Here is a 262638-nt window from a genome sequence, read left to right on the forward strand (position 1 = left end):
GTTGTGGCGTGGAAAGCTGACAAGTGCGTCACGGACAAACAGAAAACGATTTAAAATTTTTTGACCTTTCTTTAACATTGTTTTTACATGGACTGGGATTATTTCACAAGATGTTTTGTGTTACCTTACATGAGGATCTTCCAAATATCTGCAAACCATGTTAACAGGTTGAAAAACAAGGATTTCTCAAAGATTGTTAGATAGGAAAGCTTGGAGAAATCATTCCTGGAATGAAACATTTAATTGTAAAGTAGGGGTTCTTAACAGGGGGTATGTGGACAAGTTTAAAGGGTCCATGAAGGTTCAGTTAAAATCTTGGTTTATTATTTGAAAAAAGATACATTTTTTTAATAAAACAAATTTAATGAAAAAAAGCTTTGCCGCCTTCCTCAAATGTATTTAAGACTTCAACTTTACATTATATTATATTTCAATGCCTTCTCAATATATTAAAAATGAATAAAAAGATACTCAAAATGTTCACTACCTACTGCTGGGCTTTGATATTCTTACTACAACCTCTAACAATTATGCTCCAAAAATTTACATTTAGTTGACTGACAACAACACGTTTCTCAGGTTTCTTTACGGAGTTAAGACATTTGTTTATAAATTTTGTAAGCCATACCTGGCCCTACACACAAAACAAATATTTTCTTCAGGGACCACTTTTAAAAATTAAAAAAAGCCTGTCATAAAATAATCCAAACTGAGATGTACCAGAATAATAGATCGAAGCCACTGAGCTATGTTAAAGATCATGGTCCTTCCCACAAGTTTTTTGTTACCTTAGACTTAAAGCACTTGAACTTCTGGAAAGCATGGAAACTGGTGGAAAAGACGGAGATCTTCTTTGATGAACATCGTTAGGTCGGAGAACTTGGAGAGATCATCCCTGGAATTAAATGTTGACAAATCAGTGGTTCAGCAACCTTTTTTTAAAAAGGAGGGGTTCCTAAACTAGGCTCCGTGGACTAGTTTTATAGGGTTTATGAAAGTACAATTAAAATCTTGGTTATTATTTAAAAAAAGCTTTGCCCCCTTTCTTGTATTTAAGAAAATTTTAACATTATATTATATTTCAATGCCTTCAATTTTATAATTTTTTTTTTCAATTTTATACTTCAATGCCTTCTCAACATTAAAAATGAATAAAAATATACTCAAAATGTTCACTACCTACTGCTGGGCTTTGATATTCTTACTACAACCTCTAACAATTATGCTCCAAAAATTGAATACACTTCTCAGGGTTTCTCAGGTTCTTTTACAGAGTTAAACTCTTGTTTAGAAAATTTTTAGGCAGACAATGGGCGTACACACAAAACAAATACTTTCTTGAACTATGTTAATAAATTAAAAAAACCCTGTCATAAAAGCATCCAAACTAAGACATCCAATAATAACTGATCATAACAACTAACCGATGATAATTGGTAGTGTCGGATTCAGCCAAAATTTGCAGTCTGAAAAGCAATCTTCAAAAGTGGTAAAATTTTACACAAAACAATTGCTTCAGCTGTCTAGCGTATGCAATTTTATAGAAAAATATTGATCAAATTGAATTTGTTGCAACTAAATTATATATATATTGTCACGATTCAATCTAACAATTACTACCTGCAAAATTTGCAGAGATGCTACATTCTGAAGACTAAACAGTCTATTTTGCCAAATTCCCGAAGGTGGCCACACGCATTAGGTGTAAAACCACACAAGCTTTTTTTGTTAAAGTATTAGAAAAAAATTATTGCAGTAACAAAAAAGACTATTGTTAAAATGAAAATCGCAAATATAAATAAATATATAAACTGTTGCTACAAGGCATAGTAATATGGGAGAATAAATATAATAATAACATTTGACCAACCCGAACTGAACTCGCATCCTAACACTAAAATGTTGTTAGCAAATTGATAGAAATACCTGGCGAAAATATTGCACCACAAAATAAAACCCTTAAACCTTTTTGTTGACGGTCTTGTCCGAAATGTGTTTATTGTTAGACAAACTCAGTATGTTTTCAAACCTTTCAAACCTTGAATCCCATTTTACTCTCATTTTTAACTTTTTGAGTTGTCCTGGAAATTAACTGTGTGGTTTCATTTGTTGCAGTTAACAGTTAACAGGGTCAACTTCACACCTCACTAAAATACAACCTGCAGCCTAAGTAAAGAAAAATAATGTGAACTTATAAATTATGAGTCCTTACTTGCAACTATAGAAAGTATGGCAAGTGAACAAGCGTTTTTTCAACAGACTTCTTGTACTCCTAGAAAATGTAATGGCGGGTGCACTTTGACCTTAAATGCACCCGGTCACCCCAATTTTTTTCGGCCAGAAACCCAGGAGATCTTGTATGGTTATTTGGTGTCAGCTGGTCAATGCTTTCACACTTACGTGAATACGTCTGTGTTATTTGCAAATACTGAGTTGCTGCAGAATAAATTGTAAGCATTCTGCGTCTAAGCAAAGCTAGTGTTACATCTTAATTTGCATTCCATTTTGATTTCATTAAGTCATCGGGATTCGATTTAGAGTCAGTTTCATTTGGAACTAAAAAGAGTTACTTACGGGCTCACTACAGTATCTCAACTTGGCCAAAACAAGAACCTTGTTAGTTATCTTGTTTCGCCAATCTATAGTTCGAAACTGGTTGTTGTTTATGGACTAATACAATTCTCACCAAAACGTCTAGTGCTTGGATCGAGAGTGAGATACGCAACCTAAATTGGCGTCAAAACACATGCGTCAGATCGAACGTCCCTCTGTTGAATAAACTATTGTAAGTTCACCAAACTAACTCAGCCCACAATCTCCCCTAGATCATCCAAATACTTTCCAAACAGGAGTGGCAGTTTGTTTAGTATCGATTTAGTGAAACTGATTTAGCTATTCAAAACACACTTTTAGCAAAAAATACACCAAATTAGTTCAAATCGATATATAATCACTAGCGGGTGCAAGCGTAAAATAGTGATCCGGTCAAAGGCTATTTACCCGGATAACAAAGTAAATAGATTTAGGAATATTGCATGAAAATAATGCAAAACTCGAAAAATTAAATCTGTAGCACCATAAGTAATAATTAGTGGATAATTTGGAATTTATCGTACGTAACCGTTGCTAACCAAAACATTCCCAGCAAAACGCGCCGTTATGTGATGACAAACATTTTCCGCTGCCCTAAAAGGTTTTTCGTGCTATGACATGTAACCTGTTTTCCGTTATGCGAAGTGTAAATATATTTATGTGTTGGCGTTTCGATATACCAGTTGGTCGCTAGTTAATACACAGACAGGTTGTGTGGCTGGCCGGCTTCAATGCTGGTTTGTCCATACCAGCCAACAAAAACTGTGAGGATTTGTAATCAGACTACAACAATACCTTTAAGGGCGCTGGTCTAGAATCCTACCACAGTTCTAAAATCAACGCAAAAAATTTGAGTTAGGATGCGGGTTAGCGTTTGGGTGTGTCAAGTAATATTATATTCCTAATTTAATAATAATACTTGACCCACCTTAACCCAAACGCTAACCTGTACCCTAACCCAAATGGTGTTTCGTTGTGGTAGGATTCTAGACCAGCGCCCCTTATGGTGTTTCGTTGTGGTAGGATTCTAGACCAGCGCCCAAGGGGCCAAGCACCGTTTAATGAGACTTGTAATCAACACGCATGCTTCAAATCTAATACTATCGTACTACCCCAACCCTGACCCAATTTAATTAATAATCACGTATTGGTGCAAGCGCAGAAGAGCGATCCAGTTAAATAGGCACTTGTATTAAAAAATTGTTTACCCAGATCACTCATTCCAGTTTGAATTTTCGTTAAATCAAAACACATTGTAACCTGCCTACAACCTCACGTCCCACAACACTGACCTCTAAACTGAAACCGAGTATTATTATACAAAAATACAAACGAATTTAAAGCTGTATTTTAGCTGCGTTTTTGGTTTAAAATTTATGAAATAATTGTTGTTATACCTAACAATAATTGTGTGCTAATAATTTATTTTTGAGGTGTACAAATAAAACCGCAAACTTTGACATTTTTGATTTGCTCTACCGCTACCTAGCGGTGAATTTTCTGAATAATTGTGTCCGCTGGAGAACAAAACTATTATAATTAGGCACATAATGCTAATTAAGGGGCAGAATTATTTTTTTACATTTAAAACTAGATTTAAGTACATCTAGAATCAGGCGGTAAATGCATCAAAATATACAAAGTTAGCGAAATTTCTATGTTTATAGTTCCAGGGTATACACGGCGCCTTTGGGCTGAAATGATGCCTTAAAAACGCAAACTTATCAGATAAACTTTTCCATTAACGTAATTAAATAGCTAAAATAAATATGGGGAATGGCCCTTTGACAAGTTGTGTTAGAGAAAGCCTGATAATTTACATGGAAGGCAGATTGCGGGCCGTAGATTACCGACCCTGATCTGCAGAAATGCGGGTTGGTATTTTTACTACGGTTGCCCGGTAATATCGGATCGGAGCCGATTCCCGATACCAGGTGGCAGTATCGGTATTAGTCTGTTTATTACTAGAGCGGTGTCTGGCATTGGCTACGATATTAATATAGGGATTTTAGTCATGATTTGCGGTCAAGTGCAGCAATTCTACCTCGAAAGATAACAAAAAATCTGGTAACTGATAGTTTCTAAACATCCTAACGTTAATACAAACATTAGCTTAATTACCTGGAAACGACTATTTTGGACGCTTTAATAAAATCTATTTTGTTTGTTTAAGTGTAGTGATGACGTCAATGGTATCGGACCAATCGCGATACTTTCGTTTGTCCAAAATACCGAGTACCGATATCAAAATGACAATTATCGATCAAGCCTATGCATAGTTGTCTCCGGTATTCGCTTTAATGTATAAGTTAGGTATGTTTTAGATTTAAAACGATTCTTAAAATTCAACGAAGTTTTGCCTTATTAAGTACGATTAAAATGTTTATGATTAGTAAGTACGTTTGCAGTTTTTATTTCTTCTGACAACAACGTAGAAGGTATAAATGCACTCTTAGCGGAAGTAATGAACCTTGCTATTCCACCGGGCTAAACGACGCCAGAGAATCTTTACGGCGTTTGTTTAGTGACTTTCTCCTCACGCGCGGGGAATACCAGTCTAAGGTCCAGCACTTTGCCTTAGAAAGCTGAAGGCTGAATGATACAAGGCTAAGCAACCAACAGCCTGCTGTGCGGTCTACGGTTACACAGTCGTCTCGCTTCGGCGAGTTCCAATGTAATTTTACCGATGTTATAAAAGGCATTTCTTGTCGTACCTGAGTCTGGCGGCTTAAACCAGCCTGTGTGCATAACTGGGTTTGACTGTTGAGGCCTTCGGGCATGAAGGTAAGAGGTTTTAGTTAGACGCAGTGGTAACATCAAAGCTCAGATAGAAGTAGGTGGTATTTTGGTAGTTTCAAATATCTCTCTATTTACTTTAAACATCAAATGTTACTTATTTGAGTATACGGGATTTGATGTTTTTAATGGGTTTGCTGAAAACGCCCTAAAAGCGACGCTACGTTGTTTTACGCAGCTACGCCTTGTTCAACAGTGGAATAAAAACTGTAAGGTTCGTTTAGTGACTTATAGTCTGCAGTGCAATAAGAATATAAAAATTTAGAGTCTTGAAAGTGATCTAACAGGTTTAGTATCGTGGAAATCTACTGGTACCCGTTTATTTCGATTTGAGAAAAGCTTTTTGTGTTTACTGACAAAGCTACACGTGACCAAACGGAGGCTGCTGGAACCTAATATTTAATTCAGTCGCATATTTATATGAGCGAACTATCTTAGATTATAATATCGTGGTATTTAATTTCGAAGTTTAACGCAATGTTAGTTTATATTGTACATACTGCTATTTCAATTAGGCTGCTTTGTACACCATATGTAGTAAAAACAGCTTGTTCATATTTCTCAGTAATACGGATTATAATAAGAATGCAGACAGGCCGTATTATTTTCATTGTTTTGATACGTTTCTTACGATCTTATTTATTTCTGATTATTTCCTTTTTGTTAATCATGTACGTCAGTGATTTTCGCCGGAACATGTTTTCTGTTTTCTAAGTAAAATCACAGCATTTAATGTTTTTTTTGTGCCGTGGAACTCATTGGAACGAAACCACAGTATATATTTACGTCATTTTTCATTTTTTTGTAAACTGGAGACGTCTAATAATGTCGGCATCCGATGTCAAATTGATAGTTTCGATACTTATCCGGTACTAGCGAGTTACCGGTGCCGATCTGGTACCAAATTAATAAAATAATTCCAGCTATAGTTTGCGATCACATATTATCGGACATTCTTAGGGACGATCAATTACAAATTTGCAAAACATATTTCGAATGTTGTTTATGTTGATCTTTCACCTACTTGGAAATACTAACTCTAAATTTAACTAAGAAGACATAAAGGAAAATACGCTATTATCAAAATTTTAAGCCTTGCATGGATTCTAATAATAATTCATGCTAAATATTAGGAAATTTCGAACTAAATTCCATAAAGAAAAAGTATTTTGCACGAAGGATAAGCAAAGCTGATAAATATTTTCCCCCTAAAAAAATTGTCTCATTACTTCATTTATCTTTAACTTAGCGTAGAGCTCATAGCGTTCACGGAAAACACGAGCCGTCAGTTTTGTTTGCAAGTTGGCTGATTTGCCTTCTTAAAATCACTTAAATTGCATTTCGCTGAGATAGCACGCTTTTCAGTTAATAAGCCAACGACCAAATGGTCAATCAAACGGTGAAGTCACAGTTTAGGCGCAAAATTATTCGCCAAAAGTCACGAGGTTGATAGGTAGTGACGTCATAGTTAGGATAAGCTCCCTGGAATTCTATTTTTGGCGAAATACCGCTGGTCAATCAACCGTGAAGTGGCCGACAACTTTTAAGTTTCACAACCGATTCGTGATTTCTGTTGTTCGAAGCATGGCAACAACTACAATTAGAGTAAGTAGGAAGTTTTAGTTCTATGTAATTTCGCCATTACGAAGACTGTAGAACTGAAAAAAGATTACGTTCGTCAATAATTCTTCATTTTCATTTTTTTTACTTACAAATACACAAACATTTCTACATTTTGTTTGCGTACCGCGGCTTTTTCTGCCTCTGGCTGTCAAGATTTGCACCAGGCGAAACCATTTGCTTCCCTAAAATAACTAAGGACTCAACCAATTTGAAAAACTAGGAATAACAAATCAAAGTGGTTATTTGCCCGGCTCGGTCAGTTACGCATACACCCATTAGTCAACGTACATTGATTTCAACCAATTTTCTGTCCGAATAAGTCGCCTCTTCCTATGAAAAAACATGCTACAATGATTGCTCATAACTTCAGGCTTTCACCTAATTTCAAAGCTGAGTGTCTACAGTGCTCAGTGCTGTATTAATTTAAGCTTGACTTAAGTGCAATTAAGTCACTGTTTTCAAATGACTTGACTTTTTTAAGTCATTGAGTCAAATGACTTGGGTTGAAATAAGTGTTTTCATTTAACATTTTATTATAAAATTGAGCTATTTATGTCAAGTCTGGCACGTAAAACGATTAAATTGACACATATTGACTTGGACCAAATTTTTTTCACAAATGACTTAACTTGGACAGGGTCGGGTTAAAGGTTTTTTTTGTTCGATTTTGTGCACAAATAGGCAACTTAAACATTTCAACGTTTCGAATAACCTTCATTCATTTTCAACATAGTAATAAGGCACTACCAAATATACTTAAACGCATTCAAGGGGATGGCAGGATAGCCTGGTGAAAAAGAGACATTTTCTTGTAAAAATATAATTTTTACCGGTACGTCGTATCTGTAAAAAAAATGTTTTACTGTAACGCCGTTTCGGCACCACAAACAACCGTGTAAAACCCCTTAACTTTATTATTTGTTGCAGGGTTTAGGCGATAGAGTAGTAATATGTGACCCGATGGCTGATAATCCACAACCAGGTCCAAGTGAACCGCGGCCCGCCGGTGAATTCGTGCGCCACAAGCTCTATCACGTGAGGATTGTCAGGTAACAATGGCCACTGTGTTTGTCTTTGTTTGATACAAAGGGTCGCGATAACGCTCGAGTATCGATTCTCTTCGCTCGCTCAACTTTTTGTTTTGTTTTGTTTGTTTGGCCAAACTTACGCGTTATATTCTGCAAGTCGCCATTTCAAATAAAACTGCGGTTTTTAATCGTTTTAATGTAATTATTTTCTTAGAAAATTTAAATTGATTAAAACAGTGTTACAATGACTTAAGTTAAGAATTGACTTAAATATAAAAATAAATAAAAAAAAACACAATTTGAAAACCTTAATTATATTTTAACTGACCCACGTATGCGATAACTAAAAATTTATGCTGGAATGTTTTCAATAATAATGGAAACTTCCATTTTTGCCCCGTATGCACTGTGAGATATTTCGCACAAAAGGTCTATGTTAGATTTACAAAGATGCAAATTTAGTCTGATTTTTCTAACTTAAAATAAAATCTAATTTTATAGGTAAATGTGCGAAAAAAAATAAAGATTCATACCTGAACCACCCACAGTCCATACCCAACCCCCAGTATTTTAGCTGGCCTTCGTTAATTCGCAGTAAAACTCAAGAACCAGGCGATGCAGGTTCGCATGAACAGCCCAAGGGCTCTATTATAAACTATCACTTTATCGTTTAAATCGCGCCAAGTTGGGAAAGAAATCTATGCAGGAATATTTCCTGCTGCTGCTGTTTGTGTTACTCAAATGATTTTTAAAATACGATCCACTCTTATTCGAATAATAAATGCAGTGTAGTATTGTAATGACTCAATCCCATGACTTGAATCAAGCACACTTAAGACATTTGGATAAAAACAATGATTTGGACTTGAATCGTTAATGATCGAAAATCACTAGACTTTTGTCTTTTAGAAATGACTTGTTTACAACCTTGACAAACTGTATCATTTTACACTTTTGAAACACCGCAGATGTGGGTACAATTAGGTTTATAGCGCAAAAAAAACACAACCGTTTGTTGATATGTTAACAATTAGTAAAGAAACAAAATAACATATCGCAAATATACATTAAATGTAAAAAACAGCCGACAGCTTTAGGTTGAATAATGTGACGCTTTTTTTTCAAATTAAAAATAGGATTTATACGATAGATGCTAACTTCAGGCATAACCACAGAAATAATTAAATGGTAGAGACGTTAGTGATGGTGATACTATACGCTGTCACTCAAAAACGAGATATTTTAGATTATTTAAGTAATTTTTTAGTTAGTTCATTTTTTTATGTATTTAGTGTAAACTGGAAGTGAATCTGGATTAAAACTGAAAGGGAGTGGTTCCCGGCCCGGGAAGCCATTTCTAATGTTCCACTGTGTCAAAAAAAATTGGATTCTTGTTTTCCAATATGTTAATCATATTTTTGTTTACAAATAAATCTAATACATCAAAAAATTTTATTATACACTGTGTACACTTCATGTGTGTGTTGATTAAATTTCGTTCATTGCGAAATTACAGTATGTAACCACTTGGTGAAAATACTATAGTAAGGATGTCTTAATCTATTTACCTCTTCTAAAGGGTTTCGTGGAAACCCTAAAGTTTAAGAACCACTGATAAATGATAATACCAAATTTACAGAAATGCATGTAAACTAAAACACCCAATAGAAAATAAATTGACAAATTGCTTGAAACTCGTTTAAAAAGTTAATTAAGCAATTTTAAATGCGTTCTTTAATTAAATTTGTCGAGGAATCTAGTGAGAGTTTTGTGTTTGTTCTTTTATTTTTATGTGAAGCGATCTAGATTTACTTTTTTTCTACATTGATCTACCCTTTTTTAAATTGCTTGTTTAAACTTGCATCGGCGCCAAATGGCAAATGTCAACCTCTTTACTCTGCGGAGACGTCCAAGTATTCCTGGTATGCTAAAGTCAACAAGAACGAATACTGCCCGGGGTAGAAATGCTTTTGTAGCCTTAGGTATGTGGAACGCATTCCCATACAAGGAACTAATAGACTTAGATCTGTACTGTATTATGATTTTTAGTAGTTTGTAAAGAAGAAACTCGTCGATTAATGAAAAACATAGCTCATCTGGCAAATATATTTCGGCTCAAACTTTTGGGAAACCTATCAAAGTCGCATTTTTTACGGCGAATGACATTGAACGCTTAAACATGAAATATTTTAACAAAAACGCCAATTGCCTTATACTTTCCATACTGTCGTGGTTTAAACAAATGCAACTATACGACAATATTTAATATGCCCTAACCACTGTTTCTCAATCAACGTAACAAAATTTATTTCAGATGTGCTTATTATGGCATAATGCGTCGTGTGACTCATAACTTTCGATTTTCTGTTACGGCCATAAATGCAGTTATACTAAACAGAGTTTTTTCGTCCAACAGCACACGATTAGAGTGACTTTCAGTTGCATATTTGCGCACGAGATCTCCCTAGAACAACAGGACGTAACTTTGTGACGTCATTTTAACAAATTAACGCCCCCTAAACTAAAATCCCTTATGCTCCCCTGTTGTCGTAGTGCTTTTACGTATTGGGCCTTCAATATCCTTTAAAGAACATTAGGCCGGTGGCAAATAAAGTTAGTCGACCACCGCAATACATCAACAAAGGCATGCAGAAACAGACACCAAGAAATACAAATAAAAAAACAGCTCCTCTGATAATTTTAATTATTCATCAATGTTTCGGCAACCTATACAAGTCGCCTTCGTCAGGGTGAGTGACACTGAGCGGTGGTTGCCGAAACGTTGGTCAAGAATTAAAATTACCAGAAGAGCTGTTTTTTATTTGTATTACTATGCCTGGGAGCAACAGTTTACAAACACCAAGAAAGTTCTGTCGTATAAATAGATCCCAGCTTATTTAACTTCAAGTTTACTTTCCCCCAGACTTGGATTCATTCACCTGGTGATCGGGGTTCTGGCGATATGCATCGGGGTGTTTGACGTCACATTTAGCTCTGTGGCTTTGGATATTTTCACGCAATCCAAGATCGCAACTGGAGTGTGGGCAGGGACTGTGGTAAGCGGTGTTACTTGTAGATGTGGTAAACTGTTACTATTATCTCGTTTCACTAGTGACTAGAACTATAGTTGTTTGTTTATATTTAAAACGGACTCCAGCCATAAGATCGAAGAAAGAACAAAATTAACGTCGAAATAACACACACTTCGGAATAAGACCAAAATAGCACTAATACCTAATAGTCGTAATACCGTCTAAATCGGAATAAGTCATGCAACCGTCGAAATAATACCTATATGACCAGAATCAGGCATATACAACATTTTATGGCACTCCTTTCACCTCATCCATTACCCACAAAGAATCCCAAACAGGGCAGAAAATCAGGTGCCAAAACAGCAGGGCCATAACGACGCCCCAAACTAGGGCACCCAAAATTCTACACCAAAACGGCCGATGCCATACTAATGTCCCCCGATCGTCCCACACACTTTCCCTACAGTTTCAGGCGTTTTGGCCATTTAGGCCTTATTACGAAGAATTTGTGATTTATTCCGACGGGTTTATGTCGTATTCAGACGATAAATTCTTATTTTGTCGTGGGCATTACTGCGTATTTGGCTTTATTATGTCGTTGGTGTGAATTCTATGGTATGATTGATTTTTTTGCTTTAGGTATTGTTGCGTTTTAGGTCTTAATGTGTCTTCCCATTTACAACCAGGGCTCCGGAGTCGGTTTCAACTAACCCGACTCCAGCTAAATGTGCGATTTTGTCGAGTCCGTCCCTGACTGTTCAGCCTGCATTTTACCTATTTACGTCACTAAAATAACGTGGAAAGTTAGCAATCCACTTTTAGGGGTGTCAGGTAATTCGTCCACTCACAATACACGGTTGGAAAATATCCAAAATATGCATCTCACCTTTACAATATACAGTTGGCGGCCATATCAGTTTTCAAATTTGGCAATGCGTATGTACACGTCAGGCTCGGGACTCGGGTAGTTTTACCTGTATCTTATACTCAACTCCAACTCCGCAGCGCTTTTTACAACAAAGCAAAACGCACTCTAAACCTAAAAACACCTCCATTTGTTTTTTTGTGAAATAGTTAGTTTTGTTTGTTTCTTTCAGATCACCATAACAGGCAGCATTGGACTCGTGACATCACGGTCTGAACTAAGGAGACGGACAACGGTAAGGACAAGTAGAGTAGTTTTGTAGCCACTATTTTAAAATTGGTCAAGTTAGCCAGCGTAATAGGTGCCTAACTTTGGTCTCCCACTGTATAAGCACAGTTAAGGGGCGGATCTTGGGAGGGGCACAAAGTCATGCCCCCAAATCATATTTTTTGCCAATATTTACGATGTAAATACAAATTTGTTTTTGTCGATCTTCGCATCAATTCTGTCTGTATTTAGTATGTTTCCATTTTGTGGTAATCTTGTCGACCAAAAGGCGCCATGCAAACTAAAATGTGATATCACAAACAGTGCAATCAATATTTTTAGTGCCAATTAAAAAAAGCTCGCTCCCAGCGTTAACAAAATTACTTCGTTCTGTAGTTATTTGCTAGGCTTCTAAATACATTTTACGCTATATGCAACGCAGTGATGTTAAAAACATAGTGAACGGTAGTCATTGTATAACGCAGCGTTTCTTAACCAGTGCGCCATGAAAGGCTGCTAGGTGCGCCGCTAGTGAAACGAAAAAACATGTCGAAATAATTCCAAAATTAAACGGATTAACAGTTTAATGGACAAAATAAAGTTTTTAGTTTCAAAGGCTGGAAGTCCCCTTAAAAATATGCAACTATAAAAGCCATATAATAAAAAATGCAGGCAATTTAACACCTCAAAACTTTCGCGCTCGCTTCGCTTGTAAGGTGCGCCGCCACGTTTTCATACGTTTCTAGGTGCGCCCCCGAATAAAAAAGGTTAAGAAACACTGGTATAAGGTATAAGCCATTACCGAAAAAGTTTTGTGTATAACCTTAAACTAAAAGTTTCCAAAATCGTTTGACCAAAAACCTGCTGTTTCTCCAGATCTTATTATTCGGCGGGTTCTCTGCTCTGAGCATGCTGATGGCTGCTATAATGCTGGGAATCGGCATCTCAGAAATATCTACAGTCAGTTTCGTGCGGGGAGCTATGGATGGTAACTGCTTCACAAGCAGCAACACAACAGTTGAACCCACTACAGCAACAGCAGCTACCACAGTTCGATGTTTAGCTACAGCAACTATCAATCAGAAGCTGACAACAGCCAGCATTATCATAGTCCTGGGCTTCCTTGACTCTTTGGTCGGCTTGCTGTCCATTACAACAACCAGAGACATTTTCCTGCATAAATACGCGGCGGAAAACGGCGCCGAAAACTTTAACCTTGGTAGCATGTCGGTGTCGGAGTATTTCGACAGACGTTATCAGGAACAACCAAATACTGTGTTTGCAAATCAAGGCACTAATCCCAACCCGGAACTGCCGGACTCCGACCAGTTTCGATCACATTTAGAGGGAGTTGAGAATGATTACTCAAATGCAAATTAGTCTTTATTATAAAAATACACAAGTCAGTTAAACTTTAAAACATTTTTTTTATTTCACTGTGCCCATTTGGTATGGTACAGTCGACGAAACACAACATTACTTTTTTAGTTAAGTTCACTTCTAAAATCCCGTTCTTTTTTATATTGACGTCTAACCCTGTAAATAAAGTTCTTTGTGACAATTTAGAATTGTTGTAACTAGAGATATTAGCGTAGTACATAAGTTATCACATTCAGCTATTAATTTATATGGTCAATGTTTTAAATGCCATTAAACATATTAACTTTAAATTATGTTAATGACCTTATCTGCAAAACTATTTACTTAAAATGATAAATACCTTGTGTATTTTTAATCTATTGTTTTTTAGATATTGTACTACTTTTGTGATTATGTTTAATGTAATGACATTGAAAACACACTAACAATGTTAAACTTTTATTTCGATTTTCTAACATTTTTTTATAAATTTTCTTCGACACACTGCCTTTATATTTGGTGTCTATTGTGTAATGTAAAATATGTAAAAAGCAAATACGCTTTATCGAAATGTTTTTTTCAGGAAACTGTTTATACTTAAGAACAAGTTACTACTTGCTTTGGTGAAGATTGAATGCAGTTATTGCATTGCACTGTTACTTTGCACTTAATTGTAGATATGTATAGAGAACTGAAGTATATGCATTATAAAATGTAAACATTTGAAGTGTAATTGTGTTTATTATTTAGAAGAACATATAAATATTTATGAGCATTTGCATATTTGATTGTACCAGGGTTAAACAACAAAATTTCTTTAGAATTAAAATTGTAAAGGATACAGTTCTTGGTAATACAAATGGGCTGGAAGTATAAATAAGCCAGATATACAAAAAACGTGAAAAATATTTAATATCTAGATCATAAATACACAATTCTTGCCAATAAAGGTCAATAAATTTCTGTTTTTTCTGCACTACATAAATCAGCTTTGAAATTTTACATTTACTGGAGAAGTATAACACAAATTATGACAAAAGCACAGCATAAATTACTTTGCATTGCTGCATTTCACACAAAGGCACTTCATTAATGAGGTAAAAGGGCACCATATTTTGATCTATTCAATGAATAAAAACCAGAAATACTATTTGAAAGATGAATGCTAGTTTAGCGCTGGTCAAGAATCATGTCACATTTTTCTCAATCATAACAAAATGAGTTGTCAAAATCCAATGGCAAGAAAGAAATTAAATGGGAGAATAAATGTTAAAATAATTGACCAACTGAACCCAAATAATATTAGCAATAGAAACCCACAAAAGAAAATTTAGTAGAATTCTAAACCAACGATCATTATTAATCTATTCACTTAATAAACCCTATAGACACTCTTGTGAAGATGACAGCTAGTTATTTCCCTGCACAAATGAAATTCCCAATGAACAACTTTCCCGTAAGTTCTAATGACTCCCAATACGATGCTCCTTGTAAGCGTTTTAAAGCAAACTATCAACGCGTATTCAGGTAAACGAACAGCACCAATAAGCCAACAAGTGCCAGTAATGAAGGCAAAACGATTTTGTGGAACTGCTCAATTGCCTTCTTGTCGGCCATCTTTCTTGCGTTTTTCATTTTTGCTGTTTCTTTAGCGTTCCATTTCTTGTTTAAAGTCCTCATATTTATAAGTTGTTTGATTTTGAAAGAGATTTCCTTATTCAGAAAACTCCACGTAACGACCCAAGCGTGGAGTTTTGAACGGATGACTTGTTTTCGCTGTAACGAGTTCCCATTACACAACAACATGTGTTTTAAAAACAATAATAAACGAGAAATCAAACTTAATTTGTTTTTGCTTTTTTTTATTTAGTAACAAAACTGTTTAATTGCCTTCTGACCTAAACTGCTTGCCATTGGATGTTAACTTACATTTAAAGTGCAAATCTTTTAAGGTTTTCTTTGTTATTTTTACCCCAATGTTTCCTAAATTTCTGACCAAGTCTGTTGTAAGGCACTGCTTCCAATTTGATTTACTATTTACAGCTGCATAAAATTACGAAGTCATAGAGCTCACGTTTGATTTTGTTGCACTTGTAACTATTTCAAAATGTTGACACCTACTTTTGAAATCGAGCAAACTGATGATTATTTGTTGCTTTCTGTTCATGCTCCTTACACCAAAGTGTCAGAAGTGGACATTTTTGTGGAAAATGAGAACTTTACATTTTATGCAAAACCATATTTTTTGAGGTGACTTATATAATACTCCACTTAATAAACTTTGAAAGACGAATTTTTGTAGCCTATACAAAGTTATCTAATTAAGACTAATACTATAGGCATATTTAACTTAGAAACTCGTACAAAAAGATACTATGTCAAACACTAATTAATTACTAATAGGGGTTATTGTTTTTGAATTTGTTTTATGTTTAGGTTGAAGTTTGGGGGAAATCTTTGTGATGATGAATCAAGTTGTAGGTACATTTCAGACAAAGGCGACTATTTAATAAAACTCAAGAAGGTAGAATCTGGAGAGACGTTTAAAGACTTAGATCTTTTGACATCGCTTCTTCAGGTCAAAGAAAAGAAACATCCCACTATAGAAATCATAGACAAAGGTCAGTAATTGTTTTTCTTTTATTTGTACTTGAAAATTGTACTTAACATGTAACACATCTACAAATGTTTTATGGGCCATGATGAACTATTACCATATTATAAGCGTTTTGTTGTACTCTTGAATATGACGGAGTGTTGCTCTTCCAGCAGTATATATAATAGTTTCGACGTGCTATACAGAACGTCGTCGAAACGTCGATCTATTATATATACTGCTGGAAGAGCAACACTCCGTTATATATTATGCCTGGCAGCAATAGCTTGTACTCTTTAATGTTTCCTTAAGGTATATTTTCCATAACATGTTTGTTACACAGACATTATTATTTTGTCATTATATAGATTCTGAAAGTGCCGATGAAAAGTTTGAAGCATCTCTTATAGATTGGTGCAATTCTGCAACAAATGTTGATGACCAATGTTTATTGCCGTCTTATGGATACGGCTTTGCTAACCAGAAACACAATGTTATCGCAAAACTTCAGGTTGACTTTTTAAGTTCTAAATAAATTAGAATTTTTAACTAAAATTCAATACTTCAAACTTACAATTTTATAAGTATAACAGTTCTTGTATCAGTGATGTAGGACAAATAAGTTGCCTGCGGTGAGGTTCGAACTCATGACCTCCGGCAATAACGGGACCATTACTCCACCTATGGCAGGAGTTCAATGGTCCTGGTATGATTGGATATGTATGTTTCTTAAATTGTTGTATGAAGTGTAATATTGACAATGTTTTTATTGTTTAGGATGATTTGGATATAGTTTCCATAAAAGATCCTGATGAAACAAATTTTTGCAAACGGAAAATGTTGAGAGAAGAATCAGAAAATGATAAATTTGATTCGGATCATTATTTGTAAGTTGCAATTTTTCGAAAACCTTTACAATGAACAGTTTGCTCTTAATCAGCAGATTTTACTAAAATTAGAGAAGTGTTAAATTTTGTGACTAATGTTTTATTTATTTTAAGAGCCATACAGAACTACCATTATATTTACAATGCAAAACTACTGGCTTGTAGTGATATGTAAGCGAAAGTGTACATTCACTCATCGTATAAAAAATGCTATTTTAAAGTTTTCAATGTTTACAATTGTTTTGTGTTTATTTATTTCTATTTAGGTAAAACATTGTTTTAATATTTCATGTTTGCACTCTTAACATTACAAGCAGTTTCAAAGTCTTTTTAAATTTACATTTCTATTACATTTGACTTCATAGGGCAGATCTTTATGAAACCGATGAAATTGACTTATTACTTTCGTTTAAACCTTGGTGGAAAAAAACATCCAAAGATGAATTTGTGTTTACTGACGAAGAAAAAGTTTTACTTCAGAGTCTAGCAAATAAAGAGTATCTTCTAAATAAACATGACTGTAAACTGGCTTATTTAGGTAAATATGATTTTAGACATAAAGTGTTTGATTTTTGATTGTATGTCTTACTTTCTAATGGCTTTGGCCATTTTGTTAACCTCAATTTAATAATTACATAAAATTGTTTTAAATATTGCCTATTTTTTGTGAATACTTGTACTATATATCTCCATTTTGGAAATTTCCAACATGAACTATACTTCCATTTAGAGAAATCATGGATATTTTGTGGTATAACCGTATGGTAAAATTCCACTTATATATTTCTTTGAAGCAAATTGTTGCTAAAATTCCCGTTTTTAGCATTTTTGTATGATATTGCCTAACTGGGTAAATTTACATTCTCCAGGTTTGCTAGATATTTTATTCGCTTACGCTTATCATGCTCGGACTACTGAAGAAGACATGGATAATGTTGAAGCTGCTTGGACGATTAGAACTGTGAGCCCCACTTTATCATGGTGTGATACTCAGACATCTGTTCCCAATTGCCTCATTGCTTGTGCAAGGAGATCACTGTCCTACCCACAATACAGGTAAACTAGCCCACGTATAGAAACCTAAAAATGGGCTGAAAATTTATTTTGGGGCTCATCATATTAGTATTTGAGTATAGAAGAACTTAATTAACAATCTGTTTTGTAATTCAGTCTGAAACTGTCAACCTAATTTGATGAAGGTAACATTCTCTTAGTAGATCCAAAAAATGGTATCTTTAAAATAGCCAACATTTTATTTGGTCGGTTAAAGTTAATGTTTTACTTTTATGACGATGTTTATATACTTTAACCATTGTAAAGAATAACCATGACTGGTATGCTACCATATGGAAATAGTATTTTATTTAAAAAAGGAAAAAATGTATTTTCAGTCCAACCTAGCCAAGACCCAACTTACTGCAGCCTCATATATATGCCATTCAGTAGGTTTTTTAACGCCAACAAATATTTTCCTTTTTATGTTTAGAAACTGGGCGTTAATCAAGACTATAATATCGGATGTCACTTGCATTCTGCGCAATGGAAGAAGATCGATCATTCGCTGTCTGCTCTCTACTTTATCAGTCTTCAAATCGTGCACAGATGCACCTTGCTACATTCTCAATGATCTCTACATCATCGATTACATCGTGTGGCTGCAGAATTCAAAATCAAGCGAAGAAGCGCTAAAATCCCTTGTGGATGCGATTGTAAAGACGGACATAACAAAGGAAGATGTAAATTTGGACCTTAAGTGTCTTGAAAGAGCAGCAGAATTGGTTTTACAAGAACAAGAGGAATCAACAGAAGATGATTCGGAGAGCGAAACATCATCAGAAAGCGAGTCAGACTCCGATTCTGTCCGAAGTGATGAAGATTTGACAAAAGCGCTGGAGTCGGTTTCGATTTCGGACCAAGCCGAGGCGAAAAACTCGAAAATCGAATCTGACATTTCAATTTTACCGGACAGCTCCACCAAACGACCACTTATTGAAGTAATTAACGAGGAAACATTTAGCGAATAAAAAAACGCTGTTTTGCAATCTTGGTGTTGACCTAATCAGTGTTAGAAACATTTTTACGTTTTTTTAGTGTGCTGCAAGCCAAAAGAGTTTTGACTCTTGCAGTTTTGTGCTAAACTACTATTACATCAAATGCCAACCAAAGTTTGGTCGCGACCGATGAGCGGAAAAAACTGTTGTAGGTGAACCTCCATTTCTAATTAGATAACTCTGTGGACCCCAGTAAAATCAATATTCTCGCACACAAAAAACTTGTACTTGCTTATTCAAACAACGTGCACATGAGCAACTATGGTCCCCAGAGGCGTAGCTAAGGGAAGGCGGTGGGGTACATATGTCCCCGGGCGCCAAAATCAGGCTTTCAAATGCCAAAATGTGGCCGCTTCTTCGAATACAACATTCTATTAAAAATTGAATTATTTTTCCGTATAAAGTAATGTACCGGTATGTTATTTTATTTAATAGGAAATGTGAGGGCGCCAATTTTATAGTTTGCCCCCGGGTGCAAAATACCCTGGATACGCCACTGACGATCCCCCGCAGTTAGGAAACGGGTTCAGCAGAAATCACAAATCTTCAACAAATGATCTCGCCACCTTACTGGTTAATTATGATTTATCTCGAATCCACACGCGATTTGGTCAAAACTAGAGAGAAACGTTTCTCTCTATGGCTAAAACAGCTTCCAAAGATTAAAAAACATTGCTATTAAGCAAGTCACTGGCAAAAAAAAAATTTGGAGTGCTGATCGCCTTCTTCAGGGTGAATGACATGGAACGCTCGTAATTACCAAAGAAGCTTTTTTTAATTGATATTTTAACTTCGGGCTATTCCACTATTTTTAGCAAGGGTCCAGTTACAAAAGTTTGAAATTTGCTTAGGTCCGCTATAACTCTCGTGAAATAATTTACAGTTATAAAAATGTCATGGTTTACCTATATACAAAAACCAGTAAAGCGGTATTAGCAAAATCAATAAGCGAAATGTATTTGTTTTTTTAGTCACCACTAGAGCGAAAATTACCATTTTTTTCTTGCTAGTTTTTTAAATCTTGGTTCTAAAGTGGTAAGAGCGAGTCGCAGGTATGGTTTTGATTTTGTTTAAAAACTTAGTAAATATCGAGACAGACAAGGCCCGGATTCGAACCGCAGTCCGCCAGTAAAGTAGTCCTGTTCTGATAACACAGTTTATACATTGTTTAATAATATGTGTGGGAAGGTTACTTTTTAGACGCCCGGATATGCCGTAACTTTATGACGTCAACTCTAAAACTTTTTGATGATTTTTTAGGACATTATTCTAGTTTCACGCCTAAGCTTTTTAAATATTGGCACAGAAGCTTGACGAGTCAAGCACACTAATAAAACTAAAGAGCCTATTTTTCCAGTGAGATATTTTATTGGCGCACTTTTTACGCTTTCTTTTTCTCAGCCTTCTCTCGGATTCTCTTCTGTTGGAGAAGGATGCTGGCTCTCTTCACTGCTCCGGCTGCTGGATTCAGCTTCAACATCACTCGGATGTTCTTCAGAGGATTCTTCTTTGCAGAGCGGCGAGGTTGACCTCGTCTAAAACAAAAAGTTTACAATTTTTTTTTTTGTCATATCCACATCCTTTTATTGTTTTATCGCAGCAATGATAGCCGGGTAAAGGATAAAGGGTTCCATGGGACTCCAGCCATACGGCCAAGATAAGAACAACACCAACGTCAGAATAAAACACAATTCGGAATAAGACCAAAATAGGGTTAATACCTATGGTATAAGTACCGTCTAAATCGTAATAAGTCCTAAATCCGTCGGAATAAGACCTAAAAGGTCAAAATCAGGCCTAAACAACACTTTAACTAACCCCAAACCCCACCCCTAAGTACACCACTAACTCCCCTAAAAGTTTCAACACTAACCCATTTTCTAACCCCACCCATTACCCACCAATAACCCCAAACAGGACAAAAAATCCGGTGCCGAAACAGCGGCGCCCTGACGGCGCCGGTCAGACTAGGGCGTCCAAACGTAGTCAACAAAACGGCCGATGCCAGACCGATGGCCCCCGATCGTCCCATACCCTCTACCTACAGGTTCGGGCTTTATTCTGGCCATTTAGGCCTTCTTCCGATGAATTTAGGCCTTATTCCGATGAACTTAGGTCTTATTCCGATGAAATTAGAACTTATTCCGATGAATTTAGGCCTTTTTCCGTTGAATTTAGGACTTATTCCGATGAATTTAGAACTAATTCTGATGAATTTAGGCCTTATTCCGATGAATTTAGAACTTATTCCAAAGAATTTAGGCCTTATTCCGTTGAATTTAGGCCTTATATCGATGAATTTAGAACTAATTCTGATGAATTTAGGCCTTATTCCGATGAATTTAGAACTTATTCCAAAGAATTTAGGCCTTATTCCGTTGAATTTAGGCCTTATATCGATGAATTTAGAACTAATTCTGATGAATTTAGGCCTTATTCCGACAGATTTAGGTCTTAGTCAGACGATTTTGATCGTATGCTGTACTGGATATTACTGCGTATTTGGCTTTATTATGTCGTTTGTCTTAATACTATGGTTTTATAGTTTTTTGGGCTTTATGCATTGTTGCTTTTTAGGTCTTATTGTGTGTTCCCGTTCCATGGCTCAAAAAGTGTTAAAAAAAACAAACATTTCTAGTGCAGTTCAGTTATCGTTGTTTTATTTACCTTTCTTGCTTTTTTCACTAAAGAGCGTAATTTTCGTAGATGAACTCACAAGAGACATAACTAGGGCATTCGTGTGGCCGCAAACCGTCAATTTAGAAGGTGAAATATTATAGTTAAATATTTTAAAATCCTGTATTGTGGGTAAATAAATTATATGACACCCATATAAAGAATTTGATAAAAATCCTTCCCATTTTAGTTTCATAGATGGGAAGGAGTCGGAGCTACTCGGGACTCCACTGTGACCGGAGTAAGGTTACATTTGTATACAACACATTGGGTACAAACGTCTTTCTAATTACACGATAGGTAACTATTTTATTATTTTTACGGAAGATGGCATCGCATAACAATTACAAATAAAACCGGGTTAAACATGAATTTAAAATACTCCTAACTAAAAGTGTGATTTTGTTTCTATATGAAAGCTGTACATAACATTGTATTACCAATCTGGGAATAGTAAAAATATTTGAGGTTGCCACAAAAGTAATTTATTTCCTACAGAAAATGTGCTGCCAGCTATGTTAACAAACAAAGTGGTTAACATAGCAAAAACAACTATGACCACTATGACCAGCTTACTTTGGTGCACGAAGAGAAGACTTGACTTCGGAAGATTGGAGGATCTTTCCGAGATCAGTACAAGTCATCTTTGGCATCGGCAGGTTGTACTTGGACTTCTCAGCAGAAGGTTTTCTCCATGTGCCATACAAACCATCCAATCTCCTGTTGATGGAAGGTTTCAATTTAAAAAACCTGGTAACAAATCGACCCTTGAAAGATAAATGCCAACCTTATTTCTGACCAGTGTCCAGCAAAGCTAGATTCAAAAACTGTTTTTAAGACGTAATAATAAGATCAAAGCCCATACAGAAGTAGTCATCATTTTGAACGTTTTGAATAACTCTTTATTCATTTTAACATAGTTTTTCAGCTGTTTGTAATTGCGACATTTCTTGACCTGGGTTTTTTTTTTTTTAAATTTTACATCAGTGTTACAAGAATTTTATGATTTTTGTCAAATATATATAATATATCACTTTAGATCTTATCATAGCGTCCAACCTGAATTGCTAGCTTTGCTAGACCATTCTGCTCGAACATGGGAACTGTAAATGGGGTTTCACAGTTCAACTAGGGATGAACACTAATATCAGATGGGGGCAAATATCCAGAGTAAGTATCAGTACCTGCCCAATACTATGGAGGGTGGTCGCGATATTAAATTGATGTAGCACTCTCAGCCATGATTTGCGATTTAAAGAAGTTATTTCTACCTTTGAAGGAAAATTAATCAAAAAACAATTTTTTTTTAACGCTAAGCAAATTCTAGCCTAATAACTGGAAAAGAATGACTTTGATCGTTTTATGTTATCTATTTTGTTTGTTACGATGTCATTTGGATCAGATCACGATTATTTTTGGCCAAATAGTGGGTATCAGTATCAGATAAAAAAGATAAAATTATTGTGCATACGTCGTTGAAAGACCAGTAGTACTGGCAAACTTAAAATAAAATCGACCAGTCTGCCACTCTATTAGTTGTACCTGATCCATATTTTTTAATTTAGTAAATGTGGCCGAAACCTAACAAACGCATTAAGCAAGTTGCGGCATTACTTCGCAGCACTAAATTATATTTTGTAATATTTGTGACTTTTGAACATTCTGTTATGCAAAATTCATACTAAACAATGGTTTTGAAAAAAGCAACAAATTTTTACGGTAGGAATAATTAAAAAAACATAATGTAAGGATTTTATATCAGCAAATAGGTTACACTCTGAAGTGGATAATAATTGTGAGTAAACTTACTTAAGAGCACTCTCTGTCCAGATGATGAAACGTCCCACGTGACCACCAGGGGCGATCTTGAGCAGATTGAGCCGGTCGACGCTGATAAGGGTTGTTCCTGGGTGAAACAGGGTTAAGCATTATTTCAATAATTAGGGTAATTTAAGCACCATCCTTTAAGAGTGATAAAAATGATTGATTTCGCTCCAGTTAGTTTTAAATTACCAAGTGTAACTGGCCCCTTTAAGCATAAAATTAGGATTCTATGCATGACAAAAGGTATCCAGTTGTTATCTTCCCTGCATATGAAAACTGATGTTTATAGAAAGCAACAACAGAGCAGACTGCAGGGGAGTATGATACTGAATAACTGAATAAAAAACAATTATACATTAATAAATAAAAACAGTGGACAATACTTGGGATCTGTGATGCGTAGCTTGATAATAAGTTGCTGAAAATGTCGATACAACTTTGTATCGAAACCTCTTAATGAAGATAATGTTAATCGACTCAAAGTTTAAGATAAAATCAAATAGCGCCTAATCACAATATCTTTCTCATTCTCAATATTCTCAATAAACGAAATTTATTCCAAAATGAACTTCCATGACATACCTGGGATGTTTCTGAAAGCTCTTGAAATTCCCTCGTCCTTGTCGTAAATGATGCAGGGACCACGTTTCTGCGTGTGACGACGATTGCGCAACTTTCCCTTGCCAGCTCTGATGCGACGAGATTTCATCACCTGAAAAGTTTAAGGTCATAAATCTGAGTTAAGGTCATAAAAAGGATTCGATGTTAGCGGCTCTTAACTTTTTCAGCTTACGGACCGGTAAAATTTCAAAACAAAATTTGCGGACCGGTGGTCCTTCAAAAATCAAAATCAACCCAAAATGTAATTACGACAAAAGTATGCAACTTAAAAGCAAAGAATGGAAACTTTATTTTAAAGAGCAATTTGTTGCTGTCTTTTTTATAACATACATGTTTCTATTGAAGTCATTTTCACATACAACTGGTCCTAAAGTTGACTAAAACCAGCCATTAACTCATTTTTTCTGGTTAATTGTATTTATTTTATAGTGAAGGCCCCATGTGATACCGAACGTCTCCAATACCTGATTAAATACAATGGAAAAAATGAAAGAAAAAAACGTGATTAAAGTAATGCACCTTTTCTAACCAATTAAAAAAACCTAAGAACATTAACAAACCTTCTTGATGTCTTCCCATGCCTTAACCTTCTTGAGCAAAGACACAGCCTCCTTAGTTTTCTTGAATTGCTGAACCTTGTCCTCAACAACCAGTGGAACCTCTGGTACACCATCAATCTGGTGACCTACAAAGAATAACCATTTTAGATCATTTTCTGCATTTCTTTAATGATTAAGAGAACGACAAACTGTTATTTGGTGAAAATGAATTTTGCTTCATAATCAGAACTCCAATCGTTGTCATTATTTGATCAAAAACACGGACCTGAAGTATAACTCATCACTTTATGAAGCAAAATTTTTGGCTCAAAACATAATTTACAATACATGGAAAAAATACTTGAAATGCACCTTCAGACTTTCACTTTTAATTTCCTAAAGAAATCATTTGATATAAAGATACAAGTAAAAAACATCGATGTGAATTATGCAATGGGCATAAAAAATTAACAAAATTGCATTTGTTATCAATATTACGACAATAAACCCATATTAAATACAAAAAAATAGACTTATACTAAGGTACACTTGTGCACTTATGTAGCTTGAAAATGAATACCAATGCCAAAAGTTTAGTAAAAGCATAATCTTAAAGACAGTTGGATACACATATATATATATATTTATGACCAAAAAACCCCACCTTTAGCCATGACGAGTGCAGGCAGAGCAGAAGCAGCAAGTGCCGAGCAGAGAGCGTATCTGCGCTGGTTGATGTTGCATCGTCTGTGCCAACGCCTCCATGTCTTGGTTGGAGCGTACATACGGCCACCTCGGCACATGTTACCGAACGCTGCCTGACCAGAACGATGGGTACCACCACCTCTGTGGAAATATCACTGTCAAGTTAAGTGAAACAAAATTTTGATTTTTCAATATTTTTAAGAAATGGTTTTCACTGTTGTTTACTTTATGTATTTAAACTCCTATTTGAAAATTAATATTGGGCATTTCTCAACAAATGTAAATTTCCTGCATTCCCTAATTCTATCATCATCATTGATAAAATTTTCCTTTTCACTATAGCTTAAAAATTGTTTTTGTAACCAAGGCATATTTAGCACAAAAGTGTTTCATGCTGAAAATAATGACTTGGTATAAATGTTCCCTGCATATGAAAACTGTTGTTTACAAAAGCAACAACAGAGCAGACTGCAGGGAATCTAAAAACACTTGACTATTTTAAAACAGCTTTACGATTTAGTTTTTAGAAGTAATCAGCATAAAATATTAACCAGAGAAGATTTTCATACTTCATTAAGACTGTATGTTTTAAAAATATATTTTGGATAATAAATTTGGGTATAAATCATAAAAATAAAAGGTTCCTAAAGTTAAGTAAAAAAATACTTTTCATGATATTAACCTAGCACAAATGTTTGTAGGTTACTTTACTGAGTCCAACCAAATATTTACGTAGCATTTAACAATTCTATAATAAAGGACGAAAAGCGTTACCTAACACGAGGGATACGGGCCACAGCACGACCAGTTCCCCATGACTCAGCACTCGTTTGTTCTCCAGAGAATCGGTTCACAGCATACGGCTGGCGATGGTTCTTGCTGATGTTCGAGTGAACAAAGTTGACCACATCGGGTCGGATCGGGGCTTTGAACACCGCTGGAAGGGTCACGGTGGTTTCCGAAGGAATACCTTTCTCAGTGTACACAGACACTAGGGGTCGAGCGCACGCCTGGAAATTTAAATACATACATTTTTGAATTATCTTAAATGATATTTGTGTTATTATTCTTTCAAGTCTGGTATGCTACACAATTTTCAATTTTAAGACATGGTGCTGGTCTAGAATCCTACCACATTTTTGTCCGGGGCTTTATATTGTAAATCTTGCTGAAACAATTATAACATGCGAGGATAACAACATAGGTTAAGTAAATTTCAGTGTTTATAATTTTACCTAATTTTAATATAAAGACTCTTTCCCACTCAGCCTCAAAAAAAAGTTTAGAGCAGTTTGCGTAAAATGTGATCATCAGCAAAAAGTAGCCTTAACGTGCAAAATTTTTGTTGTGCTAATTTTTTAGTATAGTACCTGATTTTCAGCTGTGAAAGTTTTAGTTTAGTTATAACAGCTGTGCAATTTAAAGCTGCAAAACCAATCTTGGAGAAAGGATAGGCAATTATTTTGACAGCAGGAGAAATGGAAAATGTTTTGTGGACAGTGTCAAAAAGGGTAATGTGAAAGACACATATTACAATGTATAATTCCTTTTAAAAGTACATTTTTGCTTACAAGCTGGTATGAGTTTGACTAGGTTCCCTTCCAACGGTAATTCCTTCATACTAAGGCTCATTTATGTTTAAAAACGTTAAATTGAAAATGAGCAGCAGACAGGATTAAATCGCTTGGCCGGCTGCAGGCTAGGCCTGACTTCGAGTTTACGCACTTACTACAGGCTACAAAACAGAAAACTTTTATTCGGGTTACCTAGTGAGAATGCGTAAAATTCGGGACGCGTTACCAACAGCCATACTAACTACGAAGTATGACATTCAGAATAATGTTGCTTAATAATAAATTTCAAAGCCAAAAAGGTCGAGCATATCGACAGCATCTTGATTAAGACATTTCGATACGAACTTTATCATCTTCAGTTAGTGTGGCTGAAAAGCAAATCAAAGCTTCACTTATAAAAGGCAGGACGCAATTGTACTAACTGAAGATGATACAAGTTCGTATCGAAGCGTCTTAATCAAGATGCTGTCAATCTAATCGACCTTTTTGGCTTTGAAATTTATTATTAAGCTACATTACAGATGCGTGCATAGTGTACCCAGAATACTGTTGGTTTTACTATAAAACATGTCTTCGCACAAAAATCCTGCATATTTATTAAAAAATAACGACGTATGATAAGTTAAGATTAAAATGTGCGACTGTGGTAGCGCAAATAACGGACTAAACTAACTAAAATTAAACAACATACAATAGTAAACATAAATTACCTACCTTGTGCGATTTATAATCAATAAAACATGTCAATTTTAGCTAAAAACTCACCATTTTTATAAATTACGAACTTGCACGCTTTTCCCTGACGTGCTCTTACCAAAAAGAACGACACTGACCACACGTGGCGTACTCGGTGCTTTAATGGCCGCGTTTTATTATTATAGGGGAGCAGTTCGAAAACAAGTTTTACGAATAAGTACAGTTAAATTCGATAAACTGATCTCAATCGGAAATAATATTATATTATGTATGTTTTAGAAGTTTTTGTTAAAAATATTTTGCTTTAATATATCAGTTAGCATTTAGACAAATTTTAGACAACATAAAAAAGGACAACCATGATATATTCTCTTTTAGAAAGGCTGTCACTTTTGTTGCATAAGCATATGTTTTTCTTTAAATGAAAATATCTTTGCATTTTCTTTGCTAGTAAAATTATCCTTTTTTAGCGCGACCACTACAAATATCGTAGGCTCACTAAAAACAACTATTTTTTAAATGTCGTTAAACCGTCTTAGCACGGCAAAATATAAATAGTTTTTGCAACACGACGTCTTTTGACGATTTTAACTTTTTATTTAACAAAGTTGTGTTCACTTTGTTCGTTGATTTGCTACAATCGTCTTTATAATTCTAGTCGCTTTCGAGGCAGTTAGATTCCCTGTACATTTTTCTATCATAAACACGCATTCTCATTTGTAATAACAAACGATTTAAAGCCAGTTTCTATTATTAGTTGGATATTGCTGTTGTTTACGCCAAATCAACCCATTCCAAGTTAAATTTTCTCAACAAAACTGCATCCTAGTATCTGGAAGGTAAATATGTTAATTCCAAGCATCTGGTAGGTTTTTTCTAACTCCAAGTATTTGGAGGGTCATTTATTTAATTCCAAGCAACTTAAAGGTCAGTTTTAAAGCATAGCATTTCAAAGGCTCTTTATTTAATTCAAAGCAACAGGAAGGTAATTTTATAATTTGATAAATACAATTACCTTTTCATATTGTTTCTTATTTCTTATTATTATACTTACACCAACATATCACAATATCACATGTATGCAAAAAAAACTATTTTTACAAATCTTTTGTTATTTATTTGAATTGTATTTCCCATTTAAGTTTTTCCAGTCTTAAACCCCCTCAATTAAAAGCATCATTTACCATTGACTCGGAATTCTATTTTTTTTAATTTTTAAAATAGGAAAGCTGTAGCCTACGTAATACTGCGGATTGCCTAAATTTTCTGCGTTTTAAGCCACAAGTATTTTATTTGTTATTTGCAAATCTCTTGAAAGTTTGACGTCAAATATGGTAAATAGGATTTGCTGAATATAAATCGCCAATAATAACAGTCAATTAAAGAAAAAAATTGTTCTTAACTTTTCAGCCTTGATACAGTGTTGTGTTATCGATCAAACTAACTATTCTAATAAGGTTTGAACATAAATTACATATAACTGTAAAGATATGAATCACTACTTGCTATCAGTTTTTCGTCTAATGCAAAAGTTTGGAAAATCATGAGTAGCCTATGCCGTAATCGTTAGTCAGCAGGGCTGTATATAAGTATCATTGCCGCCTGTGTTTATCCACTCCTTAGTTCAAAAAAACCTTGCACTTTTTATTTCAAACAACCCTTGTACCCAAAGTCTTGCAAAAAATTAGGTAGGAAGGGTTTAGTGAACAAACAATGCTGGAATCGTTCATACCTTGCTATCAATGATTCAACTAGGAAGGGATCCAAAAGAGTAGGAATGCCCCCACAGTATATTTTTAGCTAACTTCTATTATCTAAAAGAAAACGTTTTGAGTTTGAATTTTGCTGGCTCAATTCGTCGCGCCTTCTTTCATAATAAAAGTATTGCAATTTTTAGCTGAGAATCGCTGTTTTCGTGCTTAGCGCGATTAGATGGAAATCAGTGTCTTGCTAAGCGCAGGTATTTTAAAGATCAATTGTTTTACGCCGCGTTGAAAAAAAATCCTGTTTTTCACCAGTCTTATTTTACCCTAGCGAGTCCGACTCCTGCCTAAAAAACTAAACCGAATTCCCGACTTCGACCAAGGTGCCGATTTCGTTCAGTCCTGGTCCTGGCCCCGACTCTACAGCCGGTATTTCACCCATACACGTAACTAATATGAGGTGGATGTTCAACAATCCATAGGTGTGTCAAACAGCTCTTCCGCCTGAAATACGTTGCTCGTAAATATGTCATCTTTACAATTTACATTTCTACCCTATTAGTTTCGAATATAGTACTGCGCATGCCGGACTAGGGACTAGGGACTTGGGTAGCCTTTATTAGTCATGTCTCAAATCCCGGGTTCGACTACAGCAAAATAAACCGACTCAAACTGCGCAGCCCTGGTGCTAACAACTGCTTGTGACTAACTGAGCTGGCACAAATATCACAACGAAGCGATTTGTTTTCATTTAAAGGTGCGCGGTAAGAAGAAGCGAAGTGAAAGTTGTCGGAAGTCTTGTTGGCTCGTCACAATAAATATCCTATGTACACAAACTGCACAAATAAAACAACAACATGAACAGTTGAAATAGAAAGTGTCTGGCTGCGGTCAGACTGTGTGACAAATCCTAGAGGTGTGCCATCAAGTTCATATTTACAAACGACAACAAATATGTTTTAATTAAAAGGGAAATGCTGAAATGTTAAAAATGCATATTCTACAACCGTGGATGTCTTGGGATATCCGGCAAATTAGAAGATTCAATTTCACTTTTGAACTTTTAAAGTTTGTTGGTATTTCAGTGGAGTGCAGAAGGGCAAAACGCAATCCCTCTAACAAAACATTAAAACAGCAAATCTAACCATTCAGTGGATTGGACACAAAAATTCAAAACCGCTGAACAACTGTTGCCAGTTTAGCTTGTAAGCTGCGCATAGAATATAGAAACTGAACATCAAAATAGCTATGCAGGCCCTTGGCATGAAAAAGCATGTAGGACAATTTGACAAGCCGGGGTTGTATTTTGCGTTGATAGAAAAACGCAAGATTATTTTTGTAAGTTCACTTGCAAGTAAAAAGGAAATAAAACCAGAAAAAAATCACCATGTAGCGAGTAAGCCAGGCTGAAAATAAAAGATTTAATTGTTGACACAGCGTTTGGTTTCCATTCGGCGACAAAAACGTCAAGTAAGTGCGATTTGAGATGGATTTTTTTAATATTTTACGAATGTTTCTGGACCAAAAGTTAACGCAACTAAGTTATTTTAAAGCTAATTATTTATCGGTTAAATGCAATAGATACGAAGAATTGGTGCATCAATAGTGTGAGCCAACAAACGGACACTATTGTTCGTAGTAAGACCCAAAACAGCATAAAGTCATTGGTAATTATGGGTTTAATAAACAGTCAACTACCTAAAACCATATTTCGGGTCCGGGCCTTGAGACAAGTATTTCAGTCGTTTTTCACAACCTATGCTGTTGTTCAGCTGTAGTGTTTACAATATACAAAAAGCCGTAAGCGAAAAAAGCTCGATTTGCCTAGAACTCAAATAAATAACAACACAGGCAAGTAGTTCCAATAGCCACGTGGTGGGGTTGCGGAGTTGCGACGCATCTAAAAAACGTTTTTTTTACCAATTCACTTTATCTGTTTTAAATATATTCATGCAATAATGTTGAAATGGATTGTGTCTGTTTTAACAGTGTACCGTCGTCTGGTATTTATCTCACAAAGTACCAAATATAACTTCGACCTAACAATTTCACGTGAAACTTGGTGTTTTTTGTGCAGGTGTGCGCTAATTCGATGAACAAACAGTGTTTGCGCTTCACCCAGCAATCCAGCAAGAACAGGTTGTGTTCAAAATGTGGCATTTCGTCCACATTAAGGTTAGTTTTCCAATATTCTCGCCGCATTTGGATTTTAAGAGTCCGCTCTCGAAACGGGGGAAGCACCCGGTCGGTCTCGTCGACACGGGAGGCAGCAGAGAGCGGCGCACGTTCGTGTTTCCGCTTGCTACGTCATCAGCAGTGACGTAATTAGCGCGGAAGCGGCTTGGTGAGGTATGCTTTGCCCTGTTCGGGACTGGTGTAAATTGGAGCCTTTTTGTAGTGGGCTAACAGCGCCTCTAGTGACTCGAACTTGCGTTGCCCGATTCCGAATTCGCCGTTTGGGAGAGCGCTTACTTTGAAGTGACGGATGCGACCCGGCATCTTCATCGATATTGAGTAGCCGCTCTAGGGGGGTAAAGAGGGTTAGTTGGGGGTGCAAGGGTTAGTTTGATATGGTTGGTCGCGAATAACGGTAGAACTTTGTAATCCACAAAAAAATAAAAAAATAAAAATCATAAAGAAACTTCAATAGAGTAGCCACTCTAGGGGAATAAAAAGAAGATTATATAGGGGTTGTTTGTATCTAATCGATTGTAAGTGGACTTTTTAAAAAAACTTTTAGAAAACTTGGCATTTCCACAATTTTTACAGAGTAAAAACTAAAGTCTTCACCAATAAATTTACAGATACTTCTCGTAAAAAAATGTATATAGCTCAATTACTCGCCGACGACGAATTTACCGTTTCGTTATTCATTGGCTTACTGTAATGCAAAGTGCACCTCGCGAAATACACTGCTTTTGTCAATAATAGAGGAGCCGCATAAATATATACGATGTTCAAATCTCCCTGGACAGTTTTGTGCGCAACTTTCGAATCCGCAAAATTCCGTGGGGATTAAATTGCGTCTATTGTTTGTCATACTTCGCATGTTTTCACTCAGACTTTAGAATTCGACTATTAGGGTTTCAAGGAAATATGATTCTCGAATTTCCGAATGGGCCTGTGATAAAAACAAAAGCTCAACGGTTGGACAAAAACGCTACTAAATTGAAAAATATTTTGTTTCAGTGGAATTTGATTCAGGAGCGCAAGTAGCGTATATTGGAGACAGCAAATAGTCATGGATACTTTCCTGTGGGCAATAGTTTTGTGTTGCAAAGTTTAAATACCGGAGCATTTTACAGCGACCAACTGACAACAAAGTGTGGCACGCCCGGAATAATTCGCTCATCAATGGCACTAATCTGATTTTATTAAGACGTAACAAGGCAGCAACAATAAGTGGACGCGTACCGGCCGCTAGGGGAATGACGTCACAATAGGGGGCTTTATTGTGGTCACAATTATAAGAAGTTTTGTGAAAGGCTCGCGCGGAAACTTTGGACAGAAGAGCCCGCTCATATTGAGCTCGTGTTTTAAAATTCAGTCTATAATATTTATCTTAAATCCTTAAAATGAGGAAGTTCATTAAATTTGTCGACAACAAAATAATATTGATTGACGTTTTGTTGATATTTTAGGGAAATGTACGAAAATGTTTTAAAACACTGATTGGCGACAAAAAGGCATTGTTCAAAAGACTAAAGTCAATGTTGTGAAATGACTGGACATAAGATATTTGGAAAAAATTAATTTACTAATTATTTTAATTTCATCCAGATTGCCACCTATTTTACAAAGTGGGAACGAGGTCGTTCCTAATATTTTTTGGCTATTTCAACTACGTAAAAGTAATTTTTTCATCTTGTTCCGCCATCGAGTGTAAATCAAAAAAACACAGTTTTATCCACGATTAACAGTCGTTGCGGTTGTTATAATAAGATACGTAAGTTCACACAGTTAAAATTTAACGGCCCGCAGAGACCTTCTGAATTTGGTTTTGGTCGCGACTAAAATAATTTTAGACCAATGACTTGAATTGTACATTGAGGCAAATAACTTGGCGTGGACTTGAGTTATATTGCAAATGAATTGTTTGCAACACGCATATTGTGGCCGTTATCCTATGGCACCTTATTTAAAAAGCATTGAGGAAAATAATCAAAAATACATGACCTATGTTGTAATATTACTGCGTTAGATGATAATTGTGAACTTACCGCAGTTTCACTATCCCGCACAAGGTACTCTCCGTTTTGTCCCTTTGCCTCCAAACACCTTTCTGCCTCAACCCTGGATATTCTTCCGTAGAACCACTCGTTCATGTCGCCTGCTGGTGCGTCCGACTGTGAGTATTTAACAAGGGTTAGAATAGTTATTTCGCAGTTCTGTGATTTGATACCAAATGACGTCATTACTTCGGTCACTTAAGCAAAATGATTAAATATAAAAGGTATTTGTTTTTAGACCGAAATTTGCTTTTGTGTTGAGTTAGCTAAATTAAATTCCCCCTCAGTTCTACTATTTTTAGGAACTATATTTAAGTTAAAATTATGCGTCGGAACGCAAATCACGGTAATTTGCCAGTAAAAGTTTGTTACACGAACCAATGCAACCGCTTGGTATCGGGTTCAGGGCCGAACCACTATTATCGGTCATCCTTGATTGAAAGGTTAAAAAACAAATCCAAGCGTTTAAATTTGATTTTTTTACTCCTTGCAAAAAAGAAAACCCGTTATGACTTACGTTGTTAACGCTTCCGTTGTTCGGCGTTGGGTTTACTTGGTCATAGTTAGGATGTCCTACAGGTTGCGCGTCCGGGACAACTTCGACGTAGTTCTTCGGCACGAGTCCAATCGTCCCATCAGCGTTCCTGCCCATCCACCACTCCGGGTCATCAGGAGGTTGGTCGATGATGTCCAGCATTTCTTCCTGTTCAAACGCCAACTCTTCAGAGTTGCCAGAGTTGAACGCGTACAGCGTGCGAACCACCGAAAGTACGTCACTCGATGACGTCACATCGCTCGCTGACGTCACGTCCGCCTTGGTGACGTAATTCGAGGGGAACCACCCCTGTCGCGAAGGGTTGTCGGCGTTTTGTCCTAACCACCAACCGTCGCCGTCCATCTGGATGACCTTGACCTTGTGACCTTTCTGCAAGGTCAACTCGTCGTCCTTTGATGCGTCATAGTTGAACTTGACGACGTACTCCTCCCCGCCGCCCCCGCTCCCCGGGGTATTCCCCTGCTGGCCCCTGGGTCCACCCCCGAAGAACTGGTTTTGTTGAGGGGCTTGGTCGCTGCTTGGGAAGGGACTGGGGCCTCCCCCTAAACCCCCACTGGGGGGCTGTTTACCCTTGTTTCGGTTGCCGGGGGTGATCTTGTTGGCTGTGAGAAAATAAGGGGAGTTAGAATAGCGAAAAAATAGCGAAAACTTGAGAGAAAATGCGGTTTCTTATGTAAGTACAAAATGTCTAAACCTGTGTTTCTCAACCTTTTTCGCGGCGTACCAATACCAAGCGCAAGAATAACAGCGAAGATTTGACGACCCAAATTATATTCATGGAAAGCTTTGTAAGCGAACAAAATAAAAAACAAATGGAAATAATAATTTTGAATTGAATTAATTTGATCTTTGTCTTCCTATTGCTTCCGCAATATTCTAAAATTTTATTCTTCGAACCAATCTTAATATATCTAGTCATAGCTGCTGCAGTCGGGGACCCAACCAAACCACACGGCCACACAATTTGAGTCGCGACCCAATGGGCTGAGAGACACTGGTTTCACAACAGTACAAGTTTCATTTGTATGGCTTTTTTTATTAATAATCTCCGTTGCAGTTTGACAAACGGAAAATGTACTTAAAAAAGTTAAAAATTTGATCAAATCTTGCAGTTGCAGTTGCATATAGCACATATCTACTAATATATACAGTTGCATAAACAGTGATAGAAACCACTGGTAAGGTGTAGAAGGAAAGTTACAAAGGTAGTATTTATTAGAAGTTATTACCATCTATAATATCAATAACTTATAACACCAACAGTGAAAAGGTTAAAGACCAGATATAGAAATAACAGGCGGCTTTGTGACTCAGACTTAACTATTGTGAGTCACAATGATGTTGATTCAGCATATTTCGAACTCATTATACTTAATCACAATGTAATAACTACATCGGGATAACGTATACATTCGTGTATTACACCCCCGCAAAAAACATGTACAATTTATTTAATCTTTCTAACTGGCCGTATTTGTCTAATTCTAAATAGTATAATCAAGGTGCACTACATCTTTGACCTGATGAAGCACGGTTGTGCGAATTCTTGTTAAGATTTATTACAATTTGTCTTTATATAGTGCCACCTTATCACCTTTATTATTTAATCTAAAATATATTGATACAAAAGAAATATTTTGTTCCGTATTATTGCTAGCATATAGAAAACAGTTGTTTTACTTAAACAAAGTACATTTATTACAAAAAATAATTTTTTTAACAATTTACCTCCTCTATTAGTTGATGGGTTGTACCAAGACATGTTTAAACTTCTTTAAATTTACAATATTTACAAACGTTTATATATTTCAGCTTTTCACGTAAATAAGTTGCCTGTCAATCATTTTCCATGCAACATTTTCTGAATAGCTAATAAGAAATTAATTCTTAGTATTATGCAAAGTTCACTAGTGCCACAAACAATCAGCTAAAAATAATACTGATAGCTTTCTCGAATAATGGACGACCAATATCTTGGATTGAAACAAATAGTCGATAATTATGTGGGTACCGGTAAAAATAGCAAATCCATATTATTTGATAAAATGTACATTTCGCTGTTTACAAATGAGTGAATAGAAGAGGACAAAACACACTAAAGCAGTGGTTCTCAACCTTTTTATCTTACGGACCGGTAAAATTTAAAAACAAATTTTGCGGACCGGTGGACCTTCAAAAATCAAAATCAACCCAAAATGCAAATATGACAAGTATGCAACTTAAAAGCAAAGAATGGAAACTTAAAATCAATGAGCAATTTGCTGCTGTCTCTTTGATATCATACGTGTTATACGAGGTTCTATTAAAGTTTTTCACATACAACTGGTCCTAAAATTTAACTTAAACTATCTGTAGCCTACTTTTAAACAGTTGGCCACATGGGACGTAGGACAAACTCCAAAGTAGACCATTAACTCTATGTTACGTCACAATGTTGCAAATTACGAAGCTGGCGAAGTTCCAAATTTGATGGACAAGCCTTCAACATGTTGCATTTTGTAGTTGAGATTTAAGATTGTAATATATATGGCGGACCGGCAGGAAAGTTAACGCGGACCAGCGGTTGAGAACCACTGCACTAAAGGTTAAGAACCACTGCTTAAACCGTTTCGATATGCAACCTCTTTGTTTTACAAATATTGGTAATTTTTTACTGCGTGAATATGTTACAAAATAGTTGACTATTTTATTCACAATACCTCTACATACTATTTAATGGCGTTTAGAAAGAAATAGTACCAGGGTTGAAAATATACTTCCTTTACAAAAGGCACTGCAAACCGACTTTATATTAACGGAATACAACAAAATCTATCTCTCAGTCCTTAAAAATATAAAAGCCGTATGTGAAAATACACAAAGCACCAAACGATTGAGCTGATAACAGGAAATAAGAGCAAACACCATCACAGTAAACAAAATTGAAATGACCTGTCGAGTCACGACCTAACATACAGAGCGAAAGTGGTAAAACTGCAACATTTTTATGTAAAACTTCCTTCCTTTTGAAGCACAATGTTCGGAGATTTGAATGAGAATATGGCGTATGATTAATATCGAAGACCATAAAAAAGTACGTAGCATATTTTGAATGTTTCAAAACTCTTTTATTCATATTGACGAGAATTACCCGATATGTTCAAAACTCTACCTAGTTCTGGACCGGCTTTGATATTCATTCTACGTTTAACTGGAACCTCCAACCATTATCTTAACATTTTTTCGAAACGTTTACAAAATGCCACCTACTTCTGTATGGTCTTTCATATTTATTCTACGTCAGTTGCAACCTCACGTTCACGAAACGTTATCTACTTTTGTATGGTCTTTGATATTCTTACTACATTTACTCTACCCTTGGTTGTAATGTACAGACCTGGTTGTATAAAAGCCGGGTTTGGTGAACACAACAAGGAAATATGCAGGGCGGAAACTGGTTGGTGTGAAGGAGGAGTGATTAAGATCATGTCATCATGAGCCGAGTAACTCAACAGTGAAAGTGACACCAAGACAATGTTTCGATAATGTTTTTTTTTTAATAAGGACTGATCAAAATCAATATGGGAAAAAACTTGTTTCTTAACTTTCGCATGGTAAAATATGTTTAGCAAAAACTTGTTTATTTTTAAATAGATTGATTGAAGGTATTTTTAGAAGAAAAGTTACCTTTTTAGTTCACACCTGAACATTTAAAGGCCCCAATAAAGCTGAGAAATATTATGGGGCCTTATTGCAATTATAGACAGACGGCAACACATTTTACATCCGGCAAAGGGATACCGCGACTAATTTGTCTAATTAATCGGGGTTTAAAAGCTTAGGGATGCAAGAAATACACAGTTTTGTTTCTTTGAGGTCGACGATTCTGACACAAATACAATTGTAACTATGGTAGTTTATTGGACTCTTCAGGTAAAACAACTTGTAACGGGCCACGATGTCACTGCAATGAAAACACGCCGACGACAAACCTACAGGCCAGTGGTTCGCAATTTTTTTAAGTCAAGGAGCGCTTTTAAATTATCAAGCTTACGAAACCATTTATTTAAAACAATATCTTAAGTAATATATAAAAAAATTATATGCAATTATATGCTTTTTTGATAAACACCGGTCAACATTTTTACATGCGCCGACTAGCAACCTACCAACACCGCCCACAACAGAATAGCAGACGCCGACTGCTGACAAAAATAGCGCTGTGGAAACAACTAGCGGAACTAAAGCTGCCTTGCTATCCTGGATGCAAATATTCCACGCAACTGTTGCACTTTTATCAACTGCAGGTTGTTTGATATAGCCTCGCATAGTTACAGACGCAATACCAGTGCGTATCACAGAACTGTTAATAATTAGTTTAAAACCGCAAAGTTTTAACCCTTTGCGTAAGTTTTTCAACTTCCTGACTCAAATACCGCATGAGCGTTTAAAGCATTGTTGTAAAACCCAAACTAGTGAATTGAATTGCCGACAAAAATGTCTCCTAAATATTTGTAAGGAAAACACACTCACTTAATTACCTAACTATTGAGAAGTAAAAATGCTAAAAAAATACTTAAGAAAACGACAAACAGTGCAAAAGGCAGGCATTCCGCACTTGGCAAAATGTTAAGTAGAACTTCAAAGACGACAAATCGTAGCGACTTTTATCTTGAAATAACTCCGCTAGCGATTTTCAAAGCACGATTTTGTTTCGAGTCGTAAAACACAATAAACTCTTAACTTTCAGTCGCACAGTAATTAATATTTGCCGAGAGTCAGGTCTCGTAAACAAGGGGCGTTCTACAGAACGAAATGACAATTCACAAATGATGGAAAATGAATTGCGGATATTTCTCAAAAATAAATAGTTTTCCTCTTGGAACAAAAATGCAGCGATTTTCTCAGTGATTTTTAATAAAAATACATTAAGATTATATTTTTAATAAACTCCTGATTTATCGAGTATTGATATTTTTACTAAGTATGTCAAAGTTTAAACTCTTAGTAATAAAAATACGCCCAAACACTAAGTTCTTAAGTGTTTTGTTTCAGGGTCCACATAAACGAACTTAAGGCATTTACGTCTTAGGTAACATTTATAAGAACCAAGCCTACAGTTTAAGCAAGTTTAGCAGTTTCGGTAGAAAGAATAGAATGCTCTGGCGAGAAACAATAAAAACGGTTTCGTTTCCAGAAACAACTTTCTCTAATAAAATGGTTTCGATATGGATCTATATTAAAAAACATAATGAAAGTTGTAATTAGAGGTGGAAAATATCAGTCAATAGAAGTACGTTACATTGTGATAACAGCTTACTGCTATAGTTATTATCCACCAAGTGAAATATCAAGATTTATTAGTAGTAACCACACAAAGTTACCTATTTCTAAATAAATTAAGACACTTCTAAAATCCTATTTTTTTTACGGCACACTCGTCAACCTTTTAACCATCTCTGTCTGCTAAAAACAAAGCTCGCACAAGATCGTTTTGACATGGAAGGGGCGAGGAAGCAAACATGTTGTCTTAAAAGATCGTACTTCGATCCAAACAGAAAGTGTTTCATGGATAAACATGAACCTTCAGACACACGAAAGCTATTCAAACAAATGACAAGATTTTCTCATTAAGTATGACATTTTTAGGACTATATTTGCAGCACTGTAATCCCGGCAAAAAGAAAAAGATAAAGTAATTTGACAAAGCATTTAAAGTCTATTTAATGGGGCGTAATGTGACTAATTACCACAGGCGAAACACACAAATTCATCTGCATCAAAATTCAACTAATAAAATGCACACCATTGTTTATTGCCATCTTGCATTGCTATAAAGCAGAGTAGAGGCTGCTTTTATATTTGCAATCCAAACTGGTCTAAACACTGATGTTTTTCTCGAAGTTTACCAATGACTACGCCAAACTAACTACCCTCATTTTAAGTGGCGTTTTTACTCTCTTTTTAAGTAGCGCGAGGCATCGACGTCGCGAACTTGCCTAAACACCAACACAGCAGGCAGTTGGTGCTTTAGATTTCCACATATAGCCTTGCAAAACAACAGGGGCTTTTCCAGGACCTTTCAAGGGGTCAGCGACGCATTTTCCAACAGTTTAAGTTGCGCTTTTGCTCTTAGCAGTAGTAGGAGTGCAACTTGCTTCAGAAGCGCACAATATGCAACAACAGCAAACCGTAGTCACAACACTGGCACAAGAGACTGCAGCAGCACTGCGCATACCGGCACCCACACATTCCACCAACACCAACACTGTGCAGCTCTCGACAACAGACGGAAGTAATTGCGTCACCTCATCAATGACACGCTTGTGTCGTCACAGGTGCAGCTCATGCGGCGTTTTTCTACTGTGTTTTGAGAAATGCTGAGCTCGCTGTTTTCGATTTTCGATTTCAACTTTTCAATAAGATGCGAAAGTAATTTGTGGAAATTTTCTTGGTACTCGAGATGGCTTGTTAAGAACAATGTGCCAAGTACTGCAGCTGGGAACTTAACAGATACTAAGTGGCTAGGGATGCCCGATAATATCAGATAGGAGCCGATGCCCGACACCTAGTGGTAGTATCGGTACTCGTCTGGGAACACTAAATAATCTATAAAACCGTAGCATTAAGACCAACGACATAAGAAAGCCAAATACGCAGTAATATCCACGACAGAATAAGATCGAAATCGCCTGAATAAGACATAAATCTGTCGGAACAAGTCCTAAATTAAACGGAATAACGGTAGATTGACATCATAACGCCTAAAACTGTAGGGAGAAGGCATGGGTGTATCATCGGCCTTTTGGGAATTTGTCAACGTTAGGCGCCACTGTTTTTGCACTGGACTGTTTGACCATATTTGGGGTTAGTGGTTGGTAATGGGTGGGGGTAAAAATGGGTAAGGATTGAAATTATGAGGGGAGTAAATGAATTTAGGGGAGGTCAATAAGTACAAGTTAAAGTATATTCTTTAGACTTTCCTGTCTTAACCAAAGTTAATTACAAGCTAGATATTTCGCCACAAAATCGTCAGTATCTAGAAATGAACAGTTTGCATTATCACACCGGCGCCCATTAAAGAAACACCTAAAACAAGCTTTTTGCCATCTATAAACTGAATTCAAACGTGCGCTAAAACAACAAGCCAACGCATTTTATAAATCTGTTAAAGAATGCTTGGCCATCTGTTAAGTTTATAAAAGGCTTTTGCAAAATCTGCAACATTAAATCAACAAGGTAAAGCAATAAACACTACCAACGTGTTATATTACACGATGTTGTTTTGTTAGTCTTACCCACATAAAGCGCCACTTAAAACTGCGCAAAATGCGTGGATTGCACACACTGGAAGTCGGTCAGAATAAAATGTTCAGTGTTTTTGTTCGTTATATCCTAAAGCAGAGGTTTATAGATTTCAACATCTATATTTTTTTAAATAATAAAATTATAACCTACAGATCTACAATGTACAAGGGCCTTGGACAGATTACATGGATAAGTCGGTCAATAATGTAAGCACGGTAGGCTAGAAAAACCACTTGGCTGCGGTGAGGTTCGAATTCCTATCTATTAATGATAAATCAAGAACAACGGTATAGTTTGCATTTAAAAGTACATGAAACTTTTAAACAATTAAAACTTATAATATCTAAGTTGATCTCATATACTTTCCAAATCACCATCTAAAACGTTTTTGTGGCAATTATTACGGTTTATAAACAATTCGAAACAAGAAACCGAGATATGAAATACTTTTTCGCTTACATATTCGGTTTAGCGTACATCGGTGTTGTTACTTGAGTGAACTTAAGTGGCTGTTTTTAAATGACTTGACCTCAGAGGTCTTTAAGGCAAACGACATTACTTATACTACTTCAGGTTTTAATTATTTTTTAATATAATTTAGTTAGCTCCGTCCCAATTTCTGCTTGTAAACAACCCTGTTGCAATATGTACCATTTTTGTTATTTTCTAAATAGAATACCGCTTATGACCAGTTTAAATAATTAACATTATATTTTAAAGTAAATGACTTGACTTTTTCTTCGAAATAATTCGACTTAAACATTTTTTTACAAAAACTTGGGACTTAAGCCAACTAAAACCACTAAGCTTAATAATAATCTATCCACAGCCTTGGCTTGTCATTTACAATCATTCCACAACTGTCTGGTGTCACACGAAATACAAGCATTTATATTTTGGGAAACTCAAACCTTGAGCCAAAAGCAATCAGCGAGTTTCGAACAAACGAGTGCATGACGTCACAGCAAATGTGCATATAAGCGTGACGAATTCCCAGTTCCTCGGATTAAAATAAACAAAACATTAGCGAGATATTGCGCTGGGAGCCAAGATGGCACGAAATTGTATTGGTTGAGGTTTCAAACGTGTTTAAAGGAAGAAATATCAAAGACGATATTACTTTCATTCCTCTTATAGTTAAAATTATATCAATTTATTTTAAATTTTTCTCAATTTAGCTCTTTGAAACAGGTTTTCTATTTTTTTTAAATCGTTAATATTACAGCAGGAACAGGCATATCACAAGGCATATTTCTTGTTAAATTACAACCAGTTTAAAACACAATAACTGTTAAACCTGGAGGTTGTGTTTATTTTATCTCCTTTATTTTACAATATCCGAGAAAAGAAAAAGGAAAGGGATTTTTGGAATGTTTGTTCAAACAACAATTAAAAACGGTTAGAGAGGTCATAAAAGTTGTGGCGCCACAACTTTCTGTTTAACGCCCCTTTGTATCTGTACAACAACACATAAAAACTTTGGAACACTATATACGGATCTGTTCATAAGTTTAATGGTGAAAATAACGACCCATATAGACGTTAAAAGCGACATGCTTTATTTTCAAACGTTTCGGCAATTTCTAATGCCATCATCAGTGATATGAAGGCCACATCGGTTGCACCCGTTTATACACATTTTGGTCGCACCAAGAAATGATAAGAATGATAAAAAGTGCGGAACAAGCGTCGCAAAAAGATAGATAGCTTTGCTGCGCACATTTTTATCTATCTTTTTGCGAAAACTCTTGTTTCGACATTGAAAGTCAAAAATTAGACTACCTTTTAAGGCTAGTGGATGTTTTAAATAACAATAAGGCAAGTGTTCCTAATTTTTGATGCACTTTGCAGCAGTAATTTAGATATCAACAGGATCAGTAAACCTGCTGTTAATCAAAGATGATGGCATCCCACTTTATTGCATAACACGCGATGCGATTGACACAAGAGAGTTTCCATAGAATCGTAAACCCAGCGACCGCTTTACTGCATAATAAACGACGTAACTATTGCATCACAAAGGACGATTGTCTTACAGCTGCACGCCGCGATAAAAAATAAAAATACCTGGTGAGAGAGAGCGCCACCTAACGTGGAAATTTAATTACCACATTTATACGTTATTAGCTGTTGCTCTATAAATGATTTGTTTATGCTAAACGACTAAATTGTCATTTTAGAAAAAGGAAAATCTCGAGGGGAAACTTGCCAAACAAGCCACAACCAATTGTTGTTCAAACATTTTTTAAACCACATGTTTTTTAGATCGTTTTTTTCAAAAATTGACCAAATAACCTTACAACCCAATTTTGCTTTTTGTCTCTCTGTATCTAGCTTTGGGCAGACTGTATCCAGAAGAACATTAACCAACAAACAAACAAACAACCTAAAATAGCCTGTTCACATAACGCTGCTGTGTAGCTTACACAACTGCCGGAACAACAGCTAATAGATTAACAACAAACCACCAAATATAAACGTAAAATGTTGCTTAGGCAGTGTTACTGTTCATTTGCATGAGCCTGCACTGTGTAGCGTAATCAACCATCTACGGTTAAGCTAATAGGTCAAATCGACAGCGGAGTAACTTCTATATATAGCGGTGTGTTGTTCGTTGTGCTATAATCGCTACCGGTCATACAACAGAGGTTCCGGTCGGCGAAGTATGATTAACCTCGATGCCACAAAGAGAGAGTAGACTGCAGTTGTGAGCGAGGTTCTTTTTTTAGGAATTCGTTGCAATTATCGAAACTATAATTAATCAGAATGATCACAAAATAACGTGTCGCGAAATTTTTTTCACATTTATTTAATTTTTAAATAAATTTAAACAAACATTGAAATATAAAACATAATAACTTCTAAATGTTGCTTAATTAACTTTTTTCGTAGTTAAACTAAGTTAACTATTTTAAATCCAATTTAACCTAAGTTCTACTTTTGCATTCGTAATAGATTTACAAAGCCAGTCAACAACCGAAATCAAACAGAATTTTCAAGAACTTTAATTTTAAAAGCTAAGCAACTGTTTTAGGGTCTGGTTTCACCCTGTTCTGCAACTTCAAGATTGAAAAATAATCCATTTAACCTTTTTTAGTTCGAACTCGTAACCGGACAACCCCAACCCCACAGTTAACAACCAAAAAAATTCATAAATAAATTCCCTAGTAAACGTCCAGTCCATCCTAACTTACCTTTACTTTGCATTTTCTGCAGCCTGAACTTGTGGTAGCTCCTCGCGTGGCAAAGTTTCTCGCGACGTTCCTGCGGGATTTTGCGGCGCGACTTCGACGCCTGGGTCACAGATTCTGCGCGCTTTTGGGGCTTATTTTCCCGCCGAATTGCGCCAAAGCCCCCTAAGATATTTCTCGGCGACAAACTTGTCGGTGACTCGACGCTCATGTTTCTCGTGACGTCAGTAGACGATGACGTGGACGATGTTGATGACGCACGCACAGAACCGGTTGTGTTGACGCTTAGACGCGACAGAGCGTTGCAGATTTTGATAAGATAAACGGCGTCTGGCATTTCAACGCTTATAACTGGAAGAGCGTTGGCGGACAAAGACATGATGTTTGTTGAAGAATTCGACTTTACAGAAAGATTTTCTATTTTGCAATTATTCCAAAATTCATCGTCAGTGAGCAAGTAATTTTCCTGGAGTCATGTAAACGAAAGGTTTAAAAAACAATAATTTTCTATATCTTTAAACCTAAACAACTGCAAATTACCACTTTTTGGGAAACTACGCCTTAAATTCCTCAAAAACTGCATCTGTTAGTGTTAACCTGGTAAAAAGAGAATCCTTTCTTTAACTGCATTTCTCATTTTGATTTTTTTGATGTTTTTATTTCCGAATGTTGCGTTCTTTGTATAGTAATTCTACGGTTGCGAAAAAAATCGTTCTTAATTTTTTTATCATTTTAAAAAGAGCGCTTTATTTTACGAAACTGAAACAGTGGGCTGTCACCTTGTAGAATCACTACTATGCTCATACACACTTCAATATTCCTCAACAGCAACAGATGCAGACCTCGACCTACCGAAACATATTTTACGAGGGTAGCTTGGCTTTAGTTAACTGCCACGCTTCTCAAAATGTCGTCAAAGATCGCCTAACACCCCACAGCTCCTGGTATTGGGTCGTTACGGTTTGCTGGGGCCGCGAGGCACATCATAAGGTGACAAATTAGTGACAAGCAACACTCGCCACGAGATGCACACGCGACTAAAGGTCGCAATTTCCGAAGCATATTGTCTCGTCGCCATAATTTACAAGTTGCCGAACAATTGAAACGCGATTCATGTTGCTAGTTCTCGGGTTTCTTTTTGTGCAATCGGTAACTGATGTAATTAATTTATTGCTGAAGCTTTCTTTCTGACTTTTTGATATTTAATCTCCTGTAAGAGAAGATATTTTAGCATTCTGTTTATAGGTAACCTTGATTTTGAGATAGATAGCAGAGGGGCTCCCACAATAAAATAATCAAACCCCGGTCTATTTAGTTCATCATAGAAACTTTATGTAATCATAATAATTAATGTCTTGAAACATTTTTAGCAAAATTCAATAAAATAACGATTTAAGGTCGCAATTTCCGAAGCATTTTGCTCGTTGCAAATTTGCAAGTTGCTCGACAATTTAAACCGGGATGATTTGATGTTAAATATCAATTGGCTCAAAATAATAATTTAATTCGTCTCACGGACTATACGTTATCATAATATTAAGTGGCTTGAAACATTAAAAAAATAATTTACCATGGAAATTGTATTAATATTATAACATTTTACGTTAACCGACGTTAGTGCGGGTGGTAAATCAACATTACGCGTGGCGATAACACCTGATTTAAATTTGACGAAAACTGCATTTTAACAAACTAAAATAAACAAATAAATACAATACTGGCTTCGCGATCTATCAAGTAGGAAAAGTGACCAAACTACTCTGCCCCGAATGTCGAATCCACGTTTTCGTGGTCTCAATGTTTATTTTATCTGACGCCGCTCGTTCTACACGTTATACAAGTCGTCCATTCGCAACTGTTGCTTTATATCATAATCGACGCAGTTTGGCGATTAAAATCGATGACTCTTCTAATTACAAACTCTACTAATTGTTTTTTCGATTCGTAAAATAAATATCGATTAAAAGCAAAAATATTGAACTATTTTAGACTAGTGCGTACAATATTGTAACAATGTCCGAAATACGTCATAATTCAGTGAGCTATAGATTTATTTTAAACCTGCATTTTAGTGTTTTTTATTGCACGTAATCAGAGTATGTGCAACATGTGTAATTGAAATCCGGTCATTTAGACACTTTATTTTAAGGTCGGCCATAAACTTCGTAACCTCTTTTTTAATCACAGCCCGAGAACGTAAATCGTGATAAAATAACTAGTTAGACTCTTTGGAGGGCTGCTCCGGGAAATAAAATTCAAATTATCGCCAGTAATTAAAAGTTAAAAAAAGTCCTAACTAACTGTCAACTTTAGCTTACAATCAAACCAAAATATCGTTTTACATGTATTTATTTTTAAACAGAAATAGATTTGACATACCATTTTCAACTGCTCTACGTTTTCTCAACAGCTCAACTAATTTGGGCATTTTCCACAGAAAAACTTCGTGGTTGAACAAGTTGCGAGAGCTCGACTCATTTTAGAAGCGGTCTTTCAGGCAACCACACCAACAACTAACAAGAAACCACTATTGTGAAAAAAAAAACAAGTGTAGAACTATTTACACGCGGCACTAAACAGTTGGTTAAAGTGGCACAAATCTGTCCCTTCACAGTTTAGACAGCCGAACCACAAACCAACAGCAGCAATTATTTCTCTTCTGCGACCAATCGCTCACTTTTCCACTTACATCAACAAAACGCGACAAGACAAACACAAAACACGACCAAAAACAACAACCTGCGACACCACGGCTCGCCGCTTCGCGCGGGTCGCTATGACGTCACAACCATATCGTGTGAAAAGTGAAGGGCCTGACGTGGCGCCTGGTTGAACCGGGGAATCCCCGGGCGCCGAGGCCTGTTTATACCCGGGATTGCGAAATGTTATCGTTGCGGGGTCGAATGTGATTGTTTTATAATCGCCGATCAATTCTTTTGTTTTTTTCGCTGTCCCCGAAGCGACGTAAGCACAGGGTAAAGTGATAGGCGGGAAATACGATTGGTCGGTGGTGGTTTTTAAACTGTGATTCTTGCGACTGATTTAGTTTCAAATTTCGGGAGCTTATAGGTTTAAGCCACATTCGCCAAATATTTCTAGCGATTGAACCGGTTTCTACGCTTATATTTGTTCAAAAAAGATATGTAGATAAACAAATTAACCACAAGCGCCTGAAATTTGCACGGTAGAAAAATAATGGATAACAGTTATATAGCAATTATTGTGGCAAGTAATTGAAAATATAGTTAAAACACTTGCAGCTTGGTTTATTGGAAATAAATTATCAAAATGAATTTCAGACAGATTGTACAGCAAAAAATGTTTCGGTGTGAAATTGCCCAACAAAAGACCTAACCAACAAAAATACAAAATTTGTGATGGATCGCAAACTAGGTTTGAAATTTCTACAATAGTTTTGTATAAAATCTAATACCAGACATGAGTACAAATACCACAACCAACATATCAAGATTGCATCAAACGTAAAATACATTTTATGTGTATCAATGTTGGGTAAAAATAAAACGGAATAAAGACAGAAAATAAATGTCTTTATTTTCAAAACATACTTCCAGGTAAAACTTGCTGCGTTAGACTAACAACGTCTGAACCATCTCCAGTGATTTAGTATCGGACGAGTACCGATACACCACTTGGTATCGGGTATCGGCTCCGGTCTGGTTTTACCGTACAATGGTATTCGCACGGCGCCGTTTGGTGGTTAAACTGAGAACGGAAGAAATACAGCGACGATCTGTTACGAAACAATGGCGACAGATTCGATGATCTATTGTACAACAATCAATTGTCAAATAACAATGGGCGAACAAAGGGCGGATTGTTGCGTCGACACAGACAAGCTACAAATTATTCATTAAACGCCGAGCAGAAATGCAATGATGATGAAGTGCATGATGCTTAACCTTTTTTCTTGATGCAACCCTTTTAAATCACCAACCAATTCTCGCATTGCCTTCTAGAATTGCTTAAATAACAAACCATTGTAATTTCATCTTCATACAAGTAACTGATAACACAGTAACACAATACCAAAATATAAGTTAATTTTACATTTTAAATAGAACATTTTCTGAGTGTAAATTCAGCATCCCCGCACCCTTGGAACAGTTCTCGCACCCCTGGCTAAGAAAACCTGATGTAATGGTTTCATTCTAGCGGTTGTGGTCCGATTTGAAAGCAGGTGCCAACATGTCCGTTGGCAAACCTATGTTCGTTTGTTGGAAGTCATCCACAGCTGTCAAATAACGATTGCATTGGTCAATAAATGCCACTTTAAACTCCAAATGTGTCAGTATTGTTGCCAGTTTTTCAAAAGAAGTGGTTCAGCAATTAACAGTATAATTCTGCTGGAGAAACAAATTTTCAATGTTTGCTTTCGCTAGGAACATTCACGTTTTTTTCATCTGTAACCATTAGGATGACAAATTGTTCGAGTAATTAACATAATAATAATTGTCTGTTATGGAGACGTTTATTAACTTACTTTTATGTGTTTTTCTGTTGGTAGAATTACAGAATAGTTACTTATTAAATGATCTGCGACAATAAAGTGGTTTTGTCAAAATGGTTAAGCAGCAAATTTCACTGAAGAATTGGGCAACACCCTTTCCATACAACAAACCACACTTATTTAAAAGTTCATTCTAACAGTGCGATCCACAAAATTGCATTAAAGAAACAAATTAAACGATTCGTAATATTCACAACACAGACAAGCGTAAATATAACTCACGTGTTTTAGGGTCAACAAGGTATGCATTAAATTGTGTTTATTTGCTTGTCTGGTGAGCGTTACGGACCAATCACAGCTCGTAAATCACGGGTCAAGGTCGTGAGGGAGCAGTCAAGGTCATGAGCGGCACTCAAGGTCATAGTTGGCAGTCAAGGTCGTAAGTATAGGAAACTGTTGCAGTTTAAAAGCTCCAATTACCAGAAACGATCTTAGAATTGCCCGCAACTTTAATAAGGCATAATTGTGCGGCCAACACCAGCGCTGCCTACAGTATGCAAGTTGTGCAAAAGTAACGAAGACTATGCAAGTTGTGCAAAAGTTTCAACACGAAATTCACATTTTGCAAACCTATAAATGGATTTATAAAATAACGACAGGAGAGAAAAATGACTGATAAATCATAACAGCAACTCATTTTGAATTAGAATGAATACCATAAACTTAATAAAGACAATAAGAAAACACTGAAATCCAATTCAAAACCAAGTCGATATTCCAAACAACATAATAAGGTGGGGTAATGCCTTGTACGTACAAAGGTCGTTTGTATTTCGTTGGAATTATCCAGCAAACGATAAAAGCACACACGCCATGTAAATGTTAATCCTAATTTCCAGAGATATTCAATTCTCGCCACCACAGTATGCAAACAATTCCTTTATCCCATTAAAAGTAAGTCTACATACGATTGTAAAATATCAAAAATTCCCTAATTTTGTAAAAGAACGAAGCTGCTTGGTGTTCCGTGCGATTTAACAAAGGTTCAAAGGTTTATACCCGCAAAACGTATTTGACCAGAAATGATTCTGTAATTTTGCTTTGAGCTTTGGAAATGTAAATTTACATAAAAGCGTTTTTTTTTAAAGACAGCGTTCTAAGAAAAGTGAAATGAAACTGTTGAAAATGAATAGATTTATTCGAAACGTTCCTAATGCCACCTACTTCTGTATGGGCTTTGATATTCATTGCACGCGTTTCTTGGTAAAACAAGGGAGTTAACCAGAGTTCCTTAAAATCGTTACCATTCCTCCTTTTTGACTTTACCTTTATAGAGTTTTTATTGCATTTTCGGAACAGGCGTTTTACAGCATACCAAAGTGCAAAGGCAAACTGACATATTGCTCAAACTCTTACCACAGAGACTTTCGCCTCAGTTCCAAGCTATTTATACCACAACCTTTACCTCACCCTGATGAAATAATGGTATTCCTGAATAAACAACCTGAGAAAACAGGAAACTGTTTAATTTTACAGTTTCAATATCGAACGAGGTAAGGTCCAAAAAGGTCGCGGAAGCTATTGAGAAAAGGAATTTTAGGAAGTATTTGACAGATTACGAAAAAAATCGTGGAAAAGAAAGAGGAATTAAAGGTTACAGATCGGAACTAGTGTGATGAGACCTTTGTACTTTTAAAAACCAAGCGGATATATTTAAGGCCGGCTTGCAAATCAACCAAGAGCTTCCAAGAAGTGATAAAGTTTAGGAGTGGAGTAACCTCTGCAGTTGGTGCCACAACAGTGCGCAAGGAAACTTAACAAATGGGTCATTTTTACTGTGCCTCAATATATCTCCGATTGCAGCGGAAACATGGATGACATTTGGCTTGCAACATGCCTGTAATCTGTAATGCATTGTTTATTTTGTTCCATTGCTATACCAAATGTGTGATATTACACATTTTATAGCTATACAAATATCTAGTGTTTTCGAAAATGACTGGAACGCCGACGCCCATATCAACTTGGCATCGAATCGGCGCCAGAATCAGCCAAGTATCGGCAAGTAGCCATTCTACAACCAAGTATTAAATATCGGCTCCGATCCGATATTATCGCACAACTGTAGTACTTGGATATAAATTTAAACAGACCGAGGTGTTTAAAGTAAATACATGGGCCAAGTTAAAAGTATAAACAAGAAACTTTTTTTCTACAAACTTTAATGTAAGAATATAAAAATTATAGGAATATAATTTTGAAAGGCGTTGAAAGTTAATGGACTAGAAACTTTTCCCAGTGTTCGTTCCTAGCATCACGTAAGCAGTCTGGCATTCAGCAGTGAAATCACGGGGATTCCCCTTCTATTCCAGGCGTGTTGCACGTACAAAGGGAAAACCCGGTGTTGGCGGCGAAACCTGGGGTTTGAACCCCTGGTACTTTGCGTGTTGGGGAAACGTTGGCAAGCAAGGCACGCGCAAAACTGAAAATCATTGGGAAAGTTCGTGAAAGGTTGGTTCTCCTTTCGGCACGAGCAACTGAAATGGGGAATATGTAAGTGACGGCTGTCAAACTTTTCAACCGGCGGTTCTAAGTATTTCAAGGAATTAAATTCTCATACAGTTACTCAAGTAACATTAAAAATAACAGACTTATGTAAGCAAGCAATGAAGATACATATACGTGTACTGTACTGCACAACAACTGTGATCTAGCCATTCTGAAGTGGTTGTTTGACCAACGATAACAGCTGACATACTATAGCGCACGGCAAGCTGTCAACAGACCGAATCAGTCGACCAATTAAGACAAGTTAATATAACCAATTAAAAAAATGTTCATCAACCAAAAAAACACGCATAAAATGTTAGCATTGCTGTTTTTTAATAAAATAGTGCGATAGGTCTGTTTTGAGAGTTATCTGCAGTCACATTGGAAGCTTCTTAATTTTATTTTAAAAAGGTGAAAAATTTCCCAGGACAAATGTTAGTCCTGATACAAGAGCAGTTAAGCGTCATGTTATGAACCAAGTTTAACAAAAATACAAACACCTCCAACTCGTTTCAGTCCTTTGCATTTCACATTGTAGTGCACGTTCAATACACAACTTTGAAATATTTCCATGCACAGCTTTGCCTTTTTGAGCCACCATTATCGGTGTTGCAACATCAATTCCTAAACTACTTCGTGACGTGGCACAGCGTAAAATGTTAATTAATCCAGAAATGAGACATTTCATTCTGCAGCGACTAAAAGCAGAACGCACCAGCATTGCGTGAGAAAGATATTTGCGCTATCTTTGGTCATATTTTTAAAGGGCAAACCAACATGGCACATTTTTTTCGCCACCCAAAGGTTCAATAAGTCCACTGAGAATCAATTTGTCACGGGTTCAAAATGCAAAATATGTTTAACATGCGGCTGTGAATACTTCGAATAAATAACACAACTCTTTGGGAACAAAAACATTGTAAATATGAGTTCATTCAGCGGGAGATTTCAATAACAAGGACTATTATATAATTTTTGTATATAATAGTCATTCTAATTATATACAAAATTATAGACACCAAGGCTGACTAGATTTGTTTTTAATGGAAGTGAACTGCTGAAAGCAATAGCTGAAAAACTAAAGAAAAGAAAATCCACAGCACACATTCCTCTATTTATTTAACGGTAGACAATTACTTTAACAGGTTCAGAGTAAAGTTACATCTTACGCTGAAACCCATCTTTAAAAATGAATGTTGTATTGACTTAGCTCACAATACACACTACTGGGTCTACTGGACAGCGAAGTCGACTGAATATTGGTGTCAGACAAAAAGTAAACATAAAATAGAACGGGGAATACGGAATTCCTTGAAGCAAATACATATAAAGAAAATGTCATAGGTGAGCGAAATGCAAGACTACTAAATTTAGAATTATTAATGGTTGAAGTTCGTACATGCGAAGTCCTGGAGCTTCTCAATGACATGTTAATCAAAATAGAACGATTTAGATTGAGCTTGAAGATCGACAATGCTTCACTATCACTTAATTATTATTTAAGTGAAAAAAAAAAATAAAACGTAACTTCACAAAATGCAAGATCAACTTACCCAAAGACCTCATGGATTTTCTTAGTTGTCGCTCCATATCCGCAGTGCTTCTCACAACAGCAGCAGAAGCAGCAATAGTAGATATATATCCCAAAAAATCAGACAGGAACTACTCCCTGCACGGCTTACCAAACCTAACGCTGTGCGATACAAAGCCAGAAACCTACCCTACACCCAGTCACAAGCGGTAAGCGTGAAATACTGAGCCTGTGCAAAGCTCTATGGACGCTGGAAAGAAACAAAAATCGAAGTCAATCAGTTCAGCATGAATAATAAATAAGATTGGGAGCGCTGGACGAAGGATGGGATTCGATTTTAGCGTGTGTCTGTATCGATTCGTTAAGATATGCCAACGCATTGAACGCATACACCCGATGGACTGTACACTTAAGAAAAATAAACAAATATGTCCAGGAAGCCGATCTGGTAGACTTATGTGACAACATACTCCCTTTTTGTACTAATTTTTTAAATAAGTCTAACTTTAGAATTTCAATAATGCGTATGTCCACAAAAAGTCCATTTATCAACTCATCTTAGGAGATCAAATCGAAAATTGCATAAAAACAACAATTTGAAAGCCTTTTACAACTGTAGTTGTAATATTCTGCATGTAAAGCAAGAATTTGTGCAAAACTAAACATTATACGTCAAATGAGGTAAGTTTAGGCTTGCGTGTCTGATCTCTTCTTACACAATATATATGTCGTTTGAAGGCCCACAGCGCAATAGTAAATTCAGGCTAAAATAGGTGACCCAACTGACCGGCTTTCACAAACATTGCTACTCCGCTAGCTTCCGTCGTATTTAGATAACCAGCTGGCAACACTGAAACCCAAACTACAGGCAGCTCTGGAGGCCAGTTAGCAAGGTAATTGACATGTTTACTCTATAGTTACTAACCAGAACTAACCTCGACTGAAAACACATCATTTCGACTAAAGGAGTTTTTTTATTTCTTCCGTGTTACCTTCAGTCGACCAATTACCAATAGTACCTTTCACTTAACGACCGTATAAACGTATTTAGTAATCTTTCTGCCACTTCATGGTTGTTTTTTCCTAATGTTCTCAAGTTGCACAAAAATCAATTGAATCTTGGTCAAGAAGCAAAAAAATCTCAAAATCTCGGCTAAAAATGGGGTTTTGAGCTTTCATAAAATACACGTGGAAAGATTCGAGCGTGCTTCTGTTATAGCAGCGACTTCCTTTGTACGAATTAAACATCGAGCAGGAAGCCCTGTTCAAATAAAGAGCCATCTCCCTCGTACCTCCTTCTTGGCCGAACGCGTCACATGATTACGTCACAACCATGGGTGAGTGACGTCATACCAACAATAAAATAAAAAAATGTAGTCTAGCTCTATTCTTCAGTCGTGCTTTTAAGTCATTTATAACCGTTTTTAAAGTGTGCCGAACACCTTACCAACCTTATTTTGTAAAATGCTTTTTTAACTACTGTTCTATCCGTGGCCAATTGCTGCTTAATGCCTGTTGGGTGTTATGTTCTATCCAATGCGCATATTCAATCAATTCTCAGCAGTCTGGGTAGAAAGTTAAAACAACGCAGCTAACAGCCACGTGTTAAAATTCCTCCGCTAAACTTTAGCTACCAAGCATAAAACTAATCAAAAACAGTTTTTTTTTATTAATTCCTCCGCTAACACTAACTACTTCCTGTTCTAGTCACCACAGCAAACTAAGCGGAAACTCCCAAGGCCCAGTTTTGCAAGGCAAGGCCCAACCATTGAACTAGCTGGACAAAAGGCTAAATAACCTTACACAAGTCAATTACAGCAGATACAATGCACACAATGTGACGATTCGAAAGCGGAAGTTAGCATTGTTTGTCACCACCCTAGAATTAGTCAAAAACTTTCGCGTTGTTTTGTGTTTGGCCGCTATGACGTCACATATAGTTCGTGACGTCATATTTTTGCATGACGTCAGCAAATTAAGGGGAAAGCGAAAAGCAACATACAGTTTGGTTTACAGCACTCAACCTTTCTGTGCTAGCACCACCCAGTAGCTTTTTACTAACGTGGCTTACACCGTGGTTCAAAAAAAAGCAGTTTGCTAAAGTCAACTTCTACTAACTAATAACCTCGTTTGCAGCGTTAGCAGTGAACTGCAGATTAAAATGAGGTTTCATGTGACGAAGAAAGAGTATGACTTAATGCAGCCGCAATAATATTAACTGGCGTTCATTTTCATACTCCGCACTATATCTGAAATGAAAGACATAATGCCTAATTGAAATATTTGTGTATATTTTGAAAACGTAAAAATATATGCGTTAGCGTTATGAAAAGATTAGAAACCTCTGCACAAATACTAAGTGTACCAAAGTTTGAAAACCACTTGGTCAAAGTAATGCCTTTAACATTCTAGGTAGAAAAAAATGCGTAAAATTAAGCAGAATATAAAAAAACGTTTTTTAGTGAGTCTTTCACATATTAACATGGGTAATCTTCAATCGTTAAAAAAAGTTCGAATTGCCATGACGTTTTGCACAGTTTTATAAAAGAAACGGCAATGCATCAAAAAGCAATTAGAGCGTTATTTAGCCGGTGAAATGAACATTGCAAGACACGGTATACGATTTCCTAAATGTAGTGTTTGATTGACAGTTATTCAACCTGAAGGGAAATACGTCGACATCACGTGATGTGGTCACGTGACGCAACAGACAAGTGTGCCATTGAGTAAGTTTTTGGTTAATTATCAACAAATGCAGACTCTTGACTGAACCCTAGCCCACGCATATCACATTGTGAAGCACTGTGTCTCAAAATTTAAAGTAATATTGTTAGACGGTATGAACTACTACTGCTAATTACTTACGATTAATGCGTCAACCTTTCCGATTTCACACAAAAAAATAACTTTGTAGCAATTATCTTTAAAACGCTTTCTTAATGAATATTTTCTTAAGTTATTGAAATAAGAGTAGTTCACAACACACATTTATCGAAAACAGTTTTGCCAAACGCAATCTGGAATTTGTCAACATTCAAATCACGGCAACTACTGAAGTTAAGCCAAAAGTAGCTGTCGGGTGACTACCGTGATATTCCATACGAACATATTTGAATTAATTTGAATTAATCTGAATGTTAGCTATTGCAACGAGTTTCAACTTTTCAACTTTTAGCTAAACAGACGCTAGAAATTCTCTCTTAACATAGTTAAACGTTGTTGTTTACTTCATTCTACGTCCAATATGTCGCCAGTACAACAAACTTGTGTATAACCTTTGGGGGGCCTGTGAGCTAACAGCGATTTCTCAGTGTGAAGCCGCTTGTATGTTATTCATAAACCAACGGTGGCTGCGTACACAAACTACTGATTCACTCCAGCACAACTTGTCAGCTGAAGGCGCTACTTTCGCCCAGGCTTGCGTCGTGGATCAACTGTCCAAAGCTTCCGCCTTGTGAATATCTTCGTGTCATTGAGACGTGTGGAGATTCTGTTGGGTCGGTTGGTCAGTTTTGACTCATATCAGGATTTCTAGCATGTTTATTGTGAGCAGAAGATTTAAGTTTATCCTACACCGCAAGTTTATAAAGCCACTTATTTTGAACAATTGCATGCAGGTTTGAATATAAGTAGTATAATCGACTATTTTTTTATATTGACAAGTTTTTTTTAATTTTTGACCAATAAATTTTATAATTTAAACTTAACAGCTGTATTTTTTACTCACAGATCATTTCAAAACACAAAATGAAGATGTTTAATACAAGTGTGTTAGGCTCAACCTTAATGAAAAGGTAGATATTAGAAATTTCTTGCCAAAAAAACCCACAAATCTCAAAGTTGATGAGATACAGAAGGCATTGTCCTTCAAACTCAGGTACACATTGACACAAAGCATATGAAACATAGTAGTTGCAAGTTAATTATTCATCATCATTTATCGGCCAAGATGCAGTGTGGTTGAAAAACATAATGAATCATTGGATGATGGTTTGGGTTAATCAAGGGACATTTTTTGACCTAATTTCAAGGAAGTCACAGCAGACTGGGAAGAGGAATTTACAAACATCTAAATGTTTTCATGTAAAAAAATTAAGTAAAACTCACTGATTATTTTTTTTTTACGGTGATTATTTTTTATCTGCAAATTTAGAAATCTTCTGGTTTATTTGTAAAATGAAATATGTGTTGTTTTGTTTAAAAACTGCATAATTACCAAAATCAAAGTAATTTTTAGCAAAGTTTGTAAACAAAGTATTTTTTTACTTCACTTTGACGATGAAAGGTTCTTGAAAAACCACAAAAAATTGATAGACAAGAATCATTATATTTTAGAAGTTTAGCACAAGCCCAGTGTTTAGCATTGTTATGTTAGCTATACAAAGATAGAACCAAAAATATAGAAAAAAACTTGCACATATAAGTTATGTTAAAAACAATGTATACTATAACACATAATATTGGTAAAACTCAACATGGAATAACATTTTTTCAAGATAGCATTGCTAGCTTTTAGTATGGAGACTCTTCCTTTTATATCCAACAGTTAATTGTATATTTATAGATTTATTCAAATCAAAGGAGTGAAGATGTAGGTGAAACATATTTTTTTTAACATCTTAAAAAATAACTGACTTTGCTTACTACAGAAAAGTATAAAAAATAATCTACTGTAAAATACTTTATGGTCTAATTAGTTTAAAATATTGATTTACTACTGTTTGTGTTTTCCCTTAATACCTTATAAACACTTCAATGTGCTAAAAACAGGTATTTTATTTTTCAGAAATTTTTCTTTTTCTTTTCAATTAGATTGGTACTGTTACAACTTAGAAATATCGTAACTTTTTGAGGTTTTATGAGTATGGTTTAAAAACAGTTTGCAAGATGTTAAATGCAAATACAAAAACTCACCCAATCTGTTGACAAACGATTCCCCTTTTCCTTTTTCTCTGCGAAGGTAATTCGACGGAACCAACCCAACTTTACCCGCATTGTTTCTCACCTAAACAAAACAAACAACATGAGAATAAGAGCACTTTGTACCAAATAAATTAGACAATTATTAATATATAAAGGGCCATTCCGTATCTTTTAAGTCGAGAAATTTAACCTCTCTGATTTTCCTTAAATTGTACACACTTTTTTTTCTATATGATGAACACCTGCAAAATTTGGGCGAAATTTATTAAGAAACAGAAGAGTTATGAAGCTTTTAGTTTGGGGGGGTCTGCCGGGGGGCGCAATTTTTCTATTTTCGACCATGTTTGACGCCCTATTACTGTTAAACTAAAAAAAATAGCAATCCATTTATTACAGGTGATAGTAGTTCTACCAAATATTTAAAAAAAAACATTGTTACATTCTAAAAGGTCAAAGGTCATATACATCCAAAGTTAGCCCTTTCCAAAACTATGTGACAATGAACTACTTAGGATTACAAGTTATGCACCAATCTGTAATGAATCTTGAAAATAAATTTCAAACCCAAAAAGTTTGAGTAAATTGACATGATCTTAATGAAGACGTTGTGATGTTGAATATTAACTGATAGTGATACAAGAACTTATTGAAACGTCTTTATCAAGGTGATGTCGAATTATTCTACCTCTTTGGCTTTGGGATTCATTTATCAATATTAATAAACTACTTTTTAAACATTTATATATATTAGACAATTGATAATAGCTAAAAAACAATTAAAGTATAGAAACAGGCATTACAAATGGATTTTAATAGAATCTAAGTTAGAGGAAGTGGAGCACAATCATAACGGAAGATTGAAATACCTATTGTTATAACTTTATTTTGAGCATGAAATTAACATATATTCGCTTATATAGCACTATTGATAGCAATAGTTTTTAAGGATTGAATTGAACACAAAAATTGGATTTGCATTAAAGCGTGTTCATTAAATATAAAATAACAAACTTATTATAATTTATTTATTTGATAAATAAATGTTATTTAACCAGTTAATCAACTAGTTTCCTATTCGAATGGCATTCTATAATCATTTTTCATGGCTTGTTATGTAACTGTCATAATATTAACACACCCCACAAATTGTAGCTAAATATACCAGGCAGCAAAACATTAATAAAACACATTACAAAGTTGTTGCAATAATCATATTACAGACCAGCCGACGAGTCTCGTTTTTGTCACAAATTACATTTCAGGAATAAAACTGGAAGAGAATATAAAAGTAGGGACTGCACAAAAATAATATCTCTGACAGGAATTTAGGAATTGATCTAAATTAACTTATAAAAGAGAAAAAGTTGTTTAAACACAATTGGAAAAATTATGTCTTGATAACTTATTTTATTCTTGCAAGCAACCTGGCAATAGTTACTCAAATAAAAAATGAACATTTTCTAGTGGCTTGAGGTTAAATCGTTCAATTGCAGCCTTAGTGTACTGCCATACTACAAAAATGTTACTACGAAACTAAATGACAATATATTTAATAAAATATTATAATAATTGGAAAATCTGTGTGTTAGTATTTAGGTAATTAGCTCACATTGCACTGCTCTAAAAATTATGGAATTTTCTCAAAACATCAATGTTTTTTAAAATGAAGAAAAAAACTGTCTCTGAACATGAAGCCCAAATAAATCGTTTCGGGACTATGGTCATTACTACTTAATTAGATGAAATAGTTAGGGTCAACTAAAAATTCTTAGTTATCATTAAAGAAAAATCTGTAAAAAGAACCTGCACTAGATGCACATTGATGGAAAATATTGCTAACCTGTATCAGCAAATGAAGGTAATATATCAGACCGGTGTGCTATGTATGTTGGAAGAGTGGATATTAATCCAAACTTTATATTATTTTAAAGCTAAACTAACCTTCCACCAAGAAAACTTTGCGTCCAACAGAACGAGTTGTTCATTCTTTCTAATCGAAAGTTCTTCGGGTTCATTTGCCGTGTAGTCGTACAACGCAGTCGCACTTTCCTCGCCAGGCACGGCCATTTTAGTCAAACATCAGCAAAATTTATTTTACAGTTCTAAATTCACAGCTTTGTAAAAAAAAAAACAGTTTCATAAACAAACTTAAGGAGAAAAACTTTTTGGAATAACATTTATACTTAAGCAAGCCTGGAAAATATTGCAGATCTTAATCGTATCATGTTGGTGCACAATCGAAAACATTTTGGTAACCGGTTGCACCAATGGTCAAAAGTGCACTCACTGGTTTACCATAAGGAAGTGTTTTTTCCACATTTTCTCACAGCATTTTCAAATAAACGTAGGTATACCAGTGAAAGCTTGGCGACCTACTTCTCTTCGCTGAACGTTTTGTAATCTTGTGAACAAAACACATATCAGACAGCAACAATAAAGCAGGTTAACATTATTAATGTAATCCATCCATATATTTGCATGTTACCACTGCAGTCAGAGTGCCAATGAAGGCCCAATTTTAAACCTCAACCCATGGGCCACTAAAGAAAGCGTAGCAAGTGTACTAGAGATTTTTTTCATCAGACTAAATCTGCACCCTCAAAAAATGAATATTTACCCCAATTTCCCATGTTTTCACACCAACTTTTGACCTTAGTTGTACCAGGTCAGCCCAATTTTTTCGGCCTTGCACTCAACCTACAAGATCTTTTCAAGATCTGCAATACTTTCCAGGCTGAAAAAAGGTTGGAGAAACAATAGGCCAGATATATAGGGGGATATTAAATATTTTGAGGTTTAAATTTGGGGTGCCATACTTTGTACAGTAGTATCTAGGATACCAGGTAATAAATATTTGAGCTAAAAAGTTCTGATGGTTCAATATTGACAACATGAATATGACAAATAGAACAGCACTACACAGTTTTCTATTCTCATTGGAAGTTTATTTTCCCTTTAATTCCTCCTTGTTGTTTTTCCACAGCTTTCAGCTTTTATCTTTGATAGACGACAAATAAATGTTGTTTGATGGCTAGGGTATAATTCAATACAACAAACCACAGGGTAATAAAAACAATTTATTCAGAATCATATGAATTATTTATGAATCTCAAAAAATGCTATGTGGGTCAGTCAATATTTAGAATGTTATTAATATATGTGGGTATATGTTAGGTACACTATGCACGGATCTGTAATATAGCTTAATAATGAATTGCAAAGCCAAAAAGGTCGAGTAGATCGACATCATCTTGATAAAGACGTTTCGATACGAGCTTGTGTCATCTTCAGGTGATGTGTTGACTAGTATTAAAACTTCTTAATCAAGATGCTGTCGATCTACTCAACCTTTTTGGCTTTGCAATTTATTATCAAGCCATATGGATATATATATAAAACAAAAATGTCTTGCATTACTCATTTATGGTTCAGTCTGGAAAGTATCACAGACTCTGATGAGATGTCACAAGTGCACAACCAAAAAACAGGGATGAGTGGGTGCAGCAAAGTTCAAAAGTGAGCCCCACTTATTTACCACATAAGACAATCGGGGTGCAAATATAATTTTTTTTGTAGTTTAATGTGTTGAAAAACCAGCGGTAAACTTCATACATACATTTATAAACAAGAACAAATAATTTGGGATCAAATTAATAAATTATGATTTCTAAACAATGCCTGTAGGCAAGGCTGTGGAGTTGAAGTCAGTTTGTTTTGCTGAAGTCCAACTCGAGTAAGGCTACATAAAACAAACTACCAGAGTCCCGAGTCCGATGTACGCAGTACAAATTTTGAAACTGAAAAGGCTGCAAATAGTAAAAGTGTAATAACGTATAGTGAAATACTATATGACCCCTATGAGTGGATTGCTGAATATCTATCTTATTTTAGTTACGTAAATGGGTAAAATACAGACTGTAGAGTAGGAAAGCAGGACTCAGGACTCAACGAAATTATACATTTAGTGGGAGTTAGAGTCGGGACTTTGTTTTAACCGACTCCACGGCCCTGCCTACTGTAGGTCGCTTACCTTTTGGTATCTTATATTTCTTATTGCAAACCAAAACTAGAAAAAAATATTTTGCTTGAGCTAGAATAACACATGCACTATCCAAACTTTTTCGTGTATATTTTATAGAAATGGGCAAAAAAACAATTCACTTTAATACAGAAACAAAGCAGATAAATTCAATCTTTTCTGCACTGTTTATGTTCGTTACTTCATCCATTTGTAAAATATATGACGCTGTGTGACTAACACTTAAGGCTTGTAGTTTTACTAAAAAAATAGTTTTTTAGCTTTATTACTACGGTTCTGCTGTGGTAAAGCATTGTAAAAATAACTATTTGGAAGGCACAAGCATAACTATAATTTTACAACACATTTTACAGCAAGCAATAGTCTCTAAAACCACACAACAACGGCTGTATAATGAACAAAGCTGTCCAACCATTGTCCGACATGGAATACGAAACCAATTGACATCGCTCACTTGGAAAATGTTGTATGACGTATCGCATTACGTCACTTTCACATTTCCACGCAAGTTTTACGACTTTTTCTCTTCGAGGCGTTACTTTGCTCCGTGCTGCCACCCAACGGCAGTCTGGTTGTATATATTGAACCGATCAAAATTAACTTTAAACTATTTGGAAAATGCTTAGAGATATATTTTGGTTCCGTTAAAGACAATTAATCACCATTGATTACTTCAGAACAATTGTCACCCTGATGTTTGCGCATATTTTCCAGAAAACACAAACTCGCAAAGTTAGTTCTTTTGTATTTGCTAAAAGATAACTGTCTTTTTGGTTTTAGAATCACGCATCCAATGTTGACGTCATTTTGAAATTTTAGGTGAAACCTTAAAAAATACTTTGTAAACTTTGCAAATGCACCAATCCAAGTGCAGCTAAACCAGATTACTTTTATAAAAACAAAGCCCCCCAAGTTGTGACACAGCAGTTTTAAAAATTCCACATTTTCAGGAAAACTTAACACAGATCTGTTCATAATCTTTAGAAGAAAAAGAGTGGCCCAAATAAATGATAAAAAGCTAATTAAAGAATGGATCTTTTATCGTTTATTTCGGCCCCTTTTTTTCTACTTGTTGTCTAAATTTTCAGTTTCTATAAAAAAAAAAAAATACATAATTATTATAAATGTCTGTACATCAAACAAATATAAGAATTTATACTTCAATGGTAACGACTAAAGTTCTTTAAGCCACGTCAAAGTCTTATGTTTTATTTGACTTTTGCAAAAACGAAACACAAAGAAGCACTGCGATACATAATAATGAGAAAGGTAACATAATGACAATTACAACATGTTTGTGAAGAAATTGACAAATAATTTTCGCAAAAACAAGGGAACAAATAACGATATAAACAAAAGAATGCTTTGGGAACTGTAAAGGATTATTGCAGTTTATGAAATGTAAAAGCATGTTGAAGATATTTCTGCAAATATCGCTGTTAACGGCGAATAATATTTGTCCGCTAGATGACGCTATTGATCACGTAGCCTGTGACACAATTCAAGGCCATTTAAATTTTTGTTTGAAACAACTGAAGAAATTAAAACATTTAAACGATTTTTAAAGTTTTTTAGCATAGACTGTAAAAGACTCGGTTGTCGCAATTAAGGAGTTTTCTTAAACAAATAATTGGGATTTTTCTTCCATCCAGGTAAGTATCTGCTTTGAAAAACAAAATAAAGCCTTTTACAGCAAAAAAAGAAAAGACAAGATAACTTTTCGCGGCCAAGTGGAAAAAACACAAATTTTAGGATCTTAAAAAAATAGAATTACATTTTGCTACCTTATAGATGCGACTATTAGAGTGTATCTTGGAACACAGAAAATATTTCGTTAAATTTGACGCAGAACGCGCAAATGGAAAGGTAATCGTGGATAGCCTTTTGACTTGAACTAACCCATAAATGGACGATTAACATTTACAAGAAGTTCAAATGAAGCGTGACGCGTTATGTTAGTGCTGGGTTAAAGGTCAAAGTTCATATGACGTTAACGCGTATATGTCACGTTGACTGAAATGTTGGGATGAGGTTCGTGGATTAAGCTCTATCGGTTAGAGCAGAAGTTGTCAAGGTTTTTTCTTGCGACGTCTTTTGGAAAAGTTTACTGAATTTGCGGAGCACTCATGGATTAGGATGGTTTTCTTTTTTGTTTGTTTTTTTGTAACAGAATATTAAAATTATTCTTTGTAATATTTCGTAATACTGATCTGGGATGCACTTGTCAAAGGATAATAATAATATTTGAATGCATTTTACAGCCATTGATATAACAAAAAAAATCATTGTGTGGCGTCCTTAGATTTAAATGGCTTTTATTCCGATAACGATATTTTGGGCCAAAATTAACGCGGTGCGGTTTGATACTAATGACGTAATAACTAATCTTGAACAAGTTATTTAGATGAAATTGAAACTTTCTGAGGCATTTTTACCTGTTTTTTGGTCATAATTGGCTATAGCGTTAAAAGTTCAGTTCGCTACGTTGGTCAGTTCGCTACACTGGACGCAAAGGGCTGAAATGCTGAAATTAATTTGTTATCGGACGAGTAGCGATCCGCCACTTAGCATCGGGCCCGGCCCGATATTACCGGACATCCCTGTTTCCTGGTGTAAGTCGCGTTTAATTTCCCTGCACCAGGTTTTGCACGTGCAGCTTCCTAACGTGCTTCTTAAGGTCAAAGTTGCGGCAGAATCCTTTCCCACAAGTTGAACATGTGAAGGGCTTGGTGTCCTTGTGCGTGTGCATGTGGAAACTCAAGTTGTACACCTGACAAAAAAACGGTTATGTTTTAGAAAATATAACCCGAATAGAAGTAGACATTATGTCAATAGTTTAATTTTTTCTATAGATTAATTAATTTTCTACTGAAAAAATACCGCCTATATAATTTCTAAGCCCATAATTTGGTTACAGACCTTTAATAATTCCAGCGCCATTAAAGTTTGTCACAATTGGCTTTAGGTAAACTGTTGTAACGTGTTTTCGGTGGTTTCGAACATAGTGTAGATATTATTGTGTGTTCCCAACACAACTTACCTGGTGGAATGCTTTATCGCATACGCTGCACTTGTATTGTTTCTCTGTGTTATGGGTGAGTCGATGGTTCTTGTAGTTCCCCTTCTGGTGAAAGCCCTTCCCGCAAACCTCGCATGTGTAGGGGCGGGTCCCGGTGTGGATTCTCATGTGGGTGTTCAACGTAGAACTGCGGTTAAATGCTTTGTGGCAGATCCCACATTTGTGGGGGCGCTCCTGGAAAATGAGATTGAGTCATAAAGTATCCTGAGACCGTTTGTTTTAGTGTATGGTGAGGGTATAAACTAAAACTTGTCAAGAAAAAAATAAAGAATGAGCTGCTACGGGGTGCTTAAAAATGTTAAACAAACTGTACTTGTTGGCAATTTTTACATATGTTTTTTAAGATGCTTGTTCAGTAATACAGACACTAAGAATATGAAAGTTTATATTAAAGTATGAAACATTTTGATCGTTTCGAACAACACGTTTTTTTTGCAATGCTGTATATTTTTTATATAACAGTTTACAATAAATAAATTCCAAAAATTATTTTTAATTTGGAATTTAAAATGTGTTTTCGGTGTATACTTGGATTAAATCTACAGAATCGCATATGTAGGTTGTACATTTGATAAAAAAATTAGCGATTTTCCCTATTTTAAAGTACAATTGGCGTAATTGTTTTACCTGAGTGTGAATGATTTTGTGGCGGCATAAAGTGCTCGCTTGTCTGAATCCCTTCCCGCAAACCCTGCACACGAAAGGTCTGGCTCCAGTGTGAACTGGCATATGTCGGGTCAGGTTGTACTGAGCTTTAAACGTCTTGCCACAAACCTACACACAAGTATGCAGTTTTGCGTTAAAAATCAGCATATTTAAAATGTTTACGTAAAAAACGGTGCTCTTATAGTGCTGGCATAAAAATCTCCCTAAAGTTTGGAAGTTAACAATATATTTGATTCGGCCAGAATGCGCCATATTGTAATTTGGTGAAAAACTGCATTGGTTTGGGTAGAGGAAGTTAACTAAATCTATTTTGCGTTATTTAACTAATGTCTTAACTATTTAGAAATAAAATATTTGTACAACGAAGTCCGGCCATAATAGCAGGTAATCGCCGATATAATGTAGCGTATTACTAAGCAATTAAATATCTTAAATATTTGGAAATTAGACCTAAAAAAATTTTACCAAATTTACGAGTAAAATTATTGTAAGTCCAAATTAAAATACAACTTATTTTGCATATTATGGGTAGGTGCCATGGAAACAATAGTATTAGGTTAACTTTTTTTAATAAATTGTTTGAATTAAATTTCCAAAATATACCCAACTGTAAATCTAAGTGTAAGTTATATCTACAACCAATCAAACACAGCTCTATTTATGTGCATAAAAACAAATGCCTCTCGCAGTGAGTTGCAGCAACTTTACCTTGCACTGATGACCGGGCGTCTTAACAGCATCATCCGACACACAGAGATCTTTATCAGGCGAGTCTGTCTGCACTGTAGGACTTGGACTTGTGGATTGAGAATGCAGCGAGTGGCAATCTACAACCGGGGGACGCAAAACAATATGGCCGCCATCTGCAGAAGCAGCGCTCTGCGGGAAAGAAACAGTCGATGGGGGTTGCGAGATGTTAACTTGGTTTTCTGAGTGCTGGATTTTAGTTCGCTTGGCTTGTTGAACTGGTCGCAAACGTTCGTAGCTAACCGTTTTATTTTGTTTAATTGTGTTGTTTGCTTTTAAAAGCGGACAGTTCGGGTCCGCGCACTCTGGCGCCCCGGATCTAAGATTTCGCGACCACGTGGCGGGTTTAGAGGTCACTGGTTGACCTTGAAGGGCCTTGCACATCAAACAGCCACCGTGGGGAACCCCCCTTGGTGCGAATGGGGGACAGGGGTTGATATTTCTCTTGATAATGGCGCCGCGGTAGGCCAGGCAGCGTTCCAACATGGCCTGGTGCAGTGACGGGCCGAAATATCCAGGTCTGTACAGTGGGTTGTCGGCCAGCCAAGCTGGAAAAGCACTAAAAATAGCGAGCTGCTGGGAACGAATTGCTTCTTGGTGGTTTCTCATGTGAAGGTGGGAATAGTTCGGGATGCCAATCATCTTATTCTTGGGTCGCCAGTTTGGAACAAATCCAAGTTGTTTTCTCCCCGCTCCCAGGTGGATTTGTAGCAAGCGATCAGTTGCTGAAGGCTGATGGTGGTGGTGGTTTGTAATTGGCAGCTGCGAACGAGCAATGTTTCAACCAATTAGCGATTAAGGAAAATGCAAACACCTTATCAGCCACATCTAATCACTACTGGGCATATTGGTCAAGTGATCGAGAAATATTCGTATATTTGTAATTCAAGTCAACAAAATGAACAGCCATACATCAAAAAGAATATCTAATATTTTGCGTTATCACCGACGTGCAAATCAACATGGCTGATATTGAACAAAGTATTAGAAAAGTGTTTATATGTGTGTCTGCTCTTTCACAGCGACATAAAACTAATAACGGTTTCTTTACATTTTTTTTTAATTAAAAAAATTCCAGGGCTACATTCTTGTCGTAATGTTTAGTAAATAGCACCTGTTAATAACAATTTCACCCAACATAGACATATACTTTAAAATAAATTATACGTTTTGTTGTATGCGTAATTAAATAACGACGAATTATTAAGCTTCCTCCAATTCCAAGGTTTCTGTTTAATTTTTTTACTTCGTGTAAATTAATCTAGATACCATTACACATACATTTCAGAAAGATAAGGGGTGTATAAACAAATTTAATAGTACTCCGCAATTAATATGAATAAAACAATTTAAACGAACAGAAATTGTTTCAATATTTTTACACTTAGAAACTTCATTAAAAAAGCGGGTAAACCAAAAACTGCTTTGCAGGTTTTACGGAGGTTAATTACGCGTTTTTTCATTTTTGAGAAAAATAAATTACATAGAAGTGTAGTTTTCCTTAAAATACACAATTATTAACCGCTAACTAATTGTCAAACTTTACTGTTTTTAACAGCTAAAAGAATAAGCTTTAAATACATACAACTGTAATAATAATTATATGTATGCTACCTTAAATAAATTCTTGTGCGTCCACATTTCTTGGTGTCTCATATCGAAGCCAACCATCGGCGGTTTGGACAAAATACTGTCGATATGAAATGGAGGTTTATTGTGCATTTCCTTGTCAATTTAAACACATATGTCCTAACTTGAGCTGTAAAGACAAATGGTCAATTAGTAATTGAATCGGCGAAATCAAAATGGTGGAATCATAATGCAAATGGGTGCGGACTGAGGGCGTTTTTTCCTTGCATTGATGACCAAGGGACTTAACAGCTAGTGTTACATACTAACATTGTTATCCACATTTTACACTTATACAAATTGCGCTTATCGCCACAATAGACCATGCGGGCCAGTTTTGTGGACCAAAAGATTATAAACGTTGGTTATGCGTCATCGTGTAAAATAGTTGTACTTCAAAACATCGATTTTATCGGCTACAATTTTACATGACTAAATTCGTAATTTTATGAGTAATACCAGCGGATCTGATAGAAAAGATGGAATCTTGCGAAAAGTTTCGACTAAAATGGCAAAAATTCGACGAAATCTGAACTGTCATTACAAAAAGTGTGATTTTTGTCAAATTTGCGTAATAACATTAAGCTAGCAAACGACTGGTAAGTTTATTCTAAGCAAACAATCGAAATAAAAAACACTTTATTTTGCAAGCACAAATTAAACCTGAAGCTTAAGATTAGAAAAATTATTAAACAGTCAAAAGGACAATGAATTTTTTTAATTTGATTTTTTAATCCCAGAAAACGTTAAAAGAAAGTCAAGAAACTTGCAAAATTGTCACTAATAAATTTACTAAAATTTGATTTTTTTACGACGGTTTGTATATGTCCAAATTTATGTACGAAACTACATAAAAATTGCGTTAGAACCAATAACTATTATAATTTGCGGCCAGAAATATAATCTATATTAACAGCTATACATCTTGATCCGCTAAATACCTTATTCTCTATATGCCGAAACAAAATTCCCACACTGGGAACTCTTGAAGTTAAGCTTTTATAATATTCTTAAGCAGCCCTAACACGCCTGGCGTGAAACACCGTCCAGAGTGTTGTTTCCAAAACTTTAAAATAATTCGCGCGGCGGAACCCGCTGCAATTTTTTATTGTTTTACAGTACAATATTATGAAAATAAATATCAACCTGAATGCAAAATATCACAAGAAAAAATAACTCGATGTTTCAATGGGCTGAGTATTTCGCTTCAATCATTTTATCAAGTTTAAATCACGCTTCAAAGCTAAAGTAGCTTTCCTTCTGAAAAAAAAAACCTCCCAGACCACACTTTAATACTATACCCTAGAATTGTGCAACTTTACACGCGAAATCACCTTAACTTCAACTCCTGTAAGTGAATTGGTCAGTCTGGTGTTTTTGTCAGATCCCTTCTTATGTAAACTCCCTCAAAATCCTGGCGAGAAAAAGTGGAAAATCGCATTGCGATCCCTATTCTGACGTCACACTCGCTTCCGGGCCAGCGGAAACGACTATGACGTCACAAATCGGTTCTCGCGTCTCGGTCCCGCCGAAATGAGACAGCGTTTTGGGAAACAACAAAAATTTCAGGGACAGCAAAAAAAACATAAAATAATTTTTTGCATGTTAGGGACGTGGTATTAATTTTTTTTAAACATAAAATCAACCTCTTTAAGGCAAACGACAAATGCATGTATTGGTTGTCTGTTGGTTAATTATTTAGAGTTAACTTTTCTCAGGAGATTTTGAACTCACCCGCTCGCCGATGCGAGTACAACTCACCCCGGAGTGCTGGTTGACACATGAATTTCTTACCATCAGAACTTATCGACTCAATTCGTTGGTTTGCGACAAATTAGGACAAAGACTGAAGGCCAATTTTTTTCCTAAATCGTTTATGATACATATGCCATTGCACATGGTAAAAATTTTCTACACAGTTGTGGTACAAAAGAGGCTCAGTCTAAATTTTTGTGCTACTTAAAACATGCAAAAGAACTTCCAAACAATCAGGATTTTTAATATGTGCTGTTCAGAAAAACAAAGTGTGCGATTAAAAGCCAGACAATTTAACCCATTGTAATAAATAAAACTTTCGCTAAACATTTCTCTAAAAAACTCGTCTGTTAGTATTGCGGATCTTGCAATGTGTTACATCGCCTACTTGCGCTTGGAGCAAAGAACTATTCCTTATTCTTAAAACCATTTGCGCTTATCATATGGCAACAATAGTTTAAGGTCACAATAAGGGGCAAATTAACTGCCTTAAAAGATTAACTTCTACTCCAATTGCAAATTGATGTTAAGACTACAAAACCAGGTATAAAACATAAAATAATTTCTTAAAATATTACAGAAATCTGTATTTCACTTTTGTTTTGTACAGAAAAAAAAAAAAGAATCTTTCTTTTACATTTTTTTTTTCTGTGAGAGATTCCCTACTTCAAAACTGTTTCAGCTAATTGCAAAAGTAAGTCTTCGATCGGGCAAAAAACTCGCGGCGAGAAGTTTCGAAAAGCTTTACACTTTGCCATCTTACCACAATTCTGTCTCTAATTCTAGTTTCAACAAAAACTAACCTCTATTGTATTCCTCCATCACCTTTCGCTTAAACAATTAAAACTTACTTCTAAGCGAAAAAAAAGCAATAATTTTGACTGAAGCGTTCATTGTTCTGCCAACAGTGTTGTACGTCAGCAAAAGTTGACCGGTTTGACAACTTGAAATAAACATCTCATCACAGAGCCACTTCGAATGCGCAGCCCTTCGCACAATGCAAGTTGCGAACTGAGCGGATCCATGGCATGTGGGTTAAACCTAAGGCAGCTCTGCTCAGTGCTCGTGTCTGATTCTGTTTCTGCGTTCAGGCGCAATTTTGACCGCTCTGTGTTACTTCATACTGTCGCTTGGCAAAAAGTTGGTGCCGTTTTTTCTAACCTGCCTTTGAGAAAATAGCTGCAAAATTGGGAAGAAAATTACATGAAAAAATACGCTTTCTTAAGCAGCCATGTAAAAACGGGACAGAAAAAGGCAAAAAACACGTTTTAAAGAGTTACAATTTTCACCCTTTTTTCGCAACGCAGTTAGCCATTCGACACAAATCCATTTCTAATTAATTGACACAATGGTGAAATACATTTAACCACCTTACGAAATGACTGGCTGTCCTTATGCTCTGTTGAATCTAAACTTTTTCAAATAGGAATTACTGCTGCTATTTTTTTGAGGTAAAATCTCACGCACATTTAGTGATGCCGCCAGCATATATTTTTCGAAACTCTACAAAAGTAGGGAAAAAAAGTGTGGCGGCTGTTTTTCTATAACTGACCGTTTCGTTGCAGAGCTGCTAAAGCAAGGTCAGCCATTTTGTGCCGCGTTCTGACAGTTTAACTTTACTTGCCTTATTTACAACTTGTATTTTCAGGGGGGTAACTTTTAAAGGAAAAGGCTGTGACCCCTTTAGACGTTAAATTCGGGGTATTTTTAGATATCAAATTATTTTCCGTAAAAAAGGGAAAAAAGTCCCGATTATTTTTCGAATTTTACAAAGATTACCAATAATTAGGCCGTATCGACAATTAACAACCGTAAGGTGGTCGGGATACTTATTATTTATTTCAATGAGAGAAAAAACGTGTTTTCGATGATTTTTATTTGTAAAAAAGAGTCACGGCATTTTAATGAACTTTAATAAATCCTGTTATACGCCGTTACAGAATTACCAAAATCTAGTTAACAAACGTACTCCAAAAACTTAAGAAAATTGCCACCGTTGATTTACGCTCATTTCCCGCTACAACTTATTCGCAAATCCCTCAAAATTTCCCATCTCGCTTCTAGCGCGCCGAGATTTGTTGAGCTACCGATAGCGCAAATGTCGACTCCGTTCTTCGATAAGATCATCCCGGCCTGGACCACACAGCTCGTGATTGACAGGCGCCGCAAAACGCAAGGCAGAAATTTTGAGGGAAGGGCTTAGCTACAAATCCTATTAACCCCCGGCGACACGCTAAATCCGGTGGTTGGAGTTGCGGTGTATTGGAAAGCAGTTGGGGCTGGATGGGTGAAGTCTGGGGCAGGGTAATCACCGCTTTTTTTTTTTTTATATTTGACAGGCAAGGTTTATTTTTGGCTTGTTTTACCTAAAAATTGTTTATAGCTTGAACACTGACATAAAATGTTTAAGTTGAATTGATGCTGTTTCAGTTATCCTAAACGGTTTTAATTCAGTAGTAACTAAGAAAACATACTTTTTAAGTTCTCAATTATCCACTAAATATGGCAATCCGTTAAAATAACAAAAAGCAGAAAAATTACTTAAAACTACAGCAATAAAATTGACGATTCCCAAATCACGATTCTAAAACCTTATATACTTGGGGCTTTTGGGTAAAACAGGGTAAACGTGTGGGTTAAAACGGCGCTATAAACACTGGGTGTTTGTCCCTGGGGCCTTAACCCAAACTTTACGAGGATCTGTCTCCCTCAAATAAACACCCACGTCGCAAGGTCACATTAATTCGAGGTAAACTTGTCGAAATGCTGCAGTTTAAACAATGCAAAGAACTCTAAAGCATCCATAATCACCAACTATAAAAATGCGTTTTTATGTAAAATAAACGTGAAATGAATAAACGTAATCCTAGTTCAGATTCTTAATTTGATTTTCAAGTTTTCTATTTTTTTATTAGTTCTAGTGGTTCAAGTATGTTCTAATTACCATAGTCAGTTTTGTACATAAGAAAAAATATTATTATTTCGCCACTTTTCGACGCCCCAAATTACGTCACATACGGTAAAAATCACAAAAATACGCAGAGACACTGTTTCTGCGGGTTCCAAATGCAAAGCACTTATATTAAACAGCGATCGGTATACGAATAAAAGGTCTTTTTGGGTTAATTACTTTGGTTTCGTCACACAAATCCAAATTCTGACAATCACGAATTTATCACGTGATCGTGCAAACGCGCGATGCATATTGCGCAACAATGCTCCAAACTGCAACCTCAACCTTCGACCGCACTCGAGGAAAATTACGAGAAAGTATAATCGCTAATTACGCGGCTCTATAAAGCTGTCCTCACAGTAAACATGAAAACACTGGCGTGGCAAAATATTGTTGTAATGCTTGCGCTCTGATATAAGACCGGCCACCGCCCTAGCACGAGGTAAGCTTACACAAGACGTTAGCCATTTTGACGGGCCAGCAAATCCCAGCTAGCAATAGGTGCCTTACCTTGGTACGTTGTGTGTGGTCCACGAAGGATTTAGCATTCGATTGGCGTCTGCGTCACACCACTAGTCACTTACACGACAAGGGAAGTTTATATCGAAAGCGCAGTTTTTCAAATATTCATTATTTATTCAATCAGTTTTAATGGCAACTTTAAATAACCTTGGGCACATTTTTGAAACATTTTTTTTATTCTAGTCCTATGCATATTAGCTGCCAGACTAACTTCTAACCAATCGATTTGCTCCCTGGGTCATTTTTAAACTAACCATTTTTCAACAAGAATTTGCTATTTTTTTATACTTCAAGTTAAATTACCGGTTCCTTTTTAACTACGCCTTTGGATCTGAAGTCTTTTGAATCTGCTATCAGCTATTGGTTAGTTAAAATGCGAAATAGCAGGGCATGAGTGGAGAAAAAGTTAAACCGCAGTTTTAAAATGACAAAAAGAAATCAAAAAGGATAATCTTCCACCTGGCCATTCATTACCAAATAGTACAAGTGTCTTAAGAGGTTTAATTTTAACGTAAATTAAAAAACAAGTATGTACAACTAATCCTTATACGACATGACGCAAAGTAGAAAAACGCGGTTTTTAGATTAACGCTTAAATACTGAAGTACGAAACTTAAAAATTTTTTTTAAATTTTCTTTTTCTACCCCGGGAATATATTGAGCCGCCTATAGAGAACGACTTTGTCGAGGTCATGTTCGGGTGTACTCGTGCGACTGTTTATAAGTAGAACACATGAAGATTTAACATTGGATTGACAACATTACACAATTGCGGTAAACAGATCGATCTGCGATAAACAAGCTTATTGCGAGTTAAGCCTGATTTAGCTTTTCAGCCGTACTTGTCAAAAATATGGAGTTTTAAACAAAGCCAAGTATACGGAACCTGTGTTGATAAAGATGTCTACACTCGGGTAAATATTAACTAACAAATTATGACTGTTTGGGGTCTTTTTGACAAATGAAAAAACAAGCATTGATTTCTTCATGTTCTAAGTTAGAAACAACGTTGCGGGTTGCGCAGTTTTAAAGGTTTATAAATTAATATAAGAGAAATATGCAAGTGGTGAATGGAGTAGTTATTTCTTTGTCAAGCTTCATGATTTCAAAACCACGTGACGTATTTCCGTTATCTTTTTCAGTTTCTTCTAATTTGCAGCACAACTGCTTCCAGTTATATATGTGTCATAAAACTGATCATATTTTGCTCTGTAGTTTAAATTTGTTGGCCTAATAATGCCAACAACGTACATACGTCATATAACCTCCTTAAAAGCTTGTAAACACTTCCCTTACAGTTTTCGACTTGGGCCATATATATCGGAAGGTGCGTCTTTTAAAATTTGAATCTGCGCGTTTGCTTGTGTGCCAACAAGGGTTTTTGTGACGTAACAGAGAGGAGGCCTAAAGAGCAGGTGCGGAGCGGAAGTGATTTTATTAGAGCTTTCTTTGTAATATCGCTTGTAAGAAACTAGCGGCCTTTTCAATAAGTGTTGCAAATGCTTTAAAAATTCACGAGACATAGAATTAGCGGTCGCTGGAAATTGACAAAAGCAGTTTCTGGTGTTGGCGGTTCACTATCAACACTTTAATCACACTTGGGCGTGAAATCTTACAAAATAATGGCCTAATCCAAGTTGCAATCTGCTTAATGATGCATGCGCGCATCAAGCCTTAACCGACGCGAAAATTTAACCAGGATATTTATTGAGTTTATTCGAGAGAGAGCGCAATAAACTACTTAGCGTTGTCCTGGTTTTTGAAACTTTAGGGGTCCGAAATTACGCCCGCTAATAAACTACAACCCTGAAAAAAAGTTTTCGTTGGGGAAATTTCTTGTAAAACATTTGAATAAAATAGAGGGTCATTCTATTATTATGTGTAAATTTTGCTATATCTTGATCACAATTATTCTAAGAGCCGCTTAATTGTACTTTAAAACAATAACAATCTCTCAAAAATTTAACTTAATTATCAACATGGCAAAAATCATTTATAGCAATCAAAATTATGCTTCAACGTTCAATGTTTTAGTACATTTATAATTATTTAGCCGATAATGTTAAAGGAACCCCGAATGTTGTGTTAAGATCTCTTGTTTCACCGTACATAGAGACAATATACAAAAACCTGGCAATATTTTGTCATTTGCTATTTTATGCAACAAAAAATAAACAAAATTCATAAAACTTTGAGTATGATTTCTAATGTTAAAAGACATGGCCCCACCTAAATAGAGGATAGATGAAAATGATTAGCGTTAAAAGTGGCCGCACAGATATTGCTTCAGCTTGACAGGCGTATGTGGATTAAGAACGTCTCCTAAACCAACCTTAGACGAATCAAGGTTAAGGTCGGGGTTATGAAAAACACCAAGTGAACAATTCAGCGTTTCGCAGAAGCGCTTTGCGTCAGGCGGCTTTTGACAACAAAGATTGTGATCTTGATCTAAAGACCCCCAACGTAGAAAAACTTGATCGCGATCGGGATTTGGACCAACGGTGGATCGTTGTATCTCGAAAAGGTGTCATAAGTGTTTTGTAGACGCCCATTGAATGAGTAAATACTCGATCCAATAATGGTTATTGCTACAACACAATCGTTTAATGCGACTTTCAAACCAAACACAGCTTTTTATGGATTCAAGCGATTTAAAGCTATATTAATGTCGCCAAATATCGATAGAATTGACTCTTAAAATAGAACTTTATCAAAGTCTTGGACATTACAACTTAATCTTTTATTGGTCTGACAATTTAAATATACCTATATATTTCTAAACTGGTAAAAAAAGGCGTTGGCATGGATTTAGAAATCAATTTTTTTAACTCTATTTTGGTAGTTCTAAGGATAATAAACGTCCATTTAAACACAGCTTATGCGTATGCACAGGATAAATATTACAGATTCGACCAGAAATGGATAACTATAGATAATTCCAATTGTTTAAATTGAGAAATCAGACCAAAATACAGATAATTCTAATGCAAATCTAAGTTGTAAATTTCTTGTTCGTTGTAATTTAGTTCAAATCTTTTTTACGTTTTTACCAAAAATTCTACTTTGTTCAAATGATGTTTTTCACCTTCTCGCTCGTAAATTGTTTAAAGGCAAATCTAGCAAGTTTATTTCAATTTCTAGTTTTCGAGATTTTATTTTTTCTAATTTCAATCTAATTTCGGAAAACAGAAAAGCCCTAATCTTAATTCTAATCTAATTTGACAAAAGCTAAACAAAATCTAGTTGTCCAAGTCTGGACGCCGGTCAAAAATGTGAAGTGTTCACCCCCAAGTCAACTAGTCTGCCGAGGTAAGGAGTTAAGGCAGGCAAAACGGCATGCGGATAAATCTCTTCCGCTGGCTTAAACCTTGTTTAGCTCAGTCGGAAATCTTCGAGCAAAATGAAACTTTATCGCCGCCCCCCAAGTTGCTTGACGGGGTCTGTGGGTGAGCTATTGCCCCCTTATCTGGCTCTGACCCCTATTTACCCCGATATTGGCGCGCGCGGCTAAAACAATATTATGACATTGTTGGCGTTTTTTTCCGGTTCGGCCACGCTCCACTGCACACGAGACACGTGACACGCGAGCAACAACGCCAAAGCCGTCGCTTCACCCAAACAACCCATGGGGCTGCCGGGGCGATTAAATGATGGCCCCAGAATCGTTGTAGGGGCTTAGAAGTACTTGCACTAAGATGGATCAGCCCCTAGCGTCCGACACCGGCTTAGGGGCGGAAAGGGGCGATAGGGGTGCAAGGCGTGACGTTCCTCTGGCGTCGGGGTGACCATAAAAGCCCCCCAAAGTGACATGGGGTGTTCCATCATTACAGACCCCGGGCTTTATCTGGAAATGCCCCCCTCTTGAAAAAATAACGATAACGTTTATCTCACTTGAACGGGATTGTGCGAAGTAGTGTTGGCTTTTTGTGGAAGCCAAGAGAGCAATGAATGAGGATTTCCACGAAATAAAAATGCAATTCCCTGACGGGATCTGACAGTTTACACAGAGAGGGTCGCCCGGATTTATCAAACGTCTGGAAAGAAAACTTTAAAGCGGTGGTTCTAAAACTTTTGAGCTTGCGGCAAACCAAGAAAATAAATTCTAGTCACTTTTACAAACTATATTACTAAAGTAAAAATATTAAACCCCAGTAGAAGTGAGTAACGCTTTTTGTACGTTTCAAATAAATCTTTATTCCTTTTTAACATTAAATCAACGCGAATGAAGAAATATTCGAAATGTTTAAAAAATACTACCTACTTCTATATGGGCTTTGATATCACAAGCTACGTCTAACTACTTTGATATTCCTTTCAAGTTTAACTACAACCTCAAGCAATTATGTTCCAATATTACCATAACTTGACAAGTACCCTAAGTAAACACCACACTATTAAGAGTTTTATCATGGATAGTGGAAGCCAGCTTGCTTAAATGCGTATTTTTTTGGTTTCCGGGGGCGGGTCTTATAATACGAATAAATGATTTTTAAAAATTACAAAAAGATTGAGAATCTCTCGGGGCACAAAGAAATGTTTTGAAAACAATGTGAATCACTTAAATAATAAAACTACATTGGTTTGCCTAACATTAATAAGTATAATCAAGTAAATCGGTGTCTACTGTACGAACTTAATATTTCAATCCAAATCCTCAGAAACAAAAGTATGCCGCACATTTGAAAACACAAAGTTCGTACAAAGCTCAGCCATTTAATTGGCAGATTTTGGTAAAGCAACACAAAATACCTTTTGAAGACCGTAAACCTTTATTTATTGTTTTGACACAGTAGGACCACCTGTGCAAATATGATAAGCAAGTGCTATGCATTTATTTAGCATGATTAGGCGTAACTCTGCTACAAAAGATATTAATCTGTGATCAAGATTTCAACAACACAGTCGTCAACAACATAGTTGGGTGAGTCTAGGATTTTGGTTTGGGGGAGGGCATTAAAATTAAGGGATCATAACGTAACGTCATTATACAGCCAAAAAATACGTTTATATGGCAAATAAAAACAAATTATGGCAATAAATATAGCTTAGGTGGTGGCTATGGTCTTTGAAAGACCATGATTTCTTTATACACAATTTGATCGCATGATTTTGTTCACCCAGATAAACAAAAGTGAACTTATATTTAAAAGAAAGCAAAACTGGAAGTAACTCACAAAAAGGTAATTGACCCTCTTGGCGTTTAAAAAAACATATGTACTTTAACACTTTGTAAATGTTATACAAGTTTTTTTAAATGTTTTTACAAGTTTATTTAAATGTTTTGACAAGTTTATTTATAGCCATTATATTTACACAATGGATTTTACGAACGTACTCTGTTGTTATTTATTTCGTTTTATATTTTCCAATAATTTTTTAGGTGAATTTTGTTTGTAAATGGGTCGACTGTAACAAATCAATCAATGTTTTAAAAGCATTATTAAAAAAATGACACAGGTCTAGGATCCTACCACAGCGTTCAAATAATTAATAAATCAAACACATTATTTGGGTTAGGGTGCGGGCTTGTGTTTGGTTGAGGGTACGGCAAGTATTATTATATTTATTCTCCCAGTTTTCAATTACACTTTTAACTTATGGTTTCGCTACTGTCACTAAAAATAAACGTGGTTCTAGACCAGCGCCATAAAACCTTCCGTAATGTCTCAAACTAGCTACAAAGCAAAATATAAACATGTCAAACTGACCTGTATTGAGAAACAGCTTGCGGGTCGAATTGATTCGCCGATGTAAATATAGTCAACAGAACGTTTACAAGCAAGCTAGAAAACTATTTCGAGACAAAAACAACATCTGACATTCAAAAACTGCTACATTCGACCAGTTAGTTATATATTTCACAAGGCGACCTATTCATGTTTCGCAGCTGTCTGTTACGTCATAGAGAAGAGTGCCAAGGTTTTGAAAAGGCAAGGTTTTTCAAGTTATAAGAGTTTTTTGTGGTTCCAAATTTCACAGGAAGTTTCTCTGGGTTCCTGTGATATGCGATGATGCGCCGTCGTGTAAGTTGGCGTGTAATTGAACACATTAGCTTCCTGTTTGCCCAAGTTTTTGGCAGCCCTTGTGTTTCAACTAGCAGTTCACAGGTCGTACAGCTTGCTGTGACCTGCTTTCGCACATTTACTGCTGACACAAAAGAAACGAACTCACCAAATATAGATTGCTCTTTTTGGACTTCCCGGATTCCAAAACCACAAAAGTTTGAAGTCGTAAATTAAAATGGCGACTGTGGAGAAAATATCCCACGATGATAAAGTTCTTTAAGCTTCTTGTAGCAGCTATAAAATATACTTTGTACATAAGAAACTATTTTTAAATGTCTTGCTGTAGCTTAAACATATCCAAAATAAAGAAAATGTTTTCTTCAAAGTCAGTAGGCCTACGGTAAAAAAATTTAATTTTTTCTGAGTTACGTTAGTTGTTTGAAATTGGCCATTTTGTACAAATTTGTTAAATTATTTGGGCTTATTCCAGTATTTTAATCTTTTGCCAGGTTTTTCACGAAAAACACAGCTGCATTTCTTCTTTTAATGGATAAAGTATTTATATATGGCAGACACTATATGTTTATAAACTATAAAGCATTGCGAGAATGTTTTGAAGTATTGTCCAGCACATACATTTAGAAATCAACCTTCGACAAAATTTAAAATGAATTTCAAAATTGAAAACAACAAATTTGACCCAAGAGTTATTTATTTAACATCAGTTTGAAGAAAAGGCGCGAACTAATCAGCTGATCGAGGCGGGAAAGTTTCGGCGGGAAAACTCGTGACCTCTGCGAGAATTCATTTTTTTTGTTCTTTTGCAAAGTTTTCCTCTGAAAGTAAGACGTATACACTGTGTTTGAAGAGTTTTTTTCGGTTCTAGCTAGTTTTTAAACCTTATTTCGCAATATGGCGTCGAAGCCTCATCCTGACGATGTTGAGAAGATAACGCGACTTTTTGCTGGGTGGTCGGGATTTCAAAATGTTCCTCTTGAAGAAATTGAAACGAAATGCAAACGACGTGTTGAGGTTGAAAAACTTTTTACTCCAGAACAATATGGAAAACTGTCCGACTTTGAAAAGAAACGACTCAAGAATATCAACCGGACTATGTCAATTAAGTATTATCTTGGTGAGTTTGGGAAAAAACTTAAAATGTAAAAAACGTTACTACGCTTTAAATTAGTCTTTTAAAATACGTTGTGATGTTTGTTAGTTAAATTAAAACATTATTTTAACTTAATATGAATTAAAAAAGGTGACAGCGCTGGTCTATAATCCTACCGTATCGCACATTATTCGGGTTAGGGTGGGTCAAGTATTATTATTTAATAATTATTATAATAATACTTGGCCCACCCACACCCAAACGCTAACTCGCACCCTAACCTAAATATTGTGCGTTGATTTATTAACTGAGGTAGGATTCTAGACCAGCGCCAAAAATGACATTTATCTGATATTTTTTGCACAATAATTAAAACAGCAAGTACAAATAACATAACAAAAAAAGTTCGAAATGTAAACATAATTGTGGAATAGCAGAACAGCGCCTATTGATTTTTAGTGTTTTTAAAAAAACATTATACAAACGATTTAACCCACCATCGATTGAAGTAAGGTAACAGAAATAGAATATTTTTGTTCATTAATTTTAGAAAAATTGTTTTATTTAGTAAGAGCTAGAATTTAGTGAAGAGAAATGTTTATTAAAAAACATGATTTTATTTTAAATTATCACTTTTTATTCATTTGGGAAAAATCAATCAGCTCTTGCTTTTTACAAATTGAATAAATTTTAGTTTTAAAGCTTAAATGTAAAATATTATTTTTTTAGAATTGCCACTTCCCTCTGAAAGAGATCTCCGAGCAAAAGTTGGTTTGCCCCCAATTTTCACGAATTCCGACACAAGTTCGGAGGAAAGCGACGAAGAATGGACTCCGAGAAAACCAACCGCGAAAAAAAATCCCGGCTTCACCAGTAAAATGTTGTTGTTTTTTTTTATGTTTTGAACTTTGGTTTTCAAAAACTTCTATTTTTGAAATTTCATTTGAAAAGTAATTTTTAGTTCAAGTAAAAAAATTACAATAAAACTTATTTTAAAAAACTTAATGCAATTTTTTTATTGGAAAACTTATTGTTCTGCTATTTTTGTATAAATGTAATGATTTTTGATGAAAAGCTTATTTTCGAAGCTTCGCAAAATGAAAAGACATATAGGCTTTTATTTTTATCATTGCTTTGAATTAAAATGCAGAAATTTAGTTTAAAATTTGTATTTTTGTTTAAAGGTGTCACAGATATTATGAAGAGAACCAGATTTATCACCAAGGTGATTATTTTGTCTTTGCAGTTGCCTATTGTGGGATTTGAACTTATATTACTCATCTTTATATAAACTTTTAACCCTTTTGCAAATATTAGCCATTTATAAGTCTTTCTTTAAAAGTCTTTGATTCTTTAAATTTATTGTTATTGTAAGTCTTTAAAAAAACATGTTTTTCTTTTAAAGTCTTTGCAACCCTTCATTGTTCCAATAAAGTAGGAGCCAGTAAAGTGCAAAATGTTTTTTTGGTTTATGTATGTGTGAGCAAATGTTAGCTATTTTACCAAAAATCATGTAGGCAAAATCCCTTAAAGCTAACTGTTAGACAAATCAATTTGTTACAGAACTGCACGGTGAAAAATGAAAAGTATGAAGAAAAACCTGATTCTGACGAATTAAAAGTTGTTAAAGACAGCATAAGTAAGAATGATTTGTTTTTTCGTTTTTTTTTAAACTAGTGTCAGTCTCGAACAAAAAAAAAAGCTCTTTGAAACAATTTAATTTCTACATTTGTGTTAATTGCAAGATATCTAAAACTTGATTGTTTTTTGCAAAGTACCGATGAGAACCAAAAGTGGAAAGTTAGTGACATCAAGTGGTGGAACAATTTCTGAAAAGGTTATAATATGTTTTTTTGTTTGGTTGTCTTAACAGAATTAACAATATTAAGATTTGTAGTTTTATAATTTCAGTTGCTTTCAAATTTTAATTTAATTTAATAAGTTTAGGACTTATTTCACCTAATATGCATTTTCAACTTTCAACTAGTTACTTTTGTTGTTTTTCATCAGAAAGTTTCAAAAGAAGTGAAAAAAGTTGAACCTCCAAAACCAGTTGTTAAAGAGAAATATCCACTGCGAGATATTCCAAAGAAATGTTATGAGGAATATAAAGTTCCAACAGAAGATGACTTTTTATGTAAGTGGCTTTAACCGTTTGTGAACAGCGATTTAACATATAATTAGCACTGTATCTATTTATTTGCTGTAAATCATAATCAGCAGTGTTCATTTTTGTCCACTAAAAATGTAATATATATATTTATAAACAAATTAACATATAGTTAGGAATGTTAACAATTTATATCTTGTGAATCATGACTTTAAGTTTTCACGTTAAAAAAGGTAGGTATTAAAAAGTAAAGTTAGAATAATATATATGTTTTAAATTATTCTTTCAAAAAAACATGTAATTTGTTTTTAAAGTTTGCGATGATTGTGAAAAACTACATCTTGGAGACTGCCCTGTTCATGGGCCGTTTCAGATGGTTTGCGATACTCCAGTAAAGATGGTTAGTTTAATTAAATTTTTTTGGTTTTTGCACAAAAAATCAATTCTACATTTTTATATAAATATAGCTCAAAAAACATTTAAACATCCATGAGAACCACAAATGTTAAAAAAAGATCCAAAACAACTTTATTAAAACACAGAATGCTGCAGTTACGCCTAAAATCAGTTCTGATTTTAGGCCGTTTTCAGCGTAATTTCAGTATTTTGTCTTTAAAGATAGTTTTAGATGTTTTTCAACCTTTGAAATTCTTTTTGAATATTACGATATGAAAAGAACAACTGGCAGTGTTGGAATAAGCATACCTAATATAAACAAAAAAATAATAATAATAATATTTTTTGCACTCAGTTATTTTTGATTTATCCAGGGTATTGAAGACAGGGCAAAAAAGACATGTCCAGCAGGAATCAGTATTGGGGTTTCAAAGATACGGGGAGGTGGTCTAGGAGCTTGGTGTGATACAGAATTCCCCAAGAATTGTGTTTTTGGTCCATACGAAGGTGTACAAGTGGAAAGAAATGATGTTCAGAAACTTCAAAAACTTTTCCAAGGTGGATATTCTTGGGAGGTGGGTGTTTAGTTTTGTAAATGTAATTTTTGTAAAATGCATTTGTGTTAATGTTAATGGTTTAGTGATATTGTACTTCACTTTTTAGATTTACAAAAAACAGCAATTGTCACATTATATTGATGGAAATGATAAGAATCAAAGCAACTGGTTAAGATACATTAATTGTGCAAGGTATTTTTCGGTTATTTGTTCAAGTATTTAAAAATGTTAAAATAAAAATCGCACTTCTGTGTTTTAAACTGTTTAATTTAAATTAATAATTTAAAAAGTCCTTTAATTAATTTGTTAAACATGCTTTTAAATCTGCAGTTTTCTGCAATAAGTCTGACATCTGCATAGCATCACCATCGGAATGAGACACTGTCCATAAAAACACAAACCCGCCAGAATAAGATCTAACCCCACCCCTAATCCCAAACAGGGGTAAACAGTCTAGTGCCAAAACTGCGGCGCCCAATCGTCCCATAGGCAATTTACCCTGCTTTGAATATTGTAGCTTTTTAGGTCTTATTGTGTGTTTTTTAGTTATTGTCAACCTTTAAAAGTAATCTTGTATTTAAAGGGAAGAGCCTGAGCAAAATGTGATAGCTTACCAGTACCAAGGAAATATCTACTATCGAACATACAAGCCAGTTAAAAAGGGAATGGAGTTACTTGTGTGGTACGGCAACCAGTACGCTAAATCACTCGGTATTCCGCTGGAATATAGAATAAAGGAAGTTGCAGCGGCCACAAAAGCTCAAATATGTTTCGGTAAATGTTTTATATTACTGTATTCAAATAGAGCTTATTTATTAACTTGATTAAAGGTTAGCAAAACCTGGTGTTCCATTTTTATGAGGGCTACTGTACAAGGTCCTTAAATTATTAGCAAATTAAAAATTCTTTAAAAATTTTTTTTTCGCTTTTCTGTGAATTTGTTTTTAATAAAATATATTTGATGTTAAAACTGCAAAACATAGTTACACAACTGTTTTTACGCTTTTTCTATTTAGTCAAATTCTTAAAATTCATTTCAAATTATTAATTTAATATATTTTATTGAAAAAACATTTAAACGTTGATATTTATATATTCAATTAACAGTTATTCCCTTGTTTGTTTGGTATTTGTGACGTAACAGTCAAACTTGTCTTTAACAGATGACTACTCGAGATGCAGTAAATGTGAGAAGGTTTTTGCCGACGATGAAACATTAGCGAGGCACATGAAGATAAAGCACCCTGATCGGTCGGTGGTGAAGCGACACAAATGCCCCTGGTGCCAATATTCTAGCGATAGGTTATCAGATGTTGAAAAACACAAATTAACCCATACGAAAGAAAAGCCTCATAAGTGTGATATTTGTGATAAAGCGTTTACGCGGAAAGGTCATTTAAAAAGCCACAAGTTAACTCACACCGGTGTCAAACCATACAAATGCGAGATTTGTGGTAAGGACTTTACTAAAGTAAGCAACTTGCGAAAACATAAAAACACTGTTCACGAAAAATCGAAATCTTTTGTATGTGAAGTGTGTTCAAAGGCTTTTGGTCATGCAGGCCAACTGAAACTTCACATGCGAACTCACACCGGTGAGAAACCATACAAATGTAAACATTGCGGCAAACGGTTTAACCAGCGCAACCATTTACGCGCTCATGAACGAACTCACACCGGTGAGAAACCATACAAGTGTGAACATTGCTCGCAAGCTTTTACACAATTATCAAGTTTACGCTATCACGTCATCACAATTCACACGAAACGATTCCCTCACGTCTGTCATGTTTGCGACAAGGGTTTTATCTTGCCTAAGAAACTAAAATCGCACATTGAGAAACATCATCCAACTTCGGAATAAAAAAAATAAACAAACTTGTGTTTTAAAACGTCGAGTTGTTTTCCATTGTTGTTTGTTTGTTTTGTAACATTTACGTTTGTGACGTTTACGTTGTTGTTTTCTATGTTGATTAAATAAATTATTTACTAATATCAAAAGTTTCTTTCTTTAAAGCTCAGAAGGTTTTGGATTTAACGTTTAAATTGGTTGGAAGGTAATTTTACGAACTTGTTAAAGAGGAACGTTAGCTTTAATTTTTTTTGAATACGAAGCAGTTTTCCAAGTTTTTTTGAAAGATGGCGGACACATGTCGAGTTTGGTTTAAAACTCTGATTTTGGGGAAAGTGCGCACAAAAGTAATTGTTCATTTTACCAAAACAAGATATTTTAGCTATAAAGAAAGGTGTAAAGCTTGGAAAACAGTTTTTTTTAGAGAAATACTTTTTAGGTGGCGAATGTTTTTCTCAATCCAAGCATATCGAAGTTAGTAAAGCGTGTAAATTTATAAAGTTTGTTAAAATCAGGAAACCAACTTTAAGTTACAAACATTAGTTGCTAAATTAATATTTAATGGCGAATAATAAACCAAAGACAAATGGAAATCCAATGATGTCAACTCTATCATCGAGCAAAATACTTCAGGTATTAAATATAACTGCAATGCTTTACTAACAGTAACACCGTTCTTAAACTTACTTTAATGTTGCTTTCATTAAAGTGTTTTTGAGCGCATGCTCACATTTAAAAAAATATATATTGTCAAATAAATGCTAATGTTTATTAAAAGGTTGTTGCCTAAAAACTTTGAAAACAATATTGCATTACAAATGGAGATTGGTCTGCATTTCATGGTACTATTTGCTCAATTTCCAGTGTGCAGCGCGAAAAAAAATGTAACTGTTATGTGCCTGAAGTACCCCCCCAAAAAAAAAAACTTTCTGGAAATTTAGGAAAACAATTTACTAATCCAGGTTGGCACACATTAAAAATCTCTCCTCTGCTATACAAAATGCAGATGGAGATTAGATGTTTGGCTAAAAACAGACATTCGCTCTGGCCAAAAATTTTACTTTTTTTAGCATATTATGCATTGTGGTAGGATTTTAGACCAGAGCCTAAAAGGTTTATAATCTTTTTTCGGTATATTATTGTAAAAAAGTAACAATCAAATATGTTGTCAGATTAATCAAGGTAATCAGCAAGCCATTGTGTGTGCTGTTCTAGAATCCTACTACATTTTCAACTTGGGGTTTATATTGCATACTTTATTTTGATTAGGGTGTTAGCTAACGTTTGGGTGGGTCAAGTATTATTGTTATATTTATTCCCCCATAGTTATTTATTTCTTGCAATTTCAATTTTGACAACTCGTTTTGTTAATGTAAAAAAGTGGCCCAATTGTATGCTACTTTTTAATCCACTAGTTAATTATTACGCTACTAATATTAAGTGAATAAATTTTTACTTGATATTGATATACGTCTTTAAGGAGTAATGATAGGATGATTGAAAACCTGTGATGCAGTTTTTAAATTGCTAATTAAAAATCTTTTTCTGCAACAGGTTTTGCTTCTGCTGAGTGCAATTTCATTTGTTGTATTGTTCTACTCGTTTGCTACGACTAAAGAGGATTTCTTCACGAAAACAAAAGCAATATACGATGAAGAAAATCGCAAGTCTGACAAGCAATCCAACAAAGGTAACATAATAATATGTGTTGATTTTTGTTCCAACTTTTTGTTTTTACCAGGAAGATTTTGTTATTTCAGAAAATGTGAAAGTTAACAGAAACTATAAAGGGGAAGAAACAATGCAAGAAAAACAACAAAAAGTTGCCAAAGTAAGTTAGTTCTATTACTAGCCATTAAAGTCCAACTCAGTTTGAAAAAAAACATTTTAATGTATATTAGAATTTTATTAAACTAAAACAACATATTTTTTTATAAACTCCTTATCGATTTTTGACTATTTTTTATGTTTTAATTTTAATAGAAACAAGCAGAAAAGCATGCGTCAGAGTACGCTAATGACTTTCATGTTCTATTCTTATTCACAAAATCCAAGGACAATCCCAAACTAAAGTAAGATTATTTTAAAAAAAAGTTTGCAAAAGATAAATGTTGTTCACATTTTATATATATATATCCAATGCAATAACCATATATCAACATTGTACAGTAATATATCTTAAACTAATGGCAATTTTTATAACTGGGCATTTTACTAATAGTAAGCACAATTTTTTTTCTTGAATTACGAAGTCTTATACAGGCTTATGTGTATGTATTTTTCGGCTGTTCTTTCATGAATCAATAAACGATTTTGTTTTGTTTTTAGGAATAAGTTCAGTACTGCCTTGGGTTCACTTTTTGAACACGCCAAGTTTGAGTCGCACGAAACATTTCATGTCCATTTTATCTGTGATGAAGAGGGCAGGGAATATGCTGAAGATTATCTCAAAAATCATGTTTCTCACCCTGATTTCTCTCTAAAGGTGAACTAAAAAGTATCAATAAAACATGTTTAATTCATGGTGTTGTGTTACGTAAGGCTTTGGTTCCTAACATTTCACGGTTCTTAGTCTCTTACAGAGGCCTTTTACACAAGTCCCCTGCTTATTTATAAAAATGAGAATTGTTTTAACCTATGCCTAATTGTTTTATTGTTTTAAAAAAAGCAAATCAAATAGAAATATATAATCTCTTGGATTTATCTGACCATAGAAGTCCAGGCCTTTCTGCCACCACTATTTATTTGCATTTAAAGAACTGACATTTTATGCAAAAAATTTTTACCCCAACACTTACATTTTGCTAGATTCACTTTCACGATGCAAGTACAGTTACAAAGGAAGTTTATCCAATGGTTCAAGCCTTACAGCATATGTTGGGCCAAAAACACCCGTACTATGAAGACACCATTTTCTTTATTTCACTTGTGCTTCACAAAATCCTACCAGACACTGTGAGAACATTTATAAACATTGTTTCTCAAACTTTTTTAACCACGTATAACCTTATGGCTTTTAATTGTCACTATGTACCACATGGTTTAAAGAGAAACCATTTTCTTAAATTTACTAATGTTGGAACGGAATGAACAATATTAATAACTAGGGCGATTATTTTTTGACTTGTCAAAAAAAGTCAAAATTTAAACGTTATGTCAAAATACACATAAATCGCTTAAAAAATAGAAAAAAAAAACTAAAGTCAGCTTTTTGAAATTGGTCGTTTAGTTATTTTGTAATTTATCGTTCATTTGATATATGTTAAAGTCATTTTAACCGTATTATATCTTTATTAGAGCAATATACGGTATAAAACGTGTGATTAACGTCGCCTAGGTTATTTAAATCAATGTATTTCTAACAGGTCACAATAAATTATTTTTTCATCGCCCTATCAATAATCTTATCACCATCGCGCCACAGGTGTTAGATTATAGTTAGATCTGATGTGGAAAAGAGTATAAGGTCTGGCAACTGTTATGATATTAAACTTGAAGTAATTTTCCCAACACCGGTTGAGAACCATTTATTTAAAACATTCAATATTTTGTTGTGGTTATAAAAAATGTGATTCGGTTTCAGGATAGCTGTTTATTTCAAGTTACAAATATTAACTTTATGTTAATATGTTTAGAAACTTTAACGAAAAGCTTATTCTAGGTTCACCGTTTGGTGCAGTTGGATTTGGATCTAAAGTTCACAGTAAACATTCGTGATATTTGGAAGGAATTTGATTATTTCAAGCATGGAAACATAATCGGGCTAGCACACGAAAATCAACCGGTTTACAGGTAAACCATCAGACTTTTTTAACAAGTTTACATTGTAATGGTTGTATGCAAATCGTAGAACCTCTTTTTTGAAATGACCAAAGTCCCAGTTATGTCATAATTATAGCAATTCAATTCAAGTCCTTGTCAAAAGAGTTTAACGTTAAGCTATTAAAATTGGTCAACTCGTACGATAATGGGCAGTCTAAAAAATAACACTAAATGAAACATTGCAAGCAAATTGTTTTATGCACAAAACTTGACCGAGTAACTCAATTTCTTGGTGCACATTGCTTAATGAAAACACTTAAATTCAGCACTATTTATAAGTTAAATCATTGACACCAGTCATTACAACACTGCTACTTTCTGTTGAAATCACATTCTTATATTTCTTGTTTTAGGCATATGCTTTACAAGTACAGAGAGGAACACCCAGAAAGTGGGGTGGGGAATCCGGCATCAAGCGGCAACCCCGGGTTCAACTCTGGGGTTATTCTGCTGCATTTTGACCACATGAGGGACTCCTACTTGTATAGGTCTTACCTCGATGTCAACAAACTACAAATATTGGTGCAGAAGTAAGAAGAGTTTTTATAATTTGATTATATTTGTTGGTATGAAATCATCATAACCTAGTACTAGGGGCTTTTAAAACTGTTTTTATGGCAGACACCCTAAAATATTTTTTTGGTTTGTGTTGACAGGGTCTGTGTACTTCATGGACCCCCTAAAACTAGATAAATGACCCCAGTTTAAGAACCCCTCTCCTCCCTTAACTTAGTGATGATTTTTTATTAACTGCAAATATTCAACATGTTACTCGTTCCCATATTTTGCCGCCATAAACTTGGTATGATAAAAATGCTAGAACTACTGGTGTTGTCATGGGTATGTAAGTAATTGTTATTTGAATAACGAAGACATCTCTAAGAATACAAGTCAAGAATCAAGAAAACGTGTTGGAAACTAAATATGAATTGTTCTTATGTTCTTAGATATTCATTTAAGGGTCATCTTGGCGACCAGGATTTCTATTCTCTGTTGAGTTTTGAACACCCGGAGTTATTTTATGCTCTCGACTGCGTTTGGAATCGACAGCTTTGCGAATGGTGGAGGTCAAAAGGTTATTCGGATATCTTTGACCAATACTTTCACTGCGATGGAAACATAAAGATATGGCATGGAAATTGCGACACCACTATTCCTGTCTAATCTTAATTCTGAGATATCACATGTTTAGAAAATACCCAAAGAATGGTGCAATTATTTCAATGCTTTACCTTTCTTTCTGCAGAAGCATTATTAGTGCTGGATCGAGCACAAAATAGGTTAAACATTCATATTATTACAATCGTATCATTTTCATCCCTTATAAGTGTTTTTCTGCCACTGTCACCATCTGCAATTGTTGCATTTTATAAATCAATATGTGCCTAATTTCAATAATTAGTTTTTTTGTACTGTTTGTATGTTTAGTTAGATAAAACGATCATTTTGTCAGTATTAATGCCTTTCTTTCTGTATTATCTGTTTTAACCAATCAATGGTGCAACTTAAACCACACAAGTGCCTAACTGCCTATTAATGCCAATTTACATGTTCAAAATCATGAATGATATTACACAGTAAACATTTTGTCTGAAGATCTCTTGTATTTATAAACCGATTTACCGCAAGCATACCATTAGCACTTTTTTATACAAACAGAAGTTAAATTGTGCTAAGCTAGAATTGGCAGTTTGGTTAAAGGATACTCTTTTGCTAGTCTTACAAAATGTACTATAATCTCTTAGAAAACAATATAGAGCTACAATATGTGGAAACCAAAAAATTATTGCCTGAAATGCTGCATGCAGTTAAGCAGCCAGTATTAATAGTGGGAAATGACTTAATCATATAATGGGTGAACTACTTTCCGTTGCTGTTAAATTTTTCAACAATGAAGTTGGTTCAGAAGTGTACAACACCACCTTGTATTACCAGAAGTATGCAGTTCCATTATTTTCCAGTTCGGTCTACCAAAAGCTTTACTTTTTCCCCTCAACCATAATTATATGGTAACCGAATTTAGTTTTTACAGGGGGGTCAGTGTAGTTTGGGGAGGCAGTTGTACTGACTGGAAGAGCAAAGGCTGCATCTTGGAAAGGTCCGACCATAGATCCACGAATCATCCAGCCTAAGTCGCCCTAGTGAAAAGCAATTAATTTAGATTTTTCCCAAACTAAACCCAGTGTCTTTTAGAAAAGTAATAAGTATGCCATTTGGATCTGTGCCAGATCACAGATGTACATAAGGTTTAGTTACACACAAATTCCTTGTGTTTAATATACCCCTGATCTTGCTTTATCTTCACTATACTGCGAAGCAACTTCGTTGAATTTCATTCCTGCTTTTAGTTTTTCCATTGCCTCCATCGATTTGGAGTGTTTCTCACAAAGAATATGGCGCACCTAAACATAACATTATATTTTAGCTATTTGTTATTAAGAGCCTGATTGGTTACACACAATAGTATTCATTACATAAAAGACTAGCTAATTTCCTATTAAACTGCTGACTATTTATTGCGCGAAAAGTTTGCTCAACCCTGGATTAGTTTATCACTAAACTATCAATGCACAATCAGGTCAGCAATTCTTTAAAATAGAGTTTAAAAAGTGACCAAAAATGTGCACTGTTCTGTTTTAATATGTGATCGAGCAATACACAATCAGGTCAGCAATTCTTTAAAATAGAATTTAAAAAGTGAGACATGTTATTACATTGTGAGCTGCACATGGACCACATTGAAACGTTCTGTAGGCCACATGCAACCTGTGGGGGAGTATGCAGCCTGCTGAATTGTATTCATTTTACTCTGTCGGCCTTTAGAAAAAGCCAGTCTACATAGGTGTGAAAACATGCTTTTGCACACCGTAGTCTTTAAAACAGTTCCTTTAACACTTGCCACAGAATGCAGACTGGTTCAGGAAACTAAAATCAGTCCATTAAGGCTTTTTGTAAGATCGGACAAGAAAAAAAAGTGCCTGCAATGGTGTCGAACTAGATCACAGTTGTTGTTTGTGTATTTGTATATATGCTGCAGTAGTGTTGAATGGTAGTAAAATAAAAACACCCACAACCTGAATAAATAGTTCAACTTAAATATCAGGAAAGCATTTGAACTGAATCGCCCACTAAGTAATTGTCTAAGTTTACTTATAATATCTCAGCAAATAAAATGTACGAACTTTAACAGATGAAGTTCCGCCTTTCTTTTCTTTGCCACCAGATGAATCCCCGGCATCTGAACCTGAAATGTAACATGTTGTCACACAAGTTTAGTAATAATGAGACCAGGTCATCAGTTTATGTAGTACACTAACAAATGTTTTATAACTTAGCATTGAGATTATGAGTATTAGGACTATTGTTTACAAAGACAATAAATTATGGAAATATTGCAAAACACAATTAATTAAATTTAACAATACCACCACCCAAACCCTAAACTAAATCAATGCCTAACCCCAAATAGATCCGAGCGATTCGGCAAGAAGTCACTTCAACAAAAAATATGCAATTTTGTTGAAGTAAAGCTACTGTTCATTGTAATAACAAGTTTACATTAAGACTTTGTTTGCTGACCTTTTTTTCCGCCTCCACCTTTTGCTTTCCCACCACCTTTAGGTTTCGGCATTTCTTTAGTTATTTAATATTTAAGAATTTGGAAAATTTATTTTTACTACATAAGCAAATGTGTCGATTGGGTAATACCCGGTTTAGAAACAAACTTAGCGCAATATTTCTCAATTTATCAGGCTTCAGACTCTCTGAATTAACAAATAAATATTTTCCGAACCTGTTTAACGATTTTATAGACATATCTTTTGATGGGGACACTTTAAATAACCTAACATTTCAGGTATTTATTTTAAAATTCCCCTTCATATTAGTTTTAAACTGTGACATCACAAATAAATTCTATTGCGTCACAATACAACAATATAATAATTTTGCATTTGGTGTGTTTTTCTGTAAAAAAAATGTAGATTTTTGTAAAGTGTTGACTTGAATTGCAGTAAACTGGCAAATTCAAGTCAACATGGAGGAAAAGATTAAAATGAGCTACCGGCTGATGGTGCCCGAGTTAGCGAGGACTTGCTTATCAGCGCAAAGTGCTCTATCAGGCAAACCAAATATTGAAGCGGTGCCTCTGGGTGCTAAACTACCACTAATACCAGGCAGCAGAATCGTACTTTCAACTGAAAAACTGGGAGCAAAGGTACGTGTAAAAAATTCGGTAGTATGTTTTTGCCTATTTCAAGTGGATTGTTTTAGCCTCAATGCGATTAAGTTTTCCTTTCAAGATAATTTGATTGGTTGGTTTACTTTCCTGGTTAAGTTTTTTATATACATAAATGCAGTGCAGGTTACATGGCCCAATCAACTATTGTTTACCAGGGCTGCGGAATCGGTAAAAACAAAACGAGGCCAACTTCGGCCAAATTTGCCGATTCTGTCGAGTACCGTGTCCGGCTCTGACTGTACAGCCTGTATTCCACCAATTCATGTAACTAAAACAGGGTGGATATTCAGCAATCCACTTTTTAATTTATCCACCAGCAACAATGCATGGTTGGAAAATATTCCACCATAAGCTATTCAATCTTTACGATTTGCAGCGTATGATTACGATTTTTTATTCCTTTTTTAAGTAGACTTACTCGAGCCTAGAGTTGTAATCCACAGCCCTGGTTTACACCAGCGAGGTTTAGTGAAGCAATGGACTCGCATAGGGTCTTAGTTTTCCCATGTCTTGTCTATATCATATTTTCACCTCAGCTACACCAACCGTCATGTGATTTCGATCGAACTTACCCAAGTGACGTGTACATCAGCAACGAGTACAGATGCCTACACGACCCACACCTCAGACACTACTTTGTACACCCAACAACGCAAAAGCGACTGAGGAAAACCGGATTTATAACGGACGACAAAAAGGTAGAAGATTTTTTTTTATAGTAGGTTATGTTTTTATTTGGGTCCTTTACCTTTTACTTTTTTTGCTGCTTTTCTTACCTCCGTTATGCCTTTTCTGTACAACACACTATGTGTTATTAAAGACAATTTCCGTTTTGATATCCCTGTTCGCAATTTGGAAAAAATACGTCGCAGAATGCGAGGAAGGTTTCTAGAGGCAAAATGATTTTCTAGTTTAACCAGCTATTAATTAAAATATTATATGCCTTCCCGAAAGATTACTCTGCGTCCCCAGAGGCCAAAGTCACGATTGATAAAAAGTGTTGAAAACAAGTCATTTTATAATGAATTAAGTCCAAGTCAAGTTCTTTTAAAAATTTGGCGTTAAACTGCTAAAATTGGAAAGCTAGCCCGACTACGAGCAATAGCTCAACTAAAAAATAACAAAACGCACCATAGCAAGCAGATTGTTTTATGTAGAAACATTCGGATTTTTTTTTTATTCAAAAAAAAAAATAGTAAAAACGCTTTATTTTAACCCAAGTCATGTGTCCGAAAGACTTAGAGTCAAGTCATTACAACACTGTTGATAAACGCTGGTATAAACAACTATGTTTTCTCCACAGGTTGTGTGTTCCTTGAAAGAGTACAATCTCTACCGGCAATATTTGAAGCACCTCAGCATCGAATACTTCAACAAGATACAACGGGAGGATTATGAGAAGGAATTGGAATCGCAAAGGGAAAAGATTAAATCGGCGATTCGTAAAAAGCAACAGGTTGGTGTTGTATGAACTTAAATTTAATTTTTCTGATACGGATTATATGTCTAAAGTGACTACAGGACTGTTTGGCTTTCCTGTATCAAACAAATTTAAATTTTTACGTTCCAACTAGTTGTGATGACATTTATTCTGTGCGCTTCTGACTAAATTGCGCTTGTTTTTGTTTATTTACATTAATTTATTAAACACGGTTAGGGGAAGCTTGTCGTAATTAAAATGCAAGTTCCAAACCAGCAGCACCAACTGATTTACTGACAGATTTATCATAATACTTAGCGTACTTAACAAAATCATTTTGAATGGTTTGTATAGATAATTTGTAGCTTTATTTTGAACTTTTAATGCTCCACAGGACCCAGACAACCCGATCACTCGACGCATTAACCGAGCAAGAAAGGCAAGGAATATAATGGAAAAAGCTCTTTTCTTGAAGGTAAACATTTACATAAAGCCACATTCTTTAAGATTATCCAAATTACGAAACTGGGCGTTTTGGAGAAGTAGTTATTCAAACATATTTTTGAAACTGACAAAAAATATTATCAAAGTACCAACATTTGGAACACATATTAGGGCATTTCGAAACGTTGGTGCTTTAATAAAATATTGTCAAAAGAACAATTTTACAATTGAAACAATGCCTGACAGCAGTACATTGAAAAAAATGCTATGCATAATAATCGTAGTGTCTAACTTTTCTGATAGTTAAAGTATGCTGCCCACCGAACAGCACATTATGTAAACTGACCAAGATATTAGGCTACTAACTGAAACGTTGCGCTTTTCGCCTAGCTACAATGTCTTGCTAATCAGATTAGCACCAACAGTGATTTTTTAAAGTGTTTTGCGGGACCAAAACGGTCCCCCAAATTTCTCCAGCGATTTCCCAAATTTGGACTTGCAACTTTTTGGTATTTAAATAAAACACTTGCGGTCTCTTAAAACTACTTAGCGGTCACCCAAACCAAACCTTAAAAAAAAACAGAGCACCAATACCACCCTGTTATCGGACAAATACCGATTCTTGACGTGGTATCCCCCACGTTAAAACAATATCGGAAATCTTAAATTAGATGAAACACATTTGTGCTTAACAACTGTGATCTGGCCTTCTGGAGCTGCTTGTTGACCGATTATGGCTTACGTATCATTAGTACACCACAGGGCAGGCTAGAAAAACAACTTACCTGCAGTGAGGTCATACCGGGACCGTCGCTCTACCAACTAAATACACAGGCTCAGAGGGGAGCAAGTCGAGAAATTCTTTACTTTTTTTTCTAGCCTGCCTTACAGGACTGCGATGTCTTTCGGTGTATCTTAAATTAAATTATCATTTTTTTTTCGCTTCAAGGGAAAGAAGATGGACAAGATTAGCGAAGAGGAACATCTTGAGAGGAGTAGGAGAAAGGAGCAGGAGATGCGCAGGAGAATCAAGGAGGAAATAGTGAGAGAAAGAAAGAGGGAGAGACTCAAGAAGATAAAGATTATGCACATGGAAGAGGTTCGCGTCTGAATGTGATTCTGAGAAATAAATAGGTGGCACGATATAAAGATAAAACCGTTGGTAGAAAAAGTTAAGTAGAAATGCTATTTCGGTTGTGCAAAGGCTTGTCAAGAATTCAATCCAATTTGTCTTTATATAGTGCACCTAATACCCCTATAGAATCAGACAAATACGTCCGTTTACTCAAGATTGACAGATAAACAATTCATTAAGCAGCATGGGTTTGCTAATCAAGAATGGCCAATCGTGAAGTGGGTAGGAAATTTACTAGTTTTTACGCTGTGCTTCAACAAATGTATGACGTAACTGCGTGATGGCAAAACTTCAGCTTGGTGTGTTTCAGGCAACATATAGGGTGGTTAGCTCCTATGACGTAGTCGATGACGTAATAAATTTCGGCGCGATTGCGAAGTTTGTTAAATAGGTTAAGGTAGACTGGACCAAAAAACTTTCAACAATTAGGTTTTGAGCATTTAAAAAAAATACAACACAGTTATAAACTCAAAATGAAAGGAACCAGACTTAACATTATAAACAAATTGCGACGATTCTCAAAGCAACAACGAACAGCTCACCTTGTCATGCGACGTCATCACTTAAACGAATGGGACTTCCCCGAACCTGCATTTTACTCGAAACATTTCTTGCCTGATTAAACATTACAGAAGCGCAATTTATTAGTTTTCGATCGAATACCTAAGCTATTTGTTTCCATCCACCAGGAGCGCTTGATGCGGGAGGAACTTCTCTTCTACAAACATCAGGAGGAGGTTTACCGGAGCAAGGAGCTGGAAGAAAGAAAAAAGTCGGTTCTTATCGAGAAGCAGAGGTAGAACAGTCAATATAGATTAAACGTGAAGGTTTTTTTTTTCTAACCACCGAGAAGAAGAGGCGATTTAGGAAAAAATCTATATATAGAGAGTTTATATCGGGAGCTTGCTTCTGTTTATTAGATAAAAGTACATCACCAGATATTTTTGCCTCCGTATAAATGAGTTTTAATATGGCCAATTTTCTAAAAAGGTCGCATGAGTTTATTATAAACAATAAACTGCTTTAATCAGTACAATGTTTACCCTGCAATAAAACAAGATTTTGTAACAAAACATCAGAAAGCAGTTGGCAAAACGCCACTAAGCTTAAATTCTGACTCACCTACAGTTGTTTCAGCTAAAAGCACAGCAAAAACAAACAAATTAAAACAATCGCCGAAATTCTTCAACACAACACTCTCACAACTAGACATTTTCCCAAATACATGGCGATGCACTATAGTTAGATATCTTAACATGGATTTTCTAATGAAGAATGTGTATTAAAGTTTTTTTCTACAAAGACCAAAAGTTTTATAGCACACAGTTTGAGAATTTTTGTTTCAAAACGTCGTTTTACAGGAAGTTGACTGAGAAGTACGAACGTAAGAAGCGATTCCATTTGCTTAAAGTCGCAGAATTCCACCAACTTATCGCTGAAAAAGCTGAAACCAGACAAAAGAACGTCGAGTTTTGGAAAAGGCATTTCGAGGAGAAGCTTAAACGACAGCATCGTAAGGACGTTTGTGTAAATAAGCCGTTAAAACAGGTCATGGTTGGTTGAGTGTCTTGTGTAAAAGTGTGCTTTTTGTGGCTCGAAGTAGAAAAAATCTCATAAATTTGCTGCTTAATTTTATAAAGTTAGTTTTGTGGCAATATCGAAAACCATCAGAGGAAGTTGCAGTGTGCGCACTTCTCGAACAAAACTTTCTTTTAAAAAAGGTTATTTTTAGTAAATTTACTGCAACATGATGTTTAATGTTACGATATTCAAAATACATATATTTGCAGGGTTTTTTGTGAAAACAAAATGCCAAATGCTAATTGAAAGACGATACACTTGTAAAACAAAATGCGCTTCTCAGGCGATTTTCAATCCATTATGACGCAACACCAGCAAGCGCGAGACGAGCGGAACCGAAAGATCGAAGAAAGTTTGAAGGCTCGTGGTTGGACTGGGTTCGATCGCATCTATCCTAAACGGAAGGAACCGCAGTTGAAGAAGAAAAAGTAAGATTACAAGAGGATGAAATAAATTTACATCAGGGCTGCGATAAATATATATATTTATTTGTTATGACATTTAAAAAAATATGTTTGCATTATTTATGTCATTTACGAGTGTCTTACCAATAACCGGTAAATATTCTATTTAACCGGGGCAACGCCAGGTATTTCGTCTAGTATATTTATAAACTGGAGTCCGACAGCCAACTCCCCTTAAGGTTTTACAGTAAACAAAAACCGAAAATTTCCCGTTGCTTGCTTTAGAATATTGGCCGAAGCCCGAATTAATGTTCAGCTCAGGGTCATTGTGTTTGGATTAAATTGTTGCGTTACAAAGTCTAAATGTGTAACGTTTATAACACTTTAAAATTAAACCAAGTCTACTTGTAGGGTCGCGACTTTATATGTTTGGCAACATTTCGAGTTCAATTTTGTTTGTTTCTACACATTTGTTAAATATTTGTACAAATTAGTCGTTTCTATTCAATTTTATTTAAATCTTTGTAATGTTGTGTTATTATTTGTGTATCATGTACGCCTCCTTGCAAACCGTCAACCTTGTTTGCCCTTTTCTTGTTTTGCCAACCTAACATTATTTCAGTTTTATATGTAATTAATTAATTAGAAATTACTAATAGTTTTTACAACCGTACAGGTCAAAGAAGAAGAAGAAGAAAAAAGGCATCTGGGGACAAAGTGACCTAAGTTCTCTTGGATTCCATAGTGCTGTTGTTCCTGACGATTTACTGGAGTTAATCTGGGACGGGGAAAGTTGCGAATCAAGCGAATCTTCGAGTAAGCTATCGTGATCGAAAGCTTGAGTTAAAATAGTTTACATTTTTTTTGTGACAACCAAAAGAAACAATTTTAAGTTTTCTGTGAAAAACGGAGTTGTCAATTGCGCTACTGCGAACGCTAGGTTTAAAAGAGTTTATAATGGAAAACATACTTTTCTTAGCTTGGATGCATTTCAATTACTTGGTTATTTCCTGCCATAAATCAATTCGCCTTAAGGCAATCGTAAACTTAATAACTTTTCACTTTTTGTTGAAGACTTTTGAGTCTGATCGTTTTACCTCGAGTTCAAGACCACACTTTTGAGTTAAAATGTAGGTGCGAACAAATAAGTTTGTCAGAAAGTCCCGTTCTTTTACATTTTTCGCTTTTTGGAAAAAACAAAACAATTTGCTCATCCTTAAAGCACTTTGTTTGACCCTAATCATTGTTGCGCCGTAAAACGACCACTTGGTTTTACTCTTTTTTGTCCCTTCGACTTCAAATTCCATTCATTACGTCAACAGGTGATGACGACACAAACAGTGACGAGCACATGTCCGGGGGTGACGCCCACCCCTGTTCCCCGCCGCCCCCCAAGCTCTCCCTCTCCGAGCAAGCACGTCACATTTGTGATGACGTCATAACCAGCGAGCGGGCACGCCACCTAGTGGAGCAGGTGATAGTGAGGACGCAAGAGCTGGAGGTTGCGTCACAGGAGGTGGTGGACCAAGCTGTGAGGATCAGCAGGGATGTTCTGATACCGATGTTGAGGAGGTATGAAGAAAGAACCGGGGAAAAGATCCCCGATGGAAAGGTGAGGAACAAATGGATATAAAGTTATGGTTGGTGCGGCATTATTGCGCGGTTATGCTTGCCGACGTCGTTAATTGATTTTATGAAAAGCTATTTGATTTTTCAACATATGTGCTATAATTTTCAGACTTTTTATTGCGCATTTACGCATACTTATGGTTATTGAAAAGCTGATTATTTTTTATACTGTGTTCTGCAAATTTCAAATTTTTCGACAAAAATAGTTGGATTATGAATTGAAATATAATAATCTTGTACCAGTAAATCCAGTAATGGTTTCGCATTTGAATTTTAAATGTTTTTTCTCTTTCATTCGATATTAATTATTTATTTAAAACCCTCAAAAAATTGTTTAACGCTTTTTAAAATAAAAGGCGTTTTTCAAAATCAGTAAAAGAAACTTAGCCTAGTTGGGCCAATTAACCATTAAATCGACGTGTATATGTGACGTGACACTTGTATGTTTATGACGTCAGATCATCGAGACGCTGCGTGAGATCTGCAGTGTTGTGTTGGACGAGGAAGAAGACCAAGTTGCTCCACTCCTGGACCTTTCAACGGATGAGGGGAAGACGACGGTGAAAGCAGGGAAGAAGGATTCAAACGTCAGGTGAGTGGAGTGGATCACGTAGAACAGGGGTTCCTAAACTTTTTTACCGCGGACCCCTAAAATTTTTTGGCTTTGCGTGGACCACAGTAGGCAAGAAATTTTTAAAATTAATGTCAGAAATTGACGTCACAATACAAATAAACTTCAAAAGCTTTTTTAATTAAAGTTATTTAAACATCGGTATTTTGTGTAGTGGCGTATTTCTTTCAAGTTATTTTGTTGCGTGGTAAATAAATTGTAAGCGGATCGGCGTGGTTATTTGACAGGCCGTCATGCATTAGCCGACATGCGCGGAGTTTTCCTAAAAAACAAAGTCTTTTGGGGGAAAAAATCGTTAATTATTTTAATGTTTAACATTTTAGCATTGCAATGCCGCATTGACTATTAAATGAACATTTTCCGCCACCCTAACGTTCGTTCGTTGTAACAAGGTTCATCTTATCCAACACGGAAATCCCCTTACCCCACCACAAAAGCAACCGACCGCCCACCCCCAAACAACGAATGGTCAAGTTTATGGACGAAAGTTGCGATTCCTTTGATATGAATGTAAGAGAAAATGGGTTGTTAACCTCAACAGAATCGGCTTGAATCATTTTGGTGACTAATTTCAGTTGACGGTTAATGAAAACACTTTACTTTAAAACAAATTGGTTAGTAATTTGTAACAGTAACGTAGTTTTCCTCGTCGAAATGGATTGTTGCTACGCGCAGCTCTTAAATTTGTTATTCGACACTATAAACATGGAGACAATAGTATTTCACATTACTCGCTATAGCGAAGTAAAGTATTGGATGCAGTTGGCAAACAGCCATTGCTTACAAATCGCAAATCATATGATTTGAAACATGACATAAAATCATTTGTTAGCTGAAAAACCCACTTTAATTAATTGTCGCCCTATTTGACTAGCGATACCGGTATCGGCTACGATGCGATATTATTATCGGACACCGAGCATGATTATAACCCCTCTATTCCACCCTCCAGCTACTGACCGAGTCCGACTCCCAACTTCTCCTCATGGACACAATTAAGAGTCTTGCGAAGAAAGTGGTTGACCAAGTGTTCGAATCCACCTCATCAGAACTTCACGTTTCAAGGTGGGTTCATATTTTCTCATTGGATAGGTGGTACTTTACAGAAGGACTTTACGAAACTTGGTCGCATAAAAAGTTTCAATTTCACACAAAGCGTTACATCATAATAGCTTGAGAATCACACTCTTCAAACAACAATCAAGACCTTGCAGACTGGTTGTTGTTCGAAGCGGTTTCGCTTCTCAAGCTATTATGAAATTTTAGAAATTTCTGTTGGAGGATATGATTCTGTTGTGGAAACACGCACTAACTTAAGCTTTAAAAAATGTGTTACATCTATATTCAGTGTTACATCTATCTGTAATATTAGTACTTTCTGCTTCTGGATATGCAAATTTCAAATATATATATTGCGAACAACATCCTTTAGATATTTTGGAGCATAATGGTTGGAGGTTGTAGTAAGACGTAATAAGAATATCAAAGCCCATACAGAAATAGGTATCTGCTATCGGCGACCTACCTTCTAATCGCCGCACACCAGGTTTAGATAGTGCATCTCTCCACGTTTCCTTTCTGACGTCTGCCTCAGCGTTATATATACATTTACAATCAGTACCTTCTCTCTATGTTGAAAATAAATAAAGAGTTATTCGAAACGTTCAAGATAATAGCTACTTCTGTATGGGATTTGATATTCTTATTACATCCTTAAGATAGATACACATTTTCTTAATAAATGCGTAGAAGCTGACAAAATAATTAATCAATGGGTTTCTCAACCGAGGCCTCCTTGCGGGACACGAGCAAGCAATATCTTTGGGTTGTTTTCCGTAAGCGGGCGAGTTTACCAATTTTAATAGTTCAACGTTTGGTTTTATAAAAAGGCCTTGACCGGCACTTGACTTGTTATTTATTCAAAATGACTTGACTGGGACTTTTTAAAATGACTTGTTTCCAACAATTCCATTTACAAGATCTCAAATCTTAGGTTTTTTAGTTGACAAACGGTGGTTTTACGTGATCACAGACACCAATTGTTCGGTCACAAATGGGACCCAGGGATATACATTTTTAAATCATGTTTTGTTGCGTCATAATGATACTCCCATTGTTTCGTCACAACCAGGGAGGAGATGGAATATCGGATTGCGAACCTCGCGTCATCGGTTGTCGAGGAGATTGTTACCGTGGAAACAGTGGAGGAAGTTCACGCTTCACTGAGCCCGATGCGAGCAGACTCGTCATGCTCGAGTAACGACTCTCACGAATCACTGGAGCGTAAAATCAGCTCATTGGCGCGAGCGATGGCCGCAGATATAGGTGAGTGTCAAGGTTAGGGATCCCCAATGCACCAACCAGGTACTGGTCCGACACCCTAGGCCAGGTTGGGCCAACACGGTTATATGCGGCGTTTACGTTCATGCTGCACTTATCATTTTTTTAGAATTTCGTTGATTAAAGGTACCGTATCGATTTCTTTTGGTTACTTATAAGTTATTGAGTATTGCCGGTTTTGACTCAGACTGTTTGCCTCAGGCTATTTTTTTAGTAACACTTTTAAAACAAGATAAACGTCAAAAATATGCCCAAATAACATTAATATATTACATTATATCAAGAAACGTGTATTCTTTCATTCAATGCGTCGCTTCTCCTTCCAAATTAAAATTTTGTCTTTTTAACGAAATAAATTCACTCTTTTCGCGCTTTCTGCGATCGCTTTGTGGGAGTGAGCAAGAAATGTGCTATTCTTGTTATTTTATGTACGCAAAGTGTGGCTCTTTGAAACTAGGCCAAGGGTCACCTACGGCCCGCTGAGTTAATTAACCCGACACGCAGCATATTTCTTTAATCAAGATGAAGTGCTAATGAAATGTTGTTGGATGCAATTCAAAACTAAACTTTAGCGAAATATTAAACTGTACGAGAATTCATTAAAGCTCGCTACTGTTTTTTATTGCTTAGTTATTTACATTTTCTTCGTTTAACGATATTGAAGTTAATAAAGTTCGACAAAAAGTTGATATCCGTCGCGCGATGGTCAGGCATTACAGTACCAACCCTCTGTGTAAAGTTTTGTGACCCTCACCTAGGAGCCTCAACCAAGTGTTGTTATCGGTACTTGCTCGATACCAGGGTGATATCGGTGCTGATCCGATATTCAATTAATATAAGAGTTTCAGATTCGCGAGCAAATGCAGCGAATCCACTTTGGTTTAGTTTTAAGATGAAAACTCAACAAACATAAATGATCAAAAACGCAGCATCTTACCTTAAAAAGTGAGGTAGTTAGAAATTTGAACTCACGCCCTTTAATACCTACCCTAAATGTGTACATTTTAGAACTTAATTAACTATTAAATAGCCGTTCTTAAGTCTCTGAATAAACTTGTTTTTTAAACTTAGTATTTATTTTCAATGTTTCAGTATTAACAAAGGTTTTAAACAACTTTTAACAAAAAATGCGATTTGGATTTTAGCGAAATAGTTAAAAACTTGACATATTTTTTTGGGGGGCGTGAAAGCCAATAGTCGGAAGAATATCCCCGAAAGACGGCATACAAACTGCTGTCGTATTATAGAGAATAACATGTAAAAACAAACTTAACAAGTTTCGTTTTTTTTTCGCAGACACTTCAGACGGAATCTCATCTTCCGACATGAGCTCTTTGGCGCACCACGTGGTGCTATCCACGCTTGTGTCACACCCAGAAAACGCCCCCATCGTGGGCACTTCGAGCGATCCGATGGTGAACGAAATATCGAGCAGGCTCATGAAAGAGGCAAGTTATACTACATTGATCAGAATTATTATTTCAAATTAAAAATTGGCCATTTTTCGACAAGGTATATATTACGTTATTCTGTATCATTACATTTCGTTAGAAATAAAAAAAGTACAAATTATCTTCGAAAATAAAAACAATGCTGCTGGTTAAAAAGTTACGGAAGACATTGATAAAGATTTCCCAATAGTCTTAGCAGTGGCCACTTATTATTCTGATCTATTTAAATACTCAACTCTTTACCTTATATGACGTCATGAATTTTTATGACGTCATGAATTTCGTGCGTATCCTCTATTTTTTTACGGATAAAAATCGTCCAATCTTCAAAAAAGTCACTATCCCTGCCGGTGTCCAATGTTTGTGAAATAATCGTTCAGCTACTTCATAAATATTTAAACTGTGGCTTGCTTTGGTCGGACATAGCTTTAATGTTATAAATTTGTAAGAACTCGACGTAAATTTTTTCAGGCAACATTTTTGTGTTTTAATGTATCCGCTAGTTGGCGCTGGAAAGGGATTCGACAACTTGCACTTTCGGCAGTGACGTAACAATCGAATTGGAACAGAAAATTTCGAAACTGGCGCTAAACGTCGTTCATTCAGTTCTAAAAGGTCAGTGACTTTTTAGGCATTTTTAAATATATCACCATTTTTGAATTAAATGGTCCAAATTTAGAAGTTTGTTAAAAAAATAACGGTAAAGAAAATACGTGTCGCTAATTTTATGCGTAGAAAACTAAACAAGGACCTTTTTTAGTTATGTTTACAGAAAGTGAAGCACAGACAAGTTTTAAAAGCTAATTGTAATATTAAATGCATTATATATCACCGCCAATAAAATGCAATTAGCAATTCCTTAAACAAGCTGATAAAAGTGAATTTTTTTAACACATTGCCCTTATCTTTTATATAAAACATATCTGATTGTATTTGAAACCTAATGTATAAAAACAGATATGCATAATTAGGAACATATTCATGGTAAAGGAAACTAGAAGTAGGTTTTATAAACTTTCCCGTGAGATATTTTAAGCGTCGGACATTTGAAAGGGAAATGTCAGTCACATCGGATACCCGCGACATTTCTATTTAGAGCGGGATATTATTAAACAACAGTCTTTGCTGTTTGTAAGGGTGCATATAAACACACACATTTATATATAGATATAGACTTGTGGCATGTTGGACGCCATTAACCTTACTTCACCAATCAATTCTACTTTTTCGTTCATTAAGACCATTCGCCTCGAATTAGAAATAGATTACGGGACTGTTTAGGCTTATAGAATCGAATTTTGATCTTTAACTGATTTTTACTTTCTTTATGATTTCCTTATCCATGTTCGTCCAAATCGAATTCTTTAAATCATGTTGCACATTTCAACGGCAAATTCCATTCCAATGTTGACACTCAGGTTAACCCAGGTTAAGTAGCGATTTTTATTGAAATAACTGATTATGTAAATATACCTTTTTAAGCTGTTGTTTTAACGGGGCTATAGCGGCTTAATAAGACAGGTTAAACTAACACCCAACCACCTAAACGTTTATCACGGGGCGAGTAAACAAAACAGTAAAACATTATATTGAAATTGTGTCCCATTAACCCGTTAGAGGCGAATGCTCTACCCAAAAAATGTACAATTTGCGCGTCTTTTTAACGAACATTTCGCATTTTGAAAAATAGCTTTGTTATTTTGCCTATGCTCTGGCATATATTACAAAAAGGGGTAGAAACAAAACAACCGAATTGATTGGCCATTTTATTACAAATATTACACAGCTGTTAGCAACAGCAAAAAAAAAACCGGTTGCAGACTGGGTAAAAAACAACCGACTGTTTTTAATTTAGCAACCATAAGGTAAATTTCAACAATAATACACCAGGAAGATTTAGGCCTTAGATTTTAAGGAGTATTTTCTCGCTGTACATTGGATTCGATCGGACTTTGATCTCACAGGAACTGACTTTAGGATCAACCAGTGTTGAAATTCTCATCCATGGCTTGTGTTGTGTTATCATAGGCGGGTTAAAATAGTAAAATCCCACGCACTTTAAGCATTTTTGACAGATTGAACCGTATAGCCTTAACCGTATACGTCGCTTTTGTCGATCAAAAAGGCCTTAATTAATCTCCTTCTAAATAAAATTGCTATGGTAAAAAAACGTTTTTAATTTGTCGGCCTACATAATATTTAGAGCGTGTTCGTCGGTATTGTACACTGTAGGGTTAATGCGTCGTAACAGCCAGACAACCCTGTGTGTAAAACCGAAACATTTCCTTTTCCGGGCCATAACGAGCAGTGATTACAGCGGTGTAGGCGTTATAGCAGCTCCTCGGATTTTTGTATGGTCGGGGGATACCAAGCCCGGGTATTTTACAGCTAAGAAATACGTCCTATGGTTTATTTTACTTCGTTTTTGAACCTTTAATTTAACGTTTGATTGACAGGAAAACTATTACATAAACAGCAGGCTTATTTTATGGTTGCAAATATGAATTTATAATATTAAAAGTTTAACGTCTCAAATTATTGTTTGCATTCGTTATACAAAAATGACAAGCACAGGCAAACCAATATGATTCAACAAAAAAACAATAAAAAACATGTTTTACCGCTGGACAACGAACAGTTTTCGGAAAACTTTCCCGAAAGCTCCCAGTTTAACCACACGGCAGATACACGAGCGTAGACATGCGTATGTGTTTTTTGACACCCACGTACATGTACCGTATGTAAGTAATCAAAAGGAAAGCGAGTATCCTTGTAAACCGGCTGACCCGCTCGTTTTGTCAACAAAACATATATTGTTTATAGAGTAAACGCTAGTAAATTAAGACCGGCAGAAACCAATTCAATGGACTTCTTGTAAGAGAACCAAACAATGAACATTAGCATCATTAAGTTTGAATTTAGGTATTATCAGCCATGTTCGTATAGCTTTGTAATGTTGTCAAATTTTGGGAAATTCTTCCTAAAAAACAATCGTAGTAAATCTAATCATGTGGATTATGCAGTCGGTGACCCAACCAAAGCAAACAACGACCCAATTTTGGGTCGCGACCCACAGGTTGAGAATCACTGGTTTAAACGAAGACCAAGTGAACCTGTTACCGGCGTTTTTCACCAAATGATACCAAACCCGTCCCTTCTACTGTGAGTAGTGGGCGGGAGGAAAAGTGGAAACGCGTTTGATTTAGATTGCTGGCTCTACTCGCTGCGAGCGGACGTCTAAAAATAACTGGACGTCTTGCCTGACAGAGCTGCTACAGGCCCAGAAGGGAGACAGGCTGCTAGTTGCGATGCTTGGATAGAGAAAAGTAATGGCGGTAAAACGACAGCAGCTTGTCACTTCTGTCGGTGAGTTGTGTCGTTCAGAAAAGTTGTTGTTAGTTGGAGTTATATTTGGAGCCGGGACACTTTTAGCACTTGTCACACAAAGCTGGCTTGACCGCGGCTGAAGCGGTATCAATGCTGTTTTACGGATTTCTTGGCACATTTTGTTAGAAATGTCCGATCCTTTTTTGTAATTCCGTGTCCAGTTAAGATTAGGACTTATTTAGAAACAGAGATGCTGACCGAGTGACCATAGCTGCTACTTTGCCCGTTTGACTATTGACCGTTTGAAATGCTGACAACAGCTTACTGGATGTATTGTTGACCAGAGTTTTGCATATTAGCTATAAAATGACAGACTTTTTTATCAGCTTATTCATAGGCACCATGTTTATCTCTGGTTAAATTCTTTGGTGATAAATGATTGAATGAAGCACTTATGTCTGATGGCGTGTAACGTCAAGACTGTGATGCAATATATTAAGTCAATGAAACTTAGATATAGCCTACAAACGTGTGCAACAACGTTGATATTAAAATCACCGGTGTAAAATAGATTAAGGATATATTTATGTTGTTTACTAGAATCTTATGCGAGAATTTTTTTGTCAATATTAACTGACACTAGTGCTTTGCTTGAAAGTGAATCTATGCAGGTCTTTCGAATTCACTTTATGCAAGCGATGTTTATGGTTCACACGCACCGTTGAGCAGCATATGTTATGTACACTTTAGTGGCAAAATGGCAATATTTGATGTAACTTGCAAACTAAATGTTCATAAAACAAGATATCTCGTCGTCCTCGCAAATAAATGACGACAATGATTTCAAATAAAAGTAAATAAACTTCTGACTTTTCTGCCGCAATCAAAGTTAGAAAGTACAAGAAATACTTATTCGCTGTCACATGCTGCTACATTATCCCGTTTGTAATGAGAACAATGCTTGGTTCTTTTTATTGTGACCCTTCTTTGACTAAAACAGTTAAACTACCCCGATATCATACAACATCAGTGTTACTTTAGTGGAAAACTTGTAAGTTGTGGGAAAAGTTGTAGGTTTAATCGTCAATGTAAATTGCCACAAAATATCAGTGTTGTAGTGTCTTAATTCAATGACTTGACTTGACTTCACCTAAATCGCTGTTTTCAAATGACTTGACTTTAATTTATGTTATTGCGGCAGCGATTGATGAGTGTTTTTAAATTATTTTTAGTAAAATGTGATATATTTTTACCTTAATTTCTGCTTGTTAAAACGTTTGCTTGCTATAAGTTACATTTGGTTGTTTGCTGATAAAAATGTCGCCCATGTTGGGACTAGATCACCAATTTTAATAATTAACATTTCTTTTTCTTTGCAAATCACTTGACTTAGACTGATGTGCACAATATGACAAGGTACTTTGCCTGTCTTAACTGCGGCTTAAGTCATTTTCGAATAACACTTCCAAATACGGGCCCGGTTGGTTTTTGTTATGGTTGTCTTGGTGTCACTGCTTTCCCAGCCCCATGTTTATAAGGTTGCTGTAATTTACAGCTGACTGTAGCCAGGGAAGTGGCGTGTTTTGGAAATCAATTGTTTCCGCAAATGATTGGGGAGAATTGAAACAGGGGCGCACACTTTTCGTGCTGATAATCTGTTGCAGCTACAGTAGGTGTCACTGTCGGTTTCGAAAAAATATTTTATTACCTTGTTGATTTACGCAAAATGCCCTGCAATGTTTATATATTTGTTGCGACAAACGGCTGTTGGTTTGACCCTTAACACTGGATTGATAATGCGTTTATTTAATTCGTTAAAAATACCATTTTGCGATTAAGACGGTTTTATAAACGAGTATGATATACTGTTTACGCTATAACAAGATATTCCTAATCACGTATTAAGTGACGTCAGGGATTCCATGATTGCTGGACGTCTTTCCCAGCAGCGCTTGTAATCGCAAAATGCTCAAACATTTTTGTCTATTTTTAGTTTAAACCTTTGTTCAATGTTTTTGCTTTTAATTAAACTTTCTCTGAAAGCCAATTCTTTGATCATAATCGACTTTCCTTTCGTTTTTAAACAGCCTTAGAAACATTTAGGGCGCTTTAGGGTCGCGTCACCATGGCAACGAACCTCACGACCGCCGTAACAAGGGTGACGTCACAATCTGGGGGATTCCCCAACCTGAGTGACGTCACAGATCTTCCCCCGGGACTTCAGATGGAGCCTCTGGGCAACGCACTGGCCATTGTACTCACAGTGTTGTCGGGATACTTGGTTGTTGTGCTTGCTTTTTACGAATGGAGGAAGAAATGGAGCGAGAAGAGCCGCGTCAATAAACTTCACTTGGTGTCCTCAATCGCAGCTTTCCTCAGCTGTTTATCGGAACAGTTGGAGCTGAGGCTTGGAAAGTCGTCGGATATGTGGTGCTCTTTGTACACGCTCCTGGTGGCGCTCTTCTACACGGTCGGATCGCTCAGCACATACACTCTCCTGTGGTGGAGACAGCGGACTTTCTACACTGACCCTCTGCTCCGGAGATGCAACAGCCGCACCATGAGATGTGTGAGCGGATTCACCATCTTCGGGGTCTACTCTGCGCTCATAGCCACAGTGTTTATCCTCACGTTCAGCTACGAACTTCGCAGCACGCATTACGGGTGCATTATCGACCTGAAGGAAGGCCACTCCTTCCCAGCTGTAACATCGCTAGTTGTGCTCGCGGCAAGCTACATCGCATTTCAAATCCTCCTGCTAATGCTCATACTTTACCCACTCACAAGAGCATCAGGGATATCGGTGCAAATCTGCGGGGATTTGCGGCTCCATTCCCCGGGAAGGAACATCGACCTGCTGCCCTTGGTGCGAAGGTTAATGGTCTGTTCGGCAGTTTGTGTTATTTCAGCGCTTCTCTTCAGCACAGTTGCAATCTGCTGTTTCTTGTACGCTCCTAACAGCTACTGGTCGCTGATCGTTCACGCAGATCTCATCGTAAACACGCTCTCAATCGTCTGCACGACTGCAAACTGGCGGCAAAGGTTATTCCCCTGTTCTGCGACCGTACACGTCACCGAATTGTCTCAAACGAGAGAAATCGTCATCGACTCGGTGTGAAAATAACCCATTGGCGCGCTTTTCTACTAGGGTAGCGACTCGTTGTGAAAGTACAGACCAGTTAGTTGTGAAAATAACGAGTGAATCGGTGTGAAAGTAACACTTCTCTGAAACTAAGTGCTGTGAAAATTTCAGTTTGTTGTGATGAGCTTTTTATTATATTTTGTTACACTCTCTTTGTAATGTGGTGTGGTTGTGACTATAGACGGGTATTTTATGACGCCACAAGGCTACGTTGCACGCCCGACAAAAAATAAGTAGAATTATGGCGTTGGAACATTGCAATTAGTTTAAAGTATAAATGCTTTTAAATGTTCATCATGAATCAATTACTATAGCCTGGTGTCATGATGTAATATCGTGGTGTCCTGTTTGAAAAACAGACATTATATATCGGTATTTCCGTAGTTATATTTCCAACCATACCCTACTTCCAACACCGACAATAAAACTGTCCATCCTTCCTGTTTCACATCCCATTTTGTTATTATTTTTCCTATTTCCAGTTCACTGCCCTTTACTATGTTTGACCAGTTTATGGCTAACAGCGTAAAATGCCATTTTTGTCATCTTTTAGTTGCCAATTATGTTTTCCCGTTTACCTCAAACGTTAAGTTGCCCATTTGTGTAAAAATACGCGTGGAATACTCCCAGGAGAGTAACATAAAACTGTTACGTGAATTGCATAAACTAGGGAAGTTGCATACACTTGACATGGACGAGTAACGAATATGATGAAATTGTTCGTCCATTTTAACCAATTTTTGCTTCTGTCGCACCCATTTTTGTTCCAAAATTGACATTGCCTAATGGCCACTAGTGCGTTATTTTATTATACTCAACTCAACACAACATTACATGTTAGCGACCTTAGTGTCAGCCAACGGTCCCTTGTATAAACTATGGCATTTATAATTTTTAAATTATGCTTATTTCACCTTATTAGGTCAACATTACCAGAGGTGTAGGGACTAAACCCCCAGCACATATTTCCATAATACAAACTCCTTTAAAAATTAACCGGTTTTCTGCTATAGAGTTATTTTCTTTAATAGTTTACAAAGGGAGCCGTTTAAAAAATAAATAACGTGTATCTTCGTATAAACATTGGTTTTGAATATATAAATTATGTCAGTTCCATAACGTGTTTTTTTATTTTCGTTTTCTTATCGCGTTTGTACGAATTTGTTTCATATTTTTGTTGCGGTTACGTTTAACCTGCAATATTTGCATGTTTTGGGTTATATTTCTCGCACTGTGCACAAACAACTTTTACGATTTGTAATAAAGTTCCTAAACTTAAAACTGACGTCTGTGTTTACGTTGAAACTGACAGAATGCTAAGCTTGTTGGGAAGCCTATATGAAATATTTAGTATATTCACAGAATGTTCACTTGAGGCATAATTATACTAATAATTATAAAAAAGTGGGGATCAGTTAACAGTAATTGATGTACAGTTTTAAAATAAGCAAGAAATACTCGAGGTTTGAAACCCTATTAAAATTAAACTCTATACATATTTTATTAGTTGATTAAAAAAAATAATAAAAAAAATAAAAAGTAATTTCAATTGGATTTATTCCCAATAGACTTTTATTAAATTTGTTTCCTGGGCGTATTGTCGTCCAGAAAAAAAATGGTTTATCCATAAATCGCATGAAATTAACGTTTAAGAAAACTACCGTTCCAATTCCTGTTTTAATGCTTGCTGCTTTGTAAGGCTGCAAACTCATTCCGCCTTTAGGGGTTTGCGGCCAATTTTTGACCTTTAGAAGCATTTAATTTAGGCCAAAAAAACTTTACCGGAATCTTTAAAAAACAAAATTGCCTGACATTAAAGCTTTTAGTTCAAAATGCAAACCAGTACTTTTCACCAAAAGTAGCTTCCTATCCTTGCATACAAAACTCTAACGGAGAAATCTTGGTTAATTAATATTTAACTTATCAACTTGAAATTTTCAGGAACTTTAACTTCCCACCCTCATGTATAAGATTGCGTGCAAAACTCGATTTCCAAACTTGACATATTATTTCAGGAACTTCAGCTTCGAGCAGTTACAGTTCTATGAGCAGCCAGGGGAGGGAGCTAAAGATCACCGAAATAACAGCTGAGATAATAACTTCGATGCTCCGACTCAAGAAGTTCCTACCTCCGGATGTTGATTTGACCAATCAGAGAAGAGAAGACAGCAGTGAGTGGAAATAAAAGCTATAGTTTTAAATATACTTGACCACACTATGCACGGATCTGTAATCTAGCTTGATAATAAACAGCTTTGATAATAAATAGCAAAGCCACAAAGGTCGAGTAGATCGGCAACATCTTGACTAGGACGTTTCGACACGCAGGTTATGTCATTTAAACTTCTAACAATTTGACGAATTTTTTTACTGAAAAGTGTTGAATAAGGTCTATTGAAAAAAAGTATTGCAACTTATTTAAACCCAAACATATTACTTTCCATTGTCTCAGTGTATAATGATATAATTCCACTGGTCAGACGACTTGGACCCTCAATGTGGCTTCACCCTATTGCTTAACAGCGAGATATTATTTTTTTCATTTGTATTAACTCACAGGATCAAGAGCTGAGCAAGAAATCCACAAGATCCTGAACCTGCAAGCTCTCAACGAGGCACCCAGGGAAGTGTTCAAATCACTGAGGGAAGAAGATATTAAGCGGCTCAGCCGGGTCGTTACAAAGTAAGTGACAGAGTGATTATTTATTATTTGTGTGGCTAACATACTTATATATTTAATAACACCGGAGTTGCGCACAAGTACGCAAACCGTTATGTTGCGGCGCAGTCGGGCCATTACAAAGTAACTAACAGATATGTTGTGCTTATGTTTGACCTATAGGCTTAAGCCACTTGTTTAAAACTGTAGAAAGTGAATAATGTGAAAAAACATATTTTCCCATGTGGTCACTACACATAGTCGTAATGCTCTGCTAACAATTATAACTTGAATCAGGTAAATACTTGAAACATGGCATGATTAAATCCATGGTGTCGGGTTTAAATAGATATGTTAAAAATTATCGGACCAGAGCCGAGAGCCGATACCTGATACCAAGTGGTAGTATCGGTACTCGTCCGATAATATCGGATCGGAGCCGATACCCGATACCGAGTGGTAGTATCGGTACTCGTCCGATAATATCGGATCGGAGCCGATACCCGATACTAATTTAATGTAGAAACTTCAGCTCACCTCAGGGTAAATTGTTTGTTGCTAAAAACTTTATCTTTAACTAATACTTTTTATAAATTGTTCCTTTGTAACTTTGGTCAAAAAAAAATCGCTAACTATTGGTGTCCGATAATATCGGATCGGGGACGATACCCGATACTAAATGGTAGTATGTACTCGTCCGATACCGGGATGACATCGCTGCCGATCTGCTACCAAGTTAACGTATAGGATTTTAAATATTAGTTGAACATAGTTTTTAGCTCTTAATTTGCCCTGACATGAGACAAATAACGTCCATTGAAAGCGTTGTTAAAATACTGCCTAGTATCGGTTATCGGCTCCGATCCGATATTATCGTACATCTTCATATTCAGGAAGATCGTCCCATCCCGATGCACATCTTCCGCGATCTCCTCCGGGATCAACGAGCTTGCTGTCGCTCTCACGGAGCAAGCCATCACAGCAGGAGGAGTTGATCATTCATCCTCATCACAACTATCTTCTACTTCACTCGAGAATGCAGTGAGAAGATTGGCCGACACCGTTGTACAGGTATCAACAAAATGTCTTGGGAGTTGTATAGAGCGAATTGCATTTAAAGCAAATTTCGAGCTACAGACTTTAACATAGGCATTGTTTTAATCCACGCTTTTCGTGTGAGAATTTTTTTGTTAAAAGTGTGATTTGGAAACAGATGTTGAAATGTTTTAATGCGGGTATTCGTAAAAACATGATTATTAATAATAAAACAAGAACAAAACTCAACTAGATTTTGAAAGAATTATTTCTTAGCACCCTTAAGCAATCACAGTTTTCCCAAAAATGCGAAAAAATTGACGGTGGGGCAAGGAGGCTCTTTATAATAGTTTCTGCGAAAAAGTTCACGGGTCAACCCATCGCCAGCATAAAATGAAAAGAAGCCTCCTTTGAAAGTAGTCGAAACTTCGGATACAATAATGTGCCGCAAGAGCTTCCATTTAGTTTTCCTTCAGTATGTTGTTCGTGGCTTACACACACCAACATAGTGCAACAGGAAATGACCTGAAATGTCCAAGTTAGCAAGTTAATTGTTTTACCGCAGTTTTTATAGCCTCGTTCGACTTATTGTTTGAACTCTGGTCATTTTAAACTGCTGTGGAAAAATTACGTTTCATTTCAAGTAATGCGGGTTTCCATTGCGTAAATAATGTTTTTATAAATATATTTGTCGAAATAAACGAAATAAATGGCGCCGTTATCCGTAACAGATTACGTGTTATTTGGCTCGTTACTCGGTCAATTAACAGATACTGTAGAAATACCCTTGTAATCGCTGCTATATCTCCAATCAGGAGACGATTAACAAGACGGCTACAGTGAACAGCGACACACAGTCTGCGCTTAGTTCTGGCATCGACCTGCTTGTGGATGAGTTAGCTGATGAAGTGTTAGCAAGAGCTGAAAACTTGAGCAACGCGTCAGCTCTAAGCTCGGGAATCGATCACATTGCGAGTGAAATTACAGCCGAAGCGCTGGATAAGGTAAGTTTGACGATGGTTGTCGTTTGGAAGCGAGAACATACAAGTTGTTTCTTAGTGTGTTTAGTTCGGTGCGGTTGCTGTATGTTTATCAAACAATATGCTTATTATTTTAAATCGGGGAAATCAGGTGGGACTGTTTAGCGACAAATTGTATTACAACCGACAACCGTACTTTATTACAGGCAAAGTCATTTAAAAAAAAAACACATTTTTTCATTCTTGTTATATAGTGAATAACCCCTGTATATTTACGTCTGAGTAGATAGTGAATTATTTCGCCTGTGTTGTATGGTAGAGCTGCAATACATTCATCAAACTAAGATGCATAATTGCGTAATTACGACAAGTTGTTGTTTGTCTGTTCATGTACAAGGAAAGGATGGGTAAATAGTGATGCTACTACTTATAGGTAATTACAAAGTGTTAAACACTTTAGCTATACATTGGCAAAATTATCCTTGTGCAAAAACTAAACAGTAGTTCCTACACTGGGGCGCAAAAAAAGTTTGAAGCCGTGCTGCAAACACTTATTTACCGGGCCACATTTTGTGCCTTGGTTTTTAATGGCGTTAAATCATTTGACAGCTTGTCTAGAAAGTACTTTGTATGTGTGCTGATTTAAATGTAAGAGCAACAACTGTACAATAAACAATGTTTCAACATTGATGTGATTTTTATTATTTTAAGCAAACACAAAAAGGTTTACAACTTAAAAGGTTTGAGAGTAACTGGACTACGAAAAAATGTTGTTAAACTTGCTAGGTACACGTTATGTGTCCTCATAAAAATTATTATTTTTCACTTATTGTTCGCTCCTTGTACAAAGGGCCACGATATTGGAAGTTCCACGGAGTCTGCTCTGGACAGCGGGACAGAGATTCTTGCATCCCGGGTGCTGCGGGAAGCACTTGACCAACACAACACTTGCAACAAGACTCTCAACAACTTCAGCATGTTGAACACCTCGTCAGAATCATCGCTAAACTCCGCTATCAAGGTAACTAGCATACAAAGTTTATCAGAAAGTCGGAAAATATACCATACTTTAATAAAAAAGTACAGCCATACGATACGATAAACTCAAGGTAAAACACACAAATTAGACGAAATCAAATTCCCGCAAATGTCGTATTAAACAGGTTATTTTGCTACAATTTGCTTTGGCTTCAAAAGTTCCCTCCAGTTGTTAAGTTTCTATATTTCGAGACAAATAGGCTATACCTTATTGGGGAATTTTATCGGCACTGATAACACCCTAGTATCGGACGAGTACCGATACCACCCTAGTATCGGACAAGTACCGATACCACCCTAGTATCGGACGAGTACCGATAACACCCTAGTATCGGACGAGTATCGATACCACCCTAGTATCGGACGAGTATCGATACCACCCTAGTATCGGACAAGTATCGATACCACCCTAGTATCGGACGAGTACCGATAACACCCTAGTATCGGACGAGTATCGATACCACCCTAGTATCGGACAAGTACCGATACCACCCTAGTATCGGACGAGTACCGATACCACCCTAGTATCGGACGAGTACCGATACCACCCTAATATCGGACGAGTACCGATACCACCCTAGTATCGGACGAGTACCGATACCACCCTAATATCGGACGAGTACCGATACCACCCTAGTATCGGACGAGTAGCGATACCACCCTAGTATCGGACGAGTACCGATACCACCCTAGTGTCGGACGAGTACCGATACCACCCTAGTATCGGACGAGTACCGATACCACCCTAGTATCGGACGAGTACCGATACCACCCTAGTATCGGACGAGTACCGATACCACCCTAGTATCGGACGAGTACCGATACCACCCTAGTATCGGACGAGTACCGATACCACCCTAGTATCGGACGAGTACCGATACCACCCTAGTATCGGACGAGTACCGATACCACCCTAGTATCGGACGAGTACCGATACCACCCTAGTATCGGACGAGTACCGATACCACCCTAGTATCGGACGAGTACCGATACCACCCTAGTATCGGACGAGTACCGATACCACCCTAGTATCGGACGAGTACCGATACCACCCTAGTATCGGACGAGTACCGATACCACCCTAGTATCGCCTTATGTCGGAAAAGTATATCAAAGTGGGTCTGGATTTATGGTGACCAACCTACTGCCCAAGATAGTTAGTTCTATTGCCCTGTTGCTATATAGCGTCACAAAGAGATAAAGTGAACTAAGCTTACAAGGTCCGTAAAATGACTGAATAGCTAGAAATATATTTCCTGAAAAGCGAGTAGGTATAGGAATTTTTCTCTCGCTCTAACTGTGTGTATAGATTTTTGTTTAAACCTTCTGTTCAGGATCTTTCGGAGAACATCGCAGCCTTAGCTTTGGACGAAGCACTCGGTAAAGTGAACAACCCGAGTTCAGCCGATTCTGCGATGAGCTCGCTTGCCGCTCATATAGCGAGAGTTACACTGGGCGAAGAGAAGTAAGTTAGTTGATTCCAGGAGTTTCCAAAGCATTGTACTATTACAAGTGGTAGCACTATACCATGATTGAGGGGAAGTTTAGAGAATTATAGATGTTTGCGCGCAGATAACACAAGAAAACGGATTCCTAATCATAAAAAAACAATAATACGTGATTGCTCTTCATTTACTCCTCTTTGTTCCTCTTTTTCTTCAGAACGTCCATGAGTGAGCTTGAGAGTGCTCTTAGCTCCGGGGTGAGCAAGATCGTCATCGACACGATCTCAAACCGAGTCCTGGAGGAGATTGAGAAGAAGAACACTGATCACCTCCGGAATACAAACCGGGATCAACTTAAGAATGAGATCGTTACATTGGTGAAAAGTCTCATCGACGCTAGAGCAAGGTATAACCTGTTCAACCTGTTTAACCTGTTGGGTAACATTTTGACGCCATTTTGTGCCAGCGACTTTCTATATCGCTGTTTCTTAAACTTTTTAGTGTAAAAAACATAACAAATTTTCAATTTTTTTGAAATATATTTTTAAGAATTTTAAATAAAACTATACCCTACATTCGATAAACAAATTATATAAACAAATATAGAATGACCTAATAATTTGCATTTATATTACCCCTAAAATGTTTAAACCAAAAAACATTAACTGTATAACACACTTTTTTCTCATTATTTAATATTGATGAATTGGGCAAGCGTTTTAAAGCCCTTTTGTGTATTAGAAATAAAATCACAAAAATATTGCAATTTTTAACTTAAAATTTACTCAACTGTGAGTAAAATTTACTTTAGGCTTGCTCATGGCATGAAGCGGGGTGTGTCTGTCTGTATCTTCTAGCTAGTTTTGTAATGCTATCAACATAAAACACCGTAAATAGAGCGACAATAAATTACTTTTTACTTCAGCACTGGATCTTACGGCACAGCAGAAGCAGAAGCTAACGTCGCACAAACACGTGAGTTAAAGTTGCTTAATCTGCTTTCAACGTAATGATCTTTCGTTTTTTTTTTACTTTTAAATTGTACCAGATTCTCCAACAAAAACTTTACCTACGAACTTTAAGGTTAGCACGAATGGGTTTAACGGAGCGACGTAAAAAAATTTAACAAATTAAAAAAAACTTGTTGACTTTTTAAGTAGACTATAATAACAAAAGTCATCTGAGTTAAACTTAAAATACTAAACATACTAATTGCTGCCAGTTCGTCAATTAATATATTTTTATTGTTTTATTATTCTTTATACTTTCACAGAAAATTATCTTTTTCTGAAATATTTATAAACTTTTCACCGAAAATATTTTTTTACAGAAATTCGACAGAACGCATCTTCAGCGACCACTAGCGGCCAATCCGCGGTCAGTTCGGCGATAAGCGCCCTTGCTTGTGACGTCATAAAGAACGTGACCGCATTACCACTAGAGGCAGGTAAGATCAACCTAATGTTGAGTGAAGTTTCCAGGAAATGCAAAATTGGAGCTTGGGTTCGTTAAATAAGGTATAATAGGATAAGAAAGGCCTTTCTAAACTTTTTAGTCTGAAGCTTTTTTTAATTTATTTAAAGATGTTCGCAATATTTTATGCTCGACAAAGAAAAGATAATTTTTTTCTCAGTGGAGACTGTGTTTCTTTTTTTTAAATTTGCATCTCAAAAGGTAACAATGTACAATTTATGAAGATGTAAAACTTTGATCTAGTCTCGCCCGGGAACCTCAAAACTTGTTGCGCCACTTTCCAGTTTGCAAGCCCTCAGCAAATATCGCTGCAAAGCGAATAAACCAAGTGTCTGTCGTGTTTTAATTATCAGGAAATGTTTTTCAACAGGGAATCAAGTGAATGACGATGAAAATAATTCAGCCGAGTCGAAAGAAAATGTGAGTGTGTCGCCATTTGCACAAATGTTATATATTGCCACAAACTTTACGAAATAAACTTAGATGTAAAATGTAAATAGAAATCAAACCAATGTTTTAACGTTGTTGTACAGACTAAATTATTGATTATCAAAGCCCATATAGAAATAGCTTACATTTAAACACTTCGAATAACTATTTATTCATTTTTAACATGGATGTGCTTAGCTAAGTAAATCCTCCAACCATTATGTTATAAAAATTGTTTTTTTCCATTAGTAAGGACAGGAAATTATTTAGATTTTTTTTTCGCCACATATGTTCAGAGCAAAAACCTGCCTTCTTCCACTAATAATGGAGCCAAGAAACAGAAGACGCCATCGAAAAGCAAGTCCCAGGGTCACGGGAAGAGTCCTTACGAATCCAACTTCGCGAGTTGGCGGATCGGTGGAGGACAAACTGGTAAAGGTTCGCAACATTCATCGTTGTAACTAAGGGGTGTCCAATAAATTGACATTTTATTCCGATACCCAATGACGTCATTACTATGATCAAACAAGCAATGTCAATGTTTTTCAGGTTGTTTGGCCCAAAGTTGCCTCGGTGTTTAACTGTTGGTTGTTACTTACCTCCTGTGGTTAACTTTGAATAGCGAAGATTTGTCAAACAGCGAGGGTTAAGCTCGAAAAAAGTTTGGCAACCTACTGTGGATAAAATATAAATCACATGATGAAAGCTATTAAACAAAGCCTATCGCTCTATAAATCAGCGTATAAAACTTTGCTCACCAAATATTCCAGTTTATCTCTTGGCTTACTAAGAGTTTACATAGTTGATAGATATTGAATTCAGGTTAGTGCGCACATATCTAGAAACGTAGATATTATAATATAAAAATGAAGAAACGCCGCTATAAATATTGTTATGTTCAAAGGAAGCTTTGAAACTTTTTGAGTTGCCGTATAAATTTGGTAAACATGTCGGATTGTACTTTGCAGCGTCTGGGTCGAGTGATAAAGATGCAAGAACCATCAAAGTGTACGGGACCCAGTTCAACTTGTAAGTACAAACCCAGCCTATGTAGCAAGCATTTGATTTATACTACTTATATATACATCGCCACATTCGTGCCATTGTATCCCGTCTATAATAATTTTCAACCGTGCTAATTTAATCAGATCCTTTATAACGCTAATATTTTGTGCATTGTTTTTACAAAATATTTTGAAATATTTTACGTCCATAAAAACCAACGAGTTCTAAAGTGTTCAAATAGCTTCGAAGTAGTGATTTTCCTCTAAACCCAAGAATTTAAGCAGTGGCGATTTAGGTACTGTACAATAAACACGAGTTTACTACGTCACAATTAACGCTTATTTTACTACGTCACAATTGACGCTTATTTCACTCAGCACAATTGACGCGTTTTAACTACGTCACAATAGACGCATATTTCACACGTCACAATAGACGCATATTTCCCACGTCACAAATGACGCTATTATACTACGTCACAATTGACGTTATTTCACTACGTCACAATTGACGCAATTTTCACACGTCACAATTGACGCTATTTTACTGCGTCACAATTGACGCAATTTTCACACGTCACAATTGACGCTATTTCACTACGTCACAATAGACGCTATTTTTTCTCAGAGATAAGAAGCCGAGCAAGGCAGGGAGAAGCGCTCCACCGAAGAACGAGGATTGGAAGAATGAGATGAACGAAGTGTTGGACGATCTCGCAGCAAGGATCGTCGAATCTGTCGTATCTGGGAAGATGCCCACATCAGGTGAAAACATCACACAGCATATGGGCAAAGCAAACCCAATTAAGTTGGGGATGTCGCCACAGAGGGATGCGTTTCCGCCTCCGGCGCGTCGCTTAGCGGTTGTATATTTTTTGACTGGAATTTCACTCTACCTTTGTTTTTTGTCAGAATTTAAATTATTTGTTGAAATAGAACCCTTTTGTAATGGTGCCTTTGTCTAGAACAATTTTTTAAAAACGATGTTGATTTTGTTTATACGACAACTCATCAGGTAATAGCATCACATTGATAAAAACACATTCCTTGTAACAAACAGCACACAGTATAACGGGAAATGTACCGACTTCGAGTGAAATATCGAAGTAAAAAACTAGGTTTCAAATCAATAAAATACAACTGCCAGACCAGCTGTGTTTTTCATTATGCCATATTATTCCACAGGATCGACCAGCGACACTCTCGTTGATCTTTCCAAGTCGAAAAGTGTCGAGAAGATGGTGGAATCCCTGGCACTAGGTGTCGTAACATCCCTGCTCGGCATCGACCTTTCAAACGTTACATCCGGTGAAACATCACCCGATCTATCGACCAACACCTCGTGAGTCCGATAAGTTGCCCGATAATTTAGTTGGTGTTTAGGTGCATTAGGCGCTGATCAGTATGTACTTTGATAAATACCCCAAGCCCTTTAGAACAGTGGTTCCCAACCGCGGCACCCTGGGGTGACATTTCCAATGCTCAAGGGTGCCGAGAAATATTTGGGAATCTTTAAGAATCTGATTTTTGCTTAACTCTTACAAATATTGTGTAAGATTAAAGTGGAATAAATCTAACTTCCTACGTTGTGTAGAGTTGATGTGTGTTGTTCCAGTTCCGTTTATTGTGGCATTCTAGTGATTTAACTACGGAAAAATCTTGTAGGGTGCCGCATTATTTCTGAGCGGCGTCGCAAACCATAAAAGGTTGAGAAGCACTTCACTAAGGCCTTGTATCGAAACGTCGTTTTCAAGATGACGTCAATTTACCCGAACTTTTTGACTTTGTCATTTATTATCAAGTTAATTTTTGTTTAATTCCGGTTCCCGATATCCGATGTTTGAAAAAGAATGTCGACCTTTGGAAACGATGTTTATTAATACTAAGGCTGAAATAACTGAACACCACGCCAAATCCATTAAAATCTTGTTAACAGCCAAACTGGAACAGGCCAAGGCATTGTAACCATGTTAACGTCTGGTTTACTTTGTCAGGTTTATATTAGATACAAACTAAGTTTGAATATACTGTTGCTGCTGTCAATCATTGTGTTAATTGTGAAATTGTTCTGCAATTATTCATTGCCCTACATTTGACAAAGAAAATTTGACAAGAAATATCTCCCGGAAGAACAATTTAAAAATTGAATCTACAAGTTAATAAAAATATCTTCCCACATGTAGACCGCTGCTTGCATGACTCACCACAGCTGAAATTATTACATTGTTTTCGTGGCAGATCGCGAACGGTTTTTGTGAAGTTTAGGCTTTTTACATTAGCTGATACAAGAGTGGCAATCTCAAAGTTCTTTTCCACCAGCTGGCGGTTTAATTTGTACTTTTTTTAGTCCGCGAGATGGCGCTAGTAAGTCGGAAGAAGATGAGAATTTACCGAAACCATCGGCTGGAAATCAAAGTTTGATCGACACTTGGAACGTGAGTTTGCAAAAAACTAAACAAATTTAACGAAAAACATGAGAATTAGGAAAACATTTCTTTGTCAAACGTAATGCCGACAAATAAAATCCATAAAAATTGCAATTCTGGGGAAAACGACATTACTATCTAAATAATCTAGTCAAATATACTGAGATGAAATATTTTAATATTTAAAATTTACCCGAAATATTTTAGTTTTCAAGGTATATATTAGTTAATAGTTTTACTGTTGGTAAACGCTGAACCACAATAAACACTTTTCTTTAAAACATGTTTTTTTTCTCTTGAAATATCGCTACTAAAATATTTCCCTCTTTAACCTGAAAAGGCACAGTTGTGCAAACTTGTCGCAAATTTATACAATTTGTCTTCATATAGTGCCACCTGATTACCTTACTCAAACATATATATTTTTAACTTCAGAACCTTGAGCGGCCCAGCGCCCCAATCCCCGGACAACGTCATCACAAGACGAATGACGAAAGCAATTACGATAAACTGACGTCACTACTTGCGTCACCAAGCAGAGGTAAGGTTTGAACAATAAGAAACCAAAATATAAACTTTACACAAAAATGTAAATAAACAAGACATTTTTAAATGCCTCGGGTACTAATTTTAAGTGAGTAGAATTAACGCAACAAACTGAAACACCTAAAAGTACTTCGATGGCAAACCAACTTAATGAATTTTGACAGAAAAATCAAACGCGAATAATTGCTCATTTGACTAAAAGCAAAAAAAAATTATTTTACTTACTCTTCAATTAAAATAAAGTGAACAAAGGTTACATATACCTGATATAAAGTATTTAAAAATTGATGACTTTTTAAAAACACGCTACGCTCGTTATTTTAATTAAAAAAAATTAAAGCCCGCCTTAAATAGATAAAAATGTTTTTTTTTACAGAGAAGCCAAGAATCACGACTCCGTGTGAAGATAACGCCCAGGAACACCCACACAGGTTCGAATGTTACGTCACAATGAAAATAAATTCAAATAACAACACGTTATTTCAATAATAATAACATGTATTTATATTCAAACAAAAATATATAAAAACCTAACAATGTCGTGACTCCGATTTATTAAACAAAAAACTAATTTATTCAATATTTAAGCGTAAACCGCAAACATCCCATAACAGCAATTTAGCTCTTTTTGAGTGGAATTTTCAAAAAACGGTGTTTTCAACAAAACCTGCTTCGTTCAACTGATAAAAGTAATTTCTCCTCACTTTGGGTCAAAACTAGTGTCTCGTGTCCTGGGGGTCAAATTACGTCAAACACCCCGTAATCCCCCAAATAGTTGTGCACGTTATATTTGCCAGGCGTGGCTACTTACGTCATTTGATAACCACATCGAACGATCTAATTTTTATTTTGGAATGGGATTATTTAGATGATTTACGTATTTTTTTAATATTTAGTTTAATGTTGGTATAATCTATTCGCCTATTTTTTATTTCAAAAGATTTAAACATGTTTTTAAATTATAAACTCATATGGTTAAAGAAGCCATAACAAAACAAAAACTTTGGAATAATTTTCCTACAATAAATTCCTCGTGGTTTAAAAGTTTAAAAATAAACCTAATTATACAGATTTGTCTGTCAAATGAGAACAGTATATGTCACATCCAAAGTCAAATTTAAACTAAAAAAATATGATTTCTATTTGTCTATAATCAAGTGGAAAGAGAGAAATTTTATTTCAATTATGAAGGATAAAAAAATTTGACAGTTTAACCTGCTTTTAGCTTTTGAGGTTTACAATAAAGCTACCGCCTATGATGAAGTTTTATTTATGTTTTCACTGGATCTTTGCAAAAAGGTGTTTTCTCATTTCGCGAAATCCGTGACCAAAGAGCCACCGATGCGATTAACTCTTTGGTGACAAAAGACACGTTTCAACATTCCCGGAACGTCTCATAACACGTGCTCGTCTAAATGGGGCGTTTTGACCGCCATTTTTAATCCCGTTTACGTGTCAAAATATTGCGAGGTTGGCCATTTTTTGTGGCCACTGAACATCGGCCAGAACCCTTTCCAGGACTATTTTTCGATAAAACGGGGCTTCTATGTGGCTAAATGCTGTCAGCCTTAAAGCTCAACGTAAATATAATTACACAATATAACACAAAGCAATTTGAAACAGTATTTTTACATCGGTTTTAAAATTAGGCAAATCAAGATTAAAATAGGCCCAATATAAGGGTAAAAAGGAGCCGACCTTTGAAAAGTAGCCATAGTGGTAAAAACGCACGCCCCAATGCTTCTAAAAGGCCGCTCATCTCCTAAAACAACCCACACCCACAATTACGTCATAATGGGTCGGGACAGTTGAGAATCACGAGGAAAGTTACGCGTCTCCAACCCACGTTTTAATAGTGGCTAAGTTTATCAACTATAACAGTTTAGCAGGTTTTTAACCATATAACGAATTAAAAAAGTACTCATATAGTATTATTTGTAAATTAAACCCGATTGAAATTATAAGTAGCCAATCAAACTAAAAATAATTCATTTTAATGTGTAATAAAACTTGGCATTGGTGAGACACCAAATATTTAAATATACTTTACTTCTTTTTCGTGAATTGTTCAAATAAATGAATTTTTGGTGGAGTCTATTTAACAAACCAGAAAATAACTGACTTTCATCAGAAACGACAGAATATTCCAAAAAAATATTTGCTTCAACTTGAAGTAATTGTCGTCATTTCATTTTGAGTATATTACCAAAACAAAAAAAGCTATTACTTTTCGCAAAATATTAATGCAGGGTTTAGGTTTTGTAATATGTTAACTTAAAAAGCATAAAAAGTGTGGTGTCTAAAAGACAAAGTAAAGAAACAAATGCTTATATAGGAAGCTTCCAGAGCGTTCTAGTGACATTCAACGCACGACAAACTCTTGTAAAAGTGGGACGCCAAATCACTCGCACAATTGGGCCAAACGTAACATGCCTGGGTGAACAAAAGAAGCCCCAGGTGCACAATAGCTGCCCCACCCCGGGTCCTTTCGCCCCCGCACGTAATTAGGGGGTGCGGCGCCGTTGTGGCCTGTTGTCCCTGTTGCCTGGCAACCGTATGGCCATGTGCGCATTGGTGGCAAGCCAGTGTGGCGAGATTTAAGGTCGACTTTTTTTTAGATGAATGGTCGTCGGTGGTTGTTATGCTGGTTGGTTTATTGGTTGTTATGCAATCTAATGTTTGTACGAAGTTTTAAAACAATGCTGTGGCACAGTTGGGTGAATGTATTTCATTTTATAGAGCTCCAAAAGGTTCTGTTAACATGACCTGCATTAACGTAGCCTAAAGCCTATAAATATTATTCTCGGGGCGGCATATTTGGTAGTTGTACAATAGTTAATACCACTCACTCCATTACGCCTAAGTTTTAAAAGTTGATTCTCATTGTTGATTTTGCATGTCGCTTTTTGAATAAATGTTGTACATAAAGGACGTGAAAAAGTAACACGTATTTTTAGACAAAACATTCTTTTGTGAATGATTGGGTTCGCTATTATGAAATAATTATCGCCACATTATTGTTCTAACAGACTACACTCTTATTTTTGAAAACTTTTTTTTTTTAAGTTGACATCGCGGTATACCGTTGCTCACAATGTTAAACTATAGAAATGCGTGATGCGCATTGGTGGCAGCGCGTCTGTACATTTTGTTGACCCAACCCGTCATTGACCTTCGTCCAAAATACAGCGCACGTGTATTACGTCATCAAATGATGGGCCTTGAGATAATCATGGGCTATTATTGAAGTGGAAAACAAATCAACATCTGGACGAAGCTTTGAAATATGGGACTAAGCAGTTCAAAGCAAGCCAAATACAACCATCAATAAGATGCTGGTTTTTATATTTTTTTTAAACCCCCAAATCATGTGAACTGTGTTGAACCGTATTCCTGACTAACTTTATGTCTGAATTGTTCCTATCCTATTGCATGATTGCGTTATTTACTTTATTTATGCTACATATAATTTTTCAGTCCCGAAAAAATAAAATTTTTTTCCTATTGCATACTCTTCTAATTAGAAGCTAACAGCTTAAGTGTTTTTAAATATACAATACCTTTACCCTGTTGAGCAATTATCCAATTTGCGTTTTTGATAATATTTTTATTTCCGCAGGGTTTTGAGTCCAAAAGGCGCCAAGTACGGACAAAAGAAATCCAGGAGATCTGGGCATTAAAATAAAGTAAAATTTGACGATATTTCGTGATAATAAAATGTATAATATCTGCTTAAACTAGTGAAATCTATCTGAAAATGAACTTTGATCAATTTGACTGATTTTTTGTAAAAAAGTCGTAACATTCTGTAACGTATATAGGGAAGGGCATCAGCCCATATGCCGAACTTAATCTTACATATACTTTCGCCCAATAAAGTAGATGAGATGAGTTTTTCCGGTTGCAGATAGCGTTAAAAAACAACCCTGTGCTATCTTGGGGTTGCTTCCTCGTTTCCTGAAAACAAGGACGGCTAATTTTAAAACGCGACCTTTTAAGCAATGTTTACGTTACGCATCATGGCAGCGGCATTTAATGAGACATGCCTTAATGTAGCTTGGATGTTATTTCTGCTAAATAAACTACTTGTTGTTGCACGCAATTTGAAAGTCTTACCTAGCGTGGAGCATAATGGCTGGAGGTTGTAGTAAGACGTGATAAGAATATCAAAGCCCATACAGAAGTAGGAAGCATTTTGAACCTTTATTTTTAAAGAGTTATTCGAAACGTTTAAACCTACTTCTGTATGGGTTTTGATTTTCCTTGTACGTCGATGCGCAACCTCCAGGCATTATCTTAATATTAATTCCAAACATTCGCTACTTACTTCTGTTTGAGCTTGATATTTATTCTACGTGAAACAAGTTGGTTTGTAAAGAATATTTTGGCCTTGTTTCAGGCATGTTAGATGTTTATGTGTGATAACTATTCCTTACTTGCACATTTAGAATTGAATGCCTGTGGTTTGAAATGAAAGTTCTAAATTGCTTCGCGCCTTTGTATTTTGCCACACCCTCTTCCTGCTTCTAATAAAAGCTAACACCGCTATTATGAAACGACAAATTGTCGGACGCTTTCGAATAACGCACGAAAGCGTTAGAATCCAGTAACTCCATAATATTAAGAGTTTAACGATATAACCACTAAATGAACTTTTCAACGAGACGGATAGATAATGTTTTTAGCGACCCCAATAGTTGGGTACATTATTAACGATTACCAACACATTGTCATTAGTCTTGTAAGTTACCCATACATTATGTACGGTAATACACATGACCTTGGATAATCAACAAGGACGTTTTACTTTTTTTTCGTCAATCTGCTTTAAAAGTTTTCTAAACCATTCGATATTTTTCTGCACTTTTCAAATATTTACCGGCAGTCGAACAACCGCCTATATATTAGCACTGCTTGTTCTCTATACACTGCGCATACCAACTATCGAAAGCCCGATCAAATTATCTTGTTTACATATTTCGCGTCGACTGGTAATTGTTGTGCCAGATTACATTGAAATCGGCCTTCGTTTGTTGCACCAGGATGAAAGGAAACATGCTTGGCCCACTAATGGAAGTAATTTTCACAAGTTAAATCAAAAGAATTATAAAATGTTTGAGTGAATTTATTAGAGCTTTATTAAAACAAAAGCAGTGGGATTTATTTTTTTCTGACAAGAGTAAACAAAAAAAACAGGTCATCTTGTTAGCCCGGTAATAACAACATTCACCCAATCGATTTTAAAACGGCCGCGTAAAACCATCTTTATTCAGTTAAGCAAATACCCCGGGTGGATGCGTACGGTAAGTTTGGCATTATCGTCAAAGCACAGTAGTAAGGCCGGTTCTAGCGCCGACCATCGCCCTACTATTCGTTGTGCTCCACCGAACAGCTATAGATGGAGTCGGCCCATCCCTTAACGTCTGCTAACTTCGATGATTTGAACAAATGCTAAACGAAAGAGAAATGGCGATGATTTGCGCAAAATGCCACATTGTAGCGTTACTGTGGCAACCAAACATCTTGCGTAATAATAGTAAGGTGGCACGAAAGTTAAATTTTTTACCTTTGAACCATGATGTAGCTTTTAAAACATTTTTTATTGCAATATTTGAAACGTTGTTGGACTTAGAAGACGGAGCCTTAACTAATGAAGCGAAATGTAATTAGTTTTTTACATCAAATTAGCCGTTCGTTTTGCTGACTTCCATGCGGTGCGTAATGGCGGCATTTTGTTCAATGTTGTAGCTTTAATGTTTCTCACTTAATGGATGACCTGAGCTTGACGCACGACAAGTAAACGCCACCGCACATAATTAACCTTGCTTTGCACCGCTACACGTTTGTTTAGCCTTGTGTAGGAAGTGTAGGCCAGAAAAGTTAGCACAATATTATTAGTTTTTCGGATTAGTTTTGTAATGTTTGAATTTGCCGACCACTACGAAATTTTAATCGAACGCAACTTCTTAATTATGAGATTGTTAATTCTCTACTGTAGTTAGGCTGCGCAAGGGATTTTATATCAAAAGTCGGTTGCAAGTATTAGAAAGAATGTTATGGTATAAAACTTGTATCCATGCAACATTGTTTGTTTTAACAGCAGCAAAATAAAAGTCCAGGCACACATAGGTAGCCCTGTCCAATGGAGAAGAGTTGTTAAAAAACAAATTAGAAATTTAAACGAAAATGCAGTATATCTTGGTCTGTATAATTGATTATTTGGGAATTCCTTTAAAAATAAAAAAATAGAGAATATTTTCCAAAAAAAATATAAAAGTTTGTTTCTCATGAAGACGTAAGCTTTATGCTATATTAAAAGAAACACAAGTAAAAACACTAATTTTTATTCATTCAATACCGTTTGTAATGTGCGCCATACATTGAGCTAGCAAACCTAAACATCACAAGTTCATAGAAACATTGAGACAGAAAGCTAAAAGAGACATCTTTCAAAGCCGTTTCCGAAATATTCTGTCAGTCATCCACCTATTGACTGACTTCAGTTTAACCTCGTTCTATCTTCAATGAGGCGTTTAACTTGGGTTCGCTGTTTGCCCTTAACTTTTTTCTTTCTTTTTTCGGCGATCAACTTTAGCTGTTCCCTGAACTCAGTCGCATTATGCAGGACTAACGAGGCTATGCTAAGCACGTTTCAGGCGCCATTAGTCGCGTTATAATGTAGTTTATTGAAGCTGTAACTCGTTAGCAGATAACGTTGCGTAACGCTTTAAATATTTTTTACTCATGCCATCTTTTATCATTTTAAGATTCAAAAATGTATTTGAATCAAAATGTAAATTCAAATGTAAAAAAATGTAAATTTTAAAGCTTTTACTTTACCAAAGTACCGTGTGTTACGTAAAAGTAAAATTTTGCGACACAGTTTTGTGGTTTAAATGTTAAACCCAGCAAAAAGCAATTTAGGGTTATAAAATCATGGAAGCTAAAAGCATTTGCGTTCAGGCAGCTCTAAATGGGTTGGTGAAATGCTTTAAAGCAAGCTAGAAAACGTTTCAAGCAAGTCAGCTATAGAGCAGCGCATAGGTTTTATGAATTAATATAAACATAATGGGTTTCTTTATATCCGAATAATCATTCTCAGCTGTTTTTTCTTTTTTTTCACAAGTATAGTATTTAACTTGTAGGACAAAATAAGTATCTTGATTTTTTTTAAGACGAATGTAGATAGATGGGTAAAGAAACAAAAGCAAAGAGTGATGACAGCAACTGTTAAATGGAAAGTTTAACGCTAGTATTAGATTTTAATACAGTGACAAGACTAAACAAGACGGCTTGTAGCAACTTTTGGCTGCTAAATAGCAATAACATCATGAAATCAGCAAACGACCACTTGTACTTTTGTGGCACCTGTAGGCTTGGTTAACATTAAGGTCTGACAAACCCTTGTTTACAATTGAAGCGTATAGTTCTATTATAGAAGTTGATTTCATTCCTATGAACGGAGCTACATGTTATGGAAAAGTTGTATGCCAGCTTGTTGTTTACTATACTGTGCAGTAGATTGTTAAAGAATAGCTTTACCGTGTGTGTTAATTCCAATACATAGCATCACACGGGTTAGCTTTATATAGGCGAAGAGAAAAATATGAGTTAAAAGCAGGTTCTAACTATAGTAGGCCGAAAGCTTTTCTTAAATAAACTTAACAGCGGATTTTGAGGTCAATTTTAAAATAGTTTTAAATAGGTGAAAAACCGTTAGATATGACAAATTTTAAATTTGATAAAGGTGAACTTGAATTGTATGGAACCAGTCTACTTGACAGCAATGGTCCCTAAATTGCGTAATACCTACTATCCAAGCATGTACCAGTCGTAGTAATTTTAAAGGACAAAGGTCATATTTTTTCGTTCGTGTAAAATTTATATTTATTTCCGAGGTTTTGCGTAAACCATTATTCCCGAACAAATAAACAAACAAACCACAAACAATCTCCACCCCTTGTCATTCAATCTGGCGTTTGTAATTGTGACGTCACAGTACGCTCGAACGCTGGCCAACGAACACAGAAATATTCGCGAAATCTTTTCAGTAGGGTGGGGTCGCGGTAAAACAACATTCATATTGTGAAATTACTAAGCCAGTGATATCAATGATCGACCCACACCTTAACCCAGTGATGGTCAAACAACTCATAAAACACAAGGCTTTTACTCGTTTTATGCGTTTTTTTACGTTCGTGTTTAATTTTTGTTTTGATGTCCATGTAGTAAAAACTAGATTCGATTGTTAAGAGTGTCGCAAAGTTTTTGTAATTGGGCATATACAGCTTTTTTTTATGTGTAACATAGGAATATTGATAAAGATCCTGAATGCAAGTCAATCATTACACAATTGAATATTGTATTACGATATTTACCTAACTACCGTGCCGTGTATTTTCAAACATTGTCAAATTTTTTTTTTTTTTTATTGTTTTGTAGAAATTATGCCGCGAAGTTGATTGTATTTACTTAATGTGTCGCCAGCAAAAAAAGTTTCAGAACTTCTGCTTTATGCGATAAGATTATGATTTTCATAGTACTTGATTTAAATCCATTACTTTCTTTCACTCCTATTAACCAAATACAATAAAAACTATTGTCGAAGCGCAATTTGATTCCAATCATTAATTCTAGCTGAGCAAAAAGGTGTGTTTGAGCGGTTAGAACAAAGTGATACTAATTTTATAATTTTGTTTGTGGTGTGCCTCTCCGCGGTTAACATTGTAAACTTGAGTACGAAATGTCGCCATTAGAGTCTGACTGGTTGGCCATTCTTGCGTTAACCATAAAAAGTGTAAGACCTATATTTCGCCTGTATAAGCTGTTACGCTATTTCCTAACATTTTTGCCCCTTACTTGGCGCCTTTATCTGATCGTATGGCAATGAATTTAGAGTTAACGAGTTGACCTGATTGAAATTTTTGAATGTTTTGTTTCATTTAATTTCTGATTAAATTATTATCTCAATAGAAGCCCGGGCGATTTTAAATTTCAGAAACTTGTGTAGAAAGGTAATAAATTAAAGTGGTACATATCGTTTCACAGTTAGTTTTATAACCTGGATAAAAAAATTAGGAGCGTACTTTTTTACAAATTGGTAAAGGTGACTTAAAAAGACCAACAAAATAAATCTCACTTTTTAATCCGGTGTGACCAACAAAATAGACATCTTCCAACCATTACTAAGCCACAATTTTTATCACATTGAAAATCTTCACTTTTATTTGTCGTTATCCACAGCGCTATATAGGACGCAATACTAAATAACCAGCTTGGTGCAAACTGGTGATCGTTGTTGGTCAAGTCAAAGCGTGGGAAACATGCCTCGTAAAGTGCTAAGCTGATATTACCACGAACCTGTAGTTTGGATACAACATCATTTCACAAGAACACAACCTCATGCTTTCCCTGTGGACAACTGCTTTAATCTGCTGTGTTATATTTGCATCACAAGCTTCAGGTAACGGATAAGTATTCAAATATTAATAATAGAACCGCTTTAACAATACAGCCAATCTTAATCAATATTGTTGCATTTAAGGCGATTCATTTTTAGGTTGAATGTGATTTTCGGGGCAGTTTAGAAACTTATGTTAGTCGCATATAAGACACACTAGATTCTGCATTTTAAAAAAATTTTAAAATCTTAATTTTATTTTTTTAATTATGTGCTTACCATAATTTACTTTAAAACCTTTCACGCAAATGAACATTTTTTGATTCGTGTTTTTTACCGTCGCGAAAAATAAAACAAAACCTCGTAGCGAGTTACTTTGTTTAGAAAGTTACTATTTAAAGCATTATTAGGATTTATTTATTTAAACTGATAAAACTAAAAGTGTCAAAATCTGTTTTGTATTATTAGCTGCATGCATCATTGATTGTGTTTGATCATGTTTTCGTGCAAAATTAAAAATATATAAACCAGACAAACATAAAATATCCACAGACAAAACCTTTTTAAAATAAAAAGATAAAATTGTTGATGCAAATCTCCAATTGTTCGCCATAATAGTTTCCCATTCGAGAAGTGATATATCCGTTTTAACGACTTTTTACACAACCCTAGTTTATAATGTTAACTGATATATCCGCTTTAACATAGCGCGACTGTGACGTAACAAGGGTGGGGTATCGGTGGCCAAAGAGCGTATTTCCTGGTTCGTTCACAAAACTTTATAAATACTGGCTGAACCGATTAAATCACTAAATTTGGCTCTTATCGTTTTTGCCTTTCTAACACGGTTGTTTTATGTGGCCTACACCAGAAGCAGACTGTGTCCTGGAGCGTTGTTTTAATCTCACAATGATTCCGTTTTGTAGATTTAAAATCAATTGCGCTAATAAAATGCTTGCAGATAATATTATCCCCCAAGATGTGTATTCGAACTTATAGTTATAAAAACTTTTTCAATTGATTTTGATTTTTGTGAAACAAGCAGACAAATAAATAAATAAATTTAATTTGGTAGTTCTGCATGAGTTCAAATCGTTAGATTTATTGAGATTAGTTAGATTTCTCTAAAATTTACCAAAATTCAGAAACATCACTGATGCATGACCAATACTTTTTAAAATACCTTATGCTACAATTTAAAATACTCAATGCTACAATTTAAAAACTACAGTATTTTAACTTTGCCACTTAAAAAAAATTAAATTTAAAAATTAAAAAAAAACATTCACATAAAGAGAAAAAAACTTTTTTTTTCAACTCTAACTGCGTTTGCTCTAAAGAACGTTCAGTGGAGAGAATTGGTTAGCAAAAGCAAAATCTTCAGTGTTAAACTTACGCTTAGTATTTTAGTCCCCGCCAAAAAAGTTTGAGAAACCCGCTATGTCTGTTCAAATCCCAGTCTAGACGCACATTCTCGCGTCTCCAATTACATTCAGCTTCCTCACCCTCATATGTTTCTCAACAGCGGGAAATTACATTATCACCTTGGACTGCGGTAATGAAACGGAATGTTCGAAAATATTGACTTCGATCGAGTCGAACCTCTCAGAACAACTCGCAACATCAACCAACGAGACAAATAACGTTACAATATTAGGTATGTTGTAAACCTATGGCACGTTCATGGACGGCGAAACATTGGCAGATGATATTCTGTGGGTTTAACACGGAAAAGTTCCCTATTTTGCTGCTATGATCTTATAAACTACATATGTTTAAGAATTTAGATCTTTCGCCTAAAAAAAAGCATTAAAATTATCAGTAATTTTTTTGTAACCTCGCAATTTAACAAGTATTGTGCGCTGCTTTAATAATCTTGTAAACCTGTTCAAGAACGTACATCTTTCACTATAAACTCAAAAGGCATTATCAGCAAATTTTGGGGCATCGCCATTTTGAAAGTGAGGCTCGAAGTTTTAAACAGAATAGCAACAAACAGCTAACTGGTTTGTTTCAAGAAATATTACTCATAAATCCATGATTTAATTTGTTATTTGGGCTTTAACAGAAAATAACAATAATAACGGCGAAATAAATATATCTATGTTTTATCTTTTAATAAAATGTCAAATCTTTCTTTTTTCAAGAAAAAGGTGTAAAAAAAGAAAGAAAAAAAAGTATAACTACGGATTTTCCAAAAACATTAGAAAACGTATATGTAATAAGAAAAACTATGTTTTTGTATTGATTTAAGTTTGTATAGTCCTTTCTTCATTTACTAAGGCCTATGCTCAATACTTATGTCCGATAATTAGGACAAAAAGTCGGGGTTCGATTCGTCACCAAATGACGTCATCACTATGCACAAACAAAACGTTCAAAGATATTATTTTCTTATTGTGTTGCTATAATTGTCTTTTAAGGTTATGGAATTTAATTACCATCAGTTTTTAACCATCTATTTTTTAAGAATATACCTTTGAAGGTCGAAAGTGCGCTACCGATACCACGCTAGTATCGGGCAAGTACCGATACTACCACTTGGCATCGGATATCGGCTCCGATCCGATATTATCGAACATTCGTATTCTCAACCAAGCTAAACTTAAACAACAAAAGACTGATAGAAATGGGAGACTTTTAATGCAACCAACTTTTCAGATTTGAACGAATGTGACCGAATCAACCCGGTCTGCTCTAAAGATGCGACTTGCACGAATATGTTCCGGTCGTACAAGTGCAAATGCAAACCTGGGTTCTTTGATGACGACCTACTGAGACCGGGAATCAATTGCTCAGGTATAAACTGCCAATGCGTGTCTAGCACTTGTTTTGTTTGGACACCGATAAAAAAGTATTGTTAGTTTACTATTTACTAAGAAATTCATTTCCAAGGTAAAATTACGCTGCATTTGGTTGCAAACCATAGCTGGAATGCTAAACTTAAATTGGCATCAAAACTGGAAGATTAACCAAAAAAAATAAGAATCTAAAATCGGATCTGGGCCCTGGAAATGAGGGCTTGTCATAGAACGGCTTTTAACTTTCTAGTTTTAAGTTTTTTGTCACAGAATTGCCTTGTTAACGTATTGTGCTCCAATGGTAATTTTCTTCTTTATTCTTTCAAAAAATAGTTCGTGTGGACCAGGGCCCGCATGAAATTTGAAAAGATGACGTCATAAAACAAGTGGATTTGTCAACCGACTGCCTTCAGTCCACCAAATGTGAAACTGAAATGTAGTCTAAATTCATTTAACTCCAGGCCGCAATAGCGTTCTTTTAATTAAACTAAATTCATTCCATTTTTTTAAGTTACACACTAAAATTTCTATTAGGCCTTTGTGGACATCCTAAAACGTGGCCACGAAACCTCCTAGAGGTCCACGGACCCCAGTTTAAGAACCCCTTGGCCAACCCAGCATCTATGCTTTGCTCTAAACCTCAAACTTGTACTTAGATGTCAACGAATGTTCTAATTCTTCGTTGAACAATTGTTCGCTGGACGCCAGATGCCAGAATACACCGGGAGGATTCAGTTGCACTTGCAACACTGGGTTTGCCGACCTTGCGTTCAGCAATGGAACAAATTGCACAGGTATGTATGCTACGAACAACACTGTACTCAAATCCGCCATTTTATTTACTACTGTGCAAAGATTTTCCCACTTATAGCAAGTTATTCAGCTTACGTAAAATAGTAGGCTTTGTACGACCGATAGTTTAAATATATAAAAAAGATTTATATATAAAAGATTTGGTGAAAACTGCTTTGACGACTGAAAAAAAAGTTTTGCTAAATACAATTTTTTAACATGGCCATTCTTTTCAGTTAACTGAAATACGCGAAATTAAAATTTAAAATTTCAATTTTCAAAATCGGTAGTTTATGTTATGTGCAATAATGTAAGCTCATGTGTGTGTGTTGCCTTTTCAAACCAGGCGGTTTAAAAGCGCATATTTAGACAAACATCCATAAACTGTCAAAAATCATGATTTATCACTATTTTGCTCGTAAAAAATACAGACGTTACCTTTGTTTTGTTGGAGCAAAAAGTACGGTCGATAATGTAATAAAACGTCAGTAAATGACACGACATAGATTTGCCTGAGAAAGCAAGCTGAACGGCTAACCCGGAAAATTACATAATTACTGTAAACTTTTTCGTTCTAGTGTCCACTCAATACGATTTTGCAGCTTGAATAGCGACATATCACGATTGTAAGTAGCAGCACACGTTGATCAGAAAAATAGTATGTTTTCATTGCCCTGATATGGACAGAAGTCAATACAGTAGGACATAAGCGAATCTATGTTTAGCGTTTATCACTAAAACATTTCACAGTACTTCTGTATCCCTTTCACTTCTTGGAAATTACGCGCAACATTTAGGCATTTTATCAGCAAAACTTAGGGTTAAAAGCTACTTAATTGTACGCTTGCTAAAGGAAATGGTGATTTGCTCACTAACACAGTATTGAAAGTAGGAAAGACTGGGTTTTCACAGAAATATGTAAGTTAGAAGTTGAAGTTGGTAACTCGTTTATTCAGTTGTAACGCAGCCCTTTTAAGACAATAACAGATGCATAGCTACAGTTGCAAAACATATAATTTGAATAGGTCCGTTATGGGTTAAGTTTGCAAAAAATTGATTACGGAGTATCATGGTACGCGCGGGCCTTGGAGCTAAAAAGATTCCCTTAAAATGGACGAAAGCATCACAGCCAACTAAGCTTTGCGCTAAGAAAAGGATAAAAATGATTTATGTAGTGTAAATATTTAAAAAAATACATTTTTAAAGAGACCATGGCCGCATTTGGTTTAATTCTTAACAATCGCGCCAAGAGAAAAGATAGATAGATTTATTTGCGAGATTTTTCCATGAAAAGGGCAATCTATACCTCGGGAGCCATAAGTTTCCGCCCCTTCCTATATAAGCCTAACACCCTTGCATATTTCTGCTTACTTTATCACCTGCTTAACCACAAGTTAGCTGCGATTTTTGCTCCAACGGAGCGAGTAATACAACAGCAACATTGGCGTCGCTTCAAAAACTTGGAAACGTAACAATTTTCTGCTCTATGAACTAATTTTTCGGAATCACAAAGCAAATGCCTTCCAGTTGGCGGCAACTTTTCTGTCGCATAAAACGCTGTTGCTTTGCATATAAGTCGAAAAATCGCACGACGACAAAGAAAGTTGTTTTAACTCGACTTTAATAAAACACAAAAGATAAAAAACTCCGCCCCTTATATTAAGTGCATTTAAACGTTTTTTTGCGAAAATACGCAAGAAACATGTTTGTCTTTAAAACTGCCTGATACGAATATGCACTACATGTTACGAAGTCTACTTGACCAACCTATAGTTAAATACTCATGCAATGTTAGTCTTGTTGCATATTACCACATAACAAACATACAACTTGTTTTCAGATATAAACGAATGTTCCGACCCACTTCTACACAAATGCTCGAGAAATGCAAGCTGCGTCAATCTGCCTGGCAACTACAGCTGCGCATGCGCAGTGGGTTTCCAAGACAACGACCCAACAACGCCTGGAACTAATTGCAGCGGTTCGTTTGTTGGATTGTTTTCTAACTCTATTATAACCAGGGCTTTAAAAATTGGTTTAAAACAACTGAAGTCTGATTCTGGTAAATAAAATCAAGTCCCGAGTCCAACTCTACATCCTGTATTCTGCCCATTTAGTTGACTAAATGAGGTGGGTATTCAGCATCCAGCCACAATACGCAAATGAAAAAGTATGCTACAACTTCTTTACAATGACAATTTACAGTTTGCGGCATTTTTAAACAAATTCTGGGTCGAGACCCATGTGTTGAGAAACACTGGTTTAAAGCACGGTATGTTTACCAATTAGCATGATGATTTATTTTGTGTCAAATGAAGCGTTTACTGCTCGTTCCAAGTTCTTATTGGTTGAATTGTTATAGACGTGAATGAGTGCAACAACACAAAGGCCTGTCCTTCCAACTCCAACTGCAGCAACACGCAAGGAAGTTATTCATGCGCTTGCAACCCAGGGTATACAATAGTGGCAAATGCTTCTGACAGTGTGGCTTGCTATGGTAAGAACACGCAATAACAAAATAAAAGCACATGTTTTAATATGGTGTTATTATTTTTTTTAATGCCGCTTAAGTGAGATTCGCATTGTTGTAATGACTTGACTTAAGTGCACTGAAAATGACTTGGCTTGACTTACAGTCTTTGGACAAACTACCTTGGTTAAAATGAAGTGTTTCATTAGGCATTGTTTTTTTGATAAAATTAAGTTATACATCTTAATTTTCTACATAAAATAATCTGCTTGCTATATGTTACGTTTTGTTATTTTTTAGTTGACTCATTGCTCGTAATCGAGTTAGTTTACCAATTTTAGTAGTTTAACCTTTAATTTTTTAAATTATAACTTGTCAACCATGACTTGACTGGAACTTAAGTAATTTCTTAATAACTTGTTTAGAACACTGGAGATTCGAACTTACAACCTTAACGTTAATAATCCAAATGACCAAACGTACCCAGCCAGGCATTGTTTCAAATATAAATTGTTTTTTCAGCAATATTTAGCTTGAGAAGCGCGCCGCTTCGAACAAAAATCAGTCAGCAAGGTCTAAAACTTTTAACGTAAATATGCATTTCGCCATATAAATAAATGGCATCATCAGTTTATCTGTACAAGTAAATAAATAGTAAAAAAGCAATATTCAGCAATATTTTTAATAAATTTTGTTGCCCGTTTATCGCCTTAATGACAATTTCTAGGTTTGTCGAAACGTCGGTACATTTAATAAAAAATATTTGCCGGAAAAACATTTTTTTAATTGGTACAGTTACACATTATCCATTGCCGCTAATGATAAATGAAGTGCCATTTATTAGAATTGCAAACTTTCAAAGTAACTCGAGCCATATATATTTCTAGACTTGGACGAATGTAGCAACTCGAGCCTCAACAATTGCACGACTTCACAAATGTGCGTTAATACTGAGGGAACATACTTCTGCAATGGTACGTTTCAGAACAGCGACCAACACTTTTTATCATGACTTGAACGTGTTTTAATATAAGATTACTTCATGCAAAACTTGCGCGCTCTTATTTGAAACTGTTTCTATATATAATTCGTGTACACCTATGTTAAAATAAATTTTAAATAAGAGCACCATTCATGCAATGTTTCATTGTTGAATTTCAATTTCCCTTTTTTTCAATGAAATTTTTTTATACATTTGGCCGCCTAAATTGTTTTGCCCTAACGTAATGTGTTCTAAAGAGATAATTGCACTAGATATGTCGTTTTTCATATAAAAAACAGTAAATTCAAGTAAGAAACAGTGTATAAATGATGTTCTTATCATTAACTTTTTTTGGGGGAGTAATTGATCTATACTCGTTTTCGGTCAACTTTATTATCTAAACACATTTCTCTATCCCTCATATAGGGCCTTGATTTGATTAGCATGTGTTAGGTTGCAAAAGACGCATCCGGGTCTAATTTAATTCAAATAATATTAACTACAAACTATAAAGACGCTCGGTAAAAGTTAAATCGTTGGAAAAAATCACTACTTTCGTCAGCTATATAATGCTTTTTTTACCCAGTACCCATTCATATTCACCAATTAGGTGCTTTGTGTTACAGATGTAACGACAACACAAACAAAAGCCACAACCGCCGTGACAACTAACCCGCCTGCGGTGACAACTGGCACTACAGCAGTGACAACCGCCAGTACAGCAGTGACAACCGCCAGTGTGGCAGTGACAACTCCAAGTGAACCCGCCACAAATACAAGCATCGCTGCCACGACCGCTCAACAGACAACAGCTGTGTCGACAACAGCGGAAACAACTACGTCACCCATTACGTCACCATCAGTGACGTCAGAGATAGGTACCACGGCTTTCCGAAGCACCGCTAACTGGGTGACAAACCTAACTTTAATCAGTAAAAACGTAACTTCGTCTAACACAGCGCCGCCTTTACTGACCACTAACAGCATAACGACAATTAACCCCATGACGTCATCAATCACGTCATCAAGTGTCGTCACAAACGCTTCCATGACAACAGAAACAGCAACAAAATATACATCTACACCATCTCGTGCTTCAACCGACACTGTGACAAGTGGCGTCACTACACATGACGTCACGACCCCTTCAGTATTACCTAGTGACGTCACAAGCTTGCCAGCCGACACAACCCCTCCTACAACTGCTGGTTCTACTGTGGCTAGTACTACAAGTACACCAGCTACTACCGACAACAAGGCCACCACTGCTGCTGGTACAACTGCTACTGGTTCAGCTACTACCAGTACATCCATAACCGCAGCTTACGAAGCTACTACTAATGCTGATACTGCTACTAGTAATATATTAACAACTGCTAGCACTAATTCAGCTACTACCAAAGCTATTGATACTAGTACAAATACAACCAGCAAAGCTACAACCAGTGAATCAACTACTCAACTAACACTAACCACAACAGGTTTGCTATCTAGTTTTTACTAACCGCCTAATTAAATGGGTCGATCACTAACTATTTTGTCTTTAGCAACTACGTCAGATGCAATTACGACGCCACCAAGTACTACGTCACCAAGTACTACGTCACCAAGTACTACGTCACCAAGTACTACGTCACCAAGTACGACGTCACCAAGTACGACGTCACCAAGTACTACGTCACCAAGTACGACGTCACCGGGTACAACACCAACAACACAAATCAGCACAACAAGCGTACAACCAAGCACTAATGCTGCAACAACAAGCACAACACAGGTTAAAATACAAGTAAAAGTAGCAATATAAAACTATGGATTGCTTAGAACTAGGTAAGTGGGTTTTATTTTTGTAAAAGCAAGATGTTATCGGTTCGCAGACAGAGAAAAAATCGTCTTTAAATTGTTTAAGTTGCTAAAACTTTCATTTTCGAGGGTGCGATAAGACGCCTTTTGGGCATTTTAATCAAAATGCGATAAGACATACGGGAAAAATAATTAAGATTCTTGCGAAGCGCAAAAATGCAATTATATCGTTAGAATAGGAAAAATCTACAGTTTTGGTGCCCCCACAAACTATTGAATCTCTACTTGGACATCAAAACGCAACGTAAACCCTCAAGGGTATTTAGATTCAGCCAAGTTGATTTTAATAAGTTTTGCAGTAACTTAACTAGGACTAATTTAGTGAAGTGTCCGCGACTTCAAATGCTTCGCAAGCATATTTCATTTCGCAAATCAATCAGAATGTAATGTCACTGTCAAACTGCTAGTGTTTAAATTTTAGTTATTTAAAAAAAATACCAACTATCAAATCAATATACATTAAGTTACAAACAATAAATGCGTATTGCCGAAGATGCTTTTATTAGCAATACACCTTGAACATGAAGTTGTTGTTTATCTCTCATTGCTTGCAGTAGCAACTTTATAAATGTCTTGCCATTTGCAAAACCTTGTTGTTTTAGAAGTTCACGAAACGTTACAAAACTAGTCAAGCATGCAGAGCCGAGCTTGCGGTTTGAACTCGCAAAGTTTGTTCAAAACCGCAGTTTTTGTGTTTCTTTATATGGTATGTTCAGCATAAGAACCACAGTATAAAGTTTCGCGTCAGTAGCTCCCGAAACCAGCGCGATTTAAACGAAATTTACTCGAAGCAGAACCAAACAAACACAGGGTGCTTTGAATGCGATAGTTGGAGCTACAACTCGCCGAATCACTGCAACCCTCTGAAGCCTAATTAGCGGAACAAAACACACCATCCTTGTTTAATCTTGTTAGAGCTTTGTAAACTGTTTTCAACAAGTTTTTTAAAGTTGGATTTTTTTGTATTTTGCGATTTTTTTTGTGGCGTTCTTACACCTTTCTATTGGCGTTTGGTGGATTTTGTGTCTGTGTATATTTTTGTATTTTTGTGTCTGTGTGTTTTTGTTTTAGCTATTGAAATGTGTGATTGTATCTCTGCAAGTGAATCTGTATGTTTTTTATGTGGTTTTGTGTATTTCTATTCGTGTTCATGTCTTTTTGTGTACGTGGGTCTTTGTATTTGTGTGTGCTTGTATGTATTTGCATTTGTGTTTGTATTTGTATGGATTTGCTTTGATGTTTGTATTTGTGTGTGTTTGTATTTGTTTGGAATATGTGTGTTTGTATGGATTTGCATTTGTATTTGTATTTGAGTGTGCTTATATGTTGTGTTTGTATACGTGTTTGTAATTGTGCGTGTTGCGCATTTGTGTTATGCTTGCATTCGTGTTTGAGAATGTAGAAACGACCAACTAACAAAACCCAAGGCGTTGTTAGAACACTACTCCGGCTAAAGTAACCAACCCAACGAAATCAAAACGACTTAAATTTAATTTACCTTTACAGTCGCCCAATCTTCCCCCAAGCATCAATGAAAACATAACAGCGGAGAATATCGAGAACGGATCTAAACTCTACAGTTTGGAAGCCGTCACCTACATCGAAACGATGAAAGGTAAATATGCATTTGAATTTAGATGTACTGACGATGTCTTTGCTGGCGAAATATATATATTAAGATTTTTTAATTGTGTCTGACCTAAATGTCTAGACTATTCTGCTGATCAGGAATTATGGTCGACATTTATCTTGCAAGGATCAAGGTTATTTCCATTATCACACATTCAGTGCCACTGCTGTGGTGTTGGAATGCTAGGAGCTTAACTGCTGGTCGTATAGAGGCGAAACTATTGACATTTGTAAAATAATGCCAATACATTGTGTCACCTTTTTTGTCCATATACCACTTACGCCTACTGGTAGCCTGACTACAGTGATTTAAAACAAGAAAAATGTAGCAGGTTCAGTAAAAAAATTACGGGTTAGCCATTTCATAGTAAAAGTCAAATTTGCAGAAAATAAATTTGCGTTTTTCTTTTTGATTTTTATGTGAAAGTGTATAAATTTACGCATAAGGAATAGTCAAATAAAAATTTAACATTCGCTGTTCGTCTGAACTAAGTATAGGTTGTAAAATTTAATATTTTATTACTTTAAACAGAAAACTTCACTTCTGGTGAAGCGATGGCAATTGTCGCCAACCTAGAGAAGCTGGTAGTACCTGGTGGGGGAATCCCCGTCAACGAGAACGTGGCCACCTCAGTTTTGGAAGTTATCGACGCATTTGGCGCCTCTAGCGGTAACAAGCCCCAAAATATAATTTTTCTAAAATGATTGTTTGCTTTGATTAACGTAATTTGCGTTGATAAATACGATTTCAATGCCCGCTTTTCACTTGTTTTTTTGATGTTTGTAATTATATTTTGCTAATAATTAAAAGATCTACCTACCATCTGTAAATGCGATTTTAAAATTTGTTAAAAAATATTATTATATTTATGTGTGTATGTATACTATGTCAGTGACTTTCAGTGTTGAAGCTTAATTTGAATACATATTATTTAAAATCTAATATATTTACGTATTTTAGCTTGAAAACGAATGTAAAAGCCCAAAAGGCCGAGTAGGTCGACATTTAAGACGTTTTTTTGTCCCAGGTGATTTCAGCAGTGATGTGACGTCATCACTAACAAGCCTTACCGACACGTTGCTAAGCAACATGCAGCTGGTCGGGAGGAGTTTTGAGCTGAACCTCCCCACGGTTAGTGTGGGAGCAAAACACCTGACCGGAACTCAAACGAAACGTGAGTTAACAAAAACTACACGATAATATCTTGTACTGGGATAATGTGACTTAGGGATGTAATATCGAATCAGAGCCGATACTAGATGCCAGGTGGTAATATCGGCGCCGATCCGCTATGAATTTAGTATATCAATTTTATCCATGGTTTACCTTTTAATAAGGAATTCTACTTTAAAATGTAAATTTGGCAAAACTGTAGGTTAACAACTGAAGGTAACTATAAACTTCTTGTCTCATAAGCAAATTGTGGCCCAATAACCTGGGATAAAAAATTTTGGACATTTCAATTCCGTTTCGCTTGTTTGATTATATAAATGACGTCATTTCGGATCGTATCGCGGTATTTTTGGTCCGAAATATTACTATCGGTATCGAAAGAAATGTCAAGAAAATGTGGTTGGTAGAAGTATAGGCCGATTAATGTATATAATGGTTTTATCTATATTCTTGTTTTTTGTTTCTTGGCCGCCCGCAAGCCGTAAAATATGTTATACATATGTCCTTTGTGCTCAATCGTAAACACTAGAACAACATATTTTTCAGTTAAAAACTTGGAATTAATTTTTATTTTAGCAATTGCTTTTTCACTCGGATCTGGTTTTGAGAATTCCACCAATTCCAACGCAAGCATTGAACTTCCAACCGACATATTAAGTAATGCTGACAAGCAGGTAATTTTAACTAAAGGTTTCAGTAAATTTAGTGCCTGACAGATTTCCGTTGATTGTGTATATTTAAACCATTCTATATATTGAGAAGATATTCACAAGTTAAAAATAAGTTGACAGTTTATTTTTCCCTTCTTTACATGAAAATAAACATTTTTACGTTACCTAATCTGATCAAAAATAATCGAAATGCAACAAAAGATTGGACTTTTGAACATATATCGTCCTTTTCTTAAAAAAGTGGGAAACTTCACTTTAAATTTGTTAAGAAATTGAGACTTCAAAGGTTTTATTGTTTCGAATGGCAAAAATAAGAAAAACATCGTGGCTGTTTTAAACTAAATCTTTCTCCGACTTTTGTTACGATGCTGGCGCAGAGTGAATGTAAGTTACTGTGGATGTTAACAATTCTGAAAAACCGAATGAAAAAGGTCTGTGTCACATGTCTCGATATACATTTTAAAGAAATGCAAAATACCAAAGCGTTCGGCCAGAATATCGCATTTCTCTTTGAACATTGCCCCCAGTCATGTAGAAAAGCTATTGTTCATCAGACAAAGCTTGTGTATTAAGTTACTTGAAACCTTTTTACAAATCAGTGCGTGGGTGTATTTAACTTGAGCCGGTTCAACACACCAATGCACAACTGGTATTTGCGGGGGGGGGGGTATTTTATGCAATTCTCAGTACAGATATACAATAAAACAATTTTTTTTTATGGGCTACAGTTATTTGAACCCGTATAAAACTGATTTTTTATTTCGTTGTAAACATGCTAAACTTTAGTTTAATTTCAAAACCTTGTTAAAAACATTATAAAGCTACAAGGAAAATAGCCTCCAAAATTAAAAGCTTTCGATTTTCTGTAATGCCTTTTAGAGGGAGGTTAATAGTTTCGCAGTTGTAATGAATCACGTAAAAAATATTTTGGATAAAGGACTTCGTTTGAAAAAGTGTTTTTCATCACGTATTAAATTTTTTTTTTACAAAAATTTTTTTTTATAAAATTGTAGGATATATATTTTATATCCTAATGTTTTCACATAAAACAATTTGCTTGCTTTATGTTGCGTTTTTCTTATTCTTTAGTCCATTTATTGCTTATACTCGCACGAGTTTAAAAATTCCAATAGAACGTTTCATTTTTATGAAAACGACATGACTTGAAGTGGACTTGCTTTAATAATGACTAGACTGGGACTTGACTTGATATTTACTAAAAAAGACTTATTTTTTTTACGAATAAATCGACTGGGACTTGAGTCATTTAAAAATGAATTGTTTACAACGCTCTAGTCAGACTTTACGCAACCTACCAACCAGAAGCGAGCTGTTTAGCTTCCCCTATGTTGCGTGCCACTCAAAGCAGCATTTACCGCCGACCTTAATGCGACAACACAAAGCACATGCGACGCTCCAACGCCTTTGGAGTGCTGCCTGGCGGCACAAGCGCAAAATTGCTTTGCTCTACATTAGAGACACGCCAAAATACCGAAGTCAAACTGACAAAAATGCCATAATGTGGTTCTCCAATTTCTTGGTTTTCTTAAATTTATGTTGTCATTTGCCGACGTAAAACTTTCACAGAATAAGTGGGCTGATGAGCGTAGTTTGGTATAAAGCAAAAAGGTTAAAAAAAACTGAACATATTTATTGAAAAACAGAAGTAATGGACAGTTGAAACAAAGGTAAAGTATAGATGGCAGTCTATCATGTTACATACGTTGCTTAACTGATTGTTTAAAAGGCTTTTTTTTTATTGTCTTTTGCCAACGTTAAAATTTTTGCGCCTTACAAAGATATCAAAAACGCTTCGGAAGCAAATTACGAAATCTCTTTACTGTTATTTCTTTTTTTCTTTTTATGTTTTATCTACACCTCCTAGCGAAAAGTTTCGAGCATAAATGTTAAAATGAATGAATGATTTATTCGAAACGTTAAAAATGCTATCAACTTTGATATTCTTACTAAGTATTATTTAAACACTTGTTTAAAATTATCTCTGTTCCCTGCAGCAGCGAATATCGTTCTCCGGATTCACAAACGCCCGCTTATTTCCCTCCCCCGGTGTAACCACAATCACCAGCCCCGACTTCATGTTCGGTGGGACAACTGGTTCAGTGGTTAACAGTGCGGTCATGGGATCTACGGTGGCCAACACAACAGTGAGGAACCGGGAGAATCCAATCAGGATAGCGTAAGTATACGACGGAGAAATATCAAAGTCGAATTAGAAAATCGGAAATTTGTTTGAAAATGTCGGATAAATATAAATTAGTTTCCACACAATTTCGGGTGATGAAATAATAACATCTTATTATTTTTGTTGTTTTTATGGCTTTTAGCTTGTCCCAAACACTGCCAGTTGTTGTCTTTTATTCTTATATAATCCATAAAGGTTAAAAAGGATCCAAAACAACTTTATTCAAAAAGATAAGAAGAATATATTTTGCGTAACTATGGTATTCTGCTCTTCTTGAATAAGGTTGTTTTAGATTTTTTTTTATATCCTTTGTGGTTCTGTTTGGATCACACAATTACGGGTCTTGAAAAAATAAATGGTGATCAATAGCATTTGTTTGCGAGTGAATAAAAGAATTTCTCCTTAGTTAAATAAAACTGTGGACAAATATTTATTTATTTACACACATTAACGGCTTTATGTTCGGGCTGTTATATTTCTTCCATTAATGATTATTGGAAAGTGTTCCCCAAAAGCGTGATGAATAACATTTGTTTGTGTAATAAATAGAATAATTTGTCATTTGGTTAAACAAAACTGTGGACAAATATTTGTTTATTTTACACAATATTGCCTTTATGTTACGTCTTTTGTATTATTTGTCCGACTTAACATCAGCAGTGGGCTTCAAAATGTGACAGTAGAAGAGTTTGCGTTTACGACAGCTTGACAATATACTGTTTACTAAATTAAAGTGTGGATAAATATTTATTCAACTTCAAACAATTACGTCAGTGCGATGGGTTTTTAATGATTGAAAAACGGTGTAGACTTGATTTGAGAAATCTATGTCAAAAGCATAATGATTAGGATTGGTTTGTGTACTAAATAATAATAAAAAAAAACAAGATTGATGTGATCGCATAATAATCTTAATATCTGCAGACTCCCAGCGATCGTGAGTTCGATTCCCACCGTGGAACGAAGCAACGGAACCCGGGTTCTGCGTTCTGTGTTCAACCCCCGCTGTGCGTTTCATGACGTCACAATGAACGGGGGGTTGGGGGGTTGGTCACGTGAAGGGTGCGTGACTGTGGCGACCTCTAGTGTTGAGGGGGGAGTGACGTGTGAATGCAATCATCTCACAAGCTTCGCGGTCCTAATGGTGGGTTGGACGAAATAGTTTAGCAAGGAAGATATTGGATAATGTTGTTTATTAATTATTGTTTGTATTATGATCTATAGTGCTTTCTACTCTTTGAAATTTTAAATTTAACCTGCGATTTGTTTGTAGAAATGTGCATAACTTTGGGCGCTTAAACTTATTACACAATTTTTTATTTAAATTACATTTAATTAGTGACAAAAAGCAAAAATTGGTCAGTAAATATTCGTAGCTTTATTTTTTATGATGAACCAAATCTTTTGACGTAGAGCGTTGAAGAATCGTCACATGATGACGTGTTGCACATTATGACGTTTGTGGGATGTGCATTTTCCATAACTGGCCTCGTCATTACAATCGTTACCTACACCTTATTCAGGTGAGTGTGTTATAGACGTTAAGTTGAGTTAATTTTAAACTTGCGAACGATTGATTTTGGCAACTTGAGTCAATTAGTTCTCTTCTTGTATAAATCAGTTATAAACCGATTTTCGGAATTGATATGAATTTTTAGCGTAAATAATTAAAACTATAGATTAAATCTAGAACTATAAGTTGCTAGACGTATTCTCGTTTTAAAAACCCGGCAATTCGGCTGGTATCTGCTGCCAAAAGTCGGTTATAACTTAATTTACACCAGAAGAACGATTTTTTCGATTGAATGAAATTTGTGGTGAAATTGTTTAAGCTTTTTGATGTTCTTCTGATGCACTAAACATAAAGTAATTTCTTGCATAGAAACTGTAACTGCTAAATGCAAATTTCTGTTTAGAGTATGTATGACCCAAAAGTGCTCCTGGATAAATAGTTGAAAAGGTGAAAGTTTATGTTAATTTGAACGAACGATGTCAAGCCCTTACACAGGCGCCCAATGATTGTCCAACCTGAACGAAGTTATTTTAATGCTGGCTACAATTGACTGGTAGAGGGTTACGTCTTTTTTGCTACTTAAGTTCCAGGTCAAAGCTCTCCAGCAATATTAACATTTGCTGCATACTTGCAATGTTACGTTTACGAAAAACGCCGTACAAATAGCGCTTCGGTCACGGGATCTTGCAAAGTCCGATCGAGTAAAAATGCGAAACTTTATGTTCAGAAGTCGGTGAAAAACATATTTAAACTGGATTGTCGGGGCACGTTTAGGCGATATTTAAAGGGATAATCACATTCTATTTTGATGAAAAAATCGCTGTTTTTATTCCAATAGAGTAAGCAAGAGTAAAAAATCAAGTTACTTCCTTATTAACAGCTCATATTTGTCAAATTTGAAACTACGCAAAAGATTGAAAACTTCTAAAGCCTATATATAGCTCATTGTGGGTGGTGATAATAATATGCTAGTGACATGATTTCGCATAATTTAACGATGGGAACGTTGCAGGCAATTCCGCACCCATAAATCGAAGCGGATTCTTGTCCACTTCTGTCTTTCTCTGTTCGGAGTCTCAGTCACCTACTTACTGGGGATCGCTACACATCTGCCAAGCAACCAGGAGCAGTGCATTGCGGTAAGATCACAAATTATAACAATATTTAAACATACAAGACGTATGTTCAACTGACCAAAATAAATTTTAATTTAATGGTGAAAATAACGGCCCAAATAGACGTAAAAAGCGACATGCTTTATTGTTCAAACGTTTCGGCAAATGCTCATGCCATCATCAGTGATATGAAGGCCACATCAGTTACACCCGTTTATGTTACACCCCCACATCAGTTACACCCGTGCCTTCATATCGCTGATAATGGGTACATCCAACAGACCAAACATAACGACGTACATCTCAATAATAGAGTTACTTTGCAAATGCTTACTTAAACCATTATGCACGTATTTCTCAGCCAGGTTAGATAAACTTATATTCTTGGGTTAATATAGAATAAAGCAAGAACATTATAATACCATGCAAGTATGTGTGCGTTTACAACTTGACCAAATATTAGTCAATATTTCTTTGTCGTTTATGAACGAACCTCATATAAACCATAAATTAAAACATAATAACACAAGTTTATTTACAATTGTAAAATTGCTGCAGCTTTCCTAAAGCCCGCTACTACACAGAAAATGATATGAAGGTGCAAGAAAGGCCTCTTGCTTAATTTAAAATATTGCCCTGAAGAGGAGTGACCGAATAGGTGGTCGAAACGTTGGCACGTTTTTTAATTTTGCCGGAAGAACAATTTTACAATTGAACAATGCCGTGAAGCAACAGTATATTCAAAAGCTTAGTTATTTCGACTCTTTTTGCTTTGTCCTTTTTATGCGAACAAAGTATAAATTTCGGGAAAGTCAGTCATTCGTATCCTAGAACAGTCTGTGCGCGTTTTGCAAAAAAAAGATCAGACTCAACTTTTAGCCCAAGGTATGCTCAGTTTTTCGGTTTCGGCCACAACATATTCCGCATTCGACAAACAATATCCCATCCCTCAACTTCAGCTTTTAGTTCGACATTTTGTGCATTTAAGCGCATAGCTATACGTGAGGTTTACAGAGAGTTTTGCGAAAAACCTCCATTGCAACCTGACGTAATGTGTTTTTCGCTGACGAGAAATTCCGAGCGGGTCACGGGGATCAAGTGGAACAACCACATTCCAAGTTACAAGGATCAAGTTGATATTGTATTTTTTAAAGCTTGACTGTAATCAAAACCTTTCAGCTGTAACCGCACGTCAAACGATTTTAGATAGAACGGTGAAAAATAAGTCAAGGTATAGAATGAAATACACACACATATATGTTTAACAACTGTGATCCGGCCTTCTAAAACTACTATTAATCAACGGTTACGTCCATTAATAAACCGAAATTCATCGCAGATTAATCGAATCTGTCCATTAATGATGCAAGCAAGGCAGGCTAAAAAACATTAGTATGTGGTGAGGTTCGTACTCGACATGCAAAATAGGCCGTAGTAACAAATATATATATATTACCTATTGTGACAACTTGGGGTGCAAAAAATATACAATATAATATAACGTCTTCACGTCAAGACGTTTTATTTGTGGTAATAAAATCAAATCATTATTTCTATTTAAAATCGCGTGCGTAATAGAACATGTTTTTTTTCATCAAAATGACGAAAACTTTGTTAGCTTAACAGTTACCCCAGCCGTCTATAGAGTTCAAGCAATTTCGCAGTATTTTAATCCCGAAGTATTTTTTGCACAATCAGGCGCGAAAACACGAACGAAGCGGTAAAACAGTCAGGTGATGCTCAAACCGTGACCTAACAGCAGGTGAAGTGATCCGTTAAGAAGCGCTATCGCGATTGCTTCGGTGGTAAATCAGCGGTTTGGGTAAATTAGGGGGGTTCGCGAACTGTGGGGCGATTTACCCCCAAATTGCACGATTTGAAGCAGTTATGTGGGAAAATGCTCGACACTAAGACGCCAGGAATAGACGAGATAATTTCGCTAAAATCTTGAGTCGAAGAATTTCTCACAATGCAAACGAGAATATTAAAATATTTGAAGCAGCGCTTTCAGGGGAAGAACATTTAAAAAATAAATATGATTTATTTCGCTTAGTAAGTTAAAAGACAAGTTGATAACGTCACAATCTACAACAAGTTCCATAACATTAAAATATTTATTTCAGCAGTTTAAAAAACTACTCGCCGGTTGAGTTTTAGGTGAAGTTTTGACAAAACATCGCATGACTTTTAAATAATATAACAATATTTTAACACAAATATCTGCTTCAAGGCAAACGCGTCTTCACAACACTATATAAAACTTCAGAACAACTTCAAAAAACTGTTTGCTGGATAAAATCAGATACAAAATGGCGTCTGTTTGTCGTTTAAGTGGGACCATTAGAAGAAATATACCTTGTTGTTTTAGCAGTGGGTATTTCTTCGAAAACTCTACAAGAATAATGCTAAACGCAAATTAAAATTGAATATAAAATGGCACCTACTTGCCCTTCTGATGAAACAAATGTATTTTGCAGTTTAGTTTCTTCATGCACACAGCATGTTCTTTTGGATAATCTCCAAAATCTTCTAGCAAAGCTGCCAAGAGTAAAAAATAACCCATTACAAAGAAATATATGATACAAAATGGCGGCTGTTTGACTTTTTGTGCGACAATTTGTATCTCTAAGAATTGCGAGCAAAGCGACGCAGCAGAAAATAACTATATTACTGGAAATAATTGACACAAAATGGCGCTCCTTTTAGTGTGACATCTGTGTTTTGAAGTCTAGCTTGTTCTTTTTAACGAATATATGTCTGAAGACTCGGAAAAAAAGGAAAATTGTACAGCAGTTTTAAAAACTATAATAGTAAAAAAACTGACACAAAATGTCGTCTATTTATCCTCTAATTGTGACAACTGTGTTTTCAGGCTGGCTTCTTTATGCATTTCTTCACAACCTCGACCTTCGCCTGGATGTTTATCGAAGTTTTCGACATGTACCTCATGTTCGTCAAGGTCATGAACGTGGGACGTCATCATTACGTCAGAAAGGCGTGTTTATTCGGTTGGGGATTCCCCGCCTTGCTGGCCAGCTGCACCTTGGGCGCCCACTTCGCACTTGTGGGGAATTACCCGGGAGACGAGGAGATGCGCATGTACCCCACCTACCGGTCAACTGTAGCGTAAGTTTAAATCTTGACATTTAACGTTAACGCTTTCTTTTAAATTGACTTCTACTGAGCTAGTGGTATGCTGGTTAACACTTTTTCAGTTTTCTAATTTGTTAATTTGTTATTTTTCGGCAATATCCAACAACACACATGTATCCTGGAAAACTTTTTTGTTTTATGATTCTCTACTTATCGACCAACGGCCTTTCACATTAAAAAGAAGAACGACTCTTAAGTCGAAATAAGTTTTTGACAAAATTTTGACCTATTAGAAGTGCATTAGTGTCTCGGCGTCGTTAAAACGCGTTTTTATTTTTTACTGGCTCCCTGTTGAACGCAATAAGGCATTTTTTCTGGTTTATGAAACACTCATCCTATAAAAACACCAAAGAAAAGCAAGTAGCTGGTTATATTTATAATTCAAAACTAACTTAACGTCAATTTAAAAAAGACTATACTTTTTTGGTTTTGTACAACGAGTTATGTGCGTTTTTAAATGATTTAGACTTGAAACTATTTTAACAAATTTTGACCTAACGTGTAAATTTTGACAATTTTTTTACTTTTTTTGACAAGTCAAAAAATAATCGCCTTACTTATATAGTTACATTAATATTTTTTTTGGCACATTATTTTAATGTTTTTAGATGTTGGTTGAACCAGCGCGCCCTCCTGTGGGCACTTATACTGCCGATGGCGATTCTGATGTTCGTAAACATCGTTCTATTCTCCTTTGTTCTCTACCACGTGACCTGTAAGCGCGCCAACACGATGCAACAATCAGGAAACAACAATATGAGAAGGAACAGCTTGAAAGAAGTCAAGGTCGGTTCAAGGGCGAATATTTTCCATCTAAGTATGGCATCGTAGGCTTTGAGTGACAAACTTTTCTTCAAATACAATTTTTCAGTAAATAAGACAAACTTTTACACAACGACGCTATATATTTGAAAACAACGACGCTATATCATTTTTTAAGGCACTAAAAGCAGAAAGTCTGTATTATAGTGAGTGAAATGGGAGGTTAACAAACCCTTATAACATACACCCCTATAAAACCAATTTTTCTTGCAATTTTGTGTAACTCTGCATTTTCTTGCCCACTGATAATAATGCAAGCCTAAAACTTTTTGCAATTCCAAGCATTTTAAATCGTTTTTTTTTTGGTGGAAGCTTTTATAATGCGGTACTGTCATATTGATTTTGTTGAACATTTGTATATTAGTGTCATGGTGCGCTGGTTAAAATCCATTGCTTTTTCTGAAAAATCAAATCCTGAATTATTGTGGAGCAAAAGTTTTACAATATCAGAGTCCTGGTTAGCTAACAAAAACTCGTTTGTCTTTTTTTCCCAAACCTTTTTGTGTTTTTTTTATTTCTTTTTGGTGTGATTCTTTTCTCATACGTAACAATATGCACGTAACACCGTACACGCACAAACTGATGCTTGATAATTAACCCAGGCCAGCCACCACGTGATAAACGCAACAGCGATCATCCTCCTCACCGGACCAACCTGGATAATCGGCTTCCTCATCAACATTGACCCGGTTGAGGATGGGGTTCTACGGAGGATTCTATCTTATATCTTCGTAATCTTCAACGCTTTCCAGGTTAAAAATGAACAAGATTTTTTTTATATAATGAATTGCAAAGCCAAAAAGATCGATTAGATCGACACAATCTTAATTAAGGTGTTTCGATACGAGATTGTATCATGATCAGTTAATGTCAATTTGCAATTTATGATCAAGATACATTTCCGATCCGTGCCAGGTTTTCGATTTTTCTATTTACTGCTACTGTAAAAAAACAAATTTCACACAAATAACTGTCATAATTTCAGGTATGCTTGTGTTGAAAATTAACAACTCAGAAAAGCAACGGCCAATGTTTGTCTGTGTGTCAAGGAAGTGGGAAGGGGTGGCCTTTATATTTTTTACCAATACCACCTCATATATAAATATTCCAAAGGTCTTTGGTGTTCAAGATGGGACAACGCCAAAAACAAAATCGCTTGTGTCTGTGTATGCCGGCAAGATAGGCGTTAAAAGTGTAGCAAACTTAGTGCTTGTACTATGGATGTGAAAGTTTATTGTTAGCTTAAAAATACAAATGTTGACGTTTACCCATAGATACTAAACAATCAACTTCTATACTAAATATATTCCAGGGTCTTTGGGTGTTCCTTATCTTCACAGTCCGTCCCAAGTCGGTCCGCCAGCGTTGGAAGAGCTTGTTGTGTGAAAAGGGAGGTTTACAATCTGTGAGTAGAGCGAGTGTAAGTTGGGGAAAGCAAAGTTCCCGGAACACCGGCAGCGTTTCAACAAGATCTCACCACAATCTCAAGCAGAACGTGTCATTCGACCAGCGACGGATCAGCGCTCTCAGCTCCAACACCGGCGTCACTCTGGTGCGCCACTCAGTGGACCACGGCCAGGGCGCCGGGAAATCCCCTCGGCCGCAACCGGCTTCACAGCGCTCATACGACAAAAGCGCGACCGTGCCCTCATCCGATAAAAGCCCGGTGGTTTCTTACCGTTACAGCCGCGAAACTAGCAAAGTCGACCATGACGTCACCAATGATGAAGTCACAAACTCTAACGTCATAATGGATGACGTCAACAAACCTGACGTCACTACAGATGACGTCACGGGACCCGAAGTGGTCACCGAGGATGTTTACGCTCCGGTTAAGAAAAAGAATAAGGTTTCGCCCGAAGACAAAGAACTCTCGCGTTCGGATAGTGACGTCACAAGAACGAATATAGATTTGGAAACCGGAAGTGATGTAGGTCTTGTCCAATCGGAAGAGAGCGGCGATTTCGAAGCGGCCAGAAATTAACATATTTGCGGGTGTTTTGCATTGTTTGTGACGTCATATATGCAATTGTGAGTTGTAAATGCAAGTAGTTGTTGTAGAATGTCGCCTATTGTTTACACAAGATGGAGCTGCTATAAAAAGACATCTGCAATTCGCCGATTGTTTTTGTATATAATGTTTTTTTGCTGCTTTAAAATGTCGCCTTTTGTAGATTCGCAAATATAGTGGTCCTATTACCTAAAGCACTTCTCATTTAGATCTATTATGTACAGCACTTCTCAAAACGCTTCTTGTCGGACCAACTGGGCTTAATTCAAGCATTTATTGTAAACTAACTTGTAATATAGCGCTTAAAAAGACAGACTCACCAAAATCTTTAGCTTAGTTGCTTATTCCGTCCTTCCAATGCAAACTTCGCTTTTTCTTCTCATTTGTCTGATTATTTCCCTGCATTTAACTTGCCTTTTTATTCTTGTAGTTAGAAATAACAAAACAATTATTCAAATTTTTTACCCTTAAACAACTATAGTTTATATCCATGTGATTTTAAACTTATTTAGCTCAATATTTGTGAGCATTTTAGTTCAACAAAAACGAAATACAATTGTTTTTTTTGCAATGTCCAACAAAGTGATATGACGCAACAAGCCTGTCGATCACTAATCAATCGGGGGTTTTCCCCAATGTATACAACCGCTGTCAATAAAGCTAAAAATAAAACCAAGGGTGTTTTCTTCGTTTTGTAAAAGCTGAGATAATTATGGTGCGTTTATAGGAGTTTTTCAAACACACTTCGGAATTTTTTGATTAGGATGCAGGTTAGTTGAAGTCACGAACAACTATTTAGATTCTGGTACGATCAGGTTAACACCAATGTTGTGTTTTTTCATAATTTAACCCCCTATCCCTTACAAATAAGTATTTGTTTCAATTCTATAAGTGCAGGATCCTACATGAGACAGTTGTATTAAGTGTCTAGACGAAGCTGCACTGAACAAAAATTGTACGGTATTCCAACTAAAGACGAGACTTTATAATAGATTCAGTGCGTTCAAAGTCTATATAAAAATAAATATATATTTGATCAACCCTAACACACATATACCTAATATATGAATATAGTGCAGTATAAAAATTGGTAACCATCATGAGAAAGATGTAAGAATAAGGTACTACACTGGACCAGAGATGCCAGCTAGGTTTTTTGGAGTTCATTTAGGTTTCCAAGTTTTTTTTCTTCCTAGGATTTTTGATGAATAAATGTTTTACAAGGAGGTAATAACTTAATATTCTATTTTTTCCGCAAAATCGATTTTTTGAATTGTTATCTTAGTTCTTTTATAATTTTTCTTTGGCAGCCCTGCACTGGACGAAAAACGCTTTAAAATAAGATTCTGCCTACCAAAAACGTCAATATCGATTTCTTGTCTTACAGGTGTGACCAGTGCTAATTAACCCCCAGTGAGGGCTGGACAAAATAAAATGTCTAAATAAAATGTAAAAACTCGGGCCCAAAAGGCCTATTCAGTATTTAACTTGAGGCCCTAGATAAGTTTAATTTTACAGGCACCCTTAGTAGAAATACAACCATTAAACAATTTCAACTCCAAGTTGTTTGTCAAAAAACAATTTGAAGTTTTTCTATATACGGAACGTTTTTCTAAATTAAAACTTGATTCGACTAAATTAAATACAGTAATTGATATTATTGTACAACCAGTCATTTAGTTGATGCACTTACCTGACATGTCCGTGCTTTCTCCAAATTTCTGCATTTTCCGCTTTGCGTGATTTATAAAACAACAACTCAGTTACAATCAGAACCCTATGACTTGTAAAGTTGTACCACAATGACTAGTAATCAGCTGATTCCTTAAGGCCGGTGCTACGATCAGCGGACTCGGGATTACTTGATTGAAAAACACTTGTGTCGTGTAATTTTCTGGATTACAACGCAAATTACTTGAGGAATTTGATTCCGGTAAGTCTTGAAATGGTTCTGCGCCATTGTTTTCTAAACATTATTTAGGTAATTTATTTGTTTTGCTCCAAAAATGTATTAGCACCACACACATAATTTTGGCTTGGTCTAAATCTAAAGAAAATGTTTTCTGAATTATAAATTTAAAGGTTGTCGGCATTGTCATTTATTATGTTTTTTTCGATACCTGAAACTTTAAAAACTGCCAAGTATTTTACTTTTTTAAGCGCATAGGGAGTGTTTTAGGTTGTTAATCCGAGATTTTCTTTTGGGTTGGAAAGCTTAATTAATTATTTGCTGAAAAACTTAACTTTCCAGGTAGAAAACATTGTAGGACTATTGCATTGCAAGTCATACGCGAAATGCATATTTCAAATTGGTATTACTTGGGTACCTCCCAAGTATCTAACGAGTAACTATATTAAAACCGGTGGCACCAGGTACCGGCTCCGATCGGATATTATCGGAAAACCTACCGCTATTTTGGAAATATTTTGTTTTAAAGTTGGTTTGTACCAACTTGTCTAAAATGCATTGTTTCGATAAATCTCTTACACGATAAGATCGACAAAAGGCTTGATTTCAATTGTTTTAACACTGTTATTACTGTATGTACTATTCCTATTTTGATCTTATTCCGACGACAATGTTGTTGTTCTAATTGCGGTCTTGTTGCTGGAGTAAATGCAACTTCTGAGAGATCCTTCATAACTGCAACAAACCTCACCACACGATATTAGCGGCGTATAATTTTTATGTCCGTAAATTTTCGCACGTAAAGTGAAAAAAAGAGGCGAAACCGGGAAACCCCCGCCGAAACACACAAAGACGGGGGGGGGGCGGGCATTCTGACGCAACAAACAACGCTACAATAGAAAAATCAATGTCGTAATTATATGCGCGAAAAAAAAATAAAGAGGCGAAAAAAGAGAATTCTCAGCGAAAGGTTTGGGACTCCGGTTAAAAAACGCGCTAACGACGATATTTACTTGGCGAAAAAAACTCAAAAAAAAATTCTTTGAAAGAAAATGAACGAAACGCGAAGTAGAAGCGACTGTGGGGGGTGTGTGTGTGTGTGTGTCTGTGTGTGGGGGGTACACCACCCCTAGCTTGCCGTACAGAAACGAAAAATAACAGCAAGGAGCCCCTGTTTGCAAGCGCCAACAAAAATGTACAAAAAATAGGTTTTTCTCTCTTTTACGGGAAATACGAGCGGATCATACTTTTCCCGGGTACATAAATAGATTGAAAACGCCAAAGTTTGACCAATTTTGGGCCGAAACGCGAGGAAAAGATTCGGAAAAATCTCCAGTACGGAAAGTTGACCAGGGTAGAAGAAGGAACGACTTGAAAATATCAGTCTAGCGGTTTTATTGCACGAACGTTACCATAGGGCGAGGCCTGTAAAGCCAACACACAACACCAAGCAACGCTTTATCTTTGGGTTTTACACGTTGATGCCACTGTTTTATAGCGTCGGGACAATTCAATTTAACTGTGGGTGCTTCTTGAAGGCTTAATACTGGTGTTAGCAGTTTGGCTGGGTGAGGTAAAGCTAGGAAGGTTATTTCCATGTGGTCTACGATCGACGTCAAATTTCTTAACAATTTATCTCAGCGGCAATTTCGCTTTGGATGAGAAGCGAGTCTGCTGATTTAACAAAAATTGCCAACTTTGAGCTTAATGGCTGGAGGTTAGAGTGAAAATATTAACGCCCAAAGAGAAGTAGGTAGCATTTTTAGCAAAATATTATGTTGAAAATTGAAAAAATTATGACAAAATGTTACCTACTTCCACATGGGCTTAAAGTGTGAGTGTTATTATGTTTTATGGCTCTGAGCAAAGGTTAGCAATACAATAAGGCACTTAGTAGATGATTCGTTGATTGCCGAGCGTATGATAGGTGAAGGGATGGAGCAATGTTAGTAGTGGCTAGGGATGGCCGATACTTGACGACGTTACATTACGATGCTTTGCAATATATCGCGATCTGATACCAAACGACGTCGTTACTATGCTTAAGTCGATCACATTTCAACGTACAGAGATAATTTTGTCCAAGTTATTAGGCCACAAATTTGCTAAAGCGTTAAAAGTTCAGTTCAACTGTTAAATCTATTTTTTTATCTCTTTGTTTGATCGCAGGAAATTTCCAATTTTAATTTTCCCGAGGGTATCGGCTTTGATCCGATATTACCGGACATCCCTAGCATTGATGGTTAACATTGGGCGATGAAAAGCATGGAGGAACACAAATCTAGTTGTTTTTAAGGAAATTGAGCTTAAGTTGGGATGAGTTGACACGATTTGCGAACAGCATATGATCGGTAAGCTCTAAGGATTGACCTAAACCATGTGTACGGTGGATATATAATATCGTTAGGGGGAACAACCATCAGGTCTTTGCTCTTAAATCGCCAACGAACGCACAGAACCAGTAGCGAGGTTAAATAAGCGCGAAAGCAGAGTGATTCAACTTACGGCGTGCATAATAATCGAAGATAACAGGCCTCGTTTAAACTAACAATAAAAGAAAACTTATTGACTAAGCCAGTGGTTCTTGAATTTTTCTAATTATTATCACTGGAAATAAATTGAAAGAAACTTCTTAAAATAACAATTTCCTGCATAAATTTTGGCATATTATTACTAGAAAAACAGGTTTGTTTTAATTGAAATGTCCACAAAAAACGCTCCCTTTTTAAGTATATTATTGTCCAAATTGCACCCTAAAACGTCAAGTCAAGAGTAACCAACTACAGTTTAAGAACCACTGAATGGGCTTTTCATAAAAATATTGTGTTAATGACTTACAGCAAATGCGATCGGCCGGCTGCTTTAAGGGTTCACATAATTGTCAGGAAAAAAACCTTTTAAGATTTAGTTCCAACACAAACTTTTTAAAGTTTTCGCCAAATTTTGAGTCTTTTATCAAAAGAACCAGTATTTTTAGTTTATAGTCGTCATATCGGTTTCCTCAGGATGAAAAAGTCCAAACCGTCGATGAAATCTCCAATTTGCGCAAAGCCAACAAGAAAATCCCCGATATAAAGACACTTTGGCGTCGAAATGAAATGTGGCTTGCAAACGACACACAATCGCGGTTTGGTGTAAGTGTTCTTGCACGGTAGGGGATGGGTGGGTGGGGGTGTTATAGTTTGCATAGCTTCGACTCGATGACGTCATCTTGCTTCCTTCTGCCGCTGGGTGTCGCTCCTCGCTCGTTTCGCATCGTGACGTCACTGCAACATGATGTCATCAGTGTGACGTGTGTGGATGGGTCAGGTCTTGCTTTTCGTGTTTTTGGCCTGAAAGAATGGAGGTTTAGAGGGGAAGTCCTGGAATTGGGATACAACAGTAGTTTTATTTTATTTATAAAATTGCTTTTCACTAAATCTGCAACAAATGTATAAAATATTTACATTTTTACTATTTTTAAAAAGTTCCGATTTTTACATCAATTTCGAAGATATATATATTAAACATAATCTAAAGTTTTGCACTTTTTGAAAAAAGAGAAATAAAAGTAAAGAGGGAAACCGCTCGGACGATTTGTGCTTTTGTTTCAACTTTAAAGCCCATGTGATAATTTGTACATTGCAGATGCAGGTAAATTATTGTGGATATGCCAGGGTTATCAATATTGACCCACTTGAACATTAGGCTTGGGGAGGCCAACACTTGGTACTTTGTCTGGTAGCAATACCGATATGAACACGGTAAAAGTTATTGGACCTAAGTTAGATTTTGTGTTCGAAAGCTTAGCCTTTAATTGTTTATTAACTTTGTTCTAAGACTTTTTAAGATAAGTTGGAGCGCACATCATGGCTGGACTGGGTCGTCAGTTCGGTATCAGATGGTTTACTGATATTTCTTCTTTACAGAAGGTATCGGTTATCGTTCGATACTATCGGTCGTCCCTAACCACGGTAGTTAACTGCGTGTGCTACTGGCTAAACAGCCACTGTAAACGACCTGCAGTTGTACTCAAAGCACTTGTGTAAATACAGGGCTGCCGAGTCAAGCTCGGGTAAGACTACTACCCAAGGCAGTCCGACGTGCGCATGCGCAGTAGCAAAATCGAAACTGATAAACCGCAAACTGTAAATTGCAAAGGTGGAATAGCGCTTGCTAGAATATTTTCCCAATCGTGTAGTGATTGAACGAGTTATGATATTGACAATAATTGCTGTATATCCACTTTATTTTTCGTAAATTGGCGGAATGCAAGCTGTAGAGTCTGAGCCGGACTCTTGGTGTTTTATTAACAGACTCAGCCGTGTATAGAGCCACTAGCTACTTACGATGGTGAACTGGTCGTATATTCGCATCAGCTCGTCCACGTGGAACTGGTTGAGTATTACGAAGTTGTCGAGGTCAGGGTTCAGACTACGAGCGCATTCCAAGCAATGGACCAAGTGTTGTTGTGCATTCTCGTCCGCTCGTCTAACGAACAGGAGGTTGAACACCTCAACCTGAAAAATAACGAGGATTTAAAAAAAATATTTCTAAGGATCATTTTTGTATTCAAAATACTAAAAATATTTTTTTTTAAATTACATCCTTGTTTTCCAACTTGAAAAAAAATTTGAAAAAAAACGGCTTTTGATAACTTTTGTTGTTTCTTTATAGTATAATTGCTGGAGGTTGTAGTTTGACGTAGAATGAATTATGAAAAAAATGAATATCAAAGCCCATACAGAAGAAAGCATTTTGTTTAAGTTTTTAAATAAATCTAAAGACAATGGCTGAAGGATATAGTTAGACGAATAATGAAAAATTCTTTACTTTCAGCATGGTTTGAACCTACTTCAGAGTAGGATTTGTTATTCCGCTTTTGCTCTATTTATATTTGTGGAATAAAATTAAAAAATTTATACTTTTTTCTTAAAGAGCTTTTACAAAATCCACGACTCTTTCGCAATGTGGATTTATGGGAATCTAAAATAATCGAAATTCAGTTGTGTTGCAAAGACGAACGGTACCCTTAAATATTTTAACCATCCTATCAATTGAACTGGTACAAAAGGACAACCTGAACTAATACTAAAAAAATTGAGTCCATCTCACTATAGCATATGAGGAAACAGGTAAAGTAGGTTACTGAAATGAGTTTTAACTACTAATCACTCATAGTTGTGAGGTGGTAGGAAGTATCCTTAATCATCCATTACCTCGCAAGTCTCACAATAGTGAGAAGGCTCGTTTTCGTCCCTTCCGTGCCACAAGATCTCAATGTTGTTCTTCTTCAGCTGGTCCATAACGTTCTGACACTGCCAGATGGTACGCATCATGCAAGTCCTGTGATGGTTAAAACAGGTTTAGGAAAATTGTTTCTTGGCACTTTTGTGTCCACAATTGAATGTTTATTCTATCGACTCAGATATTAGTAAAATGTTAGAACAGCGGTTCTCAACCAGAGGGCCATGGAAACCTTTGAGGTGGGCCGCACAACAATTTAAAAAACTTAGATTTATTAAAGAATTTAGTTTCATTTGTGTCACTGTACTTAATTTTACAGGAATAATGGCTTGGGGAGGAGTTGAGTAGGAATGTAAATGAAACGTAAATTTATTGTTGAGAAGCGCAAGTACCTGACTAATAAACGGTTGAATTAATAATCTGTTTTGATATAATTATGCTCCGCTATTTTTGTTCTAAACTTTTTTTATAGTTTTTTCTTTCATCAAAATTATTGAGCCACAGAATTTTTGTGCAACGAAAATGGGCCACGAGAGAAAAAAGGTTGAGAACCACTGTGGTAGAACAAATAAACGCAGTCTTTTTTCAGGCCGAGGAGTCTTAATCGCATTTTAAAAGGTATGAGCAGCAATGGTGTGTTATTTCAATTTTTCAAGGGCATTGCGCAATGATTCAGTTTCGTTTTGCTGGTATTATTATCCACTGCAGGAATTATTATCGATAAGTGAGGTCGTGAGCTTAAACCTCACCACAGACTAGCTTTTTCAGTCTTCCCTTGCTCAGACCATCCTAATTAAGCCTACTGATTTTGGTAATAGTATTTAGGCACCTGACGTACCATCATTTATGCATTAGCCACTAAAACCTCATGAAAAAACAAAACAGAATGACAACTCACTTCATCATGTGAAATAATTTGGGGTCTGCCACCCTGACGTGCTTTGCCATACTCCAAGTAAGCTGGATGAGAGGTACGATGGATTTGTAGCCTGAGAACTTGTTCCACTCATATCGCTCGATCGACATCTGGTATTGGTAGGCTGAAACCAGGCCAATATTCCAAGCAATGTTGTTACACCAGCCCTGTGAAAATGTGATATTATTATGACCTTTTAAACTTGTTAAAACATGTGAAGTAGCAGTCAATATTGCACTTGACAAATGACAATATTCTATCTGTTTGTGCCAAGTACCAGAGGTGATAAGAATTGGATATTAAATAGAAGAGAAAATTCTGCTGTTAGTGACTTTTATTTACACAAAAGTTTAGAAAAATCAAACTTAATATATTTAAAACCATTAGGAGTGTATCCATCAGCAATTATGCGTTGTTTGAACTAGTAAGTAATACTTAAAAAACTTACATAAATGTAAAAATGTGAATTACAAGTCAACTCAAAATAATAAATCAACTGCAAAGTTTACAAAAATATTTTTAAAACTTAAAGAACAAACTTTTAACAAACAAAGAATATAAGATTTGGAGCATAATGGTTAGTGGTTGTAGTAGACATAATCAAAGGCCAAACACAAGTGGGAAGCATTTTGACATTTTGAATAAGTTTTTATTTATTTTCAATATCAGAAAATATAATATTGCACTCACCACAGCTTGTACCCAGTGAACCGTGCCAGAGTTTAGCCACACGAGGTCCCCAGGCTTCTGAATGAAGCGATACACGGGGATGTTAGCATGGTACAAATCCTCGAGGACCGGCCACCATGAACCCGACAAGTAGTCAATGTTGTTCCTACAAAGTTTAAGTATATAGGATTAGTTTAAATCTAGGTTTTACACCAGGGGTGTCCAACAAGCGGCACGCGACCTAATAAAAAATGGCACGCAAGCCCCCCCAAAAAATACTAAAAATGTTATTTAGCCAATTGTCAAAAAAGCTCAATTTGTTATTCAGCCAATTGCCATTGTTTGTTCACAATATAAAACAATCACGGCAATCACGACAACCAACAATTACTTTTGATATAGTAACATTATACTGTGTGGAGGCTAGCATTCACATAATATTATATAGCTTGGTGTGAAGAAACAAGAAGTCAGCTCACCGAGAGACACTTTGATGTAGTGATGCGCATTTCTACTAGACAATTTTTTTTCAAGTTTAAATAAACGTTCTTATTTTTGGTAAAAAGCGCTTTCATGATTAAAAAGAATTGGTTTAGTTACAAAACTTTGGCACGGGAAGAAGTTATAAGATAAAAATTGAAAAATAAAAAAAGAATACAAGTTAACGAATAAATTTAATTCGATCACTGTGCAGGAATTTTTGAATAACAAAATGGCCAAAATTAACAGAAAAAATTGAAAAAAGAATTCCCCCGAGCACAGTTCAATTATAAGCCAAACTTGAATTTTTGTAGTTTTGTGAAGTTTAATAATATGAAGCCAAGATAGAACTTGCTGGTTTGGTTGTAAAATTTATAATATAAAGATGTTACTATGGTTTAAAACAGTGGTCGGCAAACTTTTTTCATCGCGTCCTAAAGAACTCTTTTCAGCTATTGAAAGCCCACTATGTAAAACCACTACTAAAAAATGGCGGATTAAGGATATTTGATTTTAAGGTGAATATCACACAGCGCCTTGATGGCCAAAACACTGCCATGCCGTGATGTAAAACATACTATAAAACAAAGAAAATACAGACAAAGTGCGAAACATTTTGCTTTACATATAGTTACAGTTGGCAAAAAGTATAATTCTACAGGCTCTTAGGACCACTAATTTAAAAATTCTATGCAACACAAACTTTTAAAATAAAGTGCAATGAATGTATACACAACTAAATGCCATCACGAAGCTATTCAAAAGTAACTCGCGGCCCACAGTTTGCCGACCACTGGTTTAAAATCACTTCATTGCCTGTAGTGATACAAATATTAGGACAAGCCGCCTCTAAAAACATTAACACTTTTGCTAAAGAAAACGTTTTTTTTTTCTAAATTCTGATATTTAAACTTACTTTTCACAAAGCAGGTGTATCTCTCCCCAGTATTCCTCAGGTACGGCAAACCACTCACAATCCCCAGGTCCGATGTTTATGTTGATCGCCGAGTAGTTGTTGTTCTCCTGGTGCCCTGGAGTTCGTGACCCTGGGACTTTCATGTAAAGCTGAATCGTGTTCATGCCAAGAATGTTGTGGCCGACATGACTCAGCATATTTCCAGCTGATACAAGCTGAACAAAAATTGTTTGAGTTACAAAAGTGTGCACAATAGTTGGGAAAATAATTTTCTTTTTAAAGTTGGTTTTTCATATTGCAACCAATGCAGAGAAGCTTGCAAAATGAAATAAAAAAAACTTAACAAAAGTTTGTTTTTTTATGTGGCACTTCGTAAGAAAATCAAATCCCAAACAGAAGCAGGTATCATTTTGAACGTTTTTTAAATATATCGGAATAAAGATTTATTTGAATGTTCACAAAATGCTACCTACTTCTGTATGGGCTTTGATATTCTAACATTACTACAACCACAAAGAATTATGCAGCAATTTAACATGCCAATGGAAAAAATTAGTAAAAACTTGAGGCTGGAATTACATTCAGTAAATTAACTTTACAAAATCACACTGTTATCCAATCAAACATAAGTAGCGCCATCAAGTGCATGGTTGTTTTGGAAAGCTGTATGAGCAGCAATTGTGATGCAAGGTTAAGTATTCCAAGAATTTCCATAAACTTTGCGCGACCTCATTCAATATTTCCAGGAAATTGGAAAGTAAACATGCCACAATGAAAGCTGGTGTTGGGTTATGTGCTCGCTTATCGGCTGTCATATTAAGTTGCAAAAGAATTTTAAAATAATTTTTTTCAATTCAAAACTGATTATATATATTGAAAAATTTCTTTAAAAAAAACGATTTTGTTCAAAAGAAATACATTAAAGTTCATAATTAATTTAAACAATGATTAAAAATGACAAGGGAGTTTTAGGCAAGAATACAAATTTGCTTTTTTGCAATTTTTGACCTGATAAAAACAACAATAAATCTAAAAATCTAGTTGATATCAAGCCACAATCTATATTAAGAACTCACCCTAAATAACCAGGGAAGTTTAGAAAGTTCTTGCAGCTGCGGTCTCCACTTTTTTTCGTTGGATAAATCGATGTTCGTTCCAAACTTTATGGTTTTAAAGGTCTTTTTCTTGGGTCCTCCGATCTTATCAGAAGCATCTGAAGATATTCTCTTGCTTTCGCTGCCCATCGATTGACCCTGACGTTTCAACTCTTCTTCCTATAAAACAAAAAAATATATATATTTATTAAAACTGAAAAAAAAAAAATAAATACTCAAGAATGAAGATTGTTAAATAATTTTGAAAAATCATGGGATTTAATATTATTTTTAAAGTTATCAAAATGCAACTTCTTGCTTAAATGCCAGGAAAAAATCTTTACCTCATCATAAATATCACAAATGAACAAGGGAAGGTTTTATTTAAAAAGTAAAAAAAATCATGACTAAATGATTACTATACCAGAAGGGCTTGCTCACAGACTATACACATTGTATATATGTGCATTTCACTAAATAATCACGAAACATCTTATTTTTCGAAAATCCTCTACAATGTACACTACAGTACTTACCTTTAGTGATTCCTGAAAAGTGGTGGCTTGGTATTGCGCATATTTTGCGATGCTTGTAAATGATCGACTGCTCTCACATTTCCACACTTTGGACGTCCCGAGCGAATCCCAGTTTTCCTCGGATGGTTGTTGGGCCTGAAACACAATAACAAGGAAAAAGTGAGGATTGAATAACTTACATCATAATTTTTCCCAAATAACTAAAAGTAATTTTTTACCAGCTTTGTGCCAGCTGTGCACTCAATTTAAAATAAAAGATTTTAAAAGGTAAAGCAGTTAAACACAAGAGTGATTAAAACTACCTAGTGAATAAGTTTTAGGGGGTTCATGAAGGCATTGAAAAATGGAATGAATTTATAATTTGATTGATACATTAATTTAATAAAAAAACATGTTTGGGCCTCCTCTTGTTCAGTTTCACATTATTTGTTGGACCGAAAAACTGCAGCTTTCTTAATACTAACTGTATTAAGATGTAATTTAATAAAATACAAAGCACACCCTGGAGCTGAAACTAAAAAAAACCTTTGAGTCTGCTTAAAACATAAATCCCTGCTCTTTAACAACCAATTTTTAAAGCTTTTTTACAGGCACAAGCGTATTTTATTATGAAACATTAAGTGTTTAATCACACACAGTGGATAAGGCTTAACTAGCTTTTATTAAAGCTTGCTTTGATGTACGCGGAGGATTTTTAAGAGACCACACTTTTCATATTAGTATGTAAAAATAAGCATGTCCCTAAAACACAATTATTCTAAGATGCCGTTTTGAACGCTGTTTTCAGCTAAAAAAACACTGCCACAGTGTCTGTACCTGTGTTCGAACTTCCACGGAACATTCTGGGTTGCTTTCCACCAGGGTTTTAGTGGAGAAGAGACCCAGGTCCAGCTTGAGGGCAGCAGCGAGTCCTCGGATCACAGTGAGTGGGTTTTTGGGGTTCGTGCAAAAGTCGGCCAAGGCACGAGACATTGCTTCTTTCTTGCTCTCAAGCTGAAATACCACAACAGAACATACTTAAGAGAACTAAAGTATTTTCACAAGAAATCTAGTATTTTTCCTTATCCACCATTTAAAAAAGCTCAGAAATTACCAAAAATTACCAAAAATAACAATCTGTTTTTTACAAGCTTTCATTAAAAATGTTTTATCTTTTTATTTATTTAAACACAATTCTAAGACTACAGTCTACAGGTATACAGACACTTTGTTTTATGCTTTAATTTTAAGAATCAAGTAAAGAGTAAAAAAGAACATAACGACATAGAAAAATAATAGGTCTTGTGGACTATTTTTTATAAAAATAATAAGCTTGTCACAAACTTTCATTAAAAATATCTCCTCTTTTTATTAATTTAAAGAGATTCTAAGACTAAAGGTATATATAGGCTACAGTGTTTTTTATGTATTAATTTTAAAAATCAAATAATCAATATTATTAAAAACTAATTATAAAAACTAAATTATACCTAAAATCGATTAAAATTTGCTTTACAAGAAATACATTTTATTTAAAGGTTCCAATACATTTTAATTGCTAACTTACATAAATCGTAGGAGCTGGTGGGCATAGTTTGTCTTTTGGTATGGGTTGTGTGCTTCTACGCTTAGGTAATGTCGGGGGTGCAAATTTGTCCAAGTAAAGGTGCTTCGCTGAAGATCCGTTGCATGTCAACTTCCTGTGGATTGAACAAATTACATGAGCTCAGAAAAGGTTTTCTGGGAATTCCAGGGACCAGAAAAGCTACCAGAAGATTGTACATTGATTGTGATTACTAAAGATGTCTTAATTATCTATTGGGTCACTTTGGCTATGTTAACAATAGAAATAAAATAGCGCAGCAACTGTAAAAAAATTAAGGTTTTGTGGTTAATTACAATAAGGTCACTATAAAAGATTGTAGTCTACTAGTTGTGAACATAGGCTTAATAGCATTACAGAACGACAATTCAACAGTAACGAGACAAGGCCCTAGAGTTGGCAAAAAGAGGAAGAAAAAAAAGGAAGTTCTTACTAAGAGTTAACTAAATAATTTGGTCAGGTAAATCTTAATCTTTACAAATAACAACCTGCATGTTGTTATAACTTCACGTGCAGGGGCAGTGTATGGGACTCCAAAGGGTCGTAGAAGACTGGGCAGCGGTCGTCCTTTTACCGTTGACATCTCATACATTTGTTGTTCGAGGGGGTCTATTTCAGCTTTCGGACTTTCACTGCGTTCTGTCTTCAACATTTCCTGATCGCCACAAGTTGTCGTGCCGGGAGGGGACAGTACGCCATCTAGTGCTGATGAGTGTCGCGAAGTTAATGAAGACGAAGGTGACGGTTTCGAGTTAAGTCCGTTTACGACACTCGACTGCTGGATGTGGTTTGACAGCTTGGCCTGCAATTGTTGTGGGTGCGTAGTGGCGGGCGCCGTAATGCCACTGTCACTTGATGGTGTGTCCTGTGGCGTGTCCATGACACTATTGTACCTGACAGTGCCATCGTTGTCCAAATGTTGCCGGACAATTTGGCCGTCTTCTATTTTTGGGAAAGGCGCCTTACCAGTGTCGGTATTGCCAGTTGGGTTTTGAAAGCAGTTGGGTAAAAGTTTACCTGAGGTAGTTGACACTTTGTTGCTTTTTACTTGGTCAATGCCATTCACAACTGGTACTGTTGGGTTAGTTGTTACATTGGGGGCAAATGGAACAGGTTTTCTGTTATTTGACTTTAGCACAGCCATTGCATCGTCTTTTGCATGAATGTCACCATTTTGAAGACTTGTTGCGTTAGCGTTTATCTGCGCTTGCACACTCGACGACGATATAACCAGTTTATCACCGAGTATCGATGTCGTTGTTACAACGCTCCCATTCAGTGTGGGCTGGTTGCCAGGCAACAGCGATGCGGAGGTGGCAGTCGGGATGTTGTTGTACATCAGCGTGTTCTTGTTGTGCGACATCGCCCGCTGCTTATCAATCTCATCTTTCACTGCTTTCTGGTGCTTCGTCATAACTGTGAAGTTGTGTTCCAGCCTCTCAAGCTCTATAAGCTGGTTTGGGGTGAGAATGGATTGGTTGAGACGAAGATTGTGGAGGACTTGGATTTGCTGAGCTGTCAAGTACCAAGCTGGCGGGTGCCACGAGTCCGATGACGACATGTCGATCTTTCGACGTTTGGCATGCTTTGAAGGCCCTAAAGTCCTGACATTCGATGCTTGAGTGGTCGTAGCCACTGAGCCTGGCAATGTGGCAAGGCTAGTGGCAGTGACGGCTGCCACAGCAGCAGTGGCGACTGGTAACATGCCACCCTGGTGTGAAATAGGGGGTTGCACTAAAACAGTGTTCGATGGTTTATCTGATGCCGGCCTTTTTGTCTGGGTTGGTGGACACCTAAAACAAAAGTGAATAACATGAATTTATTTTACGTAAAACAGTTTGCTGAAAATTTGCTTTATCATTATGCAATAAAAATACCCCCAAAAAGTACAAATATAAAAAAAAATGCTAAAAAATTAATTTAGGCAAAGATATTCGTAAAATGCTAATTTTAATATTCAAAAGAATAACATAAATATTTTTTAAAAGTTTTATTTATTAATAAGCAGAAAAAATACTCTACTATGTATATTATACAAACACCATCACAAACTCATTATATTATGTGGTGAAATTTAAGGTTAATCTTACTTAAAAGCACTTTGTCGTTGTGTCAGCTCAGCTGGTATTGGAAGTGTCCAAGCATCTTCAATGCACGGAAGGACTCTTCCTTTGTTTAAATGCTCGTTGTTCAATGTCCCAACTTGCTGTTGCAGAGTTTTGATGCGATTTGACAAGTCACTGTCTTCGTTGATTCTCTGCATTTGGTTAAAACCACTGTTTAATCATCTTAATGTGACATTCACCAACTTATAGACATGAGCTTTATTATAACAGCTTAACCATAAATTATATAAACAAAAAAGTTCCTAATGTTAAAACTAAAAAACAAAGAACCTCAAATAATAGAGAGCCAGGCATAACATACTGGTCACAAATTAAGTTTTTTTAATATTTGTTGTAAGTATATCAAAGTCCATAATGAAGCAGGTAATAACGCTGTATATATTTTCAACATCAATGGTAAAAAACACACAAGATATTTGAAATGTCCACAAAATGCTACCTACTTTCATATGTACTTTAATATTTATTCCACGTATAACTACAACCTCCAGCCATTACGCATTACAGTTTTCTAATTATAGCTTGGTCACGTAACTCCACTAACTTAATTCATCCACAAACAATCTAAACAACCAGCAATAAACATATTTACCACACCCTTAACTAAACTGACAATGCTGTTCTAATTTGCATATACAGATGGAACATCATATTAACCAATCATATTTGCAACAGCAAGTTACACTATTAAGCCACTTTCAGCTTGCAAGCTTTGCATAAAAAGGAAGGAACTTAAATTTGACACTTCACCTACTTGCAGAGAGGTCTGCAGGCCTTTGCTAATAACAAAGTCTGGGTAGCATTTGACCTTGCGCTTATACAGTGCTGCATTACCTTTGGTTTCTAATCTAGGTGAACTGCTGTTTAAAGTAGATCCCTACCTGTTGATAACTATGATAAAGCTATTGACAACGCACTTGGTATCACACAATGTGATCTGTGAGTCTAAAATTATAATTTAAACTAAAATGTAACTTCATAATAAATTCTGTTGAGGGATTTTATGTGACGCAGGGATATAATAGTTATTGCATAAACAAAACTAAGCCGTTTAAAAACTATAAACAGCCAAAACATTTTTTTCATGCTAACTTTCACAAGCTAAAAAAATGTTTTAAATTGAATCTTCTGCTTAACAACAACAACATATAAGGAGATACCCTGTATCCAAAATGTACAATCCAACCCACATAGAAATTGCATCTATGGCTAGCAATCCCTGCAATATATCTAAACTATTACTCGTTTAGAAATACATAACGTTTCAAGGTAAAAAGAGATCAAACACAAAATGAATAGAATACATCCAAGCTTTTCAAATTTAAGTGTCCAACAAGCCACTTGTACTTAAGTGTTCAATTGAAGAGAATTTTGGGAAAATTGCTGTAATTAAATTCATTCCAGCTTAAATGTCCCAAACAGGGAGTTGTTATTGTTGGACACTCCAGCACGATGCGTAGGCTTTTCTCATAACCAACTTTTACAGAGCGTTTATATTTAGCTGCAACCACAGACCACGAGAACATAGACACATGCGTATATGCACGTTTAAATCGCAGAACAAACACTTCTTCGGATGTCTACTAAAATAAACAGCCATGTTTTAAAACTTCAATTAATAGCACATATAGCCAATTTAAAATCCCAATACACTTTTTGAAAAACAAACACTTTTTTTTGGTTTTAAACCGGTCCTATTTCTAAAACTTTTGTTGCTACTTGCTAGCCATATTTGTCTCACACAAAAACTAAAAAACAAGTGGCACTAACTAAAGACAAATTGTATTTTTAAGTTGAAAAGCTTTTAAAAAAGTTAATCAACAATGTCTCAGCTTCTAAAACTCTAAATCTCTTAAAATGCTAAACAAGTTGAACTTGTTAATCACAAACCACAAGCTGTAGTTAGCAAACAGCTTTTTACCTCTTTCTTCATTGTAATACAGTGCTGTGAATTCAGGTAACACACAAGGGCATCTCTAGGCTGTTGGCACGCTTCGTACAAAATCGCCAAATCTCTCCAAGCTGCTTCGTGATTCCTGTCCAACTGAACAGCACAAATGTACGCCTGCCAAACAAAAGACAGGTTAGGCATAAAACCGGCCATTACAGGCAGTTACCAAACTCGACAGGTTAAATATTAATCCTAACACCTGGTGCTTTATGTGTGGTGGCTACGTGACGTTTCACCAGGGAGTGAATTCACTATGCTATTTCCTTTTTTTCTTTGTAGTTCTGCCAACTAGCATTTAAATATTGAAACCAGGAAAGTTGTTTGAAACTGTGCCACCAAGATACATAACTATAAATAGTGTGGTAAATTTAAATTTCATTAAACAAGTGGACAGTGGTGATAAATCTAACAAATGTAGACAGCATTTGCACAATTTAAAATTATTACCTGAATTGAGCATTAAATGGTTTAAACAGTGCAATTATCCAAAGTGGTCTGGATAGTCACCATTAGCAACCAATGTTGTTTAAATATAATCCTTATGAATTCAACTTAACATTTTTAAACTTTTACATTTTTAGGTTGTTTTTTTTTAAACAAACTAAAATATAATTAAAAACTCTTTTTTTTAATTTAAAACTGACGCTTAGAGCCATATAGGCCCAACAGCTACAAACCAAAGATATATTTTATTCAAATATCTCTTATGTTACCTGCAGAGCGTCCATGGGTTGGTTTTGCTCTTGGTACAAAACTCCGATTGAACACCAGGTGTCAGCACTCGCCTCAGATTTGTCGATTGATTGTCGATACGACACAAAAGCATCGTGGACCTTTCCCATGCTCGAGTAGTATCTAGGAAATGTATATACATCGGAAACTAGTACTTTCTCATAAAAATGTTGTATTTTAGACAATATTCTTTATAAAAAACAAGGTGTGTTACAGAGTATTAGCATCACTGATACACCCAGTATCTTGTGTGGTGAAAAACAGCATGTTAATAGAGGATACAGCTTTTCCAAACTAAGTCTATATATATACCATGAAAATTGACACGTTTTATATATTTATTTGCAAGGAATGCATAAACATTACAAACTAAAAGGTCTATTTCTCGTCCTCCAAATTCAAACTTTATAATATTTACCAAAATATAGTTGACTGTTTTACCCTGTATTTGCCCTTCAATAATCCTTCAAACAACGCTTTTTGTCAGACAAACCATTGTGGTAACCCCTTTTTAACAATACTTTTTAAATTGCTCACCTTCCTAAAAAATACCAGGTCTGGCCATTATTTGGGTCGATTTCAATGGATCTTTGCAAGAACTGGAGGGCGGTTGTAGCACGAGTGTTTACTTCACCGAATTCCTCAACAGTGTGAAACATCCATCCTAAAACATAACACACAAAGCTTACTTGTTAAGTAAGATAGACTATGTTCTAAATTGAAATATTAGGGTTATATACTGCTTTTATAGGAAAACTGCTGGGGGCATATAGTTAAAAATATTGTCATTTTTAGTAAGCAAAAGTATTATCACAGACTGGCAAAAATGGGTTTAGAATAATCCATAAAACAAAAAATGCAGCAAAAAGCATGTCAATTTGTAAATAAATTTGGCTTATTTAAAAGTTTAAGATCATAATTCAAAAATTATACTTGTACTGCACTTTCTAACTTAATTCTAAAAATGATGATCAAATCGGTACAGTGTTGCACTGAATATGTGATATAGGAAATCACCTTGACCTTTGCAAGATAAATGTTGACCTTAATTCCTGATCAGTAACAGCAGAATAGTGTATCCGAATCAGACACCTTTTTAATGATTTCAAAAAAAAATATATATATTTCGCTGGCAAATGCATTATCAGTATATTTTAATTAGTTTTAGAATTTAAAATGAATTTCATTCAAATGAAAATATATTGACGATACCTTTGTCGGCGATATATATATATATCTTTCAACATTTATGAATTGTCTGGCCTGAATTGCTGGCTTCCCTATACTATTCTACTGCCAAATCTACAGCAATATAACATAAGTCCAAAATATTATTCTGTCTATATGCAGTAACTGATAGTGTAAACAGGGATGCTAGCAGACCGTCACAGATTTGTTTGTATTTCACTCTACTTACAGGAAATTACAATGTGCATAACATTGAGTAACATGCAATGGAGCATGTAGTAAAACACACTGCAAAGTTATCCATGCATATTGGGGTATATATGTCTGTCATTATATGGGGCATATGTTAATATACTAAAAATAAAAAAATTGCCAAAAAAATTTAAATGCATTTACATATCACTAAAAAACATAATTTATTTGTAAAAATAAACAGCATTATCTGCATTGCTCTTACTTTAATCTCTTTACAACATTCAACCATCAACCCCAAAAAGCCAACTTTCATTTTAAGTAGGCAGCATTTTGTAAACGTTTTGAATAACTTTTTAATAATTTCCAACAATTTTAATTTAAATTCAATTACATAAATTCATTTTCTTTCAAACTAAACTGTCTGTTTCCTATGAATAAAACTATTTTAGGTTGTTTGATAGCAGCTTTAAATCAGTAAAAGGCGGCACAATCTTTCTTCTGTGGGGAACTGAATGAGATAAAAGGGTACAATGTGTGGTGAGTCGTAACAAAACACGCTACAAGTTTGTAAAGCGGCTCTCTAAATGTCAGCTACACCAGACACAACAAAGCTATTCTAGCCAACGATTCCACTCTCTTACATAAGGCTGTACTAGCTGATAATCCTGATATACACTTTATCTTACATAACCAGGTGGTGCTCATAGCTTGAAAATATAACATTATGAGAACAAAAATTGAAAAAATAATAATGTAAAAATATATTACAATTGTTTTTATCCCAAAGACAATAAGATTGACTTCATTTTACACAACCATGTATTAATGCTAATATCTTGAAAGAACAAGATTTCCAGAAAAAAATCAACATAATACAAATTTTGAAAAAATATTTTGAAAAAATATTTAAAAAAAATTGTTTTCTTTCAAAATAATGACAACTAATATAAATTTCTACATACACATTAACTAAAAAGCGTTTGCATTAGCCAGTAACAAGTTTTATTGCAGGTTTAACCGCCTAGGGCCCTGACATCTGTGCGTATTCAGTCGCATAGCAACGCAATATAAGAGCAACTCAAAAGAGGAACTGAAATTCACACAAGCTGTTTATGATCACCAACCAAAAAACCCATCAACCACAAAGTTTCAACAGGGATGGGAACTTTTAAGGTTTGGAAAATCTCTAGTTTTCTTGAAATTACAGCCTTAAATTACCGTTTGCCTGTTGCACAAACTTAAAACTGGATTGTTTGGCCAAACTTTTTCACATCTTAACAGCAATGCCATAATATGGTGGTGCTTATTGGCTATCAAATACACATAATCACAAGTTTTTCTTGATACTTTTCAAATAAATAGGAAATAACTTGCTGCTGTGTATGTCCAAAATATGTTATAAATCCATTAGCCAATTAGTACATAGAGTTAAATGGCACAAATATAGTCAACTAACCTTGTAACAATTACACACATAGAACTTACATGCACATTAACTAAATCTATTGTACTCTTAATCAGCAGTTAAAAAAACAGAAAATAAATACATAAAAAATACTTGATTTGTTACCTAGCTGTCTTAGAGTGTTGGCAAGTACGACGGGTAATACTTGAGCGTTTGGCTGGAGGTTCACGATCTGCTCGTATTCATGTTTTGCATCACTAAACTTGCCTTGAATCTCCAACAAATGACCCAGATGAAAACGTACTGAAAAAGTGGACAAAATAATGTTAAAGCAAAGAAAAAAGTGTGAACTGATTCTTAAATAGAAAATGAATGCAATTTTGGGTTCATTTTGCAAAAAATACATTTTTGAACCATAAGGAGCTAACATAGTTTATCTATAGTAAGACAACTGTAGAGTACACTATTTATTTATTATTTACTGATATAAAGTACAAAACTATGTTATTGTCTTACTTTCAGGTTTGCTGATACTACAGCTCCTACTATCCGCGAGAGATCTTGTGAAATGCTGAAAAAAAAACAGCAAAAATTAAAAAACAAATTTTATTCGTTATGTTAATAATAATATTTTTGGAAATGAAATGGATATTAGCTGTATATGATCTAATTAAAAAAGTTAGTCACAGTTATACTTTAAAACAATCTTTGTAAATGGCCATATTTGTCTAATTCTTAATAGAGTAATTAAGTTGCATTATATTAACATTAAAATGTTTTAATTGCTTTCATTCCTACTTTGACCTGATAAAGCACGGTTGTGCAAAAGCTTGTCGAGAATAAACACAATTTGTCATTATAAAGTGCCACCTGATTACGCTACTATAAAACAAAAAAGCTTCGGCCAAATGTGTTTTATCAGATCAAAACATAAATCGTACAAATGATATGTTGGTATTATTTGGTCCGTCAAATATAAACTAACCAAATTAACACTTTTAGCTCATTAACAAAACATTGTAAGTCATGCTTGTGGAGCTAAACCACCACAAACAACAAACAACCTAAGAATAACTTCTTTAAATATATGGCTACAGTATCAACAACAACAAAAATATTGTAAATCTGACTAGGTAAAAGCTAAGACTTAGCACTAGTACATAAACTTCTCAGTAAATGTAACACTTTAGTATTCCTGAAAGACCAACATATTCCATACCTTGATGGCAGAATGGTTGATTCCAGTTATCTTAAACACCAGTCCCAGTCTACAGTGTACCTCGTTGGCCTTAATAAAGCCAGGATCGTTGTACAGCAACTGCTGGAATAGCTTAATAGTCCTGCCAGAAAGAACAGAAGCCAGTTAAGTACGTGAGGCCAGTCACAAAAGACGAACGGCGTCGTCTCCAACAGCAAACAAAAGAAGTCAGTGAAGGGCGCCCGGCTAACAAATGCTCGCATTCCATTCAAGACAGCTAGCTTGTGATTAGATAGACCCAGCTTCCTGCCTTTTGGCGTTATTTTGCGCCACAAATCACACATCTTGGACACACACGGCCCCGGGCAATCTTACATAAGTGCTACTCGTTGCAGCTAAACGCACTTTACCAGGAATAGCGTACCACCATGGCTACTATTACCACTACTACGTCTGTCAAAAGTCCGCTTTTTTCACGTGGTCGCACCGAATGAAGTCATAGCTGTGGCCGCGTGCGCAAGTCCAAGCCGCAAGCCTTTCCTGCGCGTAATCGTTCAACGATCGCGAAATAAACATTCCCGAAACGTGAGTCACAGCGCCATCGACTACAAGCGCAGCTGAAGAGAAATAAACCAACCGGCACTTTGCTATTCTGCTTTCTCCCTACGCGCCTTCCAAACTACTAGGCAAGCTTTGGAGCGAGTAAGCGGGCGTCAAAAGCGAGCCAACTGTCTCTCTCTTGCTTTTTTCGGCCGCGTCTGCGCAACTAGGTCAGCCATTGCAGTAGCCGCGACCCTACAGATAAAAAGGCGCGCACAGATAGACGGGCAAAGCGCCCACATTAGAGAGATTGGGCGAGAATTTAAAGGCCCACAGCGGCGAAAAGCCGTCCAAGCCGAAAGGCGTAGTTTGCCTGGCGCGTGAGTGTGTAATTTGCGACGCGCGCGCCTCCAAGTCAAAGTGCGCGAGGCACACCCACACAAAGCACAAACATAATACGACGAGCGGTCGTGAGCACGTGACTAGACACAAAGGAAGCCGAGTTAGCATGAAATGCGACTGAGTGACAGTGGAAGAATAACTGAACGTGCCAATCCAATCACGCACACCAGTATATATACACTTGGACAGCATTAGCGGCAAAATGCCAGCATTATTGACAAATGGGTTATTGCGGCTTTAAACGGAAATAATTACGCCCATCTTAGAAGTAATTTGCATGCACTACAAGCCGATACAAGCCCGGCCGGTTGCGGCTAATTTTCGAAAGTCTCTAAGCGCTTGTTTAAGTTAGGAGGGAGCGTCGCGCTTAGCACGCTTCACGTTTCGGTCTATTTGTGAACACTGTGCTGTGCCTTTGGCCTCGGCCAATCCCTTTAAAAGGCTTTGGTAACAAAATGTCAACATAATTATCATCACGTTTGCAATGAATTTACTAAGCAACGCTATGCTCTTTAGTATACAGTTTTACTTTTTCATAAAAACGAAAGAATTGCAAATATCTCTTAAGTAACTTGTAAAAAAAAATCCCAAATTTATAGACTCAATATTCATTTGATTGAAAAATCATGAAGACTTACAAATAAGAAAAATTTAAATTTGTTAGTTTGTTATTTTTTTAGATTTAAAAATAATTCTTTTTAAATCTTAAGTTTGAAAAAATCCTCATAATTTAAGGTTTGTAAATATTTAATAAAGTAAATATAATCTGTTACCAACAACACTATTGGATGGGATCCTAATGACATTTATGCAAAAAGTATGAATGGAATAATAAGCTTACCAGGAATACGCACTGAAGTGATAGTAGACAATACCAAGACCAAACAGAAATGGTGAATCCTAAAAATAAAACAGGATGCACATAGTGGGCTTGTATGCCTTCTGCTATATTTACATTAACTCAAACTTTTGATTCTCAGCACTCCGATAATACAAATTTATACAGAATACAAAATGTAGCTTAATTATCTTTACACTTTTAGTGTTTATATTGACAAACTAACCTTCCAATATTCTTTTTGTAAGGAATAGAACTTGTTATATGCAGATAGTGCTGCAATCAAGTATATAAGATGGTTAATAAAGGTGTAAAAAGTACAGAATGAAAAATGAAATAAAAACATATTTGTACTTTCAACTTCATTATGCAAAGAGACAATTAAATTTTGGTTTATGAAGGATAGATCAACAAGATATATGGTCTTTATTAGTTTAAATACAACTTTTCAATGTTAATCCTAAACGAACATATTACTGTGCATTAAACGAACAAAGGATAAGCCATTTTAGGTTTGCTTGTAGCACTATACAATGCACAGTATACACAATGCATTAGTTGGCTAAATGTTAAAAACTAACAAAGTATCAAAAATATATTTTAACATAGGCAATCGTTTGTCAGTTTAATCTAATGTACAGCTTAAAATTACCATTAAGATGATTACATTTTTCTTTTTATAAACATATTTACTTAAAATGGTCAAATTAAAGATATTTACATTTGTGGAAGTCCTCAGCCAAGAGATGAAGATGACCAAGTGTTCGGAATATTCCAGGGTCAGGCTTTGGATTACCAGATGTCAACCTTTCATAATGCTGGATTCCCTAATAAAGAAACAAACATATTTGATGTTTAATAAAATACACTGTAACATACTGCACATTAGGAGGCCTTTAAATAAAACCTAAAATTTGCTGCAAAAACTGCAATTGAGTTGGCTAAAACTGAACAACAAAGTATACTGAAAAACCTTACTAACTGGTTGACTTTGTAATTATAACCTTCACTAACTAACAATTACAATAAACTGAATAATATCAATCATCCGAACAATAAAATGACAGGTTGCATATTATATCTGTTTTTATTTTTAATTCAAAATAGTCAAAATACTAGCTTTTGAAGTTACATTTCATATCAACAGGGTGCAATTGAAAGCACAACTTACTACCAACCGAAATATAAATACCGCACGATTACCAACATTATGCCATCATAAGCAAAACGTGAATCATCTGGCGGCTATCAGCTCCTGCTATCGCGCTTTGTCGTGCTATAACTACCGCGTATCTGGCACACAACGCGCAAAGCAGGCCGGTAGCCGCTGTAAAAGAGAGCAACCGGCAACGTAAAAAGGCAGCAGAGGCACGGGCTCGCTCTGCTAACCACTCAGTCCTAAAGGTCGCAGTTGTGGCGCTAACACTGTGAGTGTGTGTGGAGCAGAAGCCTTACAGAGAGCCAGCAGTTGAGTAGCACATCGGGCGCAGTCTTTCTCGTTGAAGCCTCTCTCGTGTTTGAGGGCGTGACTTGCGCACTCACGCACACACACGCGCCAACGCACGCGCGCGGAAGTACGTTCACACGCGCGCCATGCAGCTGTTCCCTTTGTCCGGTTCGACTCCCTGTCGTGCGACGCTCTAGCGCCCCCAGCGCAGCGTGGTCATAGTCGGGCGCACAGGATTTGAATAGCGTGAGATAAAAGCGGTTGCTAGGAATAAAGTGCTTTTCTGGGTCAACGTGATAATGCTGAGGCTGTACTAAGGCCGCTCGCTGGACAAGCGCGGAAGAAAATTGTCAATTTCAAGTTTTATTTGGTGTTGTACTAATTTTTTTGCGAATTTTTATTTTAATTTTAAATTTACAATAAAAATTTAATCAACACTTCTGTTACTTAAAATTTTTATAGTGATACAAGGCATTTTTTGTCAAGTTTTATTTGATATTGAACTAAGTTCTTTGCAAAATTCCTAATTTTAATTTTAAATTTACACAAAAATTGAAACAGCACTACCGATAAGTTTATTAAAAGTTTTAATTTGCAAACATTTAAAAACTACCAAAATCTAGCTAAAAAATTATTCAAAGTATAATGTTAACTTTTTTAGAAAACAGTTTTATACATTTTTTATTTAAAATCTCTTATGGTGAAATCACAATTTTTCAAAGTTTAAATGCGTGAATAACTATTTTGTAAAACATTAAAAATTTAGAAGCGTCATTTTACTGAAAACCATTTATTTCAAATAAAAAAGGCATGAAAATATAAATATAATAATGTACTGAATTTTTCAGTTCTGAAAGTATCGCATCACGCAGTGATTGGTAAACTTTTTTTTTACCCCTTTTTGAAAAAATTGTTGGACGCACCCTACCATATGTATTTACTTATTTTTATTGATTTATTTACTCCTGTTGTGAGAAAATCAAGGAAAATTGGTTAAGTTTTCTGGGGACAACGAATTGAATTTGCATGGGATAATAGAACCGTGAGATGTGATAAAGAATAATTGTGCGACGCCATTGAAAAATTAAAACTATGCACAAGGGAACTGCACAGTTTGACAACTTCTAGCAAACACAAGCTTTAAAATCTGGGATAAGGGTTCAAATTTCAGTCCCAAGGCTAAGTATTACATTTACAAAAACATATTTCCGAAAGATATTGAAACATCCACACAAAAAGAATGGCATTGGTTAATAATTGTTGTTCATTACAAGCAACTCCTCATTTTCAATAGATCATTTAGATTAGGGTTCATAAAAAGTTTGGCACAAACAAACAAGTCAAAAACTATAGGGGTTTAGGCAATGAAAAAGCAACATTTTATTACTAGCTTATATTATATCAACTGCGGCTATTACTTAACTTTACCAAATACATAGAAAGCTTACCATTTTAACGAGCGCCTTTCTTGGATCATCATCAGAGCTGTTCACCTCTCCAAATAAACAACTGAAACAAAAAATACTTTTATAGTAACATATTTAAAACATGAGTGGGCAAACTAACTCGTCTAGTCAATCATCTGGCCCGCACCTCATTTACAAACTTGGCACTCTACCGCAGATGCAAAAAATGCATGATTTGTAGTCAACTTATTTATATATACATCAGTTACCTAAGTACACTATTTTTTTATACATTAATTTATTTTTCTGCCTAAATTCGTGTGAATAGCGTCAGCAAATGGACATTTTGACGACATCTGAATCCACTTATTGCGCTATACATAAAAATTCTTGCCTTTTAAATGTGAACATAACATCAAGACTAGTGGCCTAATTAAAATTACACCATTGACTAGAATAACAGTAAATTTCATCGTTAACCATAAATATTTTTATTACAGCTTTTCCGTGTAGAACTAAATGCAATTCTATACCTAACCAACTCATTTTTTTCTTTTTTTGATGACAAAAATCCCAGCTCCTGATTAACATTTGTTACAACGGTTCCAAGCTACAAAGTTTAACAACGAAATTGTCAGTGGAAATTCATTATATGGCCCACGGAGACCTTTCTGAGTTCATTTGCCAGCGATTAGGAAAAAGCTGTCGACCCTTGATTTAAAAAAAAGGAAAATTTTAAACAGTAATCGTCATTTTAAATCTGTGGTTTAAAAAGTTTTTCTGAATTGTTTTTGTTACTACCGCTGAATACAACCTGGTTTCAAAATATCAGTCTAGCTCAAACTCAGGATCAGAAAAACAAACCATAATAAGTTAACGAAAACTTGCTCCATAGATGTATTTATTCGAAACATGTGCTTAATTTCAGATTATAGGTCCCACATTAAAAACAGGCTGTAACTTTCAACAAACCTAACTTCTTAAATGTGTAAAATACCTAAAAAATTGCCAGCATTTCACTAAAAACATGCATACCGTTTGTAGTTAGTGGACATCAGGTGGAGAATCACTGCTCCAAATGATCACAAAAATAACCCCAGTGAAACAATAATTAAGGCTAGATAGCACTGTCTATCTGAACTAAATTACAAACTGCAGTTGGTATAAGGTTGTTTCTATGTTTTAATTATACTTGGGTCAATTAGTGGAGATAAGACCAGCATCTACCAACAAGCATAATAAATTTAATGATTGTGTGTCATTACTTGGTATATTTGCTCAGCTTGGAGTTACAAGGATGGTAGATTTAAGTTTGTCTTGAACTTTGTAAAAAATGGCAAAAGTATAAAGCTTTAAAGATGCACACATAAAAGTGCAAGGGACTAAAACAGGAGTGGCTAACCTTTAACGGCACTTCAAAAAAAATTAATTGATTGCAGCACCCCTACTAGAGGTGGATTGACATAAATGCCACTATAAATGGAACTGGAACAATACAATCAGCCCCACATTGGGGAAAATAACATCAGACTTATTGTACTACAACCATACTCGTAAAAAAATGTTCATTAAGCTTCTTAAATACCTTTTGACACACTTGAGCATTAGAAATGGCATCCTGGAAAGTGGTGGGTTAAAAAAATAGAAAAATAAAATAATAAAATGGCCTACAGTATAATGATTCCATATGGTAATTTAAACCCCGCAAACAATAGGGGTTAAGGTTGCAATTAGTTGGATAAAAGGTCAATCTCTCTCCAACACACACATATTCATATGTTTAGGTGGTATATACACACCCCATACCTATACACACATTATGTAGTTACACATACTTTATACAATTCTAGCCCATAAAGTTGATATAAGAAGTCTACCATACAATCCATACAATTTGACTCATTATGACAAGTTTATAATAAGATATGGCATAATATGAATATTCCAAAAATAAACCTGAGACTCGGGGAGTTTTACGTGGTCTTACTGGCTGCAAACTGTAAATCGTTAAGTGAAATATTTTGTTATATGACCTATTATGGGTGGGGTGAGTTATAATGTAGGGCTGTGGAGACAAAGTCGGACTCGGGTTATTTTAATCGACTCTGCAGCCCTGGTTATATGAGTGGATTGATGTATGCCCAGCCTGTTTTTGTTATGTACGGGTGGAATGCAGATTGTGGAGTCCAGAGTTGGACTCGAGTTGTTTTTGCAGCCCTGATAAGAAAAAGATAACTTCACATGTTCTCAATGTACCAACTATTAATCAAATCAACTAAATTAGGTTTTTTAAACATACAGCGCATTAAACATAGGGATTTTAAAAATTTTCATTATGCAAATCATTTTAAAGAAAAAGACCATCAATGGCATTTAAAGATTCAAAGCCATCGTGGCAACCTTTAATATAGCCACATGATTGAAGTTAAAGCAATACATGTGCAATTGTGCACATCCTTGGCTTGTAATTTTGTTTTTTTGTTTGATATTTCCAGCAAGTAATACGGATTGGTATTAAGCAATGTCCGATAATATCGGATCGGAACCAATACCCGATGCCAAGAGGTAATATCACCCCTGATCTGATACCTAATTAATAGAGGAATTCTAACCGTAATTTGTGATCCACTGCAACGATTCTACCTTGAAAAGTAAATTTATCACAAAACAGGGTTGAAAACTGGAGGTAACTTCCCAACATTAAAACAATTTTCAAGATGCAATCTGAAAAAAATAGCTTTCAACAATTGAATTCATCTATTTTGGTTGTTCAAGCATAGTAATGTGGTCATTTGGTATCGGAAGGGAACAACACTTATTGTCTATAAGTTTTAGAACATTGTCTAAAACAGGGTTTCCCAAACTGTGGTCTGCGATGGCTGCACAGGTGGTCCGTGGTGATATGACAAGAAATTAAAAAGTCACACATATACGTTGCACAGTACTCACCCTTTCAAAGATATTTGCCGCAGTTATTCACAACTTAATGATTTCGAAAGCTTTTGCTATCCAGTATCGTAAATCTTACTTGTTGTGAAATGAAGTGAAGTTAAAGGATAATTTAAGTGTGAAATTATACTGCTATGAAATTAGTTGTTAAGTTCAGTAACTCAACTTTAATTGTATTGCGGTCCGCGAAAAAAACGATTTACAAGGAGTGATCCGTGGTCCAAAAAAGTTTGGGGAACCCTGGTCTAAAACTTATGCAGTAACTCACTGTCCATCTTACAGACTACAAAGCTGCTAAGCAACACACAAATATGGTGTTTTTATCACACTACTATGCACTGTCTTAGTTTAGTATCCCCCAAAAAATACATTTATTAAAGTTTTGAGGTGCTCAAAATCACATATATATATATGTGTATATATATTTTTTTTTTTAATAGTATGTATAAAACAAAAGTATAAACTTGAATTTTTAGCTTGTTGTGCATCTAAAAATAAATAAAAGTTATGGCAAACCTAGTACTTCATTTTTCAAATATACAAAAATTTTAAGGCAAAGTTTAAGAACGTTTTAGAAAGAGGAGTACTGTTAAAAAAGGAACATTATTTGTCATAATTTGGGACTATATTTTGTCATTGGCTATTAGTTACATTCAGGTGATTATTCTGTTGTCATAAATTTTCTGGTGGTTTTTGGCATTTTATCATCATATCCAGGAATCAAGGGTGTCACATATATGGAAAGTTGAGGTTAGTTGTACTCCCAAGGGCTTATTAGGTTGTATCCAGCACTGACTGATATTGAGCCAATACTTAAGTGTGTAGCAAGGTTGTGAACTCAAAATATACAAGTGTCCAACATATTTACAACTTTAAAAAACATGAAAAGAAGAGTAATTGTTGGTTGCAAATTCAAGTGCTTGTAAGTTTAGGAATTATCCTGGTTAAACCTATTCCTTGATTGATTAAGGCTCAAATTTAAGGTAGATATGTTACAGATAATATTTATAGGACAATTTGTCATTCAATCTATGCAATTTACTCTGTGTGAGTCAGAAAATCTATAAACAATCTTTGCATAAGTGGATCAAATTGCCATGTGCTTTATTTTTCTCAACAAACATTTTTTAATCACGATGCTTTTACTGCACACTGCCTTTGTTTTTCATAAAACTTATTTTTTTTATTATCTACCATATATACTTTCTCTTGTGAGCCGACTGCAAAAAATTTTTCAACAGCGATTTTTGGTTGTATAAACCTAATGTAGAGCCAAACTTTAAATACATGACACCACACCAATATAATGAGCAAAAACACTAAGTCTTGGTATAAATTTGTTTGTTGGAAACTGAAAAAAAATCACACCTGCATAGTGGCATTGTCTAAAGTGTTGACATGAACTTTAAGTAACACTAAACAGAACACCACATCTATGTTTATGTATCTTGTAAACACAATTCATGATAGAGCAAGAGACTGTTTATTTATGACTTTATCTTACAAACTATAGAACGTTTGGATAACGGTGGTTTGACAAAATGATAAGTGCTTAACAAGTTTTAAACTTTATTTTAAATTGTGATATTTTAGGAAATAATTTAGCATAAACACAAAATACAACAGAAGATTTTTTTTTCTAGATTTAATTTTTTATCCTTTTTTACTAGAAATTTATGTTATTGACATGCTTACTGAATCATTAAATGACTGTAGTACTTTGTAAATTAGAATATTTTAACCTTCTCTTATCTAATATTTTATCTAATAGTATATTTCAATATTTTAACTAATTGTTTAGCTACAAATAGTAACAAACAATACATTAGATTCTGCATGACTACAATTTAGACTAAAAATTGGAATTATATTCAGATATCAACAAATGCCTGTTAAATGCACAAGAAAAATCAATGGTAAAAATTCTGTACTACAAAGGTAGATTTTTGAAAATACACTTTGATGTGTTGAAAATAACTGGCCCTAAGCCTCGTAAAAATTTGAAAGTTCATATGAAGGTGAAGAATATTAATCTTTTCTTGCCCCAATGGTTAAAATTAGAAACTAATTTTGGTGGGGAGATGGAATTTGGTTGTCTGACATTATTAAAAGTTATTTTGAACTATCAACAGTATGCATAGAGTGAACCCCAGAATACTTAACATAGAAGACAAGATTAAATGAATTCGGGAAAGTGTAATCCAACAGAAAGATGACAAAATTTTGTGAAAAAAGGTATTATTCAAACAAAAGGAACATCATAAAAGAGCTTATTTTTTTAATTTAAAAAATGTATTTCACATAATTACCATCTAGAACAACAGTGTTTTGTTGAGTTTTTTAGCATTGCATATTAAAAATATACTTAAACATAATAAATTGGACTGTTTAACATATTTTAAAATTCTAACCTAAAAGCAGACAGGAGAATAGCTCCACAAATATGCATTGTAGCAAATATCTAGTTTGGAAATTGCTATGCTTGGATCTAGATATTGATATCACATACAAATGGCAACTTTGACGCTGCTAAGTAAGTAATTTTCCCCAAAGAGACACATATGCAACTTTTTCAAACTATTATTCAAATTAATAAATTTTGTGATAACAAGAACACATATTCCATGAGTTGATATTAATTTAGATGTAAATATGTTGGAAAGTCTAACAGTACTATTGCAAATATATATATATATATACATATATTGAGATATAAAAACCTAATTTACATGTGCTGCTCTATCAATGCTGTTAATAAAGTTAAGATACATTTACAACCTTCTGGGACAAAGGATAATATATCGTTTCACTTTAAAAATGAATCCCCCATTGATACCAATGTAAAAATCTGCAGGCCTACACTCTTCACAAAAAAATACACTTTCTTATCGGCTTAAGAGTTAGAAGGACAACATATTTAACCAATGCCTTATGTAAAAATTGTGACTTGTTTCAAAAATCTGTGTACAACTGATAAGAACTTCATTGGCGCTGGTCTACAATCCTTACACAGCATTGAAACAACTATTAAAGTAATGCACATTATTTGGGTTAGGGTGTTGGTTAGTGTTTGGGTGAGGGATGGTCAAGTATTATTATTTAATAATATTGCTTAACCTGAGCAGACCTGCATCCTAAACCAATTATGTTTATTTTGGCAGGATTTTTTAACAACTTGTTTCGTTACTGTCAGAAAAAGGTTGCAGGATTCTAGACCAGCGGCCAGTTTTGCAAATGTGACCAAAATATATTATAATTTGTATAAAAATGCTATGGTTTGGGCTTCCTATTCATTGCAGCATTCCCGATAAATATTTAAAATTTAGGAATAAGGTATGGCGCTGTCCTACCACAACGCACATTATTTGGGTTAGGGTGCGCTAAGTGTTTGGGTTTGGGTAGGTTAGGGAATATTATTAAATAATGAATCTAATAAGACTTGGCGAAAACACATTTAAAGACTAAACGACGCCCTAACTCAAATATTGTGCGTTGCTTTAGTCATTGTTTCAACGCTGTGGTAGGATTCAAGACCATTGCCAAGTTTTTGACATTGAGATTTTTACCTGAAATCAATTTGCATTTAAATATTATCAGTAGGCTAAAAGAATAAGGTCAACACATGAATATTAAAAAATTCTTCTCCCTAAGATAAACTTATTCAAGTATTTCAAAATTGCAAATGTTTTCTTGATCAAATTTCCACAGGACACAAATTATTAAAACCTCTCATCAACTATTGTAAATAACAAATCTGTGAAAATCTGCAGGTTTGAAGTATGATTTAAAGAAGCTCTAAGGAACACTAAATTGTGTAAATTACCTATCAAAACCGGCTATTTGGCTGAGATCTTCATCGGAAAGTGTCGTGACTTCAAGATTGCTGTCCGACATCGTAGCTCTTTAGGCTTTGCTTTGTTTTAAACGGTTACTTTAACTTTTCCATCGACAAATACTTGACATAGGTCGTACATTGTTTACACATTGCATCTACCTGAACACAACAAACCAAGTTAGGATGAAATAAAATGGTCCTAAAGACTTTTTCCCGCTCCACAATTCCCAGCATCAACATAAACCTCCATCATGCAAAGATTCCCTGCGAGTCACGTGACCTAGCGGCGAAACACCATTGGCGAGTCGTCTCTCGTAATTTGCGAACATATACAGGCGCTTCATTGGCGATATTACGACTTTAAGAAGTTTTTCTACGCAAGAAAAGAAGATATTCCAATATCTTTGCTGTATTTCCTAATTATTTTTTAATGGAATCGTTTATAATTGGAAACAGCATTTCTTTGGATGCCACAACATAGTTCAAAACACAACTACAAAGAGAGAAAAAATATGCCAATGGCGCCCGCTTGCTGAAATTATCCAAAATATGTAGATAAATATGTATACAGAATATTTTTTCAACATCTAAAATATGTAAACCAAAGAAAAAATTACTAGCGCGTAAATACTTTTTGTTAAAAAATTCAAAACATTAATTGAGTATTCACAGGACCAAAATTTTTTTTAGCATTCTATTTTTAACTCAAGTTACGTTTTTATAAAACTACATTTTTTGGGGTAGATCAATTGTTTTTTAGGCATGAAAATATATTAGATACCTGTTATATTTGAAAATAATAATCCCCTGACAAAAAATACTTTTAATGACATACCCCGGTAGGAAAGTATCATAAACTTTAAAAAACAAATGCTGGTATCATAATTGTAGTTCTAGTCAGCAATTTTTTTATTTTAGTTAAATAGTGTTTTATTTAACCAATAGAACTAAAATATTGTTATGTTTAAAAAAACAAAATAAAAAATGTTACAATAAAAATCAGGATATTATACAAGATAGAAATTTTTTTGGTACTTTTGTTTGTTTTTTAAAGTTTGTTTTCACTTTTAAAAGTTTCATTCGCTTTTTAAAGTTGTTCTTAGCGTTTTTAGGATTTTTTTATTTGTAAGTTATAAATCTTTTTCTTTTTTTACTTTAAAGAGTTCCATTGTTAAAAAAGTTATTTATTGGTTTTAAGGTTTTGTTCGCATTTCAAAGCTCTTTGTCCTTTTTCTTAAGATTTTTTTCGGCCAGTGCTGATTTAACGGCATCGCTTGACTTCCTCGTTTTGTAGCGAAGACAGGAAGCGATGACGTCACGCCTTCTGTTCGAGAGGAAACTTCGCGATGCCGCGCGAGCTGCGGGAATTCCGTACAAACACGTGCCTGTTACGTCATAATCGTTGGCGCGCAAATCGAATTTCACGCGTTATCGCGAGAAAAATGAACAGATATACTTTTGAGTTGTAAAGAAAAGGGCGATTTGCTTAAAAACACTAAGTTTGCTTTTAAAGAATATAACCTTATCTGAATTGCGAAGCTACCTATCATGCGGAAATGGTGTTTCCACTGTTTAGTTGTTTTGGAATTGCGAGAAATAATTTCTTTTTAATATAATGTAGCCTACATCTATGTTGTTTTTTCAAAGCGTATTTTATCTCCCAAAAATACATTTTTGGCAACAAAACAAGCTTTTACTTAATTTTACTCTTTTTTTTTTCAGGACAGCGCAAAACAATTTACGAACATCTTTAACGTTTAAAAAGCCCTTAGTTTCTAGAGACGAATGTCATAGCTAAAAAATTCTTAAGATCCTAAACAAAATTGTTTTAGCAGTTTATATGTTTCTTTCTTTGCGTATAGTTTTCATATTCTTAGACGCAATTAGTGCATATTTTTTCGTAGTGGCAATGTTAATTTGCCATGATGTCAAAATGCTGTAAAAAATTACTTTTATGTTCTTAAAAAATTTAAACTCAACTGTAATATATGATAAGTCCATTGTATGGCATCCTATTAGTTTAAATATTTGATTTATAATTGTAGCAGTTACTACACATTTAGTTTAATCAGCTTGAAGAAACGTAAACCTTATTATTTGTCCAATAACCTCTTCTTATTCAGGTAAAAAATCGCATTTTTTTGCGTTTTAAAAACAAAAGCTTTTGTAGCAATTACACAGGAATGACAAACTTTAATTAACCATAAATCAACCGTGAGCCACATAATTGAGGTTATTTATAAAAGCGATGGTATTTAAGGCCGAAATAACATTTGTTTGTGTGGCTCTAATCCCGATTGCATTCCTGTGCATTTCCCGCCAAATGTATTTTTAACGTCATTTGGTCTGCAATATCGCCTTGTTGCAATAAAAAATATCATTTCTGGCGTATATATTGCAGAATTTCGGCGTTCAAAAAGAGTTGGGAGAAATCTTGGGCGCCTACAAATCATGGAATGCAGCCTGTCCCAATATCTTTTTATCTCAATATACTTATTATTAAAGGCTACTTTCCTGCATTGGAACAGATGCAAACAATTTTTTTTTTAATATGCAGGTTTTATTCCGATAAAACACGAATTACGACAAAATAACGAAGGAAAAAGGCAAAAGACTAAGCTGAGTGAAAGCGCATGCAAATTAGTTCTGGGGATTCCCCTAGATCAGTTGTTAAAGTTGTGACAATTCAACATTTTTTTCTCTTGAAAAATCCTAGTCAAGTTAGTGTTTCTCTTCATAAAAAACATAATTTATCAACGAAACTATTTGTTTGAAATTAATGGCATCCCTTAATCGGTTAAGTTAATGTAGTATTATAATTTGAAAGCAAAGTAGCAAAGCATTTCGTAATTTTTTCGTTTAATCGCAACAAAATTAAACTAGAGTGGAGATAAATAAGGTGAATTGGTTCTAATATGGGCACGAGCTTTCGCAGAGTGGGTCAGCATATTGGCAGTTCATGCAGTTCAGGGTGGTGGCTGTATGTTGTGAACCTGAACCTGAAATATAATAGAAAAAGAGTCGTTGTAAGATTTATTTGTAGTCAGACATTTTTTTAGCGTTACAGAACACTAAACTAGACATTTTTTATTTTTAGATATTTTAGCCCTGAAGTACATACAACACAGCTCTTGACATTAATTTCAGGAAAATTGTAATATAATCTTTTTGTAGTCCCTATACTTGTAGATTACTATTAGACACGGTGTTATATCAATAGATATAACGACAAGCTGACATAGATTAACACAAAACTTACTTTAAAGCAAGAAGACACAACTTTTACAGTCTAAAAAATCAGCTTTACATTGTTTTTTTAGTAGTATTCTAAATTTGTCGGGGGAAACCAATCGAATATTCGCTTCAGTCAGAAAATAGCTGAGTTATGTCGGCAACTGCCTTTATTTGCGCCACTAATAAGAGTAAGGGCTTGCGTTTCGAAATTCTGCCCTAAAAGGGCTGCGGATTAGGAGTCGGACTCGGGACTCGGGACTCGAGTAAGACCTTGTAAAACTACCATAGTCCCGAGTCCGACGTGCGCATGCGCAGTACCAAATTTTAAAACTGATAAGGCCGCCAAATGGAAATTGTAAAGGTGGAATATTATATGGTGGAATGGAGTCGGACTCGGGTTTATTTTTTTTGGCCGGAGCCGGACTCGGGAGTCGGACTCGGGTTATTTTTAACCGACTCCGCAGCCCTGCCTAAAATCATCTCTTTTATGTATAAACTTACGTTTGGCGGGGACCTTCAGTTGTTGAGTAACAGCTGGAAGACAAACATCGGTCAAGATCTTTTCATCAACATCTTCTTGTGAGCAAAGCCGAGTTACGATTCCTCTATAGAGCTTGATCAGCTGAACTCTAGACGAATCGGCGCTGGTCACCTAAAAAACGAGTTTAAATGTACAGAATTCTAATATTGGTGCCTAAAGTTGGGAATCAATTTAAACAAACTACACGGGATAAAATATAGGTTGATCAAAACACGTTAGTTTTTTTATATTTTACCTATAGTCTGTTTAATATCAATTTTGCCTTTGAAACAAAATACTCCCAACGATATTTAACTGCAGATGTTACATTATAATTCAATTAATGTTTCATATATAAATTATGTACGGAACTTGCGTGAGTCGCAGTTACATTATTGGCGCCATTTTCTAAACTCCACTCAAGACCTGCTCGCCTAATACAAGTTAAGAACCGCTGTAGTAAGGTTTCCAGAGGCAAAGCCGTCGCTTCATTTCACCCACCTTATCTCCAACATCCAACTTCTGTAATTCTTCCATCACACTTTCATCGGATGCAGGGAAGGCTGTTACCATGGAAACCAGCATCAGGGAGCATGAGAGAACAATCAACTTCATCTTGATATTCTGTAGTCTTCTTCTCAATTCGATAGAACGTATGAAATAGGTTTTATGAACTGTGTGGCATTGAATAATTGCGTTCCAATATATAGACTTGCTCGCTAAATAATCATTTAATTTAAGGAAATGTTTTCTCTCGAAATTATCTTTAAAACATATGTACAGTGACGTCACTTGTAAAATTAGCGTCACCAAATTAAATAATAATTAAATTTAGTCGAAAAATAAGCAATGCTTATTAAATTTTAAAACGCAAAATTGATAAGCGAACGCGCGATAAGGAGATTCACAATACTTAACACGTAATTATCATAGTCAATATTTTGACAAATAAAGCATTTCCGCTTTTTTATCCTTTTCACCGAGACAATAGTAGGCATGGCCAACGTTAAGTACACAACGCCGATAAAAAAACGTTTACGGCTTGCCCAGACTGAAATTGGGTGAAATATAGCTGCAACGTTCATCCATAAAATGTGGTGTCTGGTTTAAGTAGGCTTTAATTGATTTTGGTGTTTTGTTTTTTGGTGCTTTACCCATGCCAGATTCTTTGGAAATGGTATCGTTGTCCGATCTGGTACCAAATGACGTTGTCCTATGAACTTACACTTCACCCCTTTAATCAATTTGCAATGGCAATGATTTTTAAGGTATTAGGTCGAAATTTGCTTTTGCATCACGAAGCTATTTATTTTTGATTTTTAATGTAATTTTTCATCAGAAATCTTCCTTTAAAGTGGAAAACTTTACGTTAGCTGGGAAACCACAATGCTGGAATTAATTTGGTATTGGATCGGCACCGATAACATCCTAGTATCGGCTCTGATCCGATATTATCGGAAATCTCCAATATTACCTCCAGGACTAGTTTGAATTGCAATCATATGGAGATCATCGATTTCTTTTAAACCCAACAAGTTGTACATAAAAATGTTATTTTATAGATTTTTAAGCTTCTATTATTAACTCTGCTTTGACTACCTAGAAATTTAAAATAAATTAAAATATTACGAAGAACTTGAACGTTCTTGGGTGCTCAACAATTTATTTGTATTAAATATCGCCATTAGAATGCTTTATGATTACAGAACGGAATGAACTTACCTAAACTTCCTAATCATTTTCTTCTCGTAAGACTTTGGTTAACACAGTTGGTTTCTCACAGAGAGCTAGTGCAAATAAAGTCCACATCTGACGTTTTTCTTGATTTTTTTCCAAGTAAACATACAGAACATAGAACAGACTTAGTAATACGTATCAAAATAAATACTAACTTGGCGCACAATCTTTATCTATTCCTTGTTTTATTGTAGCGTAGCGCACCTAGTGGCCAGACAACACATATATGCCGAACACCAGGAGCGCTGCCGAGTTATCAAGTAAAGACAGCAAAGATGCCTTTTGTTTAACTCTGCGTTAATGTACTTTGACAAACAGCAGTGAGTAATAGGTAAGCCTTAATAACAACGGTAACTGTATAATCCTGTATTTGTTAAGTATATACGAGACCACATGTTACGAAATTTAACAATGTTTGTTTATAAGGCTGTTTTTTTTTTTGAACGTCCATGATAACCTTAACTAGTAATTACTTTCATTTTTTTCACATTTTATTTTTCTACAAATAAACGTACCAAGAATTGAATACGTGTATACTAGGTAACATTTTTTGACAACAAACATCATATGTTGATAGACTAAGTCTTAATGCATCAATATAAGAACAAATGCATGTTTTAATTTTCAACTTTTATTGTAATAAATTACGAAAAGCACAAAAGCAAAGGCAAAATCGAATTACAACCAACTCCAACATGATAAGTGCCACAGTACGAAACAGTTAATATATATGTTTGGAATTAATGTCTACATCTTTTAAACCAAGTGTATGTCATTGCATTAAGAACATAAAGCGAAGCAACACGACATAATTTGAATTTTCATAAAATAAATTAAAGTTGGGGTGAAAAGCATAATTTTTATATTTCTAATGTGGGCAGGCAGATTCACACAGTGGGTCAGCGAAGTTACAATTCATGCAGTTGAGGGTGGTCACGGTTTCATCGGATCCTGAACCTGGAAAAACAGAAATATTTAGGACTTAGGAAAACAAAAACAAAACATTTACGATTTTTTCTAGTCTTATGTTTTATGTTGAGATACAATTCAAAAATTCCTAAATGTTGACGAAAATTTTCGATTTAGGCGAGACAGAAACCCCAAAGTAGTGGCTACCACTATAGTGCTACCAACAGCTTTTACTTGTGGCTTTGTTGTTATATTAGGCATTTCATTTTTTATCGCCGAAAAACAAATAGTACACTTCAAATGGAGTTTTACTTTTAAAGAACTTATTTTGAAATGCCGCCTCAAAATTCGCTTTGTTTTCAACTTACGTTTGGCGGGGACTTTAAGTTGTTGAGTGACAGCTGGAAGGCAAACATCGGTCAAGATCTTTTCATCAACATCTTCTTGTGAGCAAAGTCGAGTTACGATTCCTCTGTAAAGTTTGATCAGCTGCACTCTAGACGAATCGGCGCCGGTCACCTAAAAAATGAGTTTTATTTAAAGGTACAGAATTCTAATATTTATTTCACGTTGGTTTTAAACTTTAAAAGACATCAGTTCGGCTTAAAAAATGACCGTTGGGCCTTTTTGAATTTAAGTACTTTTTAATAGATTTTGGGGGTCCAACAAGCAATTTCTCATTTTTTTACAAAGATTTCAATTTAAAATCTTGTTAAACTTTAGATGTTTACCGTACATGTTTTTATACGCCTTAGGTTACCTATTTTGTGAATCAATTTAACTTGCTTTGGGTAAAATACAAAAAGTTGTAAGATAGAAAATTGAAGACTTGGCAGCTTTATTTTTAGTTACATTTCTACTGTACGTTACACTGACCAAGTTGAAATAAATTTTCTTTAGGGTTATAAATAAGTGCAACTTCACACCTTTTCGCCAATGTCCAACTTCTGCAACTGTTCCATCACACTTTCATCGGATGCAGGGAAGGCTGTTACCATGGAAACCAACATCAGGGAGCATGTGAGAACAATCAACTTCATCTTGATATTCTGTTCTGCATTGAATGCCTGCGGTCCAATATATATACTTGTCGCCAGCTGATTATTTACTTCTGGAAACGTTTTCCTACAAAATTGATCTTGAATACAGATGTCCTAATAACACTGGAGCAAATATTAATTACATCGAGAAACAAAACAAACAATGTTTATTGAATTTTGACAAAGTGGTGACGTTAGTGGAATATGTCAAGCTTCCTTGCACTTAAAACGTAATTACCGCAGGATGTCAATATTTTGTTGGAATTAAACATTTTAGGCAAAGTTTTTATCGTTTTTTTTTTCAGGACATTATACGAAAACATATATAACAGGAAACGACGTTTTTTTCTTAGTTTATACTTTAATGCCATGCTACCTCAAATTATTAAATAAACGGTTTCAGAATTGAACTTTGCTTAATGTGAAAAAAATCATTGCTTAGTACAGTGGTCGACAAACGGTGGGCCGCGACCCAAACGTGGTCCTTTTAGTCATTTTTCGTAGGCCGCAAGCTATTTTTTATTAATTTAGTTTTATCGTGCAGTTGTTGGCCGCGTGATAGCCGTACATTTATTGTACTGTATTTAAAAAGTTTGAATCATTGCTACATCACAGATCACAGGGTTTCCCTACACTATACTACTAGCCAAAAAAGTTTAACTATAGAAACACAACTTTTTACGAGCTTTGGGCGAATTTTCATCAGTTTTATAAATCTATTCAGCCCAAAGGCGCTATGCATGGCATCTTGCTTCGTGTGACTAATTTAAATGTCGTTTTTTAGACGAATATTGGAATCTCTTTTATGTGCCTTATGCGTCACTTATCGCGATCCTTTTTGCCTAAAACATTGTCTTTCGGTCTCGCAATAAAATACCAAGTGTCGGACATCCTTAGCCGTGGCACAAAAAATCGCGTGTTCTGTAACCTGTGTCAGTGTCATTAACGATATGTTAGATCACATATTGATGCTATTTTCACTTTTGCCACTATTTAGGGTTTTTTATGATGTAGCCTACTGAATCACTTGTTCTTGAATACCTTTTTACCTCAGTATACTTATCATTAAAGGCTACTTTCTTGCATTGGAACAGATGCAATCAAAAAGTGTTTTAATATGTAGGATTTATTCTGATAAAACACGAATTACGGCAAAATAACGAAGGAAAAAGGCAAAAGAGTAAGCAGAGTAAAAGCGCATACAAATTAGTTGTGGGGATTCCCCTACAATCAGTTGTTAAAGTTGTGACAATTTTAACAATTTTTTATGTTGAAAAACGTAGTCAAGTTTCTGTTTCAAATTTCGAGTCTATATTTTGAAATTAATGGCATCCCTTAATCGGTTAAGTCAATGTTGTATGATAATTTGAAAGCAGAGTAGCAAAGCATTTCGTATCTTTTTCGTTTAATCACAACAAAATTAAATTAGAGTGGAGATAAATAAGGTGAATTGGTGCTAATATGGGCATGAACTTTGACAGAGTGGATCAGCGTATTGGCAGTTCATGCAGTTCAGGGTGGTGGCTGTGTGTTGTGAACCTGAACCTAAAACATAAGAGATATTAACTTTATTTGTAGTCTACCACAGCGCTCTTCAACCTTTTTTGGTTTGGCGAACCCTTAAAGTTGTTATGACAAACTCGTGCACCCCATACTTAAAAGGTAAACTGAGGTAAGAAGCGATATGAAAAACATTATGCATATCAATATCATCATGTTTATTAAACCGAGCGGAGCTGCCAAAGTTTTACACACTGTCGGTGAGAGTTTGATTTTGTCTGCAGGCTGCTTGCGAGTACTATTACATGTCATACAACAGCATTCAACGTCAAATATTAATGATTCATTAAAAGTTTGTGATGCACCCTTGTATACCTTTTAGTAATGGTGTACCCCAAGCATATCTTGGTGCACCGTAGGGTACACCGTGCACACCGTTGAAGAGCACTGGTCTACCAAACCACTAAAATCGACATTTTTTTTCGCTTTTTTAGCGTTAAAGTACATACAGCTCGCTCATTTTAGCATTAATTTTAGGAAAATGGGTAAGCTATGTCGGCAACTGCCTTTATTTGCGTCACTAATAACAGGGGGGTTCGAATTCCTTCGTTCAAAACCTTTTTGTGTTTTGAACTTACGTTTGGCGGGGACCTTAAGTTGTTGAGTGACAGCTGGAAGGCAAACATCGGTCAAGATCTTTTCATCAACATCTTCTTGCGAGCAAAGTCGAGTTACGATTCCTCTGTAGAGCTTAATCAGCTGCACTCTAGGCGAATCGGCGCTGGTCACCTAAAAAACGAGTTTAAATCTACAGAATTCTAATATTGGTGCCTAAAGTTGGGAATCAATTTAAACAAACTACACGGGATAAAATATAGGTTGATCAAAACACGTTAGTTTTTTTATATTTGACCTATAGTCTGTTTAATATCAATTTTGCCTTTGAAACAAAATACTCCCAACGATATTAACTGCAGATTTTACATTGGAGTTCGATTAATGTTTCATATATAAATTATGTACGGAACTTGCGTGAGTCGCAGTTACATTATTGGCGCCATTTTCTAAACTCCACTCAAGACTTGCTCGCATAATACAAGTTAAGAACCGCTGTGATAAGGTTTCCAGCTGTAAAGCCGTCCGTTCATTTCACGCACCTTATCGCCAATGTCCAACTTCTGCAATTCTTCCATCACACTTTCATCGGATGCAGGGAAGGCTGTTACCATGGAAACCAGCATCAGGGAGCATGTGAGAACAATCAACTTCATCTTGATATTCTGTAGTCTTCTTCTCAATTCGATAGAACGTATGAAATAGGTTTTATGAACTGTGTGGCATTGAATAATTGCGTTCCAATATATAGACTTGCTCGCTAAATAATCATTTAATTCAAGGAAATGTTTTCCCTTGAAATTGTCTTTAAAACATATGTACTGATATGTGTATTGACGTCACTTATAAAATTAGCGTCACCCAAAGCAAATAATAATTAAATTCAGTCGAAAAATAAGCAATGCTTATTAAATTTTAAAACGCAAATTTGATACGCGAACGCGCGATAAGGAGCTTCACAATACCACGTAATTATTCGATAATTGCCAATATTTTAATGAATAAAGCATTTTCGCTGTTGTTATATTTATTGAGAAAGTAGAGTACGTAAGGTCGACGTTAAGAATATATAACACTAATAAAAAAAACATTTACGGCTTGCCCAGACTGAAATTGGGTGAAATATAGCTGCAACGTTCATCCATAAAATGTGGTGTCTGGTTTAAGTGGGCTTTAATTGATTTTGGTGTTTTGTTTTTTTGTGTTTTACCCATGCCCGATATTTTTGGAAAAGGTATCGTTGTCCGATCTGGTACCAAATGACGTTGTCCTATGAACTTACACTTCACCCCTTTAATCAATTTGCAATTACAATGAGGTATTAGGTCGAAATCTGCTTTTGTATCACAAAGCAATTTATTTATGATTTTCAATGTAATTTTTCATCAGAAATCTACCTTTAAAGTAGGAAATTTTATGTTAGCTCGAAAACCACAACGCTGAAATTAATTTGGTATTGGATCGGCACCGATACCATCCTAGTATCGGCTCCGTTTCGATATTATCGGAAATCTCCAATATTACCTCCATGACTAGTTTGAATTGCAATCATATGGAGATCATCGATTTCTTCTAAACCCAACCAGGGTCCATATCGAAATTTTATGAACTTTTGAGTTTTAACTGCTAATATTAACTCTGCAACAATTAGTCTACTTTGAATTTTTAAAGAATTACAACATTACGAACAACGTGAATGTTGAAATGTTACTAGCATTTTATATCTATTATATATCGCCATTAGAATGCTTTAAGATCACGGGGTGGAATAAAATCCCTTGAACTTCCTGATCACATTTACTCCAAGGACTTTATTTAACGCCGTTTGTTCCAGAGAGAGTTATTTAGATTGGTCTACATGTGATATTTTTCCTAATTTTAGCCACAGCAAAACATAGAACAAACTTTTGCAGTAATACGTGTAACTAAAAGAAATACTAAGCTAATCCTTTTGTTGTTGTAGCGCAGCGCACCTAGTGGCCAGATAAAACATATTTACTAAACACTAGCAGCGCTGTCGAGGTGACAAGCAAAGGCAGTAGCCTAACCATGTTTTTAATTTAACTCTTGCGTTAATATTAATAATACACACTTGCTACAAAAATGTGAGCATTAGGTGTAGCCTAAATAAGAATGGCCTCTTTAGTAATACTGTATTTGCTAAGTTTATGCGAAGTTACATGTTACGAAATTTAGCAAGGTTGATTTCGTTGAAACGTATTTTTCGCCAAAACCTTACCAAGGAATTATATTTTCTGGTTGGTTCACATTTTATTTTTCTACAAATAAACGTACCATAAAAAAATCGATGTATCTTAGTTGCTGCAAACTAACTTTATCACCAGAAAACCTTTTTCGACTATAAACGTCAAATGTTGATAGACTAACTCTTAATTGCGTTAGTATAAGAACATGCATGTTTTAATTTGCAACTTTTATTGTGATAAATTACGAAAAGCACAAAGGCAAAATCGAATTGCAACCAACTCCAACATGATAAGTGCCAAAATACGAAACAGTTAATATATATGTTTGGAATTAATGCCTACATCTTTTAAACCAAGTGGGTGATATTGCATTAAGAACATAAAGCGAAGCAACACGACATAATTTGAATTTTCATAAAATAAATTAAAGTTAGGGTGAAAAGCATGATTTTTATATTTCTAATGTGGGCAGGCAGATTCACACAGTGGGTCAGCGTAGTTACAATTCATGCAGTTGAGGGTGGTCACGGTTTCGTCGGATCCTGAGCCTGGAAAACAAAAATATTTAGGACTTAGGAAAACAAAAAAAACGCGATTTTTTTCTAGTCTTATGTTTTATGTTGAGATACAATTCAAAAATTCCTAAATGTTGACGATGGTCTATTTAGGCGAGACAGAAACCCCAAAGTAGTGGCTACTACTATAGTGCTACCAACAGCTTTTACTTGTGGCTTTGTTGTTATATTAGGCCTTTCATTTTTTATCGCCGAAAAACAAATAGTACACTTCAAATGGAGTTTTACCTTTAAAGAACTTATTTAGAAATGCCGCCTCGAAATTCGCTTTGTTTTCAACTTACGTTTGGCGGGGACCTCAAGTTGTTGAGTGACAGCTGGAAGGCAAACATCGGTCAAGATCTTTTCATCAACATCTTCTTGTGAGCAAAGTCGAGTTACGATTCCTCTGTACAGCTTAATCAGCTGAATTCTAGACGAATCGGCGCTGGTCACCTAAAAAATGAGTTTTATTTAAATGTACAGAATTCTAACATTTATTTCACGTTGGTTTTAAACTTCAAAATACATCAGTTCGGCTTACAGATGTCCGTTGGGCCTTTTTGAATTTAAGTACTTTTTAATAGAGTTTTTGGGGCCAACAAGCAATTTCTCATTTTTTTTACAAAGATTTCAATTTAAAATCTTGATAAACTTTAGATGTTTACCGTACATGTTTTTTTGTACGCCATAGGTTACCTATTTTGTGAATCAATTTAACTTGCTTTGGGCAAAATACAAAAAGTTGTAAGATAGAAAATTGAAGACTTGGCAGCTTTATTTTTAGTTACATTTCTACTGTACGTTACACTGCCAAGTTGAAATAAATTTTCTTTAGGGTTATAATTAAGTGCAACTTCACACCTTTTCGCCAATGTCCAACTTCTGCAACTGTTCCATCACACTTTCATCGGATGCAGGGAAGGCTGTTACCATGGAAACCAACATAAGGGAGCATGAGAGAACAATCAACTTCATCTTAATTTCTGTAGTCTTCTTCTTGATTCAATTGAACGTAAATTTTCTTGATTTTTGTGAGGCACTGAATGCCTGCGGTCCAATATATATACTTGTCGCCAGCTAATTATTTACTTCTGGAAACGTTTTCCTACAAAATTGATCTTGAATACAGATGTCCTTATAACACTGGAGCAAATATTAATTACACCGAGGAGCAAAACAAACAATGTTTATTGAATTTTGACAAAGTGGTGACGTTAGTGGAATATGTCAAGCTTCCTTGCACTTAAAACGTAATTACCGCAGGATGTCAATATTTTGTTGGAATTAAACATTTTAGGCAAAGTTTTTATCGTTTTTTTTTCAGGACATTATACGAAAACATATATAACAGGAAACGACGTTTTTTTCTTAGTTTATACTTTAATGCCATGCTACCTCAAATTATTATATAAACGGCTTCGAAATTGAATTTTGCTTAATGTGAAAAAAATCATTGCTTAGTACAGTGGTCGACAAACTGTGGGCCGCGACCCAAACGTGGTCCTTTTAGTCATTTTTCGTAGGCCGCAAGCTATTTTTTATTAATTTAGTTTTATCGTGCAGTTGTTGGCCGCGTGATAGCCGTACATTTATTGTACTGTATTTAAAAAGTTTGAATCATTGCTACATCACACATCACAGGGTTTCCCTACACTATACTACTAGCCAAAAAAGTTTAACTATAGAAACACAACTTTTTACGCGCTTTGGGCGAATTTTCATCAGTTTTATAAATCTATTCAGCCCAAAGGCGCTATGCATGGCATCTTGCTTCGTGTGACTAATTTAAATGCCGGTTTTTAGACGAATATTGATTCTCTTTTATGTGCCTTATGCGTCACTTATCGCGATTTTTGTCTAAAATATTGTCTTTCGGTCTCGCAATAAAATACCAAGTGTCGGACATCCTTAGCCGTGGCACAAAAAATCGCGTGTTCTGCAACCTGTGTCAGTGTCCTTAACGATATGTTAGATCACATATTACTGCTATTTTCACTTTTGCCACTATTCAGGGTTTTTTTATGATGTAGCCTACTGAATCACTTGTTCTTGAATACCTTTTTACCTCAATCATTAAAGGCTACTGACCTGCATTCGAACAAATCTAATAAAAAAAGCCTGTAATATGCAGGTTTTATTCCGATAAAACACGAATTACGACAAAATAACGAAGGAAAAAGGCAAAAGAGTAAGCAGAGTGAAAGCGCATACAAATTAGTTGTGGAAATTCCCCTACAATCAGTTGTTAAAGTTGTGACAATTTTAACATTTTTTTATGTTGAAAAACGTAGTCAAGTTTCTGTTTCAAGTTTCGAGTCTATTAGTTTGAAATTAATGGCATCCCTTAATCGGTTAAGTCAATGTTGTATGATAATTTGAAAGCAGAGTAGCAAAGCATTTCGTATTTTTTTCGTTTAATCACAACAAAATTAAACTAGAGTGGAGATAAATAAGGTGAAGTGGTGCTAATATGGGCATGAACTTTGACAGAGTGGATCAGCGTATTGGCAGTTCATGCAGTTCAGGGTGGTGGCTGTGTGTTGTGAACCTGAACCTAAAACATAAGAGATATTAACTTTATTTGTAGTCTACCACAGTGCTCTTCAACCTTTTTTGGTTTGGCGAACCCTTAAAGTTGTTATGACAAACTCGTGCACCCCATACTTAAAAGGTAAACTGAGGTAAGAAGCGATATGAAAAACATTATGCATATCAATCTCATAATTTGAATTAAACCAAATTTTACACGCTGTCGGTGAGAGTTTGATTTTGTCTGCAGGCTGCTTGCGAGTACTATTACATGTCATACAACAGCATTCAATGTCAAATATTAATGATTCATTAAAAGTTTGTGACGCACCCTTGTATACCTTTTAGTAATGGTGTACCCCAAGCATATTTTGTTGCACCCTAGGGTCCACCGTGCACACCGTTGAAGAGATTTGTTTGTTTTTCGCTTTTTTAGCGTTAAAGTACATACAGCACGGCTCATTTTAGCATTAATTTTAGGAAAATGGTAATACCTTTATGTGGTCCCTATACTTGTAAATTTACATGGTGTAAAATTAGTAGATATAACGATAAGCTGATATTCTATAAACACAAAGCTTACTTTAAAGCAAAGACAAAACAACTTTTACACATTAAAAAATCAGTTTTAAGGCTATTTTTTTTTTGGTTGTCTTTTAAATTTGTTGGGGGAAACCAATCGAATATTCGCTTCAATCAGAAAATAGCTGAGTTATGTCAGCAACTGCCTTTATTTGCGTCACTAATAACAGGGGGGTTCGAATTCCTTCGTATAAAACCTTTTTGTGTTCAACTTACGTTTGGCGGGGACCTTTAGTTGTTGAGTAACAGCTGGAAGACAAACTTCTGTCAAGATCTTTTCATCAACATCTTCTTGCGAGCAAAGCCGAGTTACGATTCCTCTGTAGAGCTTAATCAGCTGCACTCTAGACGAATCGGCGCTGGTCACCTAAAAAACGAGTTTAAATGTACAGAATTCTAATATTGGTGCCTAAAGTTGGGAATCAATTTAAACAAACTACACGGGATAAAATATAGGTTGATCAAAACACGTTAGTTTTTTTATATTTGACCTATAGTCTGTTTAATATTCATTTTCCTTTAAGCAAAATACTCCCAACGATATTTAGCGGCAAATTTTACATTGTAATTCAATTCATGTTTTATATATAAATTATGTACGGAACTTACGCGAGTCGCAGTTACATTATTGGCGCCATTTTCTAAACTCCACTCAAGACTTAAAATCTGCTCGCATAATACAAGTTAAGAACCGCTGTAGTAAGGTTTCCAGCGGCAAAGCCGTCGTTTTATTTCACCCACCTTATCTCCAACATCAAACTTCTGCAATTGTTCCATCACACTTTCATCGGATGCAGGGAAGGCTGTTACCATGGAAACCAGCATCAGAGTGCATGAGAGAACAATCAACTTCATCTTGATATTCTGTAGTCTTCTTCTTAATTCGATAGAACGTATTCGAAATAGGTTTTTACGAACTGTGTGGCATTGAATAATTGCGTTCCAATATATAGACTTGCTCGCTAAATAATCATTTAATTCAAGGAAATGTTTTCCCTTGAAATTATCTTTAAAACATATGTACTGATATGTGTATTGACGGCACTTGTAAAATTAGCGTCATCCAAATTAAATAATAATTAAATTCAGTCGAAAAATAAGCAATGCTTATTAAATTTTAAAACGCAAATTTGATAAGCGAACGCGCGATAAGGAAATTATTCGATAATTGCCAATATTTTAATGAATAAAGCATTTTCGCTGTTGTTATATTTATTGAGAAAGTAGAGTACGTAAGGTCGACGTTAAGAATATATAACACTAATAAAAAAACGTTTACGGCTTGCCCAGACTGAAATTAGGTGAAATATAGCTGCAACGTTCATTAATAAAATGTGGTGTCTGGTTTAAGTGGGCTTTAATTGCACTTGGTGTTTTTGTTTTTTGGTGCTTTACCCATGCCAGATTCTTTGGAAAAGGTATCGTTGTCCGATCCGGTACCAAATGACGTTGTCCTATGAACTTACACTTCACCCCCTTTAATCAATTTGCAATGGCAATGACTTTTAAGGTATTAGGTCGAAATTTGCTTTTGTATCACAAAGCTATTTATGTTTTATTTTTAATGTAATTTTTCATCAGAAATCTTCCTTTAAAGTGGAAACTTTATGTTAGCTCGAAAACCACAACGCTGAAATTAATTTGGTATTGGATCGGCACCGATACCAACCTAGTATCGGCTCCGTTCCGATATTATCGGAAATCTCTAATATTACCTCCAGGACTAGTTTGAATTGCAATCATGTGGAGATCATCGATTTCTTCGAAACCCAACCAGGGTCCATATCGAAATTTTATGAACTTTTGAGTTTTAACTGCTAATATTAACTCTGCAACAATTAGTCTACTTTGAATTTTTAAAGAATTACAACATTACGAACAACGTGAATGTTGATATGTTACTAACATTTTATATCTATTATATATCGCCTTTAGAATGCCTTAAGATCACGGGGTGGAATAAAATCCCTTGAACTTCCTAATCACTCTTTCTCCAAGGACATTATTTAACGCCGTTTGTTCCAGAGAGAGTTATTTAGATTGGTCTACATGTGATATTTTTCCTAATTTTAGCCACAGCAAGCTTACAAAACATAGAACAAACTTTTGCAGTATTACGTGTAACTAAAAGAAATACTAAGCTAATCCTTGTGTTAGTGTAGCGCAGCGCACCTAGTGGCCAGATAAAACATATTTACAAAACACTAGCAGCGCTGTCGAAGTAACAAGCAATAATACGCACTTTGCTACAAAAATGTGAGCATTACGTGTAGCCTAAATAAGAATGGCCTCTGTAGTAACACTGTATTTGCTAAGTTTATGCGAAGATACATGTTACGAAATTTAGCAAGGTTGATTTCGTTGAAACGTATTTTTCCCCAAAACCTTACCAAGGAATTATATTTTCTGGTTGGTTCACATTTTATTTTTCTACAAATAAACGTACCACAAAAAAATCGATGTATCTTAGTTGCTGCAAACTAACTTTATCACCAGAAAACCTTTTTCGACTATAAACGTCAAATGTTGATAGACTAACTCCTAATTGCGTTAGTATAAGAACAAATGCATGTTTTAATTTGCAACTTTTATTGTGATAAATTAATACAAAGCACAAAAGCAAAATCGAATTACAACCAACTCCAACATGATAAGTGCCAAAATACGAAACAGTTAATATATATGTTTGGGATTAATGCCTACATCTTTTAAACCAAGTGGGTGATATTGCATTAAGAACATAAAGCGAAGCAACACGACATAATTTGAATTTTCATAAAATAAATTAAAGTTAGGGTGAAAAGCATGATTTTTATATTTCTAATGTGGGCAGGCAGATTCACACAGTGGGTCAGCGAAGTTACAATTCATGCAGTTGAGTGTGGTCACGGTTTCATCGGATCCTGAACCTGAAAGAACAGAAATATTTGGGACTTGGGAAAACAAAAACAAAACATTTACGATTTTTTTCTAGTCTTATGTTTTATGTTGAGGTACAATTCAAAAATTCCTAAATGTTGACGAAAATTTTCGATTTAGGCGAGACAGAAACCCCAAAGTAGTGGCTACCACTATAGTGCTACCAACAGCTTTTACTTGAGACTAAACTTTGTTGTTATATTAGGCATTTCATATTTTTATCACCGAAAAACAAATAGTACACTTCAAATGGAGTTTTACTTTTAAATAACTTATTTTGAAATGCCGCCTCAAAATTCGCTTTGTGTTCAACTTACGTTTGGCGGGGACCTTAAGTTGTTGAGTGACAGCTGGAAGGCAAACATCTGTCAAGATCTTTTCATCAACATCTTCTTGTGAGCAAAGTCGAGTTACGATTCCTCTGTAGAGCTTAATCAGCTGAACTCTAGACGAATCGGCGCTGGTCACCTAATAAATGAGTTTTATTTAAATGTACAGAATTCTAATATTTATTTCACGTTGGTTTTAAACTTTAAAAGACATCAGTTCGGCTTAAAAATGACCGTTGGGCCTTTTTAAATTTAAGTACTTTTTAATAGATTTTGGGGGTCCAACAAGCAATTTCTCATTTTTTTACAAAGATTTCAATTTAAAATCTTGTTAAACTTTAGATGTTTACCGTACATGTTTTTATACGCCTGAGGTTACCTATTTTGTGAATCAATTTAACTTGCTTTGGGTAAAATACAAAAACTTGTAAGATAGAAAATTGAAGACTTGGCAGCTTTATTTTTAGTTACATTTCTACTGTACGTTACACTGCCAAGTTGAAATAAATTTTCTTTAGGGTTTTAAATAAGTGCAACTTCACACCTTTTCGCCAATGTCCAACTTCTGCAATTGTTCCATCACACTTTCATCGGATGCAGGGAAGGCTGTTACCATGGAAACCAGCATCAGGGAGCATGTGAGAATGATCAACTTCATCTTGATATTCTGTAGTCTTCTTCTTGATTCAATTAAACGTAAATTTTCTTGATTTTTGTGAGGCATTGAATGCCTGCGGTCCAATATATATACTTGTCGCCAGCTGATTATTTACTTCTGGAAACGTTTTCCTACAAAATTGATCTTGAATACAGATGTCCTTATAACACTGGAACAAATATTAATTACATCGAGGAACAAAACAAACAATGTTTATTGAATTTTGACAAAGTGGTGACGTTAGTGGAATATGTCAAGCTTCCTTGCACTTAAAACGTAATTACCGCAGGATGTCAATATTTTGTTGGAATTAAACATTTTAGGCAAAGTTTTTATCGTTTTTTTTTCAGGACATTATACGAAAACATATATAACAGGAAACGACGTTATTTTCTTAGTTTATACTTTAATGCCATGCTACCTCAAATTATTATATAAACGGTTTCGGAATTGAATTTTGCTTAATGTGAAAAAAATCATTGCTTAGTACAGTGGTCGACAAACTGTGGGCCGCGACCCAAACGTGGTCCTTTTAGTCATTTTTCGTAGGCCGCAAGCTATTTTTTATTAATTTAGTTTTATCGTGCAGTTGTTGGCCGCGTGATAGCCGTACATTTATTGTACTGTATTTAAAAAGTTTGAATCATTGCTACATCACAGATCACAGGGTTTCCCTACACTATATTTCTAGCCAAAATAGTTTAACTATAGAAACACAACTTTTTACGCGCTTTGGGCGAATTTTCACCAGTTTTATAAATCTATTCAGCCCAAAGGCGCTATGCATGGCATCTTGCTTCGTGTGACTAATTTAAATGCCATTTTTCAGACGAATATTGATTCTCTTTTATGTGCCTTATGCGTCACTTATCGCGATCCTTTTTGCTTAAAACATTGTCTTTCGGTCTCGCAATAAAATACCAAGTGTCGGACCTCCTTAGCCGTGGCACAAAAAATCGCGTGTTCTGCAACCTGTGTCAGTGTCATTAACGATATGTTAGATCACATATTGATGCTATTTTCACTTTTGCCACTATTCAGGGTTTTTATGATGTAGCCTACTGAATCACTTGTTCTTGAATACATTTTTACCTCAGTATACTTATCATTAAAGGCTACTTTCCTGCATTGGAACAGATGCAATCAAAAAGTTTTTTAATATGCAGGTTTTATTCTGATAAAACACGAATTACGGCAAAATAACGAAGGAAAAAGGCAAAAGAGTAAGCAGAGTAAAAGCGCATACAAATTAGTTGTGGGGATTCCCCTACAATCAGTTGTTAAAGTTGTGACAATTTTAACAATTTTTTATGTTGAAAAACGTAGTCAAGTTTCTGTTTCAAATTTCGAGTCTATAGTTTGAAATTAATGGCATCCCTTAATCGGTTAAGTCAATGTTGTATGATAATTTCAAAGCAGAGTAGCAAAGCATTTCGTATTTTTTTCGTTTAATCACAACAAAATTAAATTAGAGTGGAGATAAATAAGGTGAAGTGGTGCTAATATGGGCATGAACTTTGACAGAGTGGATCAGCGTATTGGCAGTTCATGCAGTTCAGGGTGGTGGCTGTGTGTTGTGAACCTGAACCTAAAACATAAGAGATATTAACTTTATTTGTAGTCTACCACAGCGCTCTTCAACTTTTTTGGTTTGGCGAACCCTTAAAGTTGTTATGACAAACTCGTGCACCCCATACTTAAAAGGTAAACTGAGGTAAGAAGCGATATGAAAAACATTATGCATATCAATATCATCATGTTTATTAAACCGAGCGGAGCTGCCAAAGTTTTACACACTGTCGGTGAAAGTTTGATTTTGTCTGCAGGCTGCTTGCAAGTACTATTACATGTCATACAACAGCATTCAACGTCAAATATTAATGATTCATTAAAAGTTTGTGATGCACCCTTGTATACCTTTTAGTAATGGTGTACCCCAAGCATATTTTGTTGCACCGTAGGGTACACCGTGCACACCGTTGAAGAGCACTGGTCTACCAAACCACTAAAATCGACATTTGTTTGTTTTTCGCTTTTTTAGCGTTAAGTACATACAGCACGGCTCATTTTAGCATTAATTTCAGGAAAATGGTAATACCTTTATGTGGTCCCTATACTTGTAAATTTACATGGTGTAAAATTAGTAGATATAACGATAAGCTGATATTCTATAAACACAAAGCTTACTTTAAAGCAAAGACAAAACAACTTTTACACATTAAAAAATCAGTTTTAAGGCTATTTTTTTTTTGGTTGTCTTTTAAATTTGTTGGGGGAAACCAATCTAATATTCGCTTCAGTCAGAAAATAGCTGAGTTATGTCGGCAACTGCCTTTATTTGCGTCACTAATAACAGGGGGGTTCGAATTCCTTCGTTCAAAACCTTTTTGTGTTTTGAACTTACGTTTGGCGGGGACCTTTAGTTGTTGAGTAACAGCTGGAAGACAAACTTCTGTCAAGATCTTTTCATCAACATCTTCTTGTGAGCAAAGTCGAGTTACGATTCCTCTGTAAAGTTTGATGAGCTGCACTCTAGACGAATCGGCGCTGGTCACCTAAAAAACGAGTTTAAATGTACAGAATTCTAATATTGGTGCCTAAAGTTAGGAATCAATTTAAACAAACTACACGGGATAAAATATAGGTTGATCAAAACACGTTAGTTTTTTTATATTTGACCTATAGTCTGTTTAATATTCATTTTCCTTTAAGCAAAATACTCCCAACGATATTTAGCGGCAAATTTTACATTGTAATTCAATTCATGTTTTATATATAAATTATGTACGGAACTTACGTGAGTCGCAGTTACATTATTGGCGCCATTTTCTAAACTCCACTCAAGACTTAAAATCTGCTCGCATAATACAAGTTAAGAACCGCTGTAGTAAGGTTTCCAGCGGCAAAGCCGTCGCTTCATTTCACCCACCTTATCTCCAACATCAAACTTCTGCAATTGTTCCATCACACTTTCATCGGATGCAGGGAAGGCTGTTACCATGGAAACCAGCATCAGGGAGCACGTGAGAACAATCAACTTCATCTTGATATTCTGTAGTCTTCTTCTTAATTCGATAGAACGTATTCGAAATAGGTTTTTACGAACTGTGTGGCATTGAATAATTGCGTTCCAATATATAGACTTGCTCGCTAAATAATCATTTAATTCAAGGAAATGTTTTCCCTTGAAATTATCTTTAAAACATATGTACTGATATGTGTATTGACGGCACTTGTAAAATTAGCGTCATCCAAATTAAATAGTAATTAAATTCAGTCGAAAAATAAGCAATGCTTATTAAATTTTAAAACGCAAATTTGATAAGCGAACGCGCGATAAGGAGCTTCACAATACCACGTAATTATTCGATAATTGCCAATATTTTAATGAATAAAGCATTTTCGCTGTTGTTATATTTATTGAGAAAGTAGAGTACGTAAGGTCGACGTTAAGAATATATAACACTAATAAAAAAACGTTTACGGCTTGCCCAGACTGAAATTGGGTGAAATATAGCTGCAACGTTCACCCATAAAATGTGGTGTCTGGTTTAAGTAGACTTTAATTGCACTTGGTGTTTTGTTTTTTGGTGTTTTACCCATGCCCGATATTTTTGGAAAAGGTATCGTTGTCCGATCCGGTACCAAATGACGTTGTCCTATGAACTTACACTTCACCCCTTTAATCAATTTGCAATGGCAATGACTTTTAAGGTATTAGGTCGAAATTTGCTTTTGTATCACAAAGTTATTTATTTTTGATTTTTAATGTAATTTTTCATCAGAAATCTACCTTTAAAGTAAAAACTTTACGTTAGCTCGAAAACCACAATGCTGGAATTAATTTGGTATCGGATCGGCACCGATACCATCCTAGTATCGGCTCCGATCCGATATTATCGAAAATCTCTAATATTACCTCCATGACTAGTTTGAATTGCAATCATATGGAGATCATCGATTTCTTCTAAACCCAACCAGGGTCCATATCGAAATTTTATGAACTTTTGAGTTTTAACTGCTAATATTAACTCTGCAACAATTAGTCTACTTTGAATTTTTAAAGAATTACAACATTACGAACAACGTGAATGTTGAAATGTTACTAACATTTTATATCTATTATATATCGCCATTAGAATGCTTTAAGATCACGGGGTGGAATAAAATCCCTTGAACTTCCTGATCACTTTTTCTCCAAGGACATTATTTAACGCCGTTTTTTCCAGAGAGAGTTATTTAGATTAATCTACATCTGATATTTTTCCTAATTTTAGCCACAACAAGCTTACAAAACATAGAACAAACTTTTGCAGTAATACGTGTAACTAAAAGAAATACTAAGCTAATCCTTGTGTTAGTGTAGCGCAGCGCACCTAGTGGCCAGATAAAACATATTTGCTAAACACTAGCAGCGCTGTCGAAGTAACAAGCAATAATACGCACTTTGCTACAAAAATGTGAGCTTTAGGTGTAGCCTAAATAAGAATGGCCTCTGTAGTAATACTGTATTTGCTAAGTTTATGCGAAGCTACATGTTACGAAATTTAGCAAGGTTGATTTCGTTGAAACGTATTTTTCGCCAAAACCTTACCAAGGAATTATATTTTCTGGTTGGTTCACATTTTATTTTTCTACAAATAAACGTACCATAAAAAAATCGATGTATCTTAGTTGCTGCAAACTAACCTCACCAGAAAACCTTTTTCGACTATAAACGTCAAATGTTGATAGACTAACTCCTAATTGCGTTAGTATAAGAACATGCATGTTTTAATTTGCAACTTTTATTGTGATAAATTACGAAAAGCACAAAGGCAAAATCGAATTGCAACCAACTCCAACATGATAAGTGCCAAAATACGAAACAGTTAATATATATGTTTGGAATTAATGCCTACATCTTTTAAACCAAGTGGGTGATATTGCATTAGGAACATAAAGCGAAGCTACACGACATAATTTGAATTTTCATAAAATAAATTAAAGTTAGGGTGAAAAGCATGATTTTTATATTTCTAATGTGGGCAGGCAGATTCACACAGTGGGTCAGCGTAGTTACAATTCATGCAGTTGAGGGTGGTCACGGTTTCGTCGGATCCTGAACCTGGAAAAACAAAAATATTTAGGACTTAGAAAAAAATTAGGAATAAAAGACGCGATTTGTTTCTAGTCTTATGTTTTATGTCAAGATACAATTCAAAGTTTCCTAAATGTTGACGAAATTTTTCGATTTAAGCGAGACAGAAACCCCAAAGTAGTGGCTACCACTATACCAACAGCTTTTACTTGTGGCTTTGTTGTTATATTAGGCCTTTCATATTTTTATCGCCGAAAAACAAATAGTACACTTCAAATGGAGTTTTACTTTTAAAGAACTTATTTTGAAATGCCGCCTCAAAATTCGCTTTGTGTTCAACTTACGTTTGGCGGGAACCTTCAGTTGTTGAGTGACAGCTGGAAGACAAACATCTGTCAAGATCTTTTCATCAACATCTTCTTGCGAGCAAAGTCGAGTTACGATTCCTCTGTAGAGCTTAATCAGCTGCACTCTAGACGAATCGGCGCTGGTCACCTAATAAATGAGTTTTATTCAAAGGTACAGAATTCTAATATTTATTTCACGTTGATTTTTACATTTAAAATACACCAGTTCGGCTTTAAGATGACCGTTGGGCCTTTTTAAATTTAAGTACGTTTTAATAGAGTTTTTGGAAATTTTTTTTTTTTTTTTTTTTTTTAAATCTTGTTAAACTTAAGATGCTTATCACACAATGGATCATCCTGGTTTTTATACGCCTGAGGTTACCTATTTTGTGAATCAATTTAACTTGCTTTGAGTAAAATACAAAAACTTGTAAGATAGAAAATTAAACACTTGGCACCTTTAATTTTAGTTACATTCCTACTGTACGTTACACTGCCAAGTTGAAATAAATTTTCTTTAGGGTTATAAATAAGTGCAACTTCACACCTTTTCGCCAATGTCCAACTTCTGCAATTGTTCCATCACACTTTCATCGGATGCAGGGATGGCTGTTACCATGGAAACCAACATAAGGGAGCATGAGAGAACAATCAACTTCATCTTAATATTCTGTAGTCTTCTTCTTGATTCAATTGAACGTAAATTTTCTTGATTTTTGTGAGGCACTAAATGCCTGCGGTCCAATATATATACTTGTCGCCAGCTGATTATTTACTTCTGGAAACGTTTTCCTACAAAATTGATCTTGAATACAGATGTCCTTATAACACTGGAACAAATATTAATTACACCGAGGAGCAAAACAAACAATGTTTATTGAATTTTGACAAAGTGGTGACGTTGGTAGAATATGTCAGGCTTCCTCGCACTTAAACCGTAATTACTGTAGGATGTCAATATTTTGTGGGAATTAAACATTTCAGGCGTTTTTTTATCCTATTTACCGATAGGCAATAGGGTAGCCTAGTCAGCATTAAATTTACACATAAGAAGGCTAATCGAAGTCCTGTGAACACATACACTGCCATGTCTTGGTTATAGCACACGTAAAATACGAATGACACATTGAAATCCATCGTGAAAATGTATTCAATCCTATAAAGCTTTAAATAAGAAGCGGGTGGACCTACATTACATAATTTTTATAAGGGCCAGAATTTTCATAAAGGGCCGAATAACCAAAAGGCCTGGCGATCACGGGCCTCGTATAAAAGTTTGTTTCGAACTTTATTACCTTGATTATCGTTTAACGATCAAAATAAATATTATTATTTAACAAACGGAGGTAATTTTTTTCTTTGTTCTAAAGAAAATTTTAGCCTATAAACTAAAAAAAACTTTGAACATTCAATTAAACCTATTTTGTTTGTTTAAGCATAGTAACGTCATTTGGTATCACACTTTTCACTTTTGATTTCGGCCTAATTATATTGCACGACAATATTTCAACGACTAGAACATAATATGATGACGTAATTAAATACTCGGACGCTGATTGGTTGGCGAGCATCATGTGATTGGACTCCGTGGCGCCCTACTGCGGACAGGAGTCAAAGCAGACTGGATCGGCCACATTGCACATCTTCATGCAATTATTATAAGCGACCTGCAGGCCTGAACCTGTAAACAGAAAGAAAAATACTTATGAGCATAGTATGCAAGGTACAATAAAAAAACATTTTTTGTCGTTTTTTTGTATTTGAAAAAAACGTGAATCAAGCATTTTTTTAATGAAGGACGCAATTTTTCAGGGCTGATGCCACAAAATTACGTCAGAACGTGACGTCACAAAACAATTAATTAAAAAAACATCTGTTGTTTTCTAACAAACCCGTGCTCTAATATGCAATTGCGCTTTATTGAATTTCATTTTGTGTTTAGGTTGCTTGGTTGAAATTTGCAAAACTTTCAACTTAAAAAATAAGTTACGCCTTGGGCAAAAAATTAGATCCGCATATTGCTCGAAATAATGGCATTTGCAGTCTAATTTTTTTAAAACATAGTGAAAATGTGTAGAACAGGGGTCGGCAACCTACGGCCCGCTAACGTAACTCATCCGGCCCGTCGCCTTTTTGATAAACTAAACACAAGTCCATTTTAAATACTTTTTGGCTCTTTTAACTACGCCATTTTGACTCTTTAGCTGCGAAAAATGTTATGTTGCTTCTCCATTCGGTTTGTCTACGTTTTGATGCTGTGTTTTGAATTAGACTAGCACTTCTTTACCATTGCACCGTGGAAAGCTGCCCAGCCAATCGCGGACAAAAGGAAAACGTATTTAAAAATATTAGACATAAAAATTGAAACATTTTTTTTATTTTTGGCAATGTAGGCTAATAAAAACTTGCAAGAAATTTAAAAGAAATGCAGTTTTGTTGGCCAAATAACCTGGAAAATATTACCATTGCACATTTCAACTTTATGTATTTTGCTTGTTTCATTATAGTAATGACGTCATTGGATATAGAATCGGATCGTAAAACTTTTGGTCTAAATCTTAAGTATCGGGTATCTGTATAGGAATAAATAACTGTTGGACATCCCTATAATTAAAACTATTTGCTTGGTTGAAACTTACGTTTGACGGGGAACTTCAGTTGAGCAAGACAAACTTCGGAGAAAAACTTTTCATCAACATCTTCTTGTGAGCAAAGCCGAGTTACGATTCCTCTGTAAAGTTTAATCAGCTGCACTTTAGACGAATCGGCGCTGGTCACCTAGTAAACGAGTTTTTAAAAATAGAATTATTTTAATGCCATCTCCTTATTTAAACTTGTTTATTAAACGTCTTACCGAAACGCATAAAAATAACAAAAGATTACGTCACAGCAATACATTAAAAATCTATAGCAATAAAAAGTGATACATGTGCCGAACCTTATCGTTCAAATTCAGATTCCGCAGATCTTTTATAAAATCTTTATCGGATGCTGGGAAGGCTGTTACTATGGAAACCAACATCAGGGTGCAAAATAGAACAATTAACTTCATCTTTATCTTTGGTAGTATTCTTAATAAGTTTAACTTGTCGGAATGAGAACTGAGTAGGAACTTAAAGTTGCGGTCTGATATGTACACTTTACACTTTACACTTTAGACTTTAGAGCGATAATTAATTAATAACTTGCTTATCTACTACCGGGAAATATTTTCCGTCGAAAAAGATCTTGATACAGATGTTCCAATGGCAGTAATGTGTCGTCTAAAGTAAAGTTAGCGCCAGCCAAGGCACACTTTACAGCAGAAAAACAAACAAGATGTATTGAATATTAACAGATAAAATTAGTAGCGTTTATTGAAGCCAGACTTCAATATTTACAGAGTAGCTATTTCAATATTGCCAATATTTTTTAAGTTAAGTTATTTCTTGGGTTGTTTTTTGTGTAGTCTATACCTAGATAGATTCCCGAATTCGTTTATTTTGACGACACAGCATTTCCCCCCTTAAAGGAAAATAACACTTTTAAGTTCATCGTTTTTCACTCAGTATTTAGTTCTATTGTTACAGGTAACCCCCACTTTCTTAAATAAAGTGTTTATGAATTGAATTCTGTTTAAATGTGAAATAAATTGCTTTATATATTGTATTGAAAACGAACAACGTAAGAACTTTACAGTTTGACTACAACTCCACACTTTTCACTTTTGATTTCGGCCTAATTATATTGCACGAAAGACAAGAACACAATATGATGACGTAATTGCACACCGACGCTGATTGGCTGCTGGGCATCACGTGACTGGGCTCTGTAGCGTACTAGTGTGGGCAGGCGTCCCAGCAAATTGGATCAGCCACCGTACAATCCAAGCACATTGTGGGAACTAGAAATAATAAATGAGGGTAAAAAATACTCAACAAGAGTAAAGTACAGGATAAGATGTTTAAATTGACAAATATTTCTCCAAATTATATTCTGTTTTTATAAATGCAAAAAACACCTTTTGAATAACGCTTAAATTACAACAGAAACAACTACAACAATAAAAACAACTACAGTTACACCAATTATAATATCCAAGAACAGAAATCCTGTTAACTGTTTGAAATATCATTCGTAACAGCCAATTTCCTAAACTTGCGCTGCCGAAAATATTAAAATATAGGACATAATAGTTTTCTCCTATAATTGAAAATAAAAACATGTGTACACTATTTTTATTGGTTTGGGATTTAGGCCTACTGTACATAAAATACAGCCTTTTATAGCGGTGGTAAATGTCATCGGTGCCGATCCGATACTAAACAGGCATTTCTGCCATGGTTTCTAACGCAATGATTTCTATATTTAAAATATATTTCTTTAAGAAAACATATTAAAATACAGACTTAGTTTACCATTGCTAAATCATTTCGCGCCGATTAACCCGGAAAACATTACGTATCAATAAAAGAACTTGACTTATTTAGCTCATAGTAACGGTGTTAGTTGATATCGGGTCGAGCTGGGATAATTCTGCCCAAAATATCGCTGTATCGGAATTAACATGTATCGCTGTATCGGAATTAACATGTATCGCTGTATCGGAATTAACATGTATCGCTGTATCGGACATCCTTAGGTGAAAGACAGTCGAGTGTTGTTACCAGGTGGCGGGATAATGAAGGCGTTGGCTCGAGCTTTCTTGCAAATTGTGTCGCGTATCTCCGGTATGACGTCATCCTTCAAGCAGAGGAAGGAAATTGCACGGAAGCTCGCCTCACGTAAAAGTACCTTCGCCTCATCCGAAAACTCGACCTGGATAAATTGTAGATCTGGTTCTTTTGCGGCAACGATAGCACAGGAACGTTTTAAGGACGGTATAAAAAATCACATTTTTTATCTATTTACGTGTTTTTAACTTATTATTAATTTGCTTAATTATATATGGCTCATAATGCTTTAATTTTTAACCCACTAATTTTTTATCTCATGGATTATAATTATAAGCCCAAATTTCGGGCCTTTCGGCTCATTCTGTTGTTTTTTATCATCTCTGTAGCATGCCACCTATTCGCATGTGGTGTTTTTACATGTGTTTTACTTTCTCACAATCAATTATGAGATGTGTTTGATTTGTTCAATGAAAATTTTGTGTGTATAGTTTTATTTATTTTTTGTGTCATTTTATTTATTGCGTTGAGTATGGGCCTACAAGCGCCTGCAATGTACCAGTAGAACAGGGGTGGGCAACGTACGGCCCGCGGGCCAGATCCGGCCCGCTAACGCAAATCACAAAGTACCCTAGTGTTACCCTGATTAACAGTCGTTATAATAAGATGCACAAAGTCTACACAGTAAATATATAAACGGTCAGCAGAGATTTAAGTTCCGAGTTTGGTGCTGGCCCGCGACTAAAAACGTGTTGCCCACCCCTGCAGTATAGCATTGTTTATTATCAATTAGTAGCCCAAGTGTCAAAACAAATAAATGAATAAAACACAAACCTTAACATGTTTATCTTCTTCAGCTTTTCCATCCGAGTCTGGCAGGTTAGCAGCTACAGCACAAGAAATCATCAAGAGAAAGAGTACAAGTGGAGAGTAGAACTTCATGTTTATTGCTTGCTTCGCCGAATGCTCAAGTGAGATACTCAAGCTCGTATTTATAGCTTCTCGCGGAAACGCGAACAGATAAATCACGCCCCTCTCTTTGGTCAAACAATCGTTAAGCGGGGTTCAGCAGCACGCGACACGCGACACGCGATGCATATTTGTGATTTATGACGTAGTTATGTGCGTGACCTGCTATTATCGTCCAAGATGTTTGTTGTTTGCTGAGGCGTAGAGTACTTATCTTGGTCCATAAGGTCAGGTAGGTGGACTATTTCCGTAATGATGAACAGCTAGAAGTGGCCACTAAGTAGCCTCTAATTTTTTTTTCAGCTTTTAAAAATTATAAAAGACAAAAGTTTTTACGTAGCAATTAGTGTATAACTTGTTTAGAATAATAGGCTATAACTTTTTTAATATAAAAATTAATCTTTTTTTACCACTTTGTGAAAAACTAAAATACAGATGTTGTCGACTATATGACAACCAAAAAGGAGAAAAACATACTTTGTGTAGCCTATAAATAAAACATGAATAATTTGGCCGCGCCCAAGAAATTAGAAGAAATTCGTCCCTGGCCTAAATTGACAGATGGTTTATTTCCAAGCGCTCTATATTGGTGTATCTTGTTTGTTGAGCAAGGAACGTGTTTTATCGCACAAGGAGTCAACACTATGTGTGTCCCGTGCAACTAAATACCTCTGCGAAGGAATGGCTCGCTTAATATAACCGCAACAATTTATTGCCTGGCCCCAGTAAATACATTAACAGCTTGTTTGCTTATAAATACGCCGGATATGTGACGCGAAAATATTACGGATAACTGAAATAAGCGGTTTTATTATCGTGTGCTGCTCGGAACATATGCCTACGATAGGTGAAGGGTTCTTTAACCTGGCTATTGTTAGTTGACGTGGTTCATATATTGCACAGATGGGGTTTGGGGAGTCGGTTGTCATAACATGCATTTTGCAAAATATTATGCACTTGTAAATTGCCTTAAACCCATCGTATTTAATACATTTAATTGAGATATATTAAACATCATATCATGTAAAACCATTTTCCAGCAGATCGTTTTTTTCAAAGATGACGTCACAAGTTATATCTAAACGTGACGTCATAAGAAAGTAACCTTAAGAACGTTACAAACTTCGTTTATTTTGGTAAAGTTTTAGGTCGGAGAGGTGTAACTTTAAATGCAAAAGCTACAATATAAAGATGTTATCAACCCTCGCAAAGCGACGCAATTATATAGTTTATGTTGTCAAAACTTTGGATTCGAGGGTGCGATAGACGAATGTCGTTGGGACTAAAACCATAATTTAGATTCTTCTTGCATTTACTTAGTTACAACAGACAGAAATACAATTTAGGGGGGGGGCACATTACCCCCCTAATAATCTCAGTGGAGTATTGTAATCGAGAAGCAGAAACTAGACAACAAATACAACTGGTTTCCACTATTCAATAAAAAATGCAGTATGCATTGCACATACATATGTGTGTTGACAACTTGATCTAGCCCTTCTGAAGCTGCTTTTGTTACATTTCACATTTATTGAGGGTTATTTTTACGCTAGCGTTTGTGTCTAAACGCGTCCTTAATCAAAGAGGTCAAATGGTTTGTTAATAAATTGCTTAAAAAATTGCATTCGCATTTGTTCAACGCTGATTGTTCAAACAACGCTGGGTCGTTTGGCAAACTTGGCCGATTTGTCAACATTTGAATTTGACAGTTAACTGACAAATTTGATAAATTGAATTTTTATTGATTTAAACAAACATCATCGAAAAATGAAAATAAATTCCGTTATAACGGTGCAAACACTTAAGCCTTAAGGTATCTGCTAAACGTAGATGTCATAGCAGGAATATAGCTTACAATTAGCAACATGGATTTTATTTCATTCTTCTTTTCTAACTGCGAGTGAAATTGCAGTTGTATTTCGGAATAAATATATGACGTGATGTTTTGCTATGGGGTCGTTCTTGTTGTGACTAAATGTGCTATAACAATGTTTTTTTTTGTGGGTATTTTACAGCATCAACAATTAATTTGTTGGGAAAACAGGGCCATAAATTCCTAACAGTTTCACGACCCAACGACCTATTTATTATAGTCTAATATTAGAAATTTAGTGAAAAACACGTCGTTTTAGTGTTCTTTATATACGTAAAACGAATATTTTTTATGTTGTTTTTGCGTGTGCAACCTGATTGGTTTAACTTTGGCTACAAACCAAAATTAGGTTTGTTACTCAAAGTTGATCAAGAAATTGTAGATTAGTTACTGGCAAATGTATTCATCTAAAGTTCTAGGAGTGTTTTCTTATTCATATAAACAACCTTTTTTTAAAACCAGTTTCGCCATTTGTTATTAGGTTGTCATACTGTTTAAGTAAGTAATATGAATGTTCGATGCTTTACATTTTGCTTCGATGCTGATATTTTAGACAAGTATCGTAAGCCTATATGACACTATAAACAAATAGATTAAATTTAAACGTTTAATTGAAATTCTTTTTAGGTTATTAGGCCAGAAGTTGCTTTACCGTGAAGTTGGTTAACTTCAGATGTTCACCTAATATTTTTAATGAATTTACGTTTAAAGTAAACATTTCTGCGTTAAATCACTAATCATGAATGAAATTACTGCGTTTAATTGGTATGGGGCAAATACCGATCCAAACTTACTCATACTATCGGACGAGTATCAACGATACTACCATTTGGTATCGGGTATCGGCTTTGATCCGATATTATCGTACAACCCTATACTCAGTACTAATAATACATATAATTAAATGTCAACGTTTTCCTTCAATATTTTGGCCGATATAGGTTTTAGACAAGTTATCATGAAAAATAGAAAAACTAATAAATACATACAGGTATAGATCAACATAAATTATTACCTAGATTTTTATTTTCATTTAATTCAAATTTTGAACATATTTCAGATATATAAAAAATCGGCATTGTGTATCGGGTATCAGTTGGCAGAACGTAGAAAATCTTGTATTAATCCAAACAAGTGTTGTTCGATATCCAATTGCTAGTGCCTTGGGTTGTTTCTTGGGTTGTACGTACTCATTGGACAAGCTGACCAGCATACAGGGTCGGCCAGATCACAGTTGATGCAAAGGTAGCGTTCAGTATCTGGAAAAGGGAACAAATCGGAATATAAACTGTAAAATGTTTCGCCCAGTTGCAATATGATTGCCCTGAGGAAGATTTTCCGAAGAGGTTATCAAAACGTCGGTACATTTCATAAAAAAAATGTTGGTGGAAGAGCAACAAAAATATAGACATGCAATGACAAAAAAACACTGGACATTTTATGTTACTTAATTCGGGGCCGTCATCTAGTAGAAATTTAATACTGCAAAAAAAATATTGTCCGTGTAAAGTCACCGTAACAAAGAAATGTGACTTAACGTTTAAAAAGGCGATGTTTGTTAAAAAAACAAATGCTTCGCCACTCCAACACTTTATTCTCATCGGCACTAACATTTTATCATTATTGCCAACCACATCAAAGTGGCACGTGCGACAAGTGCCAGACACAATATACCGCCCTATAATTAATCTTAAACAGCTCGAGTTATATTTGCTGAATCAACAAGAGCGCGATTACGTAGCGACCAACTCTCTGTGTGGCTAATGTACGTTAAGTCTGACAAATGTGAATTAAATTTGTGCGACGTACTGAACAGTTTGTTGGGTTTGTTTGACCCAGCGTACTGTTAACGCACATTATTTTGAGCAAATACCACGTAGTTTTTGGAGCTAATCGTAGTTAGACAAAAAATGCCGAAGGCTATAAAACGGACTAGTATTGTCCCAAAGACTTGACGTACAAAACATATATCGAAGCCATTTTTATATTGCCTTAGTTATTTCTATGTTGTCTGGGGTAATTTTAATTGGACAAATGTGGGTTTCTAGAATTGGGGGCACGTGACTCGCTAGCTGTTTCGGCGGCAAACCATTTAGAAATCACGATCAGTAAACATGATGCGAATATGCCTCTATAAATGACATTGCTAAAAGCTCTTGTACTCTCTACTAACTAGCTAGCACCTGACACCAGCAAGTTTTCATATACAAAAACCGAGTCTCTTAAAGGTTGGTCAAAAAATCAATCAAAAAACACCAACCTATCACAACAACGGCAGGTATGGTATATAAGTGTAAGGTATTACAACCTATTTAAATGGCGTGGAATAACGTTCTATTCAAGTTTGTTGGAACAACAAACACACTTTTCCAACCGCTAAATTTGGAAAAACACAACAGGATCATTTTGTGAGACTCAAAAATAGTGTTTATTAGTACAAAATATGTCCTTGTTAAATCTATTTAAAACAATAGAATTTCTAAACCGGTATTTTAATAAATGTCCAACGTCGAAGTTAAAAATTTTAAACACGCTCCATAGCCCCACCTTGCGAGGGCATTTGTCCTTGTATCCATAGCAACTCAGCTCTCCTGCAGATGGTCGCTTCGATTTGTGGATCCACGTCATTTCCGCTGCACAGAGATAGAATCGCTTTCCAACTTGCTCTGCGGATCAACTTCCTGGCCTTGGGCGAGAAGTTTACCTTAGGAAAGAAAACTATAGTAAATGCTTCCGCGGAGCTGGTCTAGAATCCTACCATAAAGTTTAAACAATTATTAAATCAACGCACAAGACTTGGGTTCGGGCGCGGGTTTGTGTTTGGTTGGTAATATTATTTTAATAACACTTCCCTAACCCCAAAAATGTGACTTGTTTTAGGGTCCTAGACCAGCGCCGCTTCCGTTCCTTTTTTGAAATAAAATATAACTAATTCTAGGGAAAAAAATTAAGCAGTTTTTGCAAGTTTTTATCAAGAAGGTTCCCTTCCCCAAAAAACAGACAAATATCTTTTAAATGGTCAAAATCAGGAAATTAGACTGATTGCAAAGGTGTAAGTATATGATGGCGTTTTATATTTTAATGCCGTAAATACTGAGCACTATCAACACATATTTTTTACAACCACAGTAAGTTACGACCTTACAAACCCTAAACATTATGATAAATGATTTTTTTTTAAACAAAACAATCATTGTCTACAAAATACAACACTGTACATTGAAATGTCGATAACAGAAACATAATCTAAGTAGTCTTTGTTATAGGGAGACTATAGTAGTTCATCAGCTGAATCGAGAACATGGACAATTATCACACCCATATAACTAGGGTTGCGGATGCCGGACTCGACGGAGTTTGGTTTATTTTGGAAGTCGGACTCGCGACTGAGTAAGATTTAGAATCCGACGTGCGCACGCACAGTAGCAAATTTCCACTGATATGGCCGCACACTGTTAATTGTAAAGGTGGAATATTTTCCAACACCTATTGTAAGTTGATGAGTGAGCGATACATATTAGTGGATTGCTGTATTTCCCCATGTTTAAGTTACGGGGTGGGCGGGTTACAGGCTGTAGGGTCGGAGCCGGACTCTGGACTTGACAATTTCCGCACATTTGTCCGGAGTCGCACTCGGGTTGTTTTTAACCGACCCAGCAGCCTTGTTACTGTACAGTATCTGTCAATCGTATATTAGGTCCTAACCTGTTTAATTCCATCTCCGTGCATCAAATCCTCAGGATGTCTTGCTGGTTGCTCCTTCGTTTGCTCCGCAAGAGCAATGGAGAAGTTTAGGAGTAGGAGGAGCAAAAAGTGGGAGCGCTTCATCATTTTGCTCTCACTATTATCTTGGCTCTTACTGGGATAAACGGTTAAGCTTAAAGTGGCTGAAATTATACAAATATTCGTTTGTAGTTATTTTTTCAAACTATTTTAAACTTGCAAATATAAGTGCTTTGAGCATCAATTTCGTAAAAGTTAGAGATTACTTTTGTAAAAGTTAAGGATTTGCTAAGTGAAAACGTTGTTTCTACAAATCGTTTTAGAGCCTTTTTTTGATCTACATATTCCGATACCGATTCTCTTTCTACTTTATCGGACAAAACATATGCAATTATTGCATTGTTAAACATCATACTTCTATTTCTATACATCTAAAATCAATACTTAACTAAAAAAATAAAAAAATATCGATTTATACAAGCGAAAGAATCCCATAATACATGCTAAGCAAGTTATACAAGAATAATTTTTAGGAGTTATTGATATCAACGTTATCGACGTTCTTAGAATACCAATACCTTTACTAAAAGCATTACTTTAAAGCTAAAAATGTAACTACAAAACAGTTTCCGTACAACTAAACACGCAGACTGTAGCCTAGCTAAACAGAAATAGGGTTTGCTGATAACTGTGTTAAAATATCCTCTGATTTGTCGAACTTAAAGGTTACATTCTTCAATAGTGAGTGTGTGATGGACACAGGTGCTACAAATATGACAAATCAAACAACGGACACGCCTTTTTGGAACATCTTATCACTGGTCGTCAATTAGTCCCGGGACTTTTTGGGCACGAGCACGTTCGCAAATTTACCATCACCGGAAAAGAAATAGAGACAATGGCCACTTCGCCGAAATACAAAGTTTTTTACATGACTTTTCAAGATGAACTTTACAACCAAGATACACGATTTTCATTTGGTGGCTTTTTTCAGAAAACGAATTATTTTTTACTTAGGAGGGCTATAAACTTTTTAAAACCAAGTCCTTTCCAAACTAGTTGTTTAATTTGGTTTTCGGGAACTAGATTATAAATTAATAATCAATTTATTTAAACTAAATGATTTCACAATATAAACCTTTATGGAAATAATAAACTAAAAATCCCGCGTTTTTCAGGAATTTGCTAAAAAATAATTTTTTTGCACAAATATTAAAACTGAACTTTTCCACCAAAACATGAAACGCACGACACCATTAGGTCGGACTATATTCTTTTCTCAGATAATGAAATAAGTTTTTTACTGGTGAGAAAACTATGAACTTTTTAAAACAAAATCTGTTCTACGCTATTGTTTACTTAGGAGTTCGCTTATTAAATTAATATTTATCAATTATTTTATATAAACTAAAACTTTTAAATATGTTTTATACAAACTAAAAAACTTAAACGAAAAACAACAAATACCACGTATTTTCGGAATTGGTTTAAAATTATACATTGGTATGATCCAAATAATTTTAAATTAAAAACGGATTCTCTAAACGATTTATATCACAAAACAATGCACAGTGAACGAAAGGTTAAATCATAAACATCAAAATAAACCTTTTCTTAAGACATTTGTAGCCCAAGCTGTCTGCTCAGTGTCCCACCAAGCGGATTGAAGCAAATCCATGAGTTGTCGCAAGGTGGCAGCATGCGACAGCTAGTTGGTTGATGTTACCCTCAACCTAAAAGCAAAGTCACTCTTGCAAGATCAACTAAGGTATGGAATCCACATGGATTTATACTGTGATATAGCTCTGATGAATTAGAACTGGCAACGATTACGGTATACCTAATTCCGATAACTGATTTTGGTTATAGCCTTTTCGAAAGCGCCCTATTTATTATTGTTTCAATATTATTTTGATGATAACAAACGTATTGGCCTTTATGTTTTTGTTGATAATTCGAAATGTTTTTAATGGAAAAAAAGTTTTCAGGTAAGTATTTGAGTATAACTGATTTTGCAAAGAATCACAAATTATTTCATTTATTTTAAAATGAGTTGGATAGAATAGTTCTGCACAAAGCATCAAGGAAACTGAGGTAAATTTCGCACTAAAAATACTCAGCTGTTAAACAAATTCCGCTTACAGGAAAAACTATATTATTTTCATTCTTATATTTAAACCACAGCAGCCTCCCGAAAAAGCGTGACGTGTGGTTCCACCAGGTTCCCAAACGGACAATTTCCCACCGATGTTTGTATCTGGGGGAATACGTTAAGGCGGCGAGCCACAAACCACACATAGAAGGAAAATCAATGGATTTCGATGCGGAATGATTCAATGTTTAGCGCTACATCAAACACCAGTCGGTTTAACAGTTCGCCTGGCAGCAAATTAATTGTCGTCGTTAAACTCCCCATATTGCAAAGATACAACACTTTTTTTAATCGGCTCTGTATTGTAAGTTCGCTTTACAAAAGTAACTAAAGTAAATTCCAGGGCAATTCTAGTACTGTAAATCTAGGTAATAAAATTTTATTTTATTATTATTTTATTATAATAAAATTTTATTATTGTACTTTTAAAATCAACTCATTAATATTTTGTACTTTGTCATCTCCTAATCTTCTGTAAATTAAACAGCTAGGAATAAAGAGAAATAGTAATAAGACGTTTCGTGTGATTCAACCATAACCTGACAAATCGGTGATTATTTAAATTTATTTTTTTAAAGTTTAATTTCAATCTGGCATTTTCTTTGTCGTATTCACATGGATATTCGAAATTTCCCTGATATGACGCAGCCCGCTTATTGATGAATTGATTGAGCATTCGGGTTCCTTGGAAAATCATCAAAGTAGAGACAATTGACGGGAATGTGAATTCGGGGCCAACAAGGCACTTATGCTGTAAGGAAACCTCAATAGGTTTATTAATGAGAGTTTTAAAGGAAGTAGGCCTACAAATAAAAAATGACCGGCTACATGTCTGAATATCGAGGCAAACTGAACAAGATTTTAAAATATTGCTAGATTTGTTTTTAGAATTCCATGGTTGTTTTGTCGATTAAGACTTGCGAAATACAGAAAAAAACAATAAAGAAGAGTTTTTTAACGAAGCCAAGGGCCAACTAATTTTAAACAAATATTCCAGTGGCATATTGCGCCTTAACCCTCAATCATTGTACATTCCAATAGAAGCCGATATAACCCTAAAAATAAAGAGATCGATAAATAGTCAAGTTCAGAAAGTCAAGTTCAGGGGTTTGGCAGTGCCATGTGTTTTATTTAGCCTAAAAAATGCTTGGAAATTTCGTAAATTTAAAGCCCTAAACAGCAAATATAAATGCAAAGGCAAAATACCTAAGAGTGGTATTTTCGTGCAACTTATATAAAATCCGCACATAAATATTTAGTTAGGGCAGCAAATATGGAATAAACAACTGTTTATTCTCTAATATTAACAGCAAACCACGTCGCTTACTGGAATGTTAATGGCACTATGCTGTGTATTTATAAACATGGGTCTTTTAAGTATTGATCGTCGTAGGATCAGTGTAATGGCTAAAAGTTCAGGAGGCCTTTTTATTAATAAACTTGACATTTACCGGCGAAGTTTTGGAATGCATTAACGTCACTTGGAGATAGTTTAGCGACCATTTTTTTCTAACAGGGAATATTTGTTTATTAGCTGCCTATAGTCCAGATCCGGCCTCCATTGAAAATCATTATAATTTTAAAAACTGGGCAAGAAGCGACTCCTCATATTTTTTGGCTATTTTAACTAAATAAAAGCACATTTTTTGCGCTTTGTCCAAATCTTGCTTCTCCGACGAGTAAATTGCGAAATACCCTAGTTTTATTCCTGATTAACAGTCGTTATGAAAGATACGCAAAGTACACGCAGTAAATATATGAACGGTCAGCAGAGACCTTTATGAGTTTGGATTTGGCCCGCGACTAGAAAAATGTTGCCCACTCCTGATATAGCGGCACCTTTTTAATTTAATAACGTGTGATATTTCACAAATGTTAAGAATTATACCGAAACTGTATGTAGTATTTTCACTACATAAGTCCAATATTTCTTGTTTTGTAGGGGACAGATGCCTTATTTGAACAAAAATATATCCGCTATAAACAATGCTTATAATTACAATATTACATTCGAACAAACAAAATTGACAACAAAAAAAACAAACAAACTATAAGATGGCTTCAGTTGGTTTTTAAGTTATAACAGAATACGCAAGGTTCAACACTCTCTGTTGTTTTCCATATAACCAAACTATTGGTACAATTATAAACCTTTGGTATCGGCTACTATAGGAATAAACAAATTAATTTCGAAACGTCTCAAGATATTTACTTCAACTTACAGCGCTCCAATTGTGATTTCCTGCGTTGGCAACTTACTTGCAGGAAACAGGCTTTCCAATTTACAACTTGTACCGAGATATCTGGTTAAAGTATCGTATTTGTGGACTCCATCCTGTATTTGACCTACACAGGTAAACAAACAGCACTCTATTGTGCTTGCCTTGTTACGAAACAGTCGCCTAGAGTTTACTTAATAGCGCTAGGTGCGAGTTACACTTTGGTCAAATCCTGCAGTCGTCCATTGAGTCAGTTGAGGTCATGTAAGGTTTGATAAGACGCGTGCTGTTGAAACCCCTTTTAATCAGCTAATTAATTAAGTCCAGATGCTCTGTTACTTGTTTTTTGGTGTTGTTTGTTTTTGCTGGAATTGTAGTAACTAGTCTGCTATGGCTTTGTAAAAGAAAAAGTGACTTTTCTATATATAGTGAGCGATATAATACATTAAAACATTGTGATGGAAATCATTTACAAATCTGTAGAATTTTTAACCTGTATCAAACTATTTGGATTATTCACATATTTGAACACTTTTACCACTATGTTTGGGATTTAAAAAGAGGCATAACATGATGTTTTAAAACAGTAGTGTTAGTGCTACCTTACAATCATAATAACTGCAAATATTTGAATAACAGTCATTTTAAGCAAATCGCAGTAGTTATTTTAATATAAAACATGAGACATTAAATAGTAATTAGTACAAAGTCTTTAACTTTATTGTAAGTCGTAATAACGAATAGCTTACCTGGGATTGCTGATTGGAAAGTTGTTTAGTTAAAAAAAATCCACACAAAACTGTTTGGCGGGATTCGTTCATTGTGGAAAGCATTGAGCCAGTCAGTCGCACAATCTTGCTAGAAAAGAAAAAAGGGGCTTTGAAAAGCAGAACACCGGGCAGCGACAATCGGCAGACAGAGCGCCTTGTTTCGTCACAGAGAGAGGAGCTGTGTTCCAGAACGTGCGCATTGTGCCGAATGTTATTGTCGGGGTTCGTGTGTTGTAAACACAGGGTGATTTGATTGCGAATAGCGGCGCGAAAAGTAATAAAACGGCGCCTGTAGGAAGTTAGGAAGCAGTTAGAAGGCCAGTGGGAAAGGTCATAAATTATAGGCGAAGTTATGAAGTGATTGCATTGAGGAAGTGAACTTATAAAAAGGCTCGTAGCTGGTATGTGTTATGTAAACAAATTGCGGTTTTAATTATTTTTTTCTGGTTTGCTTGGTGCTACTGTAAACATCGCAGTGGTTGATAGGTTGAAATTGCAGCCCTCATTTAGCAACGTGCAGCATTAAGTATAGGCAGTCGGTGTGTTTTATGCATCATTTCGTGTCTAGGGAATAATTTGTCACCATTTTAAAGCCAGTTTAGCGTCAGTTCCACCCCAGTTTAATTATTTCACCAACGATCAGTTTCAATTTTATCTCTTTTCGTCCCCAGCGACCCAATTAGTCACAAGAGCTAGAGAGAGAGATTCTTGATTTGCCCGCCTTGCTGCATTCAATCGACCTCAAAATCGCAAGATCAAGGCTACGTACACAATAGAAATCCACTGGCTGTGTCATCGTGTCAGATCCAGTGAAATGGATTATCACCGCGCACTGATATCGCTCATTATCGGATTAATGTCCTTTCACTTGGCCCATTCGGAAGAAGGTTGGTTGAATCCCATTGTATTTTTTAGTGTGACCTGAAAAATGATTCCATTGTTTTGATGTAAATGATAGGGAGCCTGATTTGAATCAGGATGCATGAACGCGTTCTGAATATTAATTATCCATTCTAAAAAATGAATGGGGGAATTTTACAATGAATTCATTACATTTAGAACTGCCATATATGTTTGTAATGTCGAATTGATTTGGTTTTACAGTACATTTTGGCGTGTTTCGTAAAACAAAAACGCGATAAATTAATCAATTTAAAATGCTTAGATTTATTTTCAAGACATTTAAGTAACTTTTTTATATACCAACACTCAGTAAAAAAAAACGCAACACAGACATTATTTTCGGCATTAAATCGTACTTTTATATTTGCTTTTACCATCAAACTAACCACGTTGTTTTATCGCAGAAACGCTCCTAGACACACGAAACGCAACAACTGACCTTGGATGGCCCAAGTCAAGAGGGGTGAGCCTTAATAAGCACTACAATTTTCGGATGCTCAGGCCTAAATAATCTCCCATCTGAGCGGTTCAGCTTGAGAGCAGAGCCGCAATTATTGTGATTATGTGGCGATTATTGGCGGACTTGCGTTGTCTTTTCCTGTAGCCCGCTTAACTGGCGCGATAGTGCTGAAGGGAGAGCTGGTTTCTTGCATTCAGTAGGTTCAGGCGGGTTTGTAACCTTACCCCGATGTAAATTGCGGCTAGGAGTGTTGAATGATTCCTGGCTACAGTTTTGTTTTTCGGGATAAGGAATTCCCTAAAACCTCATATAATATTTATAAAGGTCTGTTACTCCGTCTTAACTGAATGCGAGTTTTTTATCGATTAATATTTCGCCTGGTGGAGCGAAACTTTGTCATTTATCAGAAATAATAATTTAATCTGCGAAACTACAAATATCATTCCAATGCATTTAATGATATCTATAAGTTTGTTAAGCCATAATAAGAAGCAAAAAATTACAACTAGAAAAACTCTGAAAAATGTAAGCTTTCAATCTAGCTTTTTGCCGTAATGCAAAATCAGTCATATCCGATATCAATCGAATGCGAAAATGACTAACTACCGGGTTGGGATATCGCAATTGTGATCATCAACGCCCTGTAACACGCATTGTACCAAGCTGGAGTGTGAACATCACGTTTTTTGTCGTTGTTTCTCCGCGAAATACCACGCAGTGGTGACATTTCAGCGGTACGATGAAAGCAGAACGCCCGTAGAACCGTTGAAATTTACCGCGTGCTGCGCCAGTCATCACTGTTGGTCATCAGCTGATCTAACTTACTTCACTTTAACCCTATCACTTCAAAGCAAGTTGCCGAACAATAACGAGACGTTTAGCGCCCAGTTCAAGTTTTTTAACTGTAGTTTTGCGCGGGATTTTGTAACCCTGGAGCTTTTTGCGTTGAAAGGGTGAAATTTTTAACTGATGTGTCAGATTGTGGCTGTAATTGCATACGCGCTTCTATTATTGTAGCGCCTAGCGTTTTATGCGAAAAAACGTGCCTGTAGGAATGTGCAAATTACATGTAAAAGTTTAACTACAGTTTTGCGCAAGGTGTTCTTCCATTGGACCTATTTGTAAAAATTGCGCGACATTTTAACCGTTTTCTTCAGATAGTGACTACATTTAACACATAGGCAACAGTGCGTCACGGTTTATTAAAAACATAGCTAGCAAATGATATTCTGCTCGCTCAAGCGAAATTTAATCGTTGGCTTTCAAAAGCAAGCGTTGTTATTCCAAGAACTAAAGGTCAAAGTCGCAAAATCCGAGCATTGTCCCGTCAGTCACAACAAATGTTTGTGCTGGATCTCGCTTGATTGACAGGCAGCGGTTTTAATCAACGACATCCCACAAAGCCATTGTACAGTCCGTATGTGTCCGGTTTGAACCCAGAGACGAGCCTCAGACAATTCGTGGCTCCACAGACCTCACAAACACACGCTATATTGCTGTGAATGGGTGAAAAATGCCAATGAGCCTCGTCGCGACAATTATACCTTCGATATTGTGGCTGTGGTTTTGATATGAAAGCGGCAGCTGTCGCCACATAACTCCTCTGTAGCGCTTTTTCAATCAAAGCCACTTTGATTCGATTTGTGGCTGAATTCGTGACCGGAGTCCAAATTTCACTCAACACCTCTAGTATCAATAAAATGCACAATTCAATTTTAACGTTGTAAGATTGATTTTTATTCTGCGGTACTACCGTCTCTTTTGATGCCTTAAAAGCATTATTTAGGTAAAATTAACTAAACCCCTTAAAACGACAACTTGGCTAAAAACAAATACATTTCGTTTTACTTATTGTATTTTCTTAACAAAATGTTTTATGTTTACCGCCGATAATGTTGTCAAAAGTGTGAAACGAATTTATACATACAATACACTTCAATGGTATTTTACCACCTACTAAAAAGCAAGCTCCATTTCGCGATTATTCATGTTCAAACATTATCTCTGTTGTCCTTGATCCAATAATGCAGCGCAATCCTATTAGCAATCTCGCACGCGCAAAACCCCAATATTGCGGCATCCCAATAACCTGTACTAATGTGGACACTTACCGGTTGTAAGTACTGAGATGGTCAATATATTGCCTTAAATCGGCTTTGCGCTTTAAATTGCTGTTTTGTGTTTCGTCAGGATTACAAGATACACTCTAATAGACCTCTTACACTGTTAGCAGACATATGAATTGACAATATGGCATTAAGTGCACCCCTGTATAATTTACCAGGAAGTAAATAAAAGGTTTCTATATGATGCGTTTTTTACAAAACGTTTTGAGGTAGTCGTAATCTAGATCGTAGCGTTCGTCTAATTAGAAAACCGAAATCACACCTTGAACTGTATTTCCATCTATGTTGCTTTTATTTTTAAACATATTTTTCCGCGATTCATTACCTAATCCTTTTGTTAACCACAAAAATTAAATTCACCTAAAAACATACATTGTACATCCGTTTTTGGATTTTTAACGTCGACTGCTTTAATTTGGCCGCAGTACACATTAACGAATTGTTCTGTTATACAAGGAAATTTCACCAAATAAAACCCCTTTAAAAATCTTTCATTGATATTTGACGTATTTTATGCAATAAACAATTTGTGTTTCATTCAGTGGCTGGAGACAAGTAACCACGATGAGAATGGCGACCTGCTCCGAACCTTCCAGGTTTGCAGGATTAGATCCCCGAACCAGGACAACTGGCTGAGGACTCCTTATATAGAAGTGGGGAATGTGGAACGAATTTACATCGAAATACGCTTCAGCATGAGGTTTGTTTACATTCGAAATATGACCACTGTTACGTAACAATAGAAAGAAATCAGTATGAAGAACGTATTTAACTTTTACGAGTTTAGAAATCCAATCATTACCCTCTCTGGTTTTGATAGCGGCTTACAGCATTATTAGTCTTTTATGACGGCACAACCTATTGTTACCACATATAAACCTCGTGACAGTTTTCGAATGGCAAAGAATTAGGGAATAAACATCCGTTTTATGTTGAAATGTTTTCCCCTTTTGGCACCTTTAACTGACTTTTTCTGTTTTTTTGCAGATCGTGTGAAGACATTAAGAACATTGTTTCTTGCAAGGAAACCTTCAACCTCTACTATTTGCCTTCTGAAGGCGCAGACGACCGTAAGGCTTCCCACACTGATGACAAAACCTACACCAAGGTATGTTGTTTTGCCATTTTAAAATGAAACTTATTTCGTCAGTTCTCACGAATTCATCAACTTTTGACAGTAAAATTCCGCCTATAGCAAACAGTGCACAGCCCGCGCGATTGACAAGGAAAAAAAAGAAAAACAATGGTTTAAAAGTTAAGACGCTGCACAGATCCCTTGAAAGTAAATACGGATGCAGTTCAACATTCACAAACCCCGTTTCCCGTCTTACTGGAATTTGTTTATCTCGGCTTTACTGCCTTAAACAAAAGCACACAAATGTTTCCTTAATGATCACTTAAACAGACGCTAATTCGCAAACCAAACCACAGGTTTCCGACCCAGGGTTGCACAAATACCAGCAGTTGTTGAATATATTTGCACTGGAGCTTATTATCGCTACGTTTCAGGTGGACACGATCGCTGCCGACGAACGTTTTAAACCGGACAAAGGCAAGACCAACACCGAGACGAGGATTGTGACGCCATTGAGGACCAGGGGCTTTTATCTCGCCTTTCAGGTACTTCCAGTTATTTCAGCACCTTGATTCGGATGTTTGCTTTTGCTGCTCGTTAACCTTGGGAAGTAGACCACGTTTTTATCGGACAATTACAAACGACAACTGTGTTACAATGAGATTGTGGCCGCAGCTTGTTTATATTTTTAACAGTGTAATCAGTCGATTTGTTTGACTTGATTCCACCATAAACTTTTTTTATAAAACGAGTGAATCCGACACTGAAGTCTTTCTACCACACTGTGTAGGAATTTATTAATGGCACCATAGCTTATTTAAATGGGCTCATATCTTAATATTAAGTTGAGTTTTTGGTTGGACATTATTTCTTGAATACAGTTAATATGCGTTGAAAAAATCGCTGCGATTAAACAACTTTTTCATAGTTTTTTGACAACTGTGTATATATTTACGTTATTTTTGTTTGTTTTGACAATTTGCTTCAGTAAGTCCAAGAGGCGACAGCAAGACGTAAACCTTCTGTAACTCGCATAAAATTGCCATTTTACCCGCGCCTCTTATAAATACGTAATGAGTAAGCAGGTCTGGGCCTGGAATTCAACGTCGTCCCTCCTTCCACTTGGACATTGCTAACGTTGCGTCGTGCATGTTTGCAGGACACTGGGGCTTGCATGACGATTATGCACGTGAGGATTTACTACAAGACTTGCGCCCAAGCACTTAGAGGTCTGGCTGTGTTCCCAGTAACCGTGACTGGACCTGAACTTACATCACTTGTAGATGTTTCTGGAACTTGTGTAGCTAACGCTGAAAGAATGCAAAACGCTCCTGGTAAGTTGGAAGTTAAGTTGTCTGATACTTGGAATCTATTCCCATAGTACATGTAATTTATTCTGAATCTAAAATTCAAAAGTGTAGGTTAAAGCTACGGTTGTTACCCGGTACCCATTATCATGCTACTAACTCCTAAAGGGTAAAATTACGGTTGTCATCAGAAAGCATTTATTTTGTTACCCACTCCAAAACGACCAAGTGAATAAAATGGACCCTTACCATTAAATATTTAGATTTGTGTTCTTTTACTATTTAAATTCGCTTCGCAAGTGTTAAGTGTAATTTTTTTTTTTTAAATCCTGAGAAAAATATTTAAAATCCAGAACTTGTTTACAATTTTCAGTCCGAACGATGTTACCGTTTTAGTTAGTAGAATTTTTACTACTTTAAACTTTATTCCGTATCAGTTTTGTAAGTTTGTGAAACGTTTCACAAATACACTTCAAGTTTTTCGAAATAAAAAAGTTTTCGGCTATCGACTTTCCGACCACGCAAGTTCGCGTTCGGCACCTTGACCTTTAACCTCACCAGCTGTTCCGTCACTGCGGCTAAACTTAACCAATTTAGCATCGACTTGCTCACGTGCTTGGAAGCCTTAAGCCTTCAGTCAGTCAAACTTGTGAGTTGTGGGTGATTATGCACTCCCACCGGGTACAGCAATCAAAGTTCGCTCTACAACCTTGCCAACGTAACATATGGAATTGAAAGAAGTCTAGACGTTGTCGCGTATTCTAACGGTTTGCGGAATACGCTGTATGAATAGGCTGGGTTACTTTTTATAAAGCGCCGTCTCTGTTTTTTAAACTACCCTTTGAGCTTTATTTTGCCTGACTTGTATAGGTTATTAATAAATTATTGCTGCAAAACAAATAAAAAGGAAACTGACCTATATAAATTATGCCCAATTCTTGGATTTTTCTCTTTTTGGTAGGACTAAAGTATGAGTAAATTTCTATCCCTTTGGGTATTTAGGCCTATTAGAGGCTGGACAAGAAACAGGCATTCTCTTTAGGGAAAAAATACTTTAATTTTATATTAATCATAACGTCCGGCTCCTTAAGATTTGGATAAATAAGGTCCTTGTGTCTGCCACAAATTCCCATCCCCTGTGAATCAATCAAGGATGGCCTCGTGCTTAACATCGATATAATTTACTCCGCAACTGGACGGACAGGAACATAAGGCCAATTCCCGCCACCCCCGGGGATTAACCGTCCCTTGGGGCCAAATAGCCCGTCCATATTTCGCACGAAACAATTGACAAGCGTATAAGGCTTATAAAAGCGTATCCTTTTCTTTATTCCGCCAAACGAGAATATGCCTTAATTTTCAATTATTATAAAAAAAATGTCTGAAAAATAATGGTAAAATGAATAAAGATTTAATTTAAACGTTCAAAATATGCTTCCTACTTCTACATGGGCTCATTCTACGTCGAACTACGACCTCCAGCAATTATGCTTCATAATATAAATGCCTCTTTTGGATGGGTTGTGCATTTTGGAATAAAAAAACAAACATAAGATTATCAGAGTGGCCATGAAGCCGATCTAATCTTTCCTTTGCAAAGCCTGTCTGTGATATTTCCACTCGCATTATACTTCATTCTTATGACAATATCTCATAACGTTAAGATCCCGACAAAAATATCTCGCACTAAAGACTTATGCGTGTACGGCGTGCGCCATTGATTTTTAAAGCCACCATCCACGTCTGTACGCTTTATGCTTAAGATCTTGCCAAACGTGGCAAATACAAATGCATTTCGTGGCATAAGACGCTAAAAGCTTGTCAGGATTGTCAAACCTTGTATCGCTTTACGCCCCTGAAGCCCAAAATAGGTGTAAGGCTGGCAAATATAAACGTCTTTTACGCTAAATGGCGGCTTTTTAATGGGAAAAAATATTGTTAATTAATATTAATTATGAAAATTTTTGCATTATGCCATCAGAAGCGCTCTTTTGAAATTTGCATTGAACATACCATATTCTAGTTATTTAATCTGTTGCTTGTTGTTAGCTTTAAACAAGTTACTTTTTACGTAAACATTACCTTAAAACGTTTTTTCACAACTAGCAACAAATAAAAAAAATGTTTCATCCCAGCGCCCAGCCTTCATTGCAACGGTGAGGGAGAGTGGTTGGTCCCAACAGGAGGAACTTGTCAGTGTAGTCCTGGATTCCAACCTAACGACCAACTCACAGAATGCAACGGTAAGTGTTTGTTTGTAATCGAGTAAAGGGGAGTTCATTACACAGGTTTCCTCACCTAAAAACTTAATTTTTGTTGTTGTCTTTTTCATTTTTTCACTCGTGTTTCTTTTGGAAACGCTTTGTTTTTTTCAAACCACACAAAAATGGCCAAAATCATGTACTGACAAAATAAAAACTTCTGTAAACCGTGTATAATGCACAGTTAGCTTTATATTTCAAGTATAGTTTGAATTTGAAACCGATTTTTTTAAAACAAACGCAAAAAAAGTCTTTAATTTTGTGCTATTTTGCGCACGTGAAAAGCTTTAGTGTGCTGTCTATTTTTAAAACCCCAGCTCGGCCAAATGCGAATCCCGTGTCTTGCAAGCCCTTAGTGGTTAGATGCAGGTGCAAGGCCTCCTGCATGATTTAATCGATATATTCGACGGTGAGGCACCATTAGCTGTTCTGTACCTGCCACCGGCGCACTTGGCTTGCCTATTACCCCGTCAATGCCAATCAGCACAGCAGAAGGATTAGGCCATATTCCTATTATTGCTTGTCACTAGAGAAATTCGTTGAGGGTTTCAGACAGTTGGACTATAGGGATATTTGATTTAAACAGCTATTTTCTTGTTTTTTTGTCCCAATATTTTCCAAACCTTTTTGCATCGTTCTATTGCCTTTTTAAAGGGTAGTTTTGTTCCAAGAAAGGTTTCAGCGACCTTCTAGCTTAATTTGTGGTAAACTTTATCAATTGTCAGTCACCCAAACGCTTTTTTTAATCATTCCAATTTTATGCTACGTCATTTAGAAGCATGTAGTCCAATTTTAAAATGATATTTCGTTGAAAGAAGATATTCCCGGCTTAAAGGAAAACCACATAATCTCACCGAGCTTTCAAAGCATTGTCTTTCCTCTGGGTTGTATCTAACCTGCCATCCCTCTTGTCTCCAACCTGCTGTCTCCATTGCTTTGTGTTGGGATTAGGCAGATGGTGAGGAAATTGGCACCAAGGTGCAAACCCGAATTATGCGCCGATCTGTCGGCAAATTGTACAGTGTCTGTGTATGTATATGTGACTTGAAGGGGTGTTACAGTGCAAAAAACGGCTCAGGTTGGAATGTCATTGATTCAAAAAGATCAAATTCATTGCATTTATCTTTAAATTAATAGGCGTGTTTGCTGTCTTATGCGTTAAATCGGAAAGGTTGTTAAGTATTGAATATTCACGTTAAATGAGTTGTGGACATAAAGTAAAAAAAAAGCCACTAAGTACAAAAAATACGTTTTTTAAAAGTCGTCATCAATTGGTCATGTGTATAAAATACTAAAAATCGACTTTTGCTGTAGATTAGTTTTGTGCCATTTTTTTACCATATGCAGCAATTCTGCATATCAATAATCGCGTTTTGGCGCCGAAAACTAAACTATTGTTGCGCAACAATGCGACAGGATATGAGTCGCGCGACTTGAACGTCCCTTTGACCTTTGTATTCCTCCGCGGGACCAAGTATTATGTCCCTCCGCGGGAAAACCTATTGTCCACTCGGCTGCAAATTTCCTTCCGGGAATTGAGCGATATGAACGTCGAATTAATGCGCCTTGTTACAACTTCGCTAATGGGTCACTGTTAGGAAAATATTTCGAAGCGTATCTAGTCCACAGCTGGATGTTAAACAACTTTAAAACAATTTTTTGTGAGTTACCCTGATAAGAAGTGATCACTGTTAAGTGTCCAAGCGAATTTTTTCTATAAAGAACACAAAATTAGGTTAAAGTTAGTCAATTATTTGTAAAGTGTCTATATTCAATAACGAAAAAAAAACGAAATCTAAAAGGATTAAAAATAAGGGTTTTTGTTTTAAGGAGCATATTATATCATTACCCAAGAAAATTGTAATAAACATATTTAAACAACATTGCGTGATCATTTTCCAAGTGTCCACAGCTACATGTACCAAAAAAAACGCAAACGTCTGTTTGTTGCCGCGACAAAAAACACCTCGAAATCGTTAAATTGAGCAGCTGTCTCATTTCGTATTGCGAGGTGCGCCCGTCATATTCTGAAGATGGAAATGCGGCCAAATTGCGTTTGGAGTGCTTTCAAATCGACGCCGATCGCTCTCAGCGCTTAAAAGCTCTTTTATGCGTTTTTAATTTGACTCTCTGCGTGCTTCTAGGCGTCTTGTGAGTGCCCGGCCTTTTATGCTTCGCATCTATGTAAGTGTCGAAGGCCCTTGAAGAAAAATCGAAAATATTCGGAGGCCTTTGTGCCAAGTAATTAGTTGCACCTTTCTGAAGGATCGAAGTGAAAAATATTAAATGTCAACCTGCCTATGGTCATTGCAGGGTTACCGCAAAGTCTTTGAAACTTTAAAATTGTTTAAAACTTTGAATTTTTTTGGCTATGTTTTGTCGCAACCCTGATTAGTGGGTCCAAATCAGAGGTTGTGCGCCACAAATAACCCGGAAAAAAGAAAAAGTGTTGAAAAAAACGACTGTTGAAAGCAGACATTTAAAGTGTCCTGTGTTAAACAAGTGTATATTGGCTTTAAGTTAGATACATGTTGAAACGTGGTTTTAACGGAGTTGTAAAAGATCAAATTGCGGGTATTTTTTTACTTCTTCGCAAAACAGCGAAAGTAGGTTAAACAGATATTCGAAAAAGTCATGCATATATTTTCCCAAATAAAAAGTTTGTATTGGCTCTTTGGAACAGGTTTTATACGTGGTTTTAGCGAAGTCCGCTTCTTTTGGACCAATGTCGCAAACTACAGACTTTGCTGTTTTCTTTCACAAAGTACCTTAAGTCCCTTGGCAAGAAAACTGTTTCCACTCATTCTATGCCAAGTAGTTTGTGATCAGTGGTTGTGCCGCTTTGTAACAACACCTGGTACTTATGATGCCACTTGTGCTAAACTCTCCTGAGATTAATATATTTGCCGTCTGGTCGCTCCCAATGCTCTTGCTGGAATAATGTTGCCCCTTTCCATATCCGCTCTCTTCTAGTAGCAATAACAATCGGTGTTGGTTCTTTTAAGTCTGCTACTTCGTGTTTTTTAGGCGTTTTGTTAAGAAATTCACATTTTTTTTTCATTGAGAGATATTCCTGTTATCGTTTAGAATACTTTAAATACTAATTTTTAAGTTATGTTTTGATTTTCTTTGGATTTAGCCGAGTGTAGTTAACTTCTGGGGATTTGGATGTAGTGAATTATCACAGGTCGTATAAGTCGGCAATGAACAGAAATTCTGACCGAAAAAAAAAAATCCCAAGAACTTTATCAACAGTAGCAGTAAGAGCGTTTCTCTCGTTTTCACAAGTATTACGTGGTTACCATGTATGCCAGCAATGTCAGCGGTTAATTCTCACCGCCCTTCTGCTTGAATAGTGAGAATGTAAGCAACGGTTGGTCTGTGTCGGAATCCACCTGAAAGTTGTCTCAAACCTGGCGTCTTGTGCATCTGCTGAACTGATTCTCACCATTCAAACCTTCGCTTTCACATGTTCCAGCAGTAGCGCACAAAAGGCGCCACATTAGCTGTACACGGGCTGCCCATCCGGTAACATTACCCGCACTACACGTTCCTACCCCGAGATTCAAACACCCAGGCTGTAACCTAAACCCAGCAATAAAGGCCGACAAAATATCTGCCCCCGCAAACACACAGCAGTTTACTGACGCCTTTATCCCACTTTAAAGCATTGCGAATAGCTGGGTGTAGTGTTACTTCTTCTGTGTACAGTTAAGGCCCCGAACCGCCCTAAAGCCTGCGATCTTTGCTTGTGCGTTTACAGCCAGCTATTGATATGTTTACAATGCGACACTGGACACCCCAGCTAGCCGCGCAACGCAATGGTTAATTGTATATTTGATCCACTACTTTTCTCCACGCTTTATTGTCCCTAGTTCGGGAATTGGCGCTAGATTCTTTTGTTTGGATTGTCTGACTAACGACGAAAACAGCGGCTTGCGAATTATCTGCTAATCATTCTCGGTAGTGCTCAAATTATCGTGTTTTAAATGCAATGTGTATATCTGAAGGGTAAAATTATATCACCCAAGTGGAAATAATGAGTAAAGAGTATACCCATACTATTGGTTTTGAGGATTTATTTTATATACCAAAATTGGTCATGTTTGGTTCAAAAAGTACTTTATATATCTTAACTGAAGAAAGAGTAGAAGTATGGCATACTAAAACAATTAATAAAAAGTTTTTAATCCTAAATACTTTAACACATAGTCTACATATATCCGTAAATACTAATAAAACATAAACCAAAATGAACCTTAGATACCATTTTCAAAACCAAATTTCCTTTCTGTGAACGAAATAAATTTTTATTTGCAAAACATCCGCAAACAAAACTTATTTACATCCGTCTGTAATCCACCCGCGACTAATCGGCAACAACGGATTTGTCGGTGGTCAGTAATCGCCGAATGTGGTCGGGCGAACTGCTTTAAACAAGATACCGGTAATAATCGGCGAAAATACACTAAAGGGCGCCGTGTGCAAAACAAAATCAACCGTGGAATGAATATCAAAGGCCCATACAGAAGTCGGCAGCATTTTGGGAACGCTTTAAATAAATCTTTATTCATTTTTAACATTTTACGTCTGACTTCAACCTCCAACAATTATGCTCCAACAAAAAAACGCTAAATTTAGGATATGGCTATGTACCCCTTTAAAGTTTGCCCCTGTAATACTTGTTTAAGTCTCTAAGATTGGATACTTGGAATGAAATATTGTTTTTTGTTTTTATTTTTTTTAATTATGTAAACATCGCTTCAAACCGCTGTACACCGCACTTAAATGATAATCCTTGTGGCACATTTTATATCGAGCGGGCACACTTAGCATCTGCCCGCCTATATTCCATCATACTCGGGCTATTGGCCGCATAATCCCGTCTATTTCCACCAAAAAACAGCAATAAGTTAAAAAACACAAAGTCCGCATACCATAAGCCATGTTTGTCCTATTGATCCTTTTCTACCCGGATCATTATTTACGAAAACCACATTTTAGTCGCGATATGAAACGGTAAAAGTGTGTCCAGTGGTCTGTGTTTGTTTGGTCACTTTGGAATCGCCACCACGGTGGTCAGTTACCCCTTTGCTCGCGCGTTCTGCTATTGTGACCGAACATTACCCCATTGTTCGGGAAGATGGATGGCGCTCTGTCGCTTTTTGGTCTAGCTTTCCCCGCGCCGGGATTATCTGCGAGGAATTGCGCGAAGGAAGTCGGTCTGATCGTCTGGCGACAACCTAATGGTTCCTTACACACGCTACGAGTTTTTCGGTTATACTTCGCTGTAGCGAAAATGCGTGATGTTGTTAACAATTTTTTTGGATAAATTTTTGGATCAGATATGCACTTAGTTTAAACCTGGGTCTTCGGAAATATCCAGTTTATACCCCTGGGTTTAAAAAATAGCATTGCTGGCATATTTTGTACAAATGATGCAAATTTAAACCGTTGAAAGCGGCTTTTTAAGAAATCTAATAACCCAATACATTTTATTCTTAAATAAACGGTTTCACACATTCAAATTGGTCCCCCGGGAATATCGAATTTATATAGACGCCACCCACTCAAAGTTTCCCTGCAGTAATTCATAAAAACTCCCACCGATGTTGTCGGCACATGTTCATCAATCGTCGACCAAGGCTTTAAACGTCTGCTGCGAAACTTTCCCGAGTGAAAACTTCGCCCGTAAAACCGAGGCGCTGTGCTGAAATGAAAAAGCGTTGACTGACGAAAAGCATAGACTTGGTACGTGGACTTGTACATTGCTACACACCCACCTATTTGAATGTGGAATTGCTTTTTTGTGGTTTAAGGCTTTTCGTGGGAGAGGCTGTTAAAAAGGCCTGGGATTTTTGATACATTTCACCGCCAGAAAATCACGCACAACTGTGCTTTGAACTTTCAAAGGCGACGCTTTGGCGCGTATTGGTCATATTACTCATGTTCACCTTTCAACAACATAAAGTGGGCACAAAAGCGATTTAAAGTCCCCATAGGGTCGCTATATCCAGTTATACATAATATACGCCATTAAAAATGCCGTGAAAATGCCCATAATCGTCATGTGTCTGTGGGACAACGCTAAACAAACTGTGATTACAATCTGAACGTTGGCCATATTTCGAGCCACATATTCGTCATGGAAATGCGACAGGGGTAAGTCATACCCATTATAACGGTGTCAATCCCTCGTGTGGCATAATAGCGGGATCCACGGGCGGAATGGATTGTTTGTACTGCCAGTGCTAACTGCTGTGCTGTCCCTACTGCCCACAGCAGGCCTGTTAAAACAGATTCCCTAGAAAGGACCCGTTTCAAAGCCACCGCTCTGTTTAAACCGGTGTCTATTTTGTCAAGCAAGGCAGGACCTGAATTAAAAGCTTCCAACGGACGAATTGGCAGGACACGGAGGTGTACTTGTCTTGTGCCGCACGTGGCTCATAAAGAATAACTTCGATAAATATCAACCGTCTTCTAGCAATGCGTTGTCGTAAAAAGACGATTTTTCTGCGTTAAGAGCCAAGAAAACCCAATTAGTTACTGGGCCGAAAGTTAAGACCGATTTAATAACGAGCCAGGGCAAACAAACTACATTTTCAATCATTTTAGATGGCTGCTTCATTATTTTCACTTTACTGACCAAATTTTTTTATTTTAATCCTTAAAATTATATCATTTTTGTATAAACGTTCCCAAGTGCCACTGTTGCCAGTTTGAAAACGCTGTAATGCCATTGCTAACGAATTCAAACATTACAATTTTGTTCAAAACGTCGTTTAATAACCCCACAAGTATATTCCCCACTCGATTTTACGTCAACCCACGCGACATAATTCGACATGACGTAACAACCGAATCGCTCGATACTCATCGCGCGATGCATTGTCACCCCATTGTTACACCTGATCGACGCCGATTGTGACGTAACAGCAGTCTGTGTCGTGGGGGGTTAATGTGGCGAGAAAGTTGTGTAAGGCCGTGTGATTGGAATTTTACAAGGAGCGCCTCTTCTCCCTTACATCGGAATATCGAGTAAAACATGAAGTTTGACGCGGTGTATCTTTCACCATAGATGAATCACTTGCTTGTTGTACTACACGTTTGGTTGCTGTTCGGGATCTACGTGTTATGCTGTTTTGTTCTTTATAATAACGAAAGACAACTTGTATTTTCACAAATGGTGTTTTTGTCGAAAATAGTAAATAGATTTTGACATTGTATTTTTTTGGCCAAATTGACGTTTAAATGACTTATTTTAATTTAAAAATAATTACGAGTTTTAAAACACAATTAAAAAAAAGGTAATACAAATTGACATTACGAAATTCAAACAAAAATATAAAATAACGCTTTTAACTCCAAATTAACAAACATTGACGCACAAATTCAAGACCTAATTTAAAAAATAATTAAAACAAGAGAGAGATAAGATAAACCTTCCAAATCCTTGTTAATCGTTTCCTCGCCAATCCCTTCTATTGCATCCTGTGTATGAGCTTCTGCTTAATACACATCTGTCCGTCTGTGCGTTAATCCGGTCCTTCGGGGTGCGTTTAACCTACTCACCTGTCCAAAGCGGCACAGTATCGACCCGAATCCCCTCCCGCACCCAGTCACACTGGAACCAAAAACAATAGAAAACACCATAACAAATTGCAACTTTACTTTTTGAGGCCTGCTTTTTTCACTATCGCGGTAATTTTTTTTCTTTTGAAAAACGCCAAGCTAAAAATTTGACTTGTTCCGGTTAGGAAAAAATACATTTTTACCATATTTTGTAATTTCAAAGTCAAGGTTTGCCTTTTTTCTTTTCGCTTTTTGATCACGTGACATCGATCAAAACTGTGTTTTAAAACCGAGTCTTTTCACTCACATTATAACGAGCAATCTTGGCATAATATCGGCGCCTGGAGCGAAATAAAAACCAATGGGATCGAAGCTGTATTTACCCAGGCCAATTACGTCATCAAACTGCTTGAGACGTCACCTGTCCACTTTGTCACGTCACCTGTCCTCTCTAGGGACTCGAAAACCTTCGGGAAACGTGTTGCGTAAATGCGTCATATTTACTCGATAAATGCGTATCTTTAATATCGAGTTAAATCTAGCTCAGAATGAAAAATAATTTTGGGATTATTCACCCAAGTTGGGCCAAGTAACATATAGATGTTTGCACGAGAAAGATATGTTTTTTTTAATTACAGACGAAATGTGGGTGGTTAAATATTTTTCTGGAGTTTATGGAGTTTTTGCCTTTGATCCAATGCTATACCCCAAAACGCAATTTTTTTTACAAAACTGTGGGCTTTTTTCAATGCTCGCCTTTCACATACACACATTCCACTAACTTCCAGCGTAAACCCGACTAACCTTCACCAGTTTACGGAAGTCTGCTGCTTTAAAGAGGTTGTAAAATGTGCCAAGGGCCGCTTCACATTCATCAAACAGACTTTCCCATGTTTCCAAACCATCCTTAAGTCTTTATTCCACTGTTGTTATTTCGAGTGTTGTCGCAGTACCGCGGAACACTTTTCGATTTGTCTTCCGCGGATGAATATCAGCCGACTCAAGTGCGTGACGTCATATAGGTTACGTAGCGAACTCGGATGGACTTCAAAAGCGCGCCTTGTTTTTATAGAAGCTTTGAGTGCCCGTAAATTAAAATAATGTTTTGATAATATTCACCAAAAAAAATAGTAATTTGAATATTTGTGATGTTCAAGTGTAATATAATAATTTTTTTTATTATACATTTGTTTTTGCGAAGAACCTGTTTTTTGATCAAAAACAAAACTCTCTTTACGAAAACAGGTTTCCGCTTTTCCACTTGCACCCCCCTGCCCCCTAATGACGTCACAGTAGCCCCTGGTATCGGGTGAACCCTTGTAATGTTTGCCCCCAGGATTACCAGGGCACGATTTCTTACCACCGAGCACTAACCTTGCCAATGAACCGAGACTGTGAGGCGATTCCACTATTTACACATCTCCCAGTTCAAACAAGACTAAATGGCCAGGTTTTAAGGCCGAATTAAAATTAAGCTGGCTCTTTATTTTTAACCGCGTTTTCACCTTATATTATCAAAAAAGTGTCCCAATTTTTTCAGAAAAATACGAAGATTTGTTACTATTTAAGCGGCAATGAATAAATCCGGTAAAAAAGTTGAAAAAAACAAAATTGTGGTTTAAAAATTTGGCCTGGTTCTTTTAAGCGGCCCCGTAAACTGGCCCCACCTCTTGGATTGGAGCGAATTGTTTTCGCTTTATGCAGACAGATCGCGTTTTGCAATGGAGCGAGCTGATTGTGATTAAACACTTGAAAAGCAAGACCTATTGGATGGCGTCATATGTTTGCAAACATTCCTTATATAGACAGTTCTTGTGCAGTTTTTGCGGTCTGAAAAAAATTCAAAACTGGATCTCATAGTTGAACAGCAGTTGTATAGTTCTTTAAGCCTTACAAAGATAAAAATGTAATATAAGGAGACCATTAAGATTAACAATCTTACTTGGAACTCACTTTGTCTCACACAAGTCAAAAAGGAAAGACTTGGTTCTAACATAAGTATTCAACCTTCTGTTGAAAATCACGCTTAAATTCTTCCATATTTCACGATTACTGGACAAGCGATCTCGCCTTGCTTGACTTGCACTTGTCGAGGGGTAATTAGTCTGAAATTGACTCCATTTGAACCCATTGAATCCAATTGCATCGAAACCAACCCTATTTCTTACCCCGCTTATCTTTATGACATTGCTTTCTTTTATTTAGCGACTGACGTTATAAACAACTGAATTTGTTCATTTGTCCTGCTAAGATGGACAAACTTGCCTTAAAAACTACACTTTATCAAATAGATTTATTACCTGAATACTTCCAGTTTATAAGTAAGTGGTTTTTAATTCAAATCTTCCCATGAGGTCACAACGTTTTGGAAGTGGTCATTTTAGTAGGAAGAGACAGGGTTAAAATTAAACAATTGTTCTTAAACCAATATTATGAAATTAAAAGAGATTAAATTAATAGCTCGTATTTAAAACAACTCTTTTTTTTCCAGAATGCGCGATCGGCAAGTTCAAATCACAAGCGGGGAACTCCCTTTGTTCCGGTTGTCCTGACAACAGTTTCTCGATTCTCAGCGGAAGAGCATCTTGCAGATGCAGCTCCGGATTCTTCCGCGCTCCCGAGGATCCACGTCACGCCAAGTGCACACGTGAGTGTCTTATTCCAAGTGACGTAAGAAATAACGTCACACTACTATGTCATTCAAAATCTGATCAAAATCAAAATACGTCATTAAAAAAAAGACACATGCATTTTTTTAATATTGTGACGTCAAAAGTGACGTGGTGGAACACGTTACGTCATCTAATGACGTATTTTCGCACTTCATCCAATTTAAGGAGTTGTTTGATTCAAGATAATATTAATATATTGTTTGTAGCGGAGCGCAAACTTCAAATTTCATCAGCCGCTTTAAAATAAAGGTTATTATCATTTTGGGCTTAGTTCGATTTTGCTGTGAAGCGATTGAGTATAACTTGACAAATCATAGCATTTTCGGCACGTTTTTGGAAAAAAGTCTTTCACAGTATTATTTGCGTCATAAAATCGTTGCTCAAGTGGCTTTTCCGGCGATTTCAGTTCAATATCTCGGTAGTCGGTGTCCGCCCTCCAATAAGCCAGCCACGAAGCCAGTCGGACCACTGGAAAGCTGAAACAAGCGGCGAAAGCAACTAATCCCTAACCTCGCCCGAACTGACTGAATTACACGTTGGTCGTTCAATCACTTTTTAATTACGCGCCGTTGCCCGGCCGAGCGCTGCGCGATTTAATGATGAATTTGTAGCAGTGTGTTTGTGGTGAAATGAACCCACGAAGCTTGTGCTTAGATCGATTAACCTTGGTTCTGTGCGTCTCTGACAACGCAATAATTAAGTTCGGGGAATTGCGAACAAATTGTGCGTTTCACTGAAACAAAAACAGACAAATAATTACAGTTTTTGTGAAAAAAACACAGACGGAAAAATGCCTTAGGGTGTCTATCTTTAAAATTAATTTAACAACTAATGTTTACTAACAAAATGTAATTATTTGCAAAATCTAAAGTTTTAATTTCATTTGAACAAAATAAATTAAACAGCAAAAGCGTTTCTAGCCTTTTAAATTTAATTTTGCGATTTAAAAACTGAGCCAACCAGAAATTAAAAACTCACCCTATTTTTGTTTGCCCCTACAGAGCCCCCTAGTGGCGCCACGGTGGTAGAATCGGTTGTGAACGAAACTGACGTCACACTGACATGGAACGAACCAACTGATAATGGTGGAAGGGTTGATATCACATACACGTGAGTTGTTAAAATAACTAATACCTTAATAACGAATTTTTTAGTTTTTGTATCGTTTTAATAATTTAAAAGTGCAACAACCATTTTTTTTATTTTCTCTTGTTGCTAAAATTTTCACAATTGCAACCTACTTCTGTATGGGCTTTGATATTTCTTCCACGTCTTACTACAACCTCCAGCCATTATGCTCCAACGTTATTTATGTTTTCTGTTGTAGTGTGTCGTGCCATCGTTGCGACGCTTCGTACACAATGTGCTACGACTGCGCAAGTGGGGTTGACTTCTACCCCAGAAAATGTCGACTTACTGAGGGAAAAGTCGTCGTTAAAGATCTCGCCCCTTTCACACACTACAGGTTCAAGGTAAGGACAGTCAATAAAATACTTGAAATGTTGAAAAGACTGGCTGAAATAGCGAGATGTTGCTTAACTTGCGAAAAAGTCACTAAAATTGAAAAAAACGGGTATCTAAAATAATATGAAGTTTTTTGATGAATTTTTATTTAAACCCAAAAATATTAATTAAGAACTTAAACCGTATTTACCAAAGACAAGCTTGAATTTAACTATTATGTTTTTTTTATGCGCTACAACTAAATAAAGTAAATGTAAATAAAATAAGTGAATTTATAAAACGTAAATACTGCTTATGAAAACGAAAATCAGACTTTTTAAAGCAGTTATTTTCAATTGATCATGAACCATAAAGTTGCCCTTTTAAACTATATATCATCACGAAAATGCGCGTTTGTAAAAATCAATGGTTTAGCATGAGTAGGTTGCTTAGTGAGAAGATAGCCTCGTATCAATAATTAATAAACAACCGGAGCCTTGCTTAGCCCACCAAAACCCCAGGGATCTCTTATTTGTTAAATTACCAGCCCTAATAGCTCAAATTTGCGCCGGGCTTTGGCCGTGTCGCTTGTCGCGCGTCGCATTAGTGTCACGTCGCGTGTGGCCTCGCCCAATGCGCGTTCCAGGGGTTTGGAAAATATGGGTTTCTTCACATTGTTCTAAATAACTTCAGCATACAATTTATGAGTTGTTTTGTTCTTAGTTGCCTCTAAACTCTAAAGGTTTGTAATGGCAACGTGATTAAGCGAAAAATAATAAGTGATTTATTCTTTTTAGATTTACTCCTTCAACGGTGTTTCAAGTGTGAGCGGGAAACAACCAAAGTTCGCTGAAATAACGATTCAAACCAACCAAGCTGGTGAGTAAAAACTTGTTTAATTAGTTTCAATTAGTTTACCACCGAATGACTACACGAACTGAGACGAGAATATTGGCATTCTGCATAGGAAATGTAAAATTAGAAGTAGAATCCATCCAATAATTTTACTCAAAATGTTAAAACCACTAAAAAAATACAAATAAATAAGTATTGTAGTGCTCATAAGAAAATAAGTTAGCCTGTTGTAAGACACCGAGTTGTGACCTTTAATGACCTCCCCGACCAGCGCAATTCGTTTGATCAATTAATCCCGGTCGCCAGCGTCCACCAGCCTTCTTTTGTTGATGTGTTTTATCTCTCATGCTTCAACCAGTTAATAAAGGCTGCGTAGCTGGCCACTTAAAAGGAGCCAGGCTCGTTTTATTCTTTTTGAAGCTCGATTTGGCGGCCATTTTATTTCTTGTGCATTAACGCTTTACAAGCAATCATTTGCTTTGTTTTTTTTTAATGTTTTTTACATATAAGTTGTGTAAAATCGCGCAAAAAACATGTGTGTAAAATTACGGGTTGCAAAATTATTCAAACACGTGGTTGTAAAATCTATTTATTTATTTCCAAGTGGCCAAATATACTGGCTAAAAGAGGGTTCGTACTTGGCTTTTCTTCAAGTGCTTCTTTGTTGTCTTTGTGGGGCGGGATTTTGTGGAATTAAGACTCGCAGATAAATGTTGTCGCGTCTAAGTGCACTTGAGTCAGTCTGAGCTTCTCATCAAATAACTTTGTGGGTCATTTGTGATGATTTAATTTCCCCGTTCGCCCGTCAGTCTATAAGCAACTGTTCGTTTACTAAGCATGGAAATTCGCGATTACCATCGGATTAAAATCGTTTTCCGTGGAAAATAGTTCGCTTTTAATATTCCTAATACAAATGAATCTGACTTTGTTATTTAACTAACATTTTTCTTGATTTCCGTCTATTTTAACATTATTCCATCAGCATATTTGAAGCTTGTGTGACATCTTAAACATGTACCAACCACAAAAATATGTACCTATTCCAGTTATTGCAGTTATTGACGCATTCTTGTGCTCTTTAACATCAATATTCCAACACACAACTAACCACAATTATTTGCTTCTTTAGCGCCCTCTCCCGTCCAATCTATCCGCATCACATCGGCCGCCAGCAGCGCTATTGAGCTAGAGTGGGACGAGCCAAGCAGTAGCAGTTCGATCGTGGATTACCAGTTGCGATACGCCAGTGTGCACGGGTCAATGACCAACTCCACTTCTGCGAGGAACTTTAGATTAACTAACCTTCAACATGAAACTGCTTACACCGTACAGGTAAGACCATTGAAGTGTTTTTTTATTTAACTATGTCTTCTTTGGAACACTATATACGGGTCTGTTCATAAGTTTAATGATGAAAATAATGTTGAAACAATAAAACTCTTTAATAAAAATAAACTTTAACATCATCAATATTCTAAAAGTATTTTGACGTTTACTATAAACACATAACGTGATTAAAAAACTGTAAAAAAACATCCAAACTCTTAATTTCAAATTAAATTTGAATTCAAGAAAACATTTATATTGAAAAAAAAACGTAAAAATCATGAAAAATTGTTATTGAAAAATATGTAAATCTTTAAAACGAATTAAAACTATTAAAATTTAAATCATCGAATCATTTAATCTTTTATTTCTTCCAGATCCGAGCTCGCAGCAAATCCGGATTCGGACTCTTCGGTCGTAAAGTTGCTTTCAGCACAAAGTCGTCCAGGGATCCGATCCCGAGTGTTGTTCTTCTTCAATCCTCATCATCCGCTCCTGTCGCCAATAGCAACGGACATCTTGTTGATAACGATGAGGACCTTAGTACGATGAGTAAGGCTCTTCCGGATCGCAACCAACTCATCCTTGGGATCGTGATCACTGTGAGTCTCCTGGTGATGATGATCGGCATCCTCCTCATTGTTTGCAGCAGGAAGAGGAAGTACGCAAAAACCATCGGATGCGACTTCGAGAAGTATCCGGGATTCATCAATAGTTCTGGTGAGTTGTAGTTTTAATGGTTTTTTAAATGCTGGAAATTTTGAGATGCTCAACTTTCACACACGTGGGATGGCGTTATAACTTATTCTTTAAAAACGTTATACCTGTGAGCCGACTTTAGAAGCACAACTTTTGTACTTACTTTGAATGTGCGCTATAGATTCTTAAATTTTCATTGCCAAAAACATTACTGTTTTATAAGATCCTTAACGTCTTCCTAAATTATTTAACTGGTAAAGTTATTACAAATTTGCAATAAATTTTCCCTGTACTCAAATCATTTCAGTTGATATCAGAAGTTTAATCGATTAATTTGAACAACCTAAAGCTTTAAACTACCAATTGTTCACCATTTATTCTATACATCGTTTTGGATTCTATTCAGCTAAGTTGCCATAAATTAACATTTTACATTACCGTATTTTGTGTGTTTTACAGTCGACTTGATCAGCACACGAACTTACGTTGACCCAAGCACATACGAAGACCCATATTCAGCCGTGCAAGAATTCGCAAACGAGATCGAGTATCGGTTCGTCAGCATCGAACAAGTCATCGGCAAAGGTAAAATAACACACAAGAAAAAGTTCAGGGCTAGTTAGTAAAATTCCTGCCATACTTTTTGTTAATAGCCACAAAACAACCCCTTTGATCATAACATTTTTAGGAACAATAGAATGTGGCTATAATAGATTGCTCTACCTAATTAAATGCAACCTTTTCAAATTTTAATTAATTATTTTTTTACCTTTATGCGAATATAAAAGCCCATATCGAAGTATTGGTAACATTTTTTGTTCGTTTAGAAATACTTTTTATTTTATTTATTTTAACATTGCAAAAAGTATATCTATGGGCTTTGATATTCATTCTACGTCTTACTACAACCTCCAACCATTGTCTTAAGATTTGTTCAACTTTTTGTTAAAATTCCTGGCTGCCTTTTCACATTTTTCTATTTTAAAAGCTTACAACCGTTATTTCTTGCGTTTCAGGCGAATTCGGCGAAGTGTGTAAAGGCGTTCTAACCTCATCGTGCCAAGCGGTCGCCATTAAAACACTGAAGGCTGGATACAGCAACCAGGAAAAACTGGACTTTCTTAGCGAGGCGTCGATCATGGGTCAGTTTGATCACCCAAACGTCATCCGACTGGAGGGAGTGGTCACCAAGAGCCGCCCGCTCATGATTATCACTGAGTTTATGGAGAACCGATCATTGGACGATTATTTGAGGGTAAGACATCGAAAGTATTTTTAAATTACAGATGTATTTTCGACCTACTATAAGCGTGATACATTAATCGGCACGTTTAAATAAGACAAATTGCTAGAAAAGCTAACTTAGCCTAACAGAGCATTTCAACATTGTTTACCAATTTAACAAATTTTGACGAACAGCTAGCAGCCAAAAGATTTACAGCTTTGGTAATTAAAAAACATCACCTGAAGCTAACTACTATTAGGATAATTCGTAAACAGGACATTTTGTTGTAACTTACAGCTTTTTAACATTTAGAACCGATAAATGATTTTATCTAAACAAATGTCCTTTTAACAGTTAAACAATGAAACTCAAAAATAGAGTTAGCTCCACCAGGCAACATATCAATAAATATAAATCGCTCTTCTGGTGTAAACGAAGTATAAACCGACGTTTCGGCAGCAGATACCAGCTGACCTCATCAGGGTTAATAATTAAAACGAGAGTGAGTTAGCCATCTTATATACTGAGCAGTAAAAAATTGTAAAAACGTAGATTAAAATTAATAATTCTAGACGTCGCTGAAGTATGCGATAAGCTGTGACTCCAGAGCGATTTATATTTAATGAAACTCAAAGTTTAAAAACCCGATAATACCAGAATATAAATATAGCTATTTCTCATGATAAATTAGCACTGTTACAGCAATTATCGTGTAACGTCAACTCCCGTTCACTCCACAGGTCAACGAGGGCAAGCTGGAAGTGTGCCAGCTGGTTGGTTTTCTGCACAACGTTGCATCAGGAATGCAGTACTTGTCTGACATGGGATACGTGCATAGGGATCTTGCAGCCCGCAATGTACTCGTCAACTCGCAACTTGTGTGCAAAGTGTCAGACTTCGGACTCAGTCGAGTTTTGGAAGAAGTTGGTGAAGAAGAAGTGGCGATGTACACAACAAGGGTGAGTTTGTTATCTTGTCAAAAACAAGGTTTTTCTTGTGCCGTACAAGTATTCAAAAAGTTAAATTGAATAAGTTTTTGTTTTCAAGTTTGAACTGCTTAACTTCTATATTGGCATTGGTATATTTTACTTTTAAGCACAACTTCAAGCCATCATGCTTTAAACTTAAGTTTTTATGTTAATAAAGTTCTAAAACAAAGCGGCACGCAGGAGCTTAATTGCAACTTTCAGTAACAACATGTTGCTTCGTTTTCACCCTTATAACCTCGATAATTATTTTACCCAGGGTGGTATGATCCCCATCCGATGGACAGCCCCCGAAGCAATCACCCAACGAACATTCAGCTCATCCAGTGACGTATGGAGTTACGGTATTATGACGTGGGAGGTTCTCTCATACGGGGAAAGACCATACTGGGAGATGTCAAATCAAGATGTGAGTAAAATTAAATTACAAATACTATTGTTGTCTTTATTTTTGTTTTTTTATTATTTGTATAATATTGTTTTGTGAGTTTTACTAGCAAAACTGTCCTGTATTTAAAACCTGCTTGGTTTTATACGCTGTTAAAAAAACTGACTAGCTTGGTGCACTTTAAAGAGAGCTACTTAGCAAAAAGAAGGATTTGTTTTAGAAAAATGGCGGAAGTTTTTAGTAAAAAAAAAAAAAGTTTTTAGTAAAAACTGCCACATTTATTTATTTATTTATGGATGTTTAGCCCTACAAAAAATCATTTCAAAGATATAAAAATTGTCTATCATAACTTGTTTTTTTTACAAGTCGGTAAATTACCTGTAAGTTTCTTCGAAAACCTTTCTTATTTATTTTTTTAATAGCCAGCAAATTTAACCAACCATTTATTCCCATGCTTAGGTGGTTCACTTCGTTGAGTGCGGTTACCGTCTACCCTCCCCCTGCTACTGCCCCCGCATACTGCACCACCTCATGCTCGACTGCTGGAACCAGGACCGCGCCAGGAGGCCCACATTCCAACACTTGGTGTCGCAACTTGACCGCTTCCTCAGTGACGTAGTTTGTCTCAACGACACGATGAACAACAGGTGAGTGACAACAAAGTTTGCGCGTTATTTAAATAGTTTAAGATTTATAAACACCTTAGTAACAAAGTGTTTATGAGAAAATGCCAAAAATAGAAAAATTATCCTCCGGTAATACTAGTTCGAATTAAGTTAGTATTGCCTTCAAGTAAAATTCATTTTTGATTAAGTTTTGTCCTGAAATTAATCTTTATTTCGACGTTTATTAACATTTTTTACTTTATACAAAAAAATTGAAGTAGTTAATTTGGAAAACTGCAATTTTTAAACTATTTTTCTTATTATTTACCATATTTACAAAACCATTATTTTTTACACATAAGGCAACTTCTAACTTTATATTTCCTCTCCAGATCATTCCGTGACCAGGACGACTGCATCCCAGAAATCCTAGACCTTTCATCCCTGGGCCAGTGGCTTGATCAGATGAGACTTCTTCAACATAAATCCACCATGTTAAGACACGGATGCGTCACTGCTGAGCAGATCATGAGGCTAAACCAACGGTGAGATTATTTGTCGATTTGGAAATAATGAAATTCGTCAGTAAAAGGCCTTAGGAAATAAATTTCTATATTTTGTCGTTATTTAAACATTATTTTAAAAAAATTATAAATTCGGCTATTTTTTTTTACCAACGGTAAGATTATTTTTCGTTGTGCGAATGAAATTCGTCATTAAATTGCGGATTGCCGGAGAAAGTTGTCTTCAGGTTTTTTTTTAAGATTTGGTTTGGGTGACCGCTAAGTAGTTTTAAGAGACCGCAAGTGTTTTATTTAAATACCAAAAAGTTGCAAGTCCAAAATTTGGGAAACCGCTGGATAAATTTGGGGAACTGTTTCGGTCCCCCAAAACACCTTAAAAAAACACTGGTTGTCTTTATCTTGTTACTAAGAATTTAAACTTTATTTTAAAGAAGATATGTAAAAAATCTTCTATTTTTCCACAAAACGTTTCTCAAATATGATGTTTAATGCCGCGTGTTTCCAAAAAATTGCACACGAGTTCCTAAAATTAAAATTGTTGCAAAAGAACGCTTTTTTTCGTCTCTAATAACAATATAAAATTTTACCGTTATTTCTTTCACTTTTAGTGAACTTGAGAACATGGGAGTAGAAAATCCCGAAGAAGTGCAGCTCATTTTGCACGAGGCCCAACTCTTACGTCACAAAATAGAGGAAGTAAACCAGATGGGAGTGGCTGTGTGAGATGGCGCCACCCAACGGAAGCTTGCAAGCGTGTTGGAACCCGCACGAGGCGTCAGAGAGCCGGCAAAGGAGCTGCTTGGCGAGGATCGAAGACTAAGGGTCGCTCACCTCACTACACTGTGTTCGCGTCACGTGCGTTCGAAACCATTGTCACAATCGCGCGATTCTTTTTTAGTTCCCGCTGTTTTACACGTCAATCAAATTTTTGAAAAAACTTTTTTTTTCAAATTTTACAACAAAAGAGTCGCGTTATCAATTATGACATCACACCTTTTTTGTCTTTTTCTTGTGTTTATCACTTTTATTTTTTGCGCCTTTCCACTGTTTAACCACGTGTGTACTATTTTCACCTGTTTTTACTTTTTCTTTCATTTAATCCAAAGCCTTTCGATGAAATCCATCGCACATGCTTGTACCGCTGACGTTATTTTGCAAGTCGGTACGTCCTGGTTAGCGGGAGTTACACGTGTTCAATGATCGTGACCGCCACATTTAAACGTGCTTTGGTCGAATTCTAACAAGTGATAAAACTTAATAAAATAATTCGACTTGCAAAGTTGTAAAGTACGACATCAACTTCATGAATTTTTGGCTGCTCTAAATTTTTATATTTGCATCCAACTTTTAGTGAGTGTTCATGCCAGTGGCGAGAAAAAATCCCGAATCTTTTTTACTTTTGCGTTACTTTGTTTCTTCAATCGCGTTGCTACTATTTTTCTCATAAAATCACCAAGTACCTATTATTACCAGGGCTCTATCTGTGTTTTAGGGTAATATGTCGATTTACCCTCGCCTGGGTGTGTTATAACCCCCTAAACACCCCTTTTCACCCCCACATACCTATCTCACCCTATTACACACGTAAATACATGATTATTTCACATCCAGTAAGCCCTTTTTTACTTTTACAAGTGTTTTTCTTTATATATACGTGTTTTGGCGTTTGTATGACATCGCCTGTTTTTCTATAAATTGTGTGAAAAGAAATAAAACCTTTTTCGATAACGAATTAAGTTGATCATTTACTGTGTTCGTATTAGTTTATTGTGCTTTGACTAGATACGATAAACTCTTTTAGTAGACAGCACAAGGACTAGATTACTAAGAAGGGTAAAGATAGGTTAATAGTTAATTATGCTGATAATACGTCCAAGTAAATGATTCAATAGACCAGTGGTTCACAACCTTTGTGGCAAACTGTACCCCCCAAAATAAACAGATTGTGTCACTCCTTATAGATTCGCCCTCTTGTCATCGACCAGTTAACTAAGAAGTTGAAAGGCTGGGAAGCCAAACGTTTTATTCATAGATACGAGCCTATGAATTTTCAAACTTTATTACCGAGAAAAATTAGATCTGAAAAAAAAAATCTTTTTGCAATAAAGTCCGATAGCAAAATTAATTTTTTCAGCATGTTTCGGACAATTTTGTTAGGCTTTTAATATTTTCTAGATATAAATCTTAATATGGGGTGATTTGGTAATAATAGTTTTGCTCATACATTTTGTATATAATGCAACTGCTGTGAAAATACAAAAAATAAAGAAGGTCCACCATGACTTTTAAATGGAAGCTTAGAAACCAAGTCTGAGCGGCTCAAGTTAAACGGATGTGCAATGCAAACAGCTCAAATATTTCCCATCCAATACAGTTCATTTAGTTTACTCCGGTAGCGCGGATGTGAACAAACATCCTGTGAGATGCAAAGCTTAACAACAAACCCTGTGTTTGCAATCCGGACAGCAAAGAGGTGTCAAATCAATTCCAGCCTTTTACGAAGTTAATGTGGCCTAAAAAGTGACCATTCACCTTCTTTCTAAACACTTATTGCAGTGCAACAATTGCATACTGAAGGCTTAAAACATAGTAAACGACTGATTTTCTGCGTCTATGTAAATATATATAGGTAACAGGGTTTAAAAAAGTTCATCAAAACAGCCAAAAACATTGACATCGAACTATAAGATTTAGCCTACTGGTATTGCCAAGAATAAAAAATGTGAAAAAAAGTTAACTGAAAACCAAACGATTTTTCGAGACTGTGATTTATATACAATGCTGCACAAATACAAAAAAAGAAGAGACCAACCAATTACGGCTTGTAGTGCAAATATTGCAGTTGGGGTTAAAGAATATTGAAACAGAGCGGACACTTTGGCTTTGGGATTTATAAAGTCGCTGGGCACATATGCTTCAACACCTGGACAACTTACTGCCGATGGGAAACGCTGGTTATGTGTTCTGTATGATATGTCTACCATATAAACATACGCGCGTATCTATTGTACAATTGTGTTTCCAGGAAAATTTTATTAAAGTGCCAACGTTTTGACCTCCTATTGGGGCAAATATAATTATATTTGCCACACCTAGAAACGTGGTTCATGTTGTTTTTCTTTCTTTTATTGTTTGTTTGGCATATATATATATATATATGTTTTCGCCTATAGTTGCAATTATATTGGCCTGAAGAAGGAGATTGCCCGAAAAGATAGTTGAAACATTGGTACTTAAATAAAATTTTGCCGGAAGAACAATTGTACAATTGAAACATTGCCTGGCAGCAACAGCATGTTCATGTTCATACGTGCGTGTAGCTATAATCCATGTAGAATAATTTTAAAAGCGTAAGAACCTCAAATATTGCTGGAATGCGTGACGTCACTTACAAAAGTCCAGTTCCTCCAGTTTACTCAGGTAGCGTGGATATGGACAATATTCTGTGAAATATAAAGCTAACGACGTCATGTGTTTAAATCCAAACTGTTGAGTTGTTTTTATGTGTTGTACTGTGTTGTTTAGGATTGTTGTGCAACCTTCATGACGTATTCTTGTGCTTGTATATAAGCGCGAGTCTCACAGGAGAGCTTTTACACCAGAAGAGCGATTTCTGTCGTTTCATTACTTGTGTTCTAATACGTCGTGGTGTTTTAAGCGCGACTCCACCTTACCAGTTAATAGTAAACAAACCAGCAAAAAGGTGCCGAATGAACGCTTGTTTTGTGACAAACTAGGCCAGTTTACTGGGCGTTTTGAAAAGCAGTCTACTTTTCATCCCTTTTAGCACCCTTGACAATAAATTGCTTAAATGTAATAAAAATATCCTTTTGTGTTTTTTAAGCTACACCACAATCATAGTTGGCCTTCACTTCTTGAATAAGTTTAACTTGAACATTACTAGAGCCTTGTAAATGAGTCTGATCCAGCAGTGTGGATGTGGAAACAGCTTATTAGACGCCGAAATAACGCCAGTGATTTAATTTTAGTAAATCTTACTGCAAATATGAGTACTTTAGAAATAATAGAATTTTAACCAATTTGTATTCGTTTTTCATTTTTCTAAAAAAAACTTCGTATGTGTTTCGATAAAACCTTTGCGTTTACGAGAGAATACTCAACGAACTGACATAAACTTACGAAATTAAATCTTTAGAGTAGCCACCAGGGCTGCTAAAGAGCAACTTTTTCCCGCCGTAATTTCGATGAAAAGTTTCGAGGAATGCGACGAAAAAAATGCGCGAGAAAAAAGCGATTCTAGCTTCGTGTGGTGAGTTGTGCAAATGCTGCAGTTCAAGTGAAGTGCTTTGCTTCTTCTAGTAGGCTGGGTTTTGATCAGTAGTAAGGAATCCATTCGATAGTCGTTTCTGATAGAGGCTTTATTTGTTTTGATAGACAGCTTGTGTTAAGTTCTAGCCTTGTTTGTCTAGGTAAAAACTGTGAATTCGGTATCACTGTTAAAAGACAATTTATGAAATCAAAACCTGACGCGCTAATGTGCTTTAACAGGTCAACTTAAGAATAAAGGCATTTTAAATCAATGGAAGACGAAAGGTCGAAAGATATGCAGAAGCTTAATATTAAATTGAACTTTTTCTTTTAAGTTTCAACAGTTACATACTTCTTCACAAATGAGTTTGAAGTATCGGGGCTGTAAGGTTAGCCTGAACGACGAAAAGGCAACTTGTCCGACAGTTTATGGAGAGTAATAACATTTGCGACAGAAAGGTTAGGTTCATTTTGATCCATCGCAG

General features: G+C 35.8%; 12 protein-coding genes, 1 long non-coding RNA gene and 1 other non-coding gene across 17 annotated transcripts in view; 8 read left to right on the top strand and 6 right to left on the bottom strand.

Annotated features, from left to right (window-relative positions):
* LOC146146516 (uncharacterized) overlaps nt 1-3100 on the bottom strand; it is a 5621-nt gene extending 2521 nt beyond the window's left edge. The window contains exons 1-3 of one of the 2 annotated variants that reach the window (XR_014494786.1): nt 2030-3100; nt 789-895; nt 125-225 (exon numbers count right to left, since the gene is read on the bottom strand). This is a non-coding gene — a long non-coding RNA (uncharacterized LOC146146516). Of the gene's footprint in view, nt 1-124; nt 226-788; nt 896-1424 lie in introns of both variants that reach the window. The other variant, XR_014494785.1, reaches the window with a different exon arrangement.
* Nucleotides 3101-5464: 2364 nt separating this feature from the next.
* Nucleotides 5465-14346, top strand: LOC146146517 (uncharacterized). Its single transcript, XM_083387231.1, has 4 exons — nt 5465-8060; nt 10963-11095; nt 12172-12234; nt 13083-14346. Exons 1-4 carry the CDS (start codon nt 7972-7974, stop codon nt 13584-13586), a joined length of 789 nt encoding a protein of 262 aa, XP_083243357.1. The 5' UTR covers nt 5465-7971; the 3' UTR covers nt 13587-14346.
* A 1179-nt stretch (nt 14347-15525) lies between these two features.
* Nucleotides 15526-19090, top strand: LOC146146518 (protein SHQ1 homolog). The gene is made up of 7 exons (XM_083387218.1): nt 15526-15815; nt 16002-16186; nt 16530-16672; nt 16939-17048; nt 17414-17586; nt 17918-18104; nt 18535-19090. Exons 1-7 carry the CDS (start codon nt 15673-15675, stop codon nt 19070-19072), a joined length of 1479 nt encoding a protein of 492 aa, XP_083243344.1. The 5' UTR covers nt 15526-15672; the 3' UTR covers nt 19073-19090.
* Nucleotides 19091-20453: 1363 nt separating this feature from the next.
* Nucleotides 20454-27861, bottom strand: LOC146146519 (large ribosomal subunit protein uL4B-like). The gene is made up of 8 exons (XM_083387223.1): nt 27804-27861; nt 26239-26474; nt 25424-25605; nt 24781-24905; nt 24182-24311; nt 23585-23681; nt 22352-22495; nt 20454-20634 (listed from the first exon to the last, which is right to left on the bottom strand). The coding sequence occupies exons 1-8, from the start codon at nt 27804-27806 to the stop codon at nt 20481-20483; spliced, it is 1071 nt and encodes a 356-aa protein (XP_083243349.1). The 5' UTR covers nt 27807-27861; the 3' UTR covers nt 20454-20480.
* On the bottom strand, nt 24999-25069 carry LOC146146520 (small nucleolar RNA SNORD18). The gene has a single exon (XR_014495256.1). It is a non-coding gene; the product is annotated as a small nucleolar RNA SNORD18 (small nucleolar RNA).
* A 2313-nt stretch (nt 27862-30174) lies between the features above and the next one.
* LOC146146521 (SH2/SH3 adapter protein NCK1-like) lies at nt 30175-60281 on the bottom strand. 2 transcript variants are annotated; one of them, XM_083387220.1, is made up of 5 exons: nt 60117-60281; nt 58167-58257; nt 34184-34824; nt 33658-33783; nt 30175-31960 (listed from the first exon to the last, which is right to left on the bottom strand). In XM_083387220.1, exons 1-5 carry the CDS (start codon nt 60240-60242, stop codon nt 31763-31765), a joined length of 1182 nt encoding a protein of 393 aa, XP_083243346.1. In that variant the 5' UTR covers nt 60243-60281; the 3' UTR covers nt 30175-31762. The 2 variants fall into 2 exon arrangements, with proteins under 2 accessions (XP_083243346.1, XP_083243347.1); XM_083387221.1 differs by lacking the exons at nt 58167-58257; nt 60117-60281 and adding an exon at nt 35951-36093.
* Nucleotides 60282-80482: 20201 nt separating this feature from the next.
* Nucleotides 80483-85608, top strand: LOC146146522 (histone-lysine N-methyltransferase PRDM7-like). Its single transcript, XM_083386837.1, has 11 exons — nt 80483-80705; nt 81411-81554; nt 81866-81906; nt 82245-82320; nt 82457-82518; nt 82692-82818; nt 83106-83191; nt 83562-83762; nt 83851-83936; nt 84328-84518; nt 84908-85608. The coding sequence occupies exons 1-11, from the start codon at nt 80483-80485 to the stop codon at nt 85606-85608; spliced, it is 1938 nt and encodes a 645-aa protein (XP_083242963.1).
* A 466-nt stretch (nt 85609-86074) lies between these two features.
* LOC146146523 (xyloside xylosyltransferase 1-like) lies at nt 86075-91013 on the top strand. The gene is made up of 9 exons (XM_083387222.1): nt 86075-86229; nt 87151-87286; nt 87357-87427; nt 87580-87668; nt 87925-88081; nt 88405-88551; nt 89258-89388; nt 89772-89948; nt 90366-91013. The coding sequence occupies exons 1-9, from the start codon at nt 86158-86160 to the stop codon at nt 90580-90582; spliced, it is 1197 nt and encodes a 398-aa protein (XP_083243348.1). The 5' UTR covers nt 86075-86157; the 3' UTR covers nt 90583-91013.
* LOC146146524 (peptidyl-prolyl cis-trans isomerase NIMA-interacting 4-like) lies at nt 91013-93057 on the bottom strand. The gene is made up of 4 exons (XM_083387243.1): nt 92998-93057; nt 92601-92662; nt 91701-91820; nt 91013-91556 (listed from the first exon to the last, which is right to left on the bottom strand). The coding sequence occupies exons 1-4, from the start codon at nt 93047-93049 to the stop codon at nt 91398-91400; spliced, it is 393 nt and encodes a 130-aa protein (XP_083243369.1). The 5' UTR covers nt 93050-93057; the 3' UTR covers nt 91013-91397.
* Nucleotides 93058-93454: 397 nt separating this feature from the next.
* Nucleotides 93455-127877, top strand: LOC146146525 (uncharacterized). The gene is made up of 34 exons (XM_083386838.1): nt 93455-93634; nt 94195-94356; nt 94962-95114; nt 95473-95553; nt 96472-96621; nt 97347-97453; nt 98019-98170; nt 98522-98666; nt 99319-99458; nt 99965-100254; nt 100730-100863; nt 101295-101412; nt 101855-101967; nt 103034-103227; nt 104539-104690; nt 105197-105308; nt 113178-113333; nt 113722-113845; nt 114715-114892; nt 115672-115860; nt 116687-116857; nt 118209-118339; nt 118537-118725; nt 119245-119294; nt 119650-119766; nt 120163-120212; nt 120518-120659; nt 121190-121250; nt 121854-121990; nt 122411-122567; nt 123573-123660; nt 124087-124192; nt 124574-124628; nt 127817-127877. The coding sequence occupies exons 1-34, from the start codon at nt 93455-93457 to the stop codon at nt 127875-127877; spliced, it is 4545 nt and encodes a 1514-aa protein (XP_083242964.1).
* LOC146146526 (uncharacterized) lies at nt 110146-111138 on the top strand. Its single transcript, XM_083388474.1, has one exon. It carries the CDS (start codon nt 110146-110148, stop codon nt 111136-111138), a length of 993 nt encoding a protein of 330 aa, XP_083244600.1.
* A 7248-nt stretch (nt 127878-135125) lies between the features above and the next one.
* LOC146146527 (uncharacterized) lies at nt 135126-157462 on the top strand. The gene is made up of 21 exons (XM_083386839.1): nt 135126-135254; nt 136259-136396; nt 137055-137192; nt 139031-139171; nt 139553-139687; nt 140548-140634; nt 141269-142136; nt 142190-142377; nt 143577-143614; nt 144012-144120; nt 144667-144804; nt 145163-145309; nt 145885-145982; nt 147995-148176; nt 149107-149326; nt 149596-149705; nt 150708-150834; nt 153683-153936; nt 154572-154749; nt 155388-155537; nt 156098-157462. Exons 2-21 carry the CDS (start codon nt 136318-136320, stop codon nt 156767-156769), a joined length of 4059 nt encoding a protein of 1352 aa, XP_083242965.1. The 5' UTR covers nt 135126-135254; nt 136259-136317; the 3' UTR covers nt 156770-157462.
* Nucleotides 157463-159483: 2021 nt separating this feature from the next.
* On the bottom strand, nt 159484-190483 carry LOC146146528 (histone demethylase UTY-like). Of its 2 annotated transcripts, XM_083387208.1 has the most exons (23): nt 190325-190483; nt 183595-183655; nt 181421-181526; nt 180926-180975; nt 180703-180761; nt 178941-179061; nt 178238-178292; nt 177887-178024; nt 175471-175597; nt 174915-175056; nt 174172-174315; nt 172215-172381; nt 170613-171917; nt 170089-170221; nt 169359-169535; nt 168543-168677; nt 167989-168186; nt 166913-167127; nt 165538-165682; nt 164830-165014; nt 163904-164030; nt 163034-163204; nt 159484-162037 (listed from the first exon to the last, which is right to left on the bottom strand). In XM_083387208.1, exons 1-23 carry the CDS (start codon nt 190393-190395, stop codon nt 162011-162013), a joined length of 4059 nt encoding a protein of 1352 aa, XP_083243334.1. In that variant the 5' UTR covers nt 190396-190483; the 3' UTR covers nt 159484-162010. The 2 variants fall into 2 exon arrangements, with proteins under 2 accessions (XP_083243334.1, XP_083243335.1); XM_083387209.1 differs by lacking the exons at nt 159484-162037; nt 163034-163204; nt 163904-164030 and having other exon boundaries at nt 164826-165014.
* Nucleotides 190484-232001: 41518 nt separating this feature from the next.
* LOC146146529 (ephrin type-B receptor 1-like) lies at nt 232002-259599 on the top strand. Its single transcript, XM_083387212.1, has 20 exons — nt 232002-232344; nt 232765-232823; nt 235489-235646; nt 235934-236054; nt 236456-236566; nt 237181-237355; nt 239464-239571; nt 249653-249808; nt 250835-250943; nt 251161-251305; nt 252074-252155; nt 253261-253463; nt 253835-254177; nt 254616-254741; nt 255173-255411; nt 256122-256340; nt 256627-256776; nt 257215-257402; nt 257753-257905; nt 258493-259599. The coding sequence occupies exons 1-20, from the start codon at nt 232272-232274 to the stop codon at nt 258605-258607; spliced, it is 3033 nt and encodes a 1010-aa protein (XP_083243338.1). The 5' UTR covers nt 232002-232271; the 3' UTR covers nt 258608-259599.
* The last annotated feature ends 3039 nt before the right edge of the window (nt 259600-262638 follow it).

The sequence above is a fragment of the Ascidiella aspersa genome, chromosome 4 (assembly GCF_963924565.1).
Source record: "Ascidiella aspersa chromosome 4, kaAscAspe10.2, whole genome shotgun sequence".
In the NCBI taxonomy this organism is placed as follows: domain Eukaryota; kingdom Metazoa; phylum Chordata; class Ascidiacea; order Phlebobranchia; family Ascidiidae; genus Ascidiella; species Ascidiella aspersa.

Coding starts and splice junctions, on each gene's coding strand:
- LOC146146519 (XM_083387223.1), bottom strand. Junction 25,606..26,238: donor GCCCGTATCCCTCGTGTTAG/GTAACGCTTTTC, acceptor ATATTTCCACAG/AGGTGGTGGTACCCATCGTT. Junction 24,906..25,423: donor TGCACTCGTCATGGCTAAAG/GTGGGGTTTTTT, acceptor TATTCTTTGTAG/GTCACCAGATTGATGGTGTA.
- LOC146146527 (XM_083386839.1), top strand. CDS start 136,318: ATGTTCCGGTCGTACAAGTGCAAATGCAAACCTGGGTTCTTTGATGAC. Junction 136,397..137,054: donor ACCGGGAATCAATTGCTCAG/GTATAAACTGCC, acceptor ACTTGTACTTAG/ATGTCAACGAATGTTCTAAT. Junction 143,615..144,011: donor GTATCTCTGCAAGTGAATCT/GTATGTTTTTTA, acceptor TTACCTTTACAG/TCGCCCAATCTTCCCCCAAG.
- LOC146146524 (XM_083387243.1), bottom strand. CDS start 93,049: ATGCCGAAACCTAAAGGTGGTGGGAAAGCAAAAGGTGGAGGCGGAAAA. Junction 92,663..92,997: donor AGGTGGAGGCGGAAAAAAAG/GTCAGCAAACAA, acceptor GTTACATTTCAG/GTTCAGATGCCGGGGATTCA. Junction 91,557..91,700: donor AAGATAAAGCAAGATCAGGG/GTATATTAAACA, acceptor GCTTTTCACTAG/GGCGACTTAGGCTGGATGAT.
- LOC146146526 (XM_083388474.1), top strand. CDS start 110,146: ATGGCAACGAACCTCACGACCGCCGTAACAAGGGTGACGTCACAATCT.
- LOC146146525 (XM_083386838.1), top strand. CDS start 93,455: ATGGAGGAAAAGATTAAAATGAGCTACCGGCTGATGGTGCCCGAGTTA. Junction 118,726..119,244: donor CTCATCGACGCTAGAGCAAG/GTATAACCTGTT, acceptor TTTTTACTTCAG/CACTGGATCTTACGGCACAG. Junction 124,193..124,573: donor ACTTGCGTCACCAAGCAGAG/GTAAGGTTTGAA, acceptor TTTTTTTTACAG/AGAAGCCAAGAATCACGACT.
- LOC146146518 (XM_083387218.1), top strand. CDS start 15,673: ATGTTGACACCTACTTTTGAAATCGAGCAAACTGATGATTATTTGTTG. Junction 16,673..16,938: donor ATGTTATCGCAAAACTTCAG/GTTGACTTTTTA, acceptor TTTATTGTTTAG/GATGATTTGGATATAGTTTC. Junction 17,587..17,917: donor CTGTAAACTGGCTTATTTAG/GTAAATATGATT, acceptor TACATTCTCCAG/GTTTGCTAGATATTTTATTC.
- LOC146146517 (XM_083387231.1), top strand. CDS start 7,972: ATGGCTGATAATCCACAACCAGGTCCAAGTGAACCGCGGCCCGCCGGT. Junction 11,096..12,171: donor GAGTGTGGGCAGGGACTGTG/GTAAGCGGTGTT, acceptor TGTTTCTTTCAG/ATCACCATAACAGGCAGCAT. Junction 12,235..13,082: donor AACTAAGGAGACGGACAACG/GTAAGGACAAGT, acceptor CTGTTTCTCCAG/ATCTTATTATTCGGCGGGTT.
- LOC146146523 (XM_083387222.1), top strand. CDS start 86,158: ATGGCGAATAATAAACCAAAGACAAATGGAAATCCAATGATGTCAACT. Junction 87,669..87,924: donor AAGGACAATCCCAAACTAAA/GTAAGATTATTT, acceptor TTTTGTTTTTAG/GAATAAGTTCAGTACTGCCT. Junction 89,389..89,771: donor GAAAATCAACCGGTTTACAG/GTAAACCATCAG, acceptor TTCTTGTTTTAG/GCATATGCTTTACAAGTACA.
- LOC146146522 (XM_083386837.1), top strand. CDS start 80,483: ATGGCGTCGAAGCCTCATCCTGACGATGTTGAGAAGATAACGCGACTT. Junction 81,907..82,244: donor GAACCAGATTTATCACCAAG/GTGATTATTTTG, acceptor AATTTGTTACAG/AACTGCACGGTGAAAAATGA. Junction 83,763..83,850: donor AAGGTGGATATTCTTGGGAG/GTGGGTGTTTAG, acceptor TTCACTTTTTAG/ATTTACAAAAAACAGCAATT.
- LOC146146528 (XM_083387208.1), bottom strand. CDS start 190,395: ATGTCGGACAGCAATCTTGAAGTCACGACACTTTCCGATGAAGATCTC. Junction 181,527..183,594: donor GAAAGGCGCTCGTTAAAATG/GTAAGCTTTCTA, acceptor TTTCTTTATTAG/GGAATCCAGCATTATGAAAG. Junction 168,187..168,542: donor CTTTTCAGGAATCACTAAAG/GTAAGTACTGTA, acceptor TTTGTTTTATAG/GAAGAAGAGTTGAAACGTCA.
- LOC146146521 (XM_083387220.1), bottom strand. CDS start 60,242: ATGGCCGTGCCTGGCGAGGAAAGTGCGACTGCGTTGTACGACTACACG. Junction 58,258..60,116: donor CAAAGTTTTCTTGGTGGAAG/GTTAGTTTAGCT, acceptor TGTTTTGTTTAG/GTGAGAAACAATGCGGGTAA. Junction 34,825..58,166: donor ATCGTTTGTCAACAGATTGG/GTGAGTTTTTGT, acceptor ATTTTCTCACAG/CCAACAAGATCACCCCCGGC.
- LOC146146529 (XM_083387212.1), top strand. CDS start 232,272: ATGGATTATCACCGCGCACTGATATCGCTCATTATCGGATTAATGTCC. Junction 254,742..255,172: donor CGAACAAGTCATCGGCAAAG/GTAAAATAACAC, acceptor CTTGCGTTTCAG/GCGAATTCGGCGAAGTGTGT. Junction 257,403..257,752: donor AACGACACGATGAACAACAG/GTGAGTGACAAC, acceptor TTTCCTCTCCAG/ATCATTCCGTGACCAGGACG.